At 41.2% G+C, this 253,022-nt stretch overlaps 5 protein-coding genes, 2 long non-coding RNA genes and 1 other non-coding gene across 15 annotated transcripts; 4 read left to right on the top strand and 4 right to left on the bottom strand.

Moving 5' to 3' along the window:
- Positions 1-113,271: 113,271 nt before the first annotated feature.
- On the bottom strand, positions 113,272-118,397 carry LOC141279152 (uncharacterized). The gene is made up of 2 exons (XR_012333011.1): positions 117,781-118,397; positions 113,272-113,775 (listed from the first exon to the last, which is right to left on the bottom strand). It is a non-coding gene; the product is annotated as an uncharacterized lncRNA (long non-coding RNA).
- An 80-nt stretch (positions 118,398-118,477) lies between these two features.
- Positions 118,478-135,231, top strand: BZW1 (basic leucine zipper and W2 domains 1). Its single transcript, XM_004314068.4, has 12 exons — positions 118,478-118,604; positions 119,784-119,857; positions 122,124-122,300; positions 124,698-124,792; positions 125,582-125,647; positions 126,265-126,400; positions 127,143-127,252; positions 127,388-127,558; positions 128,012-128,158; positions 128,671-128,809; positions 130,158-130,280; positions 130,703-135,231. Exons 2-12 carry the CDS (start codon positions 119,794-119,796, stop codon positions 130,732-130,734), a joined length of 1,260 nt encoding a protein of 419 aa, XP_004314116.1. The 5' UTR covers positions 118,478-118,604; positions 119,784-119,793; the 3' UTR covers positions 130,735-135,231.
- Positions 135,232-145,899: 10,668 nt separating this feature from the next.
- Positions 145,900-154,081, bottom strand: CLK1 (CDC like kinase 1). Of its 2 annotated transcripts, XM_004314066.4 has the most exons (13): positions 153,932-154,081; positions 152,635-152,798; positions 152,083-152,311; positions 150,984-151,074; positions 150,518-150,584; positions 149,282-149,398; positions 149,025-149,191; positions 148,099-148,193; positions 147,882-148,011; positions 147,114-147,196; positions 146,583-146,662; positions 146,394-146,484; positions 145,900-146,270 (listed from the first exon to the last, which is right to left on the bottom strand). In XM_004314066.4, the coding sequence occupies exons 2-13, from the start codon at positions 152,796-152,798 to the stop codon at positions 146,127-146,129; spliced, it is 1,458 nt and encodes a 485-aa protein (XP_004314114.1). In that variant the 5' UTR covers positions 153,932-154,081; the 3' UTR covers positions 145,900-146,126. The 2 variants fall into 2 exon arrangements, with proteins under 2 accessions (XP_004314114.1, XP_073663516.1); XM_073807415.1 differs by lacking the exons at positions 150,984-151,074; positions 152,635-152,798; positions 153,932-154,081 and having other exon boundaries at positions 152,083-152,221.
- A 459-nt stretch (positions 154,082-154,540) lies between these two features.
- LOC109550560 (uncharacterized) lies at positions 154,541-158,632 on the top strand. The gene is made up of 2 exons (XR_002177100.3): positions 154,541-156,678; positions 157,607-158,632. It is a non-coding gene; the product is annotated as an uncharacterized lncRNA (long non-coding RNA).
- PPIL3 (peptidylprolyl isomerase like 3) lies at positions 156,810-169,710 on the bottom strand. The gene is made up of 7 exons (XM_004314065.4): positions 169,361-169,710; positions 168,749-168,822; positions 167,702-167,776; positions 165,874-165,967; positions 165,434-165,501; positions 163,214-163,332; positions 156,810-160,917 (listed from the first exon to the last, which is right to left on the bottom strand). The coding sequence occupies exons 2-7, from the start codon at positions 168,749-168,751 to the stop codon at positions 160,791-160,793; spliced, it is 486 nt and encodes a 161-aa protein (XP_004314113.1). The 5' UTR covers positions 168,752-168,822; positions 169,361-169,710; the 3' UTR covers positions 156,810-160,790.
- Positions 162,194-162,300, top strand: LOC117313110 (U6 spliceosomal RNA). The gene has a single exon (XR_004527572.1). It is a non-coding gene; the product is annotated as a U6 spliceosomal RNA (small nuclear RNA).
- A 4-nt stretch (positions 169,711-169,714) lies between the features above and the next one.
- NIF3L1 (NGG1 interacting factor 3 like 1) lies at positions 169,715-185,734 on the top strand. 3 transcript variants are annotated; one of them, XM_019939173.3, is made up of 7 exons: positions 169,715-169,799; positions 172,431-172,891; positions 173,741-173,903; positions 176,440-176,566; positions 178,673-178,811; positions 180,432-180,515; positions 184,341-185,734. In XM_019939173.3, exons 2-7 carry the CDS (start codon positions 172,456-172,458, stop codon positions 184,523-184,525), a joined length of 1,134 nt encoding a protein of 377 aa, XP_019794732.1. In that variant the 5' UTR covers positions 169,715-169,799; positions 172,431-172,455; the 3' UTR covers positions 184,526-185,734. The 3 variants fall into 3 exon arrangements, with proteins under 3 accessions (XP_019794732.1, XP_019794733.1, XP_019794731.1); XM_019939172.3 differs by lacking the exon at positions 169,715-169,799 and adding an exon at positions 169,809-170,530; XM_019939174.3 differs by lacking the exons at positions 169,715-169,799; positions 180,432-180,515 and adding an exon at positions 169,807-170,530.
- On the bottom strand, positions 183,793-239,156 carry ORC2 (origin recognition complex subunit 2). Of its 5 annotated transcripts, none has more exons than XM_019939169.3 (18): positions 238,879-239,017; positions 235,759-235,813; positions 234,722-234,825; positions 234,112-234,255; positions 223,456-223,545; positions 218,827-218,919; positions 217,881-217,912; positions 215,879-215,939; positions 213,263-213,456; positions 212,180-212,278; positions 202,858-202,967; positions 200,199-200,331; positions 199,074-199,170; positions 197,009-197,155; positions 196,238-196,409; positions 193,852-193,913; positions 192,684-192,802; positions 188,531-190,552 (listed from the first exon to the last, which is right to left on the bottom strand). In XM_019939169.3, exons 3-18 carry the CDS (start codon positions 234,816-234,818, stop codon positions 190,466-190,468), a joined length of 1,737 nt encoding a protein of 578 aa, XP_019794728.1. In that variant the 5' UTR covers positions 234,819-234,825; positions 235,759-235,813; positions 238,879-239,017; the 3' UTR covers positions 188,531-190,465. The 5 variants fall into 5 exon arrangements, with proteins under 5 accessions (XP_033715798.1, XP_019794726.1, XP_019794728.1 ...); XM_019939170.3 differs by having other exon boundaries at positions 235,759-235,807; positions 238,879-239,015; XM_019939167.3 differs by lacking the exons at positions 188,531-190,552; positions 235,759-235,813 and adding an exon at positions 184,539-184,675 and having other exon boundaries at positions 238,879-239,154.
- Between the last annotated feature and the right edge of the window lie 13,866 nt (positions 239,157-253,022).

Here is a 253,022-nt window from a genome sequence, read left to right as displayed (position 1 = left end):
GTTGTTTCTTTGTGAAAATATGCCAGCGTCTTACAGGGAAGGGGAACACAGAGGCTGTTGACATTACTGGTTCAGGAGCCAAGATTATTCAATTAATATTCTCTAATCCCATAAGAAAGCAAAAGCATTACATTGCCGAACCAGGGCAAGTTTAACTTCCCGATGGGGGTTTCTGAGTTTTACACACGCACCATCTCCCAGCACTTCCACAGCAATAATATAACACGAGTCCAGAATCCATTGTCCACAACCCTGAATTCAACAGGCTTTTTCATACTCGTTGGGATGCAGACTCTGATCTAACTGGCATGAGGCTTTTTGTAGTCTTCATGGGTCCCACTCAGCGTGAATATACATATGGCTCACTGCAGAAACAGTGTTTGATTGCAAACACGAGCCCCACCTGGAGGGCGATTGTACTATGTTTCTAAAATCCAGAAAACATTGCATTCAGAAATGCATCGGTGTTTTCAGATAAAGCCGTGTAGTGTGGGTCTATAGGGATTTCTTCTCCCCTTTCATCAGTTAGTTCATTTATATGCAAAAAAGTAGAACAACTCTCTAAGCAGGAAATCCTAAGCAGGTGGGAGACTCCAGAAAACTACTTACTTGTTATCAGTATCCGAAGAAGAAACCAGTGGAAAGCAGAGCGGCCTGGGCCCCTCTTTTCTTTGACTCCCTTCCTTCCGGTCCACCTCACAGGCATGAAGTATGGTTGCAGGGGAGGAGGCTGCGGTGCCTGCACCGTCATGGTGTCAAGACACAACCCCGAGACCAAGAAGATCCAGTATCCTTTGTGTTGGCCCCAACACTTCGGGAAAGAGTGCAGGGCCTCCACTTCCTGTCCATATGTCCCCTCTCCTCTCTCCAGGTGTCCATCGTGCTCACACGGCCTCCAGGCCTGCTCTCCTGCAACGTCCCAAGCTCCAGATCTTTCCCATGGACTTTCTTCCCATCAGAGTATATCTGTGCTGTGTGCCAGTCTCTCAGGGCCATGCTCTCTATTGCTGTACAGCTACTTCCTTTGCTTTTGAGCAGGAGATCTCAGAGTGGGAGCCAGGCAACAATGCCTTTAACACAAAGAGGTGATACACTGTCCTGGCAGAAGAGTTAGGTCAACATACACTAGAAGAGTTATTCCCCTGGAAGGGCTGAGTGAGACCTCAAACCATGCTACATGACTGAGCATTTTAGGTCACCTTGACCTAAAATGTAAATTTGCTCGCTAATTGAGTGTGGTGGGGGAGTTGTCTAGCATGATTCCCAAGTTTTTCTGTTAGGTCCCTGGGTGATGCTGTTCACAGATTAGGAAGAGGAGAAGCAGAGGAGGGAAAAGGAGTGAGTTTAGCTTTGGACGCATTGCATTGCAGTAATTATGGGACACCTGAGAGGGATTGTCCACAGGTATCTATGTCGACAGGTCTGTTATTCAGAGGAGAGGTCTCACCCGGAGCTATAGTTTATTCGACTTTATCAACATAAATACTAAAAATGATAATAAAAATAGCTAACATTTATTGAACGTGAGGCACTGTTCAAAGTAGTTTACATATGTTATCATATTCAGTCCCCAAAACAACACTGAGATAGGCTTGAGTATCACTCATACTGAAAAAAGCAGAAACGGAGGCAAGAGGGTTAAATAACTTGTCAATGTCATGAGGGCCAGTTAGTGGTGAAGGCAAGTTTTCAGCCCTGGTTGTCTGGAATGTAGCAGGAACCAGAGAAGAGCTTCTAAGTGCAGGACACTGTAGAACAACAGACAGGGAAATGGGCAAAGAAAGACACCCTCACAAAGGAGACCAAGAGGAGCAACTAGACGAGAAAGTTCCAAGATGGTAGAAGTGCAACAGTATGAAACGCCAGGGAGTGGCCCAGAGCCATTAGATTGCTCCCAGAGCATTGTCAGCAGGGACGTGGGGCTAGAAGGCGAGGTACAGATGGTGAGGTACAGACAGGAGTGACTGGAGGGCCAGGAAGTCTTGGACAGCTTTTGAAGAAACTTGACTAAGAAGGGGAGAAAGATGGGCTATTAGGTGAAGAGAGACAATGATTTGGGGATATTTTTTACCACAACAAACACTTGAACTTTACTTTCAAATTCAAGGGTGTTTAGGGAAATGAGACCCTAGAAAGGAAGAGCTTAAGAAGGCAATTGATAATGGAGCGAGTCCATGGGGAGACAAGAATAGATGGGAAGCAAGGTTTGTTTTTTTTTTGCGGTACGCGGGCCTCTCACTGTGTGGCCTCTCCCGTTGCGGAGCACAGGCTCCGGACGCGCAGGCTCAGCTGCCATAGCTCACGGGCCCAGCCGCTCCGCGGCATGTGGGATCCTCCCGGACCGGGGCACGAACCCGCGTCCCCTGCATCGGTAGGCGGACTCTCAACCACTGCGCCACCAGCAGAAATTAACACACCATTGTAAAGCAATTATACTCCAATAAAGATGTAAATAAATAAATAAATAAATATAATAATAATTTTTTAAAAATTTTAAATAATAAAAAATAAAACGTTAAAAAAAAGAAAGAATAGATGGGATCCAGAGCACAGGGGAGGAGGTGGGGGGATTCCTCACCCTCCCGGCCTGGAATGGGGATGAGGCTGACTGCAGCTATAGATGAGTAGGGATGGGCTGGGTGGTGATGGGAACTCTTGCCTCTATTTCCTGGAGGAGGCATAAGGGTAAGACAGGAGAGCAATGAACACTGGAAAATTTGAGAGGAAAAAGGAGAGCGAGATAACATTAAGAGGAAGTAAGCTTAATGGGGGAGGGGGACTGGAGGACACAAAAAACAAAACTGCACAGTGAACCCAGGGTCCACTTTTGCTCTGTACACCAAGCACTCTTCCAAGAGACTAAATTGGACTGATGAAGCCTGGACCCTATTCCCAACCAGTGAGATGAGAATCTAGTGCTAACACATCTGCCGTGTCATCAATACAGACTCTAGCGTGGGAGAGATGGTCAAGACAAGGGCATAAACTCATGGCTTCCAAACTTGGCCATACATCTAAATCAGCTGAGGAGTTTTGAAAAGTGATGGAGTGATTGCATCCCAGAGATTCTGGTTTAATTAGGCTGGCGTGCAATCAGAGTATTTGTATTTTTAAAAACTTCACACAGTTGAGAATCACTGGGGTAAATTACCCCATGGTGGTTTACATAAGTCAGTATATCATCTTATGATGAGTAAAAAGGTTTCTTTCTCTGAAATGAGAAAAATAAATGGAGAGTGAGTGTCTCTTGGAGGTCCTACACAAAACTCATTTTTCTTTTTTTCCATTTCTCTCTACCATTCTACTCCAGCCATAATGTAAGTCCTTTTTTTTTTTTTTTTGCGGTACACGAGCCTCTCACTGTTGTGGCCTCTCCCGTTGCGGAGCACAGGCTCCGGATGCGCAGGCTCAGTGGCCATGGCTCACGGGCCCAGCCGCTCCGCGGCATACAGGATCTTCCCGGACCGGGGCATGAACCCGTGTCCCCTGCATCGGCAAGCGGACTCTCAACCACTGCGCCACCAGGGAAGCCCTATTATTATTTTTTAAGATTTTTATTTTTTATTTTTTGGCTGCGATGGGTCTTTGTTGCTATACGCGGGCTTTCTCTAGCTGTGGTGAGCGGGGGCTACTCTTCATTGCGGTGCGTGGGCTTCTCAGTGCAGTGGCTTCTCTTGTTGCGGAGCACGGGCTGTAAGCACAAGGGCTTCAATAGTTGTGGCACACAGGCTCAGTAGTTGTGGCACACAGGCTTAGTTGCTCCACGCCATGTGGGATCTTCCCGGACCAAGGCTCGAACCCGTGTCCCCTGCATTGTTAGGCAGATTCTTATCCACTGCACCACCAGGGAAGTCCTTCCACTTCCATTTTTAAGTGTGTATTTACATAATAACAAAAACTATTAGTTTTTCAATATTTATATTATATCCAATCACTAAATCGAGTTTTCTTCTCTTCCAATGTTTATATCAACTTATACAAGTTATCTCATTTTTGTGTTATTTTACTATATCTGTTATAACCTCCAAGGCAGTGTTATCCAATTATGGTAAGAAAGGGCATCCCTAGCTAATCCTTGATTTTAATTGAATTTTTTTATTTTTGCCTATAAGGATAATATTAATCATTGTTTTTTGTAAATACACTTATTCACTAGTTTCTTCCTGTTCTCTTTGAGTTAGAGTATTTCTTAGGAATGTCTGCTGAACTTTATCAAGTAACTTAACAGCATTTAACAATTTGATTAATTTTGATTCTTTATTTTCTTGATGTAACAAACTAAGTTAAATTTTAAAATGTGATAAATTTCTGATATTGAACTGCACGTGTGTCCCAGAAACAAGCCTTACTTCGCGTATTATCCCTTAGTGCATTGCTGGATCCTATTTACTAATATTTTATTTAGAATTTTTGTGTCTACATTCATAAGCAGAACTATTCTACAATTTTTTGTACTGTCTGAGTTGGGTTTCGTTGTTAACATTTTGCTAGGTTTATAAGATGAATTGGGGATAATTTCTATTGTATACGACCTGGGAGAGTTTAAATAACATTGGCGTTATCTTAATAATTATGTAAAATTCATCTGTAAATACATTTGTTCCTGGTGCTTTGTTCAGTGATAGAGCTTTAATCTTTGCCATTCTCTTCCATAATAAGTTGTCTTGTTGTTTACACTTGCCTGTTATGTCTTTGACCCATCTACGTTTCATCCTTTCTTTTTCACTTTAAACATGTTTTTTAGTATATGTATATATATTTTGGGGGGGGGAGGGGGGGTATTTTTCTAATCCAATCTGCTAGTCATTATTTTTAAGTAGTAATAGTTATTTCATTTCTATATAATTATCTAAAATGTTTAATTTTTCTATTTATTTATACATATATAACAAATAATATAATGTCACATATTTATATAATTCAGGCTTCCTCTCCTCTTCACATTTCTCAATGGGGTTGTTTTCTGTTTGATCCTTCTCAGGTGGTAAGGTGGTTGTTACCCTGGCAGGAATACTTAGCTCCACCCACAGGGTATCTATTGCCCTTCTCTCCTCTCAGAAACCAAACCTGCAGCTGCTAGTCTCCCACCCTCTATCGTCCACGTGGCAGCGAGAAGTTTGACACCAGGCTGAATTTTTTTCCTTCATAGAAAACTTGATCTTTCAACCTAGTACCTTGTAAGAAATTCTTTGTATCCTTGGAGTAGGAAAATGGTGTCAGGAGATGTCAGATGGGTGTCTTTCTCTTCAATCCAGCCTGGAACTTGAGGAGAATTTCCAATCTCTAGACTCAGATCTCTCTTCAGCTCACAGAGTGTGTCTTCCTTGGTGTTCCCTGGCTTGTAGACACATCTCCCCAGTCTTCCTCCACCGATTGAATTGTTTGTTAGTTGGTTGGTTGGTTTTTCTCTTGAGAAAGTCTTGGGGGCAGGGGTTGTCTTAGTCCATTGGGTACTATAACAAAATACTACCAGGTGGCTTACAAACAACAAGCATTTATTTCTTATAGTTCTGGAGGCGAGAAGTCCAAGGTCAAGGCACCAGAGAGTTGGTGTCCAGTGAGCACCTGCTGCCTGGTTCATAGACTGCTGTCTTCTAACTGTGCCCTCACTTGGTAGAAGGAGCAAGGGAGCTCTCTGGGGTCCCTTTTATAAGGGCACTATATGAGGGCTCTGCCCTCATGACCTCATCACCTCCAAAAGCCCCACACCTCCTAATACCATCATCTTGCAGGTTAGGATTCAACATATGAATTTGAGGGGACACAAACATTCAGACCATAGCATTCCACCCCTGCCCCACAGAATTCATGTCCTTCTTTCATGCAGGCAAACTGCTACACAGAAAATAAAACATGCTATGTGCTTTCAAAATACAATGGTGGGACAGGCGTAGAATAGACATTTCCATTGCAAAAGGAAGAAATAGGAAAGAAGAAAAGGATGGCGGGTCCAGAGACGTCCAAATCCTTAAGGCTCCAGAATAATCCCCCTTGACTAGATGCTCTAGAATAATCCTCTTTGGCTAGATGTTCTAGAATAACCCCCTTTGGCTAGATGCTCTAGAATAACCCCCTTTGGCTAGATGCTCTAGAATAATCCCCTTTGGCTAGATGCTCTAGAATAATCCCCTTTGGCCAGATGCTCTAGAATAACCCCCTTTGGCTAGATGCTCTAGAATAACCCCCTTTGGCTAGATGCTCTAGAATAATCCCCTTTGGCCAGATGCTCTAGAATAATCCCCTTTGGCTAGATGCTCTAGAATAACCCCCTTTGGCTAGATGCTCTAGAATAACCCCCTTTGGCTAGATGCTCTAGAATAATCCCCTTTGGCTAGATGCTCTAGAATAACCCCCTTTGGCTAGATGCTCTAGAATAACCCCCTTTGGCTAGATGCTCTAGAATAACCCCCTTTGGCTAGATGCTCTAGAAGCTTCCAGGCCCACTGGGGCTATGACCTGCCTTCAGGAGCCGCTGGGACTGCCTTCAGGGTCCCACCCCGTCAGCTCTGCTGGGCAGAAGTTGGGCCCGATGCCTCTGCTGGACATTGCCCTGGAGGGGGCTGTCTACCATGGTCCTGCCCCAGGCTGTTCTCTGCTTGGTGGCCAGCACAGCTCCAGGTGGCTCCATCCCTCAACAACAGGCAGAGGCAGCCACGCCCCAGCTGGTACACTCAGCAGGCAGGTGGAGGCTGTGCAGCTTGGACCAGCCAAAGGCCCTCACCTAACCAGTTGGACAGGAAGTGGAGCCCGCAGTGCGGGCACAAGGCAGCAGCAGCCCCTCCTTTGAAATCATTCTGCCTCCCAGGCCCTTGCACGCTGGGCCTCTGATGGAAGGGGCAGCCCTAATGAGGGCTGCACTTCAAGGATCTTTTTTTTTTTTTTTAATTCAAATTGACAGTTGTCTCCTCCGACAGCTCCCTTTTGCTGAGTGTGCTCTATTTTGAATAATTGTCCCTCTAACTCTTGGGTCTGTATGAGTTGCCAAGGGCTGCAACAAATTACCACATGCTGGCTGGTTTAAAACAACAGAAATGTATCCTCTCACTGTTCTGACGGCTGGAAGTCTGAAATCAAAGTGTCAACAGGGCCATACTTCCTCTGAATGCTCAGGGAAGGAGTGTCCCTTGCCTCTCGCTAGCTGCCAGTGGTTGTCAGCAATGCTTGGTATTCCCTGTTTATAGACACATCACTGCAATCTCTGCCTCCATGTCTATCTTCCCTCCGTGTATGTCTATCTGTCCCCAAATCTCCCTCTCCTTATAAGGGCCCTTATAGGGCCCACTCTAATCCCGTGTGACTTCACCTTAATTTGACTGCATCTATAAAGACCCAGTTTCCAAATAAGATCACATTGGGAAATTCATGCAGCTCAATCTGCAACAGGCCCCCTTGAATATATCTGTCAGCTTACTGGGCTCCAACCTAGTTACTGGCATACCCTAAGAAGCACCAGGCTATAGAAGCCAAAGATCCTGATTCACCCGGTGGGCTGGCAGGGCAGAAGCAGGAAGCCTGCCAGCGCCCTTCTAAGGAAACTGAGGAAGACTCACAGCCTTACAGCTCCCTTGACTCCCCTCATACTTGCCCAGACCACTGGGAAGGAAGGGCTTGGATGGCCCATGTGGCACACCTGCACCCCAAAGGACCAAACTCTCCTCCAGATTCACAGTTCTCAAAGTGCAGATTTCCAGGTTCTTCCCCCAGCCTGGAACCTCTCCCCACACACAGCCCAGGCCTCACTGGCACTCAGCTTCCCACAAGCCCAGCAGCCACCTGGCTCCACAGAGGCTGGAAGATTGGAGCTGGGAGGGGCAGGGAAGGGACCCCACAGTCAAAGAGGTTGAGAATGGAGGGTCTGGAACATAGACATGTAATGACCAACCTAAGGTCATTTAATGACCAACCTAGGGTTCCTAAAAGCACCCTCTATTGGTCTGCTTGCCAGTGTTCCATCTTCAGGTTTTGAGGAGCACCCCAGGGACACAGAAGTAGTGGCAAGTACTTTTCCATTTACATCAGCAGACAAGACTGGTTACATTTTTTTTTCCCAGAAATAAGTTCGTTTGAATTGTTGGGGAGGGGTGTCATTTCCAATGTGAATTCTTTCCCTGGGTGACAGGGATTCTTTGATGTAACTCATAAGACCTTTTTTATAACAAACATACAAGCACCTGGGTCAATAGATGTGGCATTTCTCTCACCCACCGGAACAACCCATTTAAAAGGAAAGAAATTAAAAAAAAAAAAAAGGCAGTGGTTGCTTTTTTCCTGTTGTCTTGAACGAGATCTGAGAATCAGAAAAACTTGGCAGAGACAACCTCCTACCTTCCTACTGTGAACAACCTTTGTTCCCTCTGCCATGAGGGATCTTTACACTCAGCTCCCCAGAGCCCTGAGGGTTTCCGAAGGAGAGAAAACCAGAGGACTTCAGGCCTCACCCATAGCCCTCCAGGATAAGCAGTAACCGTCTTAATAATTTGTTTACACTTCACAAGATACCATTCAAGCAAAACTTTGCCTGCTGAAACGTGTTTGAAAAACACTTCGTTAAAGCCATTCAAGGTCAGTTTCCAGTTTCCCAGCAATGAATGTATTTGGTTCCCTAATCCATAGTACTTATATCTTCCAACTCTAATACCGTAATCTGACTTTAGTACTCTAAAGTGATCTTCTCCAGTAAATGCTTGTGTTTTATATTGACTCTGAAGGAGTTACTCCTATAAATACTTTGAAACACCATGATTTATGCTTTTCGTTGGCAGTATCCGTGCTCCTATAAATGGGAATCGTGTGCTCTTTGTGATCACTCGCTGCTCTGTTTTAAGGAGCAGAGTGAAGGAATTCCCTGGAAGTCCAGTGGTTAGGACTCCATGCTTCCACTGCCAGGGGCAGAGGCAAAACAAACAAAAAAAAACACAAGGGCAGAATAAGATGGTGAACAGACTGTGTGGACCCTTAAACAATCCCTGTGCCGGTTTTCCCCTAAGTGGAAGCAGCCAGAGGAAGGGCCTCCGTCTCCACATGCCACTCTCCCTCTCCCCCAGCCTGCCTCCCCTCCATTCCCAATTCTCTTGGAATCAACTCCTAGTCATCTTGCGGGCCTACATGTCCCTTCCTCAGGGAAGCCTTCTCTGATCCCTCTCCCCAGACCAAGCTAATTCCCCTGTTCTATGTTTCTCACAATGGTTGATATTTAATTACATGTTAATTGTCTCTCTTACTAACTATAAACTCTTCGGAGGAAGAAAACATGTAGATCTTATTTTCCACTGTGCCTCTACCACTTAGCATAGTGCCTGGTGCAAGGTAGATGCTTAATAACTGCTGGGCCAATGAACGAATGATCACTAATGCCTCCTTCATTTAAAGTATTTGGGGTAATCAGTCAAGCATTCATGAATCCCTGCAATGAACAAGTTGTCATCCATGCTGAGCATGGTGGGGGAAACAACCAGCTGCTTAACCTCCAGGAGCTTATTACCTAATTGGGAAAATGAGACACGAACATTGATAAGCCAACAAACTATTAGTAGCAGATTAGAGACTGGTTTCCTGGTTTATTAAGTAGAAAGTAAAGAAGCAATTGGTTGGATCTGCAGATGCCTTTGGAATTGAGAGAAAGCAGTGAAGGGAGGTTTGATGCTGCTTTTTGATGGTAAATAGAGAAGGAGGGAAGATACAAGGACAAACAACCACAGCTGGACAGGAACAGGGTTGCTATCACTGCAGCATGGAAGAGCCTTCTCTGGTCACTTAACAGGTACTCATTGGGCATCTATTCTGTGGTCGGCACCATTCCAGGCCTGGGATACAGTGGTGCCCTCAGGGAGCTTACATTCTACTGGAGAAAGCAAATACCAGGTGAAGAAGCATCCACGTCAGGTAGCACTGCGTGTCATGAAGAAAACGAAACAGAGCTGTTAGGAGAGTGATGGACATGCTCCTTCAGACGGGGTGGTCAGGGAAGAGCTCAGACCCAAGTACCAAGAAGGCACAGACATGCCAGCATCTGAGGGAAGAGAAGTCGAGGCGGAACGGGTAACATGCACCAAGGCCTAGGACAGGAACGAACTCAGCACATTCAAGAAGCAGGGAAAAGCCAGTGTGGCAGAGACGACGACCAAGGGAGAAAGCGGTGAAGCTGCGCTCAGAGAGGCGGGCCCCAGTTTATTTATCTGTTGAGTGGTTACCTAGACTGGATCACTATTTTCCAATGGAATAATCCTGTGGGCCAGGAGGAAGGAGGAAGGGCATCAAGGTGCTGGGTGGATGCAACACCCTACACCTCCACTTCGGGGCACAGACTGGACTTGTCCATGCAATTTCCTATGAGGAGACATTTCTGCAGCTAGAATAAGAAAAGCGTTGGGGCAAGTGGGAGGTCTCTGAAAGCCCACTGCTAGCTCTCCATGAGAAGGAGGAAGTGCATTCAGGACATGCCCCTGCGGCGGAAGCAGCACGCAGAGTGGGTTTAAGTTTAAACAGTTGTTTATGGTTTTCACACTGAAGAGGTGTGGGCTATTCACGAACAAGCTTCAAAGCCAGGATTGGTGGGAGGCAAAGTGAGGCATGAGCTAGGAGGCCGGGCCACACAGGTGCCCTTGACTTAAAAGGCCATGAAGCAAGGGAGTCTCCACCCCCTGCCCTGCTCTCTGGGGCTCCAGGCTGTCTGCTTCCACACAGGGAGAGATTTCAGTTGCTCGGACCTAAATCCTTTCTGCTCATTTCTGCAGCTGGTACCAAAGAGCATTCCCATTTGGAGCTGGAAGGTGAAACTTTATCTACGGTTGCAATGCCTTGCCCATCGAGATCGGATGAATTGGTTTTCTTTGTGAATGGGTGGAAGGTAAGGGTTGGGTATCACTACCATAGTTTGCAGAGACAACAGGAAACTTCTAATGTGAGGAGAGCACTTGTGGCCTGTTTGGGTTGAGACCGCTCCAATCAGGAACAAGAAGCCATAGGCTGGGAACCAGGCTAATGTGGCCCATTATCCAGTCCGCCCAGGCTCGGCCTCTGGGAATGTGGGGAGGCGGTAAAGCATTGGGGGTAATGGCACGTGCCTCGGTGTCAGACAGACTTGGTTCCAAGCCGGCTCTGCCTTTTACTGGACAAGTTTCTACAAGTTACTTCACCTCCCTGAGCCTCAGGGTGCCCGTCGTTACGGCTATTGTAAAGATTAAGAGAGAGACGCTTCTTTCATTGATTAGGAACCTCTTAAATTCTTATACGAGGCCCTTAGCACTGGGCCTGATATACCGGAGGCCCTCTATTCTAGCAACGTATACCGATTCTCAAGCTCAGGAGGATAAGAAATGGAGTGCTCTTTATTTTTCTATTTTTTGAACTTAATTTTTCTGTTGAGTCTCCGTTATACAGAATTAGTTGACATGTAATTGCAGTCAATTTCCAGGCCCCCCCTTTCCCTGAGTTGCAGTTGAATTGCAGGAGGAAACTCTACAACACTTTTCCCTGGCAGCCACCCCTCCAGGCCTCACCGTCAGTCCACACAGGCCACTAGTTAACCCTCAGTGCCTTCTGCCGGGCCTGTTCCTCTCATGCATCTCTCAAGGGATGATTCTGTGCTCCAAGGCATGCAGCTTCTCTGGGGTCTTGCCACCTCTCCTCCATGGCCCCTCAGCCTTCTCATCCCATGAGCTTAGCTGGAATTTGGTCAGGTACCTCCACCCCTGCCCCATGTGGGGGCTTGGCCCAAGGAAGGAGATAGAGCAGAGCCTCTACCTTCTCATGACTTTCGTTTTAACTCTCTCTCCGGTATCCAGTCTCCACTGCCAGCAGACACCAAACATTCTTCCAAAACTCTCACTTACAAGCTGAGTCCTTACTCGCTTGTTCCACTGGCTAGGGCTTTGGAGGCTCCTTCCTCTATTTTCTGTCCCGCATCCCTTCTGAGTCATGAGCCCAGAATGAAGTGGCTGCAGCCCGGACAGGGAATAAGTCAAGGGTTAGAGGAAACACAGGTTGTGTGGTAGGGGTGGAATCAGCTAGATTATAAAAATATTATCCAACCACATTCTCATTAAGTGCTTTCAAAAGACCTGGCGGACTTCCCTGGTGGCGCAGTGGTTAAGACTGCACGCTTCCAATGCTGGGGGACCGGGTTCAATTCCTGGTCAAGCAAATAGACCCCACATGCATGCCACAACTAAGGAGCCTGCATGCCACCACTAAGACCCTGGGCAACCAAATAAATAAATACATAAATATTCAAAAGACCTGGGATGAAAGTAAGGGCAGGCAGATGAGGGCTGCTTCTTTCATTGATAGCAGCCCCTAGAGATCCAGAAAGCTCTTGAATTGTAATATCTCAACTTGGAAGCATCTTCCTGTACTATTTTATTCTTTGAGGTCTACACAAGTTCATGTTTTTCTTCTGGGGAGGAAGAAGAACCAAACATGAATGGCCCACTGTAGCCTCCTTTCCTCTGTTGCAACAAAATGGCTGGAGGTGTTTACAGGACACCCAAAGAAAAAGTGAAAGGAAATAAGCAAATGGGAAAGAAGCAGCAAAGAAGCTCCCTCCGTGGCTTTAGAGTGCCAAAGCCCGCAGTTTTCAAGGTGAGGGAGGGAGGAATTCTAGTGTTCTCCCAGAGCCTCCCTGGGTCCTGAGCTGGGGCCACAAGGCTCACCATTGGCCACGCTGCTAGTGGCACATTCAGGGACCACTCCAGGACGGTAGCAACTCCCTCACTTCCCCTTTCTGCCACCAAGTCTTAGGATCCCGGATGTTATCAAACATACTCCCCACAGGAGGTGTCTCAGAGGTGCCAGAATAGAAACCCTTACTATTCAGCCTTCTTCCCTCAAGGACCCTTCACACTTACATACACACACACACACACACACACACACACACACACAGCATCCAAGTCCTTCCCCAATTTGAAGTAGTTCAAGAGTACAGAATACTGGGTTGAAAGACTCCACAAAATTAGATAGTAGAGCAAACGTGAAGAATTTAAGTGCCAGGGGCATTTTTTGTTTATAGCTCTATTTTTTTTTTATAGCTCTCTATCTTATAGCTCTCTCTAAACTGTGTTAGTTTCTGTTGTACAACAAGTGAATCAGCCATACACATACATATATCCCCATATCCCCTCTCTTCTGAGCCTCCCTCCCACCCTCCCTATCCCACCCCTCTAGGTCGTCACAAAGCACCGAGCTGATTTCCCTGTGCTATGCTGCTGCTTCCCACTAGCTAACCAAAGCAATCTATAGATTCATTGCAATCCCTATCAAACTACCAATGGCATTCTTCACAGAACTAGAACAAAAAATTTTACAATTCATATAGAAACAAAAAGACCCTAAATAGCCAAAGCAATCTTGAGAAAGAAAAATGGAGCTGAAGGAATCAGGCTCCCTGACTTCAAACTATACTACAAAGCTACAGTAATCAAGACAGTATGGTACTGGCACAAAAACAGAAATATAGATCAATGGTACAGGATAGAAAGCCCAGAGATAAACCCACGCACCTATGGTCACCTAATTTATGACAAAGGAGGCAAGAACATACAATGCAGAAAAGAAAGCCTCTTCAATAAGTGGTGCTGGGAAAACTGGACAGCTACATGTAAAAGAATGAAATTAGAACACTCCCTAACACCATATACAAAAATAAACTCCAAATGGACTAAAGATCTAAATGTAAGACCAGACACTATAAAACTCTTAGAGGAAAACACAGGGGCATCTTTCCTCAGTGGTGGTTCCCAACTCTAATCACATATAAGAGCACTGTTGCCACAGATGCTTGGTGCATCTCTTACTCCATAGATGTGTGTAAAAGTTGTTTGCTTGTAGAGCACAAAAAGAGAGGCAAATGAAATCAGGCCTAATATACCCCAGTCCATAAACCAAGCAGGCCATGACAGGCATTCCTCGGGGTCACCCATTCAATTCCCATAATATTCTCTTTCCTGTTTCCAGTGCAGGTGATCGAGAGGAACGTGGACCCAAAAGTCACCCTGCTGACCTTCTTACAAAAGAACTGGACCCTTTTGATCCAAGTCTTGGCCGTGTCTGTGTTTGCCTTAAAACATAGGCCAGGGGCTTCCCTGGTGGCGCAGTGGTTGAGAGTCCGCCTGCCGATGCAGTGGACACGGGTTCGTGCCCCGGTCCGGGAAGATCCCACATGCCGCGGAGCGGCTGGGCCCGTGAGCCATGGCCGCTGAGCCTGCGCGTCCGGAGCCTGTGCTCTGCAATGGGAGAGGCCACAACAGTGAGAGGCCTGTGTACCGAAAAAGAAAAAAAACACATAGGCCAGCTACAATTATGAGAACTAATCAAACCTCTCCTTCCCCACACAGCCAGGTCCCGTGGTCCTTGCTCTCTATTTGCTTTTGGCAATGGTTCTAAGGATATTAAGTTAATTGAGCTATTTGGAGAGGATAAAGTTTCCCCAGAGTTTCTTATATCTTGATTTAATAGCCATGAAATAGAAGCTAAGTTCTTTCTTTCAGCACTAATTATTCCTTTAAGTGCCTTCCAGATCCCCAAGACAGTGGTTATGTAATAGAGGTTTGTGTTGCATGTACCCTTCCCTGGAAGAAAACCAAATTCTCCAGATTCAGGAAGAGCACATGTCATAGGAGAAGATTACCTTTCTCTACATCTGTTTTCTCACAACAGGTTTTCCCCACCATTCTATATTCTGAAATTTAGATCTTCATAATGGCAAACATATTTTAATTGGTAAATCTAATGGATCTCTCAGAGAAGCCCCCCCCCCAAAAAAAAGACAGAAATTACAAGTTCTGTTTAAAAGCCCACATGGTTTTTAATTCGTTGTCAACGTTTTAAAATTAGGAAATCTCATTTTTTTTAAAAAAAAATAGGAATTTCTCATGAAAAATGGGAAGATAGTCCTTCCTGCCTGGCAGCAGTCTTGCTTAGAGCTGAGTGGGGCCTGTCATCCTCCATCTAAAATGGGGCACAAGCTCTCCAGTCACACCCAGCCCACTCCACTCATTCACACACCTCTCTGATAAGCATTTATGGTTATGACTTAATTTAGATGAGCAAGCCATATGGCTTAAAAAAAAAAAAAAGCCAAAGATTCCAAAGTCTTCTTAGCCAGTCTAGTTAATTACATCCAATCCATAAACTGTGTGGAAATGGGCCACAATCAGGGAGAAGGATGCCTAAAGAGAGGAACAGAGGCTGAGCCTTGGGATTGGACCTGGACCAAGCAGGAGCAGAGGGACACTCCGGGTGGGATATGAAAATAAGGACGGGAGTTTTCTCCAAAGGGTCACTGACTTGGTTTCAAATGCAGTACAAATTACTGGGCAAAACTAGCAATACATTAAACTGCTAAAAATAAGTGTTTCTCTTCCAATTACATGATTGGAACCCAGAAGAATACCTATAATGAAATAGGATTTTTCCAAGGGCTTTTACTTCTGTTATCCTACAAGATGCTTATGCTAAGCCTGTGAGGATAAAGTAGGTATTGCCTTTCCCTCTTTGCAAGTGAGGACACAGGCAGGGAGAGGTTCCTATGTCCAGTGTCACAAAGCTAGGAAGATACAGAGTGGCCTTGACTGAGGCCTGCGGGCAGGCGAATGCCTTCTCAGATCTGCACCTCACCCCACAAAGGAGACTTTCCTTGCTAGTGACACCCTAGGAAGGCAACTCTGATAGAGGCGACGTGTCCGCCTGGGAGTCTTTCCTTGACCACCCTTCCCAGTGCACCTGACAGGAAGTACGCCTGCAGAAGAGGAGGCTGTGGCACCTGCACCGTGATGGTGTCTAAGCGAGACCCCACGTCCCAGGAGATAAGGTATCTGCCCAGATGCCCAGAGACCAGGCTTGCACTCTCATCTCACAGCTTACGAAGATCTCAAAGACCTTCCAGCCTTGTGATTCTAACTCTCTCTAGGTCTTAGACCCCTCTGAGAAGCTGATAAAATCTATGAGCTTTTACAAAAACTAATAACGTTTTGCACACAATTTCCGGGAGATTGTGGACCTCCCAAGGCCCATCAATGCATCCCAGGTTAAGAATCCCCAATTAAGGGACCTCCCTGTTGGTCCAGAGGTTAAGACTCTGCGCTTCCACTGCAAGGGGCACGGGTTTGATCCCTGGGGAACAAAGGGAAGGGAAGATCCTGCATACTGCAGATACCACATACCACAGATCCCGCATGGGCACAGTGCGGCCAAAACAAAAAGAAAGAAAGGAAGGAAGGAAGGAAGGAAGGAAGAAAGGAAGAAAGAAAGAAAGAAGAAAGAAAGAAAGGAAGGAAGGAAGGAAGGAAGGAAGAAAGAAAGAAAGAAAGAAAGAGGGACTTCCCTGGTGGCACAGTGGTTAAGAATCCACCTGCCAATGCAGGGGACACAGGTTCAAGCCCTGGTCCGGGAGGATCCCACATGCCATGGAGCAACTAAGCCCGTGAGCCACAACTACTGAGCTTGCACTCTAGAGCCCGTGAGCCACAACTACTGAGCCCATGTGCCACAACTACTGAAGCCCACGTGCCTAGAGCCCGTGCTCCGCAACAAGAGAAGCCATCTTAACGAGAGGCCTGCCCACGGCAACGAAGAGCAGCCCCTGCTTGCTGCAACGAAAAAGAAAGCCCGCGTGCAGCAACGAAGACCAATGCAGCCAAAAATAAATAAATAAATAAATTTATTTTTAAAAAAAAGAAAGAAAAACCGCAATTTAGGCCAAGCATTCATTTTACAGATGAGGAAACTGATGTCAGAAGGATGAAGTGACTTGTTCAAGGTCATGCAACTAGTATGTAGAACAACAACTTGAGTCCACGTTTTCTGGCTCTGACACTAATGCTCTTTCTACTGTTGGGCTGGATCTGGGCCATGATTCCAGCCTTTCATTAAGGGCCAGATTCCAGGACTTGGGCTGCTCCCAAATCCACTGGCCCAAGAAATCAAGAAATGGCCTCAGGACACAGGCCTTCCAACTCTACTGAATGACCTTATACAAAGAGTTTAAAATGAACAAGCAAAAAAATTATCAAATACAGTTAAAAGACAAAGGTGCGCCTTTTACCTGTTATGGGATCAATGTTCTAATGTTTACTAGTTGACATCCAACTATATTCCTGATGACACGAGTCCATTCCCACTGAGACCAGACCCAGGTGGGTCTGTTCTAGGCTTGGAAAATGTTTCTGAGGTTCAGAATGCCCGCATTCCCCCTAAGGATCCCAATTCTTATAGATAATACAGAGTCAGCAGAAAGGACTCTAAATTCTTCCTCCCAGGCACTCCTCCAGGTCTCCATCGTCTCGGCTGAGTGACAGGGAGAGGGGGTGGTTTCTGCTGCCCTTCTTGGTTCCCACATTCCCCACAGGGCAGAGCTGTGTTTCTCCTTTGGATTTTCCTTGTGCCTCTCATATAAGACACTTCTCTGTCACCGTGCGCCTGGTGCCCATCTGCTCTCTGTGTGGGGCTGCTGTCACCACTGTGAAAGGTGTTGGAAGCATCAAAATGAGGCTTCACCCCGTGCAGGTAAAAGCACATCCTAAATGTCTCATTTCTTAACTCTGTCTTTGTAATCAACGCTGTGTTGACTGTGCCTCCTGGGGCTTCTAGGTTGTGGTCCAGTAAGTAGAAGCTTTGGGTGCATATTGATCAAGATAATAATATCTGTTAAGTGATTTAAAAGAAAGCTAGAGGGCCTCCCTGGTGGCGCAGTGGTTGAGAATCTGCCTGCTAATGCAGGGGACATGGGTTCGAGCCCTGGTCTGGGAGGATCCCACATGCCGCGGAGCAACTAGGCCCGTGAGCCACAACTACTGAGCCTGCGCGTCTGGAGCCTGTGCTCCGCAACAAGAGAGGCCGTGATAGTGAGAGGCCCACGCACCGCGATGAAGAGTGGCCCCCGCTTGCCACAACTAGAGAAAGCCCTCGCACAGAAACGAAGACTCAACACAGCAAAAATAAATAGATTAATTAATAAACTCCTAAAAATAAAAAAAAAAAATATAAAAGAAAGCTAGAAATCCATCTACATTTCAGTAGCTGATTATCTTTCTTCTTACTTTTTCTGCTTGAATGATAACAGCATGATCAAAACATTGATTAATGCCAATTAGACTGTGAGGCAGAATAAATATTGCACAAAGAGCATTGTGCATTGAATAAAACACCTCTGAGGATAACAGGGTAAAATTCAGGATTATTCCCTCTGGCGTGGAGTTTTAAGAGCACTGTGACATGCACTGGTATAAACACACCAGTTCCTCTGTCATTGTCACAGGGGTTTGGAGAGTCCAGACGCATTAACACTGCGAGTCCTTCCAGGAAGAAGGAGTCTGGATTTAACCACATAAGAGTCAATTCCAGGAAGGTCAACAAAGGCAAAAGACCCAGCAGAGTTTACTAGAGTTTCTGAGAAGGTCAGAGAGGATGTTCACCCCAAGGCCAATAAGCCCAAATCCTAGAATTATACTACATTCTGAATCCAGAGCAAGGCTTTAATGTGCCCAAGAATCAATCAGCTGGGAGCTTGTTAAAAATGCAGAGGGGCTTCCCTGGTGGCGCAGTGGTTGAGAGTCCGCCTGCCGATGCAGGGGACATGGGTTCGTGCCCCGGTCCAGGAAGATCCCACGTGCCGCGGAGCGGCTGGGCCCGTGAGCCATGGCCGCTGAGCCTGTGCGTCCGGAGCCTGTGCTCCGCAGCTGGAGAGGCCACAACAGTGAGAGGCCCGCGTACCGCAAATAAAAATGCAGATTATGAGTCAAAAAGTTTGGAGCAGAGGTCTGAGGTTCTGCATTTCCTAAAAGACCGCAGGTGGAACCAACACCACTGGTCCACGGACTGCACTTTAAATTGCAAGGATCTAGAACACAGACCAAAATCGTGGACCTTTGAAAGCAGAGCTCCTTTTGAGCCACACCAGAAGAATTTAAAGAACAAAGTAACATGAGGTCCATAGTGGAGAGTCTCCAAGTTAATCAGAAAGAGGTGACCCCATGCTCAGAACCAGGCTGGGAAAGAAATAGGGGTGCTCAAGGAAACTGTTTTTGAAATTACACACGCTTTCCTTATAATTACTGATTTCTGGAGAATTCTTCTCTCTCTGGGAATGGAGGTTGCGTGCTAATTCCCAGTTAGAAGGATCTGGGCATTCGAGCTTGAGAAGTAATTGTAATGCTAGAACACGGCTTCCAGGTCACCTCCTCCAGAAGGAAAGGGGATGCCGGCCCACTCTGCCCAAGGGGAGGGTGCACTGCTCAGGGAGAGGGTTCCACCATGACAAGAGAGACACAGGATGTGGACCCTGGCAGGAGGCGGTGGCAGCAGGAAGGCAGGGCCTGTGACCATGCCTGTGTCCTTCCAGAAGAGGACTGCCGAGAGCCATGGCACCCGGTGCAGGATCTGCAGCCCAGGGATGGTGATGTCCATGTACACGCTGCCCAGGAGCCACCCGCAGCCTTCAGAGGAGCAGCTGCCAGCAGCCCTGGGGGGTAGGTCTGACTTGAACAAGCCCACTGCCCGCCAAAGCCAGGTGAGGTCATGCGTCAGCCTGCTCCTCCCCACCTACAATGCCACCCCAGCCCCGTTCAGGGACCCCTCGGTTGTTTCTGAAGTAGCTGCTTTCACCCCTGAGCAGAGAAGAACGTCAAGGTGTATCTGCTCTTCAGAGCACTTGCTGCACAGAACTAAAGAGCACGCGTGGCCCACGCCCGCATCTTGACACCCTACTTTTCTACCCAGTGACTTATGTGGTTGCCTTCATTCGGGCTGTCATAACAGAGCACCTCAAACTGGGGGTGTTAAAACAGCAGGAATTCCTTCTGTCGCAGTTCTGGAGGTGAAGAGTCTGAAATCTAGGCTCTAGAAGAGGACTCTTCCTTGCCTCTTCCTAGCTTCTGGTGGTGGACAGCAGTCCTGGCAATCCTTGACTTAGAGATTCATCACTCCCGTCTCTGCCTCCATCTTCTCACGGCCTTCTCCCCTGTGTGTCTGTGTCCAAATTTCCCTCTTCTTACAATCCAGCCACTGGATTAAGGCCTACCCTAATCCAGTAGGGCCTCATCTTAACTTGATTACATCTGCATCACTGCAGATTTCCAAATAAGGTCACATTCACAGGTTCCAGAGGTTAGAACGTCAACGTATCTTCTGCGGGGGGTGGGAGGGCGGGGAGACACTATTCAACCCATAACACAGCCCTTCATGTATCGAAGGGATCCTTTAAAATTTGCAATGGGTTTAAGTTACTGAAGAGTTCATGGGAATTCCTTGGCGGTCCAGTGGTTAGGACTCTGCATTCATTGCTGAGGGTCTGGGTTCAATCCCTGGTTGGGCAACTAAGATCCCACAAGCGGCGCAGCACAGCCAAATAAATAAATAAAGAGGAGTTCATAAACATATCCCTTTTGCAGGATCAATAAAGCTCACGTTCAGCTGTCAACAATCCCTAAACCAGACATCTATTACACAATAGATATACAAATCCCTAGATTGAGGCCTGAAGGGTGAGCACCACACACTCTCCTAATCTGCCAGTTGCCGGTGGACTTCCTTTACTCTCTCTGCTGCATTGCAGAAAATCAGATCAAATCACCTAAAACCCTGCCTTCCTTAGGTCCTTCCACTATCTGAGGTCCTTCAGCAGCTCCTTACCCCTCGTGTGGCCACGCCTACCCTCCTTCACCCGGCATTCAGAGAAGTCCAACAGCTGGCCTCCCAAACTCATTCTTCCTCCTCAGCTACGTGAGTCCCTGCTGGCCAGTCTCCTCTCAACCCTCAGTCCTCCGCATGTTTCCATTTCTGCACCTCTGCTTGTGCTGTGCTGTGAACCCCGAATGCCCCTTCCTTGCTCTCCACCAATCCATTGCTTTCTCATCCTTCAATCCAAGCTTCTTTGTGAAGTCTCCCCCGATGAACTCGAGTCCACACTGACCCTCCTCCATCCCACCCTCTCCCATGCCTTCATCTGTGGAAACCTGAGTTTCTTACCCTTTACCACGCAATAGAATTACCCGCAGACCTCTTAAATGCAGATTCCTGCACCGGGACCCAGACGTTCTAATTTAGGAGAATTGGAGAAAGGCCAGAGATCTGCATTTTAAACAAACAGCAGAAATTCTGATGCAGTGACCTAAAATCCACTGAGGGGCACTACTAACAACCTGTCCGGGGCATTGCACTTCACTCGTATGGTGCCTTAGAAACGGCCACATTTTCTTGTTTTGGGATCGCTTGCATCTTACCTAGTATCTGAAATATAGTTGCTGTCAATAGATACATGTTGAATGAATAAATAATTTAATAGATGGCTGCAACTGAGCTCACCAGATAGCCTATCATCTTCTTTAGAACAGAGAATAAAACTGGAATTGAGGTGGTGGGAAGGATAATTATCTAAGAAGAAAAAAATCAGTGAACAGCCTAGTGGCTATTTAAATATTCTCAAAAACAAAACAAAACACCAGTGTTTGTTTCAATTTTCTAAAGAAAAATAAATTAAGAGTCAGTAAAAATAAAGAATACTGATAACTTTTCTTCTTCTCTGATTAGGTAATCTATGCCACTGCACTGGGTATCGGCCAATTCTTGCAAGTGGAGGGACCTTTTGTTTGGTGAGTAGGGGACTGTGGGGGCAACCTACAGAGCAAGAATGACAGTGACAGCTGGTCCAGGCTGGGAGCACAGGAGGTGAGTTGTTTTTTTGTTTTTTGTGGGGTTTTTTTGGTACGCGGGCCTCTCGCCGTTGTGGCCTCTCCCGCCGCGGAGCACAGGCTCCGGACGCGCAGGCTCAGCGGCCATGGCTCACGGGCCCAGCCGCTCCGCGGCACGTGGGATCTTCCCGGACCGGGGCACGAACCCGTGTCCCCTGCATCGTTAGGCGGACTCTCAACCACTGCGCCACCAGGGAAGCCCTAATTTTTTAGACCATCTAAATAGACCATAAGGAAGACCAATTGAGTTAGCTCCAACTAACTCACGGGAGTTTGAGCTCTTTGTTGAGAGAAGGGTGAACGTTACACCACCTTTGATGCTCTACATCACACCGCTGGGAAGCTAGGTGGTCTAGCCAGCCAGCCAGACATCTTCCGTGGCTAGTTCAGCAAGGCCTCGGGACAGGACATGTAGGAGGGCTCAAGGAAACCCAAGGAGACAAGCAAAGACATGGAATTTGCTTTGGGGAGGCAAGGTTAGTTCTAAGAATCCAAACCAGCTGGGAAAGTGTGAGCAGATAAAGAAGCCAAAAATCTAGAGTGGAATCCAAAATTCACCCCAAGTACCAGAGTGCAGGGAGTTTCCCCCACCAAAGAGCGATACCGCACTAGGCTGCTGTGAAAATCAAATGAGAAATTGAAGGCTCATAACAAAGTCTTCCTTGGCACTTAGTAAGAACTCAACAAATAGTTACTACTGTATTGAGGATGCTGTCCACACTATGAATAGTGTTTGCCAGGGAAACCAGACAAGTACATCTGATCACCCTCTACAGAGGGCAGGATGGATGTAGGCAGTACTGCCCTTAGACCCAAGCAAGGGGGATTCCAAGCTTTGGAGAGCCCCTCGCTGGTCCTCCTCCGGCCAATCTCAGGAGGCCATGGGGCCAAAGTGACTTGTTTGCCTCGAGCCTTCACCCTTTTCTAGACTGTGCTCCAGATACATTCTTGACCCCATTCCCAGGCACAAGTCTCTTCCCCAAGTCCATCTTCCTCGGGAAGATCATAACAGCCAGCATGTGCACCCTGAGGCCAAAGACTAGCTGTTTGGGGAACGAGTAGACAGAGCTTGGACATGCAGGCTGGCTCACAAGTGTGTGAGGCCCTTCACGGTACAGAACAGAGGCAGGGTGGGGAGGGAAGGGCAGCAGGCCACAGGCCCGGGGCCTCCATTTGTATTCTTGCCTCAACTCCACAAATAGTGGATGAGGGCCTGGAAATAGACCAGCAGGTGTGTCCCACTCCCCAGAGCCAGCCCGGTCCCCAGTGAGTGTCCCATCTTCTACTGCCACATGGGGGAGCCAGCAGGTGACAAGCTGAGAAAATGAATATCTTGTAAACCCATCAAATTGCTGGTGTAAATAGGAAAACACTTGTGAAATACAAATAAAGGAAGTTAAAGGCAACCTCTCTCCCTCTGGAACTTGGATGTTATCCATCTTTCCAGGCACAGACTCTGGGGATAAAAGCAAAAATACAGTCAGAGACCCACCCTGCAGCCAACTGGCCCCAGGGACCTTAATGGGTGAAAGGAACCTAGCCCCGGTGGGAATACCCAAGGCTCCCATTTATTAGGCAAGAGAAGACTGGCTTCTGCTGTTATCTCTCACTCATGAGAGCGCTCAGAGTTCTGAGTGAAAGAGGAAGCGCTACTGGCTTCGCTCAGCTGGTTTTGCTTCTTGGACAGAGAAGAAGCTGTCTCTGCACAACTGCCAGCCTGAGACATTTATGCAGAGACAGAGAACTGAAGTATCTGGAAGAAAGTATTTTACTAGAAACTTAGGAGAGACTATTTGAGGAAGAAGGTACAAGAGGTAAGCTTGGAGAAAATGGGAAATGAAAGAACCAGCAAGTGGAAACCAGCTTTAAAATTCACTGATTGTCCATTCATTCCCAGTCAGTCCCATGCAGATCGCAAATGTCGGGGAGATCTGGTTCCAAAATGGTTTTCTTTTTTTTTTGTCTTTCTTTTTTTTTCTCTTTTTAAGGTCCCTTTATAAATGATAATACTCAATGTTGTTGAGTCTTGTATATACTAGAGAATGGATAAATTATTATTGCTGTGAAAAGCATCTTATCAATTGATTCTACAACTAGGAATTCACCTAAGAAAAAATTCAGAGATGTACACAAAGCTGTACATGTAATGAACAGAAATGTTCATTATGTTATTTGTAGTTATAAAATGTAAAAAAACCCACTAAGTATACATCAATAGCAAATTTTACAACTATATTGTGGAATAGCCAGAAGATGGACTATTATGCAATCAGCAAAATTATATTTTAAAGGCTTTTTAATGATAGGCAAATAAATGAACAAAAAGTCAAAGTAAAAAGTATATTGTACTATAACTATTGTACAACTATATATTACATAAAAATATTACCAGTGGGATAGAGTAATGATAGTTTATTTCTTTTATGCTTCTCCATATTCTTTTTTTTTCTTTTTTTTGCGGTATGTGGGCCGCTCACTGTTGTGGCCTCTCCCGTTGCGGAGCACAGGTTCCGGACGCGCAGGCTCAGTGGCCATGGCTCACGGGACCAGCCGCTCCGCAGCATGTGGGATCTTCCCAGACCAGGGCACGAACCTGTGTCCCCTGCATCGGCAGGCGGACTCTCAACCACTGCGCCACCAGGGAAGCCCTCCATATTCTTCATTATTGTTTTAAGCTATATAATATATACTGTGTGTGTATTATACATTCTATATATTTATCTGTATCACTGTATTTAAAAAATAAAGTAAATAAAAAGGAAGATCTTGTGATTACCCCTATTCCAGTAGAAACCACCAAAAGTGACTTTAAAAGTTTGGAGCCTCATTTAAATTGTCAAACCCTTCAAGGCACACACCCATTTACATGTTAAAAAGTTCTTCATCTCAAGGCATTTCACTATCCTAGGAGTCAAATGGTTGTCAACAGAAAGGAACAGGAAAATGCTGCCTAGATCGGGGAGAAAATGATTCTTCCTCGCTCGACAGGAAAAGTGACGTGAGTCCCTTTGTTTGCCCTCTTCCTGAGAGTATCGCTTATGCCGGCCAGTGCTGCAACTGTGCTTGTCAGTTTTGATGGTCATTCTCCGCTTTACTTACAAACGTCCAAAGTGCGGGCACGAATAATGCACTTTTCGTTTGGGATCTGGGTAAAGTGGTGATTCAAAGCCCACGCTCTGATTTCCCCTTCACTCTCTGGAAGGCTGAAACAATAAATCATACACCCACTCAGACAAGAGAAAAAAGACCTACCCCAGCTACGATGAGTCCCATCCTTGCCTGGCTCTCCTCATGTAGAGCTGGCCTCTATCACCATCTCCTCCTTTGCAGAGAGAGGACACTGCAATGTCAGGAAGGCTGAGGAGCCTGTCCAAAGATACATGGCGAGTTCATGGCTCCCACAGCTGGGAAGTCCAGCCAGAAACACACCAGTCTCTGGCTTTGCTCTCTGAGAGACACTAGTTTCAAAAAAAAGACCCACGGCCAAGATCTTAAAGGAATTACTTAGAAAGAATTCCTAGTTCGAATATAGGAAAAATAGTCTGCTCCCTGTAGACACGGAAAACTAAGAGAACACAGTTGACAAAACTTAGACAAAACTGAGCCCGTCATTCCCTGCTGTATGTGTTTCTATCCTTAACACCCCGGGAATTCAATCTGGGCAATGATTGCACTCTGGGGTCCACCTGGATCACTTTAACCAAATGCAAAAGAACACACTTAAACTGGACTGTGCCCCAATATTCCTTATAAAGAGAAACACAATTTTAAGGTGGATCTTATGATCACTGAGCCACATGTCCTTTCCCTATACGAAAAGACACACAGGAAGCCACGTTATAAGGCGAAGGTTGCTTGGTGACCACGGATGCAGAGCAGTTGGATAATCTTAAGGGTAACATCATAGAAGACGCCCCTCCATCCATCAGGTAGACCTGCTGGATGGCAGGTGTCTGCCCCATGACACTCCCTTCTCTTGAAGCTATGTTAATATCTTCCATGGGGTAACTATAAAGTCTTGGCCTGGTCCCTGTTTAGGGGAACTTTAATCCCTCAGCTCTGATTCATTTTGTTTGTTTTACATTTTAATTCTCAGACACTATCAGGTACTGCCTATACTTCTAATTCCAACTTACACAAAAACTGATCTTCAGATGTTGGCCGGTTATGCTTCAGTCTGGGATCCTAACCTACACAAGGAACAACTACAAGTTGTCCTTCTGCAACCTAGGAAGACCTTAGAGAGATAGGAAAAAAGGCAGAGGAGTATTGGACAAATGTCAGGTCATTTCACTTACTTGTCACAATTACCCTTCAAAATAGGCATTATTTCTATTTAATCTTCAGAGAGGTTACCTTTCCATTGAGAGGGTCAGAGAGCCAAGTCATGGCAGAACTGAGAAGGAACCCACACCTGTCTGTCTCCCTATTCCCCATGCTCTTCCCCACTACACAGCCCTCTAGCCCTGCATCCCACAGTTCCCTCCCAATTTGTCTTTCTCTTTAGGAAGGTTTCCTGGGAATAAGTGTTTCCAAAAACTGAAATATGTTTGATTCAGACAAGATTCCAGTTTGGGTAACTTTTCACTGTGCTTTAGTTTCCTAATAGGTAAAGTGGAGTTGATAATTTACTTTCTTTGTACAATTGTTGTGAGGATTAAGTAAATTATTAATACGTGTAAAAGTACTTGGAACATAAGCACCCCATAAATGTTAACTATTGTTATTAAAGCAAGTGGGGTGTGTGTGTGTGTGTGTGTGTGTGTGTGTGTGTGTGTGTGTTTACACATGGGTCTGTATGTTTAGAGTCTTTTTTTTACTTAAACTATAGGACTTCTCAGAGTTTTGAATCCTGACTTGACAGGTGAGGGGATAGAGGTTGGGGCACAGTGGAGAGGGTTTCCCAAACTTATATGACCTGTGATTGTCTTTCATAGGCTGTCTTGGTGTTTCGCAGGGTACTGTTTGAACTATTTAATAGAATACTCTTTTCTTTAACATCACATTAGTGTCAAATGAGTATTTCTCTTACAAAAAGATTCTTATTTAAAACTATTTGGTTTGAACTATTTTCCCATACAAGGAGAATCAGATAGTTATTACTATGTTCATTTTGCCTAATTAATGTAAAGAATTACAATGCTGTTTCCATTTGAGCAGGGCTGACAGAACAATCTTCTTCTGCCCTTTATAGAGATTTGCATGGAGCTATTTGCAAAAGAGGAGTTCCAGCCCTTAGACCTTACCAGGAACTCATATTTCCCCCAGAACTCTTGGTAAGGTAAGTTGGGTGTTTTATGTGCTCGTTTCAATGCCACTGGCTATAATCTCAGTTTTCTAAAACCACACTTCCCCTCCTGTGAAATTATCAAATTGTGGAAATGCTTGATCAAATCAGTATGCCTGTCCCTGTCCAGCTCACCAAGCCCTGGCTGTTGCCCTGCACACTTTCCCTGAAGCCTCAGCTGAGGTTATTTTTTAAAGCGATTTCGTCATTACTCCCATCATTGTCATCTGCAGTGTGTCCCTACTGACTGTCCCAAGCAATCCAGTTTTTCTCAGCTTCTAACTTGGCCTTTCCAGCCTTCTCCAGATATTGACCTCAAGGGGCACTTCCAGGGCCTCCCGATACCTCAGCCTTCCCTCTGTCAGCATCTCTATCTTTCCTCTCTAACATCCAGTGGTCTCATTCCATAAAATGCCTATTTCTGAAAGATTCTGATGTGTTTATTCATGCATTCAACAAATATTCATCATTCAGCAATGTGCCAGGCACTGTTTGGGGTACTGAATATACAACAGGGAACAAAACTCACACAGACCTGACCCCAAGGAGTTTGTAACCTGGTGGCAGAGACAGACAATGAGCAAGATACTAGGTAAGTTATATAGTGTTAGCAAGTGAGAAGGAGAACAAAATAAAACAGAGAAAGGGGATAGGATGATGCAGGGGGGTTGCAACTTTAAATATCCGGCCAGAGGAAACTTCTCTGAGAAGATAACATTTGAAGAAAGTCCTGAAAGAGGGGAGGGAACTGGCCATGAAGATACATGGGGGAAGAGCAGTCCAGGCAGTGGGGCAGCAAGTGCAAAGGTGCCAAGGAGGGGAGAACTCCTGGCCTGATCAAGGGACGGAGCAGGGGCCAGCCTGGCTGGAGCGCAGTGAACTAGAGAGATCAGAAAGCTGCGGGCAGGGGGGTGGGCAGACCATGCTGAACCTAGACTACTTGGCTTTTACTCTGCCTGAGATGTGAAGCTACCAGAGAGGTTGGACAGAAGAGGGTTACGCTCCTATTAACCTTGTAATGGGATCCGGGGTCGTTTTGGCTGCTGGGATGGGAATAGCCTGCGGAGGGGGCAAGGGAAGGAGCAGTGAGCCCATTAGGGCCCTAATGTCATGCTGAGGATGGTGGTGCTGGACCAGGTGGCCAGCATGCAGGTGGTGAGGAGGGAGTGGATTCTGGATACATTTTGGAAGAAGAGCCAACAAGATTTCCTGATGGGGCTTCCCTGGTGGCGCAGTGGTTGAGAGTCCGCCTGCCGATTCAGGGGACACGGGTTCTTGCCCCGGTCCGGGAAGATCCCACATGCCGCGGAGCGGCTGGGCCTGTGAGCCATGGCCGCTGAGCCTGCGCGCCCGGAGCCTGTGCTCCACAACGGGAGAGGCCACAACAGTGAGAGGCCCGCGTAACGCGCAAAAAAAAAAAAAAAAAAAAAAGATTCCCTGATGAATGTGATGTAGGGGAGGGGTCCCCCACCCGGCCGCGGACAGATACCGGCTGCAGCCTGTTAGACACAGGGCAGCACAGCAGGAGTAAGCGTCGGGCAAGCAAGCTTCATCTGCCGCTCCCCATTGCTCCCATCGCTCGCGTTACTGCCTGAACCATCCCCCCACCACCACGTCCGTGTAAAAGCTGTCTTCCACGAAACCAGTCCCTGGTGCCAGATAGGCTGGGGACCGCTGCTGTAGAGTGTGGGAGAGAGAGCGCATTCACTGCTGACTCCAGGGCTTTGGGTAGCTGGAAAGGGGAGTGGCCATTTATGGAGAAGGGGAAGACCTCCGGAGGAGCAGGGCCTTTTGCCTTTGGGGGGTCCTTTTCAGGGGCTTGGAGGGTGATGGGATATGAGGAGCTCAGTTTTGGACACGTTAAATTTGAGATGCCTATTACACATCTAAGGAGAGACACTGAGTACTCGTTCAGGATTTCAGAGGAAAAGCTGAAGATTCTAATTTAGGAGTATTAGTATAATTATGATTTTTAAGGCCATGATACTAAATTATGTTGAATTAATCTATACTGAAGGGTCAGTGACAGATGCCAGCTCATATTGTCGGTTTCCTCCAAAGAACTACACATTATCAAGGCTTAAGCTAAAGGAGTAAGTATCTAACTATGGAAAATTCAGGCCTTAGCCAATGGGTGTAGTGAGTGTCTTTTTGGTCAAGGGGACCCCAGAACTTCTGAAATCTCTCTAGAGGAACATACCTCCACCTAGGATCTATCATAACCCAGGAATACAGGTGTGCACAGGTGCACACACCTTGTTATTTGCACGTAGAGAATGGCAAAGAACCCAGAAAAACGAACCCTGGCCTTTCATGGAAAGAGCGTCACCTGGATCTCCCCTGGGACCCTCAAGGACCTCCTGGAGCTGAAAGCAAAACACCTGGAAGGCCCTCTCATCCTGGGCAACACCTCGCTGGGTGAGTGATTGCAACGATTCTCAGTCCACCATTTGTGCCGAGGTGGATTTCCTGTCCCCCACTGTGCTCACAGTCTACAAAAACTACTTTTTAAGGATAAAAACCTCATTTTTTAAATAAAAATGCTATAATACTGTATCATAAAATATACTACTATATTGTATATTATATAATAATTATTTATATGACATAGTATTTTTATATCTACTATATATTTTTATAAATACTAGCATATATGTGCTATATAGACTCATATATAAATTATATATACAATATTAAAGTATAATACAAATATCGTATTATTATATAAAATGGTCTCCAAAATTGGAGGTACATATACCCTGGGAGTATGCAGTGTAACTTCTTGAGGTGTGGGAAAAAAGTATTAGAGGACAGTTTATCATTTAATTTACTTTGTCCTTTTTAACTTTGTTTTTGTTCAATAAAATAGAATTTTATAAAATATGTATGGATATATTAACAATGCACACCCAGTTATCACCACACCCAGTTTAAGAACCAGAGCTTTACCAAGAACTTTGAATGCCCCATGGGCCCTCCCAAACCACAGGCCCCCCCCTCGCCTTCTTCTCAGAGGCACTCATTAGCTTGAATACAATGTTGGTCAGTCTCTTCCTCATTTTTACAATTTTACCCCATATATTTGAGTAACTAAGCACCATGTCCCTTAGTTTTGCATATTTTTGAACTTCACATAAATAGACTGACACGGTATTATTCTTCCGCAATTTGTTTTGTGCGTTCAACATTCTCGAGCTGAGATTCACCCACACTGTTGCGTGTAACTGTGCTGCTGGATTCCATCGTGTGTCCAGGGCACAATTTGCTCATCCATTCTATTGCTCAAGGATGTGGAGTGTTCTCCAAGTTTTTGCTATTACAGATATCTTTATATGTGTCTCCTGGTGCCCACATGCAAGGGTTTTCTAAGAACCTCTCAGCCATTTTATTTCCTATTTTTATACACATGTAGAGAGTATAAATAAACACATATACCAGGAGAGCCTGTGCTATAAAATTACTTGGCAGGGTGTACGGCCACTGCTTTCACATCTATACACATTTTTTTTTTTTAAAGCATTGACTAATTTAATCCTCACATCCACGGTGGCACTGGTACTTTTTGTTTTTAATTAATTTATTTATTTTTGCTGTGTTGGGTCTTCGTTTCTGTGCGAGGGCTTTCTCTAGTTGTGGCAAGCGGGGGCCACTCTTTATCGCGGTGCACGGGCCTCTCACTATCGCAGCCTCTCTTGTTGCGGAGCACAGGCTCCAGACGCGCAAGCTCAGTAGTTGTGGCTCACGGGCCCAGTCGCTCCGCGGCACGTGGGATCCCCCCAGACCAGGGCTCGAACCCGTGTCCCCTGCATCGGCAGGCGGACTCTCAACTACTGCGCCACCAGGGAAGCCCAACATCTATACACATTTATTTCCAGTTTTTAAAATTAGCATCTGAATATTTTTATGAGAAACACTCAATGCCAAAAAATTGCATTTTCTCTTTCCTAACTCTCTCTAGAGTATATAATGCATTTACTTTCAGGACCTGCGTTGAAATCTCAAGGACATTTTCACCCAGTTCTCCTCTCTCCTGCTAGGATTTCTGAGCTGATTATGGTGTCTAAAACAAGTGATGGTGAGTTCCAGGTGTTCTTCGTAAAATATCAATGAACCGATTCCTGCACTAAACTTAAAACTTGCTATATAGTTTAGAACCTCCTCATACTTTTATCTTGTCTGGCCTGTTTCCAATTCTTCATCATTTTTCTGATGTGATATGACATCCCCACCATGAAACTTTACTGTCAAAAGCTTTGCACAGAATATTAGGTACTTGGATAATGTCATTCAAGACCCTGCACTCAGCTGCAGGATTCTTGCCTATAAAAAGCTACAGTCGGGCTTCCCTGGTGGCGCAGTGGTTGGGGGTCTGCCTGCCGATGCAGGGGACACGGGTTCGAGCCCTGGTCAGGGGGATCCCACATGCCGCGGAGTGGCTGGGCCCGTGGGCCATGGCCGCTGAGCCTGCGCGTCCGGAGCCTGTGCTCCACAACGGGAGAGGCCACAGCGGTGAGAGGCCCGCGTACCGCAAAAAAAAAAAAAAAAAAAAGCCACAATCTTGCAGTGTCACTTTAATGGGAAGACAGCAAGAGAGAACTGGCACTCTCCAATGGTTGGATGGTCAATTCCAGGGAGGGAGTATGTTCGCAGGAGGAAAGTAGGCGATGTAGTGTCTGGCACTCAAATGCTACTTGTCTCATGGGGACAACGGCAAAAGGCCAAGTGAGACAAAAACCTGCCCGAGCAAACAAACACCCCCAGTCACTTACAACATCCTTAAGGGCCCCTTTTGTACAGATACTGCATCAGGCAAGCTGGCACCCACAGAGTAGGAAGGAAACATGCAAGGCTTTGCCTTCAAGATGCACTGCAAACCCTTTGGCAAAAGGAACCTTATTTTAGTCCTTCCCTCATCTCCCAGATCTCCTAGCATATATGTGCCTGTCCCAGATACATGCATATATGTGCTAAATTACTGACAAATAACTTAATGCAAAAAACAAACAAACAAATGAGTGGGTCAGAAACTTGAATTTGGGAGGCAGTGGTAATAATGACTTCCTTAACTCAGGCAACAGGGAGGTTGACTGGACTGAAAGCTTTAGTCCAGACTGACTGGTAGGCCACCGTATGTTTTTGGAGGTTGGTGGTGGGCAGGGGAGGGAACCCACCTTGGCTGTATCACTGCCATCCAGGAGTCCTACCTTCCCGGCCTCAACCATCATCAGCCAGACTTTGACCGTGCTGCAGACCAGCAAGCCTGCCCTTCCCTGGCCTCATCCCACCCACTTGCTAGGAAAGGGACACTTCCTGGTTTTGCCCAGCACCACAGCTTCAGCCTTGGGACAACTCAGGTAGCACATCTGCATACCACTCAGAAGAGGAGGAGAACGTGCTTAGATTTACCTGAAATCCTGGGGTTGGAGAGAAGAGAAAGAGGGAATAGTAAAATGGGTGGCTTGGGAGTATAGTCAAGTCGCTTAAGCAGACGGTCAAGACCCGAAAACCCTTCCCCTCATGTTCACCCCAGGCATCGTTTAGCCCACGGTTTTCAAACTTGTCTTCAGCACCACAACCCTGTCCTCAAACAAATCTTAGTAAATGAAAATAAGCTGCTCTGTTTGAAGGAGAGGGAAGACTTTCTCCATCCCACTGAGCCCCTATATCTACCTCCGCCAGGGCCAGGACTCAAGGAAAGTGAACTTGCCCAAGGTCCCCAAACTGGCTACTGGCGGGTCATCAAGCCACACATCTCCCACCTCCAATCCAGAACTCGTCTTTACTGCCATTCCCCGTCCCCCAGGCCCACCCCACGGCCTGTCCAGTTGGTTGTTTGGACTCTGCAGGCAAAGTAGAGCCAGATTCTAAAATCTGAGGAAACAAACAATGCACTTTCCTCGGGGGCCCCTTAAACTTTAAGTGTGAGTAATCTCTAGTGGCCTCCAGGGACCTTCCCAAGGATGCCCAAACTTTTCCTAAGGCCCAGAAGAATGAAGGACACTGGTGGGGGAGGGGTACGTGGGAGCCAGATGTACCCACCACCACCACCAGCAGCGGTCTCCTGCAGGAAATCAGTTTCTGTGACAGCTTCCGTTTGTTTAAATTTTGTGTGCTAATCCATGTCACATACACGCTGGGCTCTGTACACTTCTTTTTCCTCAAAATCTTTAGTACAGTAAACGCTCCAGAAAGTTGCTGCACCTTTAACCCATAGACCCGCAAACTCTGAGAAGCATGGAGTTAAAATCCATGTTCTGAGAATCAAACAAAGGTAAGGCTCTTTTCAACTCTGTTGAAATACAGGCTAGGTTTTGTGACCCAAGATGGAATAAAATATGAATGGAAATACAGTAAATAGAATTTCCTCGGCACAGCTGTGTCATGCCTGGCACAGAGTGAGGGGGTAATGTGAGCAATGGAAAGAGCCAGACGAAAGCCCCAAGGTGGACTGTCTGGCCTCAGCCTGAGTTTGAAATCCATTCTTCTGAGAACCCAGGCAGTAGCAACAGCTGACAGTTTACTCTCCCCTAGGGCTGAACTGCCCTATTCTGTGTCAAATAAGGGATGATCATACTGTCCTGTGTGATGCTCCTGACCTTAAAAAGATATTAATAATAATAATAATGTCTTTGTCTCTGATTTCTTCCCTACGAAGAAGGCTCTGGGTCTCTAGGGTAGGAGGAACGGTATGATAGGAAACAAGCTTGATCTTCCCAGTGCTTCTGCAGGCAAAGGGAAGGCAGGATTTTGCAGAAGTTAAAGACCAAGCTTTATTGGAACTTGTAGTGATGGGAAGCAATAGACCATCCCTGGTGGGTCTGGGATGGGATCCCGCGTTACGGAGTGCCTTGGATGAGATGCTGAAGCAGAAACAGGGTGAGGACTCTAAGTTGAGAGACACTCCAGGGCAGAGGAGAAGTTTAGTTACTTTTAGGCAAGATTTGCTTAGCATATAGATAATAAGGAGAAACTAGTGGTTTCCCTAATCAATTAGGTTAGCTATGATCATTGAAGCAGCAAGGGGTGTTGTGCGTGTATGTTGGCAGGGGTGGGGGAAGTATTGTGCCAAGTACATTGTTAATACTGATGAAGATAAAGTTATGTGGGAGGGTGAAATATTCTCCACGATTAATCCACAAGAGAAAAATCAAAGCCCAGCCCACAGCCTGTTAAAAATCAGACTAACTGAGGTTAGAACCCAGCCTTGGAAATGATGTCAAATCAGATTCTACGTGTTAGTGATTCATTCTACAAACCCCAGAGAGATTAATTTTTAAAGTCCAGCTAAGTCACCTCCTGATGGTTTGGTGGCTTCTTCATTTTCAAAGATTGATCTGAACCCTTTACATCCCTACTACAGAGAAGCCCAAAGCCAGCACTAAGATACTGCCAGTACTCAAGAGTATGGCTGCAATGGTTTTTAAATTCTGAATTACTTCCTTGCCAGCCAGCAAATAGCACTGCCCTGATCCCCCTAGATGGATGCTTTTCCATTGCTCCTGCCCCCAAGCTCCTCCCTGGGAACCCCCAAGATCCACACACCTAACAACAACCAACATAATACCTAGGGCAGCTCCTTGCATGAGCTGTGTTCATTCTGATTGGCCGGTGCCCCTCCTGGAACTGGTTGTTGATGATTTTGAATAGCAAGGCTACCTGTAGAGGTGCAAATCAACAGTAAAAGCACTATTGATTTCAGACAATGACCTAGGAAATTGAAAGACCTTTGATTGTTTTCATGCCATCATATTTATCCTGCTTAATCACAAAACAGCTTTGCATAGCTTCACTGTGGTCAGTCAGGAGGGGGTCACGGAAAGTTCTAGTAGAGTCTGCCACCTGCTAGTTTTTACCGTCATCCCTTCTCTCTAGCCTCTGTTTTCTTGCGTTCATTCAAAGAGTGTAGACCAACCCAGGGGTTCCCAACCCTGGCTGCCCAGGAGAACTCCCTGGGGAGACTTTGATAAAGGCTTGCACCCAGAGATTCTGATTTGGTTGACGTGGGAGTGGGCCATCTGTGCTGTTTGAGTTCTGCTGATTCTCTGAGCAGCCAGTGTGGAGAGCCACCGCACTAGCTGGACACCAAGGCCCTGGAGCCATGATTACAATCCAGCTGCTCCTCCCACATCACCTGTAAAAACAATGTGCTTCAGGACTGACAACAGGTGCTGCCTGTCTTCTGGCCCAGGTCAAGGACATCTTGGCTGAGAGGGTATCTGAGTTCCGGGAGAAGACCCAGACATACCAAGCATTCCTGAAGCACCTGAAGAGCCTGGCGGGCAGGCAGATCGGAAGGTGGCCGTATGTCCTCCGGGCCAATCACGAGGCCCACTGCACCTATTTCTTAACCTCACCGAAATGTTGAAATAGGCATTGGCAGAATCAGTGTGCAAAAGGGTCTCAGCAGATTGAAACGACAGGCACAATAAGTAACTATTCAATATTTAACAAACATTATTTAATAACATATTTCAAAGAAGACTGACTCTAAGTCAAGTTCAACAGAATAAGCCAAGTAGGAACAAGTGCTAATTTGGTGATAAGACCTTCAAAGAAGCTAATTTAGACTTAGGCTGCGTTAACAGAAGTATAATACCTAAAATAAGGAGGGTAGTCTCCTCTACCTCAGACTGTTCAGATCACAGCTGAAGAATAATGCTCAGGTCAGGGAATCACACTTCAAGGTCTGATTGTTTTTGACCTCAGAAGAAAGCAGAAGTAACTTTTCAAAGTACACACGCTCCTTCCCTTACATACCCCAAATGGTGTATTAGAAATCCTTGGGATACAGGGAATGGAGGGAGAACATGTTTCCTTTGAAAAATCTCTTCAAGTGATTCCAAAACGTTCCCATTCACTGTCAAGAACTCTGACTCAAACCCTGGAGCCTGGCACGGAGATGGTGGCAGGAGAGTGGGGGGCTGGAAACCACATCAGAAAGAGGAATGGTGGGGGTGGGGACAATCAGAGGGACCATGAGAGCTGCCTTCAAATATTTCTAGACTCCCAAGGAGACGTGTGATGCATTTCATATGATCACAAAGGGTAGAAGTATGACCGATAGCTGAGAATCCAGGGAAGCAGATTTCCACTTAGTGGAAACAAGAACTTTAAAATTGAGCTGCTCATCGCTCTATGACATAAATCACAGCAAGATCCTTTTTGACCCACCTCCTAGAGAAATGGAAATAAAAACAAAAATAAACAAATAGGACCTAATGAAACTTCAAAGCTTTTGCACAGCAAAGGAAACCATAAACAAGACCAAAAGACAACCCTCAGAATGGGAGAAAATATTTGCAAATGAAGCAACTGACAAAGGATTCATCTCCAAAATTTACAAGCAGCTCATGCAGCTCAATACAAAAAAACAAACAACCCAATCCAAAAATGGGCAGAAGACCTAAATAGACATTCCTCCAAAGAAGATATACAGATTGCCAACAAACACATGAAAGGATGCTCAACATCACTAATCATTGGAGAAATGCAAATCAGAACTACAATGAGGTATCACCTCACACCAGTCAGAATGGCCGTTATCAAAAAATCTACAAACAATAAATGCTGGAGAGGGTGTGGAGTACAGGGAACCCTTGTGCACTGTTGGCGGGAATGTAAATTGATACAGTCACTATGGAGAACAGTATGGAGGTTCCTTAAAAAACTACAAATAGAACTACCATACGGCCCAGCAATCCCACTACTGGGCATATACCCTGAGAAAACCATATTTCAAAAAGAGTCATGTACCAAAATGTTCATTGCAGCTCTATTTACAATAGCCAGGACATGGAAGCAACCTAAGTGTCCGTCGACAGACGAATGGATAAAGAAGATGTGGCACATATATACAATGGATTATTACTCAGCCATAAAAAGAAACGACATTGAGCTATTTGTAATGAGGTGGATAGACCTAGAGTCTGTCACACAGAGTGAAGTAAGTCAGAAAGAGAAAGACAAATACCATATGCTAACGCATATATATGGAATCTAAGAAAAAAAAATGTCATGAAGAACCTAGGGGTAAGACGGGAATAAAGACACGACCTACTAGAGAATGGACTTGAGGATATGGGGAGGGGGAAGTGTAAGCTGTGACAAAGTGAGAGAGTGGCATGGACATATATACACTACCAAACGTAAGGTAGATAGCTAGTGGGAAGCAGCCGCATAGCACAGGGAGATCAGCTCGGTGCTTTGTGACCACCTAGAGGGGTGGGATAGGGAGGGTGGGAGGGAGGGAGACGCAAGAGGGAAGAGATATGGGAACAGATGTATATGTATAACTGATTCACTTTGTTATAAAGCAGAAACTAACACACCATTGTAAAGCAATTATACTCCAATAAAGATGTTAAAAAAAAAAATTGAGCTGTTCATAGAGGAACTGGGGTTTCCTGTCCTCACCCATGTTCCAGCCTGGGTCAACACAGCCCAGGCTGTCACTGTAGATTCCATCACTACATGGGAAGGAGAGCACTGAGTGGACTGGCCAGTCATTTCCCTGCCACGTTCTGAGATGCTACAGCCTCGACCAGATCCAAGTGGAATCCCCCAAGAGGAAAAGGGCAACTCTCCCTCAGTGATGTGGATGCCCAGCACCTCAACACAGCCCACAGAAGTCCAGCAATTTCAGAGGCCGTGCGATGAGGCTGAGATCCCAGGCAGGACGGCACCTCTGTGGCCAGCACTGTGGCCACCTGCACCAGCTAAGCAGGGGTGGCTCAGAACTGGCTGCTGAGCCTCACTCGCTTGAATCCCAGTCCTGCCCCTTCCTAGCTGGCAGACCTTGATCAAGTTTCGTAAGTTCTCTGTGCCCCAGTGTCTTCATCTGCAAAGGGGGGATAATTGCATCATCTCACTGGGTTGTTGCGAGGATTGAGTAAATACGTGTGAAGGGGTTAGACAGCAGGTGGAACGTACCAAATGCCGTAGAGCGTTACCATCCATTCCTCACCCGATCCAAAGCCGCAGGTGGGTGGAGGCCTCCCACATGGTCTGAACTGAGTCTCGTCTGCAGAGCACACTGAGACTCCTCCTGACCCTTTCACTACCAGAGAAGACCGTAAGCAGGTGCCTATGGGTCTCGGATTTGAGGGATCGAAGGCCGAGGCTGTAACTCTCTCTCCTTAGTCCTTAGGGGGACACATTATAAGCCGGCATCGCTATTCAGATCTGAATCCATTTCTGGCTGTGGGCAACACTAACCTCAACCTGATTTCAGAAGGTAAGCTACCCCAGAACACTCTGGACAGCACCTGAAAAGTTTTTGTTTCTTTTTAAAGAATTGCTATATCAGAGCCCAGGTCTCCGGCTCTCAATCCACCATGGGAAGCTCAGGCTCCTGGCAGGAGGCACACTGATGCAAGGGGTGGCTGGCGCTTCCTTCTGCACCACCTGCCACACATACACGCAACACCCAGCCTGGACCACAGCTCAGTTAGCCCGCATCAGCCTGGGGCGGTATCAGAGGCTGACGTGAAGGCTCTCTGTGGCCCAAGGACCAGCACCTCCTTCTCTTCATGCCCACACCCCCAGTTTCTGTGAGAGAAGCCACAGATCTAGTTAGGACACGCTGGGGACATCGTGGGGCCCCTGGGGGCAGGAGGAAGGCGATGACTAATTGTACATGCTGGCTGAGAGGGACGCTCCCTTGGGGCGCTCTGTGCTATACCACCCTTGTCTCCCCCAAAGTGCTCAGCCTTCACACTGCCTCCGGCTGCTACAGGGATGCTAGCACTCCCATTTACTGGGTGCTGACTTTGCGCCAGGCTCTGCTGGATACTTTACACACGTCACGTCTAATGTGTGCAACCACCCGGCGGAGGTCGCTTGTAGAGGCGGGCATGGGATGGAGACCCAGTCTGCCTGATTTCCAAATGGGCATGCTTGTTTCTTCTCCATCAGGGCCTCCCCAGGGCTTTTAACTCCCCGCTTCCCTTGTTCCACCCCCTCCCTCACCCATCAAATGCCCTCCTACCAGCTGACAGGCTGGCACTGGGTGCAGGGGAGCAGTCACACTGCCCCTTGTGAACTTCGGGGTGTGGCCAACCAGGAATTATATTACAGGCATTGTAACCCTCCCCAGGGGATTGTTGGCTGTCCCTGGTGGGTGGGAACTGAGAAGTGTTGGGACAGACCTACTGGTAGAGGACAAGCTCTCATGCCCCCATTCAGCTTTGTGTGGGACCCACCCAGCGGGGAGGAGAGGAAAGGCCTCACCTTGCCCGGCCCAGTCAACTGTTTTGCTGAGTCCTCCAGGCCTGCGGTCCAGCACGACCTTAGCTCAACCCCCAAAGACTAAGGGAGAAGCAGCCTAGGCTCTGGGGCATCAGGATAGCAAGGATGGCCCGGCCCCCGTGGGGCCTTCTACACTAGGACTAGTAGTACTAGCTGTGTTCTTCTGCTGGGATGTTGGTCGTTACCTTTGGCTTAAGGTCTCTGTTTTCCCAGCTCTGCCAAAGCCACCTCCAGCCTGAGCTCAGCCCGCTCCGGTGAGGCCAGTAGCAGGGAGGGAAAGGTCCACAGGGGCTCCTTTGGGGTCCCCCTGCCGCCTGCCTTCCAATCAGCATATCGCTGCTGTGCCAGGAGCGGAACCCACGTCAGATTCCCTGCACTGCCGCTTGATCTCCTCGCCACATCTCCTCTGTGGAGCCACAACCACTTTTTAAAGCCAGAGGGGACTTCTCTGACCACCATGTGGTGACAACGGGGCCGAAAGGAGGTTTTGTGAATTGTTCACTTTGCTTTAAAGGTGTGGGTATCCCGCTTAGAGGCCAACAGCAGTGGCAAGAACAAAAGGCAAATCCAATGATTTGAGCTCTGTTCATAATGGAAACAAACCACGTCTCAGCTTAAGTTACGCCCTTACCTTGATCCCAGTATTCGATGAGTTAGATTTAGTTAACCAGCCTCTGCTGAAAGATGAAAACGGGCCTGACAGGCCTTGGGGACAGGAAGAGACCCAGTTCACACGGCACGTGCACTAACAAGAGTAAATGTCATGCAGCGGCTGCCACCCCTCCCTGTGGAAGGGACAAGGGGGCCTGGTCCTCGGCGCGCTCAGATCCCCGCGCTGCTCCTCGCAGAGAAAGGTGACCTTTTCTTCTCCGCTGCTGACATTTAAGAGTACAGAATAATCTCACATTCCTGCTGCACCTGTGCAGAAATGTCATTTTCTTCAACAGATTCCTCTAAGCGAACATTTTCTTGCTGGGCTGGCGAGTGCAGACCTGGAGCCGGAGGGAACTGCGGAGTCTGCGTATATCCCCCACTCTCAAAAGGTAAGAATTCTGCTGGTCACTTTTGAGAGTTGTTTTTCTCTTTGCATAACTGAGTCCAGTCATCTGTAGAAATTTCAGAACAGATGGAAGGAAAATAAGGCTGCCCTGAAAACCTGTTTCCTGTCCTCTGTAGCCTGGTGCGGCACTAAGGCTTTCAGCAACCCTTGAGCGGGCGGCTCCGGGTGACCAGCTGCGGTCGTTGCTTCAGCTGTGGGGTGGCGCCTGCCCGGCCCGCGGAGGTGCTTCCACACCCCCTCGTGTCCAATATCAACGCTGGGAGGCGGAAATTCAAGTTCTCCTGCTGCAGAATGAGCTTCTCCACCTGACCCAAAGGAGGCAGAGGCTGCGGCCGGACCTCTGTGCTCCGCCCCCACCCCGGAGCTGACCCCAACAGTTCAGAGAAACAGGAGTGCCTAATACACCAGCCCTGGGGGAGATGTGGCCACCCAGCCAGCTACCGAGGGAGCCCTCTGTCCTCACTCCCTGTTCCCTGTGCTTCTCCCCCAAACCGTACCTGAATCCCAGAGGACAGTCTTGCCAAGAGGGGCAATACTTCATACACATACACAGTGATCCCAAGCCAGGAGTCACCTTGGTCATGTAGGAAGTCTTATATTAAGTCATGCTTTCAGCCATGTATGACCTTCATTTATTTTTCCTTGGGAATGGAAACTTTGAAATCTGTTCCCGAGCCAGTGTGCATCTGGGTAAGGGCCCCAGAGAGGAAAACAAGCTGACCAAACACAGCACCCTCGGTGGCCACACAGATGGAAACACACTCGAGGCACCGGCCATCTTCGTTAACACTATGTCAGCACACCAGTGGTCATGGTGCCAAGGGTAAGGGGAGCAGCCGTCACCATCCTGACTCTTGTCTCAGTTAGAAGAGTCCCTAGTCCACCGCTGGAAAGTCCTATTCAACGCCTTTACGAACTTTGCAAAATGGAAAAATGATAGCATCTACAAACCCAGAAATTCGGTGGGTCTCTTTCACACTTTCAGCAAATCACGCTTAAAAGCACCTGTGTTGAGAAGGCTCCTCCATCCTCGCAGGGGACAAAGGGGACTGGAGACTGGAGTTAATGGCGCCCAGAAATAAAGGCATGTGGAAATGCTCCAGGCATTTTGTGCAGAGGCATCCTGGCCTCGGAGGGAAAGTGCGCAGTGATCCCTGTGCATTGAGGGTATGGGGGGTTGGGGACAGACCTTTGGGAGGACGTCATTCTCTCTTTGAACAAACAGGCAGCCAAATTGTCCTCAAATTGTGCCAAGCGTCCTTTGTGTCCATTTAGATTGAGTCTAAGTGATTAATTCGTGGCACCAAGAAGCAGAAAACTTGCTCTTAGTTTTAACATATCAAATAACTCCAAACGGCTTTTGTCTCCACAGTGGGAATCTGTGTCAGCCTTCCGACAGGCTCAGTGCCAGCAAAATGCCTTGGCCCATGTGAATGCTGGCAGGCAAGTCCTCTTCAGGGAGGGCACAGACACCGTCGAGGACCTGAGCATCGCCTACAGAGGGGTCGGGGCTGCCACAGTCAGTGCACAGAAATCCTGCCAGCAGCTCCTGGGGAGGTAAGCAACAAACCCTGGACCCTGATGGTGAAGCTTGACGTCAAAAAAACAACTGGGAAGATGGAAACTCCTATATGTAGAATCATTGCTTGTTCTTTCTGTAATTTTGCTAAATGAATCCAACCTTATTTGACTTTGATTAATTAGGTGCCGCTCTCTGGGTGAGGGATACAACAAATATGGCCCAGGACTGTGTTCTGCCCCACTGCTCTTGCGCACATCAACACTCCTGCAAACCCACACCGGCAGCATCCAAGTGGTACCTCCCACTCCCACTGCTCGGGGGCACTCTATTTCTTCCTCAGTAAAGGCAGTGTCCAGTTCATAATGGAATTGACCCTAATGGTCTATTTATTTAATGCCTGGTTCCAGCATGTTCAGGCTACTCAGGGCAGCCTCCCAGGCCCCAGTTTTCCTGAACGGCTTGTTTAGGTGATTTCTAAGTGCCTATCCAACTCATAAAATGCGACTCGGGGGTGTCTGAACCGCCACCATCCAATATCTAGCACGTGCCAGTAGTCACTGAGGCTGCCCTTCTCCAGGCGCTGGGGTGAGTTGATGCTGGATGAGGCCTGCAGGCTGCTCCTGGATGAACTCTCCCTCCCAGGCGGGGCTCCAGGTGGGAGGGTGGCATTCAAGAGGACTCTGGTGGTCAGCTTCTTCTTCAAATTCTACCTACAATTTCTGCAGGAACAGAAGAAGCTAGTAGAACTGTTCTCTGTGCCTGTGAGTGCTCTGGCTTTTATGTGCTCCTGGCAGCGTAAGCTCCCACCTTCCCCACTACTTTTGCAAACTGTCTTCTGGGCAGCCTGTCAGTTCCCAGCCATCCCTTCTTCCGGAAGTCAGCCCTGAAGGGCTACTGCGTGAGGCTCAGGATGCCAGACTGTCTTCAGTGCACAGATGTTTACCACATGCCCTGAGCAGGGAAACATGACGGGACCCCTGCCTCCTATGTGCAATTTTTTTCTCTTTTAAAATCAACTTTATTGAAGTATAATTACATAGAACAAAATGCACCTATTTAAACTCAGAGAGTTTTGACAATTGTGTAAACTGGCCTCACCACCACCTCAAACAAGAGATAGGGTATTTCCATCACCCCAAAAAGTGCCCTTTTGCCCCTCTGCTGTCAATCCTCCCACCCCTGCCCCCAGGCAACACCCCTGATCTGCTTTGTGGCACTATAGATTAGTTTTGCCTATTCTAGAATTGTATATTCAATATGAAATGTGAAACAAAATTTTATTTTTCGAAAAATCTAAAAGGTTGGGTGGTGGTGGGATGAATTGGGAGATTGGGATTGACATGTATACACTGATGTGTATAAAATGGATGACTACTAAGAACCTGCTGTATAAGAAAATAAATAAAATTAAATTCAAAACAAAAACCTGAAAGGTTTATATGCTAATATTTAAGTAGCTTCTTTTCAGAATTTCTGATTATAAACTTCTGGAATATGTTACCAAAGCAAAATATTTTCACTCTCTTTCTCCCTCTCTCTCTCCCCTCTCCCTCTCTCTTCTGAATCTATCTTTCCTCCCCTGACTGTGACTACAACTCTCACCCTAACTTGCACCCCTGTTCCCCAGTCACACCCCACGCCAACAGCCCAGTGTGTTCCTAAACTGTCTGGTTTTCATTCATTCAGATGAAGACCCTCACAGGACTTCCCTGGAGGTCCAGTGGTTAAGACTCCGTGCTTCCACTGCAGGGGGCCCGGGTTTGATCCCTGGCTGGGGAACGAAAATCCCGCAAGCTGTGCGGCGAGGCCAAAATAAAAAAAGAAAGAAAAAGAAAGATGAAGACCCTCGCAAACCACATTTACTAGAATAACTCCTGCTGCCATTGAATTTCTTAATCAAGACCCTTGATGTGTTTCAGTGACACCCAGAGAGCCTTCCCAGTTTTGCTGCTCTCTCAGAAAAACTGAGTTGCTGAGGAAAATAATCAGGATTTGGGCTCTTTTGTGTACAATGAACCACCCCAGCTCGTTCTAGAATGGCTTTTCCAACCCCAGATTTTCTTGCTTCTCCTCCTGCCTCTGCCCAGCTTGCTGACAGGCCTCTCTCTCCTCAGACTGGCTTGAGGATCAGATTCAAACAGTCAGTCCAGGTCTTCCTTATGTGGAAAGGGAGGGAGGGCAAAGAACATTCACAGAAGTGAATCCTGGGAGGTGATGTGGATTTGCGTCATCCAGGCTACCCGAACCTTACGGTTTCTTGGCTACTTAAGCCAAGTCACTTTCAAAGCCCAGTTTAATCAGAGACTAATCAGCTTATCTTTATTGTTTTGAATCGTCTTTCAGAACAGAGGCCGTTATCCTGAAATTTCAGACCGATTCCTAAGTGCTCTAGAAGACTTCCCGGTCACAGTACCCCAGGGAGTCCAAAGGTACCAGGTCAGTGAGTTTAATTTAATAGAAACCGAGAAACTAAGAGACAGCTGTAGCTGTGTGAACAAGCAAGTGCTTCAAAGTTGTGATTTTCCCTTCTAACTTTCTAGTTTTTGCTAGCACGTTGGCCCTTTGTTCAGGTCGATCCAGGGAGAGGCTGGATCTAAGATCAGGCCTGAGCTACCGCTGGATGCCCTCAGGGCCAAACCGACCTGAAACAGTTTGACCATCTGACTAATAATTGAGAGTGTCTTCAAACTGCTGTTCTTTGGGCATTTGTTTGAGGAGCAGCTAAGCCAGGAGTGGGGGGCAGGACAGAGCAGGACAGTAGCAAGGTTCAGCCTCCAGCCCTGATTGCAAATGTTTAATCTCCAGTCGGCAAGACAAGAGCCCCCTGCCAGCAACTGAAGCCCCTCTTCTTGAAGGACAATTCAGAAAGTATCTATTATTATCTATTAGAGCACAGCCCCTCCTGCCACCTGATCTCCACACACAGTCCACACATAGATCTTCGCTGAGAAGAGTTCCCGAATAAACACGTGCTCCCTTTACTTTTTAGTTTTTATTGGAGTACAGATGATTTACAATGTTGTGTTAGTTTCTACAGTACAGCAAAGTGAATCAGCTATACGTATACATATATCCCCTCTTTTTTGGATTTCCTTCCCATTTAGGTCACCACAGAGCACTGAGTAGAGTTCCCTGTGCTATATACTGTAGCTTCTCATTAGTTACCTATTTTATACATAGTATCAATAGTGTATATATGTCAATCGCAATCTCCCAATTCATCCATTTACTTATACTGCCAGTGATATTTTTGTGCACAAAAATATCACAAGGGCAGCCGAGGCACCTTAGACCAGATCTGGATAGACTCCACTGCCATGTGCCCCCCATCTCCCACCAGAGGCCCTGCTCCAGCCGATAAGCAGGCTTTTGGCTTAGATTTTGGCCCCCCATCCTCAGGAATTATAGCACTCAAGGCATCATCATCACTGTCACTTTACGTGTTAACAGGCTGATCATTGGAAAGGTAAGAAGGCAGGACAGGGAGACCCTCTGAATTCCAGAATAAAGGGGTGCGGGGTACCACTTGGGAAAAGAACATGCCAAAAGGGGAAGCCAGAGTGCCCCTTCACCTACCTCACAATTTTGCCAAAACATTGGCCCTGTCTAAAGCATTGCCGCATAACCGAAATAACAATTCCCCAGTCTAGTTACATCATTAAATTGCCACGCTCATCTGACCCACTCCACTGTTTGTTGCCTGAGGGTGACCATCTGATTTCTCAATCCTGAATCAGGAGTGTTGGTAATCGGCCAGGTCACTTCTGAAGATTAAAGTTTTCCAGGGAAACTCTTGTCTTTCTCTGTAGAGTGTGGATTCTCACCAATCCCTCCAAGATCCAGTCGGATGCCCCATCATGCACCTACCAGGCCTTAAACATGGCACAGATGAAGCCATATTTTGTGATGAGATCCCCATGCTGGATAAAGAACTTTCAATGGCTTTGGTGACCAGTACCAAAGCCCATGCAAAAATCATGTAAGTAAATGAAAAGCTTTCGAAAGGCGTTTTTAAAGCACACTTGGGGATTCCCTTGGAGGAATGTGACCATTCTCCTGAAATGTTCTAAACCCAAAGAACCTTATGGAAAGAATTTTAAAAAGGTCACCAGCCCCAGGAGGAGGAAGGGAGTGTAACTGGAAATGCCCATCATGAAAGAGAGATAAAAATCACAATTAGGGCCCTCGCTTTCATTCTAATCTCATCTCCCTGCTGCTGCCTCAAGCATGGCTCAAAGGAGTAACTCTGAGTAGGGCTAATATTCAGCTGGTGATAAAACAATGAATGAATGGTAAATGGCCACTGTCCTAAGCTTCCTAAGGACACCCCTGCCACAGCCGTACTGGTCCCTCTCTCTCCTCCCATCCCAGTAGCTATGATGTTACCCCAGGCCCAGCAGGGGGCCTCCTGGACCCTGCTCTGTGTCAGATCAGCTCTGATTGGTCAGGGCCTACGGTGAACCAGTTGTTATATATTTTGATTTTCACCCATGCTCTATCTCTCCCTCAGGTTTAGGGTCCTCAAAGCTTGCTGATTTCTACTTCTTAAATATTTCTCTTTTTTCAGATCAATTGATTTGTCCGAGGCCCTTGAACTACCTGGGGTGGTTGATGTGATAAGAGCGGAGGACATTCCAGGCACCAGTGGTACCGAAAATGACAAATTGTTGGCCGTGGATAAGGTAAGGTACAGAACGTGCCTTCCCACATGACTTTGTGCAGATAATCACCAAGGTACCACCTCCAGGTGGCCTTCCGTCGCCTCCCAGCCCTCTCTGTCACTGGGGGCTAGAAGTGCCAATTCTTCCAGCTTCTCTCTACCCCTAATGCCTTTATTCAGATGGACCTACTCTTCTGGAATCAGGAAATAACATCGAGAAAAGGAAATTTATTACAGGAAAACAACAAGTCCGAGTTTTCCCACTGTGTGCTCTTGAGTCAATTTACTCTTATTTGAAGAATAAATGCTGGAATTGACATATATCAGGATAGAAAACCCTTGAAAAATCTAGAAAGGAGAGTACAAATATATAGCCAGTCTCTGTTATTTACACTGAACTCTTTCCTTTCCTGGACTAACCCTCTTCCTGCCACCTCCCACTCACCTTCACATACTCCATTTTTAATAAAGTTGCTCATGTCATCCTTGACCTTTTAATTCAAGTCTACAATCATTCATTGAGCACTTGCTTTTGGAGCCAAACTACCTTGGTTCATGGTCTCGCTCTGCCACTCACTAGCTGTGTATCATCACCTGTGAAATGGTATCACGATACCTGTAAAATATCATTATCTGTAAAATGGGAATAATCGTAGCACCCACCTCATTGTGTTGTTGTGATATTTAAATGAGCTGATACATGCCAAGTGCTTACAACAGTGCTTGGCATGTGAAGGCTCTCAGTAGGTGTTGCTACTACTGTTGCATCTCAGGCTGCTTCTCTTCCAGCCATGAAACAAACCACTGTCCTTTTGGTTGAACTCCAGATGAACAGGTAGGCTGTTATTTAGGAGCTATGTTATCTGCTCGGGCTGCCATAACAAAATATTGGGTGGGCCAAAAAGTGCCTTCAGGTTTTTAAATAAAAATAAAAGATATTTTTCATTTTCACCATGAACTTTATTGAACAATGTATTCATCCTTCTGTTCCACTACCTTCTGCCATTTTTCAGGCAACTTCATAATTCCATCTCCCCCAAATTTTTATCTTTTTGATCAAAGAACTGTCCCAGGTGCCTTTTATTGTCTTCCAGGGAATTGAAATTTTTTCCATTAAGAGAATTTTGTAAAGACCGAAATAAATGGAAATCCGAAGGTGCAATGTCTGGTGCATACAGCAGATGAATCAGAACTTCCCAGCCAAGCTGTAACAGTTTTTGCCTGGTCATCAAAGAAACATGCAGTCTTGCGTTATCCTGATGGAAGATTATGCATTTTCTGTAGACTAATTCTGGACACTTTTCGTTGAGTGCCGCTTTCAGTTGGTCTACTTGGAAGCAGTACTTGTTGGAATTAATCATTTGGTTTTCCGGAAGGAGTTCATAATAGAGGACTCCCTTCCAATCCCACCATATACACAACCTCACTTTCTTTGATTGAAGACCGGCCTTTGGTGTGGTTGGTGGTGGTTCATTTCGCTTGCCCCACAATCTCTTCTGTTCCACGTTATTGTACAGTATCCACTTTTCATCACCCGTCACAATTTGTTTTAAAAACGGAACGTTTTCTTTACGTTTCAGTAGAGATTCGCATGCAGAAATATGGTCAAGAAGGTTTTTTTCACTTAACTTATGTGGAACCCAAACATCAAAGCGATTCACATAACCAAGCTGGTGCAAATGATTTTCCGCGCTTGATTTGGACATTTTGAGTATGTCGGCTATCTCCCGCGTTGGTATAACGTTGGTTGTTCTCAATTATTGTTTCAATTTGATCGCTATCAACTTCAAGTGGTCCACCTGTGTTGATGCTCAGCTGGACCGTGGAGCATCGTCCAGCAAGAAATCTCCAGCACGAAACTTTGCAAACCACTTTTGACACGTTCAGCCAGTCACAGCACCTTCTCCATACACTGCACAAATCTTTTTTTGCGTTTCAGTTGCGTTTTTACCTTTCTTGAAATAATAAAGCATAAGATGCCGAAAATGTTGCTCTTTTTCTTCCATCTTCAATATTAAAATGGCTACACAAAAATTCACCAATTTTGATGTCTTTTTCTAAATGCACACTGATATGACAGCTGTCACATAGAATCTAACAAAATTGTTTCACATGAAGTTAAAGACAACTGAGCGCTACTAGAGCCATCTTACGGAAAAAACTGAACGAATCTTTTGGTCCACCCAGTACCACAGACTTGATAGCTTAAAAAAGAGAAATGTATCTTCTCACAGTTCTAGAGGCTAGAAGTCCAAGATCAAGCTGTTGGCAGGTTTCTCCTGAGGCCACTCTTCCCAGCTTGCAGATGGTCACCTTCTCCTGTGTGGCCATTTCTCTGTGTATGAGCCTCCCTGGTGTCCCTACCTCTTCTTATAAGGACACCAGTCATATTGGATTAGAGCTCCACCCTTAGGACCTCATTTCACCTTCATTACCTCTTTAAAGGCCTTATCTCCAATACAGTAACCTTGGGGGTCAGCCCCTCAACATATGAATTTTGGGGTTGTGGGGTGGGGGGAAGCACAGGAATCACATTGTACAAAAAATACTCTCCTTATCTTTAAACTCTAAAATGACTCCATGAAGGCGACACTCGCGGACGACCCTTGACAGAGGATGCAGCCGATTCAGGTCACAGCCAATCTCACATCCACTCTGGGGCTTATATTCACTGAGTAAAATGGCCAGTAGAAGCATCTGTATGATTTTAATTAATTTTTAAATTAAAATTTAAAAGAAATTCTTTTTAGCCAAGCACATGTAGTCACATGTGGTTATTATTGGTCAACAATGATAACTAAAACACCAGCCATTGGTAAGTTTGCACTAACAGTACTTCTACCCAGAATTTTCCACCTGTTTCATGTATGTACTTTCCGCAGGTACTCTGCGTGGGCCAGATCATCTGTGCTGTGGTTGCAGAGACAGATGTACAGGCAAAGCATGCAAAAATATAAAGGTAACCTGTGAAGAACTGGAGCCCATAATCTTCACCATGGAGGTAAGCAGACTGCCTGATCTCTCCGGTAAGGTTGTAGAATCAAAAGTTCCTTTGCAAACTTCTTAATGCGAGACTAATTCAGGGCTCTACTTTTTTTTTTTGTCACTGGCTTGCTCTGGAAAAATCAGCTTGCTCTGGAAGATATTACTTAAGTGAATTAAAATTAGCTTTGGCTCCAAGAAACAGGAAAAAAATAGAAGTTTCTTTCTCTCTCACATTCAGAAAATCTAGAAATGGCCAGTCCCGGGCTTATATGTGTTTCTAAGTGTCAAGGGTCTGGCCTTCTTGTATATAGTTGCTCCGTCCTGCGTGGTTTCCATTCTCCAGATCACACTTTGGTTCACAATGGCTACTGAACTCTGGCTGTTGAGTCCACATTTCAGTCAGCAGAGAGAATGGGGTGATGACGAAGAGCATATCCCCTCCCCTTAAGGACACTTCCAGAAGTTGCACATAACCTTCCTACCTCTCCTTGGGTAGAACCTAGTCACATGCCACACCAACATACCTAGAAAGGGGATCTGGGAAATGCAGACTGTATTCTAGGTGGCCAGGTATTCACTAGAAATTGGGGATTCTATTACTTGAAAATAGTGAGAATGGATATTGGGAACAATAATCTTTTCAAGGTAGAGCCCAAAAGCAGTGGGACTTTCATGATGAAATTCCACAAAAATTTCCACTCTCATTTCTGGGTCTAGATGATGGAATGAAAATGCTACTTCCAGCAAAAATAATGAATTTAGATTAGAAAAGTGAGATGTGGACAGGGGTTTGCATGTTCTAATTCAATGAAAGTTGAGAAAAGCTTATTTCTTTTATTGCTTGTGAAAGAAAATAAAATTTTTTCAAAGGCCCTAGTGAACCATTTGAACATTTTTAAAATGTGCCTAAAAGGTACAACTTACTCAATATTCAAAGTGTTAAAGAGGTCATGTTTCTTGTTCTTTCTAAACCAAATCAACTCTGTTCCAAATTCCCATTTCATCAAGTTTGCAAGAAGTCCAAGCCATTGTTCTTGGCTCACCCCGCTTCCTAGGGTTGTACTAGGATCCTAACAAGGGTTTTTTGAAATTTTAATTCCAATCCCATTTCCTCAAGGGGGAAATGGTACCCAAAGGACACACTCATGAAATATCTTGGGACTTGGAATGTTTAGAGATCTAGAGTTCCCTCCGATTAGGACTGTCCACCATCAGCAAAAATATTCTTTTGCGAAGAAAAGTAGGTCGGACTTCCCTGGTGGCGCAGTGGTTAAGAATCCACCTGCCAACGCAAGGGACACGGGTTTGATCCCTGGTCTGGGAAGATCCCACATGCCACGGAGCAACTAAGCCCGTACGCCACAACTATTAAGCCTGCGCTCTAGAGCCCAAGAGCCACAACTGAAGCCTGCACACCTAGAGCCCATGCTCTGCAACAAGAGAAAAGCCACCACAATGAGAAGCCCATGCGCCGCAACGAAGAGTAGCACCCGCTCGCTGCAACTAGAGAAAGCCCCTGTGCAGCAACAAAGACCAAACACAGCCAAAAAATAAATAAATAAAATTAAAAAAAATTTTTTAAATCCTTTTATGAAGAATAGCAGGTAGGACTTCCATGGTGGCGCAGTGGTTAAGAATCCACGTGCCAATGCAGGGGACAAGGGTTTGATCCCTAGTCTGGGAAGATCCCACATGCGTGGAACAACTAAGCCCATGCGCCACAACTACTGAGCCTGCGCTCTAGAGCCCGTGAGCCACAACTACTGAGCCCACGCACCACAATTACTGAAGCCCGCACGCCTAGAGCCCATGCACCCCAGCAAGAGAAGCCACCGCAATGAGAAGCCTGCACACCGCAACGAAGAGTAGCCCCCGCTCGCCACAACTAGAGAAAGCCCACGTGCAGCAACAAAGACCCAACACAGCCAAAAATAAGTAAATAAAATAAAAAATAAATAAATTTTAAAAAAAGAAAAGTAGCTAAAAGAACAGTCATATATACCAATACTCATTAATCCATTCATTCATTAACATGACTATATATATGAGAGGCAGTATAGGGTACTAGTTAAAAGCACAGGTTCTAAAACCAGGGCTTCCCTGCTGGCACTGTGGTTGGGAGTCGGGGACATGGGTTCGTGCCCCGGTGATCCCACATGCTGCGGAGCGGCTGGGCCCGTGAGCCATGGCCGCTGAGCCTGTGCGTCCGGAGCCTGTGCTCCGCAACGGGAGAGGCCACAGCAGAGAGAGGCCGGCGTACCGCAAAATAATAATAATAAATAAAACCAAACTGCCAAGTTTGAATCCTGGCTACACCACTTCCTAACTGTGTGACCTTGGGCAAGTTTCTTAACCTGTCTGTGCCATGGTTTCCTCATTTGTAAAATGAAAATAATAATAATAATACCTACCTCATCGAGTTGTTGTAAGACTAAATGAGTTAATATGTGCAAAGCACTTAGAACAGTGCCTGGCACATGTTGATAGTTAGTACTTGATAAATATAGCATATATTATAATAAGATTATACTACCCTAGGACACATTTATGGGACGGCAATAAACATACTTCCACATGTACTACGGTGACATATTGAGATCTTGGTTTAGCAAAAAATGAAAATTTCAACTATATTCTTCATTTTCTGCTGCTTTGAGAAATCCAGTATTCATTATTAGGCAAGATGCTTCTGAAAACTAAGCCCAGGCTTGAAAGCTGCCTCTATCACTTATTTGAAGCGTGACTTTGAGAAAGTTATTTTAACCTCCTTAAGCCCAGTTTCTTCATCTGGAAAATGGAGAGACTAATAGAATTCATGTGAGAATACATGTAAATACACTGTATATTGTACAGTGTTTGACACAAAACATGCACTCAATAAATATTAGCTGCTTTCACTATTCCCATTATTGTCATTAGCAAGAAAGGCGATGGACTTAAGGCCATTGGCAAGTGAGAATGCAGGAGTCAGGTGCCATTGTCAAGTGTGGAAAACACCTGGATCTAAAGGTTAAGCAAGGATCAGCTGTCCTAGGTCAATCCATAGAACCACAGGACAGGATGGCTTCCAGTCTTCATGTGTGAGTCAGTTCATGTAACTGTCCAAAAAACACCCCTAGAGCAAAGGGCTAGAAAGGCCCTTATGAGATATGCCAAATACAAAAAGAAATGAACGAACTGCATACTGTGTCTGTTGGGCTTTCTTGCCCAAGAGCTGTGTTAGGACTTTAGTCCTCCCCCATTAACATGGTCTCCATCCTATACGTGAGCTCCCTAAGTCTGACACGAGTATTTTTCTTCCAGAAGAGGGGAAAAAGGGAGGGCCCTGAGCCTCACTCTTACTGCATTTGGAGCTATCACTTGTTCCCTGGAGATCTACACTGAAAATGAGAAATGAGTAGTTATCATCCCGGACCATCATGGTGTCCCCAGATCTCAACTCTAAATGTTTCTCTAATCCTTGTTGGTTTTCTCTGCCATTTAGAAGTTATTTCCTCTGACATCTCATCTCTGCGGGGAGTCTGCTACTCTAGTATGTGCTCCCTTGCTTGTCTGACTCCTTTGTGTGTCTTAGCAGATGGCGATTTTCGGGAGTTTACTGGTTTTTGAGTAAGAACAAATTGCCATTGGAAGAAAACAGTCAGAAGAATTAGCTCTGGGCTTCCCTGGTGGCGCAGTGGTTGAGAGTCCGCCTGCCGATGCAGGGGACACGGGTTCTTGCCCCGGTCCGGGAAGATCCCATATGCCGCAGAGCGGCTGGGCCCGTGAGCCATGGCCACTGAGCCTGCGCGTCCAGAGCCTGTGCTCCGCAACGGGAGAGGCCACAACAATGAGAGGCCCGCGTACCGCAAAAAAAAAAAAAAAAAAAAGAATTAGCTCTTTTTCTTCCTGTCACTCAGGATGCCATAAAACACAACTGATTCCTGTGTCCTGAAAAAAAAACTTGAACAAGGAAACATTGAGGAGGCATTTGAAAAAGTCGATCAAATTGTTGAAGTGACTCAGGATGTTTCACAGAATCTTTGCGCAACGTTCTTCTGACGCAGACATTGAGAACATGTGATTTCCTCTCAGAAAGACCAGCGTCTGAAGTCTTGGCGTTTTGCCAAAGTTCTCTTTTCTCGCTTCCTTTCAAATTGGCTTATGTGTTGCTTTGGGGGGTGGGGGGTAGGAAGCAATAGAATAAACAGAAGAAAAATTCCTAAGACTTTGATTAGTCAAGGACAGAGTGAAGAAGGGAAGCAGACACTTTCAACTTGTTATCCAGAACCTCAGTCTCTGAAACAGATGGCCTCAGTTGTCACAGGACAAACACCTGATCCATCAATGCCTTGGTCAGGACAAATCCAGCTGGCCAGTGCACGTCTCACCTGCTTTTGAATTCCCCAACCAGCATACAACTTCAGGCATTTCCCTGTGCTTACCCTTGACAGGAGAAATCCGTGTTGGAGGACAGGAACAGTTTTACATGGAAACACAGCGAGTGCTTGTTATTCCAAAGACAGAGGACAAAGAACTGGACATTTATGTGTCAACACAGGATCCAGCCCACGTGCAGGTGAGGTCCAGGATCACCCCCAGCTTCCTAATTGTGTCATGGCCTTCCACCTCCACAGTCTCACAGCTGGCCACCATTTTACCTGCAGAATCTTAGAATCCAAGTATCGGACATCAGCAGAGCAGCTAAGACCCCAGACCCTTTTCTGACATTATCTGGTCTTGTCAAGTAAATGAAAGAACTGCCACAGCCATTTTCAGTTTGAGGTGTACATTCACGGACTTCGTGCTTAAATGTGATTGTGATTGGATGACAACACTTAATTATTTCCGTACTTGATTTTTCCCTAAAATAATCACTACAGGTAACCTTTGGAGTAAACACATCACTTCATAGCACATTTTCATTTCCCCAGTCATAAAGTGCTCCAGGTTTTAGCTGCAAACATATCTTCTTCTGTAGTAAATTGTCAGGTGTTCACTAGCTTTCACCTTGCTGGGACTTTAGGGGTAGGTGTTTGTCTAAGATTCAGGTTCTGACAGGAATCCAGGACAGTTTCCCTTTAGGAAAGTACCATTTTTCTGCTGGAAAGTCTGCTGGAGACTAACAACGTTTATAGACTCAGTAGAGCTCTGAAAGACAGATTCAGACTATCTCAGTTGTTTCTTTCTTTGTTTTTTACTGACAGTAGATGTCGATGAATTTTGCTGTGCTGTTTCAGGAAGCAGAAACCTTCTTTACCATTTCAATCTTGTAAACCTTTCCCGTTATCTACCTTTTACAGAAAACAGTGTCCTCTACTTTAAACATCCCATCAACAGAATCACCTGTCATGTAAAACGAGTGGGTGGAGGTTTAGGCGGGAAGGTAGGAGGACCAGCTGTATCAGGGCTATTGCAGCTGTGGGCACTATCAGGTAAGTGCGCTTGGGGGCACGGGAGGGCGTAAAATGCACACAGCTGAGAGCAAATCAGTGGCCTGAGAGTCACTTGGGCTGCTGTCAATAACCACCTGAGTGTCCTTGGGCAACTCAGCCTCCTGTCCCTTTTTCTTTATAATTGTAGATAACACGCACCCTCCTAGAGTTATTGGAAAAGTCAAGTGCACATAGAACTTTGAATAGGCTAATTTGCTCTATAAAGGAAACGTGGTATTATTTGTTGAACCCCTCCAGAGCTGACGCGGCCCCGTCCCCGAGCTTCAGGGAAGGTGACCCACTTAGGGGTGGGGCAAGTCACCTGCCCAAGTGGAGTGTCAAGGGGGAAGGCTGCTCCCCAACTTTTCCTTCCTACCGTCAGCTGAAGACAGTGGGATGAGGAAAAAAAGGCTCCCACCCTCTCCCTCACTGCTCCTGAGAAGGGCTTGCTCTTCAATGTGTGCTCAATTGACACATGACAACCTCAAAGAGAGCTCCTGGGCTGACCTCAACCGGAAGTGTTGCTCTTTCACTGTTCATGCTGTTCATGGCGCTGGCTTTTCTATTTCTCATTCATTTTTTTTAACATCTTTATTGGAGTATAATTGCTTTACAATGGTTATTCCTCGTTCATTTTTTATGGCTGTTTTTTGTTTTGTTTTGTTACTATGTCAAAGCCCGAATCAGCCTGCAAATTTCAAAGGTCCTGCTTCCTTTGACAACTTCCATGTAGTTCAAGGGTCCCAAAGCACTCAGATATGTGTCTCGTTTTGCAATGACAGGTGGGGAAAAGGTGGGATCTGAAATCCATCCCCAGTGTTTTCCATAATGAAACTCTTTGTATTCACACCCAACAAGGAGTCAGCAAGGGATAATTAATTCATCGTATTCCCACCAAGCTTTGTGCATTTAAGGCTTCTCAAACATGACTGCACATCAGAATCATCTGGGAGCATCTAAATCCCAGTACCTAGGCTTCCCCATGTTGACCCAGGCATCAGTCTATTTTAAAACTTCCCCAGTGATTCCACTGTGCAGCCAAGTGTGGGAACCAGTGCCTTAAGCTACAACACCTGCCATGCACTAAGTGGTCCCCAGAGCAGTGTTCCCAAACTGCTGATAATAAGAGTCTCCTGGGCTCATAGAAATTCTTGCCTCCCCATCCCAGACCCACTGAATCAGAATCACCAAGGGATGGATGTGGAAACTGTACATTTAACTGATACTCCAGGTGGTCCTCATCATTAAAGAGGACCATAAAACCCTGTGGTAGAGTCGTGGTTTTCCACATGTACCTGAAGACACCTGCATCAGAATCACTGAGGAAAATGCAGATTCTAGGGCTCCTCCCAACCTATCGAATCAGAGTCCTAGTGCTAAGGCTCAGGAATCTGCATTTCACCAGCAGTCCAGATGATTCATCTGCACTTCGAAGTCTGGGAACCTCTGCCCTAGAGAAACAGAAAGCCTGGACGTCCTCACTACCCAAAGGCCCAACTTAGCTAACATAGTAGCATTCATAGCTGAAAATGAAGATTCTAATCCAGACTTCCTAGGCCGTGTGCTTGGCCTTGTTTTTCCAGTTGTGTTGTTAAGTTTGATTTACCTGTTCACACTCTTTGGCCTCTGTAACTAGTGGCGGGGATATGCAAAATGGTTGGATCTAGGTGAGGGTCAAATTTGAAGCCATGAGAACACAAGTTAACTGACATGTGACATTAATCTCCTTTGGCTAGTTCGTCAAACAATGACTTCTAGAACACAGAGATAATAGTAATTTAGCCATACATCAATTCATATCAGTGCCTAGCATATCATATGCACTCAGTGAATGTATATAAGTGACGGGTGGGTGGTTAAATAAATGGTTGGATATATAGGTGGAAGGGTGGATGGTGGATGGATGGGTAGAAAGGTGGATAGATGGATGGGTGGGTAAATAGTTAAATGAGGGGATGGATAAATAGGTGGGCGGATGGTAGATGGGTGGATGGATGGATGGATGGGTGGGTGGGATGGATGAAGAATCTAAGATTTGTTTCTTTAGAACTGGTCACTCCATTCGTCTTGTTCTTGATTGTGAAGATGATATGTTAATAACTGAGAGAAGACACCCATTATTTGGAAAATATAAAGTAAGTATTAAAGATGAAAATATTAAAGTGCCTCATTTTATTTGAATGGTTTATCCTTTTCTATTATTTGGATTTTGCCAAATTCTAAAAACAATCATCTTAGTACCTACAATATTAAAATGGGTGCTGTGTGTTTGAATACTCATAATAACATTTTATGAGGAACTTTTAGTAAATTTGTTGTAAAATTATGAAGAAGCTAAATGATAAAAATAATTTCCAATAATTATTAAAAATACACTATTGAAGGAATGGGATTTATGTTAGTGGTTCCTCAAAGACAAAAAAAAAAAAAAAATGAAAGAAACTACAGACATTGTGGTACCAAAACTTCTTGACTATAAAAATATTATTTTGCAGTAGAAACTGTTTGGAAACCATTTGACCGTTTTAACTGCAAAATTATTTTTTACAAGTGTTTCCACCAAATGGTTATGAAAGCACCACAAAAGCTTTTTGCAAATAGGAAGAAAGAATAAACTAACTAGTGAAATAACTTAAATTGTCTCAAACCAGATTCATTGCATTTTTATGCAACTATAGCATAAACACTATTAAAAATAACTGCTGGGATCTGGTTGACAACAATACTACTTTTCAAATTTGTGATTGAGTGTTAGGACAGTTCTAATGTAATGTTTCTATATCAAACATGCTTCATCTGGGAATTGCTTATAGCATACACATAGCTAGATTTTCTGTGTGATTTTGTCATTTGGTAATTTTGACAAATGCTAGGCTGAAGTTTTCATGAAGAAAGGTTTGCTAAGCAAAATAGTACCATAAATGAGGGAGCAGAGAGATTCTTAAGCTGTTCGATATAAACCTTTCAAGAATTTTGGAATTGGAGGCTTCCGGGAAGATGGCGGAAGAGTAAGACGCGGGGATCACCTTCCTCCCCACAGATACACCAGAAATACATCTACACGTGGAACAACTCCTACAGAACACCTACTGAACGCTGGCAGAAGACCTCAGACCTCCCAAAAGGCAAGAAACCTCCCACTACGTGGGTAGGGCAAAACAAAAAAGAATAAACAGAGACAAAAGGTTAGGGACGGGACGTGCACCAGTGGGAGGGAGCTGTGAAGGAGGAAAGATTTCCACACACTAGGAAGCCCCTTCGCGGGTGGAGACGGCGGGTGGCGGAGTGGGGATGCTTCGGAGCCGCGGAGGAGAGCGCAGCCACAGGGGTGCGGAGGGCAAAGCGGAGAGATTCCCGCACAGAGGATCGGCGCCGACAGGCACTCACCAACCTGAGAGGCTTGTCTGGTCACCCGCCAGGGCGGGCGGGGCTGGGAGCTGAGGCTTGGGCTTCGGTCGGAGCGCAGGGAGAGGACTGGGGTTGGCGGCGTGAACACAGCCTGCAGGGGGCTAGTGCGCCACGGCTAGCCGGGAGGGAGTCCGGGGAAAAGTCTGGACCTGCCAAAGAGACAAGAGACTTTTTCTTCCCTTTGTTTCCTGGTGCGCGAGGAGAGGGGATTAAGAGCGCTGCTTAAAGGCGCTCCAGAGACGGGCGCAAGCCGCGGCTAAAAGCACGGACCCCGCCGCCACCAAGAAGCCTGTGTGTGAGCACAGGTTACTATCCACACCTACCTTCTGGGGAGCCTGTGCAGCCCGCCACTGCCAGAGGCCCGGGATCCAGGGACAACTCCCCCGAGAGAACGCACGGCGCGCCTCAGGCTGCTGCAACGTCATGACGGCCTCTGCCGCCGCAGGCTCGCCCCGCCCTCCGTGCCCCTCCCTCCCCCGCGGCCTGAGTGAGCCAGAGCCTCCAATCAGCTGCTCCTTTAACCCCGTCCTGTCTGAGCGAAGAACACACGCCTTCCGGCAACCTACACGCAGAGGCGGGGCCAAATCCAAAACTGAGCCCCTAGGAGCTGTGAGAATAAAGAAGAGAAAGGGAAATCTCTCCCAGCAGCCTCAGAAGCAGCGGATTAAAGCTCCACAATCAACTTGATGTACCCTGCATCTGTGGAATACCTGAATAGACAAGGAATCATCCCAAATTGAGGAGGTGGACTTTGCGAGCAAGATTTATGATTTTTTCCCCTTTTCCTCTTTTTGTGAGTGTGTATGTGTATGCTTCTGTGTGAGATTTTGTCTGTATAGCTTCGCTTCCACCATTTGTCCTAGGGTTCTATCCATCCGTTTTTTTTTTTTCTTAATAATTATTTTAATAACTTTATTTTATTTTATCTTATTTTATTTTACTTTTTCTTTTTCTCCTTCCTTCCCTCCTTCCTTCCTTCCTCCCTCCCTCCCTCCCTCCCTCCTTTCTTTCTTTCCTTCTACTAATTCTTTCTTTCTACTTTTTCTCCCTTTTATTCTGAGCCGTGTGGATGAAAGGCTCTTGGTTCTACAGCCAGGAGTCAGTGCTGTGCCTCTGAGGTGGGAGAGCCAACTTCACAACACTGGTCCACAAGAGACCTCCCAGCTCCATATATATAATATCAAATGGCGAAAATCTCCCAGAGATCTCCATCTCAACACCAGCACCCAGCTTCACTCAACGATCAGGAAGCAACAGTGCTGGACACCCTATGCCAAACAACTAGCAAGACAGGAACACAACCCCACCTATTAACAGAGAGGCTTCCTAAAATCATAGTAAGGCCACAGACACCCCAAAACACACCACCAGACGTGGACCTGCCCACCAGAAAGACAAGATCCAGCCTCATCCACCAGAACACAGGCACTAGTCCCCTCCACCAGGAAGCCTACACAACCCACTGAACCAACCTTAGCCACTGGGGACAGACACCAAAAACAACGGGAACTACAAACCTGCAGCCTGCAAAAAGGACACCCCAAGCACAGTAAGATAAGCAAAATGAGAAGACAGAAAAACACACAGCAGTTGAAAGAGCAAGATAAAAACCCACCAGACCTAACAAATGAAGAGGAAATAGGCAGTCTACCTGAAAAAGAATTCAGAATAATGATAGTAAAGATGATCCAAAATCTTGGAAATAGAATAGACAAAATGCAAGAAACATTTAACAAGGACCTAGAAGAACTAAAGATGAAACAAGCAACGATGAACAACACAATAAATGAAATTAAAAATACTCTAGATGGGATCAATAGCACAATAACTGAGGCAGAAGAACGGATAAGTGACCTGGAAGATAAAATAGTCGAAATAACTACTGCAGAGCAGAATAAAGAAAGAAGAAGGAAAAGACTGAGGACAGTCTCAGAGACCTCTGGGACAACATTAAACGCACCAACATTCGAATTATAGGGGTTCCAGAAGAAGAAGAGAAAAAAAAAGGGACTGAGAAAATATTTGAAGAGATTATAGTTGAAAACTTCCCTAATATGGGAAAGGAAATAGTTAATCAAGTCCAGGAAGCACAGAGAATCCCATACAGGATAAATCCAAGGAGAAATACGCCAGACACATATTAATCAAACTGTCAAAAATTAAATACAAAGAAAACATATTAAAAGCAGCAAGGGAAAAACAACAAATAACACACAAGGGAATCCCCATAAGATTAACCGCTGATCTTTCAGCAGAAACTCTGCAAGCCAGAAGGAACTGGCAGGACATATTTAAAGTGATGAAGGAGAAAAACCTGCAACCAAGATTACTCTACCCAGCAAGGATCTCATTCAGATTCAATAGAGAAATTAAAACCTTTACAGACAAGCAAAAGCTGAGAGAGTTCAGCACCACCAAACCAGCTTTACAACAAATTCTAAAGGGACTTCTCTAGGCAAGAAACACAAGAGAAGGAAAAGACCTACAAAAACAAACCCAAAACAATTAAGAAAATGGGAATAGGAACATACATATCGATAATTACCTTAAATGTAAATGGAATAAATGCTCGCACCAAAAGACACAGATAGGCTGAATGGATACAAAAACAAGACCCATATATATGCTGTCTACAAGAGACCCACTTCAGACCTAGAGACACATACAGACTGAAAGTAAGGGGATCGAAAAAGATATTCCATGCAAATGGAAACCAAAAGAAAACTGGAGTAGCAATACTCATGTCAGACAAAATAGACTTTAAAATAAAGACTATTAGAAGAGACAAAGAAGGACACTACATAATGATCAAGGGATCGATCCAAGAAGAAGATATAACAATTGTAAATATTTATGCACCCAACATAGGAGCACCTCAATACATAAGGCAAATACTAACAGCCATAAAAGGGGAAATCGACAGTAACACATTCATAGTAGGGGACTTTAACACCCCACTTTCACCAATGGACAGATCATCCAAAATGAAAATAAATAAGGAAACAAGTTTTCAATGATACATTAAACAAGATGGACTTAATTGATATTTATAGGACATTCCATCCAAAAACAACAGAATACACATTTTTCTCAAGTGCTCATGGAACATTCTCCAGGATAGATCATATCTTGGGTCACAAATCAAGCCTTGGTAAATTTAAGAAAATTGAAATTGTATCAAGTATCTTTTCCGACCACAACGCTATGAGACTAGATATCAATTACAGGAAAAGATCTGTAAAAACTATAAACACATGGAGGCTAAACAATACACTACTTAGTAACGAAGTGATCACTGAAGATATCAAAGAGGAAATGAAAAAATACCTAGAAACAAATGACAATGGAGACACGATGACCCAAAACCTATGGGATGCAGCAAGAGCAGTTCTAAGAGGAAGTTTATAGCAATACAATCCTACCTTAAGAAACAAGAAACATCTCAAATAAACAACCTAACCTTGCACCTAAAGCAATTAGAGAAAGAAGAACAAAAAAACCCCAAACTTAGCAGAAGGAAAGAAATCATAAAAATCAGATGAGAAATAAATGAAAAAGAAATGAAGGAAACAACAGCAAAGATCAATAAAACTAAAACCTGGTTCTTAGAGAAGATAAACAAAATTGATAAACCATTAGCCAGACTCATCAAGAAAAAAAGGGAGAAGACTCAAATCAATAGAAATGAAAAAGGAGAAGTAACAACTGACACTACCGAAATACAAAAGATCATGAGAGATTACTATAAGCAACTCTATGCCAATAAAATGGACAACCTAGAAGAAATGGACAAATTCTTAGAAATGCACAACCTGCCAAGACTGAATCAGGAAGAAATAGAAAATATGAACAGACCAATCACAAGCACTGAAATTGAAACTGTAATTAAAAATCTTCCAACAGGTCTTCCCTGGTGGCGCAGTGGTTGAGAGTCCGCCTGCTGATGCAGGGGACACGGGTTCGTGCCCCGGTCTGGGAGGATCCCACGTGCCACGGAGTGGCTGGGCCCGTGGGCCCTGGCTGCTGAGCCTGCGCGTCCGGAGCCTGTGCTCCGCAACGGGAGAGGCCACAGTGGTGGGAGGCCTGCGTACTGCAAAAAATATATATATGTATATCTTCCAACAAACAAAAGCCCAGGACCAGATGGCTTCACAGGCGAATTCTATCAAACATTTAGAGAAGAGCTAACACCTATCCTTCTCAAACTCTTCCAAAATATAACAGACGGAGGAACACTCCCAACTCATTCTACGAGGCCACCGTCACCTTGATACCAAAACCGGACAAGGATGTCACAAAGAAAGAAAACTACAGGCCAATATCACTGATGAACACAGATGCAAAAATCCTCAACAAAATACTAGCAAACAGAATCCAACAGCACATTAAAAGGATCATACACCATGATCAAGTGGGGTTTATTCCAGGAATGCAGAGATTCTTCAATATACACAAATCAATCAACGTGATACACCATATTAACAAATTGAAGGAGAAAAATCATATGATCATCTCAATAGATGCAGAGAAAAGCTTTCGACAAAATTCAACACCCATTTATGATAAAAACCCTGCAGAAAGTAGGCATAGAGGAACTTTCCTCAACATAATAAAGGCCATATATGACAAACCCACAGCCAACATCATCCTCAATGGTGAAAAACTGAAAGCATTTCCACTAAGATCAGGAACAAGACAAGGTTGCCCACTCTCACCACTCTTATTCAACATAGTTTTGGAAGTTTTAGCCACAGCAATCAGAGAAGAAAAGGAAATAAAAGGAATCCAAATTGGAAAAGAAGAATTAAAGCTGTCACTGTTTGCAAATGATATGATACTATACATAGAGAATCCTAAAGATGCTACCAGAAAACTACTAGAGCTAAACAATGAATTTGGTAAAGTAGCAGGACACAAAATTAATGCACAGAAATCTCTGGCATTCCTATACACTAATGATGAAAAATCTAAAAGAGAAATTAAGGAAACACTCCCATTGCAACAAAAAGAATAAAATACCTAGGAATAAACCTACCTAAGGAGACAAAAGACCTGTATGCAGAAAATTATAAGACACTGATGAAAGAAATTAAAGACGATACAAATAGATGGAGAGATATACCATGCTCTTGGATTGGAAGAATCAACATTGTGAAAATGACTCTACTACCCAAAGCAATCTACAGATTCAATGCAATCCCTATGAAACTACCACTGGCATTTTTCACAGAACTAGAACAAAAAATTTCACAATTTGTATGGAAACACAAAAGACCCCGAATAGCCAAAGCAATCTTGAGAACGAAAAATGGAGCTGGTGGAATCAGGCTCCCTGACTTCAGACTATACTACAAAGCTACAGTAATCAAGACAGGATGGTACTGGCACAAAAACAGAAAGATAGATCAATGGAACAGGATAGAAAGCCCAGAGATAAACCCACGCCCATATGGTAACCTTATCTTTGATAAAGGAGGCAGGAATGTACAGTGAAGAAAGGACAGCCTCTTTAATAAGTGATGCTGGGAAAACTGGACAAGTACATGTAAAAGTATGAGATTAGATGACTCCCTAACACTATACACAAAAATAAGCTCAAAATGGATTAAAGACCTAAATGTAAGGCCAGAAACTATCAAACTCTTAGAGGAAAACATAGGCAGAACACTCTATGACATAAATCACAGCAAGATCCTTTTTGACCCACCTCCTAGAGAAATGGAAATAAAAACAAAAATAAACAAATGGGACCTAATGAAACTTAAAACCTTTTGCACAGCAAAGAAAAACATAAAGAAGACCAAAAGACAACCCTCAGAATGGGAGAAAATATTTGCAAATGAAGCAACTGACAAAGGATTCATCTCCAAAATTTACAAGCAGCTCATGCAGCTCAATAACAAAAAAACAAACAACCCAATCCAAAAATGGGCAGAAGACCTAAATAGACATTTCTCCAAAGAAGATATACACATTGCCAACAAACACATGAAAGAATGCTCAACATCATTAATCATGAGAGAAATGCAAATCAAAACTACAATGAGATATCATCTCACACCAGTCAGAATGGCCATCATCAAAAAATCTAGAAACAATGAATGCTGGAGAGGGTGTGGAGAAAAGGGAACACTCTTGCACTGCTGGTGGGAATGTGAATTGGTACAGCCACTATGGAGAACAGTATGGAGGTTCCTTAAAAAACTACAAATAGAACTACCATATGACCCAGCAATCCCACTACTGGGCATATACCCTGAGAAAACCATAATTCAAAAAGAGTCATGTACCAAAATGTTCATTGCAGCTCTATTTACAATAACCCAGAGATGGAAACAACCTAAGTGTCCATCATCGGATGAATGGATAAAGAAGATGTGGCACATATATACAATGGAATATTACTCAGCCATAAAAAGGAATGAAATTGAGCTATTTGCAATGAGGTGGATAGACCTAGAGTCTGTCACACAGAGTGAAGTAAGTCAGAAAGAGAAAGACAAATACCATATGCTAACACATATATATGGAATTTAAGGAAAAAAATGTCATGAAGAACCTGGGGTAAGACAGGAATAAAGACACAGACCTACAAGAGAATGGACTTGAGGATATGGGGAGCGGGAAGGGTAAGCTGTGACAAAGTGAGAGAGTGGCATGGACATATATACACTACCAAACGTAAGGTAGATAGCTAGTGGGGAGCAGCCGCATAGCACAGGGAGATCAGCTCGGTGCTTTGTGACCACATAGAGGGGTGGGATAGGGAGGGTGGGAGGGAGGGAGACGCAAGAGGGAAGAGATATGGAAACATATGTATATGTATAACTGATTCACTTTGTTATGAAGCAGAAACTAACACACCATTGTATTGCAATTATACTCCAATAAAGATGTAAAAAAAAAAAAAAGAATAGTGGAGGTTTTGGTGAAAGGCAATTGAGAGGAGATTAAAAAAATTTAAAAAATAAAAAGAATTTTGGAATTACCATAAATTCTAAATTTGTACATTTTGCTCCATTTCGTAACTTCTCTGATTTACTATCTAGCAGTTCCCTTGGAGTAGATGATAACCAAATAGGTAAATGGTTCCATCAATGTATTTATCCCTGATTTCAGAAAGGCAAAGGGACCAAGGCCAATTCTTTTTTAGTAGAACTACACTAGGGAGTGGGAATTTTTCTTTTCAACCTGGGCTGTGCAGACAAAATGATCCAGGTGGGCGGGAAGGGAGTGGCAACTTGAGAAAAATGCAAGCTGTCCGGTACTAACAGCAACACGAGCTCACATTTGTTCCATGCTTCATCAGTGACAAAGTGCTTCACTAGCTCAGTAAGATGAGAGCAGTCATTCCCATGTCCGTTCCCCGACCCCAGAGGCTTTCCTGTAAAAAGATGCACTGTGATTCATTCCAATGCACTCTGGAATCCCAGAGACTTTTCCACAAGGGGGAAAACCACAGACTAAATTAGAAGGAAAACCAGTAAAAAGTGAAGGAAAATCTTCCAAGGACAAGGAAGAAGAGGGTAGCAATTATATGCTGGGAGACAAGCAAGAACTTTAGAATTCCATACTGACTGTGAAGCCAGAAAATTACACGTTGAAACGAAAGGGCTCAGCAAAATTCAGGTCAGAGGAGGTCTTTGTCAGCCAAGCACTGAAAAACAAGAGAATGTCCAGACGTGGTCCACCACAGAGCAAACGGGGGTGGTCTGTCTTCAGTCCTGCCCATGGAGGAGCTGGGCTGCGGCTCAAGCTTAGCATTAAATTTGAAACATATTGTAAAATGTCCATCATTTGGTGACAGGTGGGATTCATGAACAACGGGCGAATCAAAGCTCTAGACATTGAGTGCTTCATTAATGGAGGGTGCACACTGGGTGACTCGGAGCAGGTATGTGCATCAGAAACCGGCACCGTCCTGCTTTGTGAACAGAATGCAGAATTACTTTCTTTTTTATTTATTTATTTATTTTGGCTGCATTGGGTCCTCGTTGCTGTGTGCAGGCTTTCTCTAGTTGTGGCGAGCGGGGACTACTCTTCATTGTGGTGCGTGGGCTTCTCATTGTGGTGGCTTCTCTTGTCATGGAGCATGGGCTCTAGGCACGCAGGCTTCAGTAGTTGTGGCACGCGGGCTCAGTAGTTGTGGCTCGCAGGCTCTAGAGCACAGGCTCAGTAGTTGTGGCACATGGGCTTAGTTGCTGTGTGGCATGTGGGATCTTTCCGGACCAGGGCTCGAACCCGTGTCTCCTGCATTGGCAGGTGGATTCTTAACCACTGTGCCACCAGGGAAGCCCCAGAATTTCTATATGAGTCTTTGTGGAGCACTTTCTTCAAGTACTTACCTAGTTCCACAAGAGATTCAACTCTGTAATTGAGTTTTAGAGAAAAGAAAAAAAAATGTCCAGTATTATGTGAATATCTCCTTTTACTTTAGGTAGTAGAATTTCTTATACTGAAGCTGAAAAATGCATATATAAAATCCCCAACCTCAGGTTCCAGGGCCATGCGTGCCTGACAAATTTACCATCTGACGTGGCCTTTCACAGATTTGGCTTCCCACAAGGAACCCTGGTAACAGAATCTTGCATCACAGCTGTGGCAGCCAAATGTGGCCTTCCGCCAGAAGAGGTAAGGTTGTAATCGAAGTCGTAACCAAGGTTGCTGAAGAGTCAGATGAGGTGTGAAACCAGCTACTCAAGGAAACACCCCAGAAGAACCATACAAATTAGTCCTGGCTCAGAATTCAAGATAAATTAGGGGCTACCTAAAAGAACTCACCTCCGCCTATCGGTCTCCTTCCTTATGCAACGATTTCTCTTTTTCTTTCTTTTTTTAATTTGTACGAAAGGAATTACTCTTTTTAAAATTCAAACCATACTGAAGTTATTAAAGTAAAAAGTGAACATCCTTTCATCCCGCGTCCATATTGGTTGAGGGTAACCATTGTTAACAGTTCCATGTTTATTGTTCTAGCCCTTTCTCTATGTTTACCCACCCATCTGTATTCATACACAATTACATAAATGCTGACATATGATGCAAATGTGCACATATGTGCTTATTTACCAAAATGAGACCATAATAAACACATAATTCTGCACCTACTTTTTCTACTTAATATGCCATGGCCAGCTTCCCATGTCAGTAAAATGATCTACTTCATTCATTTTCATGACTGAATACTTCTGTGTAACATGAATGTACCATAATTTATTTAGCCACTCCACTATTGCTACACATTCAGGTTGTTACCCATTTTTTGCTATTAAAATGGTATTGGTACAGAGGTACCAAGGTTGTATCTTTGCTCTATTGTGCATATCTGTAGGATAAACTTACAGAAGTGGAATTGCTGGTGCACTTGAAAACTTTTGAGAGGTATTGCCAAAAGAATGCCCTCCAAAAATATTATCTTGTGCAAGATCCTAGAAGGTACACAGTATGTACGACATGCCAGACCAAAGAGAGGCAGCCACTGGCAACTGAGATCATTGTTGATAACACTCTTCCACTCCTCACACATGCCAAGCAAATCCCAGCCTGCTTTTTCCACTTCTATCCCCTGTTTCCCCAGTACAGACCCTCTGCTCCAGCAAAGACTCTCCATGTCTTCGAACCCATTTGTCCTTAAATTCAACAGGGAGAACCACCAGGTCTCTGAATTGTGAATGTTGAGGTACTTCCTACACACAGGGGAACACCTAAATATTGAACAAGGAAGACGGTAGTTATCCTAAGAGAAGTCACATAAAGTGTTCTATGGGTACAAAGGAGAAAAACATCACATTGGCTTGGGGGAGGGGAGTCAAGCAGAAATTTCTGGAGAAGATGGCACTGGGGTAGGCCTTGAAGAATAATAGCGCAGGGAATGGAAAGGTAATCTGGGCCAGTGGAACCCTTGAACAATGAGAGGCGGCCTCTTTGTGGCTCAGTTTCTTTATCTACAAAATGAGGACAATATGACTCACCTCACAGAGTTTCCACAAGAATTAAATGAATTTGTTAATATTTGGTTTCATAAACTAGGTAGTAGTATGCCAGTGTAACTGCTGATAATCATAATTCCTTTATTGTCATCACAGTGGTTGGGGATGATGAAAAACCCTGAGCATATCTCAGTGGGCTCCCCTTCTTCTTTGTCAGACGTTGCAAGTTTCTAGGACATGACACACCTATATTTAAATACATTACTAAAAAGATTTGACCACACATTCCAAAGGCAATTGGAAGGCTTAGAGAAGATCTGCTATTTGTCACTAGCTGTAGTGCTCTTCCTCTCTAGCAAAACAAGTCTTCAGTTATGACAATAAATCCTTACTTTCATATCCTGTCTAACAACACTGCTCCCCTCTCTGAACCTTGTAGGAAAAAAAGGAAAATCTATCCCCTTCAGCTCCTCCATCCCACTGCCCTTCAAAAATCAGTTACTACCTCTATCTTCCACTTCCAGGAGGGAGAGACCCCGATTGGTGCATTGAAGAAGACAGGAGAAATACCGCTCCCCACTATTTCTGCAAAAACACATGCTGTTCAAAGAAAAAGAAGAAAGACCCTGTCTTCTCCCCACTGAAGTTTATGCTTTAGTGGGGAGGCCTTACAAGTCTCTGTTTTGCAATCATTTTCTGTCTTATCATAACTATTGACTCAATTTCCCACACACTTCAGATTAGGGAGAAAAACATGTACAGAACAGTTGATAAAACCATCTACAAACAGGCATTCAACCCTGAAACCCTGATAAGATGTTGGAATGAATGTCTGGAAAAGTCTTCCTTTCACAACAGAAGAATGCAATAAAAAGAATTCAATAAGAAGAATTACTGGAAGAAGAGAGGCATTGCTATGATCCTCATGAAGTTTTAAGTCGGATTTGCTGCAACAAGGTATCATCAGGTAAGTCTTGTATGTGTGGGAAGTAACCCTCGTTCAGACACACTCTGGCTCTCCGATGTGGGAAGAGTGTCACATCTCCCAGGGTACTGGGCCCCTCCCCCAGCACCTGGGAGAAGTGTACAGAACCCTCCTGAGCAGTCCCCCATCTGCAAGCACTTTCAACACAGCGCAGTAGAAAAACACCTCAATGGCAGAAAACGGCATCAGCAAGCATGAGATCCACAGAAGCAAAACTGCCATGATAGAGCGTTGACCCCTGCTGAACCCCCGCTGTTCCAAAAGGGGACAGGAGCCCACGAGGCCCATGGTGCCATGCTTTCTGAGCTTGGAGGTCTCACGGCTTGGGCAAGAATGGGCTTCTCCTGCTCTGTGCCCCAGACCCTGCAGCACCCTTCCGTGCCCCTAAGTCTGAGGCAGAGAAGTCATTCCATCTTGCCGTTGACAGGCTGGCTGTTCTCCTAGCCACCTCTCCTAGGAATCTGTGTCAATTCTGCAGGGGTGGAATGGGGGTGGGAGGGTCCAAAAATCCTCCCAGGTAGATTTGTGAAAGAAGAGTCAAGTCATTCAGAGGCTCATCCAGAAGGGAGGAGGAAGGGCGGCATAGGGATGGGAACTTTGAACAGCACAAAGACTGGTACAGACGAGTTTCCCAGCAATCCCAATGGGTCATATACAGGAAGGATGTTAGAAAACTGGGAAAGGCTGCTGCCTCCCCTTTGCTGTCCACCAAAAGCAGAAACTCAGCAACTGGAAAATCTTACATGCATTAGATCTAGATCTAAATCTAAAATCCAAATCTGAAAGTGCATTAGCTCTCCCTTGTGCGTATCATTGAAAGCATTCTTCCACTTATACTCAGCTACTGGCAGCCAGCACACACACATACACACACAACACAAAGGCTGCCCTGTCAAACGGAATCCCTCTTAGGGAGTAAAGCAGTTGCCCCAAATCCCTAATCAGCTGGAGCCAGATGGACCTGCCACTTATTAGCTGTGTGATATTCAGCAGGTTATTCAAGCTCTCCGAGCCTCAGCTTCCCCAATTATAAAAGGAGAATAATAACCCTTTCTCCTAGGACTGATGAGGATTCAATGAGATGCTGAATGTAGGATTTGGCAGCGTTCCTGGAATGCTGTGTGCTATCCAGGGCAGCCCTAAGCCCCTCCACAGGAGATCTCAGACACATCGCTCAGGGCTGTGGCTCCTCTGGTGGGTAGGACTCGCTGGACTCCTGGATCACATTCCCGTTTGGGTCCAGAGTGCCCATTTTATAAAGAGACACAAGGAGGTTAACCGTCACGTCTACAAGTCTGGACTGAATCAACAGCCGGGGTATAAGAGATCCTGGATAGCTGCCAGTGTGGTATTTCTCTCTGACACCAAGTGCTGTCTGTCCTCCACCAATTCCCCAACACCAACTGCGTGTCCAACAATTCAGTTCCGGGACTAACTACCCAGAGTTGGCGCAGAACCCACAGATCAAGGACTGAGTCCTACAGGATGGTCCCCACTTCAGATGCCAGCGAAAACAGGGTACCCATACTACCTACACTTCTGCCCAGACAAATACAAATTCAGGGGTTTCCACTACCCACCCTCAGGTTTGATAAAGCCACAGAACAACTCACAGAACTCAGGAAAGCACTTTACTGTGATTATGACTAGTTTATTACAAAGGCTACAACCCAAGGATAGCCAAATGGGAGAGATGCACAGGGCAAGGGATGGGAGAAGGGGAGTCGAGCTTCCAATGCCCTCTTCACCCAGGCATGCTGCCTCCAGCTTGTGGATGTGTTCACCAACCCAGAAGCTCCCAGAACCTTGTCACTTGGGGTGGGGAGGGGGGTGTTGATAATGGACTTCATTACATAGGTGCCGTTGATTACATTATTGACCATTGGTGACTGAACTGCTCTCCCTTCCCTGGAGACTGGGAGACAGGGCACCCTCTGACCATGTACTTTGTTGTTCTAGCAATGAGCACCCATCCTGAAGTTATCTAGGCTCCCTCCATGAACCATCCCATTAGCTTACAGAAGACAATAAATTCCAAGAGTTTTGGGAGTTCTGTGCCAAGAACCAGGGCCAAAGACCACATCTTTTTTGGGTTTTATTATTTTTTTATTGATGTATGGTTGCTGCACAATATTATAGTTACAGGTATACAATGTAGTGATTCACAGTTTTAAAGGTTATAATCTATTTATAGTTACTATAAAATATTGGCTATATTCTCCATATTGTATAATATATCCTTGTGCCACATATTTACTTTTTTTTTTTTTTTTTTCCTCGGTACACGGGCCTCTCCCTGCTGTGGCCTCTCCCGTTGGGGAGCGCAGGCTCAGCGGCCACGGCTCACGGGCCCAGCCGCTCCGCGGCATGTGGGATCTTCCCGGACCGGGGCACGAACCCGTGTCCCCTGCATCGGCAGGCAGACTCTCAACCACTGCGCCACCAGAGAAGCCCCACATATTTACTTTTTATTATACGACATCTCCCCTCACTTGCATGGCCACCTTTCACCTAAACCATAGCCTACTCTCTACCATCATCCATGGGAGACAGCTTCTCATCTTGCTACAAAAGAAAAAAATCTTTAAATCCAGCGCTGACTTTGTCTCCATTTGAAAGGCCTCCAGCTTCCCCACAGCGTTCTAAATTGACACACCCAAGAATCATCTGGCTGGGAGTTGAAGTGTGTTATTCCAGGTCAGCCGATGACTTACAAAGCTGGAACACCTACTCTCTCAATTAGGTATGAGAAGTACTCTCCTCAGAGGGAGTCAAAGGCCCACGGTGAATAAATACTATTATTAGTGCCTCCAAGCCTTGATGCCCCGGAGCGCCTCCAAGCCACCCTGGGCTTCCGGGCATCTCCAGACACGAATAAAGTCCCAATTCCTCCTCCTCTTCCTGGAAAGAAAAATACCACATTTCCATTTGTCCAATTCAACAAACATGTATTTAGTGTCTCTGTGATTCAGACCTGCTCAAAGTTCTCTGCAGGACTCAGAGATGAACAAGACCAGGGCCCCTCCTCTGAGAGACTCACAGGAGAGCCTGTCACCCCAGTATCTGTTTCCTATGGCTGCTGTAACAAAGTACCACAAGCTTGGTGGCTTAAATCAACAGATTTATTCTCTCACAGTTCTGGAGGCTAGAAGTTCAAACTACAGGTGTCAGCAAGGCCACGTTCCTTCTGAAGTCTCCTGGGAAGAATACTTCCTTGCCTCTTCCAGCTTATGGTGGCCTCCATCTTCGCGTGACCTTCTTATAAGGACACTAGCCAATGTCCTAGTGGGCCCACCCTAATCCACGATGACCTCATCTTAACTAATTACACCTGCAAAGACTCCATTTCCAAATAAAGTTACATTCTGAGGTTCTAGGTGGACATGAATTTGAGGTGTGGGAGGGGACACTATTCAACCCAGTACACCCCTGTAAGAGGAAGTGCAGAGGAAGGAGTCATTGATCCTTCCCAGAGGGGAATGAGAAGCATTCAAGGAAATTTTCACAGAATAGAGACTTGGGGTGTGGGTCTGAAGGCTGGGGAGCAGGCCATGAAGAGAGAACGGCATCAGCAAGAGTATAGGTCAGGAAGGAGCAGCTGTCAGGCCAGACTTGGAAGCAAGGAGGGAAAAGACAGGGATGAATCTGGGAAAGTTCAAGAGACCAAATCCCAAAGGGCCTCGTATTGTGGTAAGGAGCCGGGCTTTCCCTTACACACAATGGGGAGTTTTCACCCACCTTGCCCAGTGGTGACCCCTTCTTCCCTCCATGATTCCATTCAGTTGTAATTTGGGGGAACACTTCCCGGGCTCCCTAGAAGCAGCTGGATCTGTTCTCCCAGAGCCCCTTCCGCCACATCCATTATCTCACAGAACATTCCACACAGTAATGACTTGCTCTCCAGCCTGTCCCCCCACTATGCTGTGAGTTATTTGAGGAAGAACCACGTCTTACTCGTCTTTACATGTCGAGCTGAGCACAGGTTGGCACATAACCTGTGCAAGCACTTACAAATGTTTAAGGAGCTGGTTGAGTGGTCAGCCAGAGGATTTAAGCAGAGGAATGACTTTCAAAGAGTTCATATCTACACCGATGGGTCCGTATTGATCACACATGATGTCAATGAACTGGGACAAGGTATTTACACCAAAATGCTACAGGTGAGAGAAATAAAATTCATCTCTCTATACATTGTTGACATGACAGACATTTGGCACTAATTTTAGAGTCAATGATGACTCCCTGTATGCAAACCCTAAGATCTTGACTATTTAGTTGAAAAACTTCTTACATATGAAATAGAATGGCTGAGGTGGTGGAAATCCTACACATGTGCAGATACTCCTGGAGCTTGGCCCAGGTTTATGGACAGAGATGGTTCTTAGTGAAAACACCATTGATGTGCCCCCAGAGCACTGTGGTGGGTACACCGTGCAGGCTTACCTAGAGTAGGCGTTTCTCAACTTTTCTATTTTGAGACCAGTATGTATAATTTTTAAAGTTTGGACAATAATTTCAGGTGGCTAATGGATTGTTTTGAGAAGCAAGGACAAGTATTTCATCAACTGTCATCATCCTATAATTTTTAAAGGATATCTTAACACACACACATCTACCCAAAGTAGGAAGATATAATCCCAGGATAAAAAAAAAGAATAATGCTTTAAATTGAATAAATGTAACTTTATGACTAATTTACTAGGTTGTCATAGTGCACATCTGCAGCTTTTGACTATCCAGCCCCTTAGCTCCTTTGGAATACCCCTCCCACATTCCATATAGTTCTGAAAGACTCCTCAATTCTGGTACCTTTTAACCTCATCCCCCTCCTGGCCCCAACGCCTGCCACAGATATATAGGCACAGGACCGTGGTCTGACCAATCATAGTTCCTGAACCCTGCTGGCTGCAGGGATTGGTCGAGGAAGAAGAAACAGGGCCAAGCAAGGCCAGTCAATGTCCTTTCCTGGAACTGATGTGTAGATGTTAGGAGAAAGGAACTATTTTTCCCTTGTGGTAGTTTAGCTACTATGCTATAGGCCAGTGGCTGGCCAGAGGCAATTCTGTGCCATGATGAAATCTGTCTACCGTTGAAAATGACGTGGCCATGGTAGAAAGTAAAGCAAATATGAGAGGCTGTGGGAGAATCCAGATGAGACCACAAAGCCCCTAGATACAGATATATGTGATACTAGCTCCTCCATCCTTCCCAGTGATGTGGACCAATAAATTCCTTTTGGATTTTCATCACCAAGAATTCATCAAATTGTCCTTTTTTTCTCTCATTTTGCATCTTTCTGAAGAAACTTAATCACTGAACAGTATTAGTCTGAAGATTGGCAAGTATGAACAGGTACATACCTGCAAACATCTAGAGAAAGTGTTTTTGCAAAAACTAAAACACAGTATCGGCCAAAACAGTGCTTTTTTCTTTTCCTTCCTTCCCTCCCTTTCTTTCTTTTTCATTTTTTCTTGATTAAATATCTTAATTTCCACATGTGTCTGCTAGAGAAATGTAAGGAAAAGCACAGAAAAGGAAAAAGTGAATAGCACATACTAGAGGAGTATAAGCAAGTGGGAACAAATAGAAGAAAAGAGGGAGGAAGCTAAAATTAAGGTGGGAATGAGGGCAAGAAAGAAGACAGGCCCCCAGGGTCCTTCCAAGTTCATCTGATAGCCAATACCAACACACTTAAGACCAAACTGAGTCAGTCAATCTAATATCTGTCTCTCTTCCTGCCACTGCCACTAAGTAAATCTGAATAATCTCAACTTGGCCTATTCTCTACACATGTAAACTTTAGAAAAAAGGAAATCCTTAACATCCTAAATGCACTAAATTTGAATAGAAGAACTGCTGTGGGATATTACCAAGAAAACACTTTAAAAATTAGCATGAGGCCCTACTAAAAAGTGGTTTTAATTCTTAAAAGACACATTATTCTAGGCTTTAAAGGATATTGTGGATGTACTAAAAATAGTAATTTTTTAATTAAGAAAAATAATGACTCAAGTCTTCATAGAAGTCCTTACCAGACTTGAAATTATTTCTTTTTCTCCTAAGTGGCCAGCCATGAATTAAAAATACCCATGTCATACATGCACATCTGTGAAACAAGTACAGCCATGGAACCTAATACAATTGCTACAGCAGCATCCATTGGCTCAGATGTCAATGGCAGAGGCATACAGGTGCTTCCTCCTGTCTGTCTTTCCCTGGGTGCTTTCTCCACATCTCTGGTTTTCTTAGCTGGATATAGTCACAGTGGTTGGATTCAGAGAAGTTATCTGTGTCACTGAACATAGGCTTGGGATCACCAAAATGCCAGGAGAGGGTGTTAGTTGGAGTAAGCTAAACTGAGGTGACAAACAGACCCAGAATATAATGGCTCCAACACAACAAAAGTTCTTTCTTGCACACAATCCAGAGGGAATATTCGGTCATTCGAGCACCCAGAGTGTGATGGCAATTCCTTCATCTTCAACACGTGGCTTTCAAGGTTGCCCTAAGCATCATCACTTGGGTGATTTGAAGGGAAAGAACATGGAGGCCAGACTTCGGAGGGATGCAAGTCACTTCCCCTCATCATCCATTAGCAGAACCAGTCTCAGGCCATGTCCAACAACAGGGGAGGTTGGGGAAATGTAGAGCAGTGGGAAACCATGGCCCAGCTACTATGGAAGACGGGGAGAATGGATTTTGGTGAACAAATTTTCTGTGTCCCTGGGAGACACAGAACAAAGAAATCTGGGTACCAAGTAATGCAGACCTGTACAAGTTTCCCTTGATACAAACAAGTTCTTGCAGGCAGGTAGGCAGACAGAACCCCAGCCAGGTAGATATGGTGCAATTAAAGTGTCTGCATTAGTAGAGTTCCACCAGACTACTCATCCTTTTTCTTTGTACTTATTTTTCTAACTAATGTAAAAAAAGACTGCTAAATTTTCACTAGTTCAGAATAGAACCATGACTTCATATTCCTAATTCAGATATCTGACTGCATGTACTTTTGAAGTAATATCTATTTGTCATGTTTCTGTTATAAACTGTCCACTTTTTCCACTGGGACATTCTGAGGAGGCATATAGCCTCACTCCCAGGACACTGCACTTAGGCTACCAAGAGAAACCACTTTCAAATCCATCTTATCTTTGTGGAGACACCTCCTAGGGGCTCAAAAAACAGACTGTTTTTGCTCAGAACAAGGTGGGAATCCCCAAATTCATGAGATCCAATTTTAGGTAGAATCAAACACAAAATAGGAACTGCTCTGTGTGTATGGAAGTTGTCAGCCCAAACTAGGCATTAATCCATCTTCTAGGGTTTGGGGCTTCTATATCATGGATCATAAGCTCTGTGGGTCTAGGTTATCACAGAAACAAATTTAATTATTTTCTCACTTCACACTCAAAGCCATGGACTTCACTGCAGTAGTTTGATGACAGATGGATGAACAGACAAAAGACTGGACAGACAGTTGAACAATATTTCAGACCCAGAGGGATACTGGCATGTCACTGTTACAGACTAAAGAGCACAAATTTGAATGAAAATAGGATGTTTTGTTCCATAGATCTTAATGGCTGGAAAATACGAAAGAAGGTATAAATCCAAAATTTAGAAAAAAAAGAGAAGGAATTAAGAACATGAATATTCTTAGAAAGGGGATCTGAGAGTAGAAATTCAGCTGAGCCCATAGTTTCACAGGAAGTGAGTGAAGAAGGGAAAACACCCTCTATAACTGATACTCTCCTCATGATCAGGGGCTGTGTTGGTATCGTCTCTGCATTCCCAATGTGTCAGTATCAGGCACCCCAAAAGCATTCACTGACCTGATCAATTGTCAACCAATATTCTTTCAAACCCTAACCACCACGCTCTTCTCTAATGAGGATTCACTTCTTTACTCCTTCAAGAATGCTTGTCAGATTCTTCTGAAACACCTTGAGCCCATCATTAAGAAAACTCCAGAAGGTACCTGCAAAGACTGGGTAAGTGTTCCACTCTGTCTGTTACTACAAATGAGAAAGCAATCCAAACCTGTGCTGAAAGAGCTGTGGTAGTGCGCACACGCACCACGTAGAGTCAGACCTAGGAGTGGATTTCTGTGAAAGGGCAGGATCACCAGGTGATACAACTGCTCCATGATGTATCCCAGGTACGAGTGGAGAGAGAGCACAGGGAACTGCATCGCTGAGAGGAGGAACAGAAGTGTGTGAAGAATTACCAGAGGCCTTACCTCTTTTCTTTTTCTTTTTTTTTTTTTGCGGTTCGCGGGCCTCTCACTGTTGTGGCCTCTCCCGTTGCAGAGCACAGGCTCAGCGGCCATGGCTCACGGGCCCAGCCGCTCCGCAGCATGTGGGATCTTCCCGGACCGGGGCACGAATCCGTGTTCCCTGCATCGGCAGGCGGACTCTCAACCACTGCGCCACCAGCGAAGCCCACCTCTTTTCTTTCTTAAATAAGAAAGAAAAGACTGAGCCTTCCTAAGCCATAAAAATGTGATATTTGGGGAGGGAGGAAGAAAACTAAAAAGGCTAATTGCTACTGAATATATCTCAAGGGAAAAGACTTGTTTAATCCAACTTTACAATGTTCTATATCTTATTTCATTAGAACAATTATCTCACACTTGCACACACACTTACCAGAGTTCTAACACTTAGAAATGAAGCTCCAGATATCTTGTGAACTAAGCCCCTACACCACAGATGTGCAGCAAGATTCTATTGTACTTGCTTAATTTAGATTTCTGAATTCAATCAGAAGGAAATTGTTAGTGCACTAGCTGGGGAGAAAAAAATATTAGGATGGGTTCTATTATTGGTTACAAAGCACCAGTAACAATTGTCAGATGTCAATTCTGATATACAGAATATTTTCCTTCTCACCTATCAGATGGTATGTTTATTTTATTCTGACTAAATATGCCCATTCTGCACATAGAAACTGCTTTTGAACAAATAATCAGTCTTTCAGCCACTGGATACTCCAGGTAAAAATTACAATAATGCCTTGACTTGGCTAAGAAATTATGAGGCCATCAAATCACTCTGGGCCTCAGTTCCTTCAGTTGTAAAATAAGTTGGTTTTTTTTTTTTAATAAATTTTATTTTTATTTATTTATTATTTTTGGCTGTTTGGTCTTTGTTGCTGGGCGCAGGCTTTCTCTAGTTGCAACGAGGGGGTGCTACTCTTCATTCCCGTGTGCGGGCTTCTTATTACGGTGGCTTCTCTTGTTGCAGAGCACAGGCTCTAGGCGCGCGGGCTTCAGTAGTTGTGGCTCACGGGCTTCAGTAGTTGTGGTGCAGGGGCTTAGTTGCTCCGCGGCATGTGGGATCTTCCAGGACCAGGGCTTGAACCCTTGTCCCCTGCATTGGCAGGCGGATTCTTAACCACTGCGTCACCAGGGAAGCCCATAAAATAAGTTTTTATTATGTGATCCTTAAGGTTCCTTCTAGGCCCCAAATTCCACGACTTTGAATAGGCCTTTGTGCTATGTCCAAAAAATATTAAATAATAAAAATACCCCTATTCGGTAAAAAAATAAATAAACATGACTTACGATGTCTAATCGTTATTTACTATTCTTTACTATGAGTAGTAATATCATTAGAAATAAGTTGCAACTCAATTTTACACATCTCCCTCCCTTTACCATAAAACTTTTCTATTTTGAAGCTCCTTGCTGGGCAAGAGAGATGGATAGGATGCTTAATTTAGACTTCTGAACTCAGTCAGAAGGAAATTGTTAGTGTATCAGCTGAGGAGAAAAAAATATTAGAATGGGTTCTATTGTTGGTAACAAAGCAAAAGAGTTGGAGGGATGGATAGGATGGATAGGACGGTCATCACCAGGCATCCTGGGTGCAGTGCCTGGCAGTGGGAGGCCCTCAGTAGATGCACGTTAATTAAATGAAGCACAAAGAGGGGAGCTGATTGTCAAACGCGGGAAGTGTATGACATTAGTTTTACAATCAAATGAAACAAGCCAACAAACCACACACACACACACACACACACACACACACACACACACACGAGTATAGAAAATCCTCATGAAGAAAGGAGGTAAGGGCCAGCCCAGTGCCCTGTACGTAATAAGTTCCAAATTCCTGAGTTCAGTAATCCAAGAAGAGGGCAAATCAGCCCTCTAGCTGGGTCCATCTTCCATTAATAAACACATCGAGTTACCGGCCCTTTCGCACCAGCCCTGAATTACCACCAGTCCCCTATGAGTTTGGTTAGTGCAGTCTAGGGGGTCCCTCTGGGAACCCTAATAAAAATCAATTGAGGTTTTCAACGTGCAGATCTAAAAGTCAAACCTTAAACCCTCAAGGTGCAGACACCCTGTGAGGTCTGGACCGAAACAGTTTGTTGGCTTCTCTCTTTTTGGCATCCTAACTGCAGCACAAAGCATATCCTCTTTAAAAATGGAGGCAAATGTTAGTGTTGCTGTAAGTAGCTAGACTGTAAATATGGGTAACTTAAAAGCAGTCACAATGAACATCAATCAAATAAAATGCTGTCATTAAAACTTTGGTAAATTTAAAACAAATCAACATTGTTTGCACCCCCCTCCCCAAGTTAAAGGGCTTTATTTCTTCCATCAGGGGCTACAAGGCCCTCATGGACCGGGAGAAAGGAAAAGGAGACCCTTTTTCCTACTATGTCTATGGAGTAACCTGTTCCAAGATTGAAAGTGACTGCCTGACCGGAGCTCACAAGGTAAGTTATTTGACAACTTTCCTCTTAGCAAGTAAAAACAACAACAAAATTATGTTTACACTAATAACCCAATTTCATTATGTAATACTTGTACAATAAGGACAAGATTCTTTCAATTCCATGGGAATGTCTAGAAATTCAGCTTTATCCTGAATTTCCACTCAAAAAGAAGTACAGAAGGAATTGCTCATGACAGCCTAAAATGCATTAAATATTTTATTCCATTGCAGACAGAATTACTTTCCAAAGTTTTTTTTTTTTTTTTTCAGAAAAGGGTCTATTCCTAAAGGAAGGTCAAGTTATCTATCTGACTAGGTAATTTAGTAAATTGTCTCGAGTAAAAGTTTTGAAAGCACATAGCAATGTGATATTCCCCCAAAGTCAATTAACCGAAAGGTACTACTGGTCCTAAAGAAATAGACTGGGGGAGAGGGGAGGGCAGGTAATTAAAATAATTTTTGTGTTTACTATTTAATTGAGCATCCAAAAAATACCCTTATTGGAGACAGGGAGTCATATTTAACCAAAAACTAATAACTTCCACCATAAAGGATAAACCCCAGGTACCATTCTAGAAACAGAGAGATTACAGAAACCTTAAATAGAATATAGTACAATCCAAAGTATAGGAAATTTACAGGATGTACCGATGACACATCTAAATTCCATACACTAATTATTCTAATATCATCTTGAACCACCTTGCCCCAAAATAGAAATGGTCAGTCCATGTAAAAATGGGAAGGACTTTGCAAATACTGACCTATAAATTTTATCAAAATGTCTTTTATTGCCCCATTGTTGGTTAACTTGCCCACTGCTTAAATATTACATAAATAAGATAAAAATACAATAAATGAAGGGATGTCTGGAGAGCAGCTGCCCTCACTTTCCACTCAATTTTATCCTTAGGGCACATTAATATTATGTCTCCATTTTCATTCTAGATCATTGTGAAGAAGTAAACTCATGAAATTAGGATCACAGATTACTCACATGATTATTTTAAAACTTGTGTTTCTGGATGTTTTTCACATCCTGGCACACATAGACAATGATCATATTTGCACAGCACACTGCTGCAAACAAGGAAGCCATGTTGGCAGGTGACCAACCTGGGTGTCCTGCCCCAGGACCTCCGAAAGCCTGTGTCTGTATCTTGGCACCCCTGTAACCCATTTGAGGCTCTACACTAGGTGGGAAGCTGTTTTTAGAAACAACTAGTTGTCTGATCCTCCACCTTAAAGGAGGTGTTGCCAGATTTAGCAAGTAAAAATATAGGACTCCCAGTTAAATTTGAATTCCAGATAAACAACAAACAATTTTCTGGTATAAACATGCTCCATGCACTATATGGGACATACTTATTTTATCTGGCAATTCCACCTGAGGGTCTTGGTAGAAATCCCTGAAGAAATGAACCTCATGGAGATCTTCCAGAATTTGGGGTGCCAGAAAAGTTAAGATTTGGTCTTCCCTGTGCCTTCCTTATTATAGCTTATGGTTCAGTCATTTCAGTATCACTTTGGTCCCTTGAAATAGTTCATTCTTTGAAAAGGCAAAACTGATTTTAGAGAGGAATCAGAGAAATAAAATGACAGGCCTTATTGCTGGTGGCTATTTGTGGTTGGTGAACTAAACCATCTGAAGGTTCAACTAGTGCACAGCCAACTCTTCCCATTTTCCAATACCTATAATGCAAAATACACCAGGTTTCAAGATGGAAATAAGTTGAAAACTCACTCTGGGGTGTGTCTAATCTCCTGCCCTATCCAGGTTGAGAATGGACGAAGGTTGGTCTCAGTGCCCATAGTAGGTTGTCTGAGAGGCCAATGGTTGAATCAAAAGAGAATTTCCCATTCAAAGGGCTAGAAAGTAGGAGCCCAGGTATTGGGCCTAAACAGTGAATGATGATGTTGGAACAAACACTGGACGTGGGGGAGAAGGAAAGCCCAGAGATATTCCTGAGATAGACCACAGCCATATACGGCTTTCTGTGGCTCCTTCACAGCCTGCATGCACACGCCCAGTGACACAACAGAAGGGCCAGATTAGTGTGATTTTTCTCAGGGAAGGAAGTAAATTGGTCTCAACATTCGCCCTTAATACACCCAAGATCTTGCAAATCCCCAAATTCATACAAGCCGCTGTGACTACATGATTTCCTCAATAAAAAGGCAATAATACCACCTACAGTGAACCATTATGAGGACTAGATGAGCTCATGATTATATTAGAACGAATCAAGGCTGAGAATCAGATGAACAGTCAGGCTCAATTATTTACTAAGAGACGCTCAAACACACCAACATGCCGTGGACTTTGGAGTCACCTGAGAGGAATCAAAACCACGAATGCAGAAGACCTTCTGGGGTCATTGACAGTCCTAGCACTAAATTTGAAGAGCTTAGCAGATGTCTCGTCACCTCTAATGTTGATGAGGTTCAATGCAGTGCTAATTAACCAGCCCGAGTCCTGGAATAAATTGGGGCCATTTAAGAAACCTTAAAATAGTATTTTTAATTCAAGTTCTCATGGTCAGGTAATTTTAACTTTGGCAGAAAATCAGAACAGACATCGTCATGGATGCATGTTGCAGTCAAAATCCGGCCACTGATATTCGGCAAGTAGGTGCTGGCCCACCAAGATGGGTGCTGCTTCCTGAGAGCCACTGTGGGGTAGGTAAAGGCCTTCTAAAAAGCACATGATATCACAGAGCTTGACACTTTCCCCGCTTCAGGTTGAAGGTTTATTTATTCAGGGAATGGGCCTTTATACCACTGAAGAGGTGAAATACTCCCCAGAAGGTGTCCTGTGCTCTCGAGGTCCAGATGAGTACAGAATTCCAACCATCAGCGATGTCCCATGAGAAGATAAATGATCTGCCCAATGGCAATCCTGGGATTTTATTTATTAATATTCTTTTTCACTGAAAACTCTAAAATTCAGCAAGAAGCTTTGATTTGATAGAATAACATTTTCACTTAAGACATTCTCACTTAAGAACCTGAAGACTGAAATATTAAATGGGATTGAAGGCACGATGCTACTGAAATCTTAGAAAGCAGCGGCAGCATGGACACAATCCCGGACTGAGGGCTCAGAAGACCTGGATTCCTGCCCAGCTCTACCAATTCCCTATGATGTTAAGCAAACCACTCACCTCTGAGGGGCCCAGAGTCCTCAGTCATACTGAGAAATGGATCTAAAGCAGCATTTCTCAACTGGGGGAGGGGGGATATTTGGCTCCCACAGGGAACAGCTACCAAATGTCTGGAGACATTTCTGGTTGTCACAACTGGGGGAAAATATTACTACTAGTGGGTAGAGGCCAGGGATGCTGCTAAACAGCCTTCGATGCACTAGACAGTCCCCAACAAGAAATTATCTGGCCCAAAATGTCAATACTGCCAGGAAACAAAGGCACCAACCCTGAGTAATTGCTAAAATAGTGAAATTGCGAATTAAAGTAAAGGTCAGAATTTGTTTGCACTGCTGTATGCAGATTATGTGAAAACTACCCTTGGAGTAGAAACTTCATTTAGGTTTGAGATGCATTGTTAAATTTTTCTTTAAAATCTATTGTTTGACTTCTTACTAGGAGTAGCAAATTGATAACTTTTTTTTTTTTTTTTTTTTGCGGTACGCGGGCCTCTCACTTTTGTGGCCTCTCCCATTGCAGAGCACAGGCTCCAGACGCGCAGGCTCAGTGGCCATGGCTCACGGGCCCAGCCGCTCCGCGGCACGTGGGATCCTCCCGGCCCGGGGCATGAACCCGCGTCCCCTGCCTCGGCAGGCAGACTCTCAACCACTGCGCCACCAGGGAAGCCCCTCATAATCTTTATTTATAGCCACTGGAATAAGTTTTGGAGGCAAGAGCAGGGCAGAAGTTTTAACTTCTTAATAATAAGCCTCTTGTTATTAAGGCTACTTAGAACATGTTGAGAAAGACCATTTATCTTTCATTCTCATCCTGACCCACAATATTCTTAGCCATTCCACTGACCTCACATCTATTTGAATCAATGAGAATATAGGCTTCTTCAAATCCTTGACAAGACTTCCGTGAGCCAAGGGTTCCTCTGTTCTGGCCTGCAGACCCCCTCTCCTCAGCTGTACACCAACAGAGGAGAGGACAGCCAGAAGCCAGCCTTGAGTGGGGCCTCCCAAGAGAGACAAAGAGGAGGAAGTCCTGACTCTTAGTTTAACAGAGAGAACCAGAAACGCACAAAACAGATTCTTCTGCCACTTCCTGTCACAGGAAATGTCGATACTCCTTTATCCATATAGTAACACAAACCAGAAACATTGGACTTGGCCTGACAGTTCTCTCCCTCATACTCAGTAGCTAGTCCTTCACCATGCCCCTAACAATCTTTTCCACCAGTCTATTTCCTCCATTTCTAACCACTATGTCACTCATTCATTAAACAAACATTTGCTGAGTATCTAATAGGTGCCAGGAATTGATCTGGGTGCTGGGAATATGGCAGTGAATGAAACAGAGAGTGATCACTACCTTCAAGAAGCTTATTTTCTAGAGACTCTAAGTCCAACTACCATCTCTCTAGCCTGGGTCAAAGCAGCCTCCTAACTGGTCTCCTTACACCCACTGCAACGTGGTGTGACAAATATGATCATGTCACTCTAGCATGTACAGAGGCGAAAAGGTTCCCATTGATCTTAGGATAAAGATAAACCTGTTTACATTGCCCTGCCAAACGCATAAACCTGCGAAGTCCCGCATGGCTGGCCCCCACCCACTTCCCCAGCCACACGGGGTTCCCTACCCCACCTTGTCTCTCCACATTAGTTACATTTGCTTTCTGTCTGTTCCTCATGTCAAGGACAGAGGCCTCCACCAGCTCTTCCCACAGCTTGGAACCATTTTCTTGCTTTTCCTCACCTGGCTAACCCCCTACTCACCTTTCATATCTTAATCAAATTTCATATCTTCAATCAAATTCATATCTGAATCAAATCAAATTAAATGATACTTTCCTTCTCGCATAGTTTGAGGTACGAGGAGTATAGTGGTGAACTAGACTCAAAGGCGCCTTCTCTCTAGTTGTTTATGGTATACCAGAGGGGGAAGACAAACAATTACTGTAAATTATAAGCGCTTGCCTAACTGTGGGTTATCCCTGTGTGTCAATAGAATAAACTTGTCTAACTTAACCTTTTCTTACAGTCAAAGGGGTATGAGATGTGGCCCCAGCTTTGATCATTTATCATGCAACCATTCATTCATCTAGCATACTTATTCAGCCCTTTACATGTGCCAGGCACTGCTGGTAACTAAAAAAATAGTGAGATAGTCAATCTCTGCCATATGGAGCCTACATTCTATTGGGGAAACCAGACAGTAAACAAATAAAGAAACCTACAATTTCAGGTGGTGATAAATGCTGTGAAGCAAAATAGAAGAGTAGGGGGCTAGCTTGTGATAGATTATTTTAGATTATTAGAGAAGTTTTCTCTGGAGTATTTACATTTGAGCCGAGGCCTTTATGAAGTGGGGGAGCAAGCGTACAGCTGGTAAAGGTGTGTTCCAGGCGGAGAACAGCTAGTGCAAAGGCCCTGTGGCAGTTTCAATGGATTCAAAGTAGCCTGGGACTAAGTAGTCCTCCAAAATGGCCTTCTTCGTAAGTTTCTGGTCTTGACTCCCTGGTGGAAAAAAACTTGTAACTGAAAGGCTGCTGTTGTTGCTCTCCGTGGCAGAGAGAGAAAAGAAATAGAAATGTGTGGCCAAGTAACTTTATCTTCACGTCATCAGGGTGAAACCCGGATAGTCCTTATCCAATCAGCAGTTTGCTGGCAACTAGCCCCTATCACAGTGCAGGTCTGCTGCTTCAGATTTTTCGAAACTACAGTTCATTCACACAGCAGGCCTCCTGAAATTGTTGTAGCCTGGCTCTTGACACAGACCAGTTTCTTTAAAGCACCTTGCAGCAAATCTGAGCCTGTATTAGCATTTACATTTGGTCGAACTCCAATGTGGTTTTTTAGTTGAGATATATAATGCTTCACACTGGCATACAATATTGTACTGTGAAAAAAATCTTTTTTGAGAAATATAGATACTAACACTCTTTGTATTTGGCCTTTGAATACTTCTGTCAAAAGAATTTGTTCTGACAAGTAAGAAGGTGAGACGGTCAGGTCTGTGTACTAGAACATGAGTTTTGGAAAGTCCCAAACCTCGTCTTATAACAAGCTTCTTATAATCATAAGGTAAATAAAAGCCAGGATATAGCTACTTCTTAAACAGAAATCAGGGTCAAACATTCAGTATTTTTCCTTTGGAATTAAGTAAAATAATACATGTAAAAATACTGTGTAAATACAAGTCACCATGTAAATATTACAGTTAAGGTCTCCACCTAATACCTATAACTGTTAATGACGTTTTTCAAAATATACCTCTCCCAAAGGCTTAAAAAGAGTTTTCCGCATTAAATCAAGTGGAACTGCTGAGAGCAGAAAAAACAACCCTTAAGATTTAGCAGCCTGTTTTTCACGGGTAATTGACTTTAAGCATCAATGAAAAGGAGACATTTGTAAGAAGGCTGGAGCATTTTTGTTATAAAAATTTCTGCAGTTTGAATAATCATATAAAAAGTTGTTTGTTTTTTTTTACCAGTGTGGCTTTGGTAACCTTGATCAGAGTTGTTGATTTTTGCTCTTATCCCTTTCTTAGGTGGTTAACTTGGTCAGAACAGTGTTGCTGGTGATAGTTTCTGCTCTGAGCCCAACAGAGCAGCCTGGCTCAAACAGATACCACAAGAAATATCATTTCTATACAAAATTTCCTTTTTCGTGATGGGAGAAAGAAACATGTATTTATTGGAAAATGTATTTTGTGTAGTCATTTAAAATTCCACAAGAAAAAAAATGAAATTTCCTTTATACAGAAAATGCCTAATTAACACTTTCAAATTAGGACTTTCCTTAGAAACAAGGATTTCATTTTTTAAAAAATCTTTAGGACTCAGAGACATGAAGGGTTCCACAACCTTAAAAATTAGAAAAATACTGCGTTGGAGAACTTGTCCTGCCCTGTTATTCTATAAAGTTGGCGAGTGTCTTGTTTCTAAAGACATATACCTTCCCCACTTTGAAAACCTAAAACATACCAATGGGGAGAGGGCCTGGGGAAGGGGCATTAAGATTAAGAGACACAAACTACTGTGTATAAAATAAATAAGCAACAAGAATATATTGTACGGTACAAGGAAATATAGCCACTATTTTGTAATAACCTTAAATGGAGTATAATCTATAAAAATATTGAGTCACTATGTTGTACACCTGAAACTAATAAAACATTGTAAATCAATTTATACTTCAATTAAAAAAAAACTAAAAAAAAGGAAAACCCTAAAACAGCCTCCTTCCACCTGCTCTCCTCCCTCTACCTCACTAGCACCCATGTCTCATTTTCCCTCCCTGCTTCTTTTGCATTTCTAGGTACACAGACTCTGAGAGCTGGCAGCATTCAAAGTGCCACCTGTTTAGTGCAGTAAAGGAAGCCCTTCCTGCCAGATGAAAGAGGAAAGGCATGTGAACATTTCCTGTGCTGTGGCCAGCCTGCTTTACTCGCACTGTTCTTGGATGGTTTGACCCCAAACACTAGTCCCCAACCCCATATCCTATGCATACACAGCCTTGCATTTCTCCAGGTATGGGGAGATGTCCTGACAGCCCTACAAGCCTGCATTCTTTTTCCTTACGGTTTTGGAACCTACCCCGATAACATGTAGTAGTTGTGGCATGCATGTGGGATCTAGTTCCCCGACCAGGAATCAAACCCAGACCGCCTGCATTGGGAGGTTGGAGTCTTAACCACTGCGCCACCAGGGAAGTCCCAGTGAATGTGTATTTTTGCATCTAAAAATTCTCCTACCTGGTCTCTGGAAGGTTACTCCTTTAGTCTGGTAAAGCTGGAGGCATCCTGGAATAAACATATTTAATGTGGAACCAGGGAGGGAATAAGTGATGCTGAATGGGAAAAAGGAAAATGGTAGCCATCTTATCAGGTCAGGGAAAGGAGTTATGACACACTTTTTTAGCTTTGTGTTTAAGACATGGCCCTGGAGTCAAAGGGACCTGGGTTGCAATCCCAGCCCTACTTTTGATGATTTATTTAACCTCTCTGATCATTTAGTTTCTTTATAAAATGAGGGGAGACGTTTGTGGAGAGAATAATTCTAGTCTCTTTACAGCATTGTTATAAGGTTTGAATAAGAACCATGAAAAGCATTTAGCAGTTGTCACACATATTAAATGGTCAATATACATTGATGATGATGATGATTGAGTCAGAAGTCCCCAAGGCTATCTTCAGTTTTGATGTTTCAATGATGGACTCACAGAACTCAGAAAGCTGTTATATTCATGGTGATGGCTTATTACAGTGAAAGGATACAGATTAACATCAGCAAAGGCAAAGGTACATAAGGCAAAGTCCAGGAGAGACCAGGTGAGGCTTCCAGTTGTCTTCTTCCAGTGGAGTCACACAGATAGCACCTCCTTTTCCCAGCAGCAATGTGGGAGAAGATACACAAAGTATTGCCAGCCAGGGAAGCTCAGCTGAGCCTTGGTGTCCAGGAGTTTTATTGGTGTTCAGTCACATAGACAGAGGTCACCTGCATAGCTGACCTTAGTCATTCAGTGTCCAGGTCTTCCAGAGGTCAAGTGATAGCACATGGCCCAAGGCCTCAGGTAAACAAAAACACTCCCATAAGGCAGGATATTTTGAGGGCTGAGGTGTTTTCTCCCACGAACTGGTCAAGGGCTAACCCCTTCTTAGGAATGTGCAGAGTTGGGACAACGGAACCTCCTAAATTCATCCTTTACTGCCCAATGAGGATGATTAACAATCCTGGATTGATGACACTAGGCCTTGAAACCAGTGAGACTGGGCACAGATGTATCTCTGACAGCCATAGTGATATACTGCCTTCATCATAGCTATCAAGAACCAACCAGGATGAGACTTTCCTAGTGGCGCAGCGGTTAAGAATCCACCTGCCAATGCAGGGGACACAGGTTCGATCCCTGGTCCAGGAAGATCCCACATGCCATGGAGCAACTAAGCCCATGCACCACAACTACTGAACCTGTGCTCTGAGAGCCCGCGAGCCACAACTACTGAAGCCCACACGCCTAGAGCCTGTGCTCTGCAACAAGGGAAGCCACCACAATGAGAAGCCCGCGCACAGCAATGAATAGTAGCCCCCGCTCGCTGCAACTAGAGAGAAATCCCACGTGCAGCAACGAAGACCCAACGCAGCCAAAAATAAATAAATAAATTTATATATATATATATATATATATATATATATATATATATATACATATTTTAAAAAAAAAAAAAGGAACCAACCAGGGAGAAAGAGGAGGAAGGAGGAAGGGAATGATGGCCCCAAACAAGGGAGAAGTTAAAGGGAACATCAGCCAGGGCCGATGAAGAGCAGTTTAAGTCCCAGAGCTGGGATCCTTGAGAAAAAAGGAAAGTTGTATCCTCACTCAAGGAGCTAGGGAGTGGGTGAGACCCAAGAAGGCTGGGGTAGCTAGAGAATGAGTATTGATCTGAGTCCCAAAGTAGAAGGGCACCCCAGGAACCCAGGTCTAGTGAAAAGAATAGGAAGCAGGTTTTAGAAGAGACTAAAAGTTGCCATCACCTTTAGCAGAAGAGTTGACCTGAATCTACCTCAGACGAGGTCGATTTGTCCTGCAGCCAGCCCAGCCCAGGTGGAACAGGCTGATTCTCAATAAAGATAGCCAAGTAACTCCCAGTGCAGCAGTTAGGTAGAGAATAAGGGAAATCCCTTTGAGGAGGGCAAACTAGCCCTCCATTTACGTTTCGATACAGATTAAGAGCAAACAGTAAGAATAAAACTTGTAAAGATATCCTGGGGGTCAGGCTGTGTTTTTATTTGTGCTTGTTGTCATCTTTTTGTATTTTTGTGAAATAAATATCAGGAGAAGCTTTCCGGAATCTTCATAACTTTTCATTATTTATGGGAAGTTTTTTTTTTGTTTTTAACACCTTTGTAACTAAAAGTCAACTCTGCAAGCAAAAACATGACAGTAGCAGAGGCGGGGAATGTATCTTCTGCTTGTTCTGCTTTTCGGCCAAACCTAAGAGGGAGAATTCCCAGCAGAGACAGGACTTAAGAACCACAAGGAAGATTTGTGTGTACCACACAAATCATTTGGCTAAATGTGTAGACAGGGCTGTTCTCGGATCACTGCAAAGGAGTCTGGGTCTAAAGGCTCCAAGCAACACTCAGCCTAACCACTTTCCCCTTCCTGTTCTCCTCCCCCAAAAGTTTTCATAGGATTCACATCTGAGAAGCAGAGAAGATAGGTAACGAATCCAAGTGCGCTCTTAATTAGCAACATTACAGGTAGCAGAGATGACAACACTGACCCACTGTCTTTTCAGAGTTGTCACTTGAAAGGAATGGTACAGTCCCATTCCCCAGGAAAATCCTGCCACCTCCCATCAGAAAAAATTTTCAAAACCTACATATTTGATATCATTTTCCTGGTGAAATATTGCAATGGTATTACGATATTAAGTATTTAATTTGCTTTCTTTCTTAGATCCCAAGAAACGATCCTAAGACATTTAAACCCTGGTCTATCCCTATAGCATAACACTGCTGTCATTTCCTAAAAGGTAAGATCAATAAGCTGAAAGATTATTACTCAAAATGACAAGATCAGCTAGTCCAGTGGCTTTCAAGCTGTGCTCTGTGGAATCTTAGGATTGCACAAGTGTGTAAATCAAGCTTTCTCTTCAAATCTTATCCAACATTTCAATCCTTCAGCACTAAATGTGAATGGCTTTGGATGCTGACAAAGGAAAGTTCAGGGTGTTTTACCCAACATGCAGTTTTTCTTTTTATTTTAAAATAAAACTTTAAATGGAAATGCTGTGGATTAAGATATTTTAAAGATCCTACTCCCTGATTCTTTCGAGAGTCACTTACAACTTGAGTGCAAAACATCAAATTAAAATCTATTGATTACTGCACTTATAATTAACCAGTGCTATTTGGAAGAGTTGTCTATTTGTATTCGTTGAGTTCAACTGCTACAATTTTGTACTGCTGCTTAGCACAAAATACAAAGCACTGAGGACTTTGGGGAGTGGCCACCAAAACTACCTGGGAGATATATGCTGATAAAAAGGAACAAGTATTTTCGTTGTTAGAAAATTAAACTTCTGCTTTTCTGCACACTTAATGGGCAACATTAGAAAAACTGAAAGCAAAAGAGAATAACATTATAGATTCAAAGAAAACAAAGTTTTTTCATCAAATGCTAATTTTCCAATTAAATGTCTAAAACAACCCACAAGTTGTGGGCTAACATATGCATGTTTAATTCCATTGTGCTTTGTCAGATGAGAACTTGCATTGATAGTTTTGCTAAATCAGACTAAATAAATGAGACTTTTGTTTCTCCTCTCACAATACCAACCACAAAAATCAAAATAGGCAACATTTAAAATTTTGTTTTAAGTTATTATAAAATAGTAATTTAACAACATACACCCAGGTATGGATGTGATGGCGAGTCCACTCTAATTCCTACATAAAACAAGGTATATAAAGTGCATAGTATTATGCCTGACACTACTACTCAATAAAGGACAGCTACACACACACACACACACACACACACACACACACACTCAGATGTGCTAAATGCCATATTTTAACAAATCGGAGACCACTAATGAATGAACAGGTTGTTGAGTTTTTGTACAGACTTTAAAATAAAGACCATCTTCAAATTGCAAGACAAATATAAAAAAAATGAAATGAAATGAAACAAACCCCCCCAAAAAAAACCTCTTGCCACTTTACCACTTACGACTATTTCTATGTGTCAGAATCTTCTCCGTGCTGTGCAATTAAAACAAAATGCAAATAGAAATTGCATTCTGAGTCTTTAACTGTCATTTGTATTGTTTTGTTTTTACTGTGGAGTAGCTATGGGTCTGTGTATTGCATCTGACAGCAAAGGAGTATTTTCCTCATGGTAGGTCAGCTATACAACTGCTTAACATTATTTTGGAATTTGGAGGGAAAAAGCAATGTAAAAACGTTTTCATAACATGATCACAAAACATTTTATTTTTTTAAATTTGTTTATGAAAAATATGCAATCTGGTATCAGTTTCAGAAATACATAATTGCTCATTTTCCCACATACTGAAGTGGGTAACATGGAGCAAAAGAATTCTAAATTGTAATCACCTTTATGTTGTAGTTAAAACATGCAGGATTGGGACTTCCCTGGTGGCACAGTGGTTAAGAATCTGCCTGCCAATGCAGGGGACATGGGTTTGAGCCCTGGTCCAAGAAGATCCCACGTGCCACAGAGCAACTAAGTCCATGCGCCACAGCTACTGAGCCTGTGCTCTAGAGCCCGTGAGCCACAACTACTGAAGCCCACGTACCACAACTACTGAAGCCTGTTTCGCCTAGAGCCCGTGCTCCGCAACAAGAGAAGCCACCGCAATGAGAAGCCCGTGCACCGCAACCAAGAGTAGCCCGCTTGCCACAACTAGAGAAAGCCCGCGTGCACCAACAAAGATCCAATGCAGCAAAACAATTTTTTTTTAAATAAATAAAAAACTTAAAAAAATACATATCATTAAAAAAAAAACAAACATGCAGGATCCATCAAATTCAACTAATCTGCATTTTAGAGACCAGCATATGAATTAGGCGTTATTTGACCAGAAAGTAAGAGGGAAAAATGACACCCTGTCAGCCAGAATCCACACTATCGGGCTCACCAAGCCTTCATCTGCAGTGACTCCCGGAATGAATGCACAGAGGAGGTGAGGCTGAGCTGGGAGCTCTGGGTGACTGGGGGGGAAGGCAAAGACTGGGCATGTAGTCAGTCTGGAGGAGGCTGAGGGCTGCTGAAGGCCATGAGTATGTCTGACTGAAGTGACTGGGACACAGCTGTCCACAGGCTGACTGGAGGCCTCACTGGGCCACAGGAGTCCAAGGGAGGAAGTGGGTCAGGAGCACAAAGAGAAAGGAGACAGATGCAGAAGGGTCACAGGCAGGACAAAAAAATTACACAAGATTTTTGCACACATGAGCCGAAGAGCTGGGGAACTTAGTGGGAGTAGCCAAGGTAAAATAAGTTGAAAGTAATAAAGAAAAAATGTTTTGGCTCTTTAAAAAAGAATCCTTGGGCTTCCCGGGTGGCGCAGTGGTTGAGAGTCTGCCTGCCAATGCAGGGGACACGGGTTCATGCCCCGGTCTGGGAAGACCCCACATGCCGCAGAACGGCTGGGCCCGTGAGCCATGGCCGCTGAGCCTGCGCGTCCGGAGCCTGTGCTCCGCAACGGGAGAGGCCACAACAGTGAGAGGCCCGCGTACCGCAAAAAAAAAAAAGTTTAAAAACAAAAAATCCTTAACTGTGTAATCTAATATGAATGTGAGAAATGTGTGTGTTTTATCATTTGTATCATTTTATTTTTTTTTTTTTTTTTGCGGTACGCAGGCCTCTCACCGTTGTGGCCTCTCCCGTCGCGGAGCACAGGCTCCAGACGCGCAGGCTCAGCGGCCATGGCTCATGGGCCCAGCGGCTCCCCGGCATGTGGGATCTTCCCAGACCGGGGCACGAACCCGTGTCCCCTGCATCGGCAGGCAGACTCTCAACCACTGCGCCACCAGGGAAGCCCCATTTGTATCATTTTAAATGATGGTGAATATAATTTTTATTTTAATTTGGTGTATTAGGGCTAAGGATGGTTACTGGGTATTTATTTAACGTTTGTCACGGTTGAGAACTATAAAGCAGTAAGAACAGAGGGGTCTGAATAAAATTATTCATGTTCGTTGATGCACTAAAATCTGGGTGGCATGGATATGAATAAAATACTTTTTTAAAAGACATATTTGAAGCCACATACTAAAAACCAGTTCTTTGGGCTCTATAAGCCTTGTTAAAGAATAAAACTTACTAAATTTTTTAAATAAGTAACACATTCACACAGTTAAAAAAATATGAAAAGTTATACAGTGTAAAGACTCTCATACCACCATCCCATCCAGCCATTTCTTACACAAGCGCAGAGTATAACCACTTTTATTAGCTACTTTTTACCTTTTTCTTTCCTTCAGGAATAGCTGGTCCCAGAATGCCCAGTTACTGTTGTCAAGATTAGAGCTACTCCCGACTGATCCCACAGATGGATGGGACACAAAGGCCAAATGTCAGCATGTCAGGGGGAGTCTAAGGCAGCAGGACAAGCAGGTGGTTCCTGCCTGTTACCCCTGCTGGACCCACTGAGTGAGATGCTGTTCCCCCTTTCTCTGTCTAGACAATTCCACCCCCTTTTCCATGTCAGCAGTACCTTGGTGCCCATAATAGTGAGAAATTGTAACCCTTGACACTCATCTGAGCTCTATGTTCTTCCCCCTTGGGTGTTGGGTGCACAGGAGGCATTGTACACTTGCCTTCGGAGCCTGGCTTCTCTGGGTGGGTTTTCTCTCACGTAAAGGAAAAACAATCTGCTCTGAGCTCCACCCTGGAACAGTAAAAACACTTGATCGTCTCATATAACTGGGTAGACAAGTAGCAAAAAGTAAGCTTTCTGACTTTCAAGATACCAAAAAGAAGTAAAAAAATAGGCGGAAATAATTGGCGATAGAAAATAAAGGCATCTCTCAGCCTCCCTACACAACATTGAATGAGTCAATGTTAAGAAACCACAGATTGCAAAACGAGAGTGTTCTTTCCTTGGCACAGACATGGCAGCAGGAGACGCCCCCATGCTCCCTTAACTTCACTCTGGCTGACGTCACCAGCTGTCTAGCTACTCTTGCTCCAAACCGCTCTGCACGGAGCTGCCAGGATAATCTTTCTCAACATCTGTAACCACCCACCCTCCTTGGCTAAATGAGTAGCATCCAACAGGACAGTTTCTTCTTCCAAAAAGGATGGTGCTAACATTGGCATAGTGGTCATCTGTCATTTTTATCTGACTGGGGTCTTTTCCTCTGAGAAGTTACCTGTCCTCCACTCCATGTGTTCCAGGAGGGCTGTGGGAAAGGCACAGAATAAGCCAGATCAGAGTTTCTCTGATGAGAGTCAGACTCTTGAGTGAGGTACACAAGGTTAAAAGGCCACTGGAGCAGATTGCCTGGATGGCCGGGCCAGGCATGGAGAGTACATGAGCTCTGCAGCTGAGATGCTCAGAGGTACCCCTGTTCCTACACATCTGAAGCCTGGCTTCTTCAGCTCAGCACTCAGTTCTGTGAGCTACAGAGTATCTTTCCAATTGTATTACTCTCCTTAAAAAAAAAAAAGAAAAGAAATTCCCTGGCGATCCAGTGGTTAGGACTTGGCGCTTTCCCTGATCAGGTGCTTTCACTGATTGGGTTCAATCCCTGATCAGGGAACTAAGATCCCACAAGTCTCACGGCGCAGCCAAAAAAAAAAAGGTATTACTTTCCTAGGGCTGTTGTAGCAAATGACCACAAACTGAATGGCTTAACTATTTATTTCCTCACAGTTCTGGAAGCTGGAAGTCTGAAGTCAAGGTGTGGGCAAGGCCATGGGTTCTAGGGAAGAATCCCTCCTTGCCTCTTCTGGAGGCTCCTGGTCTTCTTGGCTTGTAGCCGCATCACTCCAATCTCTTCCTCCATCATCATATGGCCTTCTTCCCTGTGTGTCTGTGTCCAGCTCTCTCTCTTTCTCTTATTAAAACAGCAATCATTGGACTTGGGACAACCCTAATCCAGTATGACCTCTAATCTTAACTAATTACATTTGCAAAGACCCTATTTCCAAACAAAGTCACATTCTGAGGTTCCAGGTAGACATGAATTTGGGGTGACACTATTCAACCCACCATGCCAATAAACCTTCTTGCTGAGACTAACAGATACAGTTTGGGGTGGATGTGACCTTTCCTCCTTTATGCCCTATTGTACCTGGTTCTTCTTTTTCTCCCACCAACTATTTGTCTACACGTGTATTCTCCCTTTCTAGATAATGGGTCCACTGTGGTGTCAGGGACTGTATTTTACTCATCCTTTACCACAGGATCTATCTCAAACTGATACTTAACACGTTTGACTAAGGAAGAGCAAACAATATGCTCTATTCAAACAGAAAGTTTCGATAGTTGTGAAACCTATACTGTGTAACTCAGATATTCATGAGCAAGGAGATCTAAGGAAGGTAAAAATAAAGAAACTAGTTCCTTAACAGAGAAATCAGGCTACATTGTTATTGAATTTTAATCTGTTGGGGTCACTATTTATGTCACTTGCACATGTTGAAATTTTTTCCAAAACTTGGAAATAAGGGGAAAAAATACTGTGGGAGGGTTCAAAGTCATACTCCAGAACTAATAAACCCATTAATGAGTAATTTGATGCTCTAGGGATGCCCTGTCCAATATGGTGGCCGTAAGCCACACGTGGCTTATTTAGATTTTAATTTTAATTAATTAAATTAAAAAATCAGTTCTCTAGTTACCCTAGCCACCTTTCAAGTATTCAAAAGCCATGAGTGGCTGGTGGGTACAATATTGAACAGCATAGAGGAGACCATATTCGTCATCCCAGAAAGTTATATTGGACAGTACTGCTCTAGGGAAATGGAACTTTATGTATCCACTATTTAGTAGGGTTCATCCTCTGAAAAGATATGTCTTGAGGTAGGCAGTCTCTAGAAGCTGGAAAAGGCCATGAAATGGGCTCGACCCTAGAGCCTCCAGAAGGAACACAGCACTGCTGACACTTGATTTTAGCCCAGTGTGACCCATTTTGGACATATGACCTCCAAAACTGTAAGATAATAAATCTGTATTATTTTAAGCCACCAAGTGTGTGGTGATTTGTTACAGCAGCAATAGGAAACTAATACAGGTGTTAACTTGTAGAACATTGACAAACAGCAAATGATTTCTGTAGAGTGGAAAAGATAACGCCAAAGGTTTCAGGAGTTTTTTTGCCCTGTAGGACATTCACCAGTTTTGTTTTGATTTTTGGTTTTGTTTTTTTGGGTTTGGGGTTGTTTTTTGTTTTGTTTTTGTTTGTTTGTTTGTTGTTTTTGTATTGTTTTGTTTTTGTCTAACTGTGTAATCTTATTCTGGCATTCTTTTCTTCCGTACAGTTTCTCATATCTTCCTTTGAACTTGTGTTTTCATCTTGGCTCCCTCATTGACTATATCTTTGATCTTGCTCACTGTACATTATATGAGTCATGGTTTAATATTTTTAAAGTTAGACACTGATACACGGCTAGCAAGGAAAAACAGACACGGGACTCTGAGATTTTTCTGTATGTCAGAAGAGGCTACACAATTTACATAGTGATGAAATTGATGAACACAGTTCATTTACAATTTAACTGAATGAATTTCATATCCTACAACAAATATAATTTATTGACTAAATGTAACCACTAGACAATTACATTCCAGGGAGAAGATGCAAGGAACTTTGTCTTAACTTTGAACAAGCCCGATGTAATTAACATTAAATGTATAACTAAGGAGGAACTTCTTCCTTTTTTAGCAAATATTACAAGAGCAGAGCCTGTACCAATACAAGCAAGACCTTTTTCCACTTGTTCAGTATCTTAGTTCCTTGTGCTTAAGAAATTGCTGGCATATAAATGTTCTCCAAGGCTTATCCAAATCAGTATATTGAAAATGCAAAGTACTTGATTTTTTCCTCCTCAGGCCTGTCAAACACCATTGTGACAATAGTTTATTTATATTTTTAACTAAAGACTAGATGAATCAAAGTTTAGGGGCTTAATATTTCAACATCCTATTCTCAAGTTGCTCACAATGTATACACACTGAGGAGATACGATGTACATACAAACAAAACAACAGCAACAACAGAACCCTGTCCCCTCTCCTGCCCTGAGGCTCTTCTCCCCACTCCCTTAAGCACCTGGAAGAAGCAAGCGTGAACATATCAGAACTACGTAAAGAGCTTTTCTAAAATTCCCCTATCTGGCTGCCCACCCCTACCCTATCCTGATACACCACCCCAAAGTGGTATTGCCAGAATCTAGGTAGCTTAAAAATCTATAGGAGAAAGAAGAGAAGCAATTATACAAAACACATTGTAAGAGGTATATATCACCCTGGTTAAAATAGAATCCTATGGGGTCTCACCTTCTAGCCCACCACACCTCCCTTCCCCCAAAGTGATCTTTCTAAAATGCTAACAGTCTGCTGGTGGCTTACTTTGATAATCTCCAGTGGTCTCCACAGTTGACCAGATTGTCACAAACTGATCTAAAGCAGTTGGGCAATTGACAAATACAACAATCGACAGATTCTTTTAATAAATATTGGCTGACTCCACCAGTTAAGGGTTAGGTCAAGCATCTCACATGGCAGGTTCACTTTGAGTGGGCACAACACTCAGATGGCAGAATCATCTAACCTTCCAGTTGGACAAGTGACAGCATCCTCTGGGAAGAAGGCACTCAGAACCAATAGTGCTCCCAGCACTGCCTGCTGGATCCCTACACCTTCTTCAGATAAGGGTCATAGGGCCAGGTTATCTTTCTAGACAACCATGTTATCTTATTTCTATTATCCCCTATACCAGTCAACAAAACCTTAAGATGGAGTTTTAAAAAATTATTTGAAATGTTTTTTTAATATAAATTTATTTATTTATTTAAATTTATTTTTGGCTGCATTGGATCTTCGTTGCTGTGCACGGGCTTTCTCTAGTTGCAGTGAACGGGGGCTACTCTTCATTGCGGTTCGCGGGCTTCTCACTGCGGTGGCTTCTCTTGTAGCGGAGCACAAGCTCTAGGCATGCGGGCTTCGGGGGTTCTAGAGCACAGGCTCAGCAGTTGTGGCACACGGGCTTAGTTGCTCCATGGCATGTGGGTTCTTCCCGGACAAGGGCTCGAACCCGTGTCTCCTGCATTGGCAGGTGGATTCTTAACCACTGGACCACCAGCAAAGTCCCAGGTTATATTCTATTTAAAGTTATCATAAAGGGACTTCCCTGATGGCACAGTGGTTGGCGGTCTGCCTGCCAATGCAGGGGACATGGGTTCAAGCCCTAGTCTGGGAAGATCCCACATGCTACAGAGCGGCTAGGTCCGTGCGCCACAACTGCTGAGCCTGCACTCTAGAGCCCGCGAGCCACAACTACCGAGCCCACGTGCCGCAACTACTGAAGCCCGCATGCCTAGAGCCCGTGCTCCGCAACAAGAGAGGCCACTGCAGTGAGGAGCCCGCACATTGCAGCAAGGGGTGGCCCCCGCTCACCACAACTAGAGAAAGACCTTATGCAGCAATGAAGACCCAACACAGCCTAAATAAATAAATAAATAAAATAAATTTATTTAAAAAATGTTATCACAAAATAATGGCCGTATTTCCCTGTACTGTACAATATATCCTTGTTGCTTATTTATTTTATACATATTTAGTTTGTATCTTCTAGTCCCCTACTCCTATCCTGCCCCTCCCCACCACTTCACTCTTCCAACTGGTAACCACTGCTTTGTTCTCTACATCTGCGAGTTTGTTTCTGTTTTGTTTTTGTTTTGTTTTGTTTTTTGCGGTACACGGGCCTCTCACTGCTGTGGCCTCTCCCGCCGTGGAGCACAGGCCCCAGACGCGCAGGCTCAGTGGCCATGGCCCACGGGCCCAGCCGCTCCACGGCACATGGGATCCTCCCGGACCGGGGCACGAACCCGTGTCCCCTGCATCGGCAGGCGGACTCTCAACCACTGTGCCACCAGGGAAGCCCTGTTTCTGTTTTGTTATATTCATTCATTTGTTTTCTTTTTAGATTCCACATATGAGTGATAACATACAGTATTTGTCTTTCTCTGTCTGCCTCATTTCACTAAGCATAATACCCTCTAGTTTCAACCATGTTGTTGCAAATGGCAGTATTTCATTCTTTTTTATGGCTGACTAATATTCCGTGTGTGTGTGTGTGTGTGTGTGTGTGTGTGTGTGTGTGTGTGTGTATCTCACATCTTCTTTATCCATTCACCTATTGATGGATACTGAGGTTGCAGTGAACATTGGGGTGCATTTGTCTTTCTGAATTAGAAAACACCAAAGTTCTTAATGTTATTTAACCTTTTTACTTGGCTTCTGAAAATTCTTAATGGCATTTTTGTATTTTAAAATGTGAACTGAATGCTAAGAAATAGGTATAGAGAACTGATGGAGAATTTCACTTTTACATTTCCTATAACAAGTCACCTAGTGCTAAGAATCTCTGTTGTGGGTAAGCCTTATTGTATAATGTCCCCTGAGGCTACAGCTCCTGCAACTGGTCAGGTTCTGAAAAAGGAAGCTATGTTTTAAAAGAAAACTATTTTTATCCCAGAAGGACCTGGGAAATCCTCCAAGACAGTTTTAATACTGCATTTTAAGAGTAGAACCTGAAACGCATCTTAAGAAAAAAGGTTCTACTTTTTCCTCACCAGCTAAATTGATATTATATTTACTTAACAGTAGTCCATGGCCTTCTTTCGGAAGACTAACAATCATTGTCAGCTTACTTTGAAAGTAAAGCAGTCCTTCTTACTCAGAAAGTTTCTGTGGAAAGTTATAAAATGCATGTGAGGGATTTCCCTGGTGGTCCAGTGGGTAAGACTCCAAGCTCCCAATACAGGGGGCCTGGGTTCGATCCCTGGTCCAGGAACTAGATCCGCCACAACTAAAAGATCCTGCATGCCACAGCTAAGACCCATCACAGCCAATATAAATAAATAAATCGATAAATATTTTAAAAATAAATTAAAAATAAAATTAAGTGCATGTGAAAATATTTTGTAAACATTAACATCCTCTATGAACATAAGGTCTACTATGACCAGTGTATTCATATTAATAGTAATAGAACACACCAATTAGTAGCAGTAGTAGTAGTGACTACTACTATTAAGAGTAGTAGTACACTGCTGCTGCTGCTACTAATACTACTTTGAATAATAATAATAATAGTAAAGCAGTTCTATTAGTTTAGTTGCCTTTTTATTTTTGGTAAATAACTTTACATCACACAGAGGGCTCCAAAAAGTAAAATTTGGTTTATAAAAAGACATCAAAGAAAGATGGCCATGTAAATATGTCAAGCAACAGTTCAACATATATTTGAGATAATTTTCTAACACAGAAACATTTAAATCTGGGTTATCAGTAAGATTTCTTGTTTTTAGGAACAAGGAAAAGTTTTCCTTTGCATTTTTTTTTTTTTTTTTTATGTGGTACGCGGGCCTCTCACTGCCGCGGCCTCTCCTGTTGTGGAGCACAGGCTCCGGACGCGCAGGCTCAGCGGCCATGGCTCACGGGCCCAGCCGCTCCGCGGCATGTGGGATCTTCCCAGACTGGGGCACGAACCCGTGTCCCCTGCATCGGCAGGCGGACTCTCAACCACTGCGCCACCAGGGAAGCCCTTCCTTTGCATTTTAATATACCAAAGGATATGAATTAATAAGCAATAAAGAGTCCTTCCTAAATAATCCTATAGCTAACAATTATACCATATGCCATCACAGTTAACTCTGTTAGGTTCTTTTTTGTTTTATTAATAAATACCTTGAATGTTATATAATTTAGAATGTAGATATTGTGGTCATCCATAATATTACTTACTTAGCAAGTCACCTCAAACTACTTTCTGAATAAACAGTTTACAAGAACAAAGAGTTTTCACCTTAACCTGTCATCATTCCTATGTGGAGAGATTGAATGCCAGGTTTCTTGAATCCCTAAGCCTCAAAAATCTAAATAATAGAGTGTGTTTGCTGATCCTGAATAAACCCATTTTTGCTGGAGAAATACCTGCCAGTCTATTTGTTTTAGGTCAATATTCTGGTAACCCATATGGGGGCCAGATGGCTCTGGGGCAGATGAGCCAACAGGTGCAGTAACCACAATTAAGCCCAGTGAGCTCACTGCTTTTCTTGCTGACCCTGAAGTTTGAAGGTATGTCTTTCTCTTGGACTCAGGTTTCCAGCCTCTTTGCACTAGAAGCTCTCCAGGACTTATTCAGAATCTATTTTAAGGTTTTGTCCTTTCTGGTTAAGGCCTTGTTCTGTATGTGAGTACTCATTTGGCACTTTATTCTGATTCTGAGATCAGACTGTTTCAACTGAAGCTGGCTGAGAAGCCTTTGGCCCATTACTACTGCAACAGGAGCTGTTTCACTGAAACTGTGTCAATTCAGCTGTCCACCTATTCCATTGGAATAGGGATTGTTCTATGGGAACTGGCTGAGAAGTCTTCAGACAGCCTGTCTCCTTAGAACTGACTGGTATTAGGCCTGAAGGCTGTTTGAGCTATAAGTTGTTTGAGATATTTGACTGTTTAAGCTATTTGAATTGAGTTGTTTGAGCTGTAAGTTGTTGAAAAGTATTCTTTTAGAATGGAAATATATCCCATGCTCTTGGATTGGAAGAATTAATAGTGTTTAAATGGTCATACAACCCAAAGCAATCTACAGATTTAATGCAATCCCTATCAAATTATCCAGGACATTTCTCAGAACTAGAACAAATAATCCCAAAATGTATATGGAATCATAAAAGACCCAGAATTGCCAAAGCAATATTGAAGAAAAAGAACAAAGCAGAAGGCATAACTCTCCCAGACTTCGGACAATACTACAAAGCTTCAGTAATCAAAACAGCATGGTATTGGCACAAAAACAGACATATGGATCAATGGAACAGAATAGAGAGCCCAGAAATAAACCCACACACCTAAAGGCAATTAATCTTTGACAAAGGAGGCAAGAATATACAATGGGGAAAAGACAGTCTCTTTAGCAAGTGGTATTGGGAAAGTTGGACAGCCGCATGTAAATCAATGAAGTTAGAACACACCTTCAACACCATACACAAAAATAAACTCAAGATGGCTTAAAGACTTAAATATAAGACATGACACCATAAAATTCCTAGAAGTAGGCAAAACATTCTCTGACATAAATCGTACCAATGTTTTCTTAGGTCAGTCTCCCAAGGCAATAGAAATAAAAGCAAAACTAAACAAATGGGGAATTCCCTGGTGGCCTAGTGGTTAGGATTCCAGGCTTTCACTGCCATGGCCTGGGTTCAATCCCTGGTCAGGGAACTGAGATCCCACAGCCATGCAGTGTGGTCAAAAAAAACCCAAAAGGGAGCTCATCAAACTTACAAACTTTTGCACGGCAAAGGAAACCATAAACAAAACAAAAAGACAACCTATGGAATAGGAGAAAATATTTGCAAATGATGCAACTGACAAGGGTTTAATTTCCGAAATATACAAACGGTTCATATAACTCAACAACAACAAAAAACAACCCAATCAAAAAATGGGCAGAAGATCTAAATAGACATTACTCCACAGAAGATATACAGATGGCCAATAGGCACATGAAAAGATGCTCAACTTTGCTAATTATTAGAGAAATGCAAATCGAAACTATAATGAGGTACCATCTCACACTGTTCAGAATGGCCATCATTAAAACGTCTACAAATAACAAATGCTGGAGAGGGTATGGGAAATGCTGTTGGTAGGAATGTAAGTTGGTGCAGCCACTATGGAAAACAGTACAGATGTTCATCAAAAAACTAAAAATAGAGTTGCCATATGATCCAGCAATCCCATTTCTGGGCATATATCCAGACAAAACCATAATCAAAAAGATACATACCCTAGTGTTCATAGTAGCACTATTTACAATAGCCAAGACATGGACACAACCTAAATGTCCATCAATAGATGAATGGATAAAGAAGAAGTGATACATATAGACAATGGAATACTAGTCAGCCATAAAAAAGAATGAAATAATGCCATTTGCAGCAACATGGATGGACCTAGAGATTATCATACTAAGTGAAATAAGTCTGAAGGAGAAAGACAAATACCATATGATATCACTTATACGTGGAATCTAAAATATGACACAAAAGAACTTATCTATGAAACAGAAACAGGCTCACAGACATACTGAACAGACTTGTGGTTGCCAAAGGGGAGGGGGATGAAGGAGGGATGGAGTGAGAATTTGGGGTTAGCAGATGCAAACTATTATATACAGAATGGATAAACAACAAGGTCCTACTGTATAGCACAGGGAACTATATACAATATCCTGTGATAAACCATAATGGAAAAGAATATAAAAAAGAATATATGTGTATGTATAACTGAATCACTTTGCTGTATAGCAGAAATTAGCACAACGTTGCAAATCAACTATACTTCAATAAATATGTATATATTATTAAATATAATAAATTTTTAAAAAAATTATTCTGTTACTCTGGAGAAAAACCTCTGAGAAATGATACCCCAGTTATCAAATATTTTGAGGATGCCCCACCCTAGAGAGGGACTCTGGCTGATTTCATGTTTAAAATGCATTGTCCTTCCTCATGCACATTTCTGACTAAATGGACGGACTTGACCAAAGGCAATTTAAAATAATGGGAATTCCCTGGCAGTCCAGTGGTTAGGACTCTGCGCTCTCACTGCCAGGGCCCATATTCAATCCCTGGTCAGGGAACTAAGATCCTGAAAGCCACTCGGTGAAGCCAAAAAATAAAAAATAGAATATCAATGGCCATTATGGGGAACTTCTGAAATCCCCAAACTTAATTTTCTTAAAACCAATTTATATTACAATAGCTCTAAAACTTCCAGAACTGAATGGAATGCCTATTTTGATTGTTATTTTGAGGCTTCTGAATGTAAAATTGCCTCTCTGCAAAATAAGATTCTAAGATTAACTGAGGGAAATAAACAAATAATTAAAGGAAAAATGTCTCCCAAAGCCTCAGGCTTCTTTGTCTCAGGCTCCACCTCCAGTGCCATCTTCCTTCCTTCAATGCCCTCAGTTTCTCCATAGTAATTCTCCCTCTGAACTTCCCTTTTTCTCTGAAACTCTCCCCACTCCTTTTCCTCTGAATTTATCAGAACCTGTCCCATTAAAATTGAGCCTGCTGAGGATCCAGAGGCTAAACCCTTAATTTCTTATATTCCCTAGACTAAAGCTGAACTGTGAGCCATAGTCAAATATCTTCCCAAAGTAACCAAAGATTCTCACAGATTTGCGGAGGAATTTACTATAGTCATTCAAACTTATCAATCCGGTTTCTCTGACTTATATCAGCTAGTTCATACACTTGTCAGTGAAGGTCTGCCCACTATTGGATGAAAACTGCTAACTGAAAAAATCCTAAAAGGTTTCTAAAATTACAAACAGGAAACCAGCCCACTACCTTGTTATATTATCAGGCTTGGGCAGTTGCTACCGGACTTCACTGGGCAATTCCTAGGGCTTTTCCAAAGCCTGTTGACTGGAACAAAATTCAGCCTTGCACACAAAAACCTGATGAAACTGTTCGTGACTGTTACAGTTGACTTCAGATAATTTTTAAAGAAAATTCTGGTTTTCCTTCAGATGTTGATTCCACCCAGGTGGGTTTTAGCTCTATGTTTATTAATGGGCTGAACGGGCACCTTTCCCTTCAAGTAAAAAAGGTCAGAATGGAATGCAAAATTATTTCCACTCCAGATTTAGTGAATCTGACAAACCAGTGCTCTCACACTCTAGATGACTCACCTATAAGGAAGACGGCCAAAATTCTTAATCTTCAACTCCAGCAATTGAGGGTCCCTAAATAAGACCAGAACCCTCCTAGTTTCTGCTACTACTACAAAGAGCTAGGACACTGGAAAGGAGATTTTACAGATTCAAGCACTTCAGGTGCCTTCAGCCCTTTAACCAGCCTTTCCAACAGCCTCCCAATTCTCAATGATGGGGTGCCAAAGAACTAAAGGGGCTCTTCCCAACACTCCCTCTTAATTGGTTTAGAGAAATATTTCTCCAGGTTGGGGATGAATCTCTTCCAGTCCTAACAGACATCAGAGCCACACTCAGTGCTCAACCGCACAACTATAAAGCAGCCCCTGCTTCGGAGTACTAAAACAGTTCAAATAGTGGGAAGCTCTAATGAGCCAACAGAGATTCCCATCTCTGAACTGATTCCCTTTCATTTAGACCCTTTGAGACATATTCACCCTTTTCTCCTTAGTTCCTCCTCTTCTATCCATTTATTAGGCTGAAACTTCTTAGAGAAGTATCATGGCAGAATTTCTTGCTCCCAAAAGGGGGAATAATTCTAGAATTTGAGTCATCACAGCAGCCAACAAGGTGAATCAAATGACCCTATGATGTCTTTTATTTGCTCCATCTCTCATGGCACTAGAAATGATTGTGGAAACACTGATCATTTGTCCCTATTGAATTAGGAGCTACCATCCTCCTTATGGGCAAACTCTCCAACCGATATTGGCAAAATTCACAGCACACCTCCCATCAAGATTCAAATAGATCCTTCGAAACCTCCTCACAGAATTAATCAATACCCTATAAGTAAAGAAGTCCTTCAATGCACAGAGCCCATAATAAAAGAATACAAGGCTCAAGGCCTCAGTATCCTTTGTACTAGTCCCTGTAATACCCCCATTTTACTGGTGAGAAAACCCAAGGGCCCACGGTGGAGGTTTGTCCAGGACCTCCAAGTAATAAACATTGCTCTCCCTTGACACACTGTTGTCCCTAACCCTTACACATTACTGATACCCATTCCCTCCAGAGTAAATTCTTTACTGTAATTGATTCATGTAGTGAATTCTTTAGTATTCTGATTGATGAAGACAGCCGATACCATTTTGTCTTCACTTGGGAAGAAAAACAATTCACCTGGACACTAATGCCTCAGGGTTTTTACTCAGAATCCTTAGTCTCACAAATCCTGAAGGCTGTTCTGGATTATATAAAGTTCCCTTGAGGTTCTACTTTGTTGCAATATGTGGATGATTTGCTTCTTTGCTCTCCTTCTCAAGCCTCCTCACAGGAAGACAGCATCTACTTGCTAAAGCTTTTAGCCTTAAAGGGACATAAGGTCACCAAGGAAAAATTGCAGTTTGCCCAAATCCAGGTTTGATATTTAGGGCATCAGATATCAGAATAAGGGCTACACCTAGATCCAGACAGACTTCATAATGTCCTAAGTTTCCCAGACCCCCAAACTAAGCACCAACTGTGAGGTTTTTCTCAGGCTCGCTGGTTACTGCTGAAATTAAATTCCAAATTTCTCTTTTATGGCCAAACTTCTGTATGTTTTACTAAAGAACATCAACCCCGACCCAATTTTATGGGAAGAATCAGACAACATAGCTTTTAAGTCCTTAAAGGAGAGTTTGATGAGCCCACCTGCCCTTTGGGCATCCCAATTATCAGATTCCCTTTTGTATATGAAAAGGAAGGGAAGGTCCTTGGGGTACTCACCCCAAAACACAGGGGCCTCTGTTAACACATAGGGTGTTATAACCAGAAACAGAACTGTGTGGCACTGGAATACTCCCTTGCCTTAGAGCTGTTACAGCCTTTTGGTTAAGGTCACCAAGAAAATAACTGTGGGATCCCCTTTATCCATTCTTATACCCCATACAGTAGAAGCTCTCCTCAACTCTCATCACACTCAACATCTTTCAGTGAGCTGCCTCACCTCCTGTGAAATCCTTTTGTTAACTGCTCTTCACGTAATTCTTTTATTTTGTAATAACCTTAACCCTGCTACTCTTCTCCCTTCCATCACTGACAAAGTCCCTCACCACTACTTAATTCTGACAGGTCACCTCCAGACTCCCCATGATGACCTGTAGGAAATACGTTTACGTAACGCTGACATCTCACAGTTCAATGATGGCTCTTATTTAAAAGGTGACAATAGCCAGTTTTTGTAAATGTTCTACATATTTTTGAGGAGATTGTGGATTTTCAGTTTGTTGATTCTGAGAATCCACATATCCATTAAATTTAGTTAATAGTGCTTTTCATAGCTTCTCTATTTTTCCTAATTTTCTATATTTGCTATATTAAACAATGTATAGTGAAAAAAAAAGGTGACAATGGCAAATGTTGTGCTGGGTATGATACTGCAACCCCTTTTGATGTTGTTGAGGCAGTATATTTACCCATGACTACTTCAGCCAAGAGGCTGAATTATACACTCTTACATGGGCTTGCACTTTAGGCCAAGGGCAAAAATGCCAATACTCATACTGATATTAGATATACTTTTGAAGCACTTTCATGATTTTGGAATGCTGTGGAAGCAACATGGCTTCCTTATTTCTGCAAATATGAAATTTAGAATGACCCCTATGTTCAGGAATTATTGGATGCAATACTTTTACCTGCCACTTTACCTATTATTAAGATTCCGAGGCATTCTAAACTTGACTCTCTGGAAGCTAAGGGAAATCATCTTGCTGACATTTCCACAAGGAATGTTGCTCTTAAAGGAACCAACAGCAGCCAAACCTCTGTCATGGTTCAAAGGGATATTTCCCCAAATGATAACTTAGAAAAACTGGCTAGAGAAGTTAGCCAGCCTCAAAAAAAAAAAAAGAAAAACAAGATTTAAAATTCAACAATTGTTGGTTTGATAAAGAGAAAGCTCTCATTTGGATGAAACAACACCCCAGGCCTACCGAAGACTAAAATTCCCGCTGCTCACCATTGTACATGCACTAAACCATTAGTCTACTGACAAAGTGATAGCATTCATCAATCAGTATTGGTGGGGAAACACCAAGGCTGCAAAAAGTGCCTATCTCAATTGTCCCATTTGTCTGAAATACAACCCAGGGATTCTTGTCCATATTGCTCCCATTTTGTTTTAAACATCTTTATTGGAGTATAATTGCTTCACAATGTTGTGTTAGTTGCCGCTGTACAACAAAGTGAATCAGCTATACGTGTACATATATCCCCATATCTCCTCCCTCTTGCATCTCCCTCTCACTCTCCCTATCCCACCCCTCTAGGTGGGCACAAAGCACCGAGCTGATCTTCCTGTACTATGCAGCTGCTTCCCACTAGCTATCTATTTTACACTTGGTAGTGTATATATGTGCATGCCACTCTCTCACTTCGTCCCAGCTTACCCTTCCCCCACCCTCGTGTCCTCAAGTCCATTCTCTACATCTGCATCTTTATTCCTGAACCTTTTTTTTTTTTTTAGATTCCATATATATGTGTTAGCATACGGTATTTGTTTTTCTCTTTCTGACTTACTTCACTCTGTCTGACAGACTCTAGGTCCAACCACCTCACTACAAATAACTCAATTTCGTTTATTTTTATGGCTAATATTCCATTGTATATGTGTGCCACACCTTCTTTATCCATTCATCTGTCAATGGTCACTTAGGTTGCTTCCATGTCCTGGCTATTGTAAATAGAGCTGCAGTGAACATTGTGGTACATGACTTTTTTTTTTTTTTTTAGAAGATGTTGGGGGTAGGAGTTTATTAATTAATTATTTTTGCTCTGTTGGGTCTTCGTTTCTGTGCGAGGGCTTTCTCTAGTTGTGGCAAGTGGGGGCCACTCTTCATCGCGGAGCGTGGACCTCTCACTATTGTGGCCTCTCTTGTTGCGGAGCACAGGCTCCAGACGCGCAGGCTCAGTAGTTGTGGTTCACGGGCCCAGTTGCTCCACGGCATGTGGGAGCTTCCCAGACCAGGACTCAAACCCATGTCCTCTGCATTGGCAGGCAGATTCTCAACCACTGCGCCACCAGGGGAGCCCACATGACTCTTTTTGAATTATGGTTTTCTCAGGGTATATGCCCAGTAGTGAGATTGCGGGGTCATATGGTAGTTCTATTTTTAGTTTTTTAAGGAACCTCCATAGTGTTCTCCATAGTGGCTGTATCAATTTACATTCCCACCAGCAGTGCAAAAGTGTTCCCTTTTCTCCACACTCTCTCCAGCATTTATTGCTTGTAGATTTTTTGATGATGGCCATTCTGGCCGGTGTCAGGTGATACCTCATTGTAGTTTTGATTTGCATTTCACCAATGAAATTAGTGACGTTGAGCATCCTTGCATGTGTTTGTTGGCAATGTGTATATCTTCTTCGGAGAAATGTCGATTTAGGTCTTTGGCCCATTTTTGGATTGGGTCGTTTGTTTTTTTGATATTGGGCTGCATGAGCTGCTTGTATATTTTGGAGATTAATCCTTTGTCAGTTGCTTCACTTGCAAATATTATCTCCCATTCTGAGGGTTGTCTTTTTGTCTTGTTTATGGTTTCCTTTGCTGTGCAAAAGCTTTTAAGTTTCATTAGGTCCCATTTGTTTATTTTTGCTTGTATTTCCATTTCTCTAGGAGGTGGGTCAAAAAGGATCTTGCTGTGATTTACATCATAGAGTGTTCTGCCTATGTTTTCCTCTAAGAGTTTCATAGTGTCTGGATTTACATTTAGGTCTTTAATCTATTTTGAGTCTATTTTTGTGTGTGGTGTTAGGAAGTGTTCAAATTTCATTCTTTTACATGTAGCTGTCTAGTTTTCCCAGCACCACTTATTCAAGAGACCATCTTTTCTCCATTGCATATCCTTGCCTCCTTTGTCATAGATTAAGTGACCATAGGTGCATGAGTTTATCTCTGGGCTTTCTATCCTGTTCCATTGATCTATATTTCTGTTTTTGTGCCAGTACCATACTGTCTTGATTACTGTAGCTTTGTAGTATAGTCTGAAGTCCAGGAGCCTGATTCCTCCAGCTCTGTTTTTCTTTCTCAAGATTGCTTTGGCTATTTGGAGTCTTTTGTGTTTCCACACAAACTGTGAAATTTTTTGTTCTAGTTCTGTGAAAAATGCCATTGGTAGTTTGATAGGGATTGCATTGAATCTGTAGATTGTTTTGGGTGGTATGGTCATCTTCACAGTGTTGATTCTTCCAATCCAAGAACATGGTATATCTCTCCATCTGTTTGTATCGTCTTTAATTTCTTTCATTAGTGTCTTATAGTTTTCTGCATACAGGTCTTTTGTCTCCTTAGGTAGATTTATTCCTAGGTATTTTATTTTTTTGCTGCAATGGTAAATGAGAGTGTTTCCTTAATTTCTCTTTCAGATTTTTCATCATTAGTGTATAGGAATGCAAGAGATTTCTGTGCATTAATTTTGGCTCTTAGACATTTTAAATTGCTTAATGGACCGCTCAAGTTCTGGAAAATGGATTTCATACAACTTCCTTCATCTCATAGATATAAATATGTTTTTGTCACAGTCCATTTGTTTTCACACTGAACTGAAGCCTTCCCTTGAGACAGGCTACTGCCTCTTCTATGGCTAAAGTACTTTTGGAAAAATTTATCCCAACCTGGAGAACTCCTCTTGAACTTCATAGTGATTGAGGAACCATTTTGTTGGTCAGGTACTTCTTTTTTTTTTGCCATGCCACACAGCATGTGGGGTCTTAGTTCTCCAATGAGGGACCAAACCCATGTCCCCTGCAGTGGAAGCTCGGAGTCTTAACCACTGGACTGCCAGGGAAGTCCTGCTGGTCAGATACTTCGACAAGTCAGCACTGTTTGGTTGGTTTTACAACACTTTTACTGTATTTACCACCCTCAATCCTCTAATTTAGTCAGACACACTAATAGCACTATTAAGACTCAATGGGCAAAATTTGTAGAGGCCCTCCAAATACCTTGGCCACAAGCATTGAAGTTGGTCCTTCTAAATCTCAGATCCATGCCTTCTGGAACTCATAAACTTTGAGAGAGTCACAGGACACCCAATACAATTGGCTCTTGCCTCTTTTGATCCACAACTTTTAAAAGGAGAGATACTCCAATATTGCAAAAGCCTAATTGCTTCTATCAAAAATAACCATGTTTTGGTAGGACAATCTTTTCACAGGTACTCTAGGAAGACAAAGACCTTAAGCATCACACCTTGAAACCTGAAGATTTTGTCTTTTGAAAAAGAAACCTCCAGAAGATCTTGCTGGAGAGGGCCCTTTCAAGTACTACTAACCAACCCTTGTGCCACCAAACTCCAGGAAACAGACTCTTAGATTCATATGACACACTAAAGAAGAACCAAACTCTGACTGGAACTGCAAATTACCTGGTGACCTGACAGTAAAGATTTTCCAGAATTGAAGCAGATGACATCTAATGAGACAGTTTTCCCAAGATACAGAGAAGGCATGTTGGAAGTCTGTTGCTGAACCTTTGATGATGACATAATACTTCAGATAATCTCCAGTCTCTATAATCTTGATAACATACGGATGTTAAATAAAAAGTGCTTGAGAGTTCTCCCTCAAATGTGACCTCAATAGGTTTCCAATCTGTGCACTTTCCCCCAGTATGAGACACTACATCCAGGAAAGATCCTTCCTGGCATTGACGAACAAAAAGCCATTGAAACTGGAAATCCTGACTCTTGATCAGCAGTGCTTTCAGAGAAAGATCTTGATCAAAAGGGGGAACTGTAAAAAATTAATAAATGGAAACCTCAATTAAATAGAGTTGGGAGACCAGCAGGGGGAGGACTCATGGCCTGGGACAAGAGCAGAGCCCAATAAGAAAACTTTTTTTTCCTGATGACAACTCAGCCAGTGAAAAGCCATGGACTCTTTGTTTTCTATAGCCCTCCCCACTTCCTTTTCCCCTCTATAGAAGAGTTCTCCTGGGCTTCCCTGGTGGCGCAGTGGTTGAGAGTCCGCCTGCCAATGCAGGGGACATGGGTTCATGCCCCTGTCCAGGAGGATCCCACATGCCGCGGAGCGGCTGGGCCCGTGAGCTATGGCCGCTGAGCCTACGCGTCCGGAGCCTGTGCTCCGCAACGGGAGAGGCCACAACAGTGAGAGGCCCGCGTACCGCAAAAAAAAAAAGAGTTCTCCTTTCCTTGCTGTGCCAAGACTTGCATGTGTCTCACCATGGTTGCAGACCACTAATTGCAATTATCTGCTGATCCCAGATAAACCTATTTTTACTGGAGAAATAACTGGCAGTCTGTTTTAGGTCAAGAACACACATACGTATATGCATACATACATATGTATTTATGAGTATGTGTGTATATATGATACAGTATCTAAGCCAGGTTCATCAGGTGTTCTATAATCTTCTATTCAAAGCATAGGAGTATAAATACTTTTCCCAGATCATTTTCCAAGGGAAGCAATGTGCTTGTTGAAACAGGCCCTTGGCATCTTCCTAGCTACGGGAATAAAGACCTATTGTTACTTGTCCTTGAAAAAGAAGCATCTATTTCCACCACCAAAGTTAAAAGCAATATCAAGCTCACATGTTGCAACTAACACCTTTCATCTAAGTAGGGCAAAATTTTTAATCCAAAAGTACTATGGGGATCTCACAGCAAAGGCAGAGTAAAGAGGTCAGCAAATCCTCTCTCTAAAAAAACTAGAAAACTGGGTAAGATTGTCCAAAACTACCATTTCAGAACTCTATAAATCAACCAAAGGGCAACAACAAATTTAGAAGTTTATTCATGAAAAACTGCTAAACCTCAGATAAGAACAGGAATTCTGTGGCATTCTTGTCTGGAAGGAAAGAATAAAGATCAGAGTGGAAATTAATGAAATAAAAAAAAACTAGAGAAAAATTAATGAAACCAGAAGATTTTTGTTTCTTTGAAAACATCAACAAACTGATAAACCTTTAGCTATACTGACCAAGAAAAAAAGAGAAAACACAAATTTACCAAAATAGGAATGAAACAAGAGACCTCACTGCCAACTTTACAGATATTAAAATGATTATAATAAAATATTATGAACATGGGGCTTCCCTGGTGGCGCAGTGGTTGGGAGTCCACCTGCCGATGCGGGGTACACGGGTTCGTGCCCAGGTCCGGGAGGGTTCCGCGTGCCGCGGAGCAGCTGGGCCCGTGAGCCATAGCCGCTAGGCCTGCGCGTCCGGAGCCTGTGCTCCGCGGCAGGAGAGGCCACAGCAGTGAGAGGTCCGCGTACTGGAAAAAAAAAAATATATATATATATATATATATTATGAACAACTTCATGCCAACAAATTAGACAATTTAGATGAAATGACAAATTCCTAGAAAGACACAAATTACCAAAGTTGACTAATGAAGAAAGAGAAAATCTGAAGAGATCTATAACAAGTAAAGGATTTGAACTATTAATTTAAAATATTCCCATAAAGGAAAGCCCCAGTCCATATAGCTTCACTGATGAATTCTATCAAATATTTTGAAAAGAAATACCAGTCCTATACAAATATTATAAAGAATGCCAGGAATGATTAATAAAATATGGTCATTCATGAAATAAATCTTAATTGAAAGTAGGGAAGCCAAACTGGCCTATCAATGATAAAAGTTCCAAAATACTTTTAATCATAAGACACTGCCTCAAGGACTTCCCTGGTGGCTCAGGGGTTAAGAATCTGCCTGCCAATGCAGGGGACATGGGTTCGAGCCCTGGTCCGGGAAGATCTCACATGCCACAGAGCAACTAAGCCCGTGTGCCACAACTACTGAGCCCATGAGCCACAACTACTGAAGCCTGCGCACCTAGAGCCCTCGCTCCGCAACACGAGAAGCCAGCGCACCACAAGGAAGAGTAGCCCCCACTCGCCGCGACTAGAGAAAGCCCACATGCAGCAATGAAGACCCAATGTAGCCATAAATAAATAAATAAATTTACTAAAAAAAAAAAGACACTGTCTCGAATGTTGCTAATATTTTAACCAAAACCTTTATTATTTACAGCTGGAGTTTGCAAGTTTAGCCAGTTTAGAATTCTTAACTGAGCATTGAAAGTCTGAATAACAAAGTTTTATACAGCACTAACAAAACAAAAGCCAATCTGAGGCAGCCCTGGACCTTGTCTTATGAGATATTTCCTCAAAGATCTGATTTATCCCTCCTCTCCTTAAGGTCATCAGTTACACTAGTACAGTATTTATCAAGTAGGAGCAGAATATATTGCTAGGAAATCCAATCAGTTCAAGGATACCAATAACGAGGATACAAAGAGATCTGGAACCCCAATTACGAGAGTTAGAAGAGTCTTAACTATCATGTAAAGCTTTGGTACTCACATTTTACAAAGAGCTTAAGTGACTCATGTGAAATCACAAAAATAGCCAGGGACTAGATCCTCCTTTAATTGTCTATCTTCCAGCATCCCTGTAAGTAAACCAGCTTGTCACCCTTTCTCCTCCATAGTCAAGTCTATGATTGTGATATAAGTACTGGCTTTATCAAATTCATTCCATACATATTAAAGCATGTTGCTTGCCATACATTGAGGCAGCACTAAAATGAGTGAGAAATTGCCATTGCCATCAACAATTTCAGTTTAAGGGAAAAGATAAGACAATTGCAAATGCAGAAGTTACCAAATATCAGGAAGAAAGTACAAGGTGCAAAGTTCAAAAAAGGAATGTGTTCACATCAGATGCAATGACTAAGAAAGGCTTGCAGGAAAGGGTAGTATTTAAGATACGGCTTGAAACAATAAGTAGGATTTTGACAATAGAAAGTGAGGGAAGGACATCTCAAGAAGAGGGAAGACACAGTGTGTCCAGTCTGACTAAAACATAGAGTTCAGTTGTTTAAGAGCTTTCTCTGCCATGATACCAGTTTATAAACATTTCCCATGCCAGCGCACTGCACCTATTCCTATGGGTGCACCCAAAAGCATAGATAAAATAGGCTGCTTGCCATATACAACTCCTAGTAACCCCACTCCCTCTCTCACTTCCAAGAACATATATCAGAATGCAAATGAATGATAATGATCTTATAATAGATGACTTTCGATCTGCTTTAATTTTTAAAGAAAATAATTTGCTAACTTTAATAAAGTTTTTTGTCAAGAATTGCTTGCTACACACCCCATAATGGATGGTAATAAGTTAAGAACCACCAATGTGATGAGAAATAATGGTGGAAAACATTGGTCAGAGCTATCCTCAGGTGGCCTCAAGTACAAACCAAGGTATTTAAACTGTGAAGAGAAATGATTCTGGCTGCATTTGGGAAAATTACTCTGGAAGTGTGGAGAAAGAGATAGCACAGTTAGGAAGTTATTGCATAAGTCCCAGTTAGTTAGAGGTAATAGAGGCCCAAATCAAGATAGTACCAGGAAAGGAGGATGGAAATAAGAAAGGTGACAAATATAGAAGATAAGCTTTGTGAGTGCACAGGTCTGTTATGACTTCTGTATCTCTAGAAGTCTCTAGTTCAATAAATATTTGTTGAATGGGTAAATAAATAAGATCATGGTGGCAAGGCAGTATATTATAATGGTGGAGTCAGACTGCTTGGGCTCCAGTCAAGCTTTTTACTTACTAGTTCAATAAATTTGGGCAAGTTACTTGACCTCTCTATGCCTCAGTCTTCCCATCTATAAAACGGGGCTAATAATAGTTTCTAGAATATAGTGTAGTTTTGAGGATTAAATGAGGTTAATATGGAAAGTGCTTAGAAGAATGCATGATACATACCTGCTAAATTAAAGTAGCTATTATTTTTATTAGTGAAACATTATATCTTTAACAGAACTTCAGAAGTGAGAAACGCAGTCTTGGGGGAAGAGTAATCAATAGTATTAAGGGTTTAGTTTGGTATTCCAGGAGAGATACCAGGTAGGGTGGATTGGGGGCTTGAGAAAAAGGACGGGGCTAGACTTAGAGGGCTGACTCTTGCCACTTCATTCTGCTACGCACAGTTCTCTCATCTCCCACCAAGCCCCAGTCACACTAGCCCTGTCAGTTCCTCCAGTAGGTCAGGTTTTTTTCTCCTACCTCAGGATCTTTCCACTGCTGTTCCCTCAACCTCAAAGAGCACAGAGCCTGGACTCAACGAATGTTTGTTCAATAGATAAATTTGGAACTCTTTTAAATGGAGATAAAAGTTAAATCCCTGAGAATGTATGACACTGCCACGTAAGAAAATCTGAGGAAAGATGATATAAGATGTGACTACAAAAAAGATGAGCCAAGTAGGTCAGAAAGAGAAAAACAAATACCGTATGCTAACATATATAAGAAAAAAAATCTAAGAAAAAATATTGGTTATGAAGAACCTAGGGGCAGGACAGGAATAAAGACGCAGACGTAGAGGATGGACTTGAGGACACGGGGAGGGGGAAGGGTAAGCTGGGACGAAGTGAGAGAGTGGCATGGACTTGTATACACTACCAAATGTAAAACAGATAGCTAGTGGGAAGCAGCCGCATACCACAGGGAGATCAGCTCGATGCTCTGTGACCAGAAGGGTGGGATAGGGAGGGTGGGAGGGAGACGCAAGAGGGAGGAGATATGGGGATATATGTATATGTATAGCTGATTCACTTTGTTATAAAGCAGAAACTAACACGCCATTGTAAAGCAATTATACTCCAATAAAGATGTTTTAAAAAAAAAGATGAGCCAGCAAATACAAAGGACTATGCAGAGGTAACCAGGAGAGTTGGAGTGAAGTTTTAAGGAGATGGGTAACACCCTAAATGCTCAAGATTGAAAGAATCACTGGATTTGGCAATAATTCTGGGAAAGAACTCTGAGAAAGTAATTTTCCATGAAATTGGGAGGAGCATGGGGCAAAGATCAGATTGTTAAGGAAAAATAAATCAACTAAAACAAACTAATTTACCAAATATTTGATAAGGAGGAGAAGCAGGGTCCAAGAAAGGTGATTTTAGGGACAAACCCTGTTTTTAGGGTTCCTCTGGTAGTAGGAGAGTAAGGAAGCAGATGGAGAGGCAAACAACTATGGTACAAACGGAATATAAATATGAGGCTAGATCCTGGAGACACTGTGCATCGTTATTTGTACAGGTTTACAACGTCCACAGTACTTTTCGCACTTTTAGTCCCCCAGCTCTCTGATGATACATCCTCTAATTCAGCGATTCACCCATGAGGTCCCTAGACTGGCAGCATCAAGCATCACAGGGAACTTGTTAGAAATGCACATTCTTGGGTCCCACACCAGATCTACCTAATTCAGGCGAAGCTCAGCAAGGTGTTTTAACAAGTCCTCCACAGGATTCTGATGATCTCCAAGTTCCCACAACCATCATACTCAGGACGGAACTACGAAGACCACTGCAAGGATGGCGGCCACAGTCGGAGGGCCGAACTTCCCTCCGACCCCTATCTGGATTTTCCTCGCTCCTAAGAGGGGCAGTGCCCAACCCCACCCAGCCAGCACCGCAGAGCAATGTTGCCCCGCTTCGGACTTAGCCTGAGCAAGTGCTGCCAAGCCCAGCCGCAGCAGCGACCACGTACAGACCCTTTAGCCAACTCGGTCTCCGCCCACGAAGGGCCCGGGCGCCCCCAGCCCTCGGGCTTCGACTTCCGGCGCTACTGGGGCGTGGGGGGTGGGGGGGCTCGGTGGGGAAGGGACTCAGGCCGGACGTGTCCAACTTCCTCGACACCGGCAGGGGTGGTGGGGGATATTCGTTCTCCTAACCCCTCCATGTGCTAACTAAGAGGCCGGAGGACACGGCGATGGAAGAAAGATGGGCTAGTCTAGGCTAAGTGTCCGGGAAATCTGGAATCCAATAGAGGAATAAAAAATCTTTGAAAATCCTCTTCGCTTCCTTTGCCTCCTTTCCCACCCCACACCCCGAAGCCGCCATCAGGGAGGGGCGGGCAGAGCACCAGAGGAAGAAATCTCGCGATAGGAGACCGGCCGGGGCGGGGGTGGCACCTCTTCCCTCCTCCTCCCCTCCTCTCGTTAGTTCCGGTCGCAGAGGAGACACCGCTGCAGTTGCCGCCACCTCCGGGATTTCTGGCTCTTTCCTCTTCGCCTTAAATTCGGTGAGGCGCAGGGCCCGCTCGTCTCGGGCCGAGGTTGCGGCCCGTAGTCGCTGGGCAGAGGATGAGGGAGGCGGCAGGTCCTGTGCGGCCCGGTTTGGATGGGCCCGGGCGGAGGCCGCCGCATGAGGCCGGATCAGATCCGGCGCCGGGATTGAGAAGTCGGGGCCGCTGCTTCAGCAGGGAGGCCGAGGGGCGGGTGCCTGGGCCGGAACGTGGGGCCCGAGTGTGCCCCGCGGCGCCACAGGCGGAGGCAGTGGGCTGGGCAGGTCCCCCTGTGGCCCTGCCCGGCCTGGGTAACAAAGCAGCCGTGGCCTCTGTTTGGTGATGTATGCGTGGGGGGTTTCGGCAGGCGGGGCGGAGGAGCCGCCACCACCACTGCGGCCGCCTCCGCTGCTCTCCCGGGAGGGAGGGCGGATGTACGGGGCGGCTGGGCCCCAGGCGCGAAGCGCCTCGGCGCCTGTGGTCCGCTCGCTGCAGCGGCCGCCACCGCCAACGACGGGGTCAGTAGAGAGGGGGCTGAGGGCGAGGAGTCCCCGCCGTGCCCAAGGGGGTCCTGGGCGGGAGGCACGGGAAGGGTTGGATGGGGAGACACGTGCCCAGGGAGGCGGCTTGTATTGTAAGGTATGGGGCGGAGAAGGCTAGGCCGGCTCTCAGCCCCTTTCTCAGGCTGGAGTGGTGCAAGCGCACGCTGCGGTCACGGGCACGACTTCAGAGTAGGGTAGTGCTCCTCATAACTAGGCCCCTCGATGAAGGGATTCGCCCTCTGATAGCGTCTTTAAATTGACGTGCATATTTGGGATACCTCCTGACTGTGGTGGTCATCTCTGTTAGTCCTCTGTGGTGCTCAGAGTGGTGGAAGATGTAGGCGAATTTAAAGAGGAAGAGACTAACCTCTGTTTATGGTGGGTGATTTGCCACTAGTCGTTGTGGCGCTGAAGTCATTTAAAAGTGTGCTTCACATTTCATCTTTAAAGGGTTTTGTGTAGGGAGAAATGCAGGTTTTGAACTTAAGTTTAATTCAAGCAAAGGTAATTCTGTGTGCCTGCCCCAGGTCTCTTGCTAGACTTTAAGTGTATGTTCTATATGGTTTACATGTGACTAGGTCAGGGTTTGATACTTTGTTTTTAAAATGGATGTTGGGGCACTGATATTTTTAAGGCCTTATTTTTCCCCCCCCAGGGTGTCTTTTATGAATAATCAAAAGCAGCAAAAGCCAACGCTATCAGGCCAGCGTTTTAAAACCAGAAAAAGAGGTAAATATTTATATTTTAATAATATCTCTCTTCAGACCTCCAAAGTAACTTTTATGTCTTGGTTCCTCTGGCAAGCTATTGCTTAGCATTAAAACCTAAAGAGAAAGTACCGAAAGGAACTTGAATTTCTAGTTGACTGCCATTTCAGATACACCCTTAATATTTCTACTACCTTTAAGACTTTTGGTATCAACATATATGTATCTAAGCAGGTTAGTGAATGATGTTTTTGTTGTGCAGATAAAGTGCCTCTAAAAAAGAGAAAGTATGGGCTGCATTTTCACTCGCTGAATTTCATTTAAGGAAACTTTTGCTTGAGGGAAAAGGTTAATTTATAAAAGGAGAGCTCCTAACGTGACTACTAGTTTCACCCAAACTGTGTGAACATTTGTGGGAGTAAAATCAGACTTTAACCCATGGAAGTTAATTATGGAACAGAGTTCACATTGCAGTGTCTTTTGAAACTATTCCCTCACAAACTTAGTAAGAAAACTACGAGAATTATATTAACTACTTCTGTGTATTATCAGGTACTTCAATGAATATTGAATTCTGTAGCAAGGCACTGCACTAGTGACACACAGTTAAGTGAGATGTGGTCTCAGATATATTTTGTATTGGGTTTAATATTTTACCCCTACACTTTTCAGTGTTGTTGCTCAAAAGCACATATTGACCTTATTTTACAGGAAACTTTTAGGAAATAGAGAACTGGATAGGCTGCTCGTTATAAATTGTGTTTTTCTATCCTGAGTGGCAGACACTTTGAAATATATATTACAGAATCTTTTATGATTTCTGATTGTAGCCTGCCCCCTTACAGCAGGGAGACCAAGGAGTAATTGGATTCTAGTCTTTGCAGATTCATTTAGATTTAAGCCAGTTAATTTTCTCAAGAGGAGGTATAGAAGTTGGGAACCAGAGCAATTCTGCAGTAATGGAAAACTCTGTATCCTCAAGTTATGTGGATTACTGATACCGCCTTTGTGTAAATATAGTATCAAGTAGTTTTATTATTGTTGTTAGTACCAGGAAGAGATGTCACTTCCCCAGTTCCAGATTGCGATCACTCGTGGCCTCCTAGTCCTTGATGATTGGGTCCTGGGTATGGTGAACAACCATCCCAATTTGCCTGGGACTGAATAGAGTTCCCAGGACACAGATCCTTTCAGTGCTAAAAACAAGAAAGTCCTAGGCAAACAGGGAAGAGTTGGTCACCCTAGTGCTGTGTAGAAATTAAGATATCATCTAACCTAGATAGGGAAATCAAACCCTACCCTGGAGTGTGTGATAGCAGCACAGTAAAGGCTAGGTATGTACCCAAGGCACTTTTCAGAATGCTTTATATTTTATTTATGTCATTTAATATTCACAACAACTTTATGAGATAGGTCCTACTCTTAATCACCATTTTACCATAGGGAAATTCAAACATGAAGAATGGGGCCAATTGCTAAAATTCAGACAGGCAGTGATCTCGATTTGAATCAGGCAGTTTGAATCCAGAGCCCTTACTCATAACTGCTACATGACATGTATTGGATACTCAGTAAATGTACTTTCTAAAGATTACCTTAATAAGTATTAAATGAGTGATTTTTTTTTTTAAGTAGAAAGTGTTATGGGCACTTTTAAAGAAAATCAAGAGCTCCCTTTCACTCAGGAATGAAGTTTACCTGAGGTATAGAAGATATCCTAAATTTCAGAAAAGCTCAGAGGCAATGGAAGAGCATTCCAGGTGGAAATGGTAACCTGGCAGTAGGAACACACCAGCTCATTTAGCTCACTTAGGAGACTTGTGTGAAAAAATAGTGGGAGAAAAGCCACACACTTCCTTTTTTTTTCCCCCTGCGGAGTTCAGGCTCCGGATGCGCGCAGGCCCAGCAGCCATGGCTCACGGGCCCAACCGCTCCGCGGCACGTGGGATCCTCCCGGACTGCGGCACGAACCCGCGTCCCCTGCATCGGCAGGCGGACTCCCAACCACTGCGCCACCAGGGAAGCCCCACACTTCTTATGATAGGCAGTCCTGCCTTGCACTTGTAGAGGTGCAACTTGCAAAGCACGTGTGTTTAGTCTCCTGTTGTGTTTGCTTGTGTTGCAGGTCTTGGGTAATCTAGGTAGTGTTTGTTTTTTCCAGCTATTGAAATAAATGAAATTGTGATGAATGTGGTTAACTTATTCAGTAGTTATAGCTTCATAAGGTTATGGTTTCATGGTATTTTAGTAAGCCTTTTAAAACTGAATGTTTTGGGGTTTTCCCCCAGATGAAAAAGAGAGGTTTGACCCTACTCAGTTTCAAGACTGCATTATTCAAGGCTTAACTGAAACTGGTACTGATTTGGAAGCAGTAGCAAAGTTTCTTGATGCTTCTGGAGCAAAACTTGATTACCGCCGATATGCAGAAACACTCTTTGACATTCTGGTGGCCGGTGGAATGCTGGGTAAGTGTCTGGGTCTTGTGGGAGGTGTGTTGTATGAGGATTATGTAGAATCCAGAATATGAACTATTTGACAAACCTATCAAATCAGGGTGGCTTTTTTTTTTTTTACCCCCTTAGGATTTTCCCATTTTTTTCTTCTCAAATTATAGTAAATTTGCCAGTTGCATTGCTCTGTCTAGCTTTATATTTGAAATCCATTACAGAACCATAACATTTGGGGAAGACTTGTCTGACATATAAGTCCCAACAATATCTTCCATCAGTGATTTTTCCAACTTGTGTTTGTACACTCTCAGTTAATGAAGAAATCCCTATCTCTTGTTCTGTCTTACCAAATACTTTATAAATTTAACCCTCGTATCCGAGGGTTCCGCATCCATGGATTCAGCAAACTATGGATCAGAAATAAAAAATATTCCCTGGAGTGGTGGTGGGAGATTGTCCAGAATGTTCCAAAAAGCAAAACTTGCATTTCCCATACTCCAGTAACTCTGTAGCATTTACATTGTATTCTGTTTTATAAGTAACCTAGAGACTGTTTAAAGTATACATAAGGATATGTGTAGGTTATATGTAAATACTATGCCCTTTCATATAAGGGACTTGAGCGTCTGCAGATTCTGGTATCCACGACGGTCCTGGAACCAATTCAGGACAGCTCTGTACCTGAAGACTCTAATCCTGCACTCTTCTATGTATTAGCCACTAGCCACTTGTGGTTATCAATCACTTAGAATGTGGCTAGTACAAATTCAGAGGTACTGAAAATGTAAAATACACATTGGATTTTAAAGACAATGCTAAAAAGAATGTAAGATATCTCTAATATTTTGAATACTGAAATGTTAAAATCAATATTTTTGATGTGTTGGGTTAAAGTATATCAAAATAATTTCACTTTTTTTTAAACTTATTTATTTTTGGTTGCGTTGGGTCTTCATTGCTGTGCATGGGCTTTCTCTAGTTGCGGCGAGCAGGGGCTACTCTTCGTTGTGGTGTGCAGGCTTCTTATTGCGGTGGTTTCTCTTGTTGCAGAGCACGGGCTCTAGGCACGTGGGCTTCAGTAGTTGTGACTCGGGGGCTCAGTAGTTGTGGCTTGCGGGCTCTAGAGTGCAGGCTCAGTAGTTGTGGCACATGGTAGTTGGTCCGTGGCATGTGGGATCTTCCCGGCCGAGGGCTTGAACCTATGTCCCCTGCATTGGCAGGCAGATTCTTAACCACTGCGCCACCAGGGAAGCCCCTCACCTTTTATTTTTAATATGGCTACTAGAAGATTCATAGTTACATTATGTGCTCACATTATATTTCTACCCATAGCCCTGCTGATTTACTCCTGCCTCCACCCTCAACAGGCTCAGACTATCTTAATAGAATGTGCTACTTAGTTACATATTTTCAAAGGATACTGGTAATTTCATTTCCATGGCTCTTTAAAGTATTCCAAAATGTTTTCACAGTAACAGTGTATTGAACCTCGGCCAAGCTGATAGAATCAGAACTCTATTTGTATACATGCAGGATGGAGTCTTAGAGAGGCTTCAGTAGCTTGCATGTGATCAAACAATTGCTCAGTGGTGGAACAGGAACTTAAATGTTCATATGTTCTAATGCCTAGTCAGATGAGTATCTCTTTTATTGTAGTATCAGTTGTAGTAAGAAATGGGAAACATACCTATTTTCTATTCATAATACTGCTCTCAGTAAGCCGCTTTTTAAAATGCTTTTTAAAGGATCGTTTTTAATAAGATTTTCAAACATATCCTGGAGAGAATAGTGTAATAAACTAAGGATCTGCTATCCAACTTCAGCAATGTTTAACGATCTTACTTCATCTGTTACCCCACCGACTTCATGTCCCCTCCCCTGTATTTTAAAGTGTACGTCAGACATCATTTTATCCATAAATACTTACAAATGTATCTAAAAGATAAAGTCTCTAACTTGCAGGTTTTTATAGCCCAGCCTCTTTGGAAGTTTATGAAAGGTTTTCTATATGTAAAGTCAGAACCAATTCTGAACATCTCCACTTGAGTGACAGATTTGGCACTGCTGAATTAATGCAGTGAGTGAGTTTCATTGGGTTGCTGAAGAGGGTTATTTTATTTATTCCAGTAAATTGTTTTCACTTTGTTCACACGTATTGAACCAACCAGCCATGTTCCTACTGAGAAATTGACTTCGCCTTCAAATCATCTCAGAATTTTTATCAGTTTATTTTATAATGAGAATCCTTACAGAAAATAAGATTGACTAGTATATACAGAGGTTGAACTATAATGTTGTACACCTGAAACATAAAAATAAAAAGTTAAGTTAAAGTTTAAAAGAAAGTAAGATTGAAATAATTACTAATTTTAAATGAAGGTCATTGTAAATTTTTTGTAAAATATACCTTAGCCCCAGGTGGTACACTGGCAGATGACATGATGCGTACAGATGTCTGTGTGTTCGCAGCACAAGAAGACCTAGAGACCATGCAAGCATTTGCTCAGGTAAATTAAACTTTACATAATTATTTCAGTTAACTGTTATCCATCTAATGTTTAAGGAATATTCTGCTTTTAAGAGATTGCTGGTAGCAGGTTGAAGGAATCTGAGCTGAAGGTTTAGAGGTGTTCTGGGTGTGCAGTATGATGGTTTAGGAACTTAAAAATGTGCTGAGGAAAACAAAATAGAAAAAAATTGAATCAGCTCTCCTTTTCCTGTTTGTCCCTCTAAAATTAATCCATTGTTTAGGGAAAAAATTCAAGCTGAAAAAGGAAAATCAGTTCCCTGTCGTGATTTTCATCACTAAATTATTCTGCATGTAGCTTTTTAAAGGTGAATGAGGCAGATTAGCTTCTTTACCAGTCAGAATCTCATTTGAAAGTTGCATACATAGTTATGCTTGTGTTACTGTAAGCAAAGAATTAAAATGCATCTAACCTAGGGATTGTTGTCTATGTCATTAGGAAAGTAGAACTATATTTTATGATCCTATTCTGTTAATATCCTACAAATGGGTAAATGACTTGTATTTGAGCAATAATTAGTCCATGCTTTGATATTTGGCAATAAAATCTATTGCAGGGTGGCAGTTAAAGTGTTAACAGTATTGGTATATTGTAGGATTTGGGAATTGACAGACTTCCCAAGCTGGTTTAAACATCTGATGAAAGGTTCACTTCTTTGCTATTCTGGAGATACTGTGGAGAGGTCTTAGTTGCCCTGACTTAGATCTTTTGGGAATCTGACATTTTTACGTATGAGGTTATCATTCAGTTCCTTTACTATTCTTACAGGTTTTTAACAAGTTAATCAGGCGCTACAAATACCTGGAGAAGGGTTTTGAAGATGAAGTTAAAAAGGTATGAGCAGCAATATGCTTTGTGGAAAACAGAAGGTTGGGGTCAAAGAAGGGAATGTTAAATCCTAATTCTGCCACGGATTTGAGATAATTTTAGATATTTAGGTAGGCTGTCTTTGAAATGAAGTTTGGGGGTATATCATTTTGTAATTTGCTGTACACTGTTTCTTAGCTCTATATCCAAACAAGTGGCAAAGGGGTTAAAATCCAAGTGGGGTTTGTTTAGTAGACAGAGAGTAGCAGATCAGAGCTAACAAGGAGAAATTTAACATACTTGCTCTCTGAGTCTTAGATATTCTACATATAAGTGCACAGAAAATTTGGTAAGGTTAATAGTATCATTTAATGAATATGAGACACTGTCTTAATTATTAACTCATTTAATATTCTCAAAAGCCCTGTGAAACAAGTTTTATTATCCACATTCACATATGAGAAGACTGAGACAGAGGTTAAGTATCTTGCTCAAGGTCACTCAGCTAGTGAGTATTATAACCAAGATATAAACTTGGATGGTTAGGCCCCAGAGCCCACAATTTTAACCAGTATAATATGCTTTACTGCTTCTATTTATGTAATGCATTTGCTCTTTTAACCGTTAACTATTTACTTTTATAGCTGCTGCTGTTCTTAAAGGGTTTTTCAGAGTCGGAGAGGAACAAGCTGGCTATGTTGACTGGTGTTCTTCTGGCTAATGGAACACTTAACGCATCCATTCTTAATAGCCTTTATAATGAGAATTTGGTTAAAGAAGGTAATCAACCTTTAGTAAAGGATGATCTTTAGTTGGCTGAGGGTGGAGTAGATAAGAGCCTGAAAGATGAACTGATACGAAAGTTAAGATATAGTTTATGTAGATTTGACTTGTGTGATAGTCTTAGTTTTTTAACTAGTATCCTTAAATTTAATTGGTTCATTTCAGCTCATTAGTTATTTAATGTATACCTTTGGCATTTAGACTTAACAACTGTCTATCCAGGGTCTAGACAAAATGTGATTGATTGTAAAGTAAAAAAAAAATGCTGTGGAAACCCAGAGAGAGATTAATCCCAACTGGGAAACTTGGGAATATCTTGAATAGAGAAAATGGGGAAAATGGCAAGCTGAAAAAAAAAATAAGTTCCCTTTTGTGATTTCCATAGTTAAATTTTTCTGTGCAGTAATTTAAAAGCTAACTTCTTTTTATTGCTTAGAGTACTGAGTTATTTAACATGCCTTATTTTTTATTCTCACAACAACCCTGTCAAGTGTTAAGAATTGTTACTCTCATTTTACACATCAGAAAACAGTTTAACTTGACTGACAGTACACAACTAGCAAATGGTAGAGTAGAGAAATTGGAGTAGAATGACAAGCAGTGGCAGAGGGAAGTTCAGGGGTAAGCTTGGGGATAAAGTGAATAATCCTGTGTGGTGGAACCTCAGAGGGAGGAAATGGGAGATAGTCATTGAAATCCAGGAAGGTACTTCTGTTAAGTAAGCTCTGTTTTTCTACAGGGGTTTCAGCAGCTTTTGCTGTAAAGCTCTTTAAATCATGGATAAATGAAAAAGATATCAATGCAGTAGCTGCAAGTCTTCGGAAAGTGAGCATGGATAACAGACTGATGGTTTGTAACTTTTCATTCTTCACAGTCTTGAAAGCTTAATAGGCAACTTTCCCATTTTTAATCTGTGAAAAGAGGAAAAGTGTTTTTCTTAATCTGATTTGAAGACCATTTAACCAGATTAAATTCTCCTTTCAGGAACTTTTTCCTGCCAATAAACAAAGCGTTGAACACTTCACAAAGTATTTTACTGAGGCAGGCTTGAAAGAGCTTTCAGAGTATGTTCGGAATCAGCAAACCATAGGAGCTCGTAAGGAACTCCAGAAAGAACTTCAAGAACAGATGTCCCGTGGTGATCCATTTAAGGATGTGAGATATTCTTATTTAAACTATCTTTATATGGCCAAGTTTCTGGCTAAGAAAATTTTTACTCATTTCAGAAACTTCAAAGTATTTCACCAGTGAGTTTTATAATAGCTATAGAATGTTATGCTGGGACTTTGCCTCAGTCTTTTTCATATTCATTGCCTTATGGGTACCCAGAAATCATAACACTTGGGGATTTTTGTAAGGTGCAAGCCAATAGACAGACCTTCTGTTTCCATCTTGGTCTTTTCCTAGGTAGTTCGCCTATGTGTAATACAGGGTTTGAACTAGAAGTCCGTACCTCCTTGTTCTAAAAGTTCTATGATTATATATGGTCTCCTGGTCATTGCTAGTGGCATGGAAAGGTGTTTATGCTTTTGTGAAAGGTCTGAGTTTCATGTGTGTAGTATCTACATATCAAACTTATTTCTGTACTAAATTTGGATTCTTTTGCAGATAATTTTGTATGTCAAGGAGGAGATGAAAAAAAACAACATCCCAGAACCAGTTGTCATCGGAATAATATGGTCCAGTGTAATGAGCACTGTGGAATGGAACAAAAAAGAGGAGCTTGTAGCAGAGCAAGCCATCAAGCACTTGAAGGTATTAGAACTGTGCCTTGGTAAAACATTATTTTTGTAAGTGGGGGTAAGTGAACTGTCAGTGTACTTTTCTAAAAGGATTTATCACATCCTGTGCTTCCTGGGGATAAACCACCAGTAAGTAGACAAATAACATATTAACTATTGATGATAACCTTTTAAAAAGTCTGATTTGGGCTTTCTTTGGCTCACAGGTTAAAAACAAATACATGTTTAAAAGTAGATTGAACCTGTAATATGGTCCTTGCTTTTGAGAGAATATTGGAAAACAGGAGGATTCTTTTTTTTTCCCTTTAAAATGTTAACATTGTATTCACAATTATCTGGAATCCTTGGTGTAGTATTGCTTTTTTGATTTAAATGCTTAATTTTTCTGCTTTACTCTTTTTTTTTAACTTCCACTAAACAGAATATAATTCACAGTGATTATAAAAGATGAGTTATGTCTTAGGAATTTATAATAGACGGCCATCGTACTAAATGACTAAATCTTTTCTCCCTTCCCTTTAAAAGCAATACAGCCCTCTACTTGCTGCCTTTACAACTCAAGGTCAGTCTGAGCTGACTCTGTTACTGAAGATTCAGGAGTATTGCTATGACAACATTCATTTCATGAAAGCCTTCCAGAAAATAGTGGTGCTTTTTTATAAAGGTAATTTAAATTTTGAATTTTGTGAATACATTTGACAAATATCCTAGGAAACTCAAAATAATTCTAATGAGTAGTTCTCTGAACGTCAGCACCCTAAAATATTTTACTCTAATCACAGGACTGAGTTGTCTCTGATTTAATTAGTTACTTTTGAGTGCATTATCTTTAAAAAATCTCTAAAGCTTATTAACAAGTTAAAATTTAAAGCTTTCTTGATGAGGCCTCAAACTTTGCCTCCTATATTCCCCCAGTCCTCTTCCCCAGACAGATGATTTTGTTGGTTCCCATATTTTAAACTTAGAGGTCTACCTGCATCCCTGCATCCCCAGGTTTGGTTTGGTTTTGTTTTTTAAAGGATAGGGTAATGAACTCCAAGTACCCTGTGCTTCAGTGATTATCAACTTGTGGTTAGGTTTCTTTAAAGTATCTATACCTCCACTTCCTCCACTCAGATTGTTTAGAAATAAATCTTAGAAATCTTCATTTAATTCTGGAAAAGTTAGTAATTAACTTTTAATTTTATCTATAAAACACATGGACTTTTAAAAAATCACAGTACCATTTTCACACCTAAAAAAAAAAAAAATTAAAGAATTATCTATGAGATATCCCTGATCATTTATCACAAGATTTCTCAACCTTGGTACTACTATTTTGGGCCAGATAACTATTTTGTAGGTGACTGTCCTATGCACTGTAGAGTGTTTAACAGCATCCCTGGCATCAGCCCAATAGGTGCCAGTAGCACCTCTCCCCAGTGTAACAACCAAGAATGTCTGTAAACATTGTCCGGTGTCCCCAAGGGATAAAACTGCCTTCAGTTGAAAGAATCACTGGTTTAATAAGGTTGATTTCCTGTTTGTAGGTTCATACATTGGCCACAAGTTGATAAAAAGTTTCTTAATGTAGTGTTCTCATTTCATCTTTTCTACTTTAAATTTTAATTCATTGAAGAAACCAGTTAAGAGAGTTCTGAACACAGATTTATTTTGTAAGCAACCAAAATATTTGCTTTTCAGTGAGATCTTTTTTGCCTTGAAGGCGTTTGCACCTTAGGGCAGGGGGTCCCCAAACTCCGAGCCACGGGCCGCTACCGGTCTGCGGCCCATCAGGAGCCGGGCCGCACAGCAGGAGGTGAGCAGCGGGCGAGCAAGTGAAGCTTCATCTGCCGCCCCCGTCGCTCACGTGACCACCTGAGCCATATCTCCCACCCCCACACCCCCATGGGAGACCGGTCCCTGATGCCAGAAAGGTTGAGGACAGCTGCCTTAGGGGGTTTCTAACTCTGCCTTAGTTAGAGAAGTACTGTATGAAAACTCCACAAATGTAAAGGTTGCTCTCTTTATAGCTGAAGTTCTGAGTGAAGAACCCATTCTGAAGTGGTATAAAGATGCACATGTTGCCAAGGGGAAAAGTGTCTTCCTTGAGCAAATGAAAAAGTTTGTAGAGTGGCTCAAAAATGCTGAAGAAGGTAAGTCTTTTCATTTGAGCAGGTTTTTTTTTTTTTTTGGTAAAGCCTGAGAACTTATTTTAACGTGGCCAAGAGTATGTCCATACATGTTGCCTTCTTTCATTCAGGTACCATTTTGTATGTGAGTACAGATTTTTGTTCATTTATGACAGACCTGCAAAAACTTATTACTTTAAAGTAGGTGAGGAAAACTAGACTTCAGGTATTTTGATGGCTTGGCCATAATACTGTCATTCTTAGGAAATTAGAAAATTTTGAGAATAGTTAATATTTATGAATTTTGAGGTTTACAAATGAATACATTTAATATTCCCCTCATATGAGTAGAGCATTATTAATAAAATTCCTTAAATAAAGTTATAAACAGAAGTTTTGCTTTCTGATACCATGTAATGCTTGACTGCACTTTTCCCCTTTTCTAGAATCTGAGTCTGAAGCTGAAGAAGGTGACTGAATTTAAAACTACACCCTCAGTAAAGCAAACAGGAATTGTAGATAAAATGTCATGTCTCATGTGTCCTGGTTCTTACATCTTCCTACCTCCCTATATCAAGCATGATATAAGGGCTTTCATGGCAAATTTTATTTTAACTGTTTCTATGGTTACTGGAAATGTTGGATTTAGTTTCTAAAACCATGTTTTAAGTAGCTACAGGAGCTATAGATTTGAATCTAATGTTGCATTAGTCTTTTCAGTTATCTTCTACCTCCTGTATTTTCTACTGTAATAATGTAATTTAAGGCCTTCCACAATGAACAGTTCACTTTTTCCCTGGGTTTTCTATATAAACAGTTTTCAAGATATGATTTGGTTAAAAATAATTTGTTATAAAAATTCTGTTTGCAAATTAAACTGTAAAAGTATCCAGAGTCTCAGAAGGCAGTGATTTGTGTGATAATTTGGTATGCCCAAAGCCCTGCTCCTCAATGGAAATCTCATATACAGTAGATTCATTTACATGAATCTTGAGTATTTGGACCACTGCTTGCATGTTGATATTTTCTTGCATTTTTAACCCCAGATGTACTTGAGCTCAATTGTTTGCTCTCTGATTTTCATTCCTTAAAATGAAGCCATGGAGAACAAACTTGAAAGTGAGGTGTTTGGGAAATTGTATGTGGTGGTGGTGGGAAGAAAAAAGTTGAGCTTTTACCCATTGAGAAACCTCTGCATTCAGTTTGCTTCTTTTTAGACAAAACAAATGAATATTCTTTTCATACCGCCATTTTCAAATATACCTTGGAAAAGCATTGTCATTTAAAGTATTTTACAGTTGTCATACACTTAGATTGGTAAGAAAGGACTCATAAAACAGTATAAGTAAAGCAAATGACTGTACTAAACCCAGAAAATTGTTGAAAGAAAAGTGGTTATTAGCATGTTCTGATTGGGATTCTAAATATAACTCAGATTTCCTGTTGGCTTAGAGTATTTGTTGCAAAGAATGAAGTGCAGTGATAATGATTATCCTACTTGGTCATACTGGGCCAGCTTCATTCTCTTCACAGATTCATATATGACTCAAGCATCTGCCTACTAATTTACCCCAGTTGCCAATATTTTAAATTGCCATGAGCCAAATATCTCTTCTGTACAGTTGATCCATTTATTTTAATGGCTGCCTTTTAATTTCCATCTTTTCTTGCTGCTACCCATTTTTATATGTAGTCATTAGAAAAGAAAATGTGGCCACACTTTTTGGTGGAAAGATTTCATGTTAAAAGTGAACATTTTGAAAGCTGTTTTGATTGGTGAAAGAAATGAGCTTGGAATAATGCCGCCAGAGACTGCGTGGGAATTGCCCCTTTCAGAGGTGCCATTCTTAGGAGCTAAAAATGAGGTGTTTAAAAGTTTATCTTGAGGGAATAACATGTAATATAGTTTGAAATAAAGGTATAATAACCTTATGAAGAAGAGCATCATAACTGATACGGTTGTGAAGGGGGTGAAATTGTTAAATGAATGACTTTGATAAAGCTTTCATGCGCAGACAAAATGTATTCACTAGGTTTCTACATAGTGATCTGCTTTTACTTTGTAATTTGTAGTCCTTAAAAGACTTTTTTTTTTAAATAAAGTCCATCCTTACACTTAGGTTTATATAGGTTAATCTTTTTTTTAATTTTTTTGTAATTTCCATGTTAATGCCTACTGGTAACTGTATGTTATGCATTCAGACATCTCTACTATGTAAGCATTAAATAATTGCTCTTTTCATCCTTATGACCCCCAAACTGTAAACACCTACACAGAATTCTGATGTAGCAGAAACTACATTAACGTTTCTACAACCAAATCATTGCATGTTACTTGCCGTACAGAGTGCACCTTATTATATACTGTGTATAGTGAAAATGTATAGTCTTCCAGAACTACATTATGATCTCTGATCACAGTTTTTTCCTTCATGGCAAAGTAGTGTTTACTTACTACAATATTATAGTAAATGGATAAAGTCACCTGTGACAGTATAGTGTAAAGAAAGGGAATGCTTTCTAAAAAGGATTTGCAGATTTTCATTTTGAATTTTAAGTGGCAATTTTGAATTTCAGCTGCCAGTGCCAACCTCAAACCTGTAATTCTTAATATAGTTGTTAAGATTGTACTTGTAATTATGATCAGATAAATGTTAATTGATTTTCCTAACTTGGTGTCAGTTTCTAAGGATAAGTCTCCTCTTAGATGCCATAATTAAATGTGTTTAGAGCTGATGATAAATTTCTTAATCTTAATTATTCTGGGAGTATTGCCCTAGAGACATTATGTTCTTACGAAAATTCCAAATACCAAAAATGCCACAGGGTATTTTGACATAGCATAGTGATGGTGGGGAGAAGAAATGCCTGTGACAGAGATTGACTTATAATTCAGTGTTTCTTAAAGCTTTTTTTCATCAACCCCAGGCCCAAAGCCTTTTAAACTTTTTTTTTTTAATAGTGCCCCAGTGAATTTTTTTGGCCACGCCACACAGCTTGTGGGATCTCGGTTCCCCAACCAGGGATTGAACCCCAGCCCTTGGCAGTGAAAGTGTGGAGTCCTAACCACTGGACTGCCAGGGAATTCCCCCCATTGAATTTTAATATCATAGATATGCTGTATATATATTATATCTGCTTTATACATGAAAAGAGTAAGGGGGTTTTTTGGTCCTACTTGGGGGTGACACCACCCCCGCTTGAGAATGCGGATCCTAATATATCTTTTTTAAAAGGGGAGGGGACCTAGTGATAGACATTTGCGTTGGCGAATGTATCTTTATGTGTGTCCAGATCTTGAAGCAGTATTTTTTTCTGCCAGGGTCACTAAAAAATAGAAGAACTTTGTTTTCTGCCAGTCACCATCTTATAATAGCTGTGCTTTATACCCTTCCCACCATAGGCATCAGACAAATCATTTCCCATTGGCTTTGGAGGTCTTGCCAGATTCTTACTTGACTTATAAATGTATCATAAATAGAATCATTCAGGTTCCTTCTCATCTATAAAAATCAATTAAAATCCTAGGTGAATGATTTATTTTAATTAAAGTTGTTCATTATAACACATTGATAAATGGCATTGAAATTTTACTGATGAGTCGACTGTCATATTCAAGTAGGCTGCTTGCAGGAACTGATAGAACTATTGGTTGATTTAAAGTGTAACATAGATGCCAAAGTTCTAGTGTACATTATTACCTAGACTACTGAATTATCTTTGTAAAAATTTCCTCAGATGCTATTTACAGGTGCCATGTAAAATAGGCTAATGTGCATTTCTATGAGAATTCTGGTAAACTGCCTTGCTATGATTTTTCATGTAAAGTATTAGTCCTCTAGTACTGATACAGGGTATGTCTATTCACCAGCCTACTGAAACCTAGTGGTTTGAAATATTATTAATAAGTTTTTAAGAAGACTTTATTTAAGTGGGATCTAGAAGACGTGATAAGTACTTTTGACTTCGAAATAATGAATTTATAATTGGCCTCTGTCTAAAAACTTGAATTGCAGTGGATTTGTACCTAAACACAATCTTATGCATAATTGTGTGAAATTTGGTATGGATCAGAAAGGCTTCCAAACTCCCTTTCCCTCCCCACTTTTCTTCCTTCTGTTTAACTGTGGGCTATATTAGCAGCCATATTATATCCAATCATTTTAATTTTCCAATGCACCTACAATCCTTTTATCCTTATTCTAAGATTATCATTTCACCTCTTAATGAAAAAATGGTGAGGATACTTTACAAATTCACTCTATCACTGTCAATTTAGTAACTCTTAATAACCTTAGTTAAAGTAAAAGCTCAACTGCTTGTGCCTACTACAGTGCCGTAGAGGAAACGTGGCAGCAAATCTGCGCAGTCCTTTGCTTTGTAGACTTCACCTAGAGGGACCAATATCTTATTAAACTATGATATGATTAGAATGGTTATGGTTGTATTACTTACTGCAGGTCTGGGAACTATGCATTAAATGTGTGTAATGAATTTGGGGTGCTACAAAGTTATCAAATATAACTGAGCTGTTTCAGGGAATTTCCAGTCAGTGTAACCATTTTAAAATAGGATGAAAATAGTTTAAACCATATTTTTAAGCTTGAAATCCTGAAGGCTGTGCTTCAAGTTGACTTAGAGGTAAACCTATTGGGGAAATAAGTGACCCACTTACAGACTGAAGCCCCTATTACTTCAGAAAGATGTTCTACATTTTCTGGCATCCTGAGAATAAAATATTATGTCTGTAAGTACACCTCATTTCCATTTTAGTTAGGACTAATGGATCCTCATGTGGCAAAAAGCTGAAGAATGGAGAAAACTGGGTAGCCGATAATCCAGATAGTTCTTGGCACTCTGAACAACCTCAAGTACAGCCATCCAAGCCAGTGATTATATTGCTGCGTTATTTCTCTGTGAAATTTGCTTCTTGTCTGTACCCTTGAAATTGAATAAAATTTCATGAGACTCCTTATTAATGTAAAGAGAAAAGCAGTGACTTGCACTGGTTGTTGTATGCTAATAACCTTTGAGTGCTGGGGTTGGTTAACACTCAGTCCTGTCCTGGTCCTTACTGTTTTGACTTCGTGTTTAAAGTACCATCAAAAGGCCTGTGCCCCTCAGAAAATTTTTTTTTCTCCAAACAACGTTTGCTTTTGTTTGGCTCACATGTACTTCAAACTCCTATCCAAACACGTACATATTCAAAAAATGCCAGTGTTTCACTTCGTAAAATGTAATGGCATCTACCCTCTCCAGAAGGCTTCAAGTCCCTTCCTTTTCAGCCCTCACATCTAACAGATCAAATCCTGCCTATTCCAATTACTGAAATCACTTCTCTCCAGTGCCATCACCTGAATTCGAGCCATCAGCATCTATCAACAGCCATAGTAGTATTTAAATGCAAGTGTAGTTGTAAGGCGTTTGCCTTTGCCTGGAGGGCCCTGCATAATTCTTTAACTTAATCCGCCTTCCCCTCATTCACCACTATATACCCAGTATCCAATATTTGTCAGGTAGTAAGCATTAACGTTTTATTTGAATAGGTGAAGTAATGAGAACAAATCCAGTGTTTCCTGGATTAGAAGTTGAAGGTATGAAAAAATGCACTGAGGGGGATGTTTACGTGTAGAATGAAGGCTGTTGTGTGAATTACAAATATTTAGAAGCAACTTTCTTTAGAAAAGATGAATCCAAGATTTCTGTTCTGTGGTTAGGGTTGCCATGACTGATGGCGGCCAGGATGGATTAGAGGCTGTCAGTCAACGGATGCATGCTGCTGGGTGCTCCGCTGAGTTCAGGGCTGTGGAGGTGAGCAGGACTGGATGCCTGAATTCAGGCCTAGAGGAGGAGGCAGGTAATGGAGAGTGAGGTGAGTGCAGAGCAAGGATGCTGGAGGTGCTAGCACATTGGAGAGAGTCCACTTCAAGGGCTATCACCTACCACTCACATCCCATGAGGGAAGCTACACTGGACAAAGTACGGTTTGCAAGCCCTCGACATCAAAACAGTGCATGCCTACCTGAAACACAGTCTTGGAGAAAGATGTCTCACTCATCTATGAGCTGTGCGATTGAGGCAAATAATAAAACTCCTGAGCCTTCTTTTCTGCGTCTGTAAAATCAAATGATGCCCATCTCATGGAGTGGTTGAGGCGTTTGCAACGAAATCTATTTAAATAAAAGAGGTGCTTGATGCAGTACTTGTCACATAATCACTCAGTGAACAGTGGCTATTATTTTTATTTGGCAAGGAAAGATGTGTTCATGGGGAACTAAGAGCCCTGGCAGGTTTCTTGTTTGATTTGAACTGGTAAAAGGTAAGGGAAGTTCCAACAACCATCATCATCGTGCCTGCTTTAGCAATGTGTAGAAAGACCCCTGATGACAACTGAAAGCCTCATGGCCTAGTAAGAATGAATGTCATGTTTTCTAAGTGTGGTCAAGCATTCAGAGTAAATGTCCTCCCAAGACTTCATTCTCACCTTTTTAACTTTTACATTTAACAATGTAAAAGTTAAAAAGCTACAAAGACAACAAGAGAGAAGAGTTAATGGCAGATGAAAAATAATCAGCTGTTGGAAGAAGGAAAGCAGATAGATGACCTACTGGCTTGGTTTTAGCTTTCTCTGTTCTAAGCCCCTGTAGCACAGCAGAGAGCTAACAACCATGAGAAGCAGACTGATACTGCAGGGCCCAGGAAAGTCGGATATTGGGACCACTAGTTTTTCTAAGGATGGGAGTAAGGACTGGAGCTGAAAATAGATGCGCTCACTGGGCTCTGTACAGAGGAGTAGCCACCTCCTCTATCCCTTGCCCTTATGCCACCTGCTCACTGCCCTTCCACAAGTTCAGCAGAAAATGGGTTACCATCTGGAGAAACTGGGGAGAAATGACAGGGGCTATGGACTGGTTGATACCAGACACAGATGAGAGTAAGCACCGTATTAAAATTCAGAACCAAAAAAGTTAATAAAGTGGGCAGATCCCTAGCACTATACCCCTGTGTGGCAGACGTATCATGGTCCCCAATATTAATTTTCTGATTTTTTCTTAGAATCCCCAACTTTCAGCTGGACACGTCTGCTCAGAAAACATCTGCCAGCCTCCCTTGTAAGCAAGTGTGGCCATATGATTAAGCTACAGAGGGTGGGATGGGCTCTTTCTAGTACCCTTAGAACAGAGGTCCCCAACCCCCGGGGCCGTGGACCCCTACCGGTCCACGGCCTGTTAGCGACTGGGTCGCACGGCAGGAGGTGAGTGGTGGGTGAGCGAGCGAAGCTTCATCTGCCGCTCCCCATTGGTCCCCACCACTCCCCACTGCTCGCATTGCCGCCTGAACCAGACCCTCCCCACCTCCGCAAAAGTTGTCTTCCACGAAACCAGCTCCTGGTGCCAAAAAGGTTGGGGACCGTTGCCTGAGAGGAAGAGGCTATGTCTTTTTTCCTTCCCTATCTCCTTCCTGCTAGCTGGGAAATGGGCACAATGACTGGAGTTCAAACAGGATCCTTGGACCGTAAAGAATTGTGGAGAATTGCAGAGCAACAAAATAGGAAGAGCCTGAGTTCTTGACACAAACAGCATTCCATCCCTGGACAACCTACATCTGGACTTCTTTCAGATAATAAAGAAATAAAATTATCTTATTTAAATCATTTTTATTTTAGGTCCCCTAACACATGCAGATGAATGTAATCCTGAATGGTTATTTTAAAATATAAAGAGGGACTTTCCTGGTGGCACAGTGGTTAAGAATCTACCTGCCAATGCAGGGGACACGGGTTCAAGCCCTGATCCAGCAAAATTCCGCATGCCACGGAACAACTAAGCCTGTGCGCCACAACTACTGAGCCCGCGTGCTGCAACTACTGAAGCCCACGCACCTAGAGCCCGTGCTCTGCAATGAGAAGCCCGCACACCTCAAAGAAGACTAGCCCCCATTTGCTGCAACTAGAGAAAGCCCACGCACAGCAACGAAGACCCAATGCAGCCAAAAAATTTTTAAATATATATATATATATATATATATATATATATATATAAACATAATAGACTTGAGGAGAAAATCCAAATAGATCAATCATCTCAGGAAAAGAAATCAAGTGGTAGTGTGTGAGAGATGATGAAGCTATCATCTCACAGCTCCGGACCCTTTCTTCCTATGTGATGCTGGGGCTGGGACTCTGCCGACTACCTTTCTTTTATGTCATCTGGTTCCCAGTTAGGCTCTGCCTATAGGGGGTTCTAGAGGGAGACTGGAATGATGAAGAACTTGCTCCTTCCTGTTTGCTTCCTGTTTGCTTCCTGTTCGTGTCAGTGTCACCGCAGCAATGGCCCTCACCCTGGCAGTGGCACTTGGGTCCATTTTGCAGTAATCCCATACTACCAGAATCAGTCTTATTATGGTCACTCGCAAAGATACCAGCACCAGCCAGTTGGCATTTTCCTCTCAAAGGTCTGCCCCCAGCTCTGTGAAGTTCATTCTCTGAGTTCAAGGCTCTAGTACCAGCCAGGTAAGGGCACCTCCCCAAGCTAAATCCCAGCTCTTTGGGCTCTCTTCTAAACCTTTAAATTATTTTAATAATCCAAACATCTTTCCTTTTTACCCCCAGCCATAGAGATGATTTCTACTTCCTGTAATTACTACCTCTGTGATACATTAGTATTCCCTCTTTGCCTTTTCAATTCTCTAGTTCTTGCTTTAAAATACTTTATATTAAATCCCTCTGTTAAAACAATTCGATTTTCTCTTGTCTCCTGGCTGGAAAGAATTGGTACCAGGAGTGGTCCTAGAAAATTCTGAAAGAAGGGTATTTGTGATCTGGTTTGTACTTGAATGCACTGCTGAGCTTTTTGTCAGTGGGAAACAGAAGTCGAGGAATCTATGGCATGGAATAGCATCCCAGTTAATCAAATCATCGATGAAGCACTTACAAATGAAGTGTTTGAGGAACCAAGTGCCTGTTGCATTTGGCGATTATTGCAATAGTGATTACTACAAGGACTGTGGCTTGGAATGGCTGCATCTGAATGCATGAGACACCACAGAGGTCTGAAGGCAATGAGATCACAGATTCAAGGTGCTAAAAAAAAGAAACCAGAATGCCAACCAAAAATTCTATATCCAGCAAATTTATCCTTCAAAAATGAAGGAAAATTTGAGACATTCCCAGAAAAACAAAAACTGAGAAAATCTGTTACTAGAAGACCTGCCCTACATGAAATACTAAAGGAGTCAGTCCTTTAGGCTGAAATGAAGACAGTGGGGACTTCCCCGGTGGTTCAGCGGCTAAGACTCTGCGCTCCCAATGCAGGGTGCCCAGATTCGATCCCTGGTCAGGGAACTGGATCCCACATCCGCAACTAAAATTCCCGCATGCCACAACTGAGATCCCGAGTGCCGGAACTAAGACCCAGTGCAGCCATATAGATAGACAGACAGATAGATAGATATTTTTTAGAAAAAGGACACTGGATAGTAACTCAAACTCACATAAAGAATGTTGGTAAATGTTACTACATAGGTAAATGTAAAAGATAGTATAAATGTATTTTTTGTTTCTAATTCTTTTTTCTCTCCTGATGTATAATGCAAGTACCATAAACCAATGATGATAAAACTGTGTTGATGAACCTCTGATGTCTAATGATGTAATTTGTATGACAGTAATAGCACAAAGAAGACTAGAGAGAGCACAGCTACATAGGAGCAAACTTTTTGCATTCTATTGAGCTGGATTCCAAAAGGTAGTCCCTGACGAGCGAGCTGCCGAGAGCAGGTACTCAAGGAAAACAAGAAGGAAGCTTCATGGGCTTTTACGACCTAGCATGACTTCTGCTATAGTCTATTATTTGAAGCAGTTACCAGTGCCAAAGAACATGTGAAGTGGGAGATACTGTGGTAGATATTTTTGGAAAAGTTCTGCCACACCTATCTTACAGAAATACTTGTGTTTGTTAAGAGGAAAAAAAAGCAAGAGGTGCAATCTCATTTGTAAAGTTTAAAAATGTATACAGGGCTTCCCTGGTGGCACAGTGGTTGAGAGTCCGCCTGCCGATGCAGGGGACACGGGTTCATGTCCCGGTCCGGGGAGATCCCACATGCCGCGGAGCGGCTGGGCCCGTGAGCCATGGCCGCTGAGCCTGTGCGTCCGGAGCCTGTGCTCCACAACGGGAGAGGCCACAACAGAGGCAGGCCCACGTACCGCAAAAAAAAAAAAGTTTGCAGTTCATATGGAAACACAGAAGACCCTGAATAGCCAAAGCAATCTTGAGAAAGAAAAACTGAGTTGGAGGAATCAGGCTCCCTGACTTCAAACTATACCACAAAGCTACAGTAATCAAGACAGTATGGTACTGGCACAAAAACAGAAATACAGGGCTTCCCTGGTGGCACAGTGGTTGAGAGTCTGCCTGCCAATGCAGGGGATGCAGGTTCGTGCCCCAGTCCGGGAAGATCGCACATGCCGCGGAGCGGCTGGGCCCATGAGCCATGGCCGCTGAGCCTGCGCGTCCGGAGCCTGTGCTCCGCAACGGGAGAGGCCACAACGGTGAGAGGCCCGCGTACCGCAAACAAACAAACAGAAATATAGATCACTGGTACAGGAGAGAATGCTCAGAGATAAACCCACGCACTAATGGTCACCTAATTTATGACAAAGGAGGCAAGAACATACAATGCAGAAAAGAAAGCCTCTTCAATAAGTGGTTCTGGGAAAACTGGACAGCTATGTGTAAAAGAATGAAATTAGAACACTCCCTAACATCATACACAAAAATAAACTCCAAATGGATTCAAGAGCTAAATGTAAGACCAGACACTATAAAACTCTTACAGGAAAACATAGGAAAAACACTCTTTGACATAAAACACAGCAAGATCTTTTTTTGACCCACCTCTTAGAGTAACAGAAATAAAAACAAAAATAAACAAATGGGACCTAATGAAACTTAAAAGCTTTTTGCACAGCAAAGGAAACCATAAATAAGACAAAAAGACAACCCTCAGAATGGAAGAAAATATTTGCAAATGAAACAACAGACAAAGGGTTAATCTCCAAAATATACAAACAGCTCATGGAGCTCAGTATCAAAAAGCCAAACAATCCAGTTCAAAAATGGGTGGAAGACCTAAATAGACATTTCACCAAGGAAGACATATAGATGGCCAAGAGGCACATGAAAAGATGCTCAACATCACCAATTATTAGATAAATGTAAATCAAAACTACAGTGAGGTATCACCTCACGCCGGCCAGAATGGCCATCATCAAAAAATCTACAAACAATAAATGCTGGAAAGGGTGTGGTGAAAAGCGAACCCTCCTGCACTGTTGGTGGGAATGTAAATTGATACAACCATGATAGAAAACAGTATTGAGGTTCCTTTAAAAACTACAAATAGAACTAGCATATGACCCAGCCATCCCACTACTGGGCATATACCCTGAGAAAACCATAATTCAAAAAGAGTCATGTACCACAATGTTCATTGCAGCTCTATTTACAATAGCCAGGACATGGAAGCAACCTAAGTGTCCATCGACAGATGAATGGATAAAGAAGATGTGGCACATATATACAATGGGATATTACTCAGCCATAAAAAGAAACGAAATTGAGTTATTTGTAGTGAGGTGGATGGACCTAGAGTCTGTCATACAGAGTGAAGTAAGTCAGAAAGAGAAAAACAAATACCGTATGCTAACACATATATATGGAACCTAAAAAAAAAAATGGTACTGATGAACCTAGTTGCAGGGCAGGAATAAAGATGTAGACATAGAGAATGGACTTGAGGACACGGGGCAGGAGGGGGAAGCTGGGGCAAAGTGAGAGTAGCATCGACATATATACACTACCGAATGTAAAATAGCTAGTGGTAAGCAGCAGCATAGCACAGGGAGATCATCTCAGTGCTTTGCTATGACCTAGAGGGGTGGGATAGGGAGGATGGGAGGGAGGCTCAAGACGGAGGGGATGTGGGGACATATGTATGCATATGGCTGATTCACTTTGGTGTACAACTTCACAGTACTGTAAGCAATTATACTCCAATAAAGATCTATTAAAAAAAAAGTGCAGGGCTTCCCTGGTGGCACAGTGGTTGAGAGTCCGCCTGCCGATGCAGGGGACACGGGTTTGTGCCCCGGTCCGGGAAGATCCCACATGCCGCGGAGCAGCTGGGCCCGTGAGCCATGGGCCGCTGAGCCTGCGCGTCCGGTGCCTGTGCTCCGCAACGGGAGAGGCCACAACAGTGAGAGGCCCACGTACCGCAAAAAAAAAAAAGTGCAGCTAAGACATCAATTTAGGGGTAACAATCTGAGATTGGGGCACTATCCTTCAAGATGTGTTATATACTTTGAACCAATGACCATCATGTGCTATTGTTTCCCCACTGGATAGAATGCATGACTCGGGGCCAGCAACCCAGTTGGGAACACTCCTGAACTGGAGGTTTTGTTCCAAGGACAGGAGGAAACTTCTGCAAGGGGACACCCAGTGAGTTCCACTAAACCTAAGGCTTTGACTGCTGCCTGATTATCTGGGCCTTCTTATGTTGGCTGACCATAAGCCAAGTAAAGGTGTTAGTATATCACAGGGAAATGGGCCTGATTATTATGAAAGATAGGGTTGCTGCCACAGGGGCAAGGCAGAATGTCTGGAACTTTAAGGACTTACTCTTGGTATGTCTATGACTTGATAATTCCAAGTGGGCAACTGTAGCAACCACGGCCTTACAAAGGCAAGGTAAGCAGAGACTGAGTGGCCTCAAAAGGGATGAAAGTCTGGGCATCCCATCGATGAGAAGCAAGCATTCTCAACTAGCAGAGTGTGAATCTACAATGTGTGGCAGACGAGAGGGTGATAAATATTAACACTGGCCTCAGGACCAATTATAGCAGTGCAGGCTTTATAGCTTATTCTAATCAACCTCCACTTACAAGTGTTTGGGTGTTTTTTTGTTTGTTTGTGTGTGTGTGTGTTTAAATTATGACCAGCCACCACCTGGAGGATGCAGTGTCAGGACAGAGTAAACTTAATGTAGGGCCTGAGGTGGGGCAATGGTTAAGAATCTGCCTGCCAATGCAGGGGACACGGGTCAAGCTCTGGTCCGGGAAGATCCCACATGTCACAGAGCAACTAAGCCCATGCACCTAGAGCCCGTGCTCCGCAACAAGAGAAGCCACCGCAGTTAAAAGCCCCTGCACTGCAACGAAGAGTAGCCCCTGCTCGCCACAACCAGAGAAAGCCCACAAGCAGCAATTAAGACCCAACGCAGCCAAAATAAATATTTATAAAAAAAAAAGCACAAAATTTAATCTAGAGGCTTAAATCCTTTACAAAAATTAACTCAAGATGGATCATAGACTTAAATATAACACACAAACCTATAAAACTTCAAAATAACATGGGAGAAAACCTAGATGATCTTGGGTACCAATGACTTTTTAGAAACCTACCACCAAAAGCGCAACCTACGAAAGAATGACCAACCAGACTTCTTACAGATCAACTTCTCTGTGAAATACGATGCCAAGAGAACAAGACAAGCTAGACTGGGGGGAAATCACAATTTCTCACATAACTAAAAATACTCTATTTGATCTAGCAATCGCAGTTCTTGGTATCAATCCAAAGGAATTGGAAACTTAAGTCCACAAAAAAATCCCTGCACACAGATGTTAAAGGCAACTTTTTCTTAACAGTTAAAAACAAACATGTCCTTCAATAGGTGAATAAACTGGTATACCGAAACAATGGACTATTACTCAGCACTTAAAAAAAAAAAGGAATTACAAGCAGATAATGAAGACTAACTACTGGAAAAAGAAAACATGAAGATGAAGAGCTAATATCTGAACAAATGGAGATGGTCTATGAAAATGTTTGAATGTTATTTGTCTAAAAACTCCAGAGACTTCCCCTGGTGGTCCAGTGGTTAAGAAGCTGCCTTCCAATGCTGGGGACTTGGGTCCTCGGGGAACTAAGATCCCACATGCCGTGGGGCAACTAAACCCATGCGTGCACTAGAGCCTGCGTGCCACAACTGAGCCCACAGCACAACTAGAGAGAAGCCCATGTGCCACAACGGAGACCATGTGCAGCAACGCAAGAGCCTGCATGCCACAATGAAGACCAGACATGGCCAAATAAATTTTAAAAAATAAGATAAAAAGTCCACATAATCTTAGACAACAGATGTTTATTATTTGCAACCAGAATGCTTTAGTTCTTGATGGCCCTCTCTGGTACACATCTATTTTGTAATAGGTACAAACCACCTTGGAAAATATATGCTCATACAGGTTCTTTTTGTAAAAGGTATTTATGATAGACAATTGTGAACTGCACAGAGACTAAAATGGAATGTTCCAGAAAGAACTAGGATAAAACAGCATTAGGTAGTAATGCTGCTAAGTCTTTATTAGTGTTACCATGTAAATGAGTGAAAGTTTCCATTTTATGTGGTTTTAGGATACTTAAATTCAGATTTTTTATTTTTTTAATTTGATTACGTACGTTTGTAATTTACATTACATTATTAACGAGGATATGCCATGTATAATTTTAAAAATCGCAGTAAAAGTATATCCGTACCACACAACTCTACTGTTGCAATGCTTCCTACAAAGAGGGCTCTTCTACTGGGTTCCTGACCAGGTGTTTGCATGTGGGGAGCACTACCCAAAGTTTAGATCTTGCAGTGTCTTTCAGAATTTAAAAAATTAACTGGGGACTTCCCTGGTGGTCCAGTGGGTAAGATTCCATGCTCCCAACGCAGGGAGGCCCGTGTTCCATCCCTGGCCAGGGAACTATATCCCGCATACATGCAGCAACTAAGAAGCCTACATGCAGCAACTAAGACATTTGCATGCCACAACTAAGAACTGATGCAGCCAAAATAAAACATAATAAATTAAAAAAAATAAATTGTAAGCTAAAAAGAAATGAGCTATTAAGCTACGGAAACACAGAGGAACCTTCAATGCACATTACTCAAAAAGTGAAAGCCAATCTGAAAAGACTACATACTATACGACGCCAACTATGACAGTCTAGGAAAGGCAAAACTAAGGACAGTAAAAATATCAGTGGTTGCCAGAGGTTGGAGGTGAGAAGGATGAATAGAGCAGAGTTTTAGAGCAGTGAAAACACTCTGTATCCTATAATCCTAAATACATGAGGGATGTGGATAATGCGGGAGGCTATACCTGTGTGGAGCAAGTATACTGGAAATCTCTGCACCTTCCTCTCAATTTTGCTGTGAATCTATAACTACTCTAAAAAAGTCTTTAAAAAAAAAAAAAGCCAACTGTGTAGAATCCTAAATTCCCCACTAACTTAAGCCATTTGTGGAATCCCACTGAGGGTGACAAGAAAGCAGCAATATTAAATTTGGGAATAAAGGGAGCAAACAATTCTCTTGGCTCATCTCTAGTTCTTTGTATTCTATAACCTGGTTTCATTGCATTTGGTTTAGAGAAGGAAGGCATAACTCCCAATGCTGGCAACCCCTAAAATGCAAACAAAGCTAAACATTTCCAAAGACTTAAGGAAAACTCCAGGAAGAGATACACATCCATTCTTACAATAACAGGTAGAACAAAAATGGTGCTAAAAACAAACTATACAGATTCATATAAATTTTGTAAGTACAAAAATTTATTCTGGATAAATCATTTTGTAATTACTGAAAGGTGTTCATTACTTTACTTAGCTAATATTTACTTAAATCGAGTTACCCAAACAAAATAAACATGGCAATACAAAAATGTAAATTTACAAAAGCTGTACAAAATAACTTAAATTTAAAAATTAGACTGATACAGTCCATATGATCTCTTAAGGGAGCTATACAATTATAGATTTATATACTTTTTTTAAGGGGGTAAAAGAAAGGATGCTTTAAGGCTTCTTTAAGAGTAATCCTTTTAGCTGGATCATACTCCAACATTTTCTGAATGAGGTCAAAGAGAAGCTCATGTTCAGCATCTTGAGAAAGCATAAATTCCTGAAAGGAAAATAAATACAATCAACAGCCTTTTCTACTACCACTTATTATAATTTTATTTCCCCACCAAAAAAATAGGGAAAACTCAAGGTTTTGATCACTTAAGCAATGACCCAAGCTTACCTTCAGAGGTTTACAGCGCCTTGAAACATATCTGCCAGCAGAACTATGTTCATCCCAGTCTAATCGATCATGATGGAAATATTTACGTTTCCTAAGAGTAAGTCCATATCCATTCATGTTTATAATGTTGACAATGAAAACTTAAAACATCTAGCAAAGGTGATCGACGGCACTTACTCTTAAACATACCTGGTTTTCTGTATCATATGTTTTGGCAAAGGTCCAAGAATCCTTTCCATCATTGCCAAATGTTCCTTACTATCGTGTGTCTAAAATAGTAACAAAAAGTTATTAACTACCTCTATTTGCACATTGTGCTTTGTTCTTATTTAACACAGCTGCTAAATTTTTAGTCCGTAGGTTACAGGTCACAAAGGAAGGTGATCTCTAAAACAGGCATACTTTTAGCAAGTTACAGCTTAGAAGTAAAAATAATTAAGGCCTACAGAAGTTCACCAACAATTTCCCTAAACAAACAAAGATAACTATTTGTAATATACTTAGAAATGTTTCCAATAAAATGATAAATTATAAAGAAAATACAAATGCCCAACAGCATCAGAATTACACGTGGTTTTATTTCTTTACCTTTACCTACAATTAATAGTCTATAATGAGAGAGAGAAAAAGCGCTACCTAAATGTGTATACTTTGTGTTAAATTCATATAAACAGGCAATTTATTTTTGCAAAGTCATTGAAACAGATCATTGTCACTTACTGGAAATACTGTAAACCCAAGGTAATATTCAATAAGAATACATCCTATACTCCAGACATCACATGGCTGGGACCATCCTAGGGCTGCAAAGTAAAGCAAATTGTTAATGAAAAACTCCTCAATATTTCTTATCAACATTTTAAAAAACAAGGATATAATCTGATGTTTGAGCTGGAAAGATCCGAATGGAATCACTTAATCCAAGCTTAAACATAATACGATAGCATAGCATGTAAGAATTAGTTAGGGCTCTGGAGACATCTAGTTTCAAGCCCCAAATCTGGCTTACTCTTTTGGGACTGATTTGGGGAAAATTTTTTTTCCTAAACCTCCATTTACTAACTTGTAAAATGGGAGCAAGCTACACCATGCAAAGACTAGACATGACATGTATGAAGTATAACAGGCATTGTATGATTATGTTTTAAAATCCCATCACGGGATTTCCCTGGCGGTCCAGTGGTTAAGACTCCATCTTCCACTGCAGGGGGCGCACGTTGGCCGCACAGCCAAAAAATAAATAAAAATAACATCCCATCACATATTACAAATGTGCAAACTGAATTCTAGAAAGATTAAGCAACTTCTCAAAGTCCCAGAGCTGACTACTTGGAATAACAAAGAGCTTAAAACCCTTAATGTGTTTTACTATACTAATCCCTAAAAGGGAAAAAGGTAGTCCTACAAACACCTAGAACTGTAAATAAATTTTAGTTAGCTTCAATAAAGACATACACAGGTCTCAAAGCACAATTAAGAAATTCTTACCTAAAATAACTTCAGGTGCCCTATAGTGTCTTGTAGATACCAATGTACTGTGATGTTCATCATCATATGTTGCACTTCCAAAGTCTACAACTTTAACATCTGGATTTATTAAAGTACGTTCATCACGTTTCTGAAAATCATAAATGATTAAGGAGGCATTACATTAAGGTGTAAAATATTCACTTAAAACTATGAAGATAAAACATCAAAGACTTACCATTTTGGGATTATATGCCTCTGTGTAGTCAGACTGTACAAATAAGATGTTTTCAGGCTTTAAGTCTGTGTGAGTCAACTTATTACTGTGCAGAACTGAGAATGAAACAGAAAAAGTTCCTGTATTCTAAAAATTGAAAACCAAAACCCTAACCAAACCCCAAAGCCCTGTAACAAAAATCCTCTCTGAATGCCTTTTCATGTCCAAATAAGTGGTCAACATTCAATAGCCTACTACAAAACCACCAGGGACTAAAACCTATTACCCCTCTAAAAAGTTACTTCACTGACAGCTAACTGCTTAGAAGTATCTTTCTCTTATGAAGCTGAGATTTGCCATTCCTTAATTTTAACCCAATGGTTCTAGATTATCATTTTTAGAAATTAGAAAAGTTAAATCAGTCTTATACAATTTATTATTATATGCTGGACAATATTCTCTTTACTGAATGAAATGCAGTAAACTGACCAACCGCTTGTAATCAACCACATCTTTCTCCTACCTACTCTTAAACAATGCTTTTTTAAAAAATATAATTTATTTATTTATCTATTTATTTATTTTTGGCTGTGTTGGGTCTTCATTGTGGTGCGCGGGCTCCTCATTGTGGTGGCTTCTCATTGAGGAGCGCAGGCTTCAGTAGTTGCGGCTCGTGGGCTCAGTAGTTGTGGCGCACGGGCTTAGTTGCTCTGCGGCATGTGGGATCCTCCCGGACCAAGGCTCGAACCCGTGTCCCCTGCGTTGGCAGGCGGATTCTTACCCACTGCACCACCAGGGAAGCCCTCTCCTACCTACTCTTAATTAAGTCAGGCCTCCAAATCATATATGTTAGATTGTACTTTTTTCTTTTCAAAGATTCAAATTGGTCTGGCATTAAAACCAGTCTCCATAAACTCAAATTTCTGGAATATATGCCAAACACTTACAATTCACAGACTTGCATATCTGATATGCCATCTTCCTGATATGATCCAGTCGAAAGGGCAGAAAACCATTTTCCTTAATGAAGTCATAAGTACTAAGTCCTAGTAGTTCAAACACAATGCAGACATGACCATGATGTTCAAACCACTCCAACATCTCAACACAGCGGCTATAAACATATGAGAAAAAAACTGAGTACAGCCTCTTACAATTCAAATCTACCCGAGGCCATTTTTCTAAGTTCTATTTTGATACTTACAATGTTCTGCTGGGGTCTGTTGTATTTAAGTGTTCCAGAACTTGTATTTCTGAGCGAGCAGCTTCACAATATCTATCCACATTTTTAACTATTTTTACTGCTACATGTCTACCTCCCCTGTTAATGAAAAGTTAACATTAAAAAAATGATAAAGATGATGTCCAATTCCATTTTTCCATCACTCTTCAAACTGTACTACTTCTATTCTGACCCATTGTATTTGTTTTTTTGAATTTACGGTCTAGCATTCAGTTTTGTCTAATTATATGTAAGTACTCTAACTTCAACTCAGTGTAAGCAACTAGAATGACCTTTGGGCATATGGTAGGGTCGGTAACACATGCTGAATGACAGATTTTTTTCATCAGACCACTTGAATTTTTTTGTTTTGGTCCTTTAACTACATACCAATAGCTCTAATTTAACAATACTGGGACATTATCACCTCAATTTACATTCCAACTAAGAAGTAAAACAAATGTACATAGAGCAGTTTCTTCCTATAATACCAGTCACTGGCTAGTAACTCCAATCTTCTTTTGGTCCAGGTTACCGAAAAAGTTGGGATATAGTGAGGATGAAGAGTTCTAGTTCTCAAAACCTTACCAACCAATAGTAGGAAGCCTCCTCTAATAATTCATTTAGAAAAGCTTTGCCATTCCAAAGGGAAAAAAATTCAAACAGGAAACAGAGTAAAGAAAATTTCTTACACTATGTTAAGAAATTTCAATCAGTTGTTTGAAGGGCATAGATAATTAAACTTATGACACCAATCTAGGAGAGTTCTCAGCTCTAGCTGTGTCACCCCTTATCAATTAGGTTACTTTCTAAAAATACAGGTTCCTAGGTAAACTACCCTGAAGACTGGTTCAATGTCTGGGGTAAGCAAAGCTCCACAGACTCCTAATATAAAACCAAGGCTAAAATCTACCGATCCAGGAAAAAAAAAACAACAATGGCCACAACTGTGCCCAGTGGGACAACAAAAGAATACTTTCTGAAACAATAAAATCTATTCTCAGCTTGTAATTAGAGACTTACACATACTATTAATAGCTACTGCTTAAGAACACAAAAGGCTAGTAACTTTATTGGAGTTTCCTATACACAAGTCAAAAATCCAAGCTAAAAGGGTATAATGATGTGTCTAATTCATGGTCAGACTTTATCTTAAAGCTGAATAAATTTTCTATACTGTTCACCTTCCCAAGTGCAATCCCAGGCCAGGAGACTTACGCTTTATGATCAATGCACTCCATGACTTTCCCAAAAGCTCCTTCACCTAAAGTATCTACAATTTCATCTAAAAGAGAGAAATAAAACTCAGTTATACCAAGAAGTGGAAACAGTTTACTTACAATAAAGGCTATCAAATGCAGATTATTCTAGTTGATGCTACAAATTTCCTTAGTCACTAGATATTTTATTGGTCAACACTGCCAAAAAACATATATAATTATTTTTAGGTCTAATTTCATTCTTAAACTAATTTCATTAACTTGATTTACTGTTTTGGAAGTTCTGCATAACAAACATTAAATTTCTAAAGAAAGTAAAAACACAACCCCCCCCACCAAAAGAAATGGAAAAAAACAAAACAAAAACAGAGAAAGAAAAAAAGATTTCCAAATCCCTGAAATCTTAATCTATATATAGATTATGTTATCTGAAAAGTTAATAAGTGTTGAAAAATATTCTATACATCTTGCACTTAGTACGTCTCCACTCTGACAGATCAGGTGACCCTCCTCATCATCCTCTACACTCCTGGTTCTTTTCCTTCGGTGACTCTTCTGGAAACGTCAAGTGGGCGGCACCAAGATCATCCAGCCAATCAATATACCCGAGTGAATTCAGGGCAGAATACGAAATTCATTCAGCGGGGAGATATTCAGGCATTCAGATACACGCCAGGCCACAAACGGTTGGCAGGAGCAATTTCAAATTCAGTCCCCAGAAATTCACAGGGCACATAGTTTATGTTAACAGGAGAAAAACATGGCAAGGAACAGATTTTCAGATAAGATACTCAAAGTGGCAAGGCAACAAAACATAATACAATTGTTTTTTTTTTTAAAAAATGCTTAGTTGTAGCACTCACTGAAACATAATTTTAAGTTTCTAGTGTCCTAATTTAATGTTGCAAAATTGCAGAATATTTACTTGTCAAAAGTAGACTGTGGCCAAATTATAATTTCCCAGCTAAACTAAGAAAATAACAAAACAGCAAATAAAATTAAAAATCCTAATTTTGGGGAGAAAAAAAATTGGCATACAAGAATAACACTATGGTATTTAAAATGTCATCTGAGCTTGATCTCCAAATTAACCCATAACCCATAACATTCAAATCTGTTTAAGTGGTTTCCTTAGTGAAAAAAGGATTAGAGAATATGCTTTGCCAGAACAAAGAGGCATGCACGGCATAATCCTCAGTCGTACAAATATAAAAATTCTACTTCTATTTGTAGTAAGACTTTAACAAATCACATTTATTGAAGTACTATAAGAAAACTTTCAGAATATCTTGTAATCCCTGCTATAAACTAACCTAAATTACCTCCTGTCACTGGAATGACAATTAGTTGCCAACTACTAATAAAATCTATTACTATATTAACTATACAGATATGGTATTTGAAGAATTTCCTATCCAATGCACAAACACAAAAACTCCTGCAAGTTAAAATCGAGACGACTTTATCTTAAACAGAACTTCCTCAAATGATCAAACACAATTTCAAGTTTTCCTGTTCCACAAGGGAAATAAAATTTCCAAAATATTTTAAAACAGCTCATACCCCATGTGAACGATGATATGAAGTGCTGTGGTGAATCCTGTGTTTGCTTTTATAACTACTTCTTCCACTTCTACCAGAGGACTTGCTACTATGGTTCTGATATCTGCTTTCATGATCTCTATGACGATGTCCAGGTTCACATCCTTGACTGTAGTCATTTCTGTATTCATCAATGTAGCGTCGACTATGATAATCCTTCCCATTTATGGATCTGCTTTCCAGATAATAGCTAGAAAAAGTGAAAATGCATTTTCAATGCTCTATGTTAATCCCAAATATCCTCAAATTCTCAGTAAATCTCTTAAAACAGTACTCTTAATAAGATTTTACGCTTTTCTTACCAAAAAGCAAAAAAAAAAAAAAAAAAACCTCCCAATTTTACAACCATTACAAGTTGTCACTGGAAACAGAAATGGTAATCAGTTATCGTAAGTCGCCTCTAGTTTTAATCATGAAAATGTATTTTTCCGCCGGTTTTACTGAAATACAACTGATACGTAACACTGTAATGAAAATATTTTTATACTGAGACACTATAAATATCCTCATTACCTATCAGATGTTTTAGAGTAATTGAATCTGCAGCGCTTGTTCTCCCGTGCACTGCTATGTGATCTCCTCCTCCTTTTATGACTGCCGCTGCTGCTCCTCCATTTTCCATAATCCCAATCTTTTTCATCCCAATCAGGACAATAAGTTCTCTTTGAGTGTCTCATCTACATAAAAGACAAGTTTTTCCCAGTTAAATATTACCCCACATGTCAACACTGTTGCAAATTCACTCTAGTTGTGACGTTTTATTGTTTTTAAATCAGTTCAAAAATCATTATCACCCAACCTGAAATCACTGATAAACCCAATGATTTTTTTTCTGCTGCCTCAAAATCCAGAGTCTGAACTTTATTCATAGATATTCTGCATTACTCATGTCACGCTCAGATTTACTAGAAGAGGGTTGGAAAAAGAGAGAGGAGGAAATCCCAATTTCTGAACGTTGGGAAAAATCCTCTCCTGCCAGAATCACAAATTCCTAACAACTTGAAAAAGACGTTATACACAAACTTTTCACCAACTATCGTTCATATCGGTACTGACTGCCCGGGCCTCACCTCGTCTCTAAAGGCAAGTCGAAATCAAGAAGCTCCAATTGTTCTGGGCAGGGAGGTCTGCAAAAAGTACCTTGGCTAAACGGCCCCACTGCCCGACTTCTCTCACGCGCTTCTTCAAATACGCCATATTATTTTTCTTTCCTCGAGATCCTAAACCTGACTTTTGTTTACACCACTGAAGGCAAAGGCACGCGCCATTTTCCCCGGAATCCTTTAAGACTCAACTGGACATTAAGTGACGCCGCCTTACACCAGGTCAACGTGTTCTTTCTTTTCATTTGTTAAGAACACTTCCTCAGAGGAGCGAGACTTAGGAACATTCCAGAACCCGAGTCAACGCCACCCCCCGCGGGCTGCCTTGCCGTCTCCGCCCCGCCGCCATTTTACAGCCCGGCCGAGGCCTCCGCCGCCGCAGACAACATGGCGCCCGTGAGCTCCGGGGCTCGGCCCTTCCCCCCTCCCTTTGGGGAAGGCAAACGTTCGAGAACCTTCCCCCGCCTGGCAAACCCTACCGCTACCTTCCACCAGTGACTGACTGGAGCGTTGCGGTTCAAACAGAAATTCGCAGCGACGGGCTTGGCAAAGCATGGAAGACCTTTGTGCAGCCGGGAGGGTAGGGAAAAGGGGGTCACCGTGCCGGAGACTGCGGGCGCCCAACAAGCTTGGAGAGGAGCGTCACAAGCGCTCTCGAGGCACAAAAAGAGGCCCTGACACCTGGCCTGCTTCCTCCCGCGTCTTACCGTCCTGGAAAAGAGTCCAAGCCTAAGGAGACAATGCTTGCGACGCGACCACGGAGAAAACGCAGCTGGCTGCTGCGAGCTCCGGCAGCAAAATGGAGCTGACAGTCGCCGCGTCAGGACTCTCCTGGAAAACACGATGACGCTGCAAGCGGGCCTCCGCCTCCGGGCGGGGCGCGCAGGCGGGGAGGGCGGAGCGGACTCCGGCTCCGACTTGTGCGCAGGTTCTGGGTCGGGCGCTCAGCGCCCAAGGGTGGAGAGAGGGAAGCTGTTGCTGGCCGCCATGTTGGCCCCGCTCTCCGTTCCGGCTCTGAGAAAACATTGTAAGAGTTGAAGAGAAGAGACTCGCTCATGGTCACTAAAAATTGTGTTTGTGCAGATCTCTTAGAGAACGGACTTGAGGTTATGGGGAGGGGGAAGGGTGAGCTGTGACAGGGCGAGAGAGAGTCATGGGCATATACACACTAACAAACGCAGTAAGGTAGATAGCTAGTAGGAAGCAGCCGCATGGCACAGGGATATTGGCTCGGTGCTTTGTGACAGCCTGGAGGGGTGGGATGGGGAGGGTGGGAGGGAGGGAGACGCAACAGGGAAGACATATGGGAACATATGTTTATGTATGACTGATTCACTTTGTTATAAAGCAGAAACTAACACACCATTGTAAAGCAATTATACCCCAATAAAGATGTTAAAAAAAAAATTGTGTTTGTGAACGCTAGAAATGAGGAAAAGTGAGGGAAGCAGGGTACAAAGTAGCCGGTACCCTATTGCAATCGCTTAAACGATGCTTTAAAAAAAAATACACCATCTGCATCAAATAGCCCCAAATTGGGAATTGTCTGGATTTGGGCTTTTGTTAAAGTTCTGAGACCTGTTTAAAACTAGTTAAATCTTCGGTGGCTGGGACCCACACGCACTGAACTTGGATTGTAAAGATTTTTCCCGAGGTTTTAAAAGTCGAAGAAATGTGAGAGCAAAAGCCTGGAGACAGAAAGTGGAACTCCTCACAAGCAACATTTCCGCATTAAGCGAGACCTCTGCGGTGTAAAGATGAAGTAAACTGTAAAAGGGGGAAATGGAAGGTCATTAGAAGAAGACAATTATCAGGAAACAACCTCTGAACAACAAAAATCAAGCTGCAATTTTTTTTTCCAAGCTGCAATTTGATGGAACAAAGTAATTGAAAATCCTGACTCCCGCGCCCCGCCCCTTCCCCATTTGTCACTTGAAGAAAATCACGTACTCATTACAAATTTAGTGGAACGCATAAAATTATCACGTATTACGGTAAAGCGTAATCTTACTGGCTTTATTTAGACAGGAGAGCAGCGTAGATAACTTGCCAGATACGGATGCACAACTGCTGCAGGGTAAAGTGATGAGGAATATGCATCCCCAGAAACCCTATGCTTGTTTGCATTTCTTAAGCCGCTTCTCAAAATGGCTTTCAAGATGCTTTAAAACCATTAATACCTAGATTCTTACATGGGGTCAGGATCACTAAGTACAAGGTAAGTATTTCACTTGTGAGGGAGAAATTTCTCACAGTAACTTGTGAAATTTACAGCTATTCGGTATATGTTTAACAGCACATTTAAATGTTAAGCAAAACCTAGGGAATCCCAGTCCTTGGAGTATAACAGTTAATCGAAGTCGTTGTGCTAAACACTGTACATAAGTTCTCACTTAATCCTAACAGCAATCTAAATATGGGCATTAGCCATGTTCTGCTATTATAGGTCAAAGTTGCAGTTTGTGCAGACAGCAATTTAGAGTATTTAATTTCATTAGGCGAAATCCTCATAGTAAAATTACAGGGTAAAAGCCAATGAAAAAATCCTGTACATGTTGCCAAAATTGCTTTCCAAAATGGTTTTAAATTTAGCAAAGCCCACATACAGCCGATTACTGGTTCAGGATATATCCAAAGTTTCATTAATGAAGTTAGCCATTTTAGTGCGTCTGTTAGTGCATGCTATGGGCTGTTTGAAGGGCTATGCCCCCCCCCCCCCATATACTCATGTGTTTAAGTCCTAACTTCCACTCCCTCAGAATGTGACTGTATTTGTAGTGTGGACTGAAAAAAATGCACAATGTGAGAGTAGTGAGGTAAGTTTTATTTGGGGCAAAATGCCTGGGGAGATAGCCTCTCAGCTCTGAGGAACTGCTCCCAAGAGGTAGGGGGAGAAGTTAGTGTTATATATGATTTTAGTGAAGGGGGATATGTGCAGTCAAGCACACCTTTTGTCAGAGGGTTGCTGCTAGTCACGAGGAGCAGGTAGGTGTTTCCATTAATGATTTTAGTGCTTTTCTAGATATGAGAAGATGCAAGAAATTGGGCTCATAAAATCTTCTGAAAATATCTATCTGAAGGCCTGTTCTGCCTGTTTTCCCCAAAGCACAGGGTGCCTCATGCCTGATCTCCACTCTGAACTCCTTTCAAGGAGTGTTGAAAGTCAGTGACTGCAGTGGCTAGTGACTTCACTCTTATACACTAGAGCCAGATAGTAAGCGACAATTTTTAGTTGGCAGTAAATAGGGTCTTTACAGAGGTAATATGATTAAATGAGGTCATTAGGGAGGGGCCTAATCCACTTTAGCTGGTGTTTTTATAAAGAGATTGGGAAACACACACCCAGAGGAAAGATGACGTGAAGACAGGAGTTGGTCATCTGCATGCCAAGGAGAAAGGCCTCAGAGTAAACAACCCTGCCCACATCGTGATCTCCCAACTTGTCTCTAGAACCGTGAGAAACTTTTCTGTTGTTTAAACCACCCAGTCTCTGGTACTGTACTTTGTTTTGGCGGCTCTAACTGAGTGCATAACATTAAAAATTTGTTATTTTGGTGGATACTGAACTTGTAACTTTATTTTCTAATTAGTGAAGTTGCACATTTTCTCTTGTGACTTGTCCATTCATACCTTATTGCTTTTCTGTACAGTTCTCTTTTGTCTTATTTTCGTGCAGTTAAACCTATTCCATCTTTACCTCTGTCAAGTTTGTAAACTGAGAAATTCCTTTCTTCTTCAGAGGAATTCTTTGAAATGTTTTAAATTTTTCTTCGGTTTTCTTTAAAAAGGCAACTCTTTTATCCATCTGGAATTTTGATATATCATGTGAGGTGAAATTCTTTTGCTTTTTTTTCTCCATGTCATTTACTGGTTATCCTAACACAATTTATGGAATAACTTTTTTTTTTGGCTGCACTGTGCAGCACAGGGGATCTTAGTTCCCTGGCCAGGGTTCAAACTCGTTCAAACTCCTGCAATGGAAGCAGAGTCTTAACCACCACCAGGGAAGTCCCCTCTTCTCTTTTTTAAATGATTTTTGGATACTGCTTTAAATAAACTATGTATACACTACTGTTTACACTCTATTATTCTAGTCTTATCCCTCACATGTCACAGTTTTAATATTGATATTTGCAGCTTTATAAAGATTGGGATTAATTCCTTTTTCATTATATTTAAAAAATTTTCCATTATCATGTATTCTTCTAGATTTGCTTTATAATTATTATATGGAGTATCACTACCTGAACCACAATTGGTACAAATTGAATTTAAAGAACCACCAATCCATTAGTGAAATAGTAACTGATCTATCCACTTTACTAAACTGATTAAAAGTTGAGTCCTTTGTATTAAAACTTATCTATTTACATGTCTCTTAGGTCCTGAGACTGTGCTCCCATGGAGTAGACAGTGTCCGATGTCCTTTGTATCCAAACCTGGAAGAAGCTCAATAAATTACTTACTAGTTTTAGTTGTTCAAACAACAAAAAAAATGTCTTCAGAAATACCCACCATAGAGATTAAGAATGTGTTGCTAAATGGATTTGGAAATTTCCAAGTTCAACCAAGGTATGAATTACAACTATTCAATTTGCCATTAACCAAAAGGTCTGCAAGCCTTCTACTCAAGAGCTCCAAAGGAGTATCTAACAGGACTCAAGAATTCTAATGAATTCAGGTACAATTCAAGAATGGTGGCTGCAGCAAAAATAGCCATGAAGTCTTCCCTCCCCTGAGAGCAAGGGAGACAAAGGGAGCAGCGAGCAGGCAGAGAAGCAGCACAGCCGGCCCTGAGAGTTAATCATGTTGCGATGTAAATAGAAGTGAGTTTTCTTTCTCCTTCTCCTGAGAGCAAGGGAAAAAAAGGGAGCATCGAGCAGGCGAAAGAAGCAGCACAGCCAGCCCTGAGAGTTAATCACTCCTTGTTTAACTGTCACTAATTTGCAGTAACTGGATTTGTACTTTACAAAGCGAACCTCACTCCCTGACACTACGTAATTTACCTTCGGCACCCATCACCCCTGACTGTGTGTTACATACCCCACCTCTCACTCCGGGCACTTACATTCTACAGGCCCCTTGTAACAAATCACCCCCTATAGTTTTTGAATTTCAGAGACAAGGTCACAGGCCGATAAACGAGAGGCAAATGGACGCAGTTTCCAGACTGCCAGACCCCAATTACCAGGCAGCCTGACGCCAGCTATGACTGTTTTGAAATAATGCAAAGGAAAGGAAGCATGCAAGACCTTCACTACTTTGATCCTTACCATATACCCCGGGCTGTGAGCCCCACATCTAAAATCTCCCGATTCCCAAGGAGGGGGGCCACAGTTGAGGTGCTAGCTTGCTGTCTTCCCTTCTGCCTAGCAGAAAAATAAAGCCATCTCTCTCTTCCTCCAAAATCCCTGTCTCCGTATTTCTGTTCGGCCTCGGTGCACAGGGAAGCCGATTTTTCGGCAACATGGTGAAGCAGATTTCAGGCATAGTTTATACTATCCCTTAAACTCGTATGAGTTTTAACTCCCTTTGCTGTGAAACCATGATTATTTGGCAACTTCTGATAGTCTGGGTCAAGGGTTGGCAAACTTTCTTAAACGGCCAGAGAGTAAATATTCTAGGCTTGCAGGCTATTTGGTCTCTGGCACAGCCAATCATTTCTGCTCTGGTAGCACAAAACAACCAGAGCTACTGCATAAACATGGGAATGGCAGAGTTCCAAGAAAATGTTATCTGCAAAAACAGGTGGCCAGCCCGAGGGCTGCAGTTTGCCAACCTCTTGTCTAGCTGGGGAACCACATTACTTTCGTTTTAAAGAGAACTTGGGTTGATCAGCAATATTGTAGTCTTCTGAGTAGTTTATACTTACTGCCAAGTAATACATGGAACAGAATGTCAATTACCCAACTGCTAATGTGATCAGTGAACCAGTCAATTCAGTGTGAGTGGACAGAAATCAACGTTCTGGATTTTGATCCTCATGGTAGTCTATGAGAGGCCCAAAGGGGAGCCAGTATACCTCCCTATCTATGAGATCCTTATGGGTACAACTAAGCAGACATAAGAATAAGACATAAGAATGAGCTCTAAGAACCCAGAAGTCATATCTGTAGCACTAAAAAAATGGCACAGTTTGGAATAAAAATTGAGGCAATGTCAGTCAGTACAAAAACTTCCTGACAATCAGTAAAATACTCTTAAGAGTGGTGACAAAAATTCAATGACATGTTTGGAGAAGAAAGATATCAAGTATAAGAAGTGGCAAACCAAATTCTGGCCTAAAAGAGGCCTTAATACCAATTCTAGAAACTAATGGTTAAATTAAAAAGGTGAAACAAAACATGAGGGCATTAGTGTAACTGGCCCCTCAGTTTAGTGTAAGGTATGGAAGGTACCAATAGTAATAAGAGAATAACTGCAAGCTAACTCCCTAATTGCAGTTAAGAAAGAATCAATTAGATCAGCCATCTGCAGAAATGATACAAACGAAGAAATGTTTGGTATCAGTTTTAGAAATACCCCAAATCTAACCTAGGTGATCTAGACAGTGAGTGGGACATAGTTCTTTAACAAATCAATGGTAGAGCCTGATAAATGGCCTGATTAGGTGAGAGCCCTGATATGGTTAAGAGCACAGCTTCCATTTACTTGCTACAGAACACTTACTACATGCCAGAAGCTTTATACACACTATTTCATTTAATCCTCACAAGAGTCATGTGAAGGATCATTTATGTATGAGAAAGTTAAAGCTTGGAGATATTAACTTGCCTAAAGTTAATATTAGGGGGCAGAGATGTGATTCAAACCCAAACCAGAACTCTACAACTAATTGTATTTTTCAAATGGATCATCTGTAGAACTCTATCCTGCATTATATTTCTTTTTTACCCTGCATTTTGAAAAGATATATATATATTTTTTAAGAGTTTTATTTATTTATTTATTTATTTTTAACATCTTTATTGGGGTATAATTGCTTTACAAGAAAAGATATATTTTTTAAAAATGTTCCATGGGCACATGAGTTGGGAAATTCTGAGTGTTTACTGTACTTTGAGACTTCTCTGAGCCTTTACTATAAAGACCAGGGAAAATAACAACTGGATTGACCGGCCTTTCCAGGCCATCTCTTTATTTGTCCTTCCTCTTTCTAACTGTATAAAGTAAATAATTAATAGAAAATAATATTTCCAGGATGTGGACTACATATGGTAGGAGCATGTAATTAGGGTGCTCAACAATGCCTGGATTTGAGACTCAGCATTTTAAAATGAATATTTATATGGAAAAACAAAATTAAACATAGGGTTTTTTAAAAAAAATTAAAGAAATGCATTAGGTAATAGTTACAGTAAAGAATACCCTCTAAGAATAGGAGTAAAAGCTGTTTGGCTTCCCTTGGTACCACCAACTCATAGAAGATCTTAGCTGTAAACAAGTAGATCTTAGTTGTAAACAAGCTGTATAATGATGCAATCTCTGACATAATTAAAACTGGGTAAACCATAATAGGTGTGTTCCTTGAATAGTTTGCCAAGTATTTGTCCAGGTCTATTATAGCTACTGAGCAAATGGGTTGGCATGAATAGTTATGTCCTTAATGTGTACATCATTAAGAGGTCGATATGTCTTCTCATTTACTGGTAACTTCTCCAATTCATCTAGAGTCTCCAGACCATCTATTACCCTGAAAGAGAAACAATATAATGTTTGAAAATATCCTGAGATTGAAACATAATATCCAAATACCTATAGCAATTACAGTCTCACCATGTCTCATAGTTCTTTGAATTCCCCAGTTGAGTGTACAATAAAATGTCGCTTTGATTTTCTGCCATAGGTAGGGGCCAAAATTCAGAAACAAAAATTCATTTTTAATGCCTTTAGACAACAATAGCAATGGAAAGGAATATTCCCACCAAAGTATCTAAACATTGCATTCGGCCTCATTCACATGGAATAGCTACAAATGGGGCCAATATAACCAGTCATAAGGTTTTCTTTGTTATAGGAAAAACCTGGAGAAAGTATGTAAGGATGACACTAGTATTATCAGTACTGCCCTACACTGAAGGTCCTGAAGTGGGTGGCCTCTTTGCACTTTATTGTTTAAATACAGTGTTTTTATTTTTTGCTTCTGGACAACAAAAAACAATATTCAGAATAGGAGAAGATAAGTTCAACAGTTATGCCACTTCCAGCAAGCCCACTTCATGTTTCTATCAAGAAAAAATATATATATATTGAGAGCTATCCTTCTAATATGTTCTAGAAAGTTAGTCTAAAACATTTGCTAAGAAAAAGTGGCTTTTTAGATAATACCTCCTAGTGCAATTCAAATCAATTCCTAAGACATACTATGTACTTTAAAAAAAGAACAGATTTCCATTTTATTTTACATTTCCACTAAAGTGATACTATAACCAAAGCCTTTGGATTTTACACCCAAATGTAGGACAATTAAGGTCTTGAAATTACAAGTTTTAAATGCTTTCCCATGGGAAGGAAATCCAAACAAGAGGGGATATAGGTATATGTATAGCTGATTCATTTTGCTGTACAGTAGAAACTAACACAACATTGTAAAGCAACTATACTCCAGTAAAAACTAACTAACTAACTAAAGGCTTTCCTACCTTCTGGGTCAGTAAGAGAGAAAGAGGGTATAAGAAACAGATCTCAGGCAAAAAAGGGCATGTAGAATTGAAGCAAGTAAGCCTAGTTAAGTATCTGGGACATGGGCCCCTTTGAGAACCAGTGGAAAGCTATGTACCCTTTTTCTCAGAAAAATGTATGTGCATATATACAAAACAATTTCAAGGAGGTACTGGACCAAAGATTAAGAATTCTTGTTCTAAACTCTACAGTTTTTTTTTACCAATCCAGTAAGATAAGTCCTAGTAATTACTAATCAATAATTCTGAATGGTGGGTTAAGGGAGAAAAGAAAAAAAAGGGAGTCTGGTGCTCGCTTCGGCAGCACATATACTAAAATTGGAACGATACAGAGAAGGTTAGCATGGCCCCTGCACACGGATGACACGCACATTCGTGAAGCCCACAAAAACTACTAAAGGCTATGATATTCCTTTTCATTGATTATTACTAATCTATAAATTAGACATGTATATGGAATAAAAAAGAAAAGCTGTAGACTCTTCTATTTTTAATTAACCTAGCTTGGCATTCAAACTGTTAAATAAAACAAACCCTAAAACTGTGCCTTGGTTTATTAAGCACAGTAAATATTTGTTGACAAACTGACTTCCTGTTGATTTATAAAAGCAATTCCCAGGTAGAGGGCTTGTAATGGATATTCTTGCAGAGACTGCTAAACACTCCCTAGGATCCAATCTCCCCTTCTTATTCACAGAGGCCTGGTTTTATTGCGAGTGGCAATATGTCTGGCTAAGAAACACTGCCTACCCTCCCTTGTAGGTAAGTTCTGGGCTTTCCAGGAGAGCTCTTGAGAAAGGGGCTGACTCAGCTGGCAAGCACCTTTGCCCTTCCTCCTTCTTCCTACTTGGAGTACAACTGTTCCGGCTGGGGCTGTGCTGCCCAAGCTATGGCCATGAAGTGAGCTTCAGAATGATAGCTAAAGACGGTTGAGAAGAAAGACAGAGGCACCTGGAACACTGGTGATACAATAGAACCACTATCACATACCATCTTGTTTAAGCAACTGTTTTTCAGATGTGTTAGTTGATGCAAGATGCTATTCTTAATGAAAACAGATACATACTGTTAACTTGCATAATGATCCTGAAAAAATAGTACTGGCCCTTCTTTTACAAAATAATAAAACTGAGGCTCAGAGAGGTTGTACGTCTCCCAAGGTCACAGGGCTGTTACGTGGTGGACTTAAATTTCAGGTACATTTAGCTCTCATGCTGCTCTTTGAGTATTAGTTATGCTATCATCACATCCACTCATATGCATCCTTTGCATTGAAATTCCAAAGAAAACCATAACCAGAATACTCACTTTCCAAATACTGTGTATTTCATGTCCAGATGTGGCTGCTTCCCATAGGTGATGAAGAACTGAGATCCATTGGTGTTTGGGCCATTATTAGCCATAGATACAACACCTCTAACGTTGTGCTGAAAAAGAAAGACCAAAGTATTAGCTGTTTTTACATAAGTATTCCAAATAAAGGACTGAAACAAGACGTGCACTCTACCTTCCCAGTATTTAAGGGATCAAGAAAACATGTAATCATCTTCCATTAGGGCTAATCCAAATGTTCAGTTTCTGTATTATCTGTATCTCTGGAAACTTGTATCTAAGTTGTTTATATATATATATATATATATATATATATATATATATATATATCTCAAATCACATTCCCCAGTTAATTTCACCTTTGGAGAAGCAGAGCCACAAACACTTTTGGCAATACCAATGTATAATAGAAATAATCCTTACATTTATATTAAGGAACAGTGTGCTGGCATGAAATGATCAGGCAGACAACAAAACCAAAATCCCCATAATCTCTTCACATATACACTGGACTCTGGCTAGTTTCCTTATCTGTAAAACAAGGGAGGTTGGACTAATTCAGCGGTTTATTCATAATTCAAATGCTCACAAGGGTTACCAGATAATAAATTGATAATTGGGCAGAATGTAAACGTTAGGGAATGGTGGAGCCTGGCAAAAGGAATAGTGTAGCTCTTGCCTCATGACGTTTACAATCTTTTTAAACCAATGGCCATAGAGAATGAATCTGTGGGTCTTCCATCCATGGGCAGTCAGTTTATAACCCCAGGACTGGATGATCTAAGGAAGGCCTTGTCTAACTCTAATATTCATGATACTGTTTGCTATACAAGGGACTGTGTACAGGAATTAAAAGGACTTTACTGATAAGATTGAAGACAGAGCTGTCTTACAGGGAGATGCCCAAATATAAAATATACTAAAGGTAACGCCAATGATTACTCTACCTTTAGCTATTCATCAGGGGACACTAATAAGACAAACTACAGAGATGCAGCTTCATAGAGATATTAATGCTTTACCGTTCCCTAAAAGGTGACTACCAATAACATATGTAGTGTTTGATACATACATAAGAATATATGTACCACTTACAACTTAATAAAATCAGCACCCATTAACCTATTTCCAAGTTTTAAGAATTAAAATTTACCAAACTGTTGCATATGCCTATGTGCTCCTCTCAGTTATTACTTCAGCCTCTCCAAGAGGTAACCCGTGTTCTGATATCTTTACATTCAATACATGCCTATACAATATATTGTTTCCTTTTGCTTGTTTCTGAGCTCTATAAAATAGTATCATACTATTTGTAGTCTTCTGGGAAATGATTTCTACACTTAACATTATGTTTCTAAGATTCATACATGTATACATAGCTGTAGTTCTGATTTCTTTCACTGTATAACATTTTACTTCTGAATATACTACGACTTGTCCATTCAAAGATCAATAGACATTGTTTCTAGACTTTTGTTATTACCAATAGTACTCTAGGAACACTCTTGTACATGCTTCCTAGTGCACATGTACATGAATTTCTCTAGGGTAAACATGTGGGAATGGAATTTCTGGGTTAGAGTACATGAATATTCAATACGCATCCTCAACTCTGGTATATAAGAAAATAGTTCTTAACCTTGTCTGTCTAGGAATCACGAGGGAACCTTAAAATACAATCGAGGTCCTAATCAGTTCTACTGACTTTTTCTCTAGACTTAGGGAGGTAAGGCCCTAATCTTTTATAGTTTTAAAACTTCCACAGGTGAATCTGTAACAGCAAAGTTTGAAAACCACTGGCATAGGATGACAGATTAGTACCAAGGAAGCAGTCATTCATTAATGCCTAAAAAATCATTTCATTTCCAATTCAGAAAAAGGATGACTTTTTTTTTTTTTTTTTTTTTTTGCGGTACGCGGGCCTCTCACTGTTGTGGCCTCTCCCGTTGCGGAACACAGGCACCAGATGCGCAGGCTCAGTGGCCACGGCCCACGGGCCCAGCCGCTCCGCGGCATGTGGGATCTTCCCAGACTGGGGCACGAACCCGTGTCCCCTGCATTGGCAGGCAGACTCTCAACCACTGCGCCACCAGGGAAGCCCAATTATTTTAACCTGTATTATTACAACATATGTATCAAAGTTTCCAAGTGTAAACATAGCATGAAAAAATAGATTTTGAAGTATTTTGGATTTACCTTAAGATATTCACTGTATTCATCTTCAAATTTCTTGCCCCAGATACTGCTACCTCCTCTTCCAGTACCTATATTACAAGACGAACAAATGAAAGAAAGTATTTAATTAAAGCTGAAAAAGGGTTCATTTTCTAAACATAAGGGCTAGTTTATATAGCATAACCCTTTAAATACAAATAAAATTTGGTACGTCCTCTCTTACTTACCAAAATTGAACTTTAAAAACCATAAAAATAAAATATCTCTACAAAAACCAAAACCCCTCCTTATCAATATTGTTCATACTTTAGGGCTCGGTGCTAGTACCTTCTGCTTAAAAATTTCTTGCTAAGGTAAGTTATAAAAACCCCACATGCTTTTATTTTTCTCTTCTTTGTCTAGTCTCTTCTTCACACTACATACCCTAGGTATACACCCTAGGTATTACTGGAATAACTTACCTGTTGGATCTCCTGTTTGAACCATGAAACCCTTGATATTTCTATGAAATATACAGCCATTGTAGTAATTACTGGCACAAAGAGCCAAGAAATTCTGAAGAGAATAAAAACAATGATTGAGAAATGATGTAGCAGAAGATAAGAACCATTTAAGATTTAAGAATATTTAAGATAAAGAACCAATTGTAGGGACTTCCCTGGTGGCACAGTGGTTAAGAATCTGCCTGCCAATGCAGGGGACATAGGTTCGAGCCCTGGTCCAGGAAGATCCCACATGCCGCGGAGCAACTAAGCCTGTGTGCCACAACTACTGAGCCTGCGCCCTGGAGCCCGCACACCTAGAGACCATGCTCCACAACAAGAGAAGTCACTGCAATGAGAAGCCCACTCACCACAACTAGAGAAAGCCTGCGCACATTAACAAAGACACAACACAGCCAAACAAACAAACAAAAAAAAGCCAATTGTATTTATTGAAAACACTACAACAACCTATTTAAATGATATCTTTTAGGCATTACTTTGGATAATGTCACTGCCTAAAACTCTTCAATAGCTTCCTTCTGCTCTTGAAATAAAATGCAAAATCCTCAGGAGAGCCTAGCAAGCCCTGCATGACCCAGCCTACTTCTATATCATCATAATGATAATAACCCCTTCCCTGCTGCTTACTGTGTTAACCCCATCAGGCTTCTGAAAATTCATCCAAAAAATACAGGCTTTCCCACCTTAAGGCCCTTGTACCTGCTATTTCTATACCTGGAATGTTCTTTTTATAAGTCCTTCCAGAGAGATGCCTTCATTACCTTTCACACTCAGTTTTTTGTTGTTTTTTTTTTGCGGTACGCGGTCCTCTCACTGTTGTGGCCTTTCCCGTTGCGGAGCACAGGCTCCGGACACGCAGGCTCAGCGGCCATGGCTCACGGGCCCAGCTGCTCCACAGCATGTGGGATCTTCCCCGACAGGGGCACGAACCCGTATCCCCTGCATCGGCAGGCGGACTCTCAACCACTGCGCCACCAGGGAAGCCTTCGCACTGTTTTTAAAGCATCACTTTCTTGGCTAGGCTTGCCCTCACCTTCTTTTAAATAAATCCTTTCCCATTATTCTCTATCTCACAACTTTATTTCCTTCAAAGCATTATTACCCTCTAGAATTACTTTTTTTCTAGAATGAATCTTCCCCCCTGCCTATCTTCCCGGGTAGAATATTAGCTCCACAATAGCAAGGCATGTCTCTTGTTCATCACTGTAGTTCTAGTTGCTGGCAAGATAGCCTTCCATAAATAAATTACTTAATGAATGAATATATATAGCTGACTCTTTTTCCTTCTTGTATTTCTCTCTTTTTTTTTTTTTTGGCTGAGCCACGAAGCTTGCAGGATCTTAGTTCCCTGACCAGGGACTGAACCTGGGCCATGGCAGTGAAAGCACCAAGTCCTAACCACTGGACCGCCAGGGACCGCCTCTTTTTTCCTTGTTTAAATGACAAGGATAGAACCTTGTCATTTAAACAAGTAAAATAATGTATGGAACAGTTCTCTTACCTAATATCTAATGATTATTTACATTTCTTGAGGAAAATGAGCCAAAGGAAAAAGATACCAGCCACTCTGTGGTTAGAGAAAAATTCTCTACCCTTTCTTTGATCCAACTTTGACATCAGAAAAAGAAGTGTAAATTAGACCAGAAATTATCATTGTGGGTTTTTCTTGACAATAGTTTTATAGAAACTTTTTTTTGGATGTTGTTTAAGTTAGATGACTCAATTTCAAAATGGTTATCCTGTTGCATTAACTCATCTTTTATACATACATTACGCTACTCACTTCACATGTTTTGGGTGTCCTCTCACAGAAGACTTCGATTTTAATATCACCTACATCTGTATGCAGTGTCACCGACTAAAAAGGAGAGAGAATGTGAGAACGAATGAGATTTCTTCAGGTGACTTTGTGCACTGTATCATTTCCCTAACTAGATATTAAAGATAACTACCTGAATAAAAACAGAAAGAAACACCATTTCAGAGATGATCCACCCACACAGTATCTCTGAGAGATAAGTTGTATTTCTTCAAAATTTATTTCAGCAGTAGAAAAAAAATTCCAGAAGAGAAATATAAATGTTAAGGTAAAATGATATCTATGTTAAAATATTTGGGAGCAAATATTGTGATGGAAATAATCATTTTAAGTTTGAATATTTCATCAATAAAAATAAAAAGTTTTTATGTATTACTGACTTAAGTGGCAATTCACTAAGTCATTAATATATATTGAAAAATAGTAAGAAAATGACTTTTACAAACATAGTTTCCACCATCTCCCTTATGTAATTTAATTGCGAGAGACTTAAAAAACAATTTCTTTCTCCACTAAAGACAACAGACATAAAAAGCGTCAGTGTTTTCAGATCGTAAAAGTGCAAAGGTAACCAGAGTACTTCTTCTTGCTTGCTTTTTGTTTAATCTGTTGTTTTGGTAGCTAGAATATTCCTTTTGTTACCCCATTCCAGAGAGGGTGGAAAACTTCTGAGGCTTCCTTTTAAAATTCTCTTCTTACAATAGTTGTCCACCTTAGATCAAGAGCAAAAGGATCCAATCAAAATGACCACACCTGGCTATACTCTTCTGACCCTGCAACACCACCTTTCCATCTCTATCCATCTTGTATCAATCTTTTTCCATAAAAGGTAAATTCTGTGTTTTAAGTGAAAAACATAAAGAATCTGAAATCACTTTACACTGTATGCTTCTACAGATTATCATTGCTCTGTTTTGTCACTGAAATTTCCATGCAGTTTTATTTCCCTTGACTGAATTTCTAAAAATTACTTATAATGAAAGACATTCATAAGAATTCTGTAAAATTTACCATTTTTCTTCTTGATGCTTTCAGGAAGTACTGTTACTTTCTCAGTTTACTGAGAGAAGTTCAAAAACGAGCCTCTATTTCCAAAAGAAAAAACAATTAAATTCACTTCCCTCTCTTAACTCACACTTGCTCATCTTTACCGCATATTTAAGAGAAAAAGTCTCGATGAGCACCCATCCTGCCCCAAGTAATAAAAACCCGGTTATGAAAGCGATCAGGCGATACTACTCGTCTCAAGCCCCTCAACTCCTACTTCCACTGCTCACTCTTCACGGGCCGGGTACATTCCCGCCTTGGGGTCTAAGCACTGGGTGTTCCCCTTGCCTGGAACACGTACACTCAGACATCTGTACGGCTATTTTCCTCACCTCCAAGTCTCTTCTCGAAAGTCTGGTCTGGACCTGATAACTCTATTTAAACCTGCCTTAACGATTTCCTTTTCCATAGCACTTAGCACTAATATACTCTATGCTTTACTAATTGTCTTATTTCAACAACACCCTCCCCGTACAGAATACTCACTGGAAGCAGTCCAAGAACTAACAGACACAGCGCTCTGCGAGCATTTGAGTTAAGTGAATGAAAGAATAAGTGACGTTACCCCATACTTACTTAACCACTTCGATTAGCACAGCGGTTGTTAAAAGAGCAAAGGTACAATCGCAGTTGCCCCCACGGGTCTGCAGATTCGAAATTAAGTTTCTTCAGGCCACCGGAGGTCGAGCAAGGGACCTATTAGAGAGAACGCCCCTCACCCGCTCGCCTCCTCCCTCCGCCCCCTACTCCCTGTCTCAAACCAAACGACTAGAACTAGGGAGACACTAATTTCTCCCCACCAGGTACACTTTTGACTATGAAAGGGTCAAAATTATCTTTTAATAATTACACTAGGACAACAAGCGTAACTCTGGTCATTCTCTAGAAGTGCCTCGGGCTCAGTCGCAAAGCCGGAAAGACCACCTCCGACCGGCTCCCCCGCCCCGCCCACTTTCACGAAGCCGGGAACTTCCGCGCAGGACCGGAAATAGCGCTCGCGGAGTTCCCGGGGCTGGTGAGTCTTGGGCGGGTTAAGTTTCAGCGTGAGTAGCTGAGGCCATGGCGGCGGGCTGTGGTTTACGAACCTGCTACAGCGAAAGGTGGCAGGGGAGGAGATAGGCGCAGAAAACTGGCTTGCCGCGGGAGAGCATAGCGCTCTAGAGGGGCCGGGGACTTAACTTACGGACTTATCGGCTGTGCCACCTGCGCTCTTCATTGTTCTAGAAAAGGCCTGAAGGGGGACTGAAACAAGAGGGCGCAGTTTGCAGGCTGTAAAGTGGGCCTTGTTAATGAATCTTAATAATAAATAGTGCAGACTCTAGGCCAGGCATTGTTCCCAGCTTCACGGTTAAATCTTGCAACCACGCTGTAAGCTGGGCACTATTATTTGCACCCTTCAGAGGTGGAAACCACAGAGGTAGAGTCCTCAGAGACAGCTGTGGCTTTGGGAGGCAGTCTGGTTTTAGAGTCGGTCGGTGCTCTTCCCACCATGCTCTGCCGCCTCCCATTCTCGTTAATTGTGACTTAAAGCTACTCAGCTTCGTAGGAAATGGGGAGTGTTTAGTTACTTACAATGGCTCCTTCAAATGTAACAGTAGGTAACAGAACCGGCGTGGTGGCCCATTAGAGCTTCACTTTAGGGCTTGCCAGATTTAGAAGAGTCTGGAGAGTGGAGTAGTATCAGGACGTGGAATCTGGAGAGTGGAAGTGGTATAAGGACCCTTAGAAGATCTTCCAAGACCCCAGGTTCGAGTGGTTCCACCTCACTCCAAACTGTATATTGAATAAGTGCATTAAATATTTCTTTTTTTATTATTTTATTTTATTTTTGTCTGCATTGGGTCTTCGTTGCTGCACGCAGGCTTTCTCTACTTGCGGCGAGCGTGGGCTACTCTTGGTTGCGGTGCGCAGGCTTCTCCTTGCGGTGGCTTCTCTTGTTGCGGAGCCCAGGCTCTAGGCATGCGGGCTTCAGTAGTTGTGGCTCACGGGCTCTAGAGCGAGGGCGCAATAGTTGTGGAGCACGGGCTTAGTTGTTCCATGGCCGGTGGGATCTTCCCGGACCAGGTCTGGAACCCGTGTCCCCTGCATTGGCAGGCTGATTCGTAACCACTGTGCCACCAGGGAAGTCCCAATATTAAATATTTCTGCATACAAATATTGAAAAAAATTTGCTTTTGAAATTGAGTTATGAGTATTTCATTAAATTTACAATTGACTATGCTTTCTTGTTAATTATTTTGCATACCATGAAATGCTTTTCTTCAAAAACAAAAGTGTTCATAGATACTACATTTAAGAATGGAGCAGACAGTGTTTTGTATTGGATATAGATGTCTATAAGGCTTACAGACTGTGTGGGCCCTTACATCTTCACCTCTCCCACCTCTTGATTCTGGCCTTTGTGTGGCAGGTAGCTGTTGGCTCAGGGGCAGCAGCTCCTGCCCTTTCCTGCCTTGACCCTACCCATTCACAGAGTGACTCACCTGTGCATCCCATGGTTCTGGCTGCCGATAAAACACTTAACTTTTTTTTTTTAAACTAATATATTTTTTTGAATTTTATTTTATTTATTTTTTATACAGCAGTTTCTTATTAGTTATCTACTTTATACATATTAGGGTATACATGTCAATCCCAATCTCCCAGTTCATCCTACCACCACCCATACCCCGCCACTTTCCCCCCTTGGTGTCCGTACAAAACACTTAACTTTTTAAATATGTTATTGTTACTCTTTTGATAAAGCACTTTTTAATGTCAGTATGTACCACCCTAACTCCAAATTCTGCTATGATGGGGGAAGCGGGACTGTGTCAGTCTGTATAGTAAGCATTTAGTGCTGGCCTATGTTGGTCATCCTGAGATACAGAAAAGGTAGTTTCTGTCCTCCAGTAGCTTTAGCGTAGTGGGGGAGACAGACAAACAGGAATATAATATTATGAGAATAACTAGTGCAAAAGCAGGTGGGACAGGGAGAGGGACGACACTGAAAAGGAAGGTTTGTCAAGAAAAGCTTTATTTAGGAAGTCGAAAGGGTCTTGGAAGGAAGGGTAATATTTAGAGAAATGGAGAAGGGTGGTTGAAGCACAGGTGGGGAGAACAAGAACAAGGGTGTGGGTTTCCCTGGGGGCGCAGTGGTTGGGTGTCCGCCTGCCGATGCAGGGGACACGGGTTCGTGCCCCGGTCCGGGAAGATCCCACATGCCGCGGAGCGGCTGGGCCCATGAGCCATGGCCGCTGAGCCTGTGCGTCCGGAGCCTGTGCTCTGCAGCGGGAGAGGCCACGACAGCGAGAGGCCTGCGTACCGCAAAAAAAAAAAAAAAAAAAAAAAAAAAAAAAAAAACAAGGGTGTGTGGGAGGGGGCAGGGAGGAGGAAAGGAACATAATTGTGTGTTGTGCACCAGGTTTGTGCAAGGTGACTTAAGCATATTAATCCATTTACTCCTCCAGACGGCCTGTGAGGTAAGTTATAGTGTCTCCATTTTGTAGATGAGAAAACAAGCTCAGAGAGGTTAAATGACTTACCTATGATACCATGTGCCAGTAAGTGGCAGAGCCAGTATTTGAAGCCAGGCACGTAGGACTACAGCTCTTTTGCTCATACGCTTTGCTGTCTCAAAGGTCCATTTTCTGTGTTTTGACTTCAGATACTCAGTTTTACCTGACTTCTGCATGTTGTCATCTCGTGTACGCCTGGTCCCCACGACAGTCCGCCTAATCCATTCCCTGATCTGCAGTTCTTCCCGTTCCTTCATGGATCTAAAGACTCTCCTTTCCTCCTTGAATGACTTTGCATCCCTCTCATTTGCTGAGAGTTGGGACAATGTTGGATTACTGGTGGAACCAAGCCCACCACACACTGTAAACACGCTCTTCCTAACCAATGATTTGACAGAAGAAGTGATGGAGGAGGCACTGCAGAAGAAGGCAGATCTCATTCTCTCCTACCATCCACCCATTTTCCGACCTATGAAGCGCATCACCTGGAAAACCTGGAAAGAGCGCCTGGTGATCCGGGCACTGGAGAACAGAGTCGGGATCTACTCTCCTCACACAGCCTATGATGCTGCTCCACAGGGAGTCAACAACTGGCTGGCTAAAGGGCTTGGTGAGAAGCCTCTTGTTCTTTCATATTCAGTATTTTCCCTACCAGTGCTTTGAAATTTTAGAATGTATTTCCAGTAGTGTTTTAACTGCTTTAGGGATGGGGACCATTATTCTACTTTCATATATTTTAAAATAATCTTGCTGAAATCTGGCAATTAAATTGCATTTGAAAAATGAAATTTTTATCCTTAGTGAACAAGGACAGCATAGGAAGTCTTCATTTTTGATCGAGCTTTGTGATTCCTTACTCATGTGGCACAGTGCCTGGCACTCAGGCACTCCAGAAACGCTTGTTAAACTGAACTGAAAGCTTCAAGCCTCTCCAAAATATACTTCATATGTCAATCAAATAGAGTTTTATTGAATTAGTCCTTATGCCCAGCACAATGAGGGAATTCAGCATATGTGTTTTAGCAAGTCTTTTTAGTTTACTCATTTTGGGCTGAAGCTTCTGTGATGATATAATCTGGATTACTGTGGTCAAGTAAATTATGAACATCTGCGACTTGAATCATAGTTTACATGAGTAAATTTAGTAAGCAGTCACAATTCTATATGTTATGTAAAAATTCATGAGTCAGTCTTGTCCAACTTTTTGTGATATTTACGAGTCTTCTGGAAAATCTGAAAATAAATTTGATTATGTATGTCTGTACTAAATCCCTAAATTATGGGGATTGTTGAATGTATATATAAGGGATATGTATGTGTGTGTATATTATATAAGCATCTGAGAATGAATCTTTTCAAAAATACTCATTTCTTAAAAGTTTTGCCCATAGTGGTTTATCTTTCTAATTTTTAAATAAACCCACAAAAACTCCAATTTCTGACAATTTTTTCTTTCTAGGAGTTTGCACCTCCAGGCCCATCCATGCTTCCAGAGCTCCTGACTACCCCACGGAGGGAACACACAGAGTAGAATTCAATGTTACCCACACCCAAGACCTGGACAAAGTCATTTCTGCAGTGAAAGGAATTGCAGGTGTATCTGTCACTTCTTTTTCTGCTAGGTACAATATCTTTTCCTCTTTTTGTGTATATTAATTTGTAAGAATCTTTCTTACAGATTCTATAACTCTGTTATTTAAGTTTGCAGCAAATCACTTTCCTAGGGTGGGTTTACAAAGCAGCATAATTCTCATTTGCCTGCAGGTCCCTAAGGAGAACCATGGGATCTTTTCAAAGCAAAAAAATAAAAATTTTCTATGTGGGAGAGACTATATCACACATCCTACAGTATTTCTAATCCTCCTGGCAATGTTGAAAGTTATTTTTACCTTAGGGTATGCAGATATACCCTAGTTATATGCTGATAACATAGGTTTACTTTTATCAGTTCCCAGCAAATGATGATTCCCAAACACTTGAAAAGAAAAATACATTAAAGTGCCTCTTGGAAGGTCAATCATTTATTTAATTAGGGCTGAGATACCAAAAGGTTGCTTCAGGGACATCCCTGGTGGCGTAGGAGTTAAGAATCCGCCTGCCAGTGCAGGGGACACGGGTTCGAACCCTGGTCCGGGAAGATCCCACATGCCGTGGAGCAACTAAGCCCGCATGCCACAACTACTGAAGCCCGCACACCTAGAGCCCATGCTCCGCAGCAAGAGAAGCCACTGCAATGAGAAGCCTGCATACCGTAACGAAGAGTAGCTCCCGGTTGCTGCACAGCAACAAAGACCCAATGCAGCCAAAAATAAATTAATTAATTAATTTAAAAAAAAATGTTGCTTCATTAGAGATTTTTTTGGGGGCTGATTTACCCTAATACCTACTAAAGCATCGTAAAAGACAAGTTATACAAAGCTAGGACTTAATAATTGTTAAAAAAAAACGATAGGTACAATGACTTTTTTATAAAATGGAAATCTGTTGCACGAACCTGTGTCCCCTGCATCGGCAGGCGGACTCTCAACCACTGTGCCACCAGGGAAGCCCAAAAATGACTCTTTGATGAGTGGTTTTTAAGTGTAGATACATTATAGTAAAATCGTAGTAAATGTCCTCTAATAATATTGGGGAATTCCAAGAATCTTAAGAAAAATTGTTTATAAGATTTTGCATAGGTTCCAGTCATGGTGTCTTTTACCATACTGAAATACTGTGTAAATACTGAAATTAAAATTATACAAATAAAGCATGAAAAATTTAAGCAATACAAAAGTTCTCCTTGTCCCCTCTACTCAATCCCAGTATCTTCAACTCAAGTTGTCTTTTCCTTTGTTTTCAGAGAAGTGGGTATCTTTCCAAACATGTATAGGGACACAAAGAAATGTGTAGTTTTGTCTTATTCATTGCTTTCTTAATTAAATGGTATGCTGTATTTGTCTTTTTAACTTAAGATGTCTTAGAAATCTATCCATGTATGTCTCTCTTTTTAATTGCTACACAGTGTTTATTATGAATGTACTGTAATTTCTTGAAGTATTCCTCTTCCTAACTGATGGACTTTTTAAAACACTGATGCACATTTAGTTTGGTTCCAGTTTCTCCATATTACAGGTAATATCGGGGATTTACCATTAGATTGGGGGCCAGGCATTGTTTTTGCTTTTTCTTTTCAAATCTCTACAGATGGTTCCAGTGTTGAAACTACACTTCCACATTATCTTGTAAGGTGTCTTAGTTCTAGAATTCTATGATTATATTTAGAGTATATGGTTAAATACAAAACTTTCTTGGTGCTAGTTGTTTTGGAGAGGCTCTGGGGCATTGGTTTTTTTTTTTTTTTTTTGGGCTGTGCCCCACGGCTTACAGGATCTTAGTTCCCCAACCAGGGATCCAGGGATTGAAGGGATTGAACCCGGACCCCAGCAGTGAAAGCACCGTGTCCTAACCACAGAACCACCAGGGAATTCCCAAGGGCATTGCTTTTTTTATTTTATTTATTTATTTTTTTTTAAGGGCATTGCTTTTTAAAGGGTGATTCAGGGACCTCTGAATCATTGCTAACGGGTGCTTATGAAAAATGCAGATTTTGGGCTTTATCCTAGATCTGTGTAATTAGAATGGGGTTTGCCTGAGGATCTGTCCAGGAGATTCTTGTATTCAATGATGTTTGAAAATTAACTTTTCTAGGGCTTAAAAAAAATTCAGTTTGCCCCAGCCCCATTCATAGATGTTCTGTTTTACTGGATCTATGGAAGGGTCCAGCAGCTGTTATTTTAAGAAGACAGCAGGAGATTTCTGATGCACAACCAGGACTAAGAACTGTTCTAGAACAGGGGTTTCAGAGTGAGGTCCCTGGACCAGCAACATCAGCATCACCTGGAACTTGTTAGAAAGATAAATTCTTAGCCCCCACTCGGACCTACTGAATTAGAAACTCTGGGGGTAGGGCCCAGCAGTCTGTTTTAATAAGGCCATGAGATGATTTTGATGCATGTGAAAGTTTGAGAAACACTATTCTAGAAAATAGTTTGGCTTGGAATTAAGTCCTAAATTCCATATAAATCTGATCTCCTATTATAGGAGGTTGTAAACTGTGGATTCTTTTAAATACATTGTTTATATTTATCCTAAACCAGGAAGTGACTTTTTTTCTAGGTCTGATGATGAAGAACAAACACGGCTCAGTCTGAATTGTACTCAGCAAGCTTTAATGCAGGTGGTGGCTTTTCTTTCCCAGAACAGACAATATTATCAGAAGACTGAAATTCTGTCACTGGAGAAGGTAATAAAAAACATGTTACTGTGCATTTTTGTTTGACAATTCATATGTAAATTATTAGATATAAAGTGGTGATTGAGGGCATGTCATGCCCTGGAAAGTATATTTAAAACTGGAGACGTGGGCTTTCCTGGTGGTGCAGTGGTTGAGAGTCCGCCTGCCGATGTAGGGGACACGGGTTCGTGCCCCGGTCCGGGAAGATCCCACATGCCGCGGAGCGGCTGGACCCGTGAGCCATGGCCGCTGAGCCTGTGCGTCCGGAGCCTGTGCTCTGCAACGGGAGAGGCCACAACAGTGAGAGGCCCGCGTACCGCAAAAAAAAAGAAAACAAAAAAAAAACACACAAAAAAAACGGAGACGTTTCAGGAATAAGAAAATGTTGGAACTTGTCTTAGTCCGTTCGGGCTACTATAACATGTTTGGACTGCTATAACAGAGTGCCACAGGCTGGATAGCTTATAAACAACAGAAAGTTACTTCTCACAGTTTTGGAGGCTGGAAAGTCCAAGATCATGGCACTGGTAGATTTGGAGTGGTGTCTGGTGGGAGTTCACTTTGTGGTTCAAAGATGGTGCCTTCCCTCTGTGTTCTCACATGGTGGAGGGGACTAAGGATCTCTCTGGAGCCTCTTTTCTAAAGCACTAATCCCATTCGTGTGGGTTCCAGCCTCATGACTTAAGTACCTCCTAAAGGCTACACCTCCTAATCCGTAGGTTAGGATTTCAACCTATGAATTTGAGGGGGACGGAAACATTTAGACCATAGTGGTACTTCTTCAGGATTAGAGACTCAGTTACAGGTTCAGTCTCTTATCTTATACCCTATGCCTGGACCGTTTTTATTCATCCTTTTAACTTGACAGCCGTTTGTATGATGATTCCTATGTCTTTACTTCCTGTCTCAGAATGCTTTCTTAAGGTAAAAGATAAAAAATTCTAAAAGAACCTATATTTCCAGCCACTTTCTGAACATTTTCCACTTATGACTCTTACAAGTATTTAAAATCCAATATATACAAGTATTGACCTTATCCCCATACCACGCCTTTAAATACCACTTTTTTCCGTTTTATTGGTGGCATCATCATCTATCTTATTTGCGGTTTGCACAACTCTCCCTTGCCCCTGTAAATCCAAGCCCTGCTGATTCTGTCCCTAAATCTACAAATGTTTCTCCTCTCTGTTTGCTTCGCCACCACAGTAGTTGAAACTCTCATCTTCTCTCACTTGGGATATGAGTAGTCTCCTGAGTGGGCGCCTACAGGAGACAATCCAGGCTTTTTAGCTTAGAGTGTGAAGCCCTTCATGACTGGCAAGGACCCCTGTCTCCACGTCTTCTCCATCTGCATCCCTTGCTCTGTATACCAGCTACACTGTCTGCTTTTCCATCTGCCCTGTGCGGTCTCTCCCACCTTGGCACCTTTGTACGTGATCTCTCTCTTTAGAATGCCTCTCCACATCTCACCCTGTCCCTAACCCACCACACTGCACTTGACAGCACTCCTTTTTTAACTCCTTTCTGGTCTGTCTTCGAGACCCAAGTCATTGTAGAACCTTGTTTGACTCCACTTAGTCCAAGTACCCACCTCCCCTAGTCTCAACTCATTTATTTTGTCATTCCTTTGTGCTCCCAGAAAAAAACAATACCTACTTTGTATTTAAAAACACTTTTATTTTCATTGTTTAAACATCTGCCTTCCCAGGAGACTGAGCTCCTAGAAGTCAGAGAATGTTTTTGTCAGGTTTGCATCCCCAAATTTTAGCCTGGAGCTGGTTTTATAGCAAGCTGATAATATGCGCTTTTTTTTTTTTTTTTTTGCGGTACACGGGCCTCTCACTGTCGTGGCCTCTCCTGTGGCAGAGCACAGGCTCCGGACGCGCAGGCTTACCGGCCATGGCTCACGGGCCCAGCCGCTCCACGGCATGTGGGATCTTCCTGGACCGGGGCACGAACCCCGTGTCCCCTGCATCAGCAGGCGGACTTTCACCCACTGCGCCACCAGGGAAACCCAATATGCTCGTTTTATTGATCTCGGCATTTGCTGTCTGTTCTATGGATTTGGTTTCTAGGACTGGTGATGTACAGTTTTTCTAATTTGTTTCTCTTCAGCCTCTGCTTCTACATACTGGGATGGGACGGTTATGCACCCTGGATGAGTCTGTCTCCTTGGCAACCATGATTGAGCAAATCAAAAGGCACCTAAAACTGTCTCATGTTCGCCTTGCTCTTGGAGTAGGGAAGACCTTAGGTAAATATGTCTCCTTTATTTGTCCAGTATACTCACTGATACTGTTGGGCAAAAATTGAAACTCTTGGCTGTGTCAGTATAGATGATAGAAACGTGTTAAGAAACGTGTTAGCAGCTCACAGGCGATGACTGCTTTACTTTATCGATCAGGGTGGTTGAGGTTATACTGTGATATACATCTCATTGGCCTAAACACGATTTATTTCTCAGGCACACTCCACATTCATCTCAAATCGGTGGGGGAAGTTTACTCATTGTAGACTGGTTACTGTTGCAGAGGGAGGGTCTCAAACCATCAGTTAAACATTCTAGTCTGGAAATACGTATTCTGTTCAATTCATTGTCCAGAATTACTCAACCCAGGGAGAGCATGAAGTGCAATCCTACCAATATCCAGGAAGAAAGCTGGAAATTGTGATTGTTCCAGTTACAATGCAAATCTTACATTTTACAATACTGGCAATATTTTATAGTGAGGTAGTGCTAAGTGATGTGATCCAGTGCAGTTTCTGAGTTTTGTAGCCACTGCCTTTTCTCTTGGCTTTCCCCAGTATTTTGGGTAACAAAAGGAACGGACAGAACATTTGTTGGACCCCTGCAGTGAGCCTAGCACTGTACCTAGTGTCCTGAGTATGTGAGTTCCCACTGCAGCGAGTAGAGCGCAGGTGTTATGAGTGTGGAATCTGAACGCCTTGGGTTCACGTTTGTCCTGTCTGCTGCATGACTTGGACAGGCTGTTTACCCTGTGTCCTGGTAGCCTCGTCTGTAAAAACTGCAGAAATAATAAAACCTAACTCATCGAGGTGGTGGTATCATTCATGTGACTGGCACACATTAAGTGCAGTAAATGCTGGCCATCGTTAGCTGTCTGGGAGGTGTTATTATTCCCATTGTACAGGTGAAAAAAATTGAGGTTTGGAAAGAAACTTATCCAAAGTCCGCAGCTAGATCAAACAACTCATGAGTGTTTGTTTCCAAAAAGCGTTGGTGGCAGAGATGGGATTGGACTTCTGACCAGCTCCAGTGCCACTCTTTTGAAATACCACTAATGAAGTGTCCATTCTAGAAACCTAAGTGCTAAACACTTATTGACTTTTGGCTTGAAAGATTCTGTATTTCACTCTTCAGAGGATGCTCTTTCAGGATCAATACGATATTAAAAAAAATGTGTGTCAAATCCATTCACAGCATCCTCTAACTAGCCCTTTTAGTTCCTTAGCTTCCTTACCTGGGAACAGAGAGTTACCTGCTTACCTCTCACTGTTACCTGGAGACCCGGGTGAGGTTGCTTTACTGAGTAGCATTGCAGTGAAGCCCAAAGCCTAGTGCTAATAGTGGTTGATACTCTTCAGGGGTGCCTTATGTGGGCTTCTGCAGCAACGTACATCTGAAGGAATAATAATGCTGCCTTGGGTTAGCTCTGCAATGCCAAGGAATAGTCTGTTTGCCTATGTGAAGATGTTTTTTATTATTTTTTAAAACTTGGTAAGCAAAATTCACGTACTGGTGATGAGACTAGGAGTGAAATCTGCATTACACTTAGGATTCTCTGTACAAATTATAATATTAAAATGAAGGGGAATTATAAAGTAGTGGCCTCTTGTTTCCTTTATCTGGAAGAGTCCGCAGTCAAAGTCGTGGCCGTGTGTGCTGGTTCTGGGAGCAGTGTCCTTCAGGGAACAGAGGCCGACCTCTACCTCACAGGTAGGACAGCCTTTGGATCTTTTTTCTACCCTTTTCTTGTGCATCCCTTCCCTACTTTGGTTTATTTTTTTTCAAGTTAAAAAATAGCATAGGGCTTCCCTGGTGGTGCAGTGGTTGAGAGTCCACCTGCCGATGCAGGGTACATGGGTTCGTGCCCCGGTCCGGGAAGATCCCACATGCTGCAGAGCGGCTGGGCCCATGAGCCATGGCCGCTGGGCCTGTGCGTCCGGAGCCTGTGCTTCGCAACTGGAGAGGCCACAACAGTGAGAGGCCCGCGAACCCCCAAAAAAAAAAAAAAAAAAAAAAAAAAAAAAAGCATATTTTAGGACATCATCTGACATATAGATGGATCTAATAATAGCAGGCTTTAGGACAGCATCTGACATATAGATGGATCTGTTACTTGAACCTGAAATAAATAGGGACTATGCCAAAATTGGGAACATACCATATTCTTTGTGGAGGGGAAAAAATCGTTAAACAATTAGATTATCTAAAAAACTGATGTTCCACTTATTTAACCTAACTTCTTCCTAAACATGATTTTCTCAGATTTCATATGTAAGTTAATGGGACACTTTCTACCTTGTCATCTTAGGTAGAAAATGGTTCCTCTTACTCAGCCCTAAAGACAATCATCAGTTTCTATCAGTTGTAACTCCAAAATCTTTCTAGAACTTTTCTCTGTATCTCCATCCGGGCATCCTCTACCTGAAGTACTTCATCAAGCTTCTAATCTTAATCTTCTACACACTCCCACAAACTTAACTTTCAAAAGTACAAATATGATGGTGGATAATATTATCCAGGCTAAAAACCCTTCAGTGATCTCCTTCAGCTGTCCTGGTGAAGCCTAAATGTTTCATCCTCTTTCATGCAGCCTTTGCTCATGCTGTTTTCCCTGGCTAAGATGTCTTCTCTTTGCCCCACCGGACCCGCAGGCTCAGCGGCCATGGCTCACGGGCCCAGCCGCTCCGCGGCATGTGGGATCTTCCCAGACCGGGGCACGGACCCGCGTCCCCTGCATCGGCAGGCGGACTCTCAACCACTGTGCCACCAGGGAAGCCCTGCCCCTTTCTTAAACTTCTAGTGGTAAAAGCTCAGAGACACCTCCCCTGAGAAGCTTTTTCTTGACAGTGTCCAGCTCCTGCCCCTGGTGGTCATGACTTCCTCTCCCGATTCCTGTCACTTTGTTCTTAACCTACAGTATGCATTTCTTATTGGACGTTAATTGTTTGGCTCCCAGGCTTTATACTCTGTCCTTGTGGGTAATACCTAACTGGTAACTTGGCCCATCATTCCTCCAAGGAGTTGGAGGCACTTTGTACACTGCTGCTACCAGCGGTATTTCCACCTCTGCGCCTCCTGAGGGTTAGGAGACTGGGGGTTAAAGATTACTTTTCCCACTTCTAGGACTAGACTCAAGGGTCTTAAGCCCCTGGCTGTTCCTTTGGCTACCCTCCATAATGGGGCCCTCCATTACTAAGGCTTCTCCTGCCACCCACACCCATGCCTTATTGTCTGGCACACCCCCTTACAGAGGCTGCTGCACTTGAAACATTGTCACATCCCTAAGTATAGAGGTGCAGCATCTGAGCAAGCATGATGTATTTTTTGAACCAACTAAAAATGTATGTGACCATTACCTGTTTTCTTTTCTATCCTTCAAAAGAGGTAAGATTTTTATAAGCCCTCAAATTTATACCAGATTGAAATAAACTTTCAGTGTATAGGCAATTTGATATCTTACAACATGGTGTTTCTATTTTAAAATTTTAACATTTTACTTTGAAGGAATTTCAGACGTATAGAAAAGTTGCAAGAATAGTACAATGAACTCCTGTATACCCTTCACCTAGATTACTAATGGTTATATTTTGCCACATTTGTACATTTTCTCTCTCTCTAACATATCATACAATATATGTGTATATATTTGTGTATGCATACCTATATTTATATATTTACATGTTTCCTCCCAAACCATTTTGTAATAAATTGCAGATACGGTGACATTTTACCCCTAAATACCTCAGCATTGTATCTCCTAAGAACAAGGATGTTCTCTTATATGACCATGTTGTGATGATTTCAGGTTGATACCCAATCCATGATCACACACTACCTCTGGAATAGTTCTACACTTTGTCTTCAGAGCATTGACATTTTTGAAGAGTGTAGGCCATTTGCTTTGTTGTATATCTCTCAGTTTGGAGTGTCTGTTTCTTCATAAATAATGACTTTTTAAATTAGTTTTTTTATTATAAAAGCAATATGTACATAAGATAAATTCACACAGTTCCAAAATGTTAAAATGTCCTTCCTATCTTGTTAGTTGGGGAAACAGAAAATATCTTCTTATCTGGCTAACTTAAGATGTCTACGGTCTGTGAGGCATCACTTTGAATATAACTTCAGGGATGGGAAGCCCTAGCCAATAGACCGGTTTCATCACCCTTCCTTTGAGCTTGATGTGTTAGGTCATAAAGGGTAATATCCTAGAAAGACCAGCAGATGGCGAGATTGCTCCTTGCAAATATGAATTGTCTTTGATTTGCTTTTTCTTTCCCATAGCTGCCATCCTGAGCCAGCCTTTCTTTCCTTTGTCTTCTGGTGTTACTGCAGGGTCTTTATGGATTTTTCCACTTCCATGCCTTCTCCAGCCAGTGCATTTATAATAGTCCAGGCAGCCAGATTGTCTTTCCTAAAGCATGACTTCTAACTGAGCCACCCTAGTGTCTTTTTCTCCTTTTACTTTTTCTCTACTGTTACTTAGATTAAGATGTTTTAAAAGGTACCTGAATAAAAACTATTCCTTATAATGAAATGATGCATATTTGGGTAGGGGGGAGTGTGGGGAATTGAAGATTTGGGCAGGGGGGCTTTTTTTTCTAAGAACCATTTTTTTAATGCGTTTATGTCTTTTATTTCAAAATTATGCTTTTTATGAACAAGCCAAATTGTGCATAATATATTTTTGCTTTTAAGTTGGAAGTCATCAGATTCATACATGGTGTTTTTTAAAATTCAAAACATTTGAGTTTTCCCAAAATCTTTTCACAAAAGATGAGATCCTCTTCCACCAGTAACTTCTAGGTGTTTTGCCTAAGTCAAAGGAAAATACCTAGGCGTTTTGCCTAAGTCAAAGGAAAATACCTTGCTTTTAATTTAGAAATAACCTTAAGTTCATTTCATCCTTATGAATTAGACTACGGTTGATGCTGAAAATTTTGGTACTCACAAAGTGTAAAGGAGTCTCTGGGAAGTAAGCCTAGGATTTTCTTTTTTTTAAAGATTTATTTATTCATTTTATATTTTATTATTGCTGCGTTGGGTCTTTGTTGCTGTGCACGGGCTTTCTCTAGTTGCGTCGAGTGGGGGCTACTCTTCGTTGCAGTGTGTGGGCTTCACATCACTGTAAGCCTAGGATTTTCTTGAGGTATTTGTTATTTAATAGTTACATAAGAAAGAAACTTTTTGAAAGCCCCATTTTACTTAGCAATGGTCATTTATTTTATTGTGGAAACATTTTGAATGGGTGTTTCTACAGGTCTAGTTATGGCAGTATTAGATACTGTTGGATGTGTGAATTTGGTTACTTGCCTTGGATCTGCCAAGGAGAAAGAATTTGGAATTCCGTATCTCTTTTTAAATTGGAGGACATGTAAGAAACATGCATATAACTTTCTAGATTTATATGTAAAGTTCTGGTGTACTACATTTGCTTCATACAGAATGCAAAGTTGGTATTTCTGCTGTTATGGTTCAGCATTCCTCAGACTCTGTGTCTAATATTTAAATATTTATTCTTTCTTTTGTTGGCAGGTGAGATGTCCCATCATGATGTTCTAGATGCTGCTTCCCAAGGAATAAATGTGATCCTCTGTGAACATAGCAACACTGAACGAGGCTTTCTTTCTGATCTTCGAGATATGCTGGATGCTTACTTGGAGAATAAGATTAATATTATCGTGTCAGAAATAGACAGGGACCCTCTTCATGTGGTATAATGCATGCAGGAACAACCAGATGACACAATCTGCAAGTCGAACGGCTCCCAGCTCAAATGCATCACATGAATCAGTGGGGTATCCTTCTGAAAGAATGTCTTAGAAGGTACATTATCATTTCTGGTTTCTTGATCTGCTTCACCAGATGTTCTGTAGCTCGGAAGGTAAAAACAATAATATAATTACCATTAAAGAACAATTATTATAAAGAACAAATTAAAGAATATATTGTATAATATGTATTCATTATAACCTCTAGGAAAGATGGAGTAAACCTGTTTACTTAACATTCTTGGGAAATATCAGTAGCTCAAGTAATCATCTCCTTAGCTTAATTATAGATGGGATGTGTCATTCTATATCTCTCTGTCCTTAGTTATTTTAAAAATATACTTTTCCAAAAAAAATATATATATACATATAAACTTTAAAACTTGGGATTAGAACACCTGTATATAGGTAGTAGCCTCTGGAGGGTGATAAGGTCTATCTGTATGTTTCTGTTCCTAGATCACTAACCTCCCACCTAAATTTCAGAATCAGGATGAGATTTATCAGGATGAGTTTTTTGGGTTTTTTTGGCCATGCTGTGCCACATGCAGGATCTTAGTTCCCCGACCAGGGATCAAACCAGTGCCCCCTGCAGTGGAAGCATGGCGTCTTAACCACTGGACGGCCAGGGAAGTCCCTCAGGATGAGTTTTGCTTTTTGTTTTAAATATACATGATCATTATTCATGTAATTATTGCTTTATTGCTTTTTAGGTAACTCACCTGTAATTTTATTAGTAATGTATTCAATATAAAGATGGTTAACTTTCAAAATAATGTTAGTGAGTACTTATACAGTATTAATTTTGTGCCAGGCACTCTTCTAGGTGCTTTATAAACACTTTCAATCCTTTATAAACAAGCATATAAGTATTGTTACTCCCATTTTACAGATGAGGAAACTGAAACAGAGGTTAAGTAGTTTGCCCAAGGCCACGTAGCTAGGAAGTAATGGAGTTAGTTAGGACACAAACTCAGGCAGTCTGGCTCCAGAGCCTGTGTGCTTAACTACAGTGTATCTTAATCAAATACATTGATGACAGAACTGATATAAGAGGTATGGAAGAAATCCTGAAGGGAAAAAAAAATCCATTTTAACTGTGATTTTCTCTGGGGGGTATGATGAGAGGTTTTTTTTTTTAATATATATATATATACATTTTGGCTGCGTTGGGTCTTCATTACTGCGCGTGGGCTTTCTCTAGTTGCGGCGAGCGGGGGCTACTCTTCGTAGCGGTGTGTGGTCTTCTCACTTCGGTGGCCTCTTTAGTTGAGGAGCACGGGCTCTAGGCACGCAGGCTTCAGTAGTTGTGGCGCACGAGCTTAGTTGCTCTGTGGCATGTGGGATCTTCCTGGACCAGGGATCAAACCCATGTCCCCTTCATTGGCAGGCGGATTCTCAACCACTGCGCCACCAGGGAAGTCCCCATTTTTTCTTTTTAATGCTTTTATACGTATTTCCAATTTCTCCACTGAGCATGTTACTATGGTAATGGCAAAAGCAAATCTTTTAAAATACTATTTGTCTAAGATGAGAAGCATAGAATTTTATATTTCCTTTGTAGGATCCTCTTCCTACCAATCTTTTTTCTCCTGGAGGCTTTGGGATCCTAACTTATAAATTATTCTTGGTGGTTCATCTGTAATACTGATTCACTACAGAAATAATAGGAGTGAGCCTTATGAAATGCCCCCCAGTTAGAGTTGGAGGAGCCACCAAGAAAGGTGGGAGAACAGCTAAGTGTCAGAAGCCAGGAAGTAGAAAGCTTCAATGAGATGGTCAGCTTTGTCAAAGTAGAGAGAATGAGATGATAGCAGCTTTGAGAGACTGTCTTAATGGTATTTGCTTCATTCATTCATTCACTGTTCACTTTCTGTGTGCTGGGCCCATAGAGATGTGGGGAGGATAGGACAGGAATTTGGATGACGGTTACAATAAACTCTTAAGTAACTATGATAAAGATATGCATAGGGTTTATAGGGAAGGTCTTCTGGGGAAAGGGGGTAGAATTCAGTCAAGAGGGACAGCTTGAACAAGTGCACTAAGTAGAGAAACAGCACAGCACATTGAAAATCCCAAGGAATTAATTCATGTAGACCCAAGTAATTACTGTCATGGTGGAAAGCGCAACGCAGGGAAGGTATGGTCAGAGGTGATGACAAAGAAATAAACTGAGGCCAGTAGCTCTCAAACCCTCCTTTTTTTCTTTATAGCACACTCAAGGTGTGATGTGATTTCATCTGTAACTGACTGATGACGGCAGTGAGGATCTCAGTGAAGTAATTTTATGTTAAATCCAGTTTCTTTACTGGCATGCTAGCATTTCTAAATAATTAAAAAGACCCCCAAACACATCCTATGCAGGATTTATTTTTATTTTTTTCTTCCTGTGCAGTTTTTAAAAAAGTACCACTCAAGATTATTTACTTTCAGCTGTCAAATTTTCTGAACTGTTAACTTTAACATGTTGATCGCTTAGTTGTATACATCATTGCTTTCCATACCTTTTAATGTGTACCAGAACATCTGGAGATTTAGTTAAAATGCAGATTGATTCAGATGCCTGAGTAAGGGCCCAAGCATTTCTTAAGTTCCCAGGAGATGCTGATGCTGCCATTTTGAGGACCACACTTTGGGTAGCAAAAGTAAAGATGCTAAAGGTATTTAGGGGACCTAAATACTTAAGACTTGAGGCCCAAGTGATATATGCCAAAATAATGAAAATTTGGTAATGAGCTTTGTTATACTCATGCTTAAAGTTATATTTTCCATAGTGTTAGTTATTTCAAATTTACTTTATTCAACACATTAAGGATACTGTAATTTTTAATGCTGTTAAAACCTCAACTAGATATTTCACATCACATTTTCATATTCTCTCAACTGCCTAGCCTAGAGCCTTCTAAGTAAGTTCTCAGCAAACATGAATTAACATGGCTTAACAGCAATTTGAAAAATTAAAGTATGGGAGACTCTCCTAAGGGAGAGACATCAAATAATTACAAAAAGCCTGAGAAAGTCATTTACATGACAGTTTATCCCTTGGCTTTTAGGAGACACAGTCTGTGATGAGGCAGACTCTCATGACTCACTGTTATATCTGAGAGCCACTCAGGACTAAGCTGGAAGAGTCACCTCACCTCCTAGAATGTAGGAAAATACATTGTGAACTTGCTACTGGCTCCAGGTTTGAATTGGTTGGGGGGAAGAATACAGTTGACCCTTAAACAATGTGGGGTTTAGGAGTGCTGACCTGCACAGTAAAAAAATCCAAGTATAACTTATAGTTGGCTCTCCCTGTGTATGCTGTTTCTCTTTATATATCCGTGGGTTCAACCAACCGTGGATTGTGTAGTACTGTAGTGTTTACTATTGGAAAAAACCTGCATTTAAGTGGACCCACACAATTCGAACCTGTGTTGTTCAAGGGTCAACTGTAGATTTCTAAAGTTTTGTTAGTAATTTTTTTTTTTAAGTAAAACCTATGCACCATCCCTCGAACTTACTGATCTTTTGTATGAATGACATGTTCACATATTAAAATGGCAAACATGATGCTAAGAAAGTTAAATTTCTGGAGTATCACAAGAACTGGTTTAGAACTCCCTGCCTAAGGAATTCAGTATTATGCCAAGTTTGTAGAGCGTAACTGTCTGTCCTGCATCCCCTGTGCCTTTTTTGGCCTATTTTAGCCATTTTATTAAGAAGCCAGAAAAATTTTTCAAGGTTTCAGGTCTGTTCAGTCTTGCGAGAAGCGAGTAACAGCAGAAGTTTGGAGCCTTAGCGATCAAACTGATAGAGCTGAAACAACACTGACGTTGAAACAAGGTAACGAAGAACATGTAATTCTGTCAAGATCACCATCAGAACTGTGAGATGCACTCATAAAACTTTTGAAGCACTTCAAGATATCTTTAGTAAAAAAAACCCAGTACTATAAATGAAAAAAAATGGTTATATCCAAATTGGTTTCTTTATTAATAGTAAAGACTATTCACACATACTGCTTGCAAACAGTATAGACACAAAAATTATAAAAATAAACCAGTAGATATTTAAGGGCAAATGCAAAGTTTGCACATTAGGTCATTAAAGATTTCATATACTTTTTTTTTTTTTTTTTGCGGTACGCGGGCCTCACAGCTGTGGCCTCTCCCGTTGTGGAGCACAGGCTCTGGACGCGCAGGCTCAGCGGCCATGGCTCACGGGCCCAGCCGCCCCGCGGCACGTGGGATCTTCCCGGACCGGGGCACGAACCCGCGTCCCCTGCATCGGCAGGCGGACTCCCAACCACTGCGCCACCAGGGAAGCCCCTCATATACTTTTTTATACTGTAAGTTATAATAAACTAAATATATTAAGCAAAAAACAAAAACAAGGTGCAAACCAGCAAGCATCATATGCCACCATTTGTGTTTTTAAAATGAGAAATACAGACAAATACCCTTAGATGTGCATAGAATACCTTGGGAAGAATGCTTAAACCGCTGTTAATGGCTGCCTAAGGGACTGGATCGGGATGGTAAGGAAAATCACTTTTCATTGCATATCCTTTGGTACAATTAAACAATTTTAGAATCCTATTCATGTATAAATTTAAAATTTTGATTAGTAATTATGCTTAAGACTAAACCCCTTAATGCATGGATTTAAAATAAAATTACTTCATTATATGACACAAAGAAATGGTTTTAAGAATTCTGATCATTTTGGGAAATATTTTCATAAAAGGGGTTTACAAGATGAGAAATGGGTGAGAAATGCTGATGCAGTATATTACAGTGATATTTTAATGAAGAATTTCATTTCCAAGTATGAAATAGTTCAGGGAGTATGTGAAGACTATGAGCTGACTCCAGTGGCCGAGATTAACCTTCTTGTCTTTCCTAAGAGAAAAAAAGGCTTGAGTATTTAGGAGGTTTGAAATTGTCATTTTAAGGAAAAAAACTGAAATGTCTTACAGTGAATTTTAGGCCTACTTGATAGAGAAATCAAATTCATTTAAGGCCAGCCATTAATATGCTGCTCATCTGCATGTTATTCAAGAAAAGAAAAACATGTTGATATACAAGAATAGTTAAATTTTTATTTCCTGTTGCCTTGAAAAAATAACTAAAATGAAATTCAGGTTTGTGTTTCTCTAGCCTGGCTTCTAACTTGTATCCTGAAGGTGACGGCACAGACATTAAGTGTCCTGAGCAGCACGATCTGTTACTGTTCACGTGCTTTCTGGGATGGGCATACACCCTATATACTCTTTTATGTTTTTCCTACTCTCCCAACTGAATGGCATCATGCTCCTTCTTCCTCTATCAGCATGTAGCCTAAATACAAAAGGAGAAAGCTGAACTACCTACTTTCCCCCAATCTTACACCTTTTGTTAAGCCATTTCAGAAACAGTAAGAGATGATCTGCCTTCTCTATTATACTCTTCAATTCTGACACATGGAATAGCAAATAAAGCCGATTTACTTGATGCTGCAACGTCTTTGTACTTCCACACTCCGGAACAAGCACATTTGCAGATAGCTCCAGGAGTGTTAAAGGCCCTCGAAAAATTAGGAATATCATCTCTGGTATAAAAGAATTCAAAACATCCAGCTCCAAATAGTCCCTGAGCACACTGTTCCTTCCAGCAAGAAGTCTCCAGAGAGGTAATGAATGAAAGGCACATTTTCTCCAACTTGAGGACCACTGCATAGTACTAGGATGGTACAGCAGCCAGGCTAATAATCAAGGTTCTAATTGATGACATTCCCCCTCCCAATTTTAAATCTTGTACATTGGAAAAAGAGTCTAATATTGGATGTAAACACAACATTTTAGACTAGAGGAGTGGCAGCTGGGGTACAACTCTTCCACAGAAGATTCAAGAGTACAGGAGAGCTTCAAAATTCCTCTTCTTCCTTCTCTAAGAAATCAGTCAATGTTCCATTGTCAACAGGAATTAATAAATATTCCACTCCATCAGTTCCCTAAAAGATGTAAGAATACCCTGGATGTTAGTCATTCGTAAGAGATATATTTGAATCCTGTTGTAGGTTAAACAAAAAACTGATTTGATTTCATTAATATTTTATATAAAGGTATAAAAATTAAGGCCAGAGGGCACACAGGCATATATATCTATTAAATACACTGAATTTATAGTTAAGCCGCTTTATAGTGGAAAAGACTGAAGGATGAGAAGGTGGGTATTTTATTTTCCACCTTCCTGCTCTTTCTAAAATCTTATACCACTGATTTCTCTGTTCTTTTAGTCCCTGTTCAACTGGATCCTTCCCATTGGCTATAGGTTCGGGTATCTCCCATTTTAAAATAACCCTCACTAGATTCCTCGTTCTTCTCCATCCGTCCTATAACCCTGGTACCTTTCCAGAAGAGTTGTCTATAAATGGTGGTCTCCACTTCCTTGCTTTTCACTCAACCCAGGCCAGCCTACCTACTGCCACCATTATCATGTCACCAGAAGAGCTTTTGCTTAGCCCACCAAGGAATTCCAGTTTCCTAAATTCATTATGTATCTTCAGTCTTTGTCTTTTTGGCCTCTCGGCAGCTCCTGAGACTGCTGACCTTTATTTTTTTTTTTGGCTGCACCACGCAGCACGTGGGATGTGGGATCTTAGTTCCTTGACCAGGGATCAAACTCGTGCCCACTGTGTTGGAAGCGTGGAGTCTAAACCACTGGACCACCAGGGAAGTCCCTGACCGTTCTTTCTTAAAACACGCTTCTCTTGGCTTCTGTGACAACTTCGTTTTCTTCTTGGCTCTGTGGCTGTTTCACCTCTGCAGGCTTATCTTCTACTTGGCCGTTAAGTGTCACACTGCTAGGCTTAGTTCTTGGCCCTCTAATCTCACTATATGTCCTCCCTCTAGATAGTCTCACCAATGCCTGGTTTCAGTTATAACTTAAATATGTAGGAATCATAACCTTGTATCTCTAGCCCAGATCTTTTCTCTGGTATCTTGTCCCAGGAATCCAAATGCCTAGCTGACATCTCTACTCGGAAATCTCAGAAGAACCTCAAACAGAGTTAAGTCCAAACATATAAGACCATGAACTCATGCTATGTCTCCCCCAAAATGTTGCTCTTCCAGCTTCTCATCCAGTGATCCCACCACCTCTCTGGATGTGCAAGCCAGAAACCAGGAATCACTCTTGACACCTTCCTTTCCCTTGGCTCCCGTATCCAATCTATCATCAATTCTTGTCAATTTTGAATCCAACCACTCTTCTCTCTTTACCTTAGTCCAGATTACCATCAGGCGGCTAACACCTTTCTAGCTGGTCTCTGTGCCTTGACTTCTGGCAATCCCCATCTTACCCTGCCCCATTCCACTCTCCATACCATTGTCAGAACAATTTTTTAAATGACTCCCCATTATTTCAGAATAAAGATTAAAACCCTTTCCTTGGCCTAAAAGTCATGCACAGTCTAGCCCTTTTCAGCCTCATTTGTGTCATGCTGGCTGCCTTTTGTTCTGGGGCCTCTTTACATGCTGTTCCTGCCTAGAATTCTCTTCCCTTCCCTGTCTGACTAGTTATCTCCTAGTCTTCCTAGGTCTCAGCTCAGTGGTCTCTTCTGATACCCATAACTAGGTCAAATCCACCTACTGTAATATGCTCTTTCAGAACCACGTCCCTTCTGATCACAGGACTCACCACAGTTTAAACTTTACGTGTGTGTGATTATTTGGCAAATGTCCATCTCCTCCATTAGACTTTAAGATTTATGAGAAAAGAAATTAGGTTTTTGCTAACTTCTGTATCCTAATGCTTAGTGAAATATCTCATATAAAGTTAGTGCTCAATAAATATAGACTGGATTAATGATAGGGTAGAAGGAAGAGAGGGAGAAGGAAATAGGGTTATTTGACTCATTTCTAATGGCCCGTGACTCTGGATTAGAAGTCGTAAGTCTCCTGCTCTACTCTGAAGCAGAGTACTTTTACCTTCTCTCTGTCTACACAACTCAAATGGCACACTGCCTAAATGGATCCTTGTGACCCATCAGGCAACCTCAGTTTCATAATCAGGCATACTTGTCCTTAAGTAAATGAGATACACTAATCGTGGCACACAATGCTACAGCAGCAAAGTCTCACCTTCTTTGTTCTTATAAGCTTGTGGTCCCTAAATTCAGTTAATTGGGCCCGAAGTGTCAGATCACTATTGACGAGGAATGCCTCCCGACACTGCTGGTAAAAGTCTTGAAAAGAAAGTCCTGGAGAGTTCAAAAGATAATGTGAACGTAAGTCAGTATTTAAGACATGACCCCATATATGGATACCCATGCCGAAGAACACAGAAAAAAAGTGCTATTACCAAAGTATGTCAAAGCAGCCAGTAAGTGTTGAAGTAAGTATCTCTGGAAGAAGCAAAGCTAGGGAATACTTAGGTGTTATGTACTGTGGCTTACATTCTTAAAAGAGAACTGACTGGTTGAAAGCAGTCAACTGTGGCCAAGTATGACATAATCCCATGGACAGTTTTAAACAGCGTGAATAAAGGTGACTTTTTTTTAAAGAGGGAACTAGTAAGTCAAATGAGAGCTGAATGATTATTAAAATGTGTGTTTAAATTTAACACATTATTTCACTCAAGGGGAAGAAAATCTAAGATGCCCAGCATATGAAATATATGTATTTGAAAGACACACATCCATAGGTGGCACAGGAAATTTTAAAATTAAGCTGGATTTGTCTTTCAATTTGTACTGGCAAACAGCCTATTCAGCAGTGTATCTGTAGGGCTGCTTGAAAATTTTCGATATGGCAGACACGATATCACAGAGCAAACCATTTATTCACTGCTGTGAAAAACTGCAGTGCTATTATTAGATTCTAGAAAAAATAATTTATGGGATGAAACAAAAAGTCACACAATTTAATATCATAAATATTGGATATCATGGGGCTTCCCTGGTGGTGCAGTGGTTAAGAATCCACCTGCCAATGCCGGGGACATGGGTTCGAGCCCTGGTCCGGGAAGATCCCACGTGCCATGGAGCAACTAAGCCCGTGTGCCACAACTACTGAGCTTGCACTCTAGAGCCCACGAGCCACAACTACCGAGCCCACGTGCCATAACTACTGAAGCCCGTGCGCCTAGAGCCCGTGCTCCCAACAAGAGAAGCCACCGCAATGAGAAGCCTGCACACCACATAGAAGAGTAGCCCCCGCTCGCCGCAACCAGAGAAAACCTGCGCGCAGCAACGAAGACCCAATGCAGCCAAAAATAAAATAAATAAATTTAAAAATATATAGTGGATACCAATGTAATAAGGGTTATCCTGGTTATCCAGCTGATACTTTATTAGTAGCCTGAAAATCCCCCTAGGGAAAAAAAACAAACAGAAATTCAAATCCACAATGTTAACATTCAAAGATAACAGCTAATAGTAAAATACACAAAGAGTGTGAAACACCTGGCCTGTCTGTATTACCTTCTGTTCCTTTCTCAAGGAACATCGTATCCTGGTCTACTTAAAAAGGAGAAGCTTTTTTATTTCCTTTTAAAGAAAATCTAGGAGTACAGCTGACCCTTGAACAGCACGGGTTTGAACTGCGTGGGTCTACTTATGCGTGGATATTTTTCAACAGTAAACACTACAGTACCACACAGCCCCCAGTGAGTTGAACCTGCGGATGCGGAGGGACTGCGGATATGGAGGGCTGACTGTAAGTTAGGCACGGATTGACCCCCACGTTGTTCAGGGTCAACTTGTGTTTTTTTAGACTACAGGTTGGTCCACTATAGAAAACTTGTAATATATAATAAAAACTAAAGAGGAAAATATTAACCCCATAACCTTAAAATAACAGCCACTAATATTTGATGTGGAGATCATACGTGCATATGCTGCTTTCTCAAGTCTTTGTGGAACAAGGCAGTGTGAAAACATAAATTCATGCATTTACATATGGTACACACCATTTTATACCTCTCTTTTTCACTTACTGATTTTCCCATGTCTTTAAAAATTCTTCCTAAAGTTTTTAATGTCTGCTCATCTATCGTACCACAAACTGACCATTTCCCTACTGGTTTTGGATGTTCACATTACTTCCAATTTTAATTAATAAAAAATATTAATTTATTAAATTAAATACAATTATAAATAAATACTCTTTCATACTTTGGATTGTTTCTGTAAGAGTGTGTACCAAGTAGAATTATTGGGTTGGAAGCAGTGTTACACAAACCAAGTTCCCCAGAAGTCCCTGGATTTGGCAAAAATTTTAAACCTTTTGCATTTTCATTTTTATGACAGTCTAGAAGATAATTTCTATAAGCATATTTTGGATCATCTGAATGACCACTTTATAACTAAGTACTACCACTGACTACACTGCTGAATTTTGGTGAAGATTTTTTGATCAATCACATTCATACCAAGTAAAGACTAAATTACATTGGCGTGTACGGAATGAACCAAAAAAGCTTTGGAGACTAGCGCGCAGACATTTAGGTATGCCCAACTAAAAAATAATTGCATTAGAGCATTTACATTGCATGGATCCCCAAGTTTATATGTAATGACTTGCAATAGTCCATTAGGAGTAAGCATAATAGTAAAATTAAATGAACACTTTTTCTATTCCCAATTCCATCAAAAATTTTGATTAGATATTCATTTAATACATATTTCACTATTACTGCAATGATAACCTTCAAGTGTACAAAAACAGCTTTATACAGTAACAAAATTCACTGAAATTAGCATTTGAGGGTTAACATCACAAGGGAGTCTTGTGATGATAAAGTTGCGTATCTTGATTGTGGTAGTTACACAAGGCTACACGTGACAAAACTGCACAGACCTAAACACACACACATGCACAGATGGGTGCACATATCAATGGTGAAATCTGAATAAGCTCTCTGGATTATGCCAATGTCAGTCTCCTAGTTTTAACACTGCACTGTGGTATGAGTTACTGGCAGGGGGTTGGCTGGGAAAGGAATGCTCAGGACTTGCCTCTTACGTTTCTCTGTGGCCTCCTGTGAGGCTACTCAACGCCTTTTTTCAACAGGTTAATTATGCAATTTATTTTTTCCTGGCTTATGCTGTATACAACTTTCCTTAACCTTTATTAATTGCTTTTATTAATTCAGATATGCCTCTTGGTTAGGCTGCTGAAGGGCTTCACTGGAGACACTATACAAAGATGTTCAAGATTTAAGAGGATGAGCTTTGGAACCATGCAGATTTGGATCAAAATCTCTGTGCCCTTTACTATCTACCTTAGAGGAGCTGTGAGGATCAAATGAGCTATTTCACGTAAAGGGCCCTGTGTTTGAATCATAATGTTCAATATGTAATTAAAAATAACTATCAAATTTAAGTAAAATCCATCAAAATTCTGCTTTTTCCTCTATGATGAACATTGAGATGCTCTTACTCAGAAACATAAAAATCTATTAAAAACAAAAATGCTGGTACTCTTGCTTTATTATTATATTTATTATTATTATTTATTATTACTACTGAGTAGTCTGCCTAATGCATAATCCAGTACTGGCAACTATTATTACTACTATTTCTCTCAATCCTGCAAACTAAGTAAGGACTTTAGTATAGCCATTAAAACCTAGTATGGCATATCTTAAAATATATAGAGTTTTTTGAAAAAGAAACTATAGTTTTCATTCTTACCTCGCGTTAGGGGTAAGGCTTCGTAAGACATGAGTTAGGGAACTAAGTGGTAGTGATCCAGATTGTTTAACCAGAAGAGAATTCTCATAGGAGGTTTCTTCAGTATAATGACTATATGTAGTAGTTTCATACCAGAGCCAGTTATAAAGACTCTGCTTTGCATGATCCCACACTAGAGTACATGATCAAAGAAAACAAGAATTACTAATTATTTTCATATTGTCTTGTTACTAGATTCCACTCTAGGAAAGAACAGAAAGCATTAAATAAAAAGTGAATCCTGAAAATTTTCATTTTTGCTATTTCCCCATCCAAATCAGTACCTCACAATCTAATTTCACTGTCAATCAACATCTGAATCTTTATTTGTATATTAAATACAAGTTATTAGCACTACCAAGGCATTCTTTTAAAAATTTTAATAATTTAACATTTTATTTTATAGGATTATCACAAAGTCTGAATTAAATGCATAAAATAAATGTTGCAATTCCACAAAGAAGAGTAGAAAGAAACCAAAATAATAGTTGGGTCTCCTCTCCTTCATGAAACTTTAGCTGTAAAACACACCCTTTACTATGTAAATTTTTATTTCCAAGAATTATGTTCTAAATCAGATTAAGGACACCTATATTTTTGGCAACTATGTCTTTAAACACACAACAAAGGAAAAGCATACTTTAAAACAATAAAAATGCTGTGACAACATTAAGAAAATTAATTTTCAAAGACTGATATCTCAAGAAGGAAAAATAGTAATATTTAACTTACTGAGAGGAGCATTGAGGTGATCAATAGATGCTATAAGGTATATATTACGTAAAGATGACAACTGTCCAATAATCTGCTGGCTTTTGTCTCCTCTCAACATTTGGCTATCCAAATTGTGGATAAGAAGAAAGAGTTCTAAAGAAGATTCTAAAAGGAAAGAGAATGCAATTATTATTTTCAGTGAGTACTTGTGAAGCCCCCTACCACATGCAGGGACTGTATTAAAGAATATATCAAAGTAGCACAGGACAAAAGAACTATTGCTTAGGTGTATGCAATTTATTTGAGAAGCTATGTCAGTCATTCATAAAACAGGCAAGACATTATTATAGTCTTTAAAAAAAAAAGAAATTCATTGGAAATCAGTAGACACTGGAGCAGTTAGAGACTTAACCAGAATGGTTAACACTTGAATCAGACCATGAAGAAACCAGTTTTAATACGGCATAGGAAATAAGGCAAGATACATATCGGATTGGAGGTGAATCTGTGCATGTTGAATTGCAAGGTGGGATAAAGGAGGGAGTCGTCCCCTCCTCCAAAAAAAAGAGTTCTCATTAAGCATTAAGAGAGAATATAGAAAACCCTGGTTATCACAAAAGCCAAGAGACAAAAGAAGGGGAGAGGCTTAGGATATTGCCCAAGGCATGAGGAAGGTCAGAGAAGTAAAATATCATAAAAGTCAGTGAAGGAAGAATCTGGATGATGGAGATGTCAACACCATCAAATACTGGAGAGATCAACATAAACAAAGGGTGAGGCAAGGTCAGTGTTTTTAGCATGAAAAAAATTACAGGTGATCTTCAAGCATACAATTCAGGTAGCACAGAGGCAAGAAATTAAGAAGGAAACAAACAGTAGAAGGCAGGACATGTCTTCAAAAGCTCTCAAATCATATTGAAATACGGAAATAAAATAGAGTAAAAGGGCAGTAGAATCAGGTAAATATTTTTCTTAAGATGGAAGAAGTTCTATACATGTTTAAAAGCCATTGCTAAGTCCCTCAGGAGCTGGTAAGAAATGGGACATTGGCATTTATGACAAAAGATGAGCCTTTTAAAGAGAATAAGTACATTTCTCTTCCACTGGGGATAGAGGGACAAGAGAGACAATATAGTGACAAAGATTCTGAGATGACACATTTTTGAAAGTCCAAGGTTCCTTAAATTCTAGAAGTCACCATAGTCAGTATTTAAATTATATGTAAACAAACATATAATTATTATATTACATATGTAATATACAATTATAATTTATATAATTCATAATTATATAACATCTATATTATAACTATGTAAAACATTTATATGATTTATACAATTATAAATTATTTAATATAAATTATATTTAGATAATACAGATTATATAATATATAAATATTTATTATAATACAGATTATATATGATAGAGTAACTACATATAAATATATATAAAAAATGATTCAGGCACCTATTTTAGTGAGCGTACAAACAATATCAAAATCATCCATTAAATCATTAAGCATAACCAATTACTCCATTTAATTGTTAAGCAATGACTAAATGACAATTGTTAGACCCTAAATAATTTTATTTTTAATTTTCTGAAATGCTCATATAACAAGAACATTCACACCAAAAGAACAACAAATGTTTTGTCCCCCATTTCTCAGATTTTAGTATACGAAATTATTCAAATGCATTGATGCTTACTCAGGATAAAGATAAGAATGCTTTATAAACATATTAAACAATATAAAACTATCGGACATAGAGGTACCAATTAACTGGAAACACTTTACACTGGCCAAACAAAACTTGAAAATTATCCTGAAATAAAAGGTTTTGGGGGGGGAAAAAAGAGGCTTTGGCTATATAAATTCAAGGTAGCAGGAGTAATTCTTTCCTGTTAGGTAAGTTAGAGTTCACAGAAAAGTTCACAGAAAAAGATTTTAAAGAAATCAAAATCTAAATCAGCATTGAGAGAAGTGTCATTATTAAAACAATCCTCAATTTTATGTATACTAGTACACAAATAAGTACGCTTAGCTTCACCCTAAAACTACAGAGCATCTCCTTCACGTTACCTTCTTTAAATTTGTTTATTATCCAGTCTAGCTGATCCAGCACACTGCGGAAAGTACCCATATGATTAAGGACTTCTTCTGTTATAGAATTCAGGATCTATGTCATAAAAGTGCAAGAGGTACATCAGTTATAACTTATTCTGTCATGTAGGATAAATACAACTAGCAAACCAATCCTTTTTTTTTTTTTTTTTTTGGTACGTGGGCCTCTCACTGTTGTGGCCTCTCCTGTTGCGGAGCACAGGCACCGGATGCGCAGGCTCAGCGGCCATGGCTCAAGCCGCTCCACATGTGGGACCTTCGCGGACCGGGGCACGAACCCGTGTCCCCTGCATCGGCAGGCGGACTCCCAACCACTGCGCCACCAGGGAAGCCCCAATCTTTTTAATAAATTAAAAATAAATTTGGATTTCCCACTAAGTCTGAAAAATCACTTCAAAAATTCTACTGGTACTTAAGTACATCTAATTCATTTCTTTGCATAAGTTATCGCTAAAAGGAAACAGGGAAGAATAGCAAAGGTGTAAATATAACATAAGCAGGTAGTAAAAACAAAACAAAACCAAAAACTAACAATATGAAAAATATTAGAAAACTATAGATTTATCAAATGAAAGAGGAGCCAAACATTAAAGACACTTTTAAAAAGGAATATTACATTGGTTAATATCCAGAACTCAAAAGGTTTAAATTAACTTTCAAATGATGAAGAGATATGAGCATCTGGAGTAAAAATGATCAAAGAACTATAAACCATTCTTATATTTTTATTATTTTTAGAGCACTAAAGTGACATAAAAGCATAATAAAATTGAAGTCCCCCATAATCCTATTCTTGAGAGAAGTACTGTTGGTATTCAATGTAGTAAACAAAGCTAACATTTCCCTAAGATTTAATACATTATCAGTTACCAAATAGGAAATTCAAGGATGGGGATTCAAAGCTAGAACCCTCTGAGTCCAAACACATGATCTTAAGCACTGTGCAATCCTACTAGTGTGAAAACTATTGCAATAAAAACAAAAACTGAATGCTCCAGAATATGAAATAGCATCCTCATTAACACGGGGATATGGATTGGCAGGGGATATGATGTTGTTCCTTTTAACATTTTTAAAACTTACTGATTTCACACTGATTCCAGGAAAGAAGCCATTGATGACAACATGAATGCAATCTTGCAGCATGGTGGTTCGAAATCTTTCCAGTAAATCTCTCTTAGAACCCAAACCATAAAGCACAATGTTGAACCCCAGGCTGTAAGAAAAACAGCACTCATGAAATTAAATTTCAGTACTTCTCTTTTTTTTTTTTTTTTTTGTGGTACGCGGGCCTCTCACTGTTGTGGCCTCTCCCGTTGCGAAGCACAGGCTCCGGACGCGCAGACTCATAGGCCATGCGTGGCTCACGGTCCCAGCCGCTCCGCGGCATGTGGGATCCTCCCGGACTGGGGCACGAACCCGCGTCCCCTGCATCGGCAGGCAGACTCTCAACCACTGCACCACCAGGGAAGCCCAAGTTCAGTACGTCTTATTGCCAATTTTATAATCAACCAGTTTCCTTAATTTAAGCTTATAAAGAATACAAGAAGAAATGGCATGGCTAAATAACTATTGACTCCCAACTTATATAAAGCAAAAGCACAATTTTATTATCTGTACACCAAGCTTGCAGTTCCAACTTTCTCTCAAACTCCTACTACCTTTCAAGTAATAAGAGGCAAGGGAGAACATGGCACTAGGTACAAGACACTAAAAAGTCTTATAGGCTGAAGCAGAGTTTTAACTGATAGATTAAACTGGAAAAGTAATCAGGGGCCAGGTCACAAAAGTGTTGTTAAATCAACTAAGACATTAATTGGATTTTATTCCAAGGAACATAAGCATTTAAAAGTAAAGAGTCAGGTGTTAAGTGAAAGGTTTTAATAGGAAAGTAACATGATCTTTTTAGAAGATTACATTGACTGAGTGGGGGAATGGATAGGAAGGAGGGTAAAACCACCAAAGACTATGGACTTCAATTAGGTGTCACGGAGACAAATGTGTCAAGAGCTTTACAGGTCAAATTGGTTGGATTTGGAGAGTGATTAGACATGGAAGGTTACGTGAAAGGGACTATTAAGAATAGCTCAGTTTTTTGGCATAGACTGCATGAATGGGGTGCATCCACTATGCGAGGTAGCTGGGGCAGGTGGGATTGAGGGATTTAAGATAAGTTAAATTTTATGTATATTGAATTATTTACAGGACTTCCACATGGACACTTCCAATATACATTCACATTTGCTGCTGAGGAGTGAGATCTGGCTGGGCTAGAGATATAGTTACGGCAGTTATTCACATACAAAAAGCAACTGAAGCCAAGAGAGTAAATGAGACAACCCAGAACACCAAGCACTAGGGGTCAGGCTAAAGTTCAACTCCATGATATTTTAACGGAGGTCAATCAGAAACAGTATTTACGTGATGCTCTGTAGCAATGCAGGATAGCCTGGAAATAGAAAAGAAAAGAGATAACCCCCAAAGGCAGAGATTAGCAAAATAGAAGCAGCAGAAAAAAGAAGCAAGGGAGTTCAGAGAGCTAGCAATTCTACTAAAGTAGCTGACTATGAGGTCTAGGCTGGGAAGCAAAGCAAATCAAGTTATCAAAGCTGACATATGGGAAGAAAGAAGAATTGGTGGACTGGGGTATGGGATCAGAGTGAAGATCTGCCTTATAAATTCAAAATGAACAGGTCCATAAATAGTTATTGAGAGAAGGTAAGGTCCTAACAGGGAAGATAATCATTTTCTTACTAGCATACTCCTTTGATTTATTATTGGCAAAGAAAACCAGGATCAATTGGGGGAAATTGTGGCAACTTTTATGTTCTTACTGCACCATTCACATTTTAGCATACACTTCAAGCACTTCTTTATATTAAGGTCCTTTTAAATACAAATATAAAAGTAACTATAGAAAAACATTACTACGTTTTAATCTTTATCATTCTTCTAGGTGTTTTAATGGAAATTTAAATTTAACCTGAGGTATTTGAAAAATGATAAAGTTAAAAAAATATTCTAAGAAACAATTTTAAAATGGTAAAATAATGTTTAGAGAACAGATCTCATGAAATTCTGAAGGTCTACAGTACATGTAAACAGAATGAGATTGAAAGAAAAATATATATTCTTTCATTTTAGAAACTCTGAATTAAAATCTAACTGATATATTTATCAATCTTGACAAATTATATTTTCAAATATTTTTATAAGTAATAACTCTAAGAAAGGCTATTTTACACAATAGCTTTCAAGTCTGATTAAACTTAGAAAAGAGGGCTTCCCTGGTGGCGCAGTGGTTGAGAGTCCGCCTGCCGATGCAGGGGACACGGGTTCGTGCCCCGGTCCGCAAAGATCCCACATGCCGCGGAGCGGCTGGGCCCGTGAGCCATGGCCGCTGAGCCTGCGCGTCCGGAGCCTGTGCTCCGCAATGGGAGAGGCCACAACGGTGAGAGGCCCGCGTACTGCAAAAAAAAAAAAAAAAAAACACTTAGAAAAGACAAATTTCTTGAAAATTGGAATTTCTGAGAAGAGTCATATAATAATATGACATTTCTACATTTGGGTCATAAAATTGGGAAAACACCTGTTTTTTCAAATTTTTACATATAAATAAAAATACATATCAAGTTCATTGCAAAAAGAAAATTAAATGTCAAACTGCTTTGATTTTAACATAGACATGTAAATATATATTATTCTTTATTTTACAAAGGTTTACAATGATAATAGTACTTACTGTAACTGCAACATCCATTTATGAAATAACTGTTCATATTGTTGATTTAGTTGTTTAAGTTCAGCAGAAAAGGAAGGAGAAACCTTGCTCAGTAAGTTATGCAAAGTTTGCTTTAAAAAAAAAAAAGGAAGAGGGAGGGAAGAAAATCACTCTCAATCCACATTACATCACATCAATCCATACTAAAAATATTTCCTTAGAGGTAGAGGTTAGAAGAGGCCATCAGTGGAAATATTACTTTAATCAGGTTTGGTAATGAGTGCATCTACTGAGAATACACATAATATTTCAATATTTCTTTCTTAAAATGTTTTATACATTCTTTAAGTACAAATATGTAAAACAGTAAAGAATTTGCTACATTTTCTCTAGAACCATTTACATGACTATAAATTCCAAATATCAATGTAAGTCTTTAATTTCTAAAAATATTGTTACCATAAGGAGACAATTAAACCTGCCTCCCAGCTTTGACAACAAATCCAGACACTCTTTTAAAAACCTATGGATTTGAAAAAATGTAAAAGCTTAAGGTAACAGTTCAATATTAATTCTCAGAAAACAGTCAAGTTTCTTTATAATTTACCATTATCATTAGTAAAATTCACTGCTCCTCTTTAAAAGCTGTTTCTAACAAATCCTTTATCTTTGGTAAGTACGGCAAAGTTCTTAAAACAATAATGTAAAAATAAACTGAGGAAGATACATTGCTCTGTACCCAAAACTTGAAAATTCATGCTAGTGACTCAAACACAGCTCACTTCTTGAAATGAAAACTCTAGTAAAAAGCTGTATATGCATTTCTACCCTGGCACTACTGTGTTTTCATGATTTTAGCCTTTAAGTAAAATATTTTTTAATACTGAAGACTAGAGCAGCAACCAAGATTCCAGGCACTCTAGCCTATACAGTTTTTATTCATCCATATACTTAAAGAGAAATAGGACAAATTCTAAGTAAAACTGTAAAGTAGTAGATTTCAAAAATTTCTCTCTCCATCTGATGTTTTTTTCCCTAACGTCTAGAGCCCTGAAAAGCAGATAAAGCACTAGTGTCATTTTCAGTAGTTGTTTATACTGTATTATCAAAGCATACTCACACTTAGTGTGAACTCTGAAATGTTATGTCACCTATTCACCTTCATTTCAAACTTTAGTATTTGTGCAGAATTACATTACTAGCCCCAATACTTGCCCCTCCTCCTATCTGTACCCTTTGCCATGTGACTTTGCAATCCCTCCCACTAAACGGGTGGAATCTAGTCCCCATCCCCTGTTCTGTGACTTTGTTTTCAGCCACGTGATTTACTGTGGCCACTAGAATGAGGCAGAAGTGACACTGAGACCGTTTGAGCCCAGGCTTTAAGAGGTCTTTTGTTTTTCTACTTCTTCTGTCTCTGACATTTTTATAAGAAGAACATGCCTCTGCTAGCTTTCCAGGGAGGTCCAACAAGGAAGACAGACACGTGGAGCAAATCCTAGATCAGCCAACTCCCAGGTGACCCGCAGACATGAGAAATAAATGCTCACTGACACATGTTACTATGACCATATCTGTCAGCTATGTCCACAATTAATGAAAGACCTTCCTTTCTTCACTATCAGTAACAGGTGTTTCTTTCATCCTCCAACAGGCCTGTCTGTCTCTAGGTCCTATGAAGTCCTACTTTGACCCTAGATCCACTTCTCCTTCCCCCATGTTGCTTATATAAAAATACATGCGGGGCTTCCCTGGTGGCACAGTGGTTGACAGTCTGCCTGCCAATGCAGGGGGCATGGGTTCATGCCCCAGTCCGGGAGGATCCCACATACTGTGGAACGGCTGGGCCCATGAGCCATGGCCACTGAGCCTGCGTGTCTGGAGCCTGTGCTCTGCAACGGGAGAGGCCACAGCAGTGAGAGGCCCGTGTACCGCAAAAGAAAGAAAAAAGAAATACATGCACTAAGGAAGAAGCAAGAGGAACTACAATCCTGCAACCTGTGGAACAAAAACCACATTCACAGAAAGACAGACAAGATAAAAAGGCAGAGGGCTATGCACCAGATGAAGGAACAAGATAAAACCCCAGAAGAACAACTAAATGAAGAGGAGACAGGCAATTGTCCAGAAAAAGAATTCAGAATAATGATAGTGAAGATGATCCAGGACCTCGGAAAAAGAATGGAGTCAAAGATCGAGAAGATGCAAGAAATGTTTAACAAAGATCTAGAAGAATTAAAGAACGAACAAACAGAGATGAACAATACAATAACTGAAATGAAAAATACACTAGAAGGAATCAATAGCAGAATAACTGAGGCAGAAGAATGGATAAGTGACCTGGAAGACAGAATGGTGGAATTCACTGCTGTGGAACAGAATAAAGAAAAAGAATGAAAAGAAATGAAGACAGCCTAAGAGACCTCTGGGACAACATTAAACACAACAACATTCGCATTATAGGGGTCCGAGAAGGAGAAGAGAGAGAAGAGAGAAAGGATCCGAGAAAATATCTGAAGAGATTATACTCGAAAACTTCCCTAACATGGGAAAGGAAAGAGCCACCCAAGTCCAGGAAGCGCAGAGAGTCCCATAGAGGATAAACCCAAGGAGAAACACGCTGAGACACACAGTAATCAAACTGGCAAAAATTAAAGACAAAGAAAAATTATTGAAAGCAGCAAGGGAAAAATGACAAATAATATACAAGGAAAATCCCATAAGGTTAACAGCTGATCTCTCAGCAGAAACTCTACAAGCCAGAAGGGAGTGGCATGATATACTTAATGTGATGAAAGGGAAGAACCTACAACCAACATTACTCTACCCAGCAAAGATCTCATTCAGATTCAACAGAGAAATCAAAAGCTTTACAGACAAGCAAAAGCTAAGAGAATTCAGCACCACCAAACCAGCTCTACAACAAATGCTAAAGGAACTTCTCTAAGTGGGAAACACAAGAGAAGAAAAGGACCTACAAAAACAAACCCAAAATGGTAACAGGAACATACACATCGATAATTATCTTAAACGTGAATGGATTAAATGCTCCAACCAAAAGACACAGGCTTGCTGAATGGATACAAAAACAAGACCCATATATACGCTGTCTACAAGAAACACACTTCAGACCTAGGGACACATACAGACTGAAAGTGAGTGGATGGAAAAAGATATTCCATGCAAATGGAAATCAAAAGAAAGCTGGAGTAGCAATTCTCGTATCAGACAAAATAGACTTTAAAATAAAAACTGTTACAAGAGATAAGGAAGGACACTACCTAATGATCAAAGGATCAATCCAAAAAGAAGATATAACAATTATAAATGTTTATGCACCCAACACAGGAGAACCTCAATACATAAGGCAAATGCTAACAACCATGAAAGGAGAAATTGACAGTAACACAATCATAGTAGGGGACTTTAACACCCCACTTACACCAATGGACAGATCATCCAAACAGAAAATAAATAAGGAAACACAAGCTTTAAATGACACAATAGACCAGGTAAATTTAATTGATATTTATAGAACATTCCACTTAAAAGTAGCAGAATACACTTTCTTCTCAAGTGCACACGGAACATTCTCCAGGACAGATCATATCTTGGGTCACAAATCAAGCCTCAGTAAATTTAAGAAAACTGAAATCATAGCAAGCATCTTTTCTGACAACATTATGAGATTAGAAATCAATTACGGGGAAAAAAACATAAAAAACACAAATACATGGAGGCTAAACAATACATTACTAAATAACCAAGAGATCACTGAAGAAATCAAAGAGGAAATCAAAAAGTACCTAGAGACAGGGCTTCCCTGGTGGCACAGTGGTTAAGAATCTGCCTGCCTACGCAGGGGACATGGGTTCGAGCCCTGGTTGGGGAAGATCCCCACATGCCGCGGAGCAACTAAGCCAGTGAGCCACAACTACTGAAGCCTGCATGCCTGGAGTCCGTACTCTGCAACAAGAGAAGCCACCACAATCAGAAGCTCACACACCACAACAAAGAGTAGTCCCCACTTGCCACAACTAGAGAAAGCCCACGCACAGCAACGAAGATCCTATGCAGCCAAAAATAAATAAATAAAATAAGTAAATTTATTTAAAAAAAAAAAAGAAGTACCTAGAGACAAATGACAATGAAAACACGAAGATCCAAAACCTATGGGATGCAGCAAGAGCAGTTCTAAGAGGGAAGTTTATAGCTATACAAGCCTACCTCAAGAAACAAGAAAAATCTCAAATAAACAATCTAACCTTACACCTTAAGGAACTAGAGAAAGAAGAACAAACAAAACCCAAAGTTAGCAGAAGGAAGAAATTATAAAGATCAGAGCAGAAATAAATGAAACAGAAACAAAGAAAGCAATAGCAAAGATCAATAAAACTAAAAGCTGGTTCTTTGAGAAGATAAACAAAATTGATAAACCATTAGCCAGACTTATCAAGAAAAAGAGGGAGAGGACTCAGATCAGTAAAATTAGAAATGAAAAAGGAAAGTTACAACAGACACCGCAGAAATACAAAGCATCCTAAGAGACTACTACAAGCAACTCTATGCCAATAAAATGGACAATCTGGAAGAAATGGACAAATTCTTAGAAAGGTATAATCTTCCAAGACTGAACCAGGAAGAAATAGAAAATATGAACAGACCAATCACAAGTAATGAAATTAAAACTGTGATTAAAAATCTTCCAACAAACAAAAGTCCAGGACCAGATGGCTTCACAGGTGAATTCTATCAAACATTTAGAGAAGAGCTAACACCCATCCTTCTCAAACTCCTCCAAAAAATTGCAGAGGAAGGAACACTCCCAAACTCATTCTACCAGGCCACCATCACCCTGATACCAAAACCAGACAAAGATACTACAAAAAAAGAAAATTATAGACCAATATCACTGATGAATATAGATGCAAAAATCCTGAACAAAATACTAGCAAACAGAATCCAACAGCACATTAAAAGGATCATACACCATGATCAAGTGGGATTTATCCCAGGGATGCAAGGATTCTTCAGTATACGCAAATCAATCAATGTGACACACCATATTAACAAAGTGAAGAACAAAAACCATATGATCATCTCAATAGATGGGCATTTAGGTTGATGCAGCAAAAGCTTTTGACAAAATGTGACAAAATTCAACACCCATTTATGATAAAAACTCTCCAGAAAGTGGGCAGACAGGGAACCTACCTCAACATAATAAATGCCATATATGACAAACCCACAGCAAACATCATTCTCAATGGTGGAAAACTTAAAGCATTTCCTCTAAGATCAGGAACAAGACAAGGATGTCCACTCTCGCCACTATTATTCAACAGAGTTTTGGAAGTCTGAGCCATGGCAATCAGAGAAGAAAAAAGAAAAGGAATACAAATTGGAAAAGAAGAAGTAAAACTGTCACTGTTTGCAGATGACATGATACTATACACAGAGAATCCTAAAGATGCCACCAGAAAACTACTAGAGCTGATCAATGAATTTGGTAAAGCTGCAGGAAACTAAATTAATGCACAGAAATCTCTTGCACTCCTATACACTAATGATGAAAAATCTGAAAGAGAAAATAAGGAAACACTCCCATTTACCATTGCAACAAAAAGAATAAATACCTAGGAATAAACCTACCTAGGGAGACAAGAGACCTGTATGCAGAAAACTATAAGACACTGTTGGAAGAAATTAAAGATGATACCAACAGATGGAGAGATATACCATGTTCTTGGATTGGAAGAATCAATACTGTGAAAATGACTATACTACCCAAAGCAATCTACAGATTCAATGCAATCCCTATCAAATTACCAATGGCATTTTTCACAGAACTAGAGCAAAAAATCTTAAAATTTGTATGGAGACACAAAAGACCCTGAATAGCCAAAGCAGTCTTGAGGGAATAAAACGGAGCTGGAGGAATCAGACTCCCTCACTTCAGACTATACTACAAAGCTACAGTAGTCAAGACAATATGGTACTGGCACAAAAACAGAAATATAGATCAATGGAACAGGACAGAGAGCCCAGAGTTAAACCCACGCACCTATGGTTAACTCATCTATGACAAAGGAGGCAAGGATATACAGTGGAGAAAAGACAGTCTCTTCAATAAGTGGTGCTGGGAAAACTGGACAGCTATGTGTAAAAGAATGAAATTAGAACACTCCCTAACACCATACACAAAAGTAAACTCAAAATGGATTAAAGACCTAAATATAAGACCGGACACTCTAAAACTCTTAGAGGAGGGCTTCCCTGATGGTGCAGTGGTTGAGAGTCTGCCTGCCGATGCAGGGGACACAGGTTTGTGCCCCAATCGGGAAGATTCCACATGCTGCGGAGCGGCTAGGCCCGTGAGCCATGGTTGCTGAGCCTGCGCATCCGGAGCCTGTGCTCCGCAACAGGAGAGGCCACAACAGTGAGAGGCCTGCGTACTGCAAAAAAAAAAAAAAAACTCTTAGAGGAAAACATAGGAAGAACACTCTTTGACATAAATCACAGCAAGATCTTTTTTGATCCAACTCCTAGAATAATGGAAATAAAAACAAAAATAAACAAATGGGACCTAATGAAACTTAAAAGTTTTTTCAAAGCAAAGGAAAGTACAAACAAGATGAAAAGACAACCCTCAGAATGGGAGAAAATATTTGCAATCGAATCAACAGACGAAGGATTAATCTCCAAAATATATAAACAGCTCATGCAGCTCAATATTAAAAAAACAAACAACCCAATCCAAAAATGGGCAGAAGACCTAAACAGACATTTCTCCAAAGAGAACATACAGATGGCCAAGAAGCACTTGAAAAGATGCTCAACATCACTAATTATAAGAGAAACGTAAATCAAAACTACAATGAGGTATCACCTCATACCAGTTAGAATGGTCATCATCAGAATATCTACACACAACAAATGCTGGAGAGGGTGTGGAGAAAAGGGAACCCTCTTGCACTGTTGGTGGGAATGTAAATTGATACAGCCACTATGGAGAACAGTATTCAGGTTCCTTAAAAAACTAAAAGTAGAATTACCATATGACCCAGCAATCTTGACTAATGGGCATATACCCAGAGAAAACCATAATTCAAAAAGACACATGCACCCCAATATTCACTGAAGCACTATTTACAATAGCCAGGTCATGGAAGCAACCTAAATGCCCATCAACAGACAAATGGATAAAGAAGATGTGGTACATATATACAATGGAATATTACTCAGCCATAAAAAGGAACCAAATTGGGTCATTTGTAGAGATGTGGATGAATCTACAGACTGTCATACAAATGAAGTAAGTCAGAAAGAGAAAAGTAAATATCATATATTAACACATATATGTGGAACCTAGAAAAATGGTGCAGATGAATTGGTTTGCAGTGCAGAAAGAGACACAGATGTAGAGAACAAACATATGGACACCAAGGGGCGAAAGTGGTGGGATGAACTGGGAGACTGGGATTGACATGTATACACTGATGTGTATAAAACTCATGACTAAAAAGAACCTGCTGTATAGAAAAAAAAAATACATGCACTAAGCAGACGTTAGTGCCATCTCTTCCTTGAACAGCTTGGTTTCTTGACACATGTTTTCAGCTAGTCTCTGATCTGAGTTGCAATACCTATGAGACAGGTGGAAAGAAACAAACAAAACAGAAAAAACCAAAAACCCCCAACCACACAGCACCACGTCATCCAAGCCATAGAGGTTTACCCTATGGTAAACCTCTCTTCTCTCTTTTCTATAGCTTGAAAACTCTGTCAAAAGCCCTGTATACCTTAGGAAATTGCACTGAATTCCTATTTCAGAAAATAATAAAATCTTGATTCTCTCTGAGTCAATAACAATCTCTTCTTGACTTAAATTATCAAGCCCACTTTCTTTTTTTTTTTTGGCTGCATGGCTTGTGGGATCTTAGTTCCCTGACCAGGGACTGAACCCATGCCCCTGCAGTGGAAGTGCAGAGTCCTAACCAAGGATCGCCAGGGAAGTTCCTCAAGCCCACTTGCTAATGAAACATTTTCTTATTCAGATGGTTCTTTGTCCTCTGTTAGTGAGGTATCTGTCAAAGCCCTGAGTCTAACTGTATGCTATTTTTTTATAAAACGAGACACTGGAACCAGAGTATACAGCAACCTTGTTACCTTACTGCAATGGGCAGGCTTTCCATAATAGCAAGAAGCAGAATATCCTCTGCTTTTTGCAAGGTTTTCAACTGAGAGTCAGGTCAGTCTTTGTTTTATGACCAGTGTGAGGTTCAATGAATATGTGGGTTAAATTGGTAACAGAAATTAATGGTACATGCATATCAAAGAAACTAAGACCCTGCACAGGGAACTATATTCAAAATCCTGTGATACATATATACAATGGAATATTATTAAGCCATAAAAAGGAACGAAACTGAGTTATTTGTCGTGAGGTGGATGGACCTAGAGACTGTCATACAGAGTGAAGTAAGTCAGAAAGAGAAAAACAAATACCGTATGCTAACACATATATATGGAATCTAAAAAAAAAAGAAAAGAAAAAAACAAGAAAATGGTCAGAAGAACCTAGGGGCAAGACGGCAATAAAGATGCAGACCTACTAGAGAATGGACTTGAGGATACGGGGAGGGGAAGGGTAAGCTGGGACAAAATGAGAGTGGCATGGACATATATACACTACCAAACATAAAATAGGTAGCTAGTGGGAAGCAGCCGCATAGCACAGGGAGATCAGCTCACTGCTTTGTGACCGCCTGGAGGGGTGGGATAGGGAGGGTGGGAGGGAGGGAGATGCAAGAGGGAAGAGATATGGGAACATATGTATATGTATAACTGATTCACTTTGTTATAAAGCAGAACTGACACACCATTGTAAAGCAATTATACTCTAATAAAGATGTTAAAAAAAGAAAATCCTGTGATAAACCATAATGGAAAAGAATATGAAAAAAATATATATACAGGTATAACTGAATCACTTTGCTGTACAGTAGAAATTAATACAACATTGTAAATCAACTATACTTCAATAAATTAAAAAAAGAAACTATGACCCTGATGATTATTATAGATCCTGAAGAAACAATAAATAAGAGAAAAATACGTAATTATACATGTATAATTAGAGTACGTCAAACAATTCTAATCCAGTGAACCAGTTACCATTTACAAAATAAAATATGCAATAGTGATGTCACACTAATTTGTGTTTCATTTGATCAGGACAGTATTCTGCTGTATGCACTTATTCTTCAGATTTGCTGCTTATGGACTATGTTTTTCAGCTCACAATAAGAACAATTTACAAGTAACACTCCTTGCAACATACCTGATCCAGTTTAGCCCTCTTTAGTTTCTGCAGTGTTCTATCAGAGGTTAAAACTTTTGAACTGCTGTGGGCTTCAAAATATTCTTCTACTAAGTCACTCTGAAAGTGGACAAAGCAAAGTGAGTTCTTAGTTTCAGATATTTGTTTTATATGAGGACTAGACAGTAATATTAGCATAAACAGGATATGTGAAATTCTTTACTTGGCAGTCAGTATTTTCTTTTTGAAGCAACAACACAGACTAAGGACCAAGCAAATTTAATTCCAGTAATAAAACTGAGTAACTCTTAGGGTCATAAAAGTTGAAGAAAATGACTAGATTGAAGTAGTCGGCCCAAAAACGATTCCTAAATTCCAACATATAATTCCCGTTTAGACTGGAAAAAAAAAAGGGTCTTTACAATCAGGACCTTTGTTTTGTCTCACACACTCCTAGCAAATCCTTTAATTAGTACAGTTGAAGGACTGTGGAAATCAGAAAGACATCAACAGCAAGGTAAAAAAAGACTTGCCTACTATTCCAGTAAAATGACTCACCACGTGTTCTACTGATTTGGGGCAGAACTGAGCTCCGTGGTGGTAAGGAAGGAATGGAAAGTCATTCAAGCAGGAGGCTTCCTAGACTGCTCTGAGTCTTTACAGAGCACGCTGGGATAATTAGCCTTTTCTCAGACCATAATATGTGCAGTGTTCTCCAAACGACCCAACATGGGTCCACAGTCACATCATTTAATACTTACGCTGTTACATCAGCAACGTTACAAAAATGAAACTATATAAAAAGGTATATACTGAGAAGTCTTGCCTCCAATTATCCAATTAAAATTTATTTAAAAGCTCTTTTATTCAACTGAATTGTCACCTTTAGCATATACTATGGTACTGATACATGAATATGGATACAGAGAGGCCAGGATACGAAGTCCAGAAATAGACACAAATATATGCGGGAATTTATGTGAAAGGCTGAGAAAATGTAGAAAAGTGAAGAAAAAAAATTATGTTCATCCTCCCATTTGGATCTCTTAGGTAGCTTATCTTTGAGATATTACTGATTTTTCTTTAAAGTCTCTCTTCACTTACTGTTTTATCTCTTCTCATTTTCTTAGAAGGCGTTTCTTTGCAAACAGGAGCCGAAACTACTCTATTCTGAGCTTGAATCTGTTCACTCAATATGACTTCATTAGTGTTCTCTTCACATTCCTGTGCAACCCCTTCATCGTCCTCCGAGTTGGAAGCAGAATATTCACTTTCACTGTCAGAATGAAACCTTGGAACTGTGTGGGGAGGAAGCAATTGGGAAAATTGGACAGTTTGACAAAAGAGGCATTCTGGGGTATTAGGAAGAGTGTGGGCTTTGAAGTAAGAGATTGTGCCTTCTGGTTTTGTCATTACTTGCTGATGATTTCACCAGAGCTAGTTATGTAAGTTTTCTGAGCACCAGTTTCCTCACTTATCAAATGAGGCTACCAGTGCCTAATTTAATAAAGCATTGTGAAGATTACATTGAAATGCATGTAAAACAACTAACAATGGCTAACACAAACGAAATGCGGCAGAAATTGTCAGTCATACGTAATACCATTCTCTTTCCTTCTTCCTTGCTAATAGAATTCATTGTAAAATGTGGCAATGTGCTCCACCCTAAGGGATAAATAATCAGTAATTTAATTGTCGTTTCCTTTGCCAGATACATGCTCTCTCAGCCTCCTTTGCAACTAGAGTTGGCCATGTAAACCTTTAACCAATGAAACTTGAGGGGAAATTTGCTGGAAGCTTCTGGGGAAGATTTTCCTCACTTATGGAAGGAAAGCCCCTTACTTATACCCATAGCTTAAAGCTATGGAAGCCATTTTGCAATACAAAATATCAAAACTAAAGATGAAAAATGCCAGCGGCAAAGCGAAAAGAAGAACCTGTATCCTTCATGACACTGTTGAGTCACTACATCAACCGTGAACTGTGTATCCCTAGACTTCTAATGATGTGAGATACTTCAGTGTCCATGGCTTAAGCCATTGTTATAGAATTTTCCATTGCTGCCTACTGAAAATGCCATCCTAACTGATAGAGCACTCAATAAATGACAGCTACTACTTTAAGTACTACTAATACATACTCACAATCCATCCCATAGTAGATATAAGAATTATATTTTTAAACAAACCATGGCCACCCCCACCACTCTCCATAAATAATAAAGCTAGTTTTATAATCATAAAGTAAGGATAAAACTTACACTCAACAAAATAAGTATAAAACTACCATAAAAGGTTAACTTCCAAAATATGAATGAAATAATTTTAAGCAAATCACTCTTTATTTTGAAAAGCATATTTCAGAATATCCAGAGTCAGCAAATAACAAATATATATATTGAAAAAGAAAAAAAAAAAAAAAAAGGCTTGATTTTGTGGGCATACATAGCTTAGCAGATTCAGATTTGCACTGACTGCTGCCCATGGTAGATGCAAGGGTTAGAAGTGGTAGGAGGTACCAGACAATGTCTTTACCCTATTTATATGAATACATCACACATGTTGATATATTTGTTTGGTGGTGATTGAGAAGGAGAAGGAAGTTCACCTTTTCTCTAAAAAGGATTCTTCTGTGGGGTAAGGAGGAAACTTAAGATGTGGGATGTATTTGACATAAAATAATAATAATCAATTGCATATATCATCTTTTATTGCTTCAGATATCCAATAATTTAGTGTTATAATTTTTATGTTGATTAAAAATGTATTATCAACTCTATACCTTGAAAGAAGAAGGGCTACAGGGCATAGATTTAACAATGTTAGCTAATATTATTGTCAAGGGGTCAATCCCAAGAAAGGAGTTGACATCTTTCAGAAATATAAAGGTCAAAAAGTCATTTGCCCCAAAATTAAATATTTAAACCCCAAACCAGAGAGCTCCCTGGCAGTCCAGTGTTTAGGACTCAGCGCTTTCGCTGCCGTGGCCCGGGTTCAACCCCGGGCTGGGGAACTAAGATCCCACAGGCCACATGGTGTGGCCAAAAAGACCCCCCCAAAACATAAAAAAAAAACCAAACCATTTTTAATTTCCCCAAAGGTGGGAACCATGTCTGTTTACTTGGCTTTGTATAGTATTCAAAGTACCACTATAAATATTTAAAATTGTTTCAATATATTGATAAAACTTCTAAATAAATCAATAGAACTATTTCTAAAACTGTCTCAGGCAAATAAACTAAAAGGCATGTTATTTTATTGAAGAATTTTAACTAACCTCAATATCCATTGACTATAATGTAAAGACATAGTGCTAAGTGTTATGAGTTAAAATATAAGATATAGTCCTTGCCCTTAAGGAATCTACAGCTTAATTGAAGACATGAACATATCCTTTCTTTCGTGAAAAGAAATAGCAATAAGTAGTTATAATAATAAAAAGTAATAATAGCCAACACCTGTTAAGCACATACCAAGGTCAAGCACTATGCTAAGCACTTTGACATCCTTTATTTCAATTAATCTCAAAATAACTCTGAGGCTGGTACCATTATTATCCCTATTTCGCAAATGAAAAAAATTGAGGCATAGAGAGGTCCCTGTAAGTGGCAGCCCAAAGACAAAATGTAAGCATTCTAAGACTAGAACCTGTATATTTAACCATTATTGCCTGTTTAGATGCTTCTTTTTATAAAAGCTCAGTGTAAAAAGAAATACACACCTATTAGTCTTTTCCTTAGCCCACGAGGTGCTGTTGACAGAAATTCACTTTTATCATTGTTCTGTTTAAAAATAAAAAAGCAATATAGTTTATATAGTCAAATAATAATGATGACATGAAAATTAATGATGTCTCTGAGTGAAAGAAAGGCTAGAAGGAAGAAAAATATTTTGTTTTCAATAGACATTAGAACCAGATGAGCTCCTTCCTAGACCTGGAAGACAACAATATATGAATTTGTTGCAGGGGGAGAGTATGACAACAAAAACGATACAACGAATTCCGAAGGATTCCTAGAGTGGTTCTAGAAGTTGTATTCCAGACACCTGCGAAGGATGCACTTCTATTATTATGTAAAGAAAAAGCTTATCAGCCTTTGAATCATTCTTCACCCATCAGATTAGCAGAATATTTTTTCTAAAAAAAGGTAATACTGTCCAGGGATGATGAGTAAGCAAGGAAATGGGACTCCTATAGTTACTGCAGTGGGCCTTTGCATGTACGAGCAATTTACTGGTGTTAAAGTAGTCTGTGAGAAGGAGAGAAAAAAGATTTCTACTTTTTACTTCTGTATTTTTAATTTTTTAAACAGTTTACAGAAGTATAACGCACGTTTTTCTTTTCCTTACAGAATCCTTTAACACCATTCAATTTCTAGCACAATAAAATGCCTACTGGTGTATACGTGATAACTTAACAGTACTAATAAAAAGATAAAGTACCCTGTGTTTTTTTGGCAATGTGAAAATACGACAAAAAATTTAAGTCTGTTATCTTGTGATAAGTTGTTGGTGCTAGTTACAAATATTATAACAATTTTTATTTGAGATATTAAGAATACTATTATAATAGGTGATCTGATCACCTATTGGGTTTATAAAGTATATCACAGTATATTTCAAACTTCTTTGGTCCAGATCCTTACAATTTTTTTTTACGTTTTGCCACCTTGATCCAGTACACATATGCATATATAACTTAACCAAATTATAATTAAATAATACTTACAAAACAGAAATTTTCTAATTTATCTATTTCATTTTTTTAAACTGTAGATCATGCCCTACTAAACTGATTTCAAGACTGAGAGTTGAGACAACCTATATCCATATAGCTTAATTATCAGGTCTGAGAATATTTGTGTCAAAATAACCATTTCAGAAAATTCTTGCTCAAAAAGATAAGGCTATAAACTATTAAATAACTTCACTGTTTGCTACAGAAATTTCTGCAAACTAATTTATCTTGACAGTTTGCTCATTTGGGCAACCTATTTTCCCATCAGGACAACAGACTACTTACCAGGGCAAACAGCTAGCTTATCAAACTTTGGTTTACTTATCAAAACTCAATTCAAGACCCTCTCCTCACTGTGTCCACTACTCCTAAAATACCATGCCATGAATTCTGCCTAATACAGATCAGTTCCCCATCTTGATAGATGTGCCTTAAACCCCTCGAGTCCAGATCCCCAAGCCCTATACATATTCTCTCCTGAACTGCCCCTTCTAAGACAGTGCACTAAGACTTGCAGACTGATGTTCTCTTTTATTGTGGTATGTAAATATAATACCACTGATTAACAGGTTTTCTGATGGTCTCTTAGGGAATCAACAAGATCCACTAATGTGATGTGATCCACAACTTGAAAAAGAATGCCAGAAGACCCAACACAGACAAAAATAAATAAATAAAATTAAGTTAAAAACAAACAAACAAACAAAACACCCAGGGGTAGTTCTAACACAGAAAAGGCACAACAGGTTGGTCCAGAAGACCTAGCTTCATTTTCCAGCTTTTCTCCTTCCTAGTTTGGTGAACTCAGACAAGTCACTTCACCTCTCTGAGCCTCAGATTCTTTATCTGTAAGTTAGGTATTTAATTGGCAAATACCTATAAATGATAAAAGTATTATCTAAATTAAAAGATGAAATGGATATTTTTCACCATGTCTTAACTTTGTAACACTAAGGGTTTTCCTTGTTTTTACTCAATTGCTTACCTTCAACTGAACTTTGTCTGAAGCAGAATGCCCTAAAGAATGAAACAAAAAGCCATTACTTACTACAAATACTTCACTTTCCATAATAGCCTAGTTTCATTAAAAGCAAAGGTACAGGTTCTACCCAGAAGCCACTACATATTATTGAATTCTCAATTAATTGCATCTCCACTAGAGGCTGAACTGTCACTATTAATTTTATGATTTCTCCTATTAATGACATTTCTGTAGCACTCATGTAACAAGAAAAAATGGAGTCCTTTCCATTGTTCATTATTTTAAAAGTACACTATTTAATCTAGTTAGAATGGGTCATTCAAAAACAACTGTTCCACAGTTCTCCAAACTTCCAGGGCTTCCCTGGTGGTGCAGTGGTTGAGAGTCCGCCTGCCGATGCAGGGGACACGGGTTCGTGCCCTGGTCTGGGAAGATCCCACATGCCGCGGAGCAGCTGGGCCCGTGAACCATGGCTGCTGAGCCTGCGCGTCCAGAGCCTGTGCTCCCCAATGGGAGAGGACACAACAGTGAGAGGCCCGCGTACCGCAAAAAAAAAAAAAAAAAAAAAAAAAAAAAGACTTCCAAATCCCCAAAACCTTATTTCAAATAGTATTTGCCAAAGCAAATCTTCCACGAACATTTGGCTAACTCAAGCAAATGACAACAGGATTTAAGACTGTTTCTAGCTGGCCCTGTCAATCTGTACAACTTCAACCCACACAGATCTTTTCCCCTTTTACTGATAGCTAAATACGGGTATACTAAAGCACACAGGTTGGGGTATTAACTGCATTTACTAAATGAATTTTCAGAACAGAAAAGAAGAAAATATATAAAAATGCACTTAGACAAGAAAGTAAAGTAACATATTATAACTTTGAAGCAACTATGAAAACTCTCTTTAAAGAAGTGAAGTAAAAAAAAAAAAAGAAGTGAAGTAAAATCTTACCCTTGCTACATTGAGGAATGTCTATGGTAATTTCAGGATCACTCTTCAAATTGGATGAAACACTTTTTCTTGGTGTTTTTGCTAGTTCTGAAGCTGTAAACAGACAAAAGAAATATATTAAAAAAACTTTTAATGGACAACAGTAGATTAAGAGGGGAAATAGCCTTATTTCACTTACATAAATTAAAAAAAAAAAAGAAACCTGCTGTTACTAATATCAGAAAGATAAATAAACCTAGCCATATTAAGAGTACTACTGCTTTCACCTTTACTCACCGTCTTCCAAGTCTTCCTTCAGTTATCCACAGGTCTCACAAAAAAATACAAATAAAGAGCTAACTTTGACCTTGCTGGTTTCTCCAATTATCACACACTCTTCCTCTCTCTTCTCCATTGACAGGTTTATACTCTTTCCATTTCTTTACCATATATATTTGAGGCACATCTCTGCTAACAGTTAAGAAAGAATGGCCAGAAAGTGGGATCTACAACCAACTGAAAACTGTGTATATTTAAAATTATACTTTTAAAGCTCTTAAGTCTCCCATAAAATGTGGTTTATTACTTGTGTCTAAAACTCTAACACATATTAATAATGTATAGACTATGATATAGCACTGAACAGATGACATTTCTTCTTTTATTAATATTTATTTATTTATTCATTTATTTGGCTGTGCCGGGTCTTAGTTGTGGCATGGGGGATCTTTAGCTGAAGCATGCGAACTCTTAGTTGCAGCATGTACATGGGATCTAGTTCCCTGACCAGGAATCAAACCCAGGCCCCCTGCATTGGGAGCGTGGAGTCTTAGCCACTGGACAGGGAAGTCCCAGATGGCATTTCTTCAACTGAGCATCAGATGAAATAGTTGGCTTCTGAACAGAAGGGGCCAGGACTTCCCTGGTGGCGCAGTGGTTAAGAATCTGCCTGCCAATGCAAGGAACATGGGTTTGAGCCCTGGTACAGGAAGATCCCACATGCCACGGAGCAACTAAGCCCATGCGCCACAACTGCTGAGTCTGCGCCCTAGAGCCCGTGAGCCACAACTACTGAGCCTGCATGCCATAACTACTGAAGCCCGCGCACCTAGAGCCCGTGCTCCTCAAGAGAAGCACTGCAATGAGAAGCCCGCGAACTGCAACAAAGAGTAGCCCCCGGTCGCCACAACTAGAGAAAGCCTGTGTGCAGCAACAAAGACCCAACACAGCCAAAAATAAATAAATAAATAAATTTATTTTTAAAAAAGGGGGCCATTTAAAATGAAAAATACAATGTTTATCTTTTTTTTTTTAAAGATGTTGGGGTAGGAATTTATTAATTAATTTATTTTGGCTCTGTTGGGTCTTCATTTCTGTACGAGAGCTTTCTCTAGTATGGCAAGTGGGGGCCACTCTTCATCGCAGTGCGCAGGCCCTCTCACTATCGCGGCCTCTCTTGTTGCAGAGCACAGGCTCCAGACGCGCAGGCTCAGTAGTTGTGGCTCACAGGCCTAGTTGCTCCGTGGCATGTGGGATCCTCCCAGACCAGGGCTCGAACCCGTGTCCCCTGCATTAGCAGGCAGATTCTCAACCACTGCGCCACCAGGGAAGCCCTACAATGTTTATCTTTAAAGATGCTCACATTCTCACACTGTGATAGGCATATGGGAATTGAGTCTAACTGAAGGAATAGATTTACATTTCATACACTAAGAACATTGTTCACTGAGAACACTATTTAAATTCTCTTCCATCTTTTTTTTTTTTTTTAAAGAGAAAGTATAGTTGAATTTGTGTAAATTAAGCCACTTCACTGACTCAAACTCTTTCTAACCTATTTCACACAGCTTTATCCAATCTTGGAACTGACCCAAGATATTCATGACAGTCCCTACAAATGCACTGGCTTCTTTTTTCTTAACCTCCTCGATCCTCTGTATCATTCATTAAAGTTCTTTATATCTTTCTTTGAAATTATTCCTCCATCTGGGTTCCATGGTATTAGCCTGGTCCCTGGCTACTGCTGGTAGTTATTCCATCTCAACTTCACTGCCCTCATCCTCCTAAGCATTCTAACCTGCAGGTACCTAAAGCTCAGGCATTGGCCTTCTCTTTACACCAGAAAAATATGCCATGTTTGGCCTTCTCTTTACACCAGAAAAATATGCCATGTTGATCCACAGGATAGGAAAAAAACCTTCACATCAACAAAAAGCCACAAAAGTACAAAGTAACTTAGCTGAGATCATTTTGGTTTTATACTGAAACATAAAAATCCTCTGCTTTTAAATAACTTTAAACTACAAAAGGAGAAAGGAAGAAAAAGGAAGAATTGAAGAGGAAAGGAAACAAGAGACAGTCATCCATGTATGGATATTAATTTCAATAATAAAAAATTGGGGCAAATATTTAATTCATTTGTATTATATTTCACACAACAACTGGTCTGCAACATATTAAAAATTTTAAAATAAAACTCCTCTTTGCCTAATAATAACTTCTCATCAGGTTATTATCTGATCCTATCTATCCAATCTAGTTTCAATTTCCTTAAATTCATCTTTCTCCAAGCTGGCCAAACTCCTTACTGTCCTTGTCCTTTCTATGTGGTAATTCTACCTTTGCTTTTTCTTTGCATTTACTTACTCATCCTGGACGTGTTCTCTGTGTTTTACAAAGCCTTCCAATGTAACTCTTGCTCTATTTCTAGCCCTATATCTTGGTTAGTCCAATTATATTTAATCATCTTTTATACTCAGAGTAATATATGATTTTCTGACAGATCATAACTTATTTTAATAAGGCATTCTATTTTATTGATATATTTAGATGTAAACACAATTAGCAAAAATACTTAATAAGTCAAAGAGCGACATAACTAAACACAGGTCCTAACTAAACACAGATCTTGGAAAGTATGATCAGTCTTAAACTATCCAGAAAACTATCTTTTCATGACTATATTTCTTTCAGATGTGATGACAGAAACGCCCATCATAACAATACTTAAGTTCCTCACAGCACATATAGATATGAGACATGTATCACTGCAGTTATGTGCATGTTGACTTTTCACTCAGGGAACTTCTACTTGATTACTCCAGTGAGGTTCCATTTTTCTTTTCACTATTAGTTCTTTCTCCAATGCTTCATTGTCGTTAGGGTTTCACTTTGGCCTTGGTGTCTATCTGATCTTTCCTCTAGTAATTATATTAGCATTTTCCTCTGGTGTCCCAGAGATCCTACACAGAATTCAGTCATTTTTACAGATCAAAAATTTTTTAATTTCTTTTCTTAAATTATTTTTTATTGAAGTATACTTGATTTAAAGCGTTGTGTTAGTTCCAGGTGTATAGCAAAGTGATTCTGTTTTTTTCAGATTCTTTTCCCATATAGGTTATTACAAAATATCAAGTATAGTTCCCTGTGCTATACAGTAAGTAGGTCCTTGCTGTTTATCTATTTTCTATATAGTAGTGTGTATCTGTTAATCCCAGACTCCTAATTTAAACCTCCCCCCACTTTCCCCTTTGGTAACCATAAGTGTGTTTTCTAGGTCTGTAAGGGTATTTCTGTTTTGTAAATAAGTTCATTTGTATCAAAAATATTTTAGATTTCTTTATGTAGATAATAAACTCTAAGAAACACATCAATTAGTGTAAATTACTGTATGTACCATGTTAGGTTCAAAATTAATGATGCATATAATATTATACCTTTCAGAAAAACTGAATTTTGCAAATGCTTAAATTGTATTATGTTCAGAAACACAGGTCTTATAATTACTTCTTATATGTCCCTCATCAGTGTCAACACTCAACAAGTGTGACATTCATTTGACTTTGAATGTTTAAATGATCACTGACTACAATGATTGCATAAAAATACACTTAAGACACATATATAGATGTTCTATAATTATAGATTATAAGTCCTCTTATACAACGACTACATTTTGCCAGGTAGTTAATTATTATTCCCTTGCTCTTAACTTTTTGGTATTCCCAAACTTCCATAAACTTATGGACCTCCTTAATTTTAAAGTGCTTTCACGTGTTATTTCCTTTCCTCAAAGCTTTCAAATCTGATGCCTCATGCCGCAGGATCCAAGAATAGCGCCACCCAAATTTTTAAAAAGAATTAAATTGCTAGTTTAATTTTAATGTTATATATAATTTATTTAAGTCTAGTTCTCTGAAAATCAGTAATTCACGTGTAATTAGTATAAGTGGTAACTGGGGTAAGAAAAATGTTAGAACAGCCCATTTCTAACAATTTTACATAAATAATTTTCTATAATATGAACTCTTTTCTTCTACATACAGTGTAAAACTCTTATTCAATAAATTCAGAATATCTCTGTGTGACTTAAGTCACTTGTTTACATAACAAAAATTTGTGAAGAGCCTGTACTAGATGTTGTGGGAAGGAATCTAAGACAGGGTCTCTACTATAACCTTAGAACCTAGCTGAGAACAGAAGACATCTGAGCATGAAAAAAACTAATGACTTTAAGTATGCTTGAAAATAAAATAACATCCCTCATTCATTCTTTTAGTGAATGCAATGGGGTGATAACAGTGGGAAATGTGGTTAAATACACCTTAGAAAAGGTGAATAGTGATTACAGAAGTCAGAAAAGCAACATACCTAATTTAGCCATCTTTTCAGGGTGTTTTCTATTCTGAAAAGAATAAACTTTATTCCCACCATCTGTAGCAGAGCCATTTTTCAAGGATTCTGAAAGAAAAATGCAACATACATTTAGGAAAAATGGGTGAGGTTAATTAACAGGAAAAAAAAGACAGAATTTTAACAAAAACTTAGGATTTGTACCCCTCACTGTCTTGCACAAATGTTTAACAATACATATTTATAAATAAGATATTAAAAACACACAGTAGACTATGATACTGTTTACATAAATTTTAAAACACAGAAAACATGTTATTCACAGATACACAAAGATATATAAACAAACACAACAACAATAAAAAGCCCACTAAAGAACACTCCAGACTAGAGGGATATGCATTCAATTCATGATAGAAGTTGCTCCTGAGGAGGGAGGACAAAAGGGACTTTATTAGTTATGCTTCTTTCTTTTTTTTTTAAATAAATTTATTTATTTCATTTATTTTATTTTTGGCTGCGTTGGGTCTTCGTTGCTGCATGCGGGCTTTCTCTAGTTGTGGCGAGCGAGGGCTACTCTTCGTTGTGCTGCGCGGGCTTCTCATTGCAGTGGCTTTTCTTGTTGCAGAGCATGTGCTCTAGGAGTGTGGGCTCAGTAGTTGTGGCTCGTGGGCTCTAGAGCACAGGCTCAGTAGTTATGATGCACGGGCTTAGTTAACCCGTAGCATGTGGGATCTTCCCAGACGAGGGATCGAACCCACATCCCCTGCACTGGCAGGCAGATTCTTAACCACTGTGATGCCAGGGAAGTCCCCAAACCTTTAATGAGTTTATTAAAGTGCCAAACTTTCCGAAGTCAGTGTTTGCTCCCTTTATTGCTTAACAGTTCCCATTGGTGTGTATATGCACGAACACTTGGTATTACCTAAACTCCTTAATCTTTGCCAATCTAGTGGGTACAAAATGAATCTCACGGGGAAAGGCATTTTAATTTCCTTTCCCTAGTCACTAATGAAGCTTAACACCTTTTTACGGGTTTCTTATTTCCAGAAGAAGAAATATCTTCTCTATCCTGTGTCTTGTCTTTTCACTTCTTGATAATGTCATTCAATGAAGAGAAGTACTGGATTTTTAAAAAACAGACTATTTTTTAGAGCAGTTTTAGGTTCACAACCAACTCAAGTGGAAGGTACAGAGATTTCCCATGTATCTCCTGCCCTACATATCCACAGCCTCCCCCCATTAACAATATCTCACACCAGATGGTACATTTGTAAAAAAAACAAACAAAATGAATAAATTAAAATTAAAAAACAAAAACAAAAAAAACAGAGTGGTACATTTGTTGGAATCAATGAACCTCTGTTGACACTTCATTATCACCCAGAGTCCATAGTTTACATTACGGTTTACTCTTCCTGTTGTACATTCTATAGGTTTTGACAAAAGTACGATAACATGTATCCATCATTCTAGTATCATACAGAATGGACTCACTGCCTTAAAAATCCTCTGTACTCCATCTATTCATCCCTTCCTTACTCCTGACCCTTGGCAACCAATGTCTTCTTTTACTGTCTGTATAGTTTTGCCTTTTCCAGAATGTCACAGAGTTGGAATCATACAGTATGTAGCCTTTTCAGATTGACTTCTTTCATTTAGCAATATGCATTTAAGGCTCCTCCATATCTCTTCATAGACAGATAACTTATTATTTTTTTTAGCATTGAATAATATCCCACTGCATGGATGTATCAGTTTATTTATCCTTGGTTGACTTCTTGGTTGCTTCTAAGCCTTGGCAATTATGAACAAAGCTGCTACAAACATCTGTGTGTGCAGGTTTTTGGGTGGACAAAAGATTTCAACTCATTTGAGTAAATATGAAGGAACACAACTGCTAAGTCACATGGTAAGAATATGTTTAGTTTGTAATAAACTGCCAAACTGTCTTCCAAGGAGCTGTACCATTTTGCATTCCCACTAGTAGTAAATGGGTTCTTGTTACTCCACATCTCTGTCAGCATTTGGTGTTGTCAATATTTGGGATTTTGGCCATTCTTTTTTTTTTTTTTTAATATTTTGTTTTTTTGATGTGGACAATTTTTTTAGTCTTTATTGAATTTGTTACAATATTGCTTCTGCTTTCTGTTTTGGTTTTCTGGCTGTGAGCCATGTGGGATCTTAGCTCCCCGACCAGGGATCAAACCTGTACCCCCCACATTGGAAGGTGAAGTCTTAGCCACTAGACCACCAGGGAAGTCCTGGATTTTGGCCATTCTAATAGATGTGTAGTGGTATCCCACTGTTGTCTGAATTTGCAATTTCTTAATGACATATAACGTTGAACATCTTTTCATATGCTTATCTGCCATCTGGGTATCTTCTTTGGTGAGATGTCCAGGTCCTTTGCTCATTTTTTAATCAGGTTGTTCGTTTTCTTATTGTTGAGTTTTAAGAGCTCTTCATATATTTTGGGTAACAGTTCTTTAATAGATATGTCTTTTGCTATATTTTCTCCTAGCTGTGGTTTGTCTTCTTGAGAAGTTCTGAATTTTAATTAGTTTGTCAATCTTTTCTTTTGATTACACATTTTTAAAGAAATTCTTCTATAAGACCAAAGCCATATTCTCCTATATTTTCTTGTAAAAGCATTTATAATTTGCTTTTCATGTGTAAATCTTTAATTAAGGTAATTAAGTTGTTTATGATGGCAGTTAGGAATCCAATTTCTTTTTTTTTTTTTTTTCTTTTTTTGCAGTACACGGGCCTCTCACTGTTGGGGCCTCTCCCGTTGTGGAGCACAGGCTCCGGACGCGCAGGCTCAGCGGCCACGGCTCACGGGCCTACCCACTCCGCGGCATGTGGGATCTTCCCGGACCAGGGCACGAACCCGTGTCCCCTGCATCGGGTCCCCCTGCAGGCGGACTCTCAACCACTGCACCACCAGGGAAGCCCCCAATTTCTTTTTTTCATAAGGATAGTCAATTGTTCCAACACCATTTATTGACCAGTTCATCCTTAGCCTAGTGATCTCCAATGCTACCTCTATCATATATCTATAATATGCACATATGGATAAGTCTGTTTATGGAGAACTTGTTACTATAATTATGTAAATTAAATGTTTGGCACATAGACAAAATATGAATAAAAAATATCAAGTAGTTTCTATGTAAACTAAATTAAATGCTTTAGAAAGACTTGATAAAAGTTATTAACTAAAAGAACTGATTTCAAATTAGGTATGGATGAGAAACCATAAAAGATTTAAGAAAAAAACTGAAAAACATAAAAGCACACTACATTCAGACTGCATCAGAAGTGTCTTTAAATGATCAATCTAATGGAAGGAAATAAAACTTGAAATCCTAGATAATACATTATGGATATGCTACCTAAAAATACCCAAAACCAAAACCAAAAGGTGCTGCTGTTCTTCAACCAGCTGACTGGCAAATGTATATTTAAAGAAAAGACAATGATACATAAATATCTACATATATGTTTATATGTAGAACAAAATGTTTAGAGTATATAATTATTTTTATGATTTCCTTGTTCTGATATTTTGATAAATTGACCAATTAACAATGGCTCTAATCACACTGGCCAACAGGGATTTAGTATAATATATAAATAAAACTTTTTAATAGTTTTAAAATTACTCAAAATAGACAATACCAAAATAACTATGAACATACAATTCACAGAAGTTAAAATGGCTAATAAATAAAAGAAAAAATGTTTAATGCTGATGAGGGATCTTAATACTAGTTGATACGATCTTCCTAGAAAGTAATTTAGCAATATGTAAGCCTTATAAAGTTCATATACTTTTTTTTTAAATTAAGTTCATATACTTTCACCAGTAATTCTATTTGAGGAATCTCTGATGAAAAAAATAAGACATCTGAACAAAGATTTATGTTCAAGAGTAATCACTATGCATTAGTTATAATAATAAAAACTTAGAAATAATTCAGAAGTCTAACAGAGGAAACTATGTATTATTTATAGGTTAGAATATATTATTATTCAGTTACTAGAGTTTTCTTTGTCCAGAGAATAATCTCTAAGAATTTAACAATATGTTAAATTTAGAAAGAAATAACACTACTACTTCACACGCATTGGGATGGCTATTCCAAAAAAAAAAAAAACGTGTTGGTGAGAATGTGGAGAAACTGGAACCCTTGTGCATTGTTGGTAGAAATGCAAAATGATGTAGTTGCTATGGAAAACAGTATGGTGGTTCCTCAAAAAATTAAAAATAGAATTACCATATGATCCAGCAATTCCACTTCTGGGAATATTCCCAAAAGAATTCAAATCAAGATCTCACAGAGATATTTGTACACCCATGTTCCTAGTAGCATTATTACACTGTACAGCAAAGTGAATCAGCTATACATATACACATAGCCCCTCTTTTTTGGATTTCCTTCCCATTTAGGTCACCACAGAGCACTGAGTAGAGTTCCCTCTGCTATACAGTATGCTCTCATTAGTTATCTATTTTATACATAGTATCAATAGTGTATATATGTCAATCCCAATCTCCCAATTCATCCCATCCCCCCCACTTTCCCCCTTGGTATCCATGTTTGTTCTCTACATTTGTGTCTCTATTTCTGCTTTGCAAATAAGATCATCCTAGTAGCATTATTCACAATAGCCAAAAGGCTGAAGCAACCCAAATGTCCATCAACCGATAAATAGATAAACAAAATGTGGTATATACATACAATGCAATATTACTCAGCCTTGAAAAGGAAGGAAACTCAAAAAAAAAAAAAAAAGAAGTAAACTGACACTTGCTAAACATGTATGAACCTTGAGGACATTATGCTAAGTGAAATAAGGCAAACACAAAAAGACAAATAGTGTACAATTCCACTTATATGAGGTACCTAGAGTAGTCAAATTCATAGAGTCAAAGGAAGTAGAATGGTGGCTTCCAGGGGCTGGGGGAAGGGGGGACTGGGCAGTTGTTTAATTGAGTACAGAATTTCAGTTTTGTAAGATGAAAAGAGTTCTAGAGATCGGTTGTAAAATAATGTGAATATACTTAATACTGAACTATATACTTAAAAATAGTTAAGATGGTAAATTTTATATTAATGTATATCTTACCACAATATTTTTTACAATTTCAAAAAACAGATTTTTAATTTAACCACAATTAAAAATCTGACATCATCCTTAAGTTCAAAAATGGAACTCTGAATAAGGCTAAGTTAAAAATACTATGGATTGGGACTTTCCTGGTGGCACAGTGGTTAAGAATCTTCCCGCCAATGCAGGTGACACAGGTTCGAGCACTAGTCTGGGACGATCCCACATACCGCAGAGCATCTAAGCCTGTGGGCCATAACTACTGAGCCTGCACTCTAGAGCCCACGAGCCACAACTACTGAAGCCCACATGCCTAGAGTCCATGCTCCGTAAAGAGAAGCCACCGCAATGACAAGTCCGCACACCACAAGGAAGAGTAGCCCCTGCTCACCGCAACTAGAGAAAGCCCACACACAGCAACGAAGACCCAAGGCAGCCAAAAATAAATAAATAAATAAAATTTAAAAAATACTACGGATGGACCACATATTTGTCTCAGAATTTTCTAACAGCCAACTTATAATCAATTAAAGAATTATTCTGTTCATAAAATTGAAAAACAAATCAATTGTTTAAGAGAAGCATCAATAAGACAAATTGCTCTTGAGGACACCTGTCTGATTGTTTGGGGGAGATCTTTCAGAAAACATTCTGTTTAATGTCTGAGATCACCTAGCACCTCCATGCAATGATTTTTCACCAGAGTGGATGGATTAATAGCATATAAGAGTTATGCCAGGTATGTCAAGATATGTGTTGCTTATAAGAAGCAGCTTATACTTCAATAGTAAGTAAAGGGATTGATTAATAAAGTATTTAAAGGTCCTTGTTGAAAAGATTTTTCCTTTTAAATATCCCTTAAGATTCTTTGTGAAATGTCTGTGTTTTAAAAGTAATGCTTAACAAGACTTCCCTGGTGTCCCAGTGGTTAAGACTCAGTGCTTCCACTGCAGGGGACACAGGTTCGATCCCTGGTTGGAGAACTAAGTAAGATGTGTGGCCAAAAAAAAAAAAAAAAAAATCCTTACTGTCTTCTGTTTGAAATTAAGGATTAGGCAGAAGCTTACTGTTCAGTATCTCAAATAAAGTTAAGCAAGATGGTAATAGATGTCACCTTTTCTTCCCTAAAGAAAACATTAAAAGAAAACTAAGAAAACTCTCCTTCCTACACCTTATCTGAAACACCACTCTCCACCCCTATACACATTGTGGCAAATAAGAAAAAACAAAACAAAATAGGAAAAGTCATGTTTGCAAGACTTAACTGTAAGTTACGGGCTCCTCTGTCGTACATGCCAATTGGCAAATGAACAGCCCCACTTCCTGCGCTCGAGACAAACTTATGTGTGTGCATGTATGTGCAGACAGACAGATACACACCAAACTGTCAACAGGTCCATGTTCTTTTTTAAAAAATTAATTAATTAATTAATTTATCTTTGGCTGTGTTGGGTCTTTTTTGCTGCGCATGGGCTTTCTCTAGTTGCGGCGAGTGGAGGCTACTCCTCCTTGCAGTGAGTGGGCTTCTCACTGTTGTGGCTTCTCTTGTTGCAGAGCACGGGCTCTAGGCACGCAGGCTTCAGTAGTTGTGGTGCACGGGCTCAGTAGTTGTGGCTCGCCGGCTCTAGAGTGCAGGCTCAGTAGTTGTGGCGCACGGCCTTAGTTGCTCCACAGCATGTGGGATCTTCCTGGATTGGGCTCAAACCCGTGTCCCCTGCATTAGCAGGCAGAGTCTCTTTTTTTCAGTTTACTTTTTTTTTTGATGGGAGTATAGTTGCTTTACAATGTTGTGTTAGTTTCTGCTGTACAACGAAGTGGATCAGCTCTATGTATACATATATCCCCTCCCTCTTGGACCTCCCTCCCACCCCCACCCCACCCCCAATCCCACCCATCTAGGTCATCACAGAGCACTGAGCTGAGTCCCTGTGCTATACAGCAGGCTCCCACTAGCTATCTATTTTATGCGTGGTAGTGTATGTATGTCAATCCTAATCTCCCAATTCATCCCACCCTCCCCTTCCCCTCTGTGTCTACATGTCCGTTCTCTACATCTGCGTCTCTATTCCTGCCCTGCAAATAGGTTCATCTGTACCATTTTTCTAGATTCCACATATATGCGTTAATATACGATATTTGTTTTTGTCTTTCTGACTTACTTCACTCTGTATGACAGACACTATGAACTTTTAAGGGACCACAGGTTAAACAACCACAAAAACAGCTTGGCCTTATCCAGTAAAGTTGAAGACACCCCTATCTTATGACCCTGAAATTCCACTACTTGGGATATATTCTAGAAAAACTAGTACATGTGTATACCAGGATAGATGTATATTCATAGCAACATTGTTCCTGATAGCTAAATGGCAGGTGGATTCTTAACCACTGCGCCGCCAGGTAAGTCCCAGGTCCATGTTCTTAAATCATGCATTCTCAACAGGAATAATACTGCTCCTGATGCAACGGAAATGGCTCTTGGTGGGAGGAGGGGGAGTGTGGAAAACATCTTAGATATTGCAATGGTCTGTTGCCCTCCAAAGAATCTTAGTACATAAAGAGATATACAGCATACATGTAGTATTAAAATTTCATGGGTGGGGGGTGATAAGGAGAAAAAGTCTAGAAAGGTTCCTTAGGGGTTAATAATTTTTAAAAGGTTGAGAAATACAGCTTTAAAGCAAAGTTCCCCAACCAGTGTGCAGAAATTAAAGACATGGGTTACAGGTGTGCTGAGTATTGATCCTCTCAGGCCTCTGAGGATGCAGTCAGGGCCTGCAGAGGGGGTGGGAACAGGGGTCAGAAGCCCAAGGCATTTATCCCTGGTCTGGAGCATTTTCCTCTTTTCTTTCTTCTTTGTTTTCTTTGGCTGCACCAGGGATTGAACCTGGACCACAGCAGTAAAAGCACCAAGTCCTAACAACTGGACCACCAGGGAAATCCCAAATTTTCCTCTTTATTTCAGTGTGCCTCCAAATATCATTTGCTGTGGGTGCCGTTACAAGAAAGCACTGAATTTCTACTACAGATACATATTACCATTACAATAAGAAACTATTTTAAAGAAAACACTTAGAAAACATGTTGTTTGCAATCTGTTCTTAGGTCTAACACAATAGTCAAGAATCCAAAGTTCTATTCAGAATATGCCCTAAGGGCTTCCCTGGTAGCACACGTGGTTAAGAATCCGCCTGCCAATGCAAGGAACATGGGTTCGAGCCTTGGTCCAGGAAGATCCCACAGGCCGCAGAGCAACTAAGCCCGTGCGCCACAACTACTGAGCCTGCGCTCTAGAGCCTGCAAGCCACAACTACTGAGCCCACGTGCCACAACTATTGAAGCCCACACGCCTACAGCCCATGCTCCGCAACAATAGAAGCCACCACAATGAGAAGCCCGCGCACGGCAACAAAGAGTAGCCCCCGCTCGCCACAACTAGAGAAAGCCTGTGTGCAGCAACAAAGACCCAACACAACCAAAAATAATAAATAAATAAATAAATAAATAAATAAAAAGAATATGCCCTGTCCAGTAAGCCTACTGAGGGACAATGGTTGTTTTTTGTTTGTTTTTAATTTATTTTTTTAAGATGTTGGGGGTAGGAGTTTATTAATTAATTAATTTATTTTTGCTGTGTTGGGTCTTCGTTTCTGTGCGAGGGCTTTCTCTAGTTGTGGCAAGCGGGGGCCACTCGTCATTGCAGTGCGCGGCCCTCCCACTATCACAGTCTCTCTTGTTGCAGAGCGCAGGCTCAGCAGTTGTGGCTCACGGGCCTAGTTGCTCCACAGCAAGTGGGATCTTCCCAGACCAGGGCTCGAACCCATGTCCCCTGCATTAGCAGGCAGATTCTCAACCACTGCGCCACCAGGGAAGCCCAATGGTTGTTTTTTATATCATATCATTTAACACTGGGAACAAATCCAGAAACAGTATCACTCAAGAGGTGACAAAAAGGTTGGGAGTAGTCATAGTGGCCATTTATAAGTCAAATATGAGAGAGTAAAAGACATGTACATGAGGGAGACAGGTGGCATAGAAGAGAATTGATGCACAGAGATGACATGAGGGAGACCAGGAGATATGTGAAAGCAAAGTCCCTCATTTCTTAACACACTCCCAGCTCCAATGCCCCTGGTGCCCAACAATACTGAATTTTTTCCTTGATCTTTATTTTTTTAAGTCAACTTAAGTAGGTCTATGCTCCTTGCACCCTAATATAAACCTGTGCTCTTTGAGCCCTAAGTTAAGTAAATTATAATCCAAGAGTAAGATTTTTTAAGCACAGTGTGGCAGGAATCTGGCTTAGGTGTAAAAAAACATAACACCAGCATGCCTAGGTTGGAACACATTACTTCTTGGAATCTTCCTTCTAACTATTTCTGTAAAGAAGATCAAGTTAATAATAAAGTGACTTGCTTTATGAAATTATTTCAAATTAGTTAAAAGTAGAGATATCTTAAAAAAACAACTTTAGAGTGCTTGGTCTGTAGACTATCTTTCTAAAAATATTTAAGCACCAGACTGGTTTTTAAAAAAAACGAAAGAAAAAAAAATGGACTATGTATAGATTAAAAAACGTACAGTAGAAACTCAGTGCTTCCAACCTTTCCAACTGTAGAGAAAAAGTCTGAAGCGATGCTCTTCTTTTTTCTTTTTCTAAAATTTATTTATTTTATTTATTTATTTTTGGCTGTGTTGGATCTTCACTGCTGGGCACGGGCTTTCTCTAGTTGCAGTGAGTGGGGGCTAGTCTTGGTTGCGGTGCGCGGGCTTCTCATTGCGGTGGCTTCTCTTGTTGTGGAGCCCGGGCTCTAGGTGCACGGGCTTCAGTAGTTGTGGTGCACGGGCTCAGCAGTTGTGGCTCATGGGCTCTAGAGAGCAGGCTCAGTAGTTGTGGCGCATGGACTTAGTTGCTCCACGGCATGTGGGATCTTCCCGGACCAGGGCTCGAACCTGTGTCCCCTGCACTGGCAGGCGGATTCTTAACTACTGCGCCACCAGGGAAGCCCTGAAGTAATGCTCTTCTGATGAGAAATAAAATAATATAGCACACCACATAAAAAGTTTTGGAGGTGGATGATGGTGATGGTAGCACAACATTATGAATGTATTTAATATAACTGGACTGTACACTTAAAAATGGTAAAGATGGTAAATTTTATGTTATGGGTATCTTACAATTTAAAAAATTGGGAAAGGGACTTCCCTGGTGGTCCACTGGGTAAGACTGTGTGCTCCCAGTGCAGGGGGCCTGGGTTCGATCCCTAGTCAGGGAACTAGATCCCACAGGCCAAAACTAAGAGTCCACATGCTACAACTAAGAAGTCTGCATGCTGCAACTAAGAGCCCACATGCCACAACGAAGATTCTGCATGCCACAACTAAGACCTCGCGCAGCCAAAATAAATTAAAAAGAAAAAAAAAAATTGTAGCACAATGTTGCCTAACCTACCAGACTACTTTTATGTATCCTGCAAAGCAATTTCAGCCACTCACAGAAATATGAGCGTACACTCCCAACTCCAACAACCACCACCCCCCTCACCCCACAAATACCTTGAACATGGCGTCCTAAAACTTCCACATAGTTCTGATCTTTTAAAACTTCCTGGTCATCTTCCTCCAAATCATATTCTGGCTTCTTTATTATTTTTTTTGTGTTGACCAAAAGCTGGGCTCTCTCCTTTTTTATTTTAGCTCCTATAAGAACATCCAAAGAATCAGAACATGACAGGTATAAATTCTTTCTAAACACTACATTTAAATAAATAAACTATACTATTATATTGTCATTACTTAAAAGCTGGAAAAAAATTCAGTGTTTTCTCTTTGATTCAAGTACAGATCTCTCTTCCACAGTTTATAAGTTAAAAAAACAAAACCTTTAAATTATATATTTTGGGGGGTCAAAATAACTATACATTTTAATTACAATGGGTGGTTATCACTTACCGCCACTACTGAGCATTTCACATTAGATGAGGCTTTATTATTTTTAATTTTCAGTACATTTTGAATGGAATAAACTAAAAATTAAGATTTGCAGTCTTACTAGATCAAATATTCTGTGCTGTATTTTCAAAATAGAAGATTAAATTATTTTTAAAAGTGAAATAATACATAACCATTATATAAGCATCCCTTCAACTGTATAATCATTCAGTACCTCCTTCTCTATCAAGAATGTGATTAAGAACATCATCATCTCCCACAAACTGAACCTCCAGCATCTTGTCTTCCTTTGATTCCAGCTTGCTCATCATTGCCAACCTAAACAAAAGCAATGAAGCACTCAAAAGTGATGAAAAATTCTTATCAACAGCCAAATAAACATTCACATAATGAATACATGTATTTGCATAAAAGTTTTAAAAGTCTTTAAGTATGAAAAATACATTGTCATTATTGTATCAATATTGTGTTTTTGATAATAAGTAACTCAATTCTTTATCTGAAAAATGGAAGAGAGGAAGAAGTGCCTGAGATTAGGAAAAAGACAAATCCAATCAAGGCAACTAAAATATAATGACAAGAAAACAATTCTGCCTGTAAAGAAAGCTCTAACCAATATACAGAATAACAACATTATTAGAAAGGGGGAGGTTAATACATGAGAGTTTAGAAAAGGGGCAGCCAAACAAAGAATAATGGTTTGGTGGATTTTCATATCTGTTCGCTAGAAAGATATAGTCCACTGGGGGAAGTCTGTGTGCTTCACTGGTGTACCAAGACTGGATCAAATAATTTTCAAGCATCTCCCTTTACTATTAAATTGCATGCTCACCAAACAACTTGACAATCATGAATATGGCTTTCTAGGTATCTTGGTAACTAAAGAGTAAGCATGAATCTTTCCAGTACTTTAGAATCAGTTCTTCACTGAACAAATTTCGGATTTGGCAAGCAAAAGTTTGATCAACTCTGGCTACGCTGACAAAATTTAGTTTCAGAACTTATAATGCTAATGCCTGAAACAAATAAACGATTCCAACTAGTTGTCAGCTAATCAGTTTACTCAAAAAATGAATTTTTTTCTCTCTTCTCTCTCTCATAAATCCTATTTATGCCTTTTCCCCTGACAAGAGGATCTACTGATTGAGTCCCCCATGAGTCAGTTATCTGCATGCAGATAACTCACTAAATGTTGCCAAGTTTTCTTTTGTAACTAGCACACTTAAATGATTTGTCTCAGTTTTCATTTACCTTTAAAGGTACTACATATTCTGCAGCTGGGAAATTCAAGTAGAGTCACCTGTAACTGGAAAAAGAACTCAGTCAGGCCAGCTAACAGGAAAACGACAGCAACCAAAGAAGTTCATGAGTTTTAACAACCAAGATGAGTAGATAAAGGCAGATCTTAGAAAGCCAAAGTTGTTATGATGGCACAGTAAAGGGCAAAATGACCATTACCATTTTGGCCAGGGAGCCTCAGAGACTGACAAGATCTAACTTGTGGGGGCAAGTAGGTGGAGGGAGGCCAAAATGTGAGCACTTACTATGTGCTAGACACTCTTCTCAATATTCTATATGTATTCTCATTTAATCCTCACAACAATTCCATTAGGTTTATACTTTGTGTACAAAGATTATACTTCATCTATAATTTATATGGCCACTGCCAGTAGAACATATCCATTTGGACCAACCTCCTAGTCATGATACTGCTTCTTACTATGGGGAACTGGGTGTATTAGAGAAGAAGTTTAATGCATCTATGTGACATTTATACAAAATTAAGAAACACAACTTCTTTCTATCTGTATAAAATAAAGTTTTTTAAGGGGCTGTTTGTCAGGCACTGTGTTAGGCACTTTTATGTATACCAGATCAATAAATCCTCAGATTCTCTGAGATGGTTAAAATATATTTAATTCCCCTAATTTACAGATGAGTAAACTGAGGTTAAAGATTAAATTACTCCTTCAAATTCACACAATTAGAAAGTGTGTTAGGGCTGAAACCCAAGTTTAACTAATTCCAAAGACCCTGATCATTTTATTAAATGACACAACTTCTCCTGCCATTAAATACAAACCTGTTATCCTAAATGCTTGTCTTGACCTCTGGAAACTATTCATAATATGTTTAGTCATTCTCCCACACAGCGGTTCAAATATCCAAGAACTTCTACAGTTCCTCTAAGTTTCTAGTTCATTAGGTTAAACATCACTAGTTCTATCAAGCATACTTTTAAGAGCAGCATAGGCTACATTATTTAAAACTACATAGGGCTGTGTTCTACAAAGGATTTGAAGCAATAACAATAAGCAGTGCAATACAACAAATGATAAACTATACACACTAATAGGGAATCTGGGTCAGGGAAAATATAAAGGCAGAAAATAAAATCATACAAAGAATTTGGGCTCTTAGCTTCCTGGCAATCAAAAGGAGTAAAGGTCAGTTACATTACCTCTTATTAGCAAAAGTTTAGTAGTCCCTTCAGGGGGAAAAAAAAGATTTTCAAGGAAAATTTAAAAACAAATATTCTAGACAACTTAATATTGTCCTAGGCAATTTCCGTATGGTATTTTATGTAAGAATGGTCTGGACAGAGGCAGCCTAACTTAGCCTTGTTTGTAGCCAAATGCATTTATACGTAATTTTCTTTCCTAGGTATTAAGGGCATCTTATTATACAGTACAGAATCAAAAAATTGAAATTTCTACAAAAACCTTGAAAGAAACCTTTCCTTCCTTCTTCTCCAACATTTTCTGAAAACAAAAACAAAAAAACCCCAGTACAACCGCATAATAAAATGAAAATATTTAGTGACCACTTACTCTTCAAGGCACTGTCTTGGTGCTTACTTTTAAGTAGACTCTTTTCAAGGAGTTAACAAGGTAATACAGCAGCACCAAATGAGCAGTTACCACAATACACTCTCCTTTGAGAGCAAATAAAAGATCTGCTACAATTAAAAAAAAAAACATAATCCTTTAAAAAAAGAAGGTGGTATAGTTTAGTGGCTATGCACCAATTTTAATATCAGATAAACCTGGGTTCCGATCTTAACTCCACACTTACAACTGTGTGACTCTGGACAAAGTTGTGACGATTAAATGAGACCATGTGCTTGGCCTATGAAAATGCTAACTAGGTTCCTTACTACGGGTATTTTTACTTTAAATTTCAACTTAACCATGCAGATCTCTTATACAACTCCATATCCCAACTAATGTCTGACGAAATAAAATTCATATTTTATGGCAAGACGATTTAAACATATTTAAACATAAACATAAAATTTTTCTTTGCCTACTTGGGCCTCCTCCCTCCACTTTAGTGTGTATTGCGCATCTGCATTAACCAGACCTCTTTAGGAGATAACTTCCTTCTTATCTTGTAAGGGGCCAGCATGACCCATGACCCACTCTTTGCTTTGTATGTGTAGATTTGGATTGTGTAAACTGTCAATAATATGCCATTTAATGTACAGCCCACAGTCTCAAAAACATCTAACAGTGCTTTGACTTCTAACAAACGGAACAGTTCTTAGAGCTTTCTGAGAGGCTGTTCTCAGAGTTATAACCCTGTTTGGCTCAAATAAAATTTTCCACTTCTTTCTTAGATCGACTACTGATCAATTTTCGTCAGCACATCCAACAGAAAAAAGTGCTCAATAAATGTTGAATGAATGATGCCCATTTAATGTGCAGTGCCATCACACAAAGGTGTAGGGCCATGCTATTTTTCTTCAGATTGCAATTGAACTAGGGGAAGGTGTAGTGGTCCTATTAGGATTTCAGCTGTAAAGCGAAAAGTACTGCATCAGCTTGTTTTAACTTAAAAAGCTCTACCAAAGGAGCCTGGTTTACCAACATTTTACAACCAAGCACTGTCCCAGGGTGACTGTATTCAGTTAGGATTCATTTGGTGCTTCCAGGCTGGGATGACATCAAAGGGTTCTCGCTCCAGTGGTAGTTCTGGGACAAGATCTCTTCCTCCTCAGCCCTCATTGTACGTGTTCCTCTCCCAGGACACCTTACTACTTTCGGTATGGATTTTTACAGTTCTCCCTCTGCACGCGGAAGGCTCATCACGCCGGAAAACAGATACGTTGGTAACAGACACCCCTTGCACAGAAGGCCCATCACTACTGGACAGAGGAACGGTCTTTAAAGAGGGAGCCTCTCACCCCAACAAATATTTACTGACTTCGGTCTGGGCCTCGCGCAACTGACCAGCTGGCCGTTCTCGGCCAGCCGAGGGTCCTCAGGGTAGCGGGGCCGGAGGCAGCCTGGGGAGGGCAGAGAGGGAGGCGCAGCGACGCTGCCCGGAGTGCCGAGGTGAAGGTCGGGGACTGGGTGCACCTGGACTCACCTCACAAGCCCCGAGCTAAGCAGGAGAGGGAGGCAAGCTGCCCCGCCGCCCAACCACACACCGCCAGGTCTCCGGGTGGCGCGGCTGCGGTCGCCTCGTGCCTGCCGGACGCTACCCCGCTGAATCGTCGCCGCTGGAAAAGCGGCTTCGGCCCCAGCGGGAAAGGCCAATTCTTTTAGGCAGTGCAGAAGCAGGGTCGCGGGGTCGCGGGGTCGAGCAGGTCCGCTCCGGAGGCCGGCGAGTGGGGCGGGGGATGGGCAGCCTCCCTCCTTCACACCGAATCTCCCGCCCTGCTCAGGAGGCGGAGCCGCAGGGAGCCAATAGAAAGTGGCGTTGGCTGAGAGCGATGGCTCTGCCCGCCAGTCGGCGCCGGTCTGATGGCCTCGCCCACAAGAAACCCGAAGAAAACGAATCCCTAAGCACTGGGTTCTGGGCTTTGCTTTTCCTCTTTCCGTTTCCGGTGAAGGGAGAAGGAAGTGTTGGTTAGATCTGAGGAAACTGGAGGAGTTGGCGTGGGCTGAGTGGGCTCTGTGGCTTGACGCAATCTTGAAAGTGTTCATTGGTTTCTCTTTACACCTTCTTTGACGCAATCTTGAAAGTGTTCATTGGTTTCTCTTTATACCTTCTTTTGAGGAAAAAGATAATGGGAATGAATTTGAGTTTATTTATTTATTTATAACGTTACCTCATTTGGCGTGAAAGGTAGGATCAAGTGCATCTCAGGGGTTTGGGGTGGGGAGGCGGGGAGCAATGCTCTCTAGTAAGAAGAGAATTTTGGCTGGGGCACTGAATGTGGAGATGGGAATCAGACTGCTAACAGGATGAAGAGACAGGGAAAATAGAAGGAATAGATGCAGAGAAAGCTGAGGCAAAAGATAATGAGGAAGAAAAAGAATGAACCTGCTGGAGTAACAGTGTCACCCACTAATAATACGATTTTATTTGGATTCATTCATTCATTCAAAACAAAACCTGCGTACAAGATAATAACGTTACACTTTTGAGCGAGCTGAGCACGGTCTCTGCCCTCACAGTAGATCCTATAGGGGAAGATACTGAATAGACAATATAGAGAAAAATGCTACGATTTGGGAAGTCCAGTGTTTATCGAACCACTGGCAGTAGTATCTAATTAAAGTACAGCAAGATTCAGGAACAATTTTCTTGGAAGAAGAGATATTTAAACTGAAACCTGAGGACTGAGTAGCTTTAAGCCAGAAAAAGAGGAGGGGTAAAGTTTTCCAGGTAGAAGGCCCAAATCAATATAGTGGGCGTATAAAGAGGCGAGTGCCACAAGTGCCAACGTTGGATCTGTTGTTATGAAGGGCTAGTTTGGCCCTTAGGGCACTAGTCAGATTTGTATTGAAAGATCATTCTGGATAAAGGAGGTAAAATGTGGGAGCAGAGGGAAGGAAGAGACAGATGGAGTCACACCATTCTGGAAGCTGTTTAGGACATCAGATTGGGAAATGGAAATGGTTGTAGCCTGGATAGCTCAGTATTCCATTTTGTTTAGCAGGATTTAAGAAAACAAAAGAGAAAGGTAATTTTCTGTACATTGGAGATAAAGAATTTGGGGGACTGAGTAGAGAGAAGATGAAAGAAAATGTAGCCAACAGTTAACAGTGAAGTGCTTGAAAAGTTCTTAAAAATGTGAAGATCTGGGAATATTTAATATTCAACTAATATGTTCTTTATGTTTCTATGATGTAAACTCTCTTCCATCTCCCCCTCCAATCTTCACTAAACTCTTCTGCAAAGTCAGAGGACTTGGTGTGAGCAGTGGGTTTTGATTTTGTTTTTAATGGTATATGTGTGGAAAATAGAGGGAAGGAGCTGAGTTTCCCTTCTAGATTGATACTAGGCTAGATAAAAACAAAGAGCCATACCATTCAGAATGGAGATCCAGAATTCAGAAGTGGAAGTTGAAGATAGAGGTGATCATAAAATGGCAACTCCTGCATGTATTCACACACATTTTGTGTAGAACATTAGAACATTAGATTTTTCCAAGAGAAAGAGAGGACCAAGTCAATTTTGTGTATATCTTAAGGGGGTAGAGATGCCAGCAGTTAATTGGGTTATAGTTTGAAATTTAGGGCTAGGCTTTAAAAGTCTCTAATAGAATCTGATTAAACATGGTGAATTGAACACTGTCTTGAAATCCCACTAAAATAACAGAGTCAAAAATATTTTTTTGAAGTATAAACATACACACAAAAGAACAGGAAAGGAAGTGAGATAAGTTAATAAAATTTTGGAAGATGTATAGTGATCAGGCAAAGCAGAGTAAGCTGAAACCCAGGCCAGCAAAGGATGACGACAATAAGTCTGTTCCTGTCTTAGAACTCCAGTTAGTCTCAGGAATTAGTGTACAGGAACCTCTGAAGTCAGAAGAGGAGAATGGGACTGAGAACTGGAGAAATGGTCAAAGTCTGAAACAAGGAACAATTAGATCCTACATCTCTTGTCATACATAGCATAATAGCAGGCGTTTACAAGGTGAACCAGAGGATTGAGACTCAACAGAGTAGAAATGAGAAGTCATACTGAGTTTGGGGGTGGGGGTGGAACTGGAAGATTATGTGGGAGACTAGGAATTTTCTCTGGTTTGGCTCCCAGAGCACTGGCAACTAATCATTTATTTAAACACTTCTTCTTCAGAAGACTGATGAGAAGATGAGGAGGCCCCAGTGGGAAAAGCCAGTTGATCTGTTGATCCACATTGAAACCTGCTAGCTGATAATCCCTGCCCCTGCAGGCAGACTTTCCAGTCAATTTTTGCTTCACCAAACTTGAATAAAGCCTCAACTCTGAAAGAGACAAAATAAATAGACCAGGAGCAAAAAGATTATGTAGGAACCAGAAGAAAATTTATTCTGAACTGTAATTACAAATACCTCAGAGATAAAGACTTTATGAAAGAAGGAATATAAAAAAGAATGTGGGTCATCAAGTTTAGATTTCTAAAGAAATAACTTAAAATTTTAAACAGACTGCAGCATCAAGATATCAGCTGCACAGTTTTTTTCACCAATGATCTCATTTGTCAGCACAACAAATCAGAATGTCTTTATGTATTTCTTCCTCAGGAAGGTGACTGAGTTAAAAAATGTGAAATCATTTTTTCAAGTTTAATTATTTTTATATTCAAACAAGAGGTTTTTACCCAAACCATATTTTAGAAGATCAAATTCAAGAATACCAGTTCCTATGTTGCAAATTGAAATATAACTTAAATAGCTGCATAGATGTCAGTGAAAGATCTAGGTTAATCAACCAGGACCAGGTAGTTCTTGCGGACAAGTTAAGAGATATTTGCATTTGTTCCTAAATTTGGGAAACTCAATTAACTTTTGTTTTTATTGCCAGTCTTATGAAAAGCTTTATATTGATACTTTTGCTGTTTGAAAAAATCCATTTTGTCTTTGGGTCTTCTTTTTTGAACTGTTCAGTTTAGTCAATGAACTCTGAGCGCCTACCTGTACCAGGAACATAGCACCCAGGTATGTCCCTTACCCTTAAGATTCTAGTTGGGTAGAAGGAATCAGATAATTTCAATACTAAGGTGTTAAGTGCAAAGATAGAATTTACTGAGAACTGCTAGGACAAATACCATTTAGCTCAGGCTGGTGGGTAAGTGAGTAAGAGGGTGGGGTAGCAGAGTAAAGGCCATTCCAACTTTAAACGGTAGAGAACGGGGGGTGGAGAAGGAATTTCAGGAAGAAAGTATGGTAATACAAACTGGGTGTGGTAACACAAAGTTTGGTGTTACTTAAATCTTAAGTGTAAGTAAGAATGATAGGAGAGGGACTTCCCTGGTAGTCCAGTGGTAAAGAATTCGCCTTACAATGCAGGGGATGCAGGTTCAATCCCTGGTCAAGAAACTAAGATCCCACATGCCATGGGCAACTAAGCCCGCATGCCACAATTACTAACCTCATATGCCGCAAACTACAGAGCACACGTGCCCCGAAGCCTGCACGCCACAACTAGAGAGACGCCTGAGCACCATGTCGAAGAGCCTGCGCGCTGCAATGAAAGATCCTGCATGCTGCAACTAAGACCTGACACAGCCAAAAATAAATTAAATAAATAATAAATAAATCTTAAAAAAAAAAAGAATGATAGGAGATGGGTTGGGAGAAGTAAAGGCCAGGCTAAAGAACATAGAATTTATCCTCTGTGATGGAACCATTGAATAATTGATAGGAGTTTTATATTAATCACTAAAGGAAGATAAATTTGAGAGGAGCATGGGGTCTAGTTAGGAGGCTATCAAAGCAGTGTGGATATGAAGTAAGACATGAATTTGAGCTGTGGTAGTAAAAGTTGAGAGGAAATGATGGATTTGCAAAAAAAAGGCAAAGTCAGCAAGATTTGGAGACTGGTTATAGAGGTAAGGGAGAGGAAAGATATAATTCCCAGGTTTCTGGTTTGGTTGCTTGGGTATAAGTTCCCAATTGTGCTATGAAAGAGAGATTACAAATAGAGGGAAGGAGTAGAAGAATTGAGTTTAGCTTGAGGCATCTTGACTTTGAAGTGCCTGAGGGATATTCAAACATCCTGCAAACAGTTGGATATGAGTTTGAAATTCATTCAAGAGGTCAAGGCCGAGAGACAGAGAGAGAGAGAGAGAGAGAGAGAGAGAGAGAGAGAGAGAGAGAGATCTAGGGGTCATTAGTGTATAGATTAAATCCAAAGGGGGAAAATTAAGAATTACCCAGAGATGTTGAGTACAGTAAGAAATTAAGTGAGATACTTCATCTTTTGAGGCAGGCAGCAAGGAGATGAGGATAGTTGCAGATATAGTTGTTCTTTGAAGTGGTAGGTGAGAAGAGGAAATTAAGAGTGTTCTAGCTTGATGACCTCCATTTTATGGAGGAAGCAAGAGTTGAGGCTGCTGAGAAAGTGATACTTAAAGTGATAAAGCTTTGGGACAGAAACTGAAAGGAATAGAACTAGGGCAGGCCAAGAAGTACAAGGACCTCAAAGTGTTGGGGGCTTAAGTTTGGGGCCAGTGAAATTGTATTGATGCCCATAGTGTTCAATGGCCTGATTAAGGTATTAGAGAAGGCAAATTGCAACATTGATATAAAAGAATATTTTTTTAATGGAATGGATTACTGCCTTTCTTATATTGTCGTTACTGTTTTATATATTTCTTTAGGAAAACATTCTTACTGAGTCAGTGGTTCTGGATGGAGGAAGGAAAGTTTAGGTATGAATGCCAGAAGATTGTCATAGGATTAAAGAGGGTCTTCAATGATGACTGCACATGAGAATTACCTGGGGAGTTTTTAAAACTACTGATGCTGGGCTTCCCTGGTGGTGCAGTGGTTAAGAATCTGCCTGCCAATGCAGGGGACACAGGTTCGAGCCCTGGTCCAGGAAGATCCCACATGTCGTGGAGCAACTAAGCCAGTGCACCACAGTTACTGAGCCTGCACTCTAGAGCCCGTGAGCCACAACTACTAAGCTCACGAACCACAGTGACTGAAGCCCACACGCCTACAGCCCATGCTCCACAACAAGAGAAGCCACCTCAATGAGAAGCCCACGCACTGCAACAAAGAGTAGCGCCCGCTCACCACAACTAGAGAAAGCCTGCATGCAGCAATGAAGACCCAACGCAGTCAAAAATAAAATAAATTTACTTTAAAGAAAACGAACAAACTACTGATGCCATATCCCAATTCCAGAGGGTCTCAATGTGGCCTGGTCATCAGAATTTAAAAAAGAAATTCCCAGGGACTTCCCTGGTGGTCCAGTGGGTAAGACTCTGAGCTCCCAATGCAGGGCTCCTGGGTTTGATTCCTGGTTGGGGAACTAGATCCTGCATGCGTGCCGCAACTAAGAGTCCCCATGCCACAACCCTGCAGGCCACAGCAAAGATCCTGTGTGCTGCAACGAAGACCCGGTGCAGCCAAAAAAAAAAAAAAAAAAAATTCCCAGATGATTTTAATGTTCAGCTAGGGGTGAAAACCACTGAGCTAGGGAGAATGAAAACTGGCAATAAATTATCAGATATGAAGTGACCTAGATGCTATGCATTAAACACACACTTGATGTAGGTCTAGAATGTCAGTGGCAGATGCCTCAGCAAGTAATTTCTACTGAGATATATTTAAAGATATCAATTGATTTTAATCATACTCAGGAAACAAAAGTGATTACCTCTTAGCGTCTAGGAATAAAAGAATATGGTAACCAGAAGCTATTTTATCTGCAGGATTTTCTTGAACCAGGGATAATGAGGCCTTCATAAATCACACACAAATTAGCAGTGAAAGATTTGGCAGAGTAAGCCCTAAAAAATGTGCACACAGTAATTCAAGTTCTGGGAAACTAGATATAGACTATAATATTCGATTCAGAAATAATTTTACAGTGTGCATAACACCATTATTTATAGCAGTTGATAATAAATTAATGTCTACAGATTTCTTAAAATCCTGTGATTAATCTTTTTGAATGTAATAGTGCTTTTTAGTTAAATTATACAGTGATTCAGAGCATAAGATTGTACTGGTTAACATAACCTGTCATAAAAAAAAGTTTTCATCATTCAATGTGTACTAAACATTGTTCCCTAAGACAAAGTGACAAAAGTGATTGGCCCTTCAAGTTTTAAAAGTCAGTACCACCCCTTTCTGATATAACATCTTGAACAAAACTAGGGCTGTTACCACAGATTATATCCATCCTATTTGGATTATGACCTAGGACCACAGTTAGACCTTTAGAGGCCCTAAACACAAAAGACTTTTATTTCTACCCTCTCCCACGTAGTTTAAAATAACATTAAATCATAAAATAATTTCAAGTAAGTCTAACAAAATACTGATTTCTTCCTAAGTTACCTGGCCACTTTTTTCCACGGTGGTTGGGAGGAAGGAAGTAAAATATTTTTATGTTCTGTATTTTGGGAACCTCTTCTTTTTTTTTTTTTTGCGGTACACGGGCCTCTCACGGTTGTGGCCTCTCCCGTTGCAGAGCACAGGCTCTGGACACGCAGGCTCAGCAGCCATGGCCCCCGGGCCTAGCCACTCTGCGGCATGTGGGATCTTCCCAGACCGGGGCATGAACCCGCGTCCCCTGCATCGGCAGGCGGACTCTCAACCACTGCGCCACCAGGGAAGCCCTGGGAGCCTCTTCTTTATTATGGCCTAAACCAGCTTTTCTCAATTGAGGTTCCTCATATGAACCACAGAAAGACTATTTTCTCATTTCTCCAGAGAATGGTACATAATTAAGGATAGTACACAATTAGAACCATTGTATATATGTAGGAGAAAAGTTTATTTATAACTATGGATACCTAGGGTATTAGGACTCAATTCTTTCATGGATTTAATTTGCCTGTTAGTTATCTAGCTCTACTGAGGTCAAATCTCCCCTTCCTTCCCAACTCCCACAGGGGCCTTGGCCTTGTGGGGATAGGGCAAGTGTACCAATAGCTGAGAACAATCAACATTTTATGAAGCAGTATCTTGATAGTTAAGTGCATAAGTCTGTGAGCCTGAGTGTCTGGGTTCAATCTCAGCTCTACCATTTACTAGCTCTGTGACCTTGGACAGATGAACTTTCCTTTTCTTATAAAGGAAGAATAACTACTTATCAGACACTTGTATTAACTGAATATTGAATTGTGGCACTTTCATCAAAGTGTTTAGAACGGTGCCTGGCACATCCTAGCACTGAATAAATGTTGTTTTTGTTTAATACATCTTTGGACCATAAAGTATTGTGACCTGGACCAGACTTGTATGTGTGTGGAGGGATAGTACCTCCATTATCTTATTAATATTCACTATTTTATTACAGTACCTTAAAGTGACTTTCCCCTTTGTACTTTCTCTGTATTTTCTAAGGTTTTCAAAATGAGCAAGTAATACTTTCTTTTTTTGGCTGCACTGCATGGCACGCGGGATCTTACTTCCCCGACAGGGATCAAACCCATGCCTCCAGCAGTGGAAGTGTGGAGAATTAACCATGGGAATGCCAGGGAAGCCCCAAGTAATACATTTTTAATAAAAGGAAAATTGAAACTGTCAACTGGTAAAACTCATTCTTCCTAACTAATGCAGAACTAGAGTCGAGGAGAAAAAAACCAGGCTTGGTGAGTTGCCTTAAGCCACTCTTCTGGAACTGCTAATCTACACCAGCAATTTTGGATTAAGGCATAAGATATAAAAGAGAAAACAAAGTTTTGGTCCATCAATAAGGAATAATAGCCATAAGGAACAGGTATAGAAGAGATTTTTCTAGGGAGTGCATGTAAAGGGAAGGGAAAAGGAGGCCTGGGGCTCAGCCCTTCATTAAACCCACATTCCAAGAGAAGGCTAAATAAAGTATTACCTTTAGAAAACACAATGTGGGAAAGAGTGAAAAAATTATTGATTAGAGAACTAACTGCTGGTAAGACTGTCAGGAAAACAGGCACTTTCATACATTGCTGAAGAGTGTAAATTGTACTGTAATAATGATGGCTCCTCGTATAAGGACCCAGGAAAGAAAATTAGTCCTAACGTCTCAGTATTAGAAACAGTCGTGCTTCACCTGAGAAGTTGATTTGTTCCATCTTAAGGATATCTGAAAATCACATGACTAATCTATGCCTCTTTGTATTTGGCTGCTATAAAGTTCAGAGAGAAATTTGTATCTCAACAATAACATAAAAGTATGAACACATTTTATGTATTAATTTCACACATGCCTACATGTTATTTCTTATTTTGGGTGCTATATGTAATTTTATATATTGCCTTAATTTTATAAATTTCCTTAATAGGGTATCATATAAATTAAAAAGTTCAGGGAGATAGGTTCAAGATGGCAGAGTAGAAGGACATGCACTCACTCCCTCTTGCGAGAGCACTGAAATCATAACTAACTGCTGAACAATCATCGACAGGAAGACACTGGAACTCACCAAAAAAGATACCCCATATCCAAAGATAAAGGAGAAGCTGCAGTAAGATGGTAGGAGGGGCACAATCACAATAACATCAAATCCCATAACCGCTGGGTGGGTGACTCACAAACTGGAGAACAATTATACCACAGAAGTCCCTCCACTGGAATGAAAGTTCTGAGCCACACGTCAGGCTTCCCAACCTGGGGTCTGGCAACGGGAGGAGGAATTCCCAGAAAATCAGACTTTGAAGGCTAGTGGAATTTGATTGCAGGACTTTGACAGGACTGGGGAAAACAGAGACTCCACTCTTGGAGGGCACACACAGAGTAATGTGTACATCAGGACCCAGGGGGAAGGAGCAGTGACCCCATAGGAGACTGAACCAGACTTACCTGCTAGTACTGCAGGGTCTCTGCAGAGGTGGGGGACGGCTGTGGCTCACTGTGGGGACAAGGACACTGGCAGCAGAAGTTCTGGGAAGTACTCCTCGGCATGAGCCATCCCGCAGTCCACCATTAGCCCCACCAAAGAACCTGTATGTAGGCTCCAGTGCTGTCACCTCAGGCCAAACAACCAACAGGAAGGGAACTCAGCCCCACACATCAGCAGACAAGGGGATTTAAGTTTTACTGAGCTCTGCCCACCAGAGCAACATCCAGCTCTACCCACCACCAGTCCCTCCCACTAACAATCCTGCAGCCTGTGGAATGAAAACCACACTCACAGAAATATATACAAAATGAAAGGCAGATCACTATGTACCAGATGAAGAAACAAGATAAAACCCCAGACAAACAACTAAATGAAGTGGAGATAGGCAGCCTTCCAGAAAAAGAATTCAGAATAATGATAGTGAAGATGATCCAGGATCTCGGAAAAACAATGGAGGCAAAGATCGAGAAGATGCAAGAAATGTTTAACAAAGACCTAGAAGAATTAAAGGACAAAAACCCAGAGATGAACAATACAATAACTGAAATGAAAACTACACTAGAAGGAATCAATAGCAGAATAACTGAGGCAGAAGAACAGATAAGTGACCTGGAAGACAGAATGGTGGAAATCACTGCCGCAGAACAAAATAAAGAAAAAAGAATGAAAAGAAATTAAGACAGCCTAAGAAGCCTCTGGGACAACATTAAATGCACCAACACTCGCATTATAGGGGTCCCAGAAGAAGAGAGAGAAGAGAGAAAGGACCTGAGAAAATATTTGAAGAGATTACAGTCGAAAACTTCCCTAACATGGGAAAGGAAATAGCCATCCAAGTCCAGGAAGCACAGAGAGTCCCAGGCAGGATAAAGCCAAGGAGAAACACTCCGAGACACATAGCAATCAAACTGAAAAAAATTAAAGACAAAGAAAAATCATTAAAAGCAACAAGGGAAAAATGACAAATACATACAAGGGAACTCCCATAAGGTTAACAGCTGACTTCTCAGCAGAAACCCTACAAGACAGAAGGGAGTGGCAGGATATATTTACAGTGATGAAAAGGAAGAACCTACAACCAAGATTACTCTACCCAGCAAGGATCTCATTCAGATTCAATGGAGAAATCAAAAGCTTTTCAGACAAGCAAAAGCTAAAAGAATTCAGCACCACCAAACCAGCTCTACAAATGCTAAAGGAACATCTCTAAGTGGGAAACAAGAGAAGAAAAGGACCTACAAAAACAAACCCAAAACAATTAAGAAAATGGTAATAGGAACATACATATCGATAATTACCTTAAACATGAATGGATTAAATACTCCAACCAAAAGACACAGACTGGCTGAATGGACACAAAAACAAGACCTGTATATATGCTGTCTACAAGAGACCTACTTCAGACCAAGGCATGCACACAGACTGAAAGTGAGGGGATGGAAAAATATATTCCATGCAAATGGAAATCAAAAGAAAGCTGGAGTAGCAATATTCATATCAGATAAAATAGACTTTAAAATAAAGAATGTTACAAGAGACAACGAAGGATGCTATATAATGATCAAGGGATCAATCCAAGAAGAAGATATAACAACTGTAAATATATATGCACCCAACATAGAAGCACCTCAATACATATGGCAAATGCTAACGGCTATAAAAGAGGAAACTGACAGTAACACAATGATAGTGGGGGACTTTTACACCTAACTTACACCAATGGACAGATCAACCAGACAGAAAATAAGGAAACACAAGCTTTTAATGACACAATAGACCAGAGAGATTAGGTGATATATATAGGACATTCCATCCCAAAACAGCAGATTACACTTTCTTCTCAAGTGCACACGGAACATTCTTCAGGATAGATCACACATTGGGTCACAAACCAAGCATCGGTAAATTTAAGAAAACTGAACTCATATCAAGCATCTTTTCCAACCACAGCGCTATGAGATTACAAATAAATTACAGGGAAAAAAACCGTAAAAAACACAAACACATGGAGGTTAAACAATAGTTACTGTACTTCCATGTTAGCGCAGTGGTTAAGAATCCACTGCCAATGCAGGAGACATGGGTTCGAGCCCTGGTTCAGGAAGATCCCACATGCCATGGAGGAACTAAGCCCATGCGCCACAACAACAGAGCCTGCGCTCTAGAGACCGTGAGCCACAATTAGCGAGCCTGTGTGCCACAACTACTGAAACCCATGCACCTAGAGCACATGGTCTGCAACAAGAGAAGCCACTACAATGAGAGGCTCACTCACTGCAGCGAAGAGATTCCCCACTCGCCGCAACTAGAGAAAGCCCGTGTGCAGCAACAAAGACTCAATGCAGCCAAAAATAAATAAATTAATTTAAAAGAGATCTTGCAGCTTCTGCTTTAAAAACAAAAAACAATGTTACTAAATAACCAAGAGATCACTGAAGAAATCAAAAAATACCGGAGAAAAATGACAATGAAAACACGACAATCCAAAACCTATGCAATGCAGCAAAAGCAGTTCTAAGAGGGAAGTTTTTAGCAATACAATCCTACCTCAAGAAACAAGAAAAATCTCAAATAAACAATCTAACCTTACACCTAAAGGAACTAGAGAAAGAAGAACAAACAAAACACAAAGTTAGCAGAAGGAAAAAAATCATATGGATCAGAGAAGAAATAAATGAAATAGAAACAAAGAAAGCAATAGCAAACATCAATAAAACTAAAAGCTGGTTCTTTGAGCAGATAAACAAAATTGATAAACCATTAGCCAGACTCATCAAGAAAAAGAGGGAGAGGAGTCAAATCAATAAAATTAGAAATGAAACAGGAGAAGTTACAACGGACACCACAGAAATACAAAACATCCTAAGAGACTACAACAAGCAACTCTATGCCAATAAAATGGACAACCTGGAAGAAATGGACAAATTCTTAGAAAGGCATAACCTTCCAACACTGAACCAGGAAGAAATAGAAAATATGAACAGACCAATCGCATGTAATGATATTGAAACTGTGATTACAAAATTTCCAACAAACAAAAGTCCAGGACCAGATGGCTTTACAGGTGAATTCTATCAAACATGTAGAGAAGAGCTAACACCCATCTTTCTCAAACTCTTCCAAAAATTTGCAGAGGAAGGAAAACTCCCAAACTCATTCTATGAGGCCACTGTCACCCTGATAGCAAAATCAGACAAAGATACTGCAAAAAAAAGAAAATTACAGACCAATATCACTGATGAATATAGATGCAAAAATCCTCAACAAAATACTAGCAAACAGAATCCAACAGCACATTAAAAGGATCATAAAACACAATCAAGTGGGATTTATTCCAGGGATGCAAGGATCCTTCAATATATGCAAATCAATCAATTTGATACACCATATTAACAAACTGAAGAATAAAAACGATATGACCATCTCAATAGATGCAGAAAAAGCTTTTGACAAAATTCAACACCCATTTATGATAAAAACTCTCCAGAAAGTGGGCAGAGAGGGAACCTACTTCAACATAATAAAGTCCATATATGACAAATGCATAGCAAACATCATTCTCAATGGTGAAAAACTGAAAGCACTACCTCTAAGATCAGGAACAAGACAAGGATGTCCACTCTCACCACTCTTATTCAACATAGTTTTGGAAATCCTAACCACAGCAATCAGAGAAGAAAAAGAAAAGGAATACAAATTGGAAAAGAAGTAAACCTGTCACTGCAGATGACATGATACTATACATAGAGAATCCTAAAGATGCCACCAGAAAACTACTAGAGCTAATCAATGAATCTGGTAAAGTTGCAGCATACAAAATTAATGCACAGAAATCTCTTGCATTCCTATACATTAACAACAAAAGATCAGAAAGAGAAATTAAGGAAACACTCCCATTTATTACCATTGCAACAAAAAGAATAAAATACCTAGGAATAAACCTACCTAAGGAGGTAAAAGACCTGTACTCAGAAAACGAAGACGCTGATGAAAGGAATCAAAGATGACACAAACAGATGGAGAGATATACCACGTCCTTGGATTGGAAGAATCAAAATTGTGAAAGTGACTCTACCTCCCAAAGCAATCTACAGATTCAATGCAATCCCTATCAAATTACCAATGGCATTTTTTTACAGAACTAGAACAAAAAATCTTAAAATTTGTATGGAGACACAAAAGACCCCGAATAGCCAAAGCAATCTTGAGGGAAAAAAATGGAGCTGGAGGAATCAGACTTGCTGACTTCAGACTATACTACAAAGCTACAATAATCAAGACAATATGGTACTGGCACAAAAACAGAAATATAGATCAATGGAACAGGATAGGAAGCTCAGAGATAAACCCACGCACCTATGATCAATGATAAAGGAGGCAAGGATATACAATGGAAAAAAGAGTGTTTCTTCAATAACTAGTGTTGAGAAAACTGGACAGCTACAGGTAAAAGAAAGAAATTAGAACAGTCCCTAACACCATACACAAAAATAAACTCAAAATGGATTAAAGACCAGACATATAAAACCCTTAGGGGAAAACATAGGAAGAACACTCTTTGACATAAGTCACAGCAAGATCTCTTTTGACCCACCTTCTAGAGTAATGGAAATAAAAACAAAAATAAACAAATGGGACCTAATGAAACTTAAAAGCTTTTGCACAGCAAACTATAAACAAGACAAAAAGACAACCCAAGTATGGGAGAAAATATTTGCAAATGAATCAACAGACAAAGATTAATCTCCAAAATATATAAATAGCTCATGCAGCTCAATATTATAAAAACAAA

Source organism: Tursiops truncatus, chromosome 7, assembly GCF_011762595.2.
Source record: "Tursiops truncatus isolate mTurTru1 chromosome 7, mTurTru1.mat.Y, whole genome shotgun sequence".
NCBI lineage: Eukaryota > Metazoa > Chordata > Mammalia > Artiodactyla > Delphinidae > Tursiops > Tursiops truncatus.
This window is presented reverse-complemented; position numbering and strand designations above follow the sequence as displayed.

Coding starts and splice junctions, on each gene's coding strand:
- PPIL3 (XM_004314065.4), bottom strand. Junction 165,968..167,701: donor GGACACCCAAAACATGTGAA/GTGAGTAGCGTA, acceptor TATTCTCTTCAG/AATTTCTTGGCTCTTTGTGC. Junction 165,502..165,873: donor TCAAACAGGAGATCCAACAG/GTAAGTTATTCC, acceptor CTTGTAATATAG/GTACTGGAAGAGGAGGTAGC.
- BZW1 (XM_004314068.4), top strand. CDS start 119,794: ATGAATAATCAAAAGCAGCAAAAGCCAACGCTATCAGGCCAGCGTTTT. Junction 122,301..124,697: donor GGTGGCCGGTGGAATGCTGG/GTAAGTGTCTGG, acceptor AATATACCTTAG/CCCCAGGTGGTACACTGGCA. Junction 128,810..130,157: donor AGTGGTGCTTTTTTATAAAG/GTAATTTAAATT, acceptor CTCTCTTTATAG/CTGAAGTTCTGAGTGAAGAA.
- NIF3L1 (XM_019939173.3), top strand. CDS start 172,456: ATGTTGTCATCTCGTGTACGCCTGGTCCCCACGACAGTCCGCCTAATC. Junction 173,904..176,439: donor GTCACTTCTTTTTCTGCTAG/GTACAATATCTT, acceptor CTTTTTTTCTAG/GTCTGATGATGAAGAACAAA. Junction 180,516..184,340: donor GGCCGACCTCTACCTCACAG/GTAGGACAGCCT, acceptor TTTTGTTGGCAG/GTGAGATGTCCCATCATGAT.
- CLK1 (XM_004314066.4), bottom strand. CDS start 152,798: ATGAGACACTCAAAGAGAACTTATTGTCCTGATTGGGATGAAAAAGAT. Junction 149,192..149,281: donor ACAGACCCCAGCAGAACATT/GTAAGTATCAAA, acceptor ATATGTTTATAG/CCGCTGTGTTGAGATGTTGG. Junction 146,271..146,393: donor GGCGCTGTAAACCTCTGAAG/GTAAGCTTGGGT, acceptor TTTTCCTTTCAG/GAATTTATGCTTTCTCAAGA.
- ORC2 (XM_019939166.3), bottom strand. CDS start 234,818: ATGATGAGCAAGCTGGAATCAAAGGAAGACAAGATGCTGGAGGTTCAG. Junction 197,156..199,073: donor AATAAACAAATTTAAAGAAG/GTAACGTGAAGG, acceptor CTTTCCTTTTAG/AATCTTCTTTAGAACTCTTT. Junction 196,410..197,008: donor TCACCTCAATGCTCCTCTCA/GTAAGTTAAATA, acceptor CATGTACTCTAG/TGTGGGATCATGCAAAGCAG.